The sequence below is a fragment of the Abramis brama genome (genome assembly GCF_963993115.1).
Source record: "Abramis brama genome assembly, chromosome: 2".
Classification (NCBI taxonomy): domain Eukaryota; kingdom Metazoa; phylum Chordata; class Actinopteri; order Cypriniformes; family Leuciscidae; genus Abramis; species Abramis brama.
In genome coordinates, this window is record NC_139964.1 from 27,172,180 (window position 1) to 27,460,537 (window position 288,358).

A 288,358-nucleotide genomic window follows, 5' to 3' on the forward strand; every position below is an offset into this window, starting at 1 on the left:
GCTAAAAAGAAAAAAGAACGTGGCAGTAGCTAAAAATGAAGTATAAAATCATAATTCAATCAGGTAAAGCTTTAAGCATAAGGTTCACTGGTGTAGGGTACATGACTTTACAAACATTCGACATATTAAAGAAATATCATTCAGTGTCTATTTAAATGTGCAGAAGCTTTTTCCATATTCTAACGCTCTTTTCACATAATTAAATATTCTCTAATCCAACCTGTTACATTTTGTAATTAGGGTAGCCTAATGAAATGAACATTTGATTTCTTATCAGCCAACAGCAAAATGGGGGGATGAAGAGGAGATGGCGACAAAACCACGTATTTGAAGAATATTAAAATCCAAGAAGAAAAAAAATAAAGGCTCATTCACACCAAGGACGATAACTATAAAGATATTGTTCTAAAAATCGTTCTCAATATTAAAGATTAGCAGAGTTCACACCACAGCTATAACTATAACGGCACAGAGAAACGATATCGCTGGAATCACTTTCAGAACAATTTTATCCAGCTGATGAACGATGACAAAATTGACGGCCAATCAGAATCCATCCTGCTTTAACGAGCTCGAGCATTTAAAGTGACAGACGAGCACTCAGAATAAACCGTCCGCTGGTGTGGACGCTAATATAGTTATCTTTATAGGTGTAAAAGGGCCTTTACTGTTACTTTTGTATTCGTAGGAAATAAATAAATAGTGGACCAAATAAATAGTGAATAATTTGTGTGTAGGCCTATTTAACAGATTACTGTATTGAAGGATGCCTGATGGGTAGAGAGGATATGCCTTGCCCTGTTTCATTTCCGGAAGGAGATTAAACCCATCAGTGTCATCCAACAACCAAATTAGAGATCCTAAAATAAATTATTTCCAGAGGTCGCAGCAATATGCTATCAAGTGAACGGCATTTATCAGATTATCCTCAAAGCCATTTCTACACCACTGTGATGCTCCTCTTTAATGGCTCTCGCGGGTTTGTGTTCAGGAAAAAACAAACTCTCAGGAAGAGCATGAGAGCGAGGCACACCTTCCTTCCTGCTCTGCGTATCAAAATATCCGAAGACTCTTAAATCATAATGCATTTTCTACATATGAAAAATGACATTAGGTATCAAATGGGTCTTGTTTCCTGAAAAAAAAAAAAAAAAAGAAAAACAGAGTTTCCCTCATTTCAGTGTGAACATACTCAAGAGTTTTCACTTAACCTCCTGTCTGAAACGTCGTTGACTTGGTCTCTGACCTGAAAGCCGAGGACTATCCGTCAAGAAGATAAAAATTGCTGTGCTTATGAATGAACAGGCTCCCATATAGGACAAATGAATGGCAGTACTACTTTAGGAGGGAATGTGTTATAGGCAATGCATACAACTATTTCTGAATTATTATCGAATTACTTCTGGAATACAATGCATCCAGTAAGAGGGGCGGATACTGTAACATCCGCTGAACTTGCTTTAATGTATCCTGTGCTCAAATCGTAAACTGTTTTAAATTATCCAAACTTCCTTACATTTACGAGTAAAATCAACCTAGGGTCCTTTGCACCATGACCTCGAGCCAAACACCCCCCCCAGAAGCCCCAGAATTCCCCTCGGTCGAACATTATTAAAGTTAGAGCTTATCTAGAGATATCAGCCGGATGGCTTAGTGCAGGCGCTAATGGATCCAAGGCTGTATCTCGTAAATTACCCCACTAATAATGCCCGGAATGGTACCAAACTTCTACAGTAGTACAAATAGGTTCTGTACTCATAAAACGAGGCATTGGAAAGTTTGTAAGTACATCAGGAGTTTATTTAAATAACACTTGCCTGATGGCTAATGCTACTGCTAACCCGGACGTCGAGGTCACTTCCATGATTTGGGAAAAGGACCCTAGGTTGATTTTACTCCGAACCATCCCTTTAAGCAAAACTGTGTCTTGTTTTCGGTCTTAACATCTTGAATTATATCTCTTGAATTATGTTTATTGCTCTTCCCCAATTAGCAAATTGTTTTTTAATTGTTCCAACGTAAATCAAACCAAATTTAGAAGAAAAAGTTAGCCGTGATAGTGAAAGAAAAAATGTTTCTCCTTTGTACACTTTGTAGTGCACTTGCAAAAAAAGACACTATGAAAGCAATCCGGTCGAGTGAGTTTTCAAATGCCTCTGGAAGTGTTGGAAAGTGGACGGAAAAACCTTCTAGACTTTTACACCTGTATTTAGAGTCGTCCACTTGCGATCCGATCGACCGAAACGCATCTTAATACCAGCTGTAAACAGGGCCTTTGATATCCCACAATCCTGTGCTTTTCATTCTGCGACAGTTGAGCTAAAAAAAAGATGGTGTCTGAAAGTTGCGGCTGGTCAGTTTGTGTGTAAATGCATGTTTTTAACCAATGTTTTCCACTTCTGATGTCATTTCTAGCAAGAAATTACACAATGAATCAGCCAACTTCATAGCGAATCACAGCGTGAACTGATCAGCACAAGTTCAGCGATGAAATGTCAAGTTGCTTTCTTTGTTGTTCGCTCGCAAACTCGTTCGTTTGTTTTTGTTTCAAGTCACTCGTTCCAGAGAGACGTTCTGTTCTGACCGATGACAAACATAAATGTGATCAGGCAAGAATAATCAGACCAACCGCACAAGGCACATAACATTTTGTTTGGCTTGAAGGATCAGTCATTATGAATCTGGTCCACCTGTACCGCGATAAGCATCTAAAATACCACAAATTCACATATAAATGCATAAGTGCAAAATGATAGAAATATGTCCAAGAATCATAATAAAAAAACGTGTATATATGGCTTTATATACCAACACAATCATAAAAACATACAGTACACACTTTCAGAAATGCCTCAATACAAAAAGAAAACAGTAACAACAAAAGATTTGTGGTGTTGAGACACATTTATACAGACATGTGATGACTGAGACGGGTGCAAAACAGCTACATATTCAGAACGATCGCTTGCTTTTCACTTTTAATAGAAAACATTTGTACACATTTGACGTAAAAAAAAGAAAAAGTATATTCACTATAGTTTACATTTAGTATTTTTAAATTATTTTTAAATAATGCACCGCATTGTTTCGTGAAACCATAAAAAAACATTCTGTTTGAATATATTCTGCATATGTAAAACATAAAACATTTAAAAACGTAAAGAAGCAAGTTTTCTACTCCTCATTGGATGTAATGTTCATGTGCACACACACTGTATGTGTACACACACACACACACGCACGCACACACGCACGCACGCACACACACACACACAGCAGGGTTCAAAAGTCTGAAATTTACAACATGGTGAGTGAAAATTTAATTTTACAAGAAATTGGCCTGATTTCACAGACAGGCCTTAGTTTACTTAGGACTTTTAAGTAGCTTTTATAAACATGCCTTAAAAACATTTCTGGTGTGCATCTTGAGACAAAACAATGACCCTGACATATTTTGAGATATATCAGTGCAAGTTGCTTTCAGTTAAAACAGCTCAAACATGCATTTTAGTCTGAAACTTTAGGTTTAAACCTCATCTGTGAAACCGGGCAATGAAGTATTTGGTATATAAGGTTTTGCTCAAGTGCTTCTGTCATTAAAACATTATTTATAAATAAATTCTTAAATATATATATATATATTTTTTATTAATCCCATATCATTGTTTTTTATTTTACTCTTTAAAAAAAAAAAATGAACAAAATTTTATGATTTTAAATCCAAGATTTTCAATGTGGACTTTTGAACCTCACTGTATCTCTAGATGATAACAGTGGTGTTTCATGAGTCCACCTTCCCATACGTCCCTTCAGGAGGCCGGTAGTATTTGGGAAAGGCCATCAGCTGGAGCATGTTGAAAGCATATTTTCTGCACTTTATATTCTTTTGCACATTCTCAATCCGGCAGCCTTCTCTGATGAGGGGAAGATGAAGAAAGAAAGAAAGAAAGAAAGGAAGAAAAAGGAAAGGGATGATGATGAGGACGATGAAATCAAACTATCCAAAACAACAGTACAAATGCCTCAGTGTTTCTACAGTAAATATGCAGAGCATGAGGAAATATTTAGATTCTACTCAATAAATAACACTTTAATTATGAAAGCATAAAATGCAAAAGATCTGTGACGTTGATGGTGTATTTAGAGCGAGTCGAAAACAAAAACATCCTCACTTCCTTCTCACCTTCTGATTTAAAAACATGATTGACCCAGAATGAGGATTCAGGCGTCATTTACTGTACTTGCCCTCAGGCATTTCCAAACCTTTCATGCTCAACCAAGAATAAAACATGAGGGTGGAAGACATGAGAGTTTAAACAAATAAATATTACCCAAAATCTCAGTTTGAGCGCTCAAAGTGAAAGTACTACAACTTGTTAATTGCTAGTAGTGGTAAAACATCAAATACCCGTAAACATACAGTTGCCAGTCCTGTACGAAACAGAGTTACTGGTGAAGACAGAGAGAAACACTCAAGGAAGCAAGTAAGAAGTTAGACGCAGCTGGGTTATAGCATAATCAGCAGTTTATTGGTATTTTGCAAGCAAAAAAACAAGACTTAAAATGAGCCACACCACCAGCAGGTGCGAGCTGACGAGCAGAAGGGCGATGGGATAGAAGTGGCGGGACGCCGGCTTGTTAATAGCTATGGATCCCGCTTCAGGGTCGTCCCATTGGGCAACCTCTCTCTGGGCCAAGAGACCGCTGAGCGTTCCCAGACGAAACGAAAGAGAGAAACAAGCAAACATCCAACAAGAAGTTAGTTCAATGCGTCGGTTTGGACAAACAATTTCAAGAAAAGGTGAAATGGGTTAGTCCGACATTCAAGACACACACACTCAACAATATGCCAATACAAACCAGTTTTAAAATGATGAAAATACCAGAAGCAGGATGACAGTATTCTCATTAATGGTTCTTGAATGTCTATATCTATCAGTTATTTGAACACTGATCTGACTGACCTTTCCGCAAGCCTACTCTGCTCTGATTGGTCAGATGACCCAGTCTGTTGTGACTGGTCTACTCAGCTCTGATTGGTCAGAAGGCCCAGTCTGTTGTGATTGGTCTACTCAGCACTGATTGGTCAGATGACCCAGTCTGTTGTGATTGGTCTACTCAGCTCTGATTGGTTAGATGGCTCAGTCTTTTGTGATTGGTCTACTCTGCTCTGATTGGTCAGATGACCCAGTCTGTTGTGACTGGTCTACTCTGCTCTGATTGGTCAGATGACCCAGTCTGTTGTGACTGGTCTACTCAGCTCTGATTGGTCAGAAGGCCCAGTCTGTTGTGATTGGTCTACTCAGCACTGATTGGTCAGATGACCCAGTCTGTTGTGATTGGTCTACTCAGCTCTGATTGGTTAGATGGCTCAGTCTTTTGTGATTGGTCTACTCTGCTCTGATTGGTCAGATGACCCAGTCTGTTGTGACTGGTCTACTCTGCTCTGATTGGTCAGATGACCCAGTCTGTTATGACTGGTCTACTCTGCTCTGATTGGTCAGATGACCCAGTCTTTTGTGATTGGTCTACTCTGCTCTGATTGGTCAGATGTCCCAGTCTGTTGTGATTGGTCTACTCAGCTCTGATTGGTCAGATTACCCAGTCTGTTGTGATTGGTCTACTCAGCTCTGATTGGTCAGATGGCCCAGTCTGTTGTGATTGGTCTACTCAGCTCTGATTGGTCAGATGGCTCAGTCTTTTGTGATTGGTCTACTCTGCTCTGATTGGTCAGATGACCCAGTCTGTTGTGACTGGTCTACTCTGCTCTGATTGGTCAGATGACCCAGTCTGTTGTGATTGGTCTACTCAGCTCTGATTGGTCAGATGACCCGGGCTGCGTTCAGCACCGACAAAACGTTGCACAACGTTTTTTAAACAGAAACGGTGATGCGTTGAACACACTGTTCTGATGACGCAAGAGTTGCAACTATGGCAGCTGAGAAGGCCATTCTTTGTGTTCTTTGTGAAGAATTTTCTGAGCCTGATGAAGTCGGTATAAATATGTGTTTAATACTACAAAATATGCCCGATGTTACAGTTACTGCACTTGCCGCCCAGAACAAAAGAGAACATCCCAATCGAGTGAAGGGATTGCTGAAACTGAAGCACACATCTTACCTAATTCAGACTAAAACGCATCTATTTAGCCTCACATACTGACTTTATTTGTAGTTCATACTGTTTTAATACCCTGTATTTTCTTTCTCCTTTTTAGGAAAAGCACTTAATTACCATTGTTTATTTCTATACCAAATGTCATACACTTGCAATGAAGCTAAAAATATAAGCAACTACATCATTATGTTGATAACCTATATTTTTACAATAAAACAAACATGTCTTCTAATATCCTCAGTTGTTGTGTATACCGAGCTGCATCGAAGACATTTGTAAATTACTTTCCTTGAACCCATTGTGCGAGTTCACTTTAATACCGTGTGCTTTATATACATGTTGCTGCTGATTGGACTGCAGTTCTGACACACCCACCAAACAAGAGAAAACGCATCTCAAACCCCGTTGCACACCGGTGCACGCCGTTTCCAGGAAACATGACGTTCAACCCGGAAACCGTAACAAAACGTTGCGCACCGTTTTGAACTTGAACGTGCCCCCAGTCTGTTGAGATTGGTCTACTCTGCTCTGATTGGTCAGATGACCCAGTCTGTTGTGACTGGTCTACTCTGCTCTGATTGGTCAGATGACCCAGTCTGTTATGACTGGTCTACTCTGCTCTGATTGGTCAGATGACCCAGTCTTTTGTGATTGGTCTACTCTGCTCTGATTGGTCAGATGTCCCAGTCTGTTGTGATTGGTCTACTCTGCTCTGATTGGTCAGATGGCTCAGTCTTTTGTGATTGGTCTACTCTGCTCTGATTGGTCAGATGACCCAGTCTGTTGTGATTGGTCTACTCAGCTCTGATTGGTCAGATTACCCAGTCTGTTGTGATTGGTCTACTCAGCTCTGATTGGTCAGATGACCCAGTCTGTTGTGATTGGTCTACTCAGCTCTGATTGGTCAGATGGCTCAGTCTTTTGTGATTGGTCTACTCTGCTCTGATTGGTCAGATGTCCCAGTCTGTTGTGATTGGTCTACTCTGCTCTGATTGGTCAGATGACCCAGTCTGTTGTGATTGGTCTACTCAGCTCTGATTGGTCAGATGTCCCAGTCTGTTGTGATTGGTCTACTCTGCTCTGATTGGTCAGAAGGCCCAGTCTGTTGTGATTGGTCTACTCAGCTCTGATTGGTCAGATGACCCAGTCTGTTGTGATTGGTCTACTCAGCTCTGATTGGTCAGATGGCTCAGTCTTTTGTGATTGGTCTACTCTGCTCTGATTGGTCAGATGTCCCAGTCTGTTGTGATTGGTCTACTCTGCTCTGATTGGTCAGATGACCCAGTCTGTTGTGATTGGTCTACTCTGCTCTGATTGGTCAGATGGCTCAGTCTTTTGTGATTGGTCTACTCTGCTCTGATTGGTCAGATGTCCCAGTCTGTTGTGATTGGTCTACTCTGCTCTGATTGGTCAGATGGCCCAGCCTGTTGTGATTGGTCTACTCTGCTCTGATTTGTCACATATGCCCAGCATAATAGGGGCCTTTTAAAATTAAAACTTAATAAAATTACTAAACTATATATTTTTACAGATGCAGATAGAACCCCATGCTATAATAATCTTGTACTTATTCAACAGCAAATAAACAACTTCAACTGACTTGTGTCAATTCAAGTCTGAATTGAATTTGATGTGAGAGACAAATTTGGCGCTGCAAAATGATACAAACATAATAAGCAGAATTATGCAGTCTTTCGATTGTGTTGTGTAGGGCTGGGCGATTTAAATCGCGATATTGTTATGCGCATCTCGTCAGTAAAGCCGGTTCCTTGATTAGTAGTAAATCGCCATCACCTGCTTTCAGATGGAGCGGCATTTAGGGCTGATGAGATAATTAAGTGATTCATTTAGTGATGATTGAGCATTATTGAAGACACCTGATGTTAACAAGCAGAATCACTGAAGGAGAAAATCACAAATTGTAAGTTACCATTAAGGTGATGGGTGTTTGCTTTAGTTGGGCTCTAGACCATTATATGTTTAATTTAATATTTACTGTTGTTTGTCTGCTGTTATTGATTTATAACAGTTAAATGAACAAAGTAAAATGTTATCTTATAGTGTTGGTTATGTTTTGACATAATCATGCTGTGATCTGAAAAAGGAAACTTATTGAGATAGTTTGGTTTAACTTGTTAGCAGCAGTTTTGTGATTCTTCAGCCTATAATTATCAGTACTTTACTTATAATTCAAAATATTTAATAAACATTGTTCTGATCAAAAGACATTCGGATAAATTCATTTAAAACACAGACATCAATAATCAGCCTGTGAATCTCAACAATGGTGACAATAATAAAGCATGTTGCAGTGGCTGCCACCAATCACAACTCAATAATGGCTCCCGTCATGCATTGCGGTATGAATAAATTATGATCTGAATTGTCTTTGTAATTTACTTTTCCTAATTTAATATTCTGCTCGTCACCATTGTTGAGATGCATAGACTGAATCTTGACATCTGTGTGTGCCTAAAAGAATGATTTTTTTTTAAACAACTTTTAAGAAATCCTTTATATTATATCAAAAATTCTGGGCATTTATGCAGATTCACAGTTATGCTGTAACCAACAACATAAATCGAAGTCAGAAAGAAGGATTTTAATGAGTTCAGTGATCAAGTTCAAATGATGATTGTCATAATATAACCAACACCATCAGATCACTTTTTTTTTTCTTTGTTCATCTGGCAGTTATAACTCAGATACAACAGACAAACAAAATCTAAAGTTAATAATATATGGGTCAAGAGTCCAACTAAAGCAACCATTGATCGTCATAACGGTGGCTTACAATTTGAGATTTTCTCCTTCAGTGATTCTGCTTGTTAACATCTGGGCTGCGTTCAGCCCCGACAAAACGTTGCACAACGTTTTTTAAACAGAAACCGTGATGCGTTGAACACACTGTTCTGATGACGCAAGAGTTGCAACTATGGCAGCTGAGAAGGCCATTCTTTGTGTTCTTTGTGAAGAATTTTCGGAGCCTGATGAAGTCGGTATAAATATGTGTTTAATATTACAAAATATGCCCGATGTTACAGTTACTGCACTTGCCGCCTAGAACAAAAGAGAACATCCCAATTGAGTGAAGGGATTGCTGAAACTGAAATGGAAGCACACATCTTACCTAATTCAGACTAAAACACATCTATTTAGCCTCACATACTGACTTTATTTGGAAAAGGCATTTTTAGGAAAAGCACTTAATTACCATTGTTTATTTCTATACCAATACACTTGCAATGAAGCTAAAAATATAAACAACTACATCAATATGTTGATATCCTATATTTTTACAATAAAACTTACGACAAACATGTCTTCTAATATCCTCAGTTGTTGCGTATACCGAGCTGCATCGTACACAGTATTTGTAAATGACTTTCCTTGAACCCATGTGCGTTCACTTTAATACCACGTGCTTCATATACATGTTGCTGCTGATTGGACTGCAGTTCTGACACACCCACCAAACAAGAGAAAACGTATCTCAAACCCCGTTGCACACCGGTGCACGCCGTTTCCAGGAAACATGACGTTCAACCCGGAAACCGTAGCAAAACGTTGCGCACCGTTTTGAACTTGAACATGCCCCAGGTGTCTTCAATAATGTTCAATCATCACCAAATTAATCACTTAATTATCTCATTAACTTAAACACTCTTGAGTGTGGACTCATACACTCCCAGGAGTGTTAATTTAACACTGGAGTTTTTGCTGTGTACAAAGAGCCGTAGTTAACTGACAAGCTGAGCCATATCACATTAAATATCGCTGGCGATACGTCCGCGATATTAATGCGATATGGCTCAGCTTGTCAGTTAACTACAGCTCTTTGTAGTAAATGCCGCTCCATCTGAAAGCAGGTGATGGCGATTTACTACTAATCAAGGAACCGGCTTTTACTAACGAGATGCGCATAACAATATCGTGCGATATATCGCCCAGCCCTAGTGTTGTGCACACAGACACAAACAGTGCAACAAGTGTAGTCTGATTCACAAACAAACTCAAACTCACAAATTATCAGCATCAGGCGGATTGTTGCTGACTTGCTAAATTGTCAAACTAATCACCATTTTCAAACAGGTTTCCAAACATTCCCTTACAAGTCATAAGTTACGAAGGAAGGCACAAGTTAATAGGTTTAAAATGCTCACTATCAATAACTGATTCCTTTTTTTTAACACCAAAGCACAATTAATTAACTTATGTTGACAGCATGATATTGTGCAAATACTGTGTTAAAACGCCTGTCAATCATAGTAAGCTGTGTTCATATTGAGTTAAGTTTCATATGAATAAAAAAAATTCCAGAGCTCTATTTATACATGCACGCAAAGTTCAATCGAGGTGACCTGCAACTGATTCACGACTCCAAAAGCAACAAACATTGTTTGTCTGCTGATATTCCTTTGAAAAGGAATGAAAGAGTTTTGTTTTTGTCCCAGATTTACACAATCTTTCATTGAAATGTCACAGTAAATTTATACAGCTGAGTGAACGTCACACAGGTTGACATCAATCCAAATTTGTCACAATGTGTGTCAGCTCAAATTTGTTCTTTAGCTTTAAACAATTTCTGCAGACCGGTTCTGCTACGTAAAATCAACAGCCTTCTCATCCGCCATTGCAAAACAAGCAAACCCGAAGCCTTCAGGGCATTAACACCCAACACAACTAATAAGAGAATCGCCCATCAGCGCAGACACTTCAAATATATCCATATCACATACACCTGGGAAGGAAACTCGCATATCATTGTGCTTATTGTCTCTGAAAACTTCATGCATAGCATTTCAAATATTCAAAAATGACAAGTACTCCTGATTTCTCAAATATGTGCTTAACCAATAGCAAACTATTAGTATACTTCTTTCAAACTAAAAATAAGAAAGTATACTTTCAGTCAACATTTTATATACTTCTCAAAAATATACTTTATGTACTTCTCAGAAATATACTTAAAATTACACTTAAGTGTACTTGACTTATACTGAGAGAAAAATCCAAGTATATTTGGCCTATATTTGTACCCAATCTTTTGATCGAGATATAAAGTATAATTAACTATTTAAAGTATACATGGCTTGTAGTTGTGTTAACTCTTTTGATCGAGTAGCCTTTTAAATATACTTTTTTTTTTACACAGTTTTTCATATACAGTCTTATGAAACTTACATTGTTTGAAAATATTGATTAGATTATTGATATAAAACAGATATGTTTCTAATTCTGCATATCTGAATTTTTGGGTAGGCTAGTCCACTGGTAGTGTATAGGAATTTACTCTAATTCTACTTTACTCTTTCCCCACCACTGACTGAATTTTCCAGCTATCCATGATTTTTCCACTGTTATACGGTAGGGGGCTCGACATTCAAGTGTTGTTTTTAAAATTAGTTGAAGTACAGTTAAAGGTATATTTCAAGTATAAAAAATAACATTCGAACATAGTAGTATACTGCAAGTGCAAAAATAATATATACAGTGAGGAAAATAAGTATTTGAACACCCTGCTATTTTGCAAGTTCTCCCACTTGGAAATCATGGAGGGGTCTGAAATTGTCATCGTAGGTGCATGTCCACTGTGAGAGACATAATCTAAAAAAAAAATATCCAGAAATCACAATATATGATTTTTTAACTATTTATTTGTATGATACAGCGGCAAATAAGTATTTGAACACCTGTCTATCAGCTAGAATTCTGACCCTCAAAGACCTGTTAGTCTGCCTTTAAAATGTCCACCTCCACTCCATTTATTATCCTAAATTAGATGCACCTGTTTGAGGTTGTTAGCTGCATAAAGACACCTGTCCACCCCATACAATCAGTAAGAATCCAACTACTAACATGGCCAAGACCAAAGAGCTGTCCAAAGACACTAGAGACAAAATTGTACACCTCCACAAGGCTGGAAAGGGCTACGGGGAAATTTCCAAGCAGCTTGGTGAAAAAAGGTCCACTGTTGGAGCAATCATTAGAAAATGGAAGAAGCTAAACATGACTGTCAATCTCCCTCGGACTGGGGCTCCATGCAAGATCTCACCTCGTGGGGTCTCAATGATCCTAAGAAAGGTGAGAAATCAGCCCAGAACTACACGGGAGGAGCTGGTCAATGACCTGAAAAGAGCTGGGACCACCGTTTCCAAGGTTACTGTTGGTAATACACTAAGACGTCATGGTTTGAAATCATGCATGGCACGGAAGGTTCCCCTGCTTAAACCAGCACATGTCAAGGCCCGTCTTAAGTTTGCCAATGACCATTTGGATGATCCAGAGGAGTCATGGGAGAAAGTCATGTGGTCAGATGAGACCAAAATAGAACTTTTTGGTCATAATTCCACTAAACGTGTTTGGAGGAAGAAGAATGATGAGTACCATCCCAAGAACACCATCCCTACTGTGAAGCATGGGGGTGCTAGCATCATGCTTTGGGGGTGTTTTTCTGCACATGGGACAGGGCGACTGCACTGTATTAAGGAGAGGATGACCGGGGCCATGTATTGCGAGATTTTGGGGAACAACCTCCTTCCCTCAGTTAAAGCATTGAAGATGGGTCGAGGCTGGGTCTTCCAACATGACAATGACCCGAAGCACACAGCCAGTATAACCAAGGAGTATGGCGTTATTTTTTAGTCAAAAGTTATGAGCGTGTAAGACATGCTCACAAGCACATTATGTTATTTCACACGTGCAAAAATTAACCTTCAGCTGGCATGATAAAAGTACTCGCGCACAAATTCAACAACCGAGAGGTGTACAAGTAGCTGCGAGCGAGCGCCTGGCATACTCTCATAGGTTAACTCTGCTTGTACAGTGGAATCCTGCTCGCGCGCAGCGGGCTTCTGCTCGCGGAGAGCTGTTTTGCTCGCGCAGTGGATTTCTGCTCGCTCAGCTGATTTCTGCTCGCTCGAGTCTACATGACTTTTGACAATTTGGGGGCGGAAACCAAGGAGGGCACTGACCCTCTTATGATTGGTCACTTTCATCATGGAAAATCTTGGGAAATCCTAACCCCGCCCACCTTCTGACGCAGCGCGCGTCACTCAGCTCGCTCTGCTACTCCAGCTATCTCTGTGTATATTTTAGACAACGAAATATGTGATAAAACACCATACTAACTATTTTCGTTTTCATTTAAAGAAATCTTAAACATGATAGCCACACAAATGTGGTTCAGGCAACGCGTGTTGATTATATTCACTGTTTGCCTATTTAAAAATAGAAGAAAAAAAAAAATATATATATATATATATAAAACACAAACCTGCCTCTTTTCGTTTTAAATATAATATAAAAACATTAAACATTTTAATATGGTCCAGGCAATATGTGCATTTGTACCAAACAACAGATTTTGCAGTAAACAACATTACAGTTTTATTTATTTTTACATACAATTATTACAATTTAAAATGACAAAACTCAACCCAGTCTCTTTTTGTTAAATTTCAGTTTTTATCAATATTAGCCATTATAAAAGTATCCACCTTTTTCTGCTCAGTCTAAACAATGCGCGCTGCCATGACGACGACTCCGGTTGCCTACTTCCGGTTCGTAGCTTGACCTGTACTAGCAGCGAGAGAATGAGTTCAAGCTGAAGCTCCTCATGTAGAAACTGAGTGTTTCGAGCATAAGATAAGAAGGAGATAAGAATTTATTTTCTAAAGAGCCGTGAGTCAAAAGAACCCAATAGAGTCTGGCTGCAGACCTGCACTTGCACTCTCAGACTTGCACTCTCAGACCTGCACGCTCAGACACCAGCGCTTCCTCTGCCTGTGACGTCACTTGCAATCGACACAAATTAACCGGAAATATGTTTCCAGCAGTAAATATACGTTATATTATTTATTTTTTCAGGAAATAAAAAAAAGGCATATTTTTTGAGTTATTAAACATTGTATCGTTAAAGTTGGTATTATAAATATTGCTATCATATACTGTTGTGTACCAACATTAACACAACATTTCCCCAAAATCATGTTTAATCAGAGATGCTAGATTTATGACTTAGGAGCAGGGAGATACGAGGTTACGCAGTCATTGATAAGAGTGGTACGGACACAGACGTCGCTGCTGCCGGCAGTGTTCATCAAAGTCTGCGGTCGCGTTGAGCTTTTGACAGGAGATGAGGCTTTAAGAGCTGTTCAAATCTAATGATTGTGGTTACATAAATCTTCCTAAACTCCATTTTAAACGTTTAAGAGATATGAGTGATGCAATACCAAAATACTAGGCTGTCTAATAGGCGGAAATTAGCCTAATATGCACGCAAACTTACCTTCGTGGCTCACGGACTTCCTTCTGCACCGAAGCATTACAGTTATCGATTTTTAACAAAACATGCCTACTCAAATGTATCTAACCTAACTATTTTCACTCGTTATTGTCTAAAAAACATACAGAATTATCCAAAGATAGGCTTACTTAGCGCCAGTAATTTAGGCAGACCTTTTTTCTCCCATAAATTAAAACCTTGCTACTTGGGGTATTTTACATGCACAGTGCCAACTTTGAGTCAGTAAAATAATAATAAAAACAATAATTTAATGCTGGTATCCAAAACATTTAATTCAATTTAAGCATTATATTAGATACCTTTTAAAACTTCAATGCACACGTGTAATAAGTAGACATTTAAAATACATCAATAACTGATATCATAGTTTAACACAGATAAAATCAGAGTTAAGGCTTGCTTTACGTGTTGCTCGACGAGGATTTCTTAATCGCTGCGACTTTCAATCCTGAGGAGACAAAATGCCGCGAAGTGAAGAAGAGGTGGAGTTATGAGGATTCTCAGACAGTTGAAGTGTCCAATGGAGTTAAGAGATTTGCTCTCTAGCTATTTTCAACACATTAGATTGGTTAATAATTTGTGAAAATAACAGAACCACGTGGGGACTGACCAATAGCATCGATTTGTGAAAAAATATGAAATTGACAAACTTTGGACATACGAGGTTTCCGCCCGACAGCGACGATATATATTTATTTATAAGAATATACTTACAGAAACGATTTTTGAATGACATTGGGAGCTGTTCTCAATCCGACACAAACCACACTATGCGTCGATTGCAAGTGACGTCACTTGCAGAGGAAGCGCTGGTGTCTGAGCGTGCAGGTCTGAGAGTGCAAGTCTGAGAGTGCAAGTGCAGGTCTGCAGCCAGACCCTTCTCAAAGAACCGGCTCTTTTCAGTGAGCTGAGTCAAACGAGCCAAAATGTTTTTCACATCTGTCATGTTAACATGGACAAAAGACAATCTCACAACAACATCACATCCTTTTAAAAATAAAAACAGTACAGTATACAGTAGTCATAACTTAGAATTTTATTATAATTGTATTTCATATAATATACAATAATGTAATTTTTACTTGTCCATAACAACCCGAAAACTTGCCTGCTTGCCTTGCACATCTAATTAATGGGCAAAGTTTTCCGACTTTTTTTCTTATGCTTCAGTTTTAACGCTAACCACTCTAAACGTTTACTTTATTGAATGTATCTGATACGGAACCGGACATGGGCATTATCTCCTTCTTATCTTATGCTCGAAACACTCAGTTTCTAAAAAGTTTGAAATCTTCTTTGAATTGTTAAAACAACCAACAACTGCACATGAGGAGCTTGAACTCATTCTCTCGCTGCTAGTACAGGTCAAGCGCTACGAACCGAAAGTAGGCAACCGGAGTCGTCGTTATGGCAGCGCGCATTGTTTAGAGCAGAATAAGGTGGATAAGTAAAAGGTATAAGAAGCTATACAAATAAAGCAAACAATTCAGTCAAACATACAAAGTCAGCGCTCTAGTCTAACCATACAACGGTAAAGTTAAATAGCTTATATGTATAGCTTTATTTGTATAGCTTCTTATACCTTTTACTTATACTTTTATAATGGCTAATATTGATAAAAACTGAAATTTAACAAAAAGAGACTGGGTTGAGTTTTGTCATTTTAAATTGTAATAATTGTATGTAAAAAATTTTAAAACTGTAATGTTGTTTACTGCAAAATCTGTTGTTTGGTACAAATGCACATATTGCCTGGACCATATTAAAATGTTTAATGTTTTTATATTATATTTAAAACGAAAAGAGGCAGGTTTGTGTTTTATATATATATATTTTTTTATAATTAGGCAAACAGTGAATATAATCAACACACGTTGCCTGAACCACATTTGTGTGTCTATCATGTTTAATATTTCTTTAAATGAAAACGAAAATAGTTAGTATGGTGTTTTATCACATATTTCGTTGTCTAAAATATACACAGAGATAGCTGGAGTAGCAGAGCGAGCTGAGTGACGCGCGCTGCGTCAGAAGGTGGGCGGGGTTAGGATTTCCCAAGATTTTCCATGATGAAAGTGACCAATCATAAGAGGGTCAGTGCCCTCCTTGGTTTCCGCCCCCAAATTGTCAAAAGTCATGTAGACTCGAGCGAGCAGAAATCAGCTGAGCGAGCAGAAATCCACTGCGCGAGCAAAACAGCTCTCCGCGAGCAGAAGCCCGCTGCGCGCGAGCAGGATTCCACTGTACAAGCAGAGTTAACCTATGAGAGTATGCCAGGCGCTCGCTCGCAGCTACTTGTACACCTCTCGGTTGTTGAATTTGTGCGCGAGTACTTTTATCATGCCAGCTGAAGGTTAATTTTTGCGCGTGTGAAATAACATAATGTGCTCGTGAGCATGTCTTACACGCTCATAACTTTTGACTAAAAAATAACGCCATAAAGGAGTGGCTCTGTAAGAAGCATATCAAGGTTCTGGCATGGCCTAGCCAGTCTCCAGACCTAAACCCAATAGAGAATCTTTGGAGGGAGCTCAAATTCCGTGTTTCTCAGCGACAGCCCAGAAACCTGACTGATCTAGAGACCCCTCCATGATTTCTAAGTGGGAGAACTTGCAAAATAGCAGGGTGTTCAAAATACTTATTTTCCTCACTGTACATAGTAAACTAAAAGTATAATGTTATGTTCACTTAAAGAAAACTTACAAGTATACATGCAGTATAAACTACTAAACTAGTAGTTTACTGAGAGTACACTTCACTGTGTACTTTCATTAACTTAAACATGTACTAGTATTGAAATAGTAAACTACTAGTATACTTATAAGTTCACTTGTAGTACAGATGCATTACAAATGACAAACCTAGTTGTGTACTTAAAGTTTGCTACTGTTACACTTATAGTACACTTAAACATATACTTTTATATACTAAAAGTGGGCCAATTTAGTCCCAAGCAGTATTGAAATAGTACACTTACAAGTTTACTACAAGTACACATTGATATTAGTATACTTACTACATAAAGTATCCTTAAAAATATACTTGAACATTACTTAAGTATACTTCATAAAATTAACTTGAAGTATATTTCTTTTTCGTAAGGGGTTCCATAAAAACATTTTTACATGTAACGTGCATGATAACAACACAAGATGTTGGTTCTAGAGCAATGCAGTTTAAGGCAGTTTGTTTACATTGGAAGAACGTGTGATGAATATCCACAGAGATTTTCCAACGCTTACATAAACAAGACCGATACGCAGATTATGAGCTGAGGAAATTAATCGTATTTTGACACAGACATATTTGAAAAGTAAAACAAACGAATGAGGTGTCAACTGGCAGAAATGTAATGGCAGATATAATTATTTTGTTACTGAGTTCACAGTGTGCAATTTGATAATATAAATATTATTGGAATTTGGAAATCTAGCAACTGTGTTCGCAAAAGAGAGCTATTTAATGATTAAACACATGCAACCAAATGAAAGTATTTTGGTAGGCGGCAGAGTCCTACACAGAAAGCTTAATGAAAGAGCCTTTGTTTGGGAACATTCAGGATATATTGTGTGTTTCTGTAGCCCCTTTCACACAGAGATTCCGGAAAATACACGGATAAAGTGACCCAGGGGCGTCATGCAAGCCAAAATTCTGGGGGGGGGGCACAATTTGAGACCTTGCAGTTGTTTTCTGACGGGTGATATGGATCATGTTAGGAGGGGTCAGGGGGTTTCTCCCCCTGAAATTTTTTAAATTCTGGCTGCTAAACATACCATTTCAATGCAGTTTGGGAGGGACAAAAATACCTTAACGGAGCTAGCAGCAACCCTCCTCTATCTGAGGACTAAGTTAAAGTATCTATTTTGTAAGTTTATGTAAAAGACAGGTTGATGAAAGAACTGTAAGCTCAAATTCAAGTCTACTTCATTAAAGCATGTTTACACACACACTTACTGTACACTTAGGCCTACTACACATGATTTTAAAAACAGTACCATTGCAGTTTTTATGTTATGATTTTAAATTGGTATGTGACCTAAGAATGATCTTACATTAAAGGTACTTAAAGGTGCTGAGGTCTGACTTTGTGGTGCTCTGAAGTTATTTTAATATTAATATTAATATGTGATGAAGGACTTTGAAAGAAGTTTGACAGATTTCAGTGCTGAATAAGGTTAACACTACCCCGTTTATTTGAAAATGGCTAATATCAAATCCATAACTTTTTGATCAAGTTAAAATTTCCAGGTCAACCACAAATAATCCCACTACCTTTTAATATCATCCGATAACTAATTCAATGCCGATTTGTTGCTTTGCCCACTTACCACTTCAAGACCATCTGTAAAACATTGCCAGCTCAACGTGCGAGACGAGTTGAGTTGCTTGAACATACACAGCAAAGATTCTAGTGCGCTACAGCGCTCTAGATTTGATATAGGCTACACAGACACCATATTAGGAAAAAGGGGCGGGCTGATGCTGACCGATTTATTACACATCCAGAAGAATACATTTGAGTCGTTATAGGCTCTGGTATATTATGGAGCATAATAGGAATAAAGTTGTGACAAAAAAATTATCAGGGAGGAAAAATCTGAGGGGGCACGTGCCCCCTCACTTTGAATGGGCATGACGCCACTGAAGTGACCTGGGTTCGTTTGATTTGGGTTCATTCACACTGCCAGTGATTTTCCGGAATCAGAGAGTGCGTTCACACACAACCCATAAAAATTCCGTAAAGACACGTGACTTCATCGATGTGACTTGTAATGTCTCAGCAGCACCTTAAGTTTGCTTATGAGCTGCGATTTCTCTCTCGAGAAACCACGCTTGTGCATTTTTTTCTCTGATTCGATCATAAACTTACGCATTACATACCATTTCGCAGCTGGCGAACGATCCCGGCTTCAGTGTCATCATACGACACAGCATTATTACGAATTTTGTTCACACAGCGCACGTTCCGGGACTGAACACGGCAATGTTACTACTAGGTCCCCAACCCGGCATCGATCCCGGCATTAATCCCGGGTCGTGTTTGCGTTCACACAGAAGGCATTCTGGCAATTTCCTGGGTTCAAAGCGCTGTGTGAAAGGGGCTTGTGTTATTCACACACACACACACACTTGATTTCTTTATTTGAATCCGCAAATCAAATTCTTACAGAAAGGATTCAAATATTCTCAGAGATAACACAGCTTTGACATTCAAGGGTACATAAAGCATCGCTTACGCCACACAGCAAGGCTGCCTATCACAGCTGATATGGAGCAGAATTTTGCCAGCTGTTTAGACTTTCCACACACACACACACACGTTTAACTTAGCCCAGGGCCGGAGTGGGGCCACTTTTCAGCCCGGGAGTTTCAGGCCCAAGACCGGCCTATTTAGCCATCTAAATGGGGACATTCCATAGACCTAATGGTTTTAAACTATACAAACTGTATATTCTCTCCCCTACCCCTAAACCTACCCATCACACAAAACTTTCTGCAGTTTTACATTTTTAAAAAAACTTTAATTACTTGATTTCTATATCAAATTTATAAATGAGGACGTCCCTAAAGGGAGGTTTTTGGAGATTGTGTCAGGTTTTGGTCACTTCTGGGAACAAATCTATCCCCAAAATATAGTCAAGTAGACACACACACACACACACACACACACACACACACACACACACACACACACGCGCACACACACACACACACGTGAAACTGCAAACTTTCAGTGACAGCTGTACATTATTACAGTCCGCACTGAAAGTTTGCAGCTGTTTCACATGACTTCTTTTAAAGCCTGCTCATCTATATGTGCAGCTTCTGAAAGCTCTTTTGTGGTCAAATCTTCCGGCCGCCTACATTTCACAATGACCGAGTAAAATATGTGCCACATATTTTAGCTTCTGTATCAGTCAATCTTCAGCCATTATCTACACTGGATTGGATTTCAGCCAAACTGTGTGCTCACATACTGCTTAGGACGTATTTTATTGGTCGTGGGTGACTTTTGCTGCATCTTTATTTTTAGCAAACATCCAAGACTTTCTTATTTTAACCTCTTTTAATTAATAAATTAATAAAATAAATCAATGAAGAATTGGTCCTGTTTCTGTTAACACTAGAACTACCGGAATTCATAACTACTAGAAGGACCATAGCGGTCATTCTGACCGTTCATACTTTGACGTTCATATGGCCGTACTGAACGTCATTTTCGTCATGTCATATCTATTGTACATGTTAACCTTCTCTTTTCCAATGAAGCTATTAATTCCTGTCGTCATAGCCCTTAAAACAAGCATAAAAGAAAGATTCCCCCGACAGGTGCTGCCTCTATTTGAGGAACGTTTTGCGTCAAAATAATATTTTTTTCACCGCACTCACCACGTGAATAGACATGCACAAAAGTTAGGAAACGTCAAAGCTTCATACCGTTTAGTACAGCCCTGTTTGTAAATAAGTTCAATAATCAATACAAAATCTAAAAATAAATGGATCTACAATGATAGGTAGTAATAAACAGGACACAAAATTTTCATTCAAATGAATGTGAAAATGTATACAAACAGGCTAAGAAAAAACATGAACATTAGCTAAACAAGAAAACGAACTGCTTTAGAACGATTAGTTTCAGTGAACAAAAAATATTAACAAACAAAATCAGGTTAACTGCCCATCTGAACGGCGCAAACACCCCGCATCACTGACGCTTACGCACATTCCACACAGGTAAACACCGCCTTTCGTGTGCAGCTCCCACACACTTTGTGACATTTGGCACATGTCTCCTTGGTTTTATTTTGTTTGCAGTTCCTCCAGTTGTATGGCTTTTGATTCCATGTGGTCGGAGCGAAGTTCGCTCGCCAGTCGTGTGATAAAGTCCCTCCACGAAACTTGCAATGTAGCGGACTTTTGATATCTATAATGCGTGCGGTCAAAATGACCGTTATGGTCATTCTAGGTAGAAATAGTCAGAACTGTTGTGTGTTTTGTGATTTTAATAAAATAACAGTGTCAGAATAAAATATACACATATTTAGGAAAAGTCAGAGTCCTACAGCCACATTTATTTTATTTTAACAAAGTTATTACACTGTAAAATTTAAAAACGGTCAAAATGACCGCCTTGGGAGTTCTAGTGTTAAGGAATACCGACCTCTTGGACAATGCTGTTAAAATCATGTGCTTTTCAGGCACATTTAATATCCATAAATCCAGACTGACAGCATTTTCCTCCCTATTTTGTTCCAAGATAAAACATTTAGCTAATTCCCTACTTTAACTACTGTGATGGATTTTTAATAGATAAGATAGTATCTTTTAAACTAACCATGTTTCTAACATCTAAACCTTACTTCCCCTTTTAGGCCTGACATTCTAACACTTTAAAACAAAATGTACTAAAACGTTCTGGTCTTTGCCCTTTTGTGTTATGGAAAATTCTGAAGTGCTGACAATGACAATATCAACAATATACTGTCTGCATTGTCTCATGACAATATTGAGTAATCAACTGAACTCTTAACCCTTTCCTATGTTTTTTTTTTGATGATTCGTGATAATTTTGCTTCTACAGTGGGGAGAACAAGTATTTGATTCACTGCCGATTTTGCAGGTTTTCCCACTTACAAAGCATGTAGAGGTCTGTAATTTTTATCATAGGTACTCTTCAACTGTGAGTGACGGAATCTAAAACAAAAATCCAGAAAATCACATTGTACGATTTTTAAATAATTAACCCTCTGGAGTCTGAGCTGTTTTCTGGGCCCTGGAGGTGTTCTGACATGCTCTGACATTTGTGCTTTTTTCAGTTATTTATAAACATGTTAATGGCAAAGGTGTAAATTCACTCTATATAGCACAAACAGGGCTACCAAAATATCTGATCAACATGCATGTATATGTTTGAATTTTTAAGAGAATAATGTTTATGCGTGGTTATTGGAAAAAATAAAAATGAAAGTTGCAGAAATAAGGCCACAAAACACATACTAAATATGTGGCAATAAGACTTTTGACTAATGGATGTCGTCGCCTATAGTTTTTTCTTCAAAATGATGTGAAAATAGTCTTGCTTTATCGTTCACATACATTGATTTAAATTGATGTAAAACAGGTTTTGCTTGGAAAGCCAATATGCGAGGGGGGCGTGAACGAGGAGTGGTTTACACCTGAGAATACAATGTCCCACCCACTCTGCATAATAATTAGCCATTCATTCAGGTGTGAAACTGACTGAGCCACAATGCAAGGACAAAAGATATATTTAGAAGAAGACTTATATTGACCATTTAAGATTTTGCTTACATCTATCTTGTAAATATGTTTTGCTATTTTATTAAAAAGGTTACAATTACAACAATAATTACAATTTCAACAATATTTCAAGTGTACTCTTTCTTTGTAAAAAAAAAAGATTATAGGCCTACATTTTATCTATGTATTCATTAGTTTGAATATAGCCAACATTGGAACAGCTAACATCTTAGTTGATGACTTTATTTTTGACAAAAATAGTATTTTATATATAGAAATTGCTAAACAAAAGCTTATTTGACGAGGCAGTATATTCTACAGTAAAAACTGTACCCAAATCTACTAAACAAAATGTTGTCTTTCATATTTCGCCTGACTGTAACGTTGTTTTCATGAAATATTAGGGCATATTGTTAATTTGCAGTTTAATACGTTGCTTATACAAATAGCCTACATTTTATTTCAACATATTTCAGTCGATTTTTACTCATCTCAGTATAGCAATACAGTTTGCTAAAACATCATCATTCATTCACACACGCGATTTAAATTTAAACTGTCTTTGCCAGCTATGGTAAACAGCGCGCATCTCTGCCGTTCATTCATAAACAGAAACCCACGTGAAGAAATTCACGTGAGAAGGAAAAAACTTACTAGTATTCCTCAGCTCACTCCTCCATATACCCGCACTTCTGAGGGACATTTTCCATTATTATTATTCCTCACAGTGCTGCAAGACGGTGTAAACAAGTAATGATCTGAATAAACTTGTGAGTTTTCTCGAGCTGTATGGGGGCGTTCACAGGATTGCGCTTGGATTGCCTCAGCTATTTGCGTTTGAATAGTGCACGCTCTCCGTGGGTGGAGTCACATTACATTTGAATTAGCTCTAATGAGATCGACTGGAATCGCTCTCTTTTAATACAGATTTCACAAGATGGGAATATTTGTTTTTTATATAAATTACTTCATTTAAAAGAAGAGAATTCAAGCTTCATGCCTGTGTGTCTGTATGCCTGTTTGACTGAGTATTCGCTGAGCTACAGTTCATTTTCGGGCGCGTTTCAGAATGGACTACACTGGCAGAGAGAAGGCAGAACTCGCTTCGTGTTTATTTTTCTTTATTTGGCAAAAAGCACAACACTTTGTTTTTTATTGTGAGTATACACAAAAATAATACACATTTAACAGAATCGATTGATGTATGAAACTCCTATGGAAAATCAAAGTCAACAGAGTATTTATGAGTTTCTTTTACACTGATAAAAAAAAAGCGAGCTGGTATCGCCGGCGATACCGTCGACCTCAGGGGGTTAATTAGCATTTTATTGCATGACATAAGTATTTGATCACCTACCAACCAGTAAGAATTCGGGCTCTCAAAAACCTGTTAGTTTTTCTTTAAGAAGCCCTCCTGTTTCCACTCATTACCTGTATTAACTGCACCTCTTTGAACTTGTTACCTGTATAAAAGACACCTGTCCACACACTCAATCAAACAGACTCCAACCTCTCCAAAATGGCCAAGACCAGAGAGCTGTGTTAGGACGTCAGGGATAAAATTGTAGACCTGCACAAGGCTGGGATGGGCTACAGGACAATAGGCAAACAGCTTGGTGAGAAGGCAACAATTGTTGGCGCAATTATTAGAAAATGGAAGAAGTTCAAGATGACGGTCAATCTCCTCGGTCTGGGGCACCATGCAAGATCTCACCTCGTGGGGCATCAATGATCATGAGGAAGGTGAGGGATCAGCCCAGAACTACACGGCAGGACCAGGTCAATGACCTGAAGAGAGCTGGGACCACAGTCTCAAAGAAAACCATTAGTAACACACTACGCTGTCATGGATTAAAATCCTTCAGTGCACGCAAGGTCCCCCTGCTCAAGCCAGCGCATGTCCAGGCCGGTCTGAAGTTTGCCAATGACCATCTGGATGATCCAGAGGAGGAATGGGAGAAGCTCATGTGGTCTGATGAGACAAAAATAGAGCTTTTTGGTCTAAACTCCACTCGCCGTGTTTGGAGGAAGAAGAAGGATGAGTACAACCCCAAGAACACCATCCCAACCGTGAAGCATGGAAGTGGAAACGACTGCACCGTATTGAGGGGAGGATGGATGGGGCCATGTATCGCGAGATCTTGGCCAACAACCTCCTTCCCTCAGTAAGAGCATTGAAGATGGGTCGTGGCTGGGTCTTCCAGCATGACAACGACCCGAAACACACAGCCAGGGCAACTAAGCAGTGTCTCCGTAAGAAGCATTCTCAAGGTCCTGGAGTGGCCTAGCCAGTCTCCAGACCTGAACCCAATAGAAAATCTTTGAAGGGCGCTGAAAGTCCATTTTGCCCAGCGACAGCCCCGAAACCTGAAGGATCTGGAGAAGGTCTGTATGGAGGAGTGGGCCAAAATCCCTGCTGCAGTGTGTGCAAACCTGGTCAAGAACTACAGGAAACGTATGATCTCTGTAATTGCAAACAAAGGTTTCTGTACCAAAAATTAAGTTCTGCTTTTCTGATGTATCAAATACTTATGTCATGCAATAAAATGCAAATTAATTACTTAAAAATCATACAATGTGATTTTCTGGATTTTTGTTTTAGATTCCGTCACTCACAGTTGAAGAGTACCTATGATAAAAATGACAGACTTCTACATGCTTTGTAAGTGGGAAAACCTGCAAAATCGGCAGTGAATCAAATACTTGTTCTCCCCACTGTATCAAGTAACAGAAGGGTTCGTCTATGAAAAACCAATCAAACTGTAGGGAAATTATGTAATGTATCATGTCATTTTCGCCATGCTCCTATTCTATAAAAACTGTTGTATTCCTGTTTGCTGGTGGGATTCTCTCTGAAATTTGTCTGAGATCCTCCGGCCGTGATTAAAGCTTCTTCTTGGGGGAGATTCTCTGGTGAACTGCTCGAGAACTCTCCCGGCCGTAATTACAGTTTTTTTTCCCATTGCTAACACACAATTTTGCAAACTAGGCTGGTTTTATCAAAATACTTAACAATTAAATTGTAGAAAATTCTTCAGATTGTTCACATGCACAGAAATATTTGCAGATACACACACATGCCATTGAAACATTTAAAAAAATAATTTTTCACCAAAAAAGTCAGTGCAACATATGCACAGCAGATATATTTACATTGGACTGAACACAAATATGCTCACAAAAAACAGTAAACTGAAATAGATTGAATTTTTAACAATTAAAAATTGAGGTGTTTGGCCAGGTGGCACATGTATTGGCCAATTAGCTCATGTAGTGTCATTTTGAATGGCAGTGTTTTGAAATGGCAAACATGTGACTTTATGTCAGATTGTTGTGTCTTATGCAGAGAACCGTGTTCGGTGCATTTAAAAAGTGCCATTTTGAATTGCAAAATGTATGTAAAGCAGAAAATTTGTTTAGACTTTTGGAGACTTGAGAAGAGGTTTTGCTCTCTGTGTGTCAGTTTAAATAATTGTGCTGTGCATGTCATTTTAGTGTGTTAGCAATTGGAAAAAAACATGTAAAGGACATTTGCTGAAGTCTGTCTGTTTATTATTGCTGCGCAGCAAGTTAGTTAAGGGAACAAGTTAGGGATTACTAACTCAGCCAACGTCAACTGTAGACGCACTAGAGTATAAATATTATTGAACGGGGACGTCGACTGTAGACGAGACCCAGATAGACTAAATGTTGACTGTAGACGTTCAGGGACGTTGATTGTAGACGAGACCCAGGTAGACTAAACGTTGACTGTAGACGCTAGGGGACGTCGACTGTAGATGAGACCCAGATAGACTAAACGTCGACTGTAGACGTTCGGGGACGTCGATTGTAGACGAGACCCAGGTAGACTAAACGTCGACTGTAGAAGCAAGGGGACGTCGACTGTAGACGCTAGGGGACGTCGACTGTAGACGAGACCCAGATAGACTAGACGTCAATTGTAGACGCTAGGGGACGTCAACTGTAGACAAGACCCAGGTAGACTAAACGTCGAATGTTGACGCTAGGGGACGTCGACTGTAGACGAGACCCAGGTAGACTTACGTCAGGTGTGAAATAGAAGAGAAATGTACCACACTACAATGTGAAACATCCCAGGATTTAACTAAGATCATCAAGTCCATTACAAATAGCATAAAAACACAACATACAATTCTGACTTTTTTTCTCCCCAAATTCTGACTTTATAAACTCGCAATTGCAAGTTTACATCTCACAATTCAGAGGAAAATACAGAGCTCCTAAAGAGCAGCATTATTATTACTCACTACATCGGCATTACACAATGACATGAAATCACACAGAGAGAAAATGTGAGAAAGAGAGAAAATAGTATTAATAATATATTATGCATTTAGATTTTTTCCTTTCCTATCTAGCCAAAAAGAATTGGTCTATTCTATGGAAGCTTGTTTCCGCCAGGGAATAAAAAAGGTAAATGTAAATAGATAGGAAAGGAAAAAATCAAAATGCATAATTATATTATTAATATTATATATATATTCATTTTCTCTCTTTCTCACTTTTTCTCTCTGTGTCATTTCAAGTCATTGTGTAATGCCGATATAGTGAGTAATAATAATGCTGCTTGTTACAAGCAGTATAGTTCATCTTTGCTACATTAAAACACTCAAGACAGACTTTATTATCAGGATGAGTTATTAAAGGTCAAGTAAGAGGTTAAAGGTCAGTGTAATGTGAACGCATGCATGCACGAGCAGGACAGGCGAGCAGGACTGATGAAGCTTACCTGCGCATGCAGTCCAGAGCTCGCACAAAGTAATCTTTATTGAGCTGGTGCTCGTCCCGCAGCAGAGAGCACTGCTCCAGCGTCACTGACATAGACGTCCTGTCTTTGGCACTTTTACAGCTGGTGAAGCGGATACCATTCATCCGTCGACAGATCTGAGGAGAGACGTGACAGATGGGATCGTTTTTAATTTCGCTGCCTCAGGATGAAGTGTGGCGTTGATGAATTGATGGTGATAAACTTGATAAACGTTCACTCTACGCTGGTTAAACTTTGCAACTAATCTGCGGATCACAATTACAATCTGTTACACCCCTACTTTTGATGAATGTGTATTATAGGGATAGTTCATCCAAAAATGAAAATTACCCCATGATTTACTCGCCCTCAAGCCATCCTAGGTGTCTATGACATTCTTCTTTGAGTCGAACACAATCAGAGATATATTAAAAAAAAATATCCTGGCTTTATAATGGAAGTGAATGGGGCGAGATTTGAAGCCCAAAAAAGTGCATCCCTCTGAATTGTCAAAACACCTCTCAAAATGCTTGCTACAGATGCGAAAAACGCAGAAAATCGAACCCGATCCCAATTTTTTTATGACAGACGAAAGTTTCGGAGGCAGTGTGTAAACGTGATTGACACAACAAGAGGTTGTATTTATTTTTGACGTGCGAAAATTTCGGACTCAGTGTGCAAGGACCTTAACCCCTAACACGATGTATGACGTAGGATGTAGGAGTATCGTAAGCTTAGACGCCTCGTGGTTTAAACAAATAGGGCTGCTCCTCTTCTCTTATATCGAAATCCTCAGATATTTCTCTTTAAAATTTCTTGTTTTGACTTCTAATTCAATATTTTTTTTGATGGATGGACGCTTTTTTTTTGGGCTTCAAAATCTCGCCCCCCATTCACTCCCATTATAAGGCTTGGAAGAGCCAGGATATTTTTAATATAACACCGATTGTGTTCGTCTGAAAGAAGATAGTCATTTACACCTAGGATGGCTTGAGGGAGAGTAAATCATGGTATAATTTTTATTTTTGGGTGAACTATTCCTTTAACTACTACCCCCAGCCAAAACAACTCACTGAGTACAAACTTTTAAACCAGGGTTCACCAATCTCGGTCCTGGAGGGCCGCTGTCCCTGCAGAGTTTAGCTCCAACCAGCTCCAACACACCTGTTTGAAAGTTTCTAGTATGCCTAGTGAGACCTTGATTAGCTGTTGGTTCAGGTGTGTTTAATTGTGGTTGGAGCTAAACTCTGCAGGGCAGCGGCCCTCCAGGACCGAGATTGGTGAACCCTGTTTTAAACATTAAATCAAACAAACAAGCAAAAAAAAAAAATTCAAGATGGTAGCAATTACCCACTCAAAAGTCCATTTTGGCATGACTTAAAAGGAATTGCATTGTTTTGCAAATGTGAGCTAATGGAACACAACAGAGCACACTTCCTGCACAAACTCTATGACCTTGAACTCAGCCTCACCATTCCTGCAAGCCACAGGATCTCCACATTCTTCCTCTTCTTGGTTACTACATTTTGTCCGAGTGTGTCGAGCAGTTCCTTAATATCCGTCTGCGTCTGAAAGCATGGCAGGCCTTTGGAAAGAAGAGACAAAGAGAGAAAACACTTGAGATGTCACGCATCAACGAGTTTAAAGAGGGCTTGTTTGTCCCTGTATCGACAAGCACTAAAGATGAGATTGAAAAGTCTGGGGACATGTTATTTTTTGATAAACAGAGAGATGGAAAGAAGACAAGATGTGACATGCTGCGATGCAGTTTGGCATCCGTCTGCTGGGAGCATTCATCATCCAAAGCTGTCACGCTCCTTAGACGTGATTCACATTTCACGGAACAATACATTCCTGCACTCAAATCCTTAAAACATGAGACGCTGTGCTCTGCACAAACACAGCAGAAGTGCCGCACTGAGCGCGAAAAAATAGGATATTTGTTTAGCCTCATTTTCATTCTAGACCTCATTCGTATTACTTCCTTTTCAAGTATTAACAAAGCACAAGTTGATAAACAGACTTTAGACAAAAATATGACGAGACTGATTTAATATTCCTATTCCTTCCTGATTTAAATCTCTTTATCAGCCAATAATCAAAGGGTTTAAGTCCCATTATAATAAAATGACATTCTTTAATTCTGTTTATTGGGCTTCATGCAAACATTTATCTCAGTTCAACCCCAAAATTATTGTAAGATTTTATAATAGGGTTCCATTACTTAATGTTAGTTAATACATTAGCAAACATTAACTAACTATACATTTGTTACAGTATTTACTAATCTTTGTTAATGTTAGTTAATAAAAATACAACTGTTTATTGTTAGTTCTTGTTAGCTTGGATCCATTAAATAATATTAACAAATACAACTTTTGATTTTAATAATGTATCAGTAAATGTTGCACATTAACTGAGATTAATAAATGCTTTAGAAGTATTTTTCAGTGATAGTTCATGTAAACTAATGTAGTAACCTTATTGTAAAGCGTTACTAAAATGATTAATAAGAATGTTGAGAAATTAACGAGAATGTTGGGTTACACTTTATTTTAAGGTGTCCTTGTTTCAGTGTAATTATACAAATAAGTACTGAGTAATATTAATGAACAACATGTCCTTACTATATTATTGGGGTTAGGGTTTTGTTTAGGGTTAATTGCATAATTGTAATTATGCATAATTTACTGTTATTATGATTACATGTAAGATGTGTAACAGGGACACTGTAAGATAACGTGTTACAGAATGTTTGCATTTTAAATATCAATATCAACAATATTTGCAGTGCACAATCCTAAGTTTCTAGCTAATTTCTAAATAAATAGTCTCTGATGTTCCTCATTTGCAAGTGGCTTTTGATTAAAGTGTCTGCTAAATTACTAAATGTAATATAAAACACAAAGCTCAGTTCTTGAGTGTTGAACTTACATTCAGACGGCACTGTGTTCGTTAAGGATTTATAGTAACCTTCTAGAATCTCGAAGTTCTTCTGGTTTATTCTCTCCTGTAAAGATATGTCACCAAACCTGAGAGGGAGAGACAAAGAAGAGCACATCAATCATGCATCAGCTCAGACATGCTTGTGTGCTTGGCTGTGCACTCATGTTTCAAGTTCATCAGTCAGTGCTTGAACCTCTCAGCGATGGTTTGTTGCTCATTTATGCCCACATTGAAGAGCACGGGGAGCACGCGTAGTGGCTTGCCCTCGCGCAGCTCGTCCGGGAGCGTTTGGAAGGCATGATGTGGGAGAGGCACCTCGACAGTGTAACGGTCTCTGGGATTAAAAAACAAAACAAATAACAGCTCACATTTCCAAACTCTATCAACACAAGCATGCAGCTGCTCAACTTACAGGTTCACACAGCTTCTTTTACAGTCTTTTTTTCCACTTTTGAAAATCTTTTTGGTTCCACAAAGAACCTTTCAGTGAACAGTTCTTAAAATAACTTCTTTATTAGAGTAAAGAACATTTAACTAACCTTTTTTCCACATGCAGATTTTTATTAAGCTGAATGTAAAAGAACCAAGTATAATCTATGTGAATATAGCCATTTTATTCTAATATAATCATGTTTCTGACTGTGTGTATGTGTAGAGGTCTGTAACAAGAATGGAATGTGTTTGAATATTTTGTGGACTCGCGCTCTGCCATTACATAAATGATAAGATTTCGAGTGTGATTTTTGACATAGGCGAAAGAAGCCACTACACACTATAAAGAACCTTTTGTGGAATGGAAAGATTCCATTGATGTTAAAGGTTCTTTATGGAACCACAAGAACATATATTTTAAAGAGTGTTCCGTTCAAAATTTTGGGGTTGGTAAGATGTTTAAAAGTTTTTGAAAATGGTCTCTTCTGCTCACTAAGGCTGCATTTACAAAAATGCAGTGAAACAATACAATTGTGAAATATTATTACAATTTAAAAGAACTGTTTTCTAATGTAATATATTTTAAAATGTAATTTATTATCTGAATTTTCAGCATCATTACACAGAAATCACTGTAATATGATGATTTGATGCTCAAGAAACATTTCTCATTATCATCAATGCTAAAATCAGTTAAACCGCTTCATATTTTTGTGGAAACAGCTAAATATTTTTTTCTGGATTCTTTGATGAACAGAAAGTTCAAAAGAACGGCATTTATTTGAAATAGAATTTGTGGAAATTCAGAAATGTTAATTTGGTAACACTTTACAATAAGGTTCATTAGTTAACATTAATTAATGCATTAACTAACATGAACGAACCATGAGCAAAACATTTGTTACTGTATTTGTTAATCTTTGTTAACGTTAGTTAATAAAAAATACAGCTGTTCATTGTTTGTTCATGTTAGTTCACAGTGCATTAACATTAACAAAGATTAATAAATGCTGTATAAGTGCAGTTCATTATTAGTTCATGCAAACTACTGTAGTAAACTAATGTTAACTAATGAACCTTATTGTAAAGTGTTACTGTCTATATTGTAACATCATATATTTTAAATATTACACATTATAAATATTAACGTCAGGACTCGAGCTTGGGCTGTCGGAAGTGCAGCTGCGCTGCCTGTAATGACACCGGCTCTGACTCATCGTGGTTTTAAAATTCCCAGATGTTTCCAAGTTTTCATGACTGTGGGAACCCTGTCTATGAATGCGCACTGACAGACACATGCATTGCAAACCCGCTGTGAATGTGGGGTTTCTCTCACCGTCTACCGCTGATGGTGGGCTGCAGACTGACTGCTTCTTCAGACGCTGCCTCTGTGATCCTGAAGGTCACTCTGTGCAGGTCAGAGATCCCCACCTCCATGTCTTCCAGCATTCCTATTTCTTCACCTGCATGACAAACATCTGTGTTAATATATATATATATATATATATATATATATATATATATATATATATATATATATATATATATATATATATATATATATAGACTATGTTGCCAAAAGTTTTGGGACGTCTATCTTTAGATGCACATAAACTTGAATGATATCCCACTCTTAATCCAAAGAGTTTCATATGGAATTGGCCCACACTTTAACAGCTTCAACTCTTCTGGGAAGGCTTCCCACAAAGTTTAGAAGTGTGTTTATGGGAATTTATGTCCATTCTTCTAGAAGCGCATTTCTGAGGTCAGGCACTGATGTTGGATGAGAAGGCTCGCAGTCTCTTCTTTAATTCATCCCAAAGGGGTTCTATCGGATTGAGGTCAGGACTCTGTGCAGGCCAGTCAAGGCTTTGAGTACTGGTCATGTTGAAATAGGAAGGGTTCATCCCCAAACTATTCCCACAAAGTTGGGAGCATGAAATTGTCCAAAATGTCTTGGTATGCTGAAGCTTTAAGAGTTCCTTTCACTGGAACTAATGGCTTGTTTCCACCGAGCGGTACGGTACAGTATAGTACAATTCGGGATGGTAAACCCTGATTTGGCTTGACAAAAAATGTTGAATTGGCTCAACTACAAAAGATTTGTTACAGAATAGTTGCACCTCTCCAGAAAACAAATAATGTCAAGGTGACTCAACTAAACGTTTTTTTGTATCACAGACATCTTATTTTCAGTTCGTATAACTGTTATTTACAAAAGTTGAGTCAACAAGAAAAAGCTAAGGGAAATTAGTACTAAGATTTAATTTATATCTTAATTTTTTTTTTACAGTGTAGCTCAAGGATTTGGAACAGAGCCATTATTTGTTTTATTTTTGAATCCTTTTTACCTTTGAGGACGTGTCCTTAGGGAGGTTTTGTCAGGTTTCACTAACTTGGGGTATATTTGGTCCCTAAAGTAAAGCCAAGTTAGCATTTACATTACATTACATTATATTACATTTATGCATCTGGCAGGGGCCTTTGTCTGACTTCCTCATGCATATTTAACTAGTAAAAATGTAGTGCATCCTGGGAACCCATGATCATAATATTCACTTAGGCAATGCTTCACTAGTTAAGCTACACTCACTAAAAAAAAACTGGTTCATAAGGATGTTGTTCAAACTAAAACTAAAACTAAAGCCATAAAAAACAAAATTGAAACAAAACAAACATTAACTGAAAAAAGTTTATTTTGTTCCTGTTTATTTCCTTCGTTCCCAAGGAAACATTTTTCATTTTCATTTAATTTAACTTGATGCACCAAAATAACGAATACTGGAAAAAATTACTATAAACTATAACTAATAAAAATGACAAAAGCACACAACAAAATGACTAAACCTTTACCTATATAAAAAAAATAAATCTAAAAGATCTCAGTGATACTAAAATAACATTGCCTAACTTCAACATTCATTTACCAACCAACCCTATCTGACCAACTGATAGGAATGCTGAATCTGGAACATGTTGTATTTCATCTTAACCCATCTAATTCTCTAAACATTTCTGCAAGAGTTACATGAGTAAACTGTTGAAAATAATCTCCCCACCGGCATTGCCTCAAAGGATCAGCTTTCCCTGTGTGCAGCAAACAATTGCAGTGATTCATGAGTCATCACACACACTTCACATCAAATAATCACAACAGCCTCGAGGTCTTCAACACAGCAAGAGCAGTGAACTTAGTTCAAAATCTAATCTAAAGAGCGCGTACAGCTGGAAGTGTTTACTTTAAAGTTTGGTTGTTGTTGGAAACAGCAATACGAATAACCACACTATGATTATACAAACTCTTATTGGCAATAAGCCAAGGTTGCATTGCGGTCAGTAAAACCATGAACTTAATTGTCACGATCCACACACCAAGGTAAGGGAGAGAAACAGGTGGATCCAAATACAACACTTTTATTTGTAGGGCAATCCAATTCGTCGTCATCCATGCAGGGGTCAAAATCCATGTTAGCAGTCCAATAACAAAATAAACAAGGAACAAAACAAACTCAAACCAGGAAACAGACTTCAAGAAGTGTAAGTGACATACCACAATGACTCCGTGAACTAAACAATGTAATGGGAAACAGCTGCGTGCAATGATGAGTGATGAGAACAGACAAAGGATTGTGGGAAATGCAGTTCCAGAATGAATGTGACAGTAAGGGAGAGAGACCTCTAGTGGACACCCGGGGAAACACAAACCAGACACTGTGACATTAATAGCCTCAAAATGGCTTATTTTTTCAATTAAAACACTTCTAACAGCAATATGATAAAATAGGGATGCACTGATGTTATAATTCAAATTATGCTTAACAACCAACAAATAATTGATATTAAAGTTCTACTGCTATTTAGTTTACATTACATAAACACTAACAACTAAAATAATGCTTCAGTTGAATTTTGCCATCATGACATTGTAATGTACAGTATGAAAAATTGAGATTTGGTAAAGATTACATTTAACAGTGTTATTTATTAATTATTATATTTTTAACTCTTTCCCCGGCAGTGTTTTTCATCCGTTTCACAAAAATGTCATGGCCCCCAGAATATTTTGTTGTGTGAATATCTGAACATGCAATATATCAAAAGAAAGAACAGACCCTCTGCTTAAAAAAAAAAAAAAAAAGTTTTATTCGGTTACACTTTATTTTAAGGTGTCATCATTACAGTGTAATTATATATTTAAGTACTGAGTAATATTAAGCAACTACATGTACTTACTATAGGGTTAGGGTTTGGTTGAGGGTTAGTTGCATGTAATTATGCATAGTTTATTGTTATTACTATGGTAAGTACATGTAACATATTTTTTTATCAACACTTGAATATGGGTGTTACATGTATGGTCTGTCTCCTATGTTTCATCGTGTTTTTGGTTAAGACCTGTGACCCAGTTTTCCCCTGTCTGTCTAATTAGTCCTCTCCTTCACCTGTGTCCTGTTAATTATCTAATTAAGTTCCTTTTGTTTGCTCGATGTATTTAGACCACATTTGCCAATGGCGGGGAAAGAGTTAAATATTAAAAATGTAATAACTTTATGTGAGCATTAGATGTCTTAAATGTTAAAACTGTAACAACAAGAGAAATGAGATTGCACAATTAAATATCAACTGACATTTAAAATATATACTGTATATATATACATACATATATATATATTATTTTATTTTTTTAAATAAAAAATCTAAAAATATTGTCCAATATCCGTTACGGTATCAATACCATTTTGCATCCCAATGACAAAAGATGCCAAAATTGCAATAAACAGCATTTTATTAATAGTAATAAATCAGAAAATTACATATTAGGGTTTCACTAAGTGACATGAACAAAACCGAATTAAATTGTTAATCGCAATCATTTATATGATAATTAATCGTGTATGATCTGATGCAGGACACTCACTGTAAGTGCTGAGCAGACTCTCAAACTGGGCCACCAGTCCGACCGCATGCAGCTGTCTGAGAAAGCCCTTATCCTCCAAACCCGCGTATAAACGCATGACAAATCCACACGCCAGTGCAGCCAGCTGTGAACACAACACGCAAAAAATCAAAAAATTAGATGTGTGAACATGACATGGGGTGAGAAAACAATAATAAAAAAACTGGTCTAGACAGTTTTGCATTAATGTTAGAACAGAACAACTCCCTTCCCCACACACATTTGACTAAAAAGACCAGGCAATCATGTCAAGTCACATTTATTTACACAGCGCTTCACAGTAATAATAAAATGGCAGTTTTAATATTGAAAAGTTCTTCAATTATGAAACAAATTCAATTTCAACTGTAAAGCAGCTCTAAATGTCATTATTCAGCTAAATTCAGTTCAGTGTTGATTCATTTTAGTCCAATGACGGTGTCAATGTTGCAAAGTTCAATAGTTTGGAAGCGAGCTATAAAGCAACAATAAAGCAGCTCTACAGAAGATAATATCATTATTCAGTTCTGTGTTGATTCAGTAATAGTGCAAAGTTCATCAATTATTAAACTAGTTCAATTCAGCTATAAGCAGCTCTACTGAAGACATTGCAACATGTGCAGCGCAAGTCTGTCCTATAAGCTACATAAAATCATAATGAGAACATTATAACTGTGTGCTTGGGACATGGATTTTAATGGTGAGACTTTTGTTTTTGTAATCAGGCTCTCAAAAATTATATAAAAATTTGGATTAAGATTTATCGGCCTATATATCGGTTATCGGCTTTCAAATATAAAGAAATTAGCGGTTATCGGTATCGGCCAAAATGTTCGTATCGGCGCATCCCTAAGCGTATCTGTTATGAAATGAGTGTTTGTCGTCTGGGTCACTCACTGCTTGGCTGAAGACAGTGTCCCGTCTCTGCTGCAGCTGGAGACCCTGCGCTGAACTGCCCGCCGCCTCCTGGAGCAGGACGAAGATCACCGAGCGTCTGGCTCGCTCCGCCACCGCTGACACACACTCCTTCAGCGACTGGACCGCGACACCGAGCTGATCCCGGCCGTCCAGGGGGACGGTCAGGGGACGATCTGAGGAAAAACAGGACATTATGACCCAGTTTCCCAAATTTCCAGTAACCTACCATTCCAAAAGACAATTTAGACTGGTTGCGCATCAGAAGACATATGTTAAGCATTAGTAAAGTGATGCAGGGATGACAACATACTTTTGTAGGCCAAAACCCAGGAAAAAGTTAACATTTGAGCACCAGCTCCATTGTGCTGAAATAAATGGGTTTTTGGTTAAATGCCTGGAATGAGGTCAAGATATGTCCACGTTTTATTCTATGACAGAAAATTGTGATCGTTTTTAAAAGCATTTAATTGTCTTGTAAAAGGCAGTTGATAGTGAGTGTCTAAATAGGTTTACAGAGGTTGTTGGAGACATTAAACTTCATCAGGTCGAACAGGTAAACTCATCTACTGAATAGTCCGCTTTTACAGCCTTATTGTGTATAATCGCACTCTTGTAAAGTATCCGGACTCAAAATGTTTTTAAAGACTGAGAGAGTTGTCAGAAGCTTAGTGACGGTGACGTTGAAGTCATGTGACCGTGGTGTAGTTCCTTTGCAGTCTACGTTTAGCTTTTGGCTTCTAGCGATTGTAGTAGTGAAGATTATCATGATGAACAAAACATGTAAGAATCATAAACTTTTGCTGGTCACAAAGCTTATTTTCTACAATAATGCAAAAGCCAATGGAAAAATCCTATTGGGTTCTTGTCGAGGGATCTTCATCACTGAGGCGCTCTATTGGATAGAGGAACAGCAAGTTTTTACATGTTGGTGAAAGGTGGCTAAGACAAACACAAACACAAAACACAGGTTTTTTTCATTTGAAATAATATGCACTGATAAATCGTCCACAATAAGACTAGGAATGTGCAGAGTCCATTTTGTTTGAATCAGAGTAAAATCATGCAAAACTGACCAAAGATCAGACCAAAAACATGGGAAATTGGTTTGCTTTCTTCAGCACACACACAAACAGACAAAAACTGAAGTTGACGAGCCAGGTTTATAGTCACGAGCCAAGTTTATAGTGCACTTTCTTTAATCTTTGTGCAGTTTAATTTTTGTTTTTTGAGGATGATGGCATGTCACTCAACCTGTCCATGCTGACGTCTGTCTTATTCGCCTCTGACAGATAATGCACACAAAAACATGGGAAGCGTTTTCATTTCCTTTTGATAAAAGTTGATAAGCCTGTTTATTTATGCATGAAAGACTACATGGCTTGCATTTAATTATTTGCATTTAGCATTGTGATTTTCTTTGCTGGTTTCATATTTGGTAAAAGATTCAACGGAATAATGAAGTTAAAGTTATAAAAGGTTTATGATCTACAATTAACACAGTTTTATAATCTACAATTAAAATAAAATAAAGGGAGAGTTTGTTTATCAGTTCTTTATAAAGGAATGAAAAACTATGAATTAGCTCACTCGCATTTAAGATTGCAATGTAATTAAAAAGCACATCGAATAAAGCGGATCAGAGCATTAGACTAAGCTGCTGGCACCACTCACGAGTCTGTTTGTTATCTAAATTACACACGGAGAAAACTACATCTCTTATGAAAGTCCTGAGAGCCATGAGACAGAATTAAACCAAAGGTTAGCAGATATGATCTCAGCACGAGCCACAAAGACCCAAGTCTTGGCTTCCTGGTCTGGAATATATAAACATCCCAGGCCACACACATTTACCAACAGCTGTTGGCCAGATTTAGCTATTTTTGCTCCACCAACAAAATATCTCTAAACACAGTCGTTTGTGCTGTTTCTGCTTTTGAACGATTCTCTCGAAATAATTATTCAATGACTCACTCATAAAGGCAGTCACATGTTTTGTTCCTAAATTAATTACTTTTTGAACATATTGGTTGAATTTGTGATTCAGTGACTCGCACATAAAGACAATCACATGCTTAATTCCTGACTGAATCAATATTTTTGAATGAATCAGATGAATTAATAATGATTTGACAATGATTAATAATGATCACTTTTCTTGACTGAATCAGTGACTCATTCATAAAGACAGTCACCTAATTCACTGCTGAATGAATTAAAGGGAGAATTCATCCACAAATGAAAATGCTGTCATCACTTACTCACCCGCATGTCATCCCAAACCTGTATGAGCTTCTTTCTTCTGTTGAACACAAAAGAAGATATTTTCTTGACAGCACCCATTGGTCCATCAACTGTTTGATTACCAACATTCTTTAAAATATCTTCTTTTGTGTTCAACAGAAGAAAGAAACTCATACAGGTTTAGAACAACATGAGGGTGAGTAAATGATGACAATTTTCATGAACTATCCATTTCATGTTTGTGAATGAATCGGTACAACAATTGTGTGGCGAGGGGGGCGTGGTCTAGCGAGGTCTGCAATAGGAGAGGGGTAGGGAACGAGTGGTGTGTAAGTAGGTCAAGTGCAAATGACAAACACCTGTGTCTTGTTGCACTTTTTTGACTTGATGTTTTCAAGGAGAAAACAGTTAGCTGTCTCTGTAGAGTGGTTTGTGCGAAATCCAAATTGCATTGGGTGTAAAGGGGTGTGGCCCAAGTTTAGATGGTTTTTCAGCTGTTCTGCTACCCATTTTTCTGTCACTTTGGATATCACTGATAGAATACTAATGGGTCTATAATTTGACACCATTGTTTTATCACCAGACTTGTGGATTGGAGATACTACTGCTGTTTTCCAGGAGCTTGGAAAAGTACTTTGCCAAACTGACAGCTTGATCAGATGTGCAATGGGGCAAGCAAGTGCGTCCCTGTGTGATTTTAAAAATGTGGTATCCAAACCATGTGAATCGAACCCCTTAGAGAGGTTATAATTTTGATAACCTCTGATTCAGATATTTCCTTTATTTTAAAAATAGGTTTAGCTTTATCAGTGGGGATAGATGGTATAGTTTCAGTTGGGATACCTTGAGCCAGCTCCCTGACTGAATTTATAAAGAAATCATTAAATGTACTTGCTATCATATCATTATCTTGGGTCAGGATTCCATTCACTTTGAGTTCAGGTAAAGTTAGCCTTTGTTCTTTATACCAGTTAATTTATTAAGATTTCTCCAGATGTCTCCCATTTTCCTGTGCTTCGTTAATGATTCTGAAAAAAAACATGCCTTAGCCTTTCTTAAATTCCTTAAAACCTTATTTTGGAGAGTTGTAAAGGTGAGCCGGTCGCTACTATGCCCTGATTTTAGAGCCCTCTTTAAAGCAGAATCTCTCTCTTTCATTTGTTGCCAGAGAGTGTCATTTAGCCATGGTAAGGTGGTCTTTTCTCCATGTTTACGCTTCACCTTTCTTGTGAAAGCTGCTCTTATCTTGGTAATCGTACAAAAACAGCTAATCTTAGTTGCTGCAGCTAATCTTAGTGTCTCTGCTGGTTAGAAGGTCAGACCAGTCAATTTGATTTATAGCTTTTTCCAAACTGATTGTTTCATTTTTAGGAATTTTCTCATAGAATTGATTTCTTTTGGTAGAATTTACAAATTGTTTTCTGGTAAGTTTCCTTACCAGCAGTGTGAAATTATGGTCGGACAGACCAGTCAGCATATTATGCGATGTAGTTACTCTCTCAGGTCTGTTTGTAAATATCAGATCAATTTGTGTCTGGGAGGAGTTGGTTATTCTTGTTGGACCTTGTATCAGTTGGGAGAGATTGAATTTGTTTGTTATCTCTTTAAGTTTCTTTTTCTTCTCAGGTTTTTTGTCCCAGTTTATATTAAAGTCACCCATTAGTATTAACTCCTTTTTACCATCACATTGTTTAAGAATATTATGGAGATGCTCATAAAATATGTTATTGGTTGATGGTGGTCGATATAGGCAAATGACAGTGAAAGACATTTGAGGAGATAGTGACACATTCAACCCAATATACTCCATGTCTATTTCCTGTTTCAGAAAGACCAAGAAAGTCCAAGTTAGAGTGAGACAGTAAGTGTTCTAGCTGATTGCTTTTAGAGACAATGCTTTGTATATTTAAATGTCCACCGAGTAATCCTTTGGGTTTGGATTGCGGATCCCAGATCAGTTTTGCGTGATTGAGAGTTTAAAAAAAAGTTAATTCTTCGTTTTTTCCGAATCGCCGGGTTTAGTCCCCAGTGTTGCCGGTTGAGAAGGGTCTGTTTGACGGGATTCGCAGTTTGATTGGGCCTATTTTGTGAGGGTAGAGCAGTCAAAGTTTGAAACACACTGTACCCGGCGTTCGTGGACAGGAGCGCTCTCCACACAGCATCCGATGAAAATCCCAAACAACTGCGGCCGTAACATCCAAAGCAGGGACAGCACACCGCGCGTCAGCACCAGGGGAAATGCCACGTCAAGAACGCCGCTCCCCAGCCAGGACAAAGCAACCAGGCCAATCCATTCGCCGCCGCTGTCCCCCCGCCGCAACAGGCACCCCCCGTGTGCACCTCCACTCGCTAACGGAGGAATCACCAGAGCAGGAGGAAAATCCAAAGCTCCCGAAGGCAGCAGATCGCCAGCGGAGGCCAGGCGAGGCCCTGGGTTTAGTTGGATATCACCAGCTAGCAGGAGGATTGCCATCAGGTAGATGATCTTTCTGTGCGGTTGTTTCAAGTTCTCAGCTCCTCGTCCAGGTTCCAGTATTTGTCCAGGTTGGTGGTTGGGTAGCACGGCCATTGTTTAGAATTTTGGCGTAGGCTACATATTGGCTCCATGGGTTGAGATTGAAGCCGCGACGAACGTCACGTTCACAGCCAGGTTGTTGTTGTTGGCATGGATGGCAACTTCGCACGGATAGTAGCAGTAGTGCAAACACATAGTTTAAAACCAATAGTCTTTGAACTATGTCGGCTAATCTACGTTTTTTGTGTGCATATTTAGAACACAATCCGTTTTTTTGTAGGAAGGCAAATTTGGCAATGTTGTTTGTGTTGTTTGCGTGCGCTCCAGCATGACCTGCCAGACTGCCGTTGCGCACCGCCATGACTTTTCAGCCATTCAACGACTTGCTCATAAATTGTAATATTTTGATTAATTTTGATATGTTATATATTAAACTAATCACAGTAAATACAAATTCTACAAAATTTATTTATATAAATTAACATTATATGTAAGATTTTATTAATCAATGTAAGACAAATATTTAATAAAGGCCTGGTTTCACAGACAGGGTTTAGATTAAGCCAGGATTAGGTCTTAGTTCTTAGTTCAATTAGGACATTTAAGTAGCTTTTATAAATGTGCCTTAGAAAAAACATATGTTAAGATATATCAGTGCAAGTTGCTTTCAGTTCAAACAGTTTAAACATGCATTTTGGTCAGGGACTAGCTTAAAGTGTAAGTTGCAGGTTAACCACCACAGCCAATTAACGTGTAAATTAAAGTGCTCTATATGTATATATTTAATTATTTCTGTCTTAAAATGCGTTAAAATAACATTTATTGGGGTTTCTTCAAAGGTAGCGTGTTTTTTCAGTTACTGGGTGATGACGTCACAAGAGGAACTCGCAACCCATACTCTGCTAGATTCCTACTGTATTATGGCTATTTGGAGAACGACTGAGGATGTGGGAAACCATCAAATTCTTTATGGACCACAGCCCTACAATTTTTAACCGGTCAGGCGTGAGAGAGGGGAGCCATGGCACTCAAAGAGTTATTAATGCTTGGTGTGAGGAGAATTAGTGGAGGGTTGGCCAGGTGTCCTGGTGAGTAACGTTAGCTACGTTAGAGCTAGTCTAGCCTGGTGCAAACTTAACCCGGATAATATAACGGAACAAGCAAGTCTTTTCAAAATATTGCCGTCATGTAGAATAGCAAGGAGGGACAACGACTGAAGACATTATTTACTTACAGTAAGTCAGTCCAAATCAGAGCTGTAACGTTAGAGATGCACACACTGCACAGGCATCAATAGTCTCATCGACGCCTCAAACGTCATGTAATACCCTTCCTCAATCCACGCTTTATCAATTTCTCACAATTTAATTAGCGATGTTTATTGTCAGAAAAGAAAGAGAGAGATCGATGTCCCCATCACTGTGTTTGTGTGGGCTATGCCACCCTATTGAATCAGCAGTGGAGAGTATGTGCTGCCGTGAGGCGAACGCGTTTTGGAGTTTAGTGGAACAGCTCGACCTGCGACCGGCTGATCTGACGTGCCTGAACCCGGTGCCTGAACCCGTTTGTTTTGCGAATAGCTTATTCTCATTTCAGGCAGGATCACAGTCCCCTTGAAGTCAGCACACACGAGTATGTTTACAGTTGAGTTATTTTATCCATATTTTTTTTTTATCAAATAAAACATACAACCAACTTTTCTGTAGTTATGTACGGCATCTATAGCTATGACTATGCCGGTAACTCTACTAGTGAGTTCCTCTTATGACGTCACGCCCGGAAGGGAGCGGGAGCGGTTAAAACCACTGTTAAAAGTGTCAACTTTTCATATTATATCAGCATTTTGGTATAAACAAACAATGGTGGGCGGTTCTTATCTTTATGTTTAATAAACACATTGCATTATCTTCGTGAAAAATTGAACCTGCAACTTACACTTTAAAGCCTTATCTTTAAAACCGGGGGGAAAGACCCTGATGAAATTTCACATGCACTAGCTTGTTATTCTTGCCATTTATCATTCAGAGTTTGATTAGAGTTTATGAGAAAAGCACTTCTTTTCTCATAAAGAGTCTTTCACAGACTCTTTAATCTACTGACTGGATCTATTGTGCTCCTTTCACGCCCATTTATTTTGCAACAAGCTCTGTGTTTAAATGTGTTTTGCATTAGTCATCAGATTTTTTGGCAGTAGCCTACTATACTGTACCAATCTGCATGAGTGACTTTCACCCATTTAACCTCATTTCCCAAAAACAGAGTCATGTTCAATAGTTTGGTTCCCATCCAGGGTGTATTCATGCTATTGATCTAAATTGTTGCTCAGTAAATACATTTTTTATGTGCATGACATGATACATCACCCTAAACCGGTCCGGCGACATTTCATCATGCCACAATTCCTTGTGTTATGTGAAGTATTTACACAGACACAATAACATTTTATACTGCAATTAAATGTTGAAATTGTCACACACAATGTAAAAAAAAGATCCTGCAAAGCTGCAGTCTTGTGTGAGGAGAAAACACAGGCACACATTTGCATTCTTATTAACAAACGAACCAGTACTTATGCTACTTTAAAACTGTAGGAAAATATCAGATGCTAACAAAGCACACAGTATTTCTGAAATGAAAATTACACTGTTTACAATCAAAAGGAATCAATAACCAATTGCTTTAACATGACCTGAAGGTTTAGCCTGTTAGATAGAATTACAACCTTTACTTAAAGATTGAGATGAATATGGAAAATTGTCAGAAATTAAAGTTAAATATGAGCTCAGAATAACAAAAAGTGTCATTGCCAATCAGAATATTCGTTATATTGTGGATTGCAACAGGCAGAACATTAAAATGCAGTTTCAGATGGTGTCCAAGTGGTGGCAGTATCGGCTATGTTAAAAACTTGTACACTTGTACTGCTTGTCAGCACTTGTAGAGTTTTTCCACAGTTTAATAGCACTGAGTGTCAGATGTTGCTTTTAACTATTTCTGTCTGACAGAAGATCCACGGATGCCGCTAATATTCATCTCTCAACTGACAGATCTGACATGTGCTTGGGGGAAAAAAGACGTGGTTTGTTATTAAAGCATGAAAAAAAAGTCAAACCAGTGAAAAGTGAAGTGAAAAATCCTCTCAGCGAATGTCTCGAGTCAAAGTGGAAAATTTGCCATCAGAAGCTTATCTAAGATGCCTAAAGTTGCAGACACTTGTGCAATATTATTGCTATTGAAATGATGAGGAACAAAATGATTATTTTTGAGAGGTTCAAGATTTTTTCAGAACCAAATTTCAAATGATAAATTAAATGCAATTTTAAAATCTTCATAACGGGGGGCATGAAGTGTAACAAACATATTTATTTGTTCACAATCAGTCCAGAGCAATGTCATGTCATGCTAATTTGATCAAATGATAATTGTTTTCTCACAGTATATGCTTCACCATAAAAGGAAATTAAATCACTTTTAAGCATTTAATTGATCATTCCAGCATCCGTTTGGCATGTTTGATTTGTTATTTTAACATTTAAGCATTTGATGGGTCAGTCTTGAGCTTCTGATTGGTCATTTGGGTTTTTCATCATTGGTTTGTGGTTGGACAGAGACGTACCGGGACTGTGTGAGGTGATGACGTCAGCGAGCGTGTGGCAGGGCGCTGACTCCTGGTTGTTGTTGTCTTGCTCCTGTAATTTATCCACCATGGCAATGACACAGTTCAAACTCTTCGCCACACTGGCCCAGACCCTGTCCTAGAAGAGTCAAAGCAAACGTTAATGGACCGACACTTACATCCCATTAACCAGCCACAGTCGTGATACGCATTGAGTATGCAAGTGACCTCTGGAATGATAAATTGGGAGATTCACTCCCATTTGAGGCACAAGTCACTACTAAATCTTTGCCGTGCAGGCCCAGACTTTCTAATTTTTTGCATCTTCTGTGCTGATTATGGGGTAAAAAGGCCCAAAATTAAAAACAGCTGGACATGAATTCAGGCCTCCATTCAGACTGACAGGAAAATGTCTTTAACTAATTTCCGGCAACTTACCAATCATTAATCAGTATGTAACAACAATATAACTTCAATAAAAAGTATTATTTTATTTTTTTTACTAAAATATGTTATTTTGAATGCACATTTATACATTATTAAATATAAATAAAATATTAAACTGAATTATTTTGTATATCTATATGCATTTCATGATATATATTATATTATATAGTATAATACATTTTTATTTTTTACACTGTTGATTGAAGCATACTTCTATATATATATATATATATATATATATAACAATTTTCCATGTGGTTATAATTTTGTTACACACTTACAAAGCATATTTATAATATTATAATATATTTAATATATTTTCATCTATAATTAACATATATATAAATGTACATTTTACACACACACATAAATAATAATTATTAAATAATTAAAAATTAAAATCAATTATTTTGTATACTTATGTATTATATCATTTATATTTTATATTTATATCATAATTATTTTTTATTATTTACACTGATGATTGAAGCATACTTCTAAAAGGTAAACTATTTTATATACATAATTTTTTTTAATATTTAACAGCTTAGCTTTGAAAGGTTACTTCATTTGCATAATTTATTTTAAGGATTTTAAGGATTGTTTAGAATTTTCTGTCTTTTCTGAACCTCTGCTTGACTCCTTTCTACAAGTTTCTTCAACAACCAAAAGATGATATTTCCGTTCGCCTGTTTTCCGCTTCTGGGGCTTTATTACAGAAACTTCCTATCTTAAATGTTAAATTAAGATCTAGACGAGTTCAATAGAACATATATAGATCCTAATTGAAATGGTTAAAAAGTCAGGATTTTTCTGTAATATGGCCCCGGGTCTCATTAAGAAACACTGTGGAAGCTGCACACACACACACACACACACACACACACACACACACACACACACACACACACACACACACACACACTCTCTCTCTCACACACACACACACACACTCTCTCTCTCACACACACACACACACTCTCTCTCTCTCTCACACACACACAGCTTGGACTGACAGATTAAGTTACAAAGAGCACTAAAAGATGGAAAAAGATGTGACGCAGGAGGAAAAGAAACAAGCGCGTTTGAGACTTTAAAAGTAAAACATTTTCCAAAAAAATGTATTGTACCTTTCTATGGAGAGATAGAAACAAAAAAAGACTTTTCATAATGTTTAATTAAGCACTTGCTGGTGACTACTACTACGTTGATGCAAATTTCTACAATTCTATTGGCTGGTAGAATTAAAAGAATTAAAACACAAATGTAAAACATTCTGAAAGAAAAACGACAACATCGTTCCTGTATGAATATCGGGAGAAGTCTATACAACTAACTTCAGGCTTCATCTCCCTTCCCTCTTGTGAGTGGAGCTCAAGGGCACACAAGTTATTTTGGCATTGATTAGAGATGCTTGTCTTATCTTGGCCTCTAATCCTCTCCTGTTAGCTATGGTTATGGCACACACACACACACACACACACACACACACACACACACACACACACACACACACACACACACACAAAGGCAATTACAGGAATTAGACACCACAGTTTAAAACAGCAGCACTGACTACACAAACAGAACTTGAGCCCCTTAATTCGAGGTTGTGGTTTGTGGTTCATCCTTCAGTCACTGTGGTAAAGGTTTCTACGAACAGAAGCTAATATGTGCTGATGTCACTGGCTTGGTTGTTAACCGTATCCCTGTCTCGCCTCTAGTCCTGTGGAATGATTCAACCTCTCAAGATCTTATCAAATACGTCAGAGCACAGCTGCTTCTAACTGAGCTGAAGAGACAACCAGCACATGAGAAGCAAGACTTGAAACTAATATTAATTTACAAAAGAAACCTGTTCAGTTTAATACTAGGGTTTGTTTCAAGTCCCCCGGTATTCAATAATTGTATCCCTTAAAACTCACCTTTGAAGACCAAAATTACATTAAAAGTTTTTTCCATGAAAAAATGTCTTCATGCCTTAAAATAGCTTGAATGTAACTCTACACTCTTGCCTCATTTAGTATGAGCCCCGCCTCCACTCACTCACTCCAGCTCAGAGATCCACTCGTTGACGATCACACGTTGATCTGATGGTTACAAGTTAGTTTGTGACGTCAGAAACACCAGCGATTTCAAACCGTGTTTTTGAGACTGTCTTTGGTTCACTGCAGTTTTAAGGAGAAAATACTCAGCAAGGGTGTCTACTTATGAATTTACACGTGGTTTGTCTTAAAGCATATTAAAAACACCACATAGACATATAAACAACATTAAAAGCTTTAGGGGGACTTTAAATAGTAAAAGTACTATTAGCAAACACCACTTATAAACAGTGATTATGAGCAATATTTTTAAAGGGATACTCCACCGTAAAAAGTAAAAAGTCACGCCTGATCCTCTTCCTCTCACTTCTGTCAATAGTGGGAAGAGGATCAGGCGTGACTTTTTACTGCGCCGAGTCGAAGTACTTCCAAAAGTGCTATTACGCCATACATTATAGTTATCCTTTTTAACCCGCTTAGAAAAGCGCCACGATTTATTTTGTGTCACCATACTTGGTCGTATAACTACTCGTGTAACTGTTTTTAAATAGGGAAAACGTTGATGTGTTTGGTCACTTCTAAATTCATTGCTGTTAGATACCATTGAATATACTGAGGTAAGCTAAGTGCTTTCAAAGTGTCACCGCGCGCTAGAGCGATTAAGTGCACACACTGAGATGAGAGAGGTATGTATCAACTCGTCTTAGTTAAGGGAATAACATAGTTTAATATGAAAAAACGGTGGAGTATCCCTTTAAAGTACTCAAATGTTTTTAACGAATCGAGTGAGTCATTGACTCTTAAAGACAATCACCTGCTTCGTTCCTGAATGAATCAGCCGTTTGGATGAATCGGTTGAGTGAATGATTCAATGACTCACTCATTAAGACAGTGACTTGCTGCCATCTAGTGGCGCTTTAGTTTCATATTTAGTGTAATTTCATTTTTCATTCCTATTCATGCCATTTCTGAGCTGCATTAAACAATGTGTAAATATACCTAAATGACATTTCAGATGCAGCTTTAGAAAAACAAAGTTATATGGCCACGTTGTTGCCTTAAAAGATTATGTGTAATAAATTCTATGTTGAATCGAAATATTTATTTCTAAAGATACTTTTTGTAATATCAATTCAAAGCTTTTCTCATCTAACAGAATAATGACTTTAAATGATCTTTTGGGGGTAATTTCTCAACCAAAATTGATGTGCGATTAATTTGCAATTAATTCGATTAATTAATTGGCACATCATGTAATGAATTAGATTAAAAGTAGTGCTGGGCAACGATTAATCACATCCAAAATAAAAGTTTGTGTTTAAATAATATATGTGTGTTCATAATTATTTTGTAAATATAAATACACACACATGCATGTATATATTTAAGAAAAATGTGTTATTTATATATAATATAAATTATGTATAAATATATATATATATATATATATATAATATATACATGCAAATATTTATTAAATATATACATGCACGTGTGTATTTACATATACAAAAGAATTATACACAGTGCACACATGTATTATTTTGGATGCGATTAATCACGATTAATCGTTGTCCAGCACTAATTAAAAGTTTTAATCGCTTGACAGCCCTAATTTCTACATTTCTGTCACTATCGTCAAATATGATTGACAATTAGCATACAGTTAGGATTGGCGGTATGGTTCTGTTCTGGCCAAGCATGGATAAGAGCAGCGATAACCCCCCTTAGGGGAAACAGAACAGAACCAACATCATTTTAATGTACAACATGATTCAAGAATTTATCCTGATTCAAGGGGAATCAGAATGCCAAACTGACTGACGACAGGAGGAGCTGGGGAGGGAGGAGGGTAATTCGCTCCTGAGAAACGCGAAAGCTGTTTATAACACTGAAGGAGCTCATATATGTATACAGTGATAGGCGTCGTGTTCCTATAGGTAGATGTGGATCAGCTGAGAGTCAGCTAATGCGAGCCTGATTAACCTGACCTGCCAGAACTGACGCTACACTTGATTTTTGTCATTTATTTACTTCTCTTCTATTAAAAACGATTAACTTGAAACCCTGTTTCAAGGGTTTCAAGTTAATCAACAACACTTGCCCATTCCTCCTCGTCGTACTCTTTGTGATGCGGGATGGAGTCGGAGCGGACAGGGGACGCTTTGCTTTCCTTCTGGGGTGTTTGGGAGCCGTTAACATTATTGCAGACGGTGTGGGACTCCTCAGTCACGCCGGGGTGCGAGTCGGCCTTGTGTGAGCTGGACGGGGTAGAAGTCTGACTTTTGCTGACGTATCCGGGACGGGCGGCATGCAGCGCTAAGAGGGCGCTCTTCACCAGCTCGTCTTTCAGAGCGTGAACAAACTGATCCGTCTGCAGACAGAGAGAGAGAGAGAGAGAGAGAGAGAGAGAGAGAGAGAGAGAGATGTTTTTTTATAGCATTTATATAACCAACATTTCATTAAACTATGGCGGAGCATGAGAGTGTGTGACAAAGATTAAAGGGACGTGGATGAGAAGCGTATCAGAAAACTAATAAGCAGACAAGAGCAAACAGTGATGGCTCAGTGGATAGAAAGAGACGAGTGAAGTATGAGAATGCAGAAGAATTAAAGAGACACAAAAAGAGGCGCTGGTTCTTCTGAAACAAGGTCTCGGCAAAACAACAATATATGATTCAATTAATCTTCTGAAGTGCTGGGATATTGAAAAGATCGCAAGAAAACAGAAGGACCTCATTCATATTCGTATGTTCTTGTACGTATTTGTATGTTTGGAGAAACACATCAGAGTAGGCAACATCTGAAAGTCCAAAAATCTGATTTCACACTGACAATCTCATCGTTTATGAGTCATGGAGAAACTTTACCTGAGAAAGAACTTTTTAATGTCAAATTTATGTATGAATGAAATCAAGATGGGACCAATAAAAGTCTGTGTCAATTTCAGTATCAAAACTCAACAAATAAAAGGATTGCAATGTTAAACTGTTTCACTAATTTGTTTGAGTGCTGTTTCTGTTTGTTCAAACTGATGTCAAATTAGGGAAATGAACTGCATTAAATAATTGTGTTAAACGTACTCAATCTGTTTAATTCATTACAATATAATCCACTAATTATTCAAACCTCAAAAGTTTTGGACATCTCTAAAGTTCAAGTGCTCCCCCTTTCAGATGCTATTAGTATTAGTTAAAAAATATGTATACACTACAGTACAAGCACTACAAATGTGTCTGTATATGTATGTGTGTGTGTGTGTGTGTGTGTATTAATTGGCACAAAATACTTTTGGGAAGTTGACGTGTCCATCTAAAACTATTTTAAATACGATTTTGCCAATTTTGTTTTAGAATCAATGCATTCTGCTTTAATAACTTCATTTATGACAAAGAAGCCTTTGTCACACTAGCCATTTCTGAAAGATCATTTTTTCACTATTGGCGTTCAAATAGCTGTGGCATTGCTTAAAAAAAAAACGAAAGAAAAGAACCCAGTTAGGCCTCGCTTATCTTTTCAATGTAATTTGTCAGCCGTCACCAGTAAGGTTTACTCAGTGTCCTCATATTTCAGGGGCAATTGTACAGATGCTGGATGGGACATTTGCATATCACCAAATCAACGCCCCTGTGACCTTTTCTCTACCCCACCAATCATTATTTTAGACATGATAATCACATCCCAGAATTCATCAAATTCTCCAGCAATGAACTTCCACGCTCCCTCTGTTTCTATTCTCACCTGTCTGAAATGGCGGCGTGTTTTAATGCAGCTTTCCCGAGCTATTTTTAAACTCAATGGCATTTTAACAAGCCCGGTCTTCTTCACACTCTCCACACTTTGAGTTACCGGCAGTGAGGTGACATTCCTGAGAGACAGTTTTTCATTCGCCTCATCACGCGTCAGGATCTGAAGCTTCCGTGTCATTACGGAAACACACATTCTTGAGAACAAGCGTTGATTCTCAGACATGTGCAACAGTGACAGGAGCTGCAGGAAAGGTGAATAGACTAGACCTCAGATACCCAAACTTTCTTTTGCCACTTCAATAGTTTTCAAAGTTTGCCCCCTCCCTGCCACACTTTCTGGGAGAAAACATGAACATGAAACCTGCTTTACTTTTGATTTATTTTCATTTATATGCACCAATTTAAAAGTTCCTAACTACTATATGCACTTGTATTGATGCATAAAAATTAGGGCTGTCAAAGTTAGCGCGTTAATAACGCGTTAACGCAAAATAATATTAACGGCACTAATTTTTTTAACGCGCGATTAACGCAGCGCGTATTTTCTGTTTGACCCGTGGCCCAACCCCTAGTTGGAGAAATGGAGATACACAGTGTTGCCAACTTAGCGACATTGCAGACCCCTTTAGCGATTTTTTTCCCCTTCAACAAGCGCCCAAACCTTATTTAGTTTCTGAGAATCTACCGGTAATGCCGGTACTGCTCTCCCAGCACGCACGCGCGCGCCTCTCTCTCTCTCTCTCTCTCTCTCTCTCTCTCTCTGCGTCTCGCGCGGAGGAGCAGCTCTTTAATTCACAGATATTATGTTGCTTCTCTAATTTTACAAGTATAGCCGAAATCAGAGCACAGATATTGTCTTTATCTTATGTGTATTTGATTTCACCAGACGACGGCTCGATTATCAGAATTTTTGTGCAGATTAACTTAACATCTTAGGGACCGTTCGGTATTTATGGAAGGGGCCACCGGAGGAAAATAGGGGAGGGTCATGTCTTTTTATTCTTTGTTGAGGGGAGGGTCATCCAACTTTTTTTAGTCTAGGGGGAGGGTCACCCAACTTTTATATTCATGAAAACAGCAACATTTCAAAGTGGCTTGTTTGGTGCTATTTTTTTTCCCATTTAGCTCCATGTTGATCTCGCGTTATCAGCCCCCCTTCGATATCAGATGGGTCTGACCCAACAAAAATCCAGTTTGGCGCTGTTTGACAGTGCGCGCGCACTTCAGTTCGCGCTTAGAAAAAGTGCATCATGTCAGAACAGAATGCCAAAGAAATGTTTACCCGGCAAAGCTTTAAAGCACGAGCAAATAATGAACTTTTGCTAAGTGCACAGTGTCCTGTGAGTGTAACTCTACCGCTGCATTAACATGTGATGTGAACGTACGTCGAGTTTTACAGTATTGGGACTGAGGCACCAGAACTGCAGCTGATAGAATGTGCGCTGTAGCGCGATACTACCATATTTTAGATTCCATTCTTATTTTGTTTCCACGATGTGTAAGATGTAGGGCTACCACATCTTTAAATTACTATTAGTATTATTTAAGTTAACATAAAATACGTAGACCTACACCACAAAAACTAGTTGAGGATAAATTCGTTAAAATTGGGCGATTCCAGTGTTATGTTTATTTTTGCAGTCAAAACTTGAAATATAAATTCTCAGAAAATGCATTTAATACCAATATTTTGAAACGTCTGAAAGGAGTCAAGACATTAGAAAAATATCAGTCTACACATGCGTTTTATATTTAATATGAGGGAAATACACATGTGACGTGACACAAAAAATCTTTAACTTTTAGGTGGCAAAATATTTTTTAGTAATTGTATAAATTGCACTGTGCAAACCAAAAGATATATACCCACCGGATGAATAAAGATCGGCCTCCACAGAACATAAAATATTATTTTTATTTTATTTTTCGTGTTCGCATTTATGTGAAAAAAAAAACAAAACAATGTTATGGACGTGACAGTTCTCCATTACGGACATGACTGCTCTGAAAGCGACTTTAAAAATTTCACAGAGACCTCAAACAGAAAAGCACAAAGCCTTTCTTTAAAGTGAATTTTTTATTTTTTATTTTATTGTATCTTAATTTTAATCAATGTTTCATCTGGATTTAATAAATAAGAAGTAAATATAGTAGAAAATAGATAGGCCTAATCATGACACGGAGGCGCGGGCGAGTGAACTGGACTCTTGTCTCATAAATGAACCGAAACTCAACGTAAGGTATTCTACTTGCCTCACAGACCTGAGAAATATATAGAAAGCTTGAAATGTCTACTTTTAAACAGAACAATTCATAACGAAGGAAAACAGACTGCTTTCTGCTTATGAAATGTGCATTTCTCTCTGGCGCGTTCTGAGAAGATCGCGACGCATCGTCAACTTCATCTTTGCAGTCGACACAGAAAACACTTGTTTATTAATAAACAATTAAAATGTCTCCTCGCTATATTTGACATATTAATAATCATTACTTTTGCCGGTTCTTTGTGACAGCTTTTAGATGCTTTATTCGCAACGCCACCCACATGTTGAACGAGTCACACCGCATCAGCACCGAAAACATGATCTAAAATCAAAAATCGTGATACGAACCGAATCGTAGGTTTGGTCTATCGTTACAGCCCTAGTAAGATGAGAAAGCAAGAGTTTATGGTTTAAAAAACAAACAAAAAAAAACAAAACAATGGCTATCTGAACATCTTTGCCAAGCGCAAACCAGTACAGAAGTAGGCTAATCAATAAATTATCGGGGAGGGTCATGCCTTTTTTCACAATCATTTTGGAGGGTCATAGAAAAATGTATTGCTGGCGAAGGGAGGGTCATGTCTTTTTTGACAACAGATCTCAAAACTCCTCCGGTGGCCCCTTAAATAAAAAACGAACAGTCCCTTAGAAGGAAGAGCTGGTTATGTCTTAATGGGTCGCGTTTCAGTCACCATTTCAAATTCATTCCGTTGACAACAGAAACAGTAAAATATACCAATGAAAACATTTTTATTGAGAATTTAGCTTCATCAAAATGGGCACAGAGAGAGACAAACTACAATGTAATAATAAATAATTAATGTAGCCTACATTTAGCATTTTTAGAAGAGCTGCCCCTGTCATGCAAAAATCTAAACATGTTTGTGTTAGTAAATTGCTCAGTGCAAAGAAAGAGAAGTAGTGGTAACCTGGCATTTTTTTGTTCTTTCTACATGTCTAATAGACATGAACAAGTTCTTTGAAAAACATCTATGACCTTTGAAACATGTCTCCTCCTTATGCTCTATATTGACTATGGTTTCAATAATAAACATACATTTGCATAAAGCATCTATTTATCCATGCCCACGTTGATTAGAGTATTACAAACTTGAAAAGTATTAATTTAAGGTACATTTAGAACAAATAAAAAAACGTGCGATTAAATGCGATTAATCGCGAGTTAACTCATGACAATCATGCGATTAATCGCGATTAAAAAATTTAATCGATTGACAGCCCTAATAAAAATGAAAATGATTAAAACTCATTCTTACCTCGGTTAATCATGAGAAACCTTAAAATTAAAAATTAAATATTTTGAAACAATGTAATTGCTGTCCGGTCAAAATAATAAAGCAAAAATAATGAAAATAAAATTGAAATGTATAAATACAATATGAAATAAAATAAATTACAATAAAGTAACTAAATATATATTTTGAATCAACTTCGTTACATCTGCTGTGTGGTCAAAATAATAAATAATAAAACAAAAAATAAAAACATAAAACAAAACATATATAAAATAATGGTAATGTGACAAATCTAAAAAAATAAAATAAAATAAAAATTAGTTGTTTGTAAATTGGTTGTAAATTGTCTGGAATAAAAATAAAATAAAAAATAAAAATATTTTGAAAACTTATTGCAATTGCTGTTTGGTCAAATAAAAAAAATAAAAAATGAAAATATATAATATATAAATAAAATAAATATATATATTAAAACAAATTAGTTACAGTTGATGTTTAGTCAGTGTGATGGCTCTAAACATAAATAAACAAATAAATAAATTAGTTCTTTGTAAATTGGTTGTAAATTGTAGTTTGGAATAGAATAGAATAGAATAAAGAGTAGAGATCTAATGCAACATCAACACGCACACACACACACACTGGCTCTGGAGATTTCAATCAGCTTGAGCGTCTGATCACGCGGGACCGTCACACTTCTAATCAGGAGGTGAAGAGAGGAGAATGAAGAAATGTAGGTGGATGATTGCCCATGCTCCTCTGTGGCAGAAACAATCCCTGTGTCACAGATTGCACACTGACGGCACCAGATGTAATTCATTAATTACAAACATAAAACACCAAGGCCTCCAAACCAGATCCTCGGCTTGGTGCTTCTGTTGGGTTTGGCAGAGGGGAACATGACAGACCGATGGCCGTTTGTCAAAGAGCCTCGATGTTTGCTAATCGACCCGTTTCAGGCCAGGACTGGGTGGTCTCAGTGAACGGGACGACGTGGCTTAATGACAGGAACATGCTGTGTTTGCTCATGCTAAATCTGCTTTTGTCCTCAGAAACACATGACACAACAGAACAGATTCAGTGAGCATACAATTTGATTTAATTTATATGCCACCATGGTTTTTGTTCATTGTACCACGGTAAAACCATGTTTTCAGGCCTTACCATGATAGTAATATCATACAAAGAACTATGGTATATGTATATGGTAATCATACAGTATAGTAATGTACATCAAAGCACCATGGTATTACCATCTGATACGATTCCTGTACCAATTGAGTGTGATTCAGTGGCAGAAACACTAGACATCGTTTCTGTCACTCGATCACCAGCAGCAGTGCCGGCCCGAGCCTTTTGGGGGCCCTAAGCAGAATTTGATTTGGGGGCCCCCTCCCACCACGCAGAGTCACCTGTTTGACGATTGTTGACACAATGTCACGCTATAATGTTACATTATAAATTAATACAATGAGGTTATGTATTAATACAAAATAAATACTTAATAAAAATAGATACTTAAAAACGTTTTAACTTTTTCTTTACTCTTTTACTAACTCTTTGAAACTTCCGAAAACAAACTGTCACAAAACATATTAAAACAATTATTTGCAAAATATCCTCCAACGTTTTGCAACACTTTGCAGTTTTGCGCATGACTCAAACACTGGCAGACACAGCAGCAGTTGTAGGCAGGAATATTGATCATGAAATCAGAATTTTATTAGAAATTTTATTTCAAAATTAGAATTATTAATACTTTCATTCATTAATGTCACTTGTTTAAGTTAATTAATATGTAAAAAAAAAAAAAAAAAAACTTGATTGGGGGCCCCCTGGTGGCGAGGGGGCCCCAAGCAGCCGCTTAGTTCGCTTATGCCTCGGGCCGGCCCTGACAAGCAGCTTCAGAATGTGTGACAGTAAAGTATTTCATTAGAAAAGATATTTGCCCTTAAAGCATGAACATTTGCAGGACTATTAATAGACGCACTATCAGCTGCACGATTCAGACTCATTTTACATTTATGCTCCCAAACCACCGTCTTGAAGATTAATACTTTATTTAAATTTTTACTTCTGCTTTAAAACTTTATGTAATTCCAAATTGACTTGGGTATTCAAGGACACTGGCTGAAATAGTCCTTCGTATGAAGATTTTTCAAAGTTTTTTTTTCTTTTTATGAGTCATAGTAATACCGTAATGAATCTTTCCAGTTATTATCATGTCAGTTATTATCAGTTATTATCAAAAAAACTGTGATTTAAAAAAATAAAATAATTAAATATATTATTGTTTACTTTTAACGAGAATGTTTTTTGGTTTTGGTTTCAGTTTTAATTAACTATAATAAACATGCACGCACGCACGCACGCACAAACACTCACTCACTCACTCTCACACACACACACTCACTCACTCTCACACACACACTCACTCACTCACTCAAAAAACAGCAATATTGTGAAATATTATTGCAATTTAAAATATTTTTGAATGTAATTTATTCCTGTGATCAAAGCTGAATTTTCCGCATCATTACTCCAGTCTTCAGTGTCACATGATCCTTCAGAAATCATTCTAATATGCTAATACTTTCCTGATTATTATCAATGATGAAAACAGGTTGTGCTGCTTCATATTTCTGTGAAAAGCCATGATCCATTGTTTTCAGGATTCTTTAATGAATAGAACGTTCAAAAGAACAGCATTTATCTGAAACATCATCATTATAAACGGCTGTGCTGTCACTTCGGACAGTGTAACTGCGTGAGGAGCCTCACCTTCTCCTCCAGGCTCTTCAGGACGTCCCGCAGAGCTTCAGCGGAGCAGTGCTGGGCCTGGAGCAGCTGGTCGGCCAGCGCAGAGATGAGCGGCTGGAGCTGGGACACCACACTCAGGATCTCACGCGCACGGGCCGTCTGATCCGGGGGATAGTAGATGCACTGATACGCTGTGCTGTGGCTGGAGGACATCGAGAGAGAGAGAGAGAGAGAGAGACTTAATTAATAACAGCAGGGAGATCAAGAGCGTAGTGCTGGGTGGTGTGGCCAAAAATTCATATCACGGTATTTTTCAAAATTATACCGGTTTCACAGTATATGACGTTTTTATTTTATTTTTTTTAGCATGAATGGGGGGGGGGGAATACATATATATATATATTGTAATAGTGCCTGTATGTACAGTATCAATCATCAGTGTATATAATAAAAAATTATATGTAATATGATATATAAATAATATAGTCTGATACATATGAATATACAAAATAAACATAAAATATTATAACTATATAATTAAAATATATTTTAAAATATATTATTTAAATTATATATATTATTCTTCTTTTTTTTCTTCTTCTTTTTCGCCTACTGTTTAGTGATTGGTATGTTCTAGGAAATTATTGTAAGACATATTCATACTCTGAATGGAGGCCTGAATTCATGTCTGGCATCTTTCACTCTCAGTCCATTGTGAGACGTATCGTCATGTTTGCAGACAGAGGTTGTATATATAAACATCCCGAGGGTCAGAGCGAGGGTAATGCGTCATAAAATAGTAGATTATGACTTTATTTGGCTACAAAATGTGTAAGTGGCCATCAGGAGGGGAAATGAACAGCTAAAAATGCGTGATGTATTCCCTTTAAAAGAGCCATCTCTATTGCCCACCAGTGTCTTCTGAGCTGAGATGAAACACAGGCCGTGATGTTCAGTATTCACACAGGGATTGTAATTGGTTGGTCTGGGTTTATTACATATGTTTCGCGTTCAGATTGCTTCATTGATGTCACAGTGCTGTAATCACACCAGTTTGATGATGACAAGATGACGCTCTTCTAGTGCTGGGCGGTATACCAGTTCATACCGAATACCAGTGTTTATTTTTGTTATGATATGAATTTTTTATATGCCGCAATATGTGTGTGGCTTTAACACCGTTGGGAACACGGCGCAACACTGTTTGAGAGGGTCGCTTTTCACTGTTGCACTGTGGATGATACACATGTGTTACTAAGTGTGATGGTGAAGATGGAGAGGTTAAACTATAATTGATAGTTGTCAAATTATATTACAGTGTTTCCCATACATCGGTTCACAATATCAACACTGCCCGCCACAAATAGATTTTCCAAAAGGTCTGATGACATCTGCTGTTCTTCCAGAAACACCAACGCTATAATCATTGTTCATTTGTTGTGCCTTCTCCAAACTCCAAAGGACTTCTGGCTCTTTGAAAAAAGAAACGTTCAACCTCTTTTAATCCTGCGGTGATCTGCCCGGTGTAATAATTCACAATTTCTTTGTTGCATTTATTCCAGCTGGAACAATTTTTATTAGGAAATAGAATATATATATATATACAGTATATATAAATCTATCTACTGTATTTCATCAATACTGATATTATGGATGAAACATCTACAGTAGGTAGATTTTTTTTGCATGTATAAGAAAATTTGATATTAGATTATTTAAAAGTGTTTAACAGCATTACATTTAACATTAACACTAATTCGACATTATAAGCGTAATTCTCTGAACTACTGTGACACTGTTATTAGTCCCATCTGGAATTCATTTAGAATAAATTTGCCATTACAAATATTTCTCCATCAGTTACTCATAAATGAGAGCCCTGCCATGTGTATAGAAGTCAAACGCCAGTTTCTCTCAATATAGTCATAAATGTGTCCACTTGAAAGAACACACGACGATAAGTGCCTAAATGTTAGATAAGGCCTTAAAGAAAGTCCTCAAGCAGCCGAAGTGTCACGAGTATCCAATTCAAGTCCGCTATTAACGGCAGTCGTGAGATTTCTTAAGATGGCATCAAACACAGAACGACATCCACACTCGAACGAGGTGATAATGAGGAGAATCTGCGGGCGGTGACATCAGTGTTTCCCGCTAGTTCAGCCGGACACCAGTCCGTTCGTAAGTTTGTTTGTGATGCTGGAGATTAGAGACGGAGTTTGTGCCCTGTACCCTAACCCTAGATCAGCGTATCCGGGAGAGAATTCAGATAATTGGCTCCCGGGAGGATCGCTAACCATCGCCGCTCTGAGCAAATAAAAGGCCTTGCTTAAAGAGAGGAGACACACACCAATGGACAGTGAAAAATATGTGAGAACATCAAAAACACAAGCCACTGGACTCATTTAGCAGGTCTAAAATGACACAACACAGCAGGGAATACACTCCAAAAGTCAAACTGATGGTTAATGTCAGTGCAGGGGAGCAAAAAGTAGTGACAAACTTAAACACATTTTCGTTTTTCCAACAGATTTAGCAGTATAGCTTGACAAAGCACTACTTCATTACATTACTTCAACCAGCTGGTAAGGACCAGTTAATTTCAAGCAACTTTTGTAGTCCAAAAAATAGACCCACTGATTAATTTGATTAATCACTGATCGCTTTCACAAACGTTTCTGCAAATAGTCTGTTTTAGAGAAATGATTTGTTCTGACTGCTCATTTCAAAGAACTGGGGCATTCACTATTGATTTGAGTCACTGTTGCTACAGTGTTCATTTGGGTTTGTTTTAATCAAATTGCTTCGTTCCGGCAGCTCATTTTTATGAACTGGTTTTAAAACGTTTTGCTGATTCATTTGATCCATTACTCAAATGTGTTCAAATTGGTTCATTTAGACAGCTCATTTCAGTGAGTGGCTTCAAAAATAGATTGAATGATTCCTTTGAGTTATCATCACTCAATTTTTTAGCAATTCTGTTCATTCTGACAATTCATTTCAATCGACTGGTTTAAAAAATGATTTTACTGAATCATTCATCCAATAGTGTTCATTTTGTTTTAATCAAATCGATTCATTCAGAAAGTTAATTTCAATGAAATTGTTCAGATTCACAGATTTTTTTTTATTTTTTTATTTATTGCTCAAAAGGTGTTTAGAAAAGTCAATTTGAGTTTTAGCGATTCATTTCAATTGACGAATTTGACACATTTAAAAATAGACCATTTGAGCCAGTACTCAATAGAGTTTACAAAATGTAATTCCAATCAGTTTGATTTTTAATCAAATTGATTAGTTCAGACAATGAATTGGCAAAAATAGATTCATCAATTAATTTGAAGCATCACTCAAAAGTGTTTAGAAATGTCCATTTGATTTGATTCAGTGATTCAGTTCATTGCAATTTAATTTTGCAAAGATTAATTTGAGTCAAAGTATTACATTTTAATTTTTTGGTAGCACAATAAATATTTGCAATGCATAAAATGTACATTATCATAAAAAAACTAATTCAGATCCTATTTTTTTGTGCCATTAGCTATACATTTAATTAGCAACTACTTATCTTCACTGCAATTGCTTTAAATTGAGTAGTTGTATAATAACACTGTATGCAATATGTGAACAACTCTGAGACTGATGAAACAAAAACATTTTAAAATCGATAAATGGCAGTGTCCTATAAATCAAATGAATGTGAGGCAGAAAGGGTGTGACGTTTCATCACAACACTTATTAGGATGTGATTCACAGAAAGTGGCAGGAATATAATGCCATCTGAGACCCGGCTGGATGGCTAATGACTTGTTGGCCGAACACCTCAGGAGAGCCAGACCTGATCTAGCCTGAAGAAGTTCTTTATCAACCTGGCTTCAAGAAAACAGCATTTGTGCCGCAGCCGACTCATTCATCACAAACCCTTCAGCTTCTCCAATCTCAAAGCCCAGACCGAATCCTTCAGATGTTTTTTGCATTTTCATTTACAAGTGGGCCAAGTAGATGGCGTATTATAAAACGAGGCAGAGACAATACTCAAATATCACTGGGAGATATAGCAAATAGTCTGATTAGCATAGTAGTCACATTGATTTTAGCATGCCACTTTGTTTAAATTAAATGATTCAAAATAATGATTCACAGATCTACTTGAATCATCAGTAAGTTGTGATCCGGAAAGATTCTGAGACATTTTACGTACAAATTGTTTAAAATATTTTCTCAAAGACAGCAGTAAATATAAATATAAATTAACAGTGTATATATATATATATATATATATATATATAAATATAAATATAAATATATATATATATATATATATATATATATATATATATATATATATATATATTATTGTATTTTTATTATTGAAATAAATATTATAATATTATATTAAAATGTAAATGTACATATATTCGACAAAGCAGTCAGGAGAGTTAGTATATTAACGTTGTAGGATTTGAACTTGAAAAGCGGTGTGAACTGACGTCTTTCCGCGGTTGAAACAACATTCCTTCTGATGTTCATTCATGTTTATTTGATGCTATAAATTAACTAGATAGAAGAGATGATCGGCTCACGAGCAGCTTTAACTGAGCGATCTGTCACGACACATTAAAGAGACACAAAACGGTAGCCTATTTATTGTTTAAATTTCTTTAAAAAAAGACCAAATTTGAAAGTTGCTACTTTGTTTCATATCAAAAGTAACCTGCTCTGTCCTGTCTGTCGACGTGTTGTCAGTTTCCTCTTCAGTCCTCCATGTATTTTTCACTGCGTGAGAACATGTGTGGCGTGATGAGAGCGGCGTGGCTTGTCAGACATAGCAACAGTAACTAAAGAGGGCGGGTCTTTGCGAACGGTCTGTTTTGTACCTTTAGCATAGTTAGCTTTTTCTTTGAAATCAATACAAGATTGATTCCAACAATTTTTCTATACTGAACCACGTTAAATTACCAATAGCCTTATAGCTTGTGCAGCTGCAGTCAAAACCTCTTCCACAAAGCCTCATTGTCATACAATTAAATATACTGTCTACTCTAAAGTCTATAATCAAATATACAGTTCTTCAAAAGGGTGCATAACTAGCCTAAAATAATCTACATCGCAGCATCAAACACACACAGCAGGGAAGAGGGAAATTTCACCACAGAACAGCAGGAAATATTTCAAAGGAGCGCTACCATTAGCCACATCCTACACATACACGAAGATCAGTTAATGTGCAGTCTGGATATTCATAAATGATCAATGGATATAAAAATGATGCTAATGAGAGAAAAAGCAAACGCCAAGCCCCTCAGTGCAATAAGGCCCACATCTCTGGTGTGTCTCTCATTAAATGTACAAATGTAAAGGCAGAGAGGGACATTTACGCCACAGGACAAGAGCAAGCGGCAACATTCTGATCTGAAAAATGAAGCCTACCCGGAAGTGCGAAAAACTGCAATACATCGAAAATCCACTAGAGGGAGGTCCCAAAAGGGAGCAAATGTCCATAGACCCCATGTTAAAATGTCCGTTTTCACAGCATAAATTCATGTTTTTACAGGTTGGTCCCATGGACTTTTATTGTATTTTTCGATAGCTTCCGAGTGCCTGACAACTGTGAGGGGGGTGAATTTTTTTGAACTCGTTAGTTTAGATCATATTTAGATATAAAATTTATGACAATAAGGGCGTGGTTAACTTTGATTGACAGCTTGATTGACAGCTGACAAGGCAGCGCCACGGAGAATGACAACATAAGAAGCGCCATTTTTTAATACAGTTGACATATAATACTAGTTTCTGTATCATGAAATGTAGTTTTAAGAGTTTTTCAGGCGAGAATGTTATACAATAGTTGTTTAAAGCTCAAATCTGTGGTTTATTTAAAGATTTATGAAAATTTTATCCAGTTGATCCAGCGATGACCGGGCGATCGGCGTTCATGTACCCCGCCTGGAGCAACCTTTCCTCGGCTAGACGTTCTGAGGTTTGCCGCCAATGCCGCGGACTCTGGCGTCTCTGTAGTGGTTAAACATGAGATATAATTCGTCTTGTCTATATCTAATGGCCGATTTTTGGTCTCGTGAATCTATAATTTTTTCCCTGGGCAATCGTTTTGGCTGAGGGGAAGTTTCATAACTTTATAAGCTATTTAACTTTACCGATGTATGGTTAGACTAGAGCGCTGACTTTGTATGTTTGACTGAATTGTTTGCTTTATTTGTATAGCTTCTTATACCTTTTACTTATACTTTTATAATGGCTAATATTGATAAAACTGAAATTTAACAAAAAGAGACTGGGTTGAGTTTTGTCATTTTAAATTTTAATACAACGAAGATGATCTGTAATGTTGTTTACTGCAAAATCTGTTGTTTAGTACAAATGCACATATTGCCTGGACCATAAAATGTTTAATATTTTTATATTATATTTAAAATGAAAAGAGGCAGGTTTGTGTTTTATATTTTGTTTTTTCATAAATAGGCAAACGTTATGTGCAGTTGAATATAATCAATATGCGTTGCCTGAACCACATTTGTGTGGCTATAATGTTTAAGATTTCTTTAAATGAAAACGAAAAGAGTTAGTATGGTGTTTTATAACATATTTCGTTGCCTAAAATATACACAGAGATAACCGGAGTAGCAGAGCGAGCTGAGTGACGCGCGCTGCGTCAGAAGGTGGGCGGGGTTAGGATTTCCCAAGATTTTCCAAGATGGCGCCGCCCATACCCCCCATAAACGGCTTCAAACCCGTTCTTCAATAAGTCTATGGGTGACGTCACAGACGCTTTGTCCATATTTTTTACAGTCTATGGACAAGAGTTTACACCAGGCCAGGCCAGGGGTGTATAATATGGAGAAAGCTATATCTGAAAGCATTCCTATTCACTCCTAGGCAGGAACAACACTTATACCAGCAAACAAAAATATGTTATAAGAACATTTGGCAAAGATTCCCATTAAGTTAAATTCTCTGAACGTTCAAAACATACATTTTTTAATTGTTTTGAAAACGTTTTCTTGGTTGCATGAACTTTAAGGGAACATTGCATTTTTTTTTCAATTTGCAAACATTATGGGAAAGTTACTTTTGAATGTTCTCTGAACGTTCTAAAAAAGTAGCAACTGTAGATGAATGTTTTGAGAACATTATTAGACATTATAAGACATTATAATAACATTATAAGACCAGATAACTTTTGAACGAACATTTTATTACTAGGGGTGTAACAATATATCGTGTCACAATATATCGCAATACAAAAATGCATCAATATGTATCGTGGATAGTGACAATCTGTATTGTGTATAATTCACCAAAAATGAAAACTACTGTGTGAGAAAAAAATTCACGTTTACAGAGTTTTAGTGTCAGTACTACATTAAACTACTACAGGTACATATAATGTTGAATATAATGAATAATAATGCAATGGGGGAATATTTGTGTGTCCTGATAATGCCAAATTTCTTATGTTACCAGTAAAAGTGGCCTACATTATTTTAAATATATCTAGTCAGTAACCTTTTACCATATGTCTTGGAGTATCGCAATAATATCGTATCGTGAGTTCAGTATCGTGATACAGTGAGGAAAATAAGTATTTGAACACCCTGCTATTTTGCAAGTTCTTCCACTTGGAAATCATGGAGGGGTCTGAAATTGTCATCGTAGGTGCATGTCCACTGTGAGAGACATAATCTAAAAAAAAAATCCAGAAATCACAATATATGATTTTTTAACTATTTATTTGTATGATACAGCTGCAAATAAGTATTTGAACACCTGTCTATCAGCTAGAATTCTGACCCTCAAAGACCTGTTAGTCTGCCTTTAAAATGTCCACCTCCACTCCATTTATTATCCTAAATTAGATGCACCTGTTTGAGGTTGTTAGCTGCATAAAGACACCTGTCCACCCCATACAATCAGTAAGAATCCAACTACTAACATGGCCAAGACCAAAGAGCTGTCCAAAGACACTAGAGACAAAATTGTACACCTCCACAAGGCTGGAAAGGGCTACGGGGAAATTTCCAAGCAGCTTGGTGAAAAAAGGTCCACTGTTGGAGCAATCATTAGAAAATGGAAGAAGCTAAACATGACAGTCAATCTCCCTCGGACTGGGGCTCCATGCAAGATCTCACCTCGTGGGGTCTCAATGATCCTAAGAAAGGTGAGAAATCAGCCCAGAACTACACGGGAGGAGCTGGTCAATGACCTGAAAAGAGCTGGGACCACCGTTTCCAAGGTTACTGTTGGTAATACACTAAGACGTCATGGTTTGAAATCATGCATGGCACGGAAGGTTCCCCTGCTTAAACCAGCACATGTCAAGGCCCGTCTTAAGTTTGCCAATGACCATTTGGATGATCCAGAGGAGTCATGGGAGAAAGTCATGTGGTCAGATGAGACCAAAATAGAACTTTTTGGTCATAATTCCACTAAACGTGTTTGGAGGAAGAAGAATGATGAGTACCATCCCAAGAACACCATCCCTACTGTGAAGCATGGGGGTGGTAGCATCATGCTTTGGGGGTGTTTTTCTGCACATGGGACAGGGCGACTGCACTGTATTAAGGAGAGGATGACCGGGGCCATGTATTGCAAGATTTTGGGGAACAACCTCCTTCCCTCAGTTAGAGCATTGAAGATGGGTCTTCCAACATGACAATGACCCGAAGCACACAGCCAGGATAACCAAGGAGTGGCTCTGTAAGAAACATATCAAGGTTCTGGCGTGGCCTAGCCAGTCTCCAGACCTAAACCCAATAGAGAATCTTTCTAGAGAAGATCTGTGTGGAGGAGTGGGCCAAAATCCCTCCTGCAGTGTGTGCAAACCTGGTGAAAAACTACAGGAAACGTTTGACCTCTGTAATTGCAAACAAAGGCTACTGTACCAAATATTAACATTGATTTTCTCAGGTGTTCAAATACTTATTTGCAGCTGTATCATACAAATAAATAGTTAAAAAATCATACATTGTGATTTCTGGATTTTTTTTTTTAGATTATGTCTCTCACAGTGGACATACACCTACAATGACAATTTCAGACCCCTCCATGATTTCTAAGTGGGAGAACTTGCAAAATAGCAGGGTGTTCAAATACTTATTTTCCTCACTGTATGTATCGAATCGTGACATGAGCGTATCATTACACCCCTATCTATTACCGTTACATTTGTTTAGGACTTTGAGAGAACCTTGCCAGAAAGTTCTGCCAAAGTTCAGAGAACTTTCCGTTAGCTGGGATGGAGTCAAAGTACACACACTCAAATCCACCACAAAAACACTCGATCCCGCCATCTGGAAGAAGACGGTTATCATTGTGCAGAAAGCAAATCGACTGCTAAACGACAGAACATTCTAGTCATGCAGACACACTCAAATTAAAGGCAAATAAAAAGCTTGCGGATGTTAAAGAGAAATAAATGCCCGGCTCTGGGGCGGCCTCAGGGAACCAGAGAAATGGATATTGATTGGCTCTCACATAGCAGGCCAATCAAAGCCATTGTAGCTGCATATTACATCGGGCCGAGCGTCCAGCCCTGACCTGATGGATTCTTCCCTGCTTGGCTCTATAGGCAGAAGAAAAGACAGATGGCTCTTTCATTTCACTTTCAGCGTATTTTTTCCCCAGCATCCTTTTTCCTCTGATACATTAATAACGGCCAATAATCGTGTCTGTCCAATTATTTGTCCTCTAATCAAAGAAAAAGCAAAAAAGGTTGCTTTCCAGGAAGGTCCGGGCGGATGTGTGAATGAATATGGGTTTGCTCGTGAGGTCATCTCTCATTGTCCATGGAAATACACAAATTGATCGTTCACGCACGAGTTCTGCTGCACTACTTTGTCATTGTTACATATTGTGTGAACTCCCCCTTTATTTGTTCATAGATTAAAAAACAACCTAGAATGGAAGTTAAAGAGATCATTCACTGAAAAAAAATGAAAATTTTTCATTATTTATTACAAATAATTTTTATAATATTTATATATATATAAAAACCTTTTTTCATCAGTGGAACACAAAAGGAGACACTTTGAAGAATACATTCGGTCGCTCTTTTCCATGCAACTACAATGGGGACTCTTATCTTTTAGGCTTCAAAAAGGACTTAAAAGTATCATAAAAGTAGCCTATACAATACTATACTACACTTTCAAGTCTTTGAGAGTAGCTTTTTGTGAGCAACCAACCAAATTTAAATCAATATTCACCTAACTCTATCTGCCATAGTTCTGCTTAGCCGGACTGTGAACATTTCATTCTTTTGAGTCGGATCTTTCCAATGAATCAAATGATTCAGGTGATAAAACCAGTTCACACTTGGCATGTTTGGTTGGATTAAAACGAACCCTGGTGCGACTGCTCTGTCACTTATTTGAATAAGTGTGAACGCTGTCATCCTCGCAGCAGATCTGTGTGCGTGTGTGTGTAACGCAGTCCTGCCGACTCATTTACACATTTTATGAGCTCTTCACGAGTTCTCAGCTGGTCAAAATACCATCATATGAAGCTACGCACATACAGCGAGCGCATTTCGCCCAGAACACAGCATTGTTTTGGATGTTCGGTAAGATCCGTCCCGAAATATCCGTAATAAAAGCCGACCAATCAGTTTGTGAATGAATCCCTATGCCTTTAGGTTCGGTGTTAAAACGCCAATGTGAACATTTGTTTTCTTTTTGTTTCGGACCAAACGAACCAAGCGAACTGAACTACAAGTGTGAACACACCCTTAGGGGCCGATCACACCTGACGCGTTTTTTGCAGTGAGAGGTGCCTATTTTCAATTGGTTTCCTATGGCAGTGAGCGTTCTGCGCGCTGTTTATGCGCCTGCTGCGCCTCGCGTTTTTGAAGTTGAAAAAAAAGCAACTCCGAGCGGAAAAGCGCTCGACGTCATCGCGTTTTTTTCCACTGTCCAATCGAATGAAGTGAGAGGCGGGCCTTCCGTTTAAGTGATGAAAGCGACAGTTGCTTGAACGCCAGTAGAGTGCGATGATAGAGGATAAACTTGTGGTGCTCTCGCGGGTTACCAGGAGCTTAACGACTTCACGAACCGTAACTACCACAATGTTAACAGAAAGTAAATAAAGGTAATAAAAGGCTGATTTGACGTTTACTTGACTGACAGGACAGCTGTATCATTAGTTGCCTAGCAACATAAAAAACGCAGCGCACTGCTCGTTCTGTGTAATGTAAAGTGCTGTGCACCTCGCGTTTTCGAACCTGAAAAACGCGTCAGGTGTGATCGGGGCCTTAGTCTTCATTCATTGTAATTGCATGCAAAAGTACAATCTTTAAATACCTTTTACTTTCCAAAGAAAGTCACACAGGTTTGGAAGAACACAAGGGAGAGTAAATTACAGTATGCCAGTTTTAATTGTTGGGTGAACTTTCCCTTTAACAAGCATCTTTAACTTCATATGCAAATTTAATACAGCACTGTTTTAATAGAAAGTATTCTAAGGGCCCTTTCACACCTACCTTGTTTGGTCCGGATTTTTGGACTTATTCAGATCCGAATCAAAATTACAGGTGTGAAACCTCCCCCATACCACGGTCCGGACCAAACAGACGAAATTTGGTCAGACAAAAAGAGGTAGAAGGAGGGAGTAATGCTGTAATAACAGTATAGTGGCAACGATATGCGTCTGTTTGTTCATTCTTAAGTTTTTTTTTTCTGTTTTTTTTTTCCATTCTTGTCAAAGTTACCCGCCGAATTGACAACACGTTGACGTCAGACCAATCAATTACAAACCAATCAATGTCAAGACGCAGCCCACATAGATGATGACGACAGGATGCAAGTATGTCATGTAAAGTTCTTTAGTGCGCTCGCATAATTGCAATGTGAAACCAAACCAAAACTTACCGAATGTATAAAATGTATCAAAATATGAACTTTGGTTCGGACCTTGGTGCGGACTTTCAGGTGTGAAAACCCCCTAAAAAAGGAAGGACTCTCTCAGCTTGTGATGAAGTAAAAAAAAAGGAAAATCTGAGGTTGAGGTAAAACATTAGCAAACTCAGAAAGGAAACAAAATGAGGCCCGTCTCAGCCTGGATTAATGTGCAGCGCGAACGCTCTTTCACAAATTGATTTCTCTCAGGTAGAAATGGCAAATGTCCTTGCCTCGTATAAGTGGCGCTCTCGACTGATAAATCTTCCCACCATTGGGGCTGGAAACCTTTGAAAGGATGTTGAATTCCTTCATACTAGTATTCCTCTGTCGGTCAGGCTCAGTAACATGAAAAAACCCGGCACTGTAAAGAAAATAATTGGACTTTGCTTGGTTTTTTAATGAGTCTATCCTCAGGGGGTTTGAGCGAAGTACAACTTAAATGATAAAAAAATTGACACGTTCACATGATCAGCCTCGCATCAACAAAATCACCCCCTAAGATTGCATCCACGAAAGCCAGCTGTGATCCTTCACAAAAATGCAAATAACCGAATAAGAGAAATTTGTGTTGTGGAGCTCTTTACTTTATGGATATCACAAGGGGGCTGAAATGACATGACATGCTTTTCCTTCTTCTTTAGAGGGCTGGGAATTAAAAAAAAAAAACACTAATATTTGAAATGTTTGGTGTGACGGCAAGGACAGACAAACTGCTCAATGACTGCCTGGCATCTCTGATGCATCAACTGAACAGAATATAAAGGAGAAGGAGTGGGTCATGATTGATTTGAGAGTGACAAACATGTCAGGAGAGACTCCAGAGCTGTGCCAATGGGATCCAATTGGGAAACTGTCTGACTCTGAAGTTACTGAAGTCATTAAAGACTCCAGAGAGAGAAAAAACAGTTCTACTATTACTGTATATTCCAGGAGCACCAACAGTTTGAAACTTATACTAAACTTCTGTTATCACAAGTGAACACTGATAACTCATGACAGTACAATCCTTGCAAGTGGTTTTAGCCTGATATGTCAAGCACGACCACTGTTGAGAAGACTAGATAAAGGCTGATTTAACATTAATAAAAACAACAACATCTGCAAAAAACTTTTTTTAATTTTTTTTTACAGGGGCCAGATTCTATGTTGTCGACACACTTCCATTATTATATATATATATATATATATATATATATATATATATATATATATATATATATACATCAATAAAAACAATAACATCTGTAAAATTTTAAACTCTCATTCTTAAAGGTTAAAATTTTAATATTCTTACCGAGTTAGAACTCTACTCTTATTAAAATTAACCATTGGTCATCTTGAGTTTCATACATTTAGATCATGATACCCACAGGTAAAACCAAAGATGGTACCGTAAAAATAAAAAACGACAATATGGTTTCTATGGTATCTGAAATAGGGCTGCAACAAACGATTATTTTGATAATCGATTAATCTAACGATTATTAGAACGATTAATCGACTAATCATCGATTATTTCGCCGACTAATCAGTAAGTTTGGAACGATTATTCAGCCTTTTCAATTAGTTAAAACACCTTTACATAGTTATACATATTCTAACTATAATATAAAAAAAGAAAATCACTTCAGCTTTTGAAATGGTTGTTTTAATGAACTTTGAGCCAACTAAACAGGTCATTCTCTTTAAGTTTTCAGATTTCTGTCCAACTCAAATCACACACAAATGCTCTCTAAGCATTGGTTAAATATTCTGTTCTCTTTCAATAGAAAAAAAAAAAAAAAAAAACAATTATCAGCTGCATTACAGACAAACTTAAACTGCAGACAATTATTATAAGAATAATTTAATTAAAAAAAAATTGACATGACAATTGAGCTGAGCTGACAGAGACATTCTCATTCACCTTTTAATTTACAGTATAAAAAATTAACTGACATGATATTCTTCATAACATCTCCTTTTGTAAGTCTTCATGAATATGTAACGTTAACAAAATACAGGCAAGTGATAAGACTGTAATAACGTTACCTAATAGTTACAATAATAAAAACAGCCCTGACTCCTAAGCTCGATCAAGCTTTATTCTATGCAAAAATAAATCATCACATTACTGTAATTATATTATTATTGTTAATATTATTGCTATTATTAGTAGTATTGCATTCTCTAAAAAGAGATTTACTGCTAGTTATTTAGCTTCAGCTGGAGAACATTCACCTCTCACCGGCTCGTCTCGTGCCGGGTTTTTTCCTCTTTAAGTGTTTTAACATGCATGTTATGCTCCCGTGAAAAGCAAGTTCCGCCTTGCATGTATTGCACACGACAGTATTCTTGGTTTGAAGTTTTGTGAAACTTCACACACCTTGCTAGTTCGGATTCGTTTGCACTCCGTCATAATTCGCGCTGTGTTTTCTTCTACCGCAATAGCATTTGTAACGGCTGCATTACACTCTAGCGCTACAGCGCCGTAGCGGTCAAATCGCGATATTGCAGGCCCTTACATTAGGTCACGTGGGATCAAACGACTACTCGACAACAAAGATATTTGTCAACATTTTTTTATTGTCGACGTTGTCGACAATGTCGACTAATCGTTTCAGCCCTAATCTGAAATGGCTTTATGGTATTTAGTCAATCAACACATTTAGTATAAATACAAATGCACAAAACTATCTTATATCAAATGTATCTGCAATTTGCCCTATATTTTATTTAAAGTCCCCCTGTAGTCAATCCCTACTGTATCCCTTTAAACTATTCTTTAATCACCAAAATGACATATTTAAACGTTTTTTCCTTGAAAAAAATCGTCATGCCTTAAAATAGCTTGAATGTAACTCGACACCCTTGCCTCATTTAGTATACGCGGTTCTATGAATATGCAAATGAGCCCCGCCTCCACTCACTCACTCCAGCTCAGAGATCCACTCGTTGACGATCACATGTTGATCTGATTGGTTGCAAGGTAGTTTGTGATGTCAGAAACACCAGCGATTTCAAACCGTGTTTTTGAGACTGTCTTTGGTTCACTGCAGTTTTAAGGAGAAAATACTCAGCAATGGTGTCGACTTATGAATTTACACATGGTTTGTCTTAAAGCATATTCAAAACTCCACATAGACACATAAACAACATTAAAAACTTGATTTTCACCACAGGGGGACTTTCATACTTAATACATGTCTACATTGATAATATAATAAAATTTGATATGAATATCCCACATTTCTACTACTATACCATGTTTACAGTCAGTGTTACTACAGTAAATCCATAGTAAATGTTGGTGATTTGTGGATTGAAAAGTATTCTACCCGGATCGCATCAGATGTTTTTCCACGTCAGTGTTGTTGAGAACGTCAGCGCTGGTTTCATCTGGCTTTAAACTAGTTTAAATCACCAAGACATTTGTGTTTGTATCGGAGACTTCTGTGCTGAACTCGAACGCTTCTCATTAGATCGCACTGCGCTGTTTAGTGGTCGCGTGATTGAGACGGTCAGCTGGTAAACGCATTTCTTCTAAGCTCACGCTGCGCTGTCTTTTAGGCAGAGATAATAAATGGTCCATGTGCCGCTTTTGCCGCGTTTAATGTTTCTCATAAGCGACAGAAATGGCAGCGCTTATTAGTTATCAAATTTAGTTTCACTCACGGTTTACTGCTACACCTGGCCTAAAATCTAGTGCTGTCAGTTTGTGCTGCCACTGTGAAACTGCATGATTTGTAAATGATGCGTGGCAGGCCACATATAATGTATTCTAATAGACAAGCTGCGGGCCGTTTAAAATTCATCCCCGGGCCACAATTGGCCTGCGGCCGGACCTTGGACACCCCTGCTCTACTCTGATAGTACACCTATGAATGTAAAATCCAGGCTTAACTGAAAGTCTAGGCTTCATTCAAAATCGATAAAGCAGAAAATCATAGCGCTATTGGGTTCACGAAACAGGGCAACTGGAATGTGTGAGGAATTGTGAAACAACTCCATCATTCATCGAAATCAACCGGATTAACCGATTGATCAACTTAAAGAGTCTTAATGAGGGCAAATATTTGAGCCTGAAGGAAAAACATCAACAATATTAACTTCAAAAAGATCAAAATGTGCGCGTGTGGATTAGAGTTCTGCTTCCGAATGATGCAACCTTCGTACAATTCCCTAGAAACGCATCTAAATGTGCTGCAGCTCATGCGGCTTATATTTCTCTCTAGCAAAATAATCAATTTACACAGTGCAAGTTACTGAGACTCACTACTATCGCTATGTGCATCACACAAAGCCAATGTGCAATACGTTTATAGTGTTTTTATAGTGTTTTGCCACCCTTTTTTCTGAGCTTGACAGCCTGTGGTCTCAAAATATTTTAACCAGAAGACACGGATGACAAGGATTACATGAATTTAGAATATCTCATTAAAGGAAAAAACTCGTCAGTGGTCTTGTGTTGACAAATTAATCTTGTATAAAATCATCTCCGCACAAATGACATGACATATTTTGTATTCAAAAAGTGAACTTTCCTAGTTTATATCTCTAAAGGGGGATGCTGTCAAAAGCACAGATGGAGGCTTTTACAGTTTAATACCAGAGCAAAATAATCATGCGCGCATGGCGTGTGCATACGTGTGGAGACTGACCTCTTCTTCTCGGATTCGTATTTGCTGAGCAGTTTCTGCAAGCCTCCGTTCTTGAAGCCTTGCGAATGTGATGCCGGAGCTCCTACTGTGACCACATCATAGAAGGAATCTGTGGAGGAAACAGCAAACATCCTTCAACAGGCCTTACAAATCACAAACAAGCCCACGGCGCACGATTTACGTCTATATTTCATCGTTTTATGTGCTTCCTGTTGTTTTGCGAATACATCCAAACAGCCTGTTCCAGCTGAAGAACTGTGATGCATCTACTGAACAGGGTGTAGAGAGGATCGACGTGCTGTTTAGACATATTTAAATGTGTGATGCGTTTCAAGTATGGAAATCGCCTACGCAACAGCAAGGCTCCAGAATTAATACTAGTGAATATCACAAGTAATATGAACAAGATAGTATATGCTACAGTTTTGTCATAAAACTTACATTTATTATCCAAATTTCCAGTTACTACACAGTACAAACATAGTACTTAACTACCCACAATTCTGAGCAATATCCAACTTTACGAATACCAAAAGTGAATTGATTTCTTTGTATTTTAGTCATTTTTAATGAAATGTCATCGGAACATTACATCAAGACCAGCTCATGGACTCTTCAGGAGAAAATCTCAGTACTCCAGGAACACAATCTCAGGCATCATTAGACGACTAAACATTAAGAGCCGTATGCTACGAGGAACAAATGGGTCGCTCCATGAATCAACTACTGTGCAACTGTGCAAATAATATATTCCTTGTATATTTTATATCCTATAAAATGTGTGGTTGTAAAACACTTGTGTTTGTTGCAACTGTTCTGACAATACAATTCATTGAACAAATGGAACACGCAGACTTTATGAGACTCATTCCAATGATTCACCTAAGATCAGATTGCTTTAGTTTAAGGCTTAAAGGAACACAGCGACTTTTTGGGACTTAAAGACTGGAGGTAAAACAAAGACTGGAGGTAAACAGCTCCAGCTAGCATACTGCTCCCAATAAGTGACAAAATAACGCCAACATTTTCCTATTTACATGTTGTGATTTGTATAGTAGCCATCTTCTAACCGTATACATACTGGGAACTATATTCTGAGAAGGCGAAGCACTGCTACTTGTGCAGAGTGATTTGCTTGCAGCACCTGAGAAGCCCCGTGGTGAGGAGCAGAGAGTTCGCTCAGAGTTGGAGTAAATCACTTCGCAGAAGTAGCAGTGCTTCGCCTTCTGAGAATATAGTTCCCAGTATGTATACGGTTAGAAGATGGCTGTGTCTCATGTGACCTTGTTATTTGTACACGCTGTGACTATACAAATCACAACATGTAAATAGGAAAATGTTGACGTTATTTTGTCACTTATTGGGAGCAGTATGCTAGCTGGAGCCATTTACCTCCAGTCTTTGTGCTAAGCTAGGCTAGCGGTGGGTGCGTCAGACAGAGTTACGGCACGCACGGAGATGAGAAGGGGGATCTAACTCTGGGGGATACGTGAATAAACTAAAGTCCCAAAAAGTCGGTGTGTTCCTTTAAAACTAAAGGTTTCAATAATCGAAAGAACTCTTTCCCACTATAAAGAACCTTTTGTGGAACCTTTTCCGTTGCTTAGAGCATAAACAGTGGAGAATATTAATAAATATTATTCATCACCCAATATACACTGAAAGAAAGTGGCGACCAAACGATTCAAACATGAAATTTGGAGTGGTTTAATTTTTAACACCCATTTTTACACTAATTGTGGCCCATTTTCATGATTTCACCTCGTTTTCTCAAAGCCGCCAATGGAGAAAATTAATGTGAAATATCGTGTGCGGCCACTGTGGAGGTCATACACGGCATCTGCAGTATTTCTGCTAGATTTATGCAAGGTCAACCAATCGGCTCCACGGGAAGTGAGCACGAAACATTAAACAGAAAATAATGATTCAGGTCCCTTCAAACATGGGATCGTGACGATCCTTCGCTTCATTCCTTCGCTAATGACGACGAGGTTCTTGTGTGACGACTCGGATCCCACCCTCATGCTCTCACCGCTCCCCGGCCTCTTCAGGAGACTCTAATTGGCTGTTTCACAACAGTGCACCCACACGATGAATACAGTGGCATATATACAGGTCAGGATCATCCGTCACGCATGGCCCAATTTGGAGGCGATTTGTGCAGGTTCTTGCAGGCTCTATAAATGGAGGCTCTGATCCGAGGGGCTCAGGCACCTGTGTCTCTCAGTGGTGGAGATGAATTATTTGCAGAGGACTAGAAACCTTTAAAGTAGGGCTGTCAGTTCAACACGTTAATTTACTGCAATTAATTCTGTACTGTATGGAAGTACGCAAAAAATACAAACAATTTTGCCAATTAAAGGGATAGTCCACCCAAAAAGATCATTGTCATCATTTCTTCACCCTTTCTCTTTCTCTCTGTTGTGGAACATAAAAATGGATATTTTGAAGAATACTGATGACTAACCAGTTTAGGTTCACATTGACTTCCATAGTATGTGCAAAAACTCAATGAAAGTCAATGGGAACTGAAACTTGTCTTCTTTTGTGTTCTGCTGAAGAGAGAAATGCATACAGGTTTGGAACAACATGAGCAGTGTTGGGGAAGTTGCTTTTAAAAGTAATGCGTTATTGCGTTACTCCCTTAAAAAAAAGTATTGCATTACTTAATTACTTTTTATGTAAAGTAATTACATTACAGTAATTACATTAATTTTGCTTTACTGGGCTTTGTTTCACTCTTTCACACAAAAAGTGCAAATGCAGCAAATGCAAAAGGAAAGGCAAACTCACACCATTACAGTAGAGACTGCAGTAGGACTGTCATATTAAAATTTGAATTTCGAATATTTGTCAAATTTTAAATAAAAATCCACGTTCTAGTACGAAACTGGTGCATTTGAATTTTAGGTGCGCGTCAGGCAGCCTCATCAGTGGTGAACAAGATGATGATTTAAGAGTATGTTTTTCTTAGTTGAGACTAATTGAACCTACTTGATGCGGCGCTTCTTCGTTGTTCATTCAAAACATTGCAGAAATATAGAAGCTCAATGCGAAGAAGATCTTGGTTACGTAAAAAACACATTTTCTGTGAAAAAAACGCATTTTCTGCGCTGCATTTCCATTGTTTTCTATGTAAACAAGCACTCGATGGACATCTTTGACCATTGCTCTCGCGCATCGCAGCAGAGATCCGCATGTTTAGAAAGCCATGCACAGCTAAAAGTTCAACTTTTAGAAAACATTGATACTTTTGTGGGTTATTTTTCCATTCCACTGCTTCTCATGTTTTTAAATGCAAAAAAAAAGTACTCTGTTTGATCGGCGCCTCGGCTCTTTGTATCAAACTATGCATAAATACATGATGCTGTTTTGTTCATAATTGTTTACACAATTTACAAAATTAAATTTGATTCATAAACATTATTTTAAACGTTATGCACTTTTTTGTGATGTTATTTCATTGCACAATATTTTGCCCATTGCGCCCTAGCTCTTGTGGCCTCAGGAGACATTTCCCCCTAACTGAAATTAAGTTAGAATATAATAATTATATTAAATTTGAATATAATTCTTATATACGTAATATTTCATTATAAAGCTCAAATATTTAGAGCGCAGTACAAACAGACCTTTCAGCTGTGCTGCCATTCTGGACTGCAGAAGAATAGGACGCAAGAGAAGAAAGCTCAACACTCTTACTTCTGCATTAAAAACAAAAAAAGTTAAAGTTCTTTTTGGCTTATTAGTATGGTTGCAGTCCCTCTGCCTGGTCCTGCTCGCCACACTGGGCTTTTGTCAGTGATTATTGTAATGTGATTAACGTGATTATTGCAATTAGTTGAATTATATAATTCATAATAACGTGTAATTAATTAAATTAACAGTTTTAATTTGATTGACAGCTCTAGTCATTTTAAAGTGAAATAGGCTATTCAATTATAAACGTAAGGTGAGGCTTGACATTTGAAAACTATTTCAAAAAAAATAAATTTGCCGTTATGGTCCTTAAGAGCAGCTAAGTGCTTGTCAGCACTAGGCAAAAAAAAGAGGAAGAAAGACATAGATGGCGTGTTGCTGGTAAGAAGCTGAAGGCCAGCCTGTAAAGTGCTGTCCACCACTGTCACCTCAGGACTTCTGTTTGAAGCGGTAAACAAAACCGGCTTCTAGGAAATTGTGTGTGAGCATTGTCTTTAAAGACGCAGCACCATTAACAACATGAATCCAGTTGAATCAGGAGATGATGTCTGGCTTTTAAACTTTCATTCTGTCACTCAGCTGTTCAGTATCTGTACATAAATATCATAATTTAACATTAGCAATCAATCACCTATTCATAATTTTTTTTTTTTTTTTAATGTATTCATGTTAGCCAGCAGCCATATCACCCTGTAGCCAAAGACTGGTTGTCCACTGAAGCTAAGCAGGGCTGAGCCTGGTTAGTACGTGGATGGGAGACTCCTGGGAAAACCAGGTTGCTGCTGGAAGAGGTGTTAGTGAGGCCAGCAGGGGGCGCTCACCCTGGTGTCTGTGTGGGTCCTAACGCCCCAGTAGAGTGACGGGGACACTATACTGTCAAAAGAACACCGTCCTTCGGATGAGACGTTAATCCGAGGTCCTGACTCTCTGTGGTCATTAAAAATCCCATGGCACTTCTCGTAAAGAGTAGGGGTGTAACCCCGGTGTCCTGGCCACATTCCCTCCATCAGCCATTGCCAATCATGGCCTCCTAATAATCCCCATCCACTGAATTGGCTCTATCACTCTCTCTCTCTCCTCTCCACCTATAGCGGGTGTGTGTGCGTGTGCGTGTGCGTGTGTGCGTGTGAGCGAGCACTGGCGCCGTTGTACTGTGTCTGCCGTCGCATCATGTGGATGCTCACACTGGTGGTGTTGAGGAGAGATCCTGACATGATTGTAAAACGCTTTGGGTGTACAGTAGCACATATGAAAGCGCTATATAAATGCCTCATTCATTCATTCATGTTCGTATTATATACAGTATTACTAGTGTATATAATATATACTGTTTTAAAAGTTCGGGGATTTTATTGAACCATTTTATTAAATTAAATTGATAACAAAGAACAATATTTTACATGGTTTATATATATATATATATATATGTATATGACATTCTTTTAATCTTTCTTTTCATCAAAGAATCCTGAAAAAAGGTATAAATAATATTACAAAGAAATTATTTAACAATTGTATAAAAATATTATACAAAAGTATTCAAAAATATGAAGCAGTACAACTGTTTTCATCATTAATAATAATGATAAATGTTTCCTGAGTATCAAATCATCATATTAGAGTGATTTCTGAAGGATCATGTGACACTGAAGACTGGAGTAATGATGCTGAAAATTCAGCTTCGATCACAGGAATAAACTGCATTTTAACATTTATTCAAATAGAGAAAAGTTATTTTAAATTGTAATAATATTTCACAATATAACTGATTTTACTGTATTTTTTCATCAAATAAAGTCAGCCTTGTTGAGCAGAAGAGACTTCTTTCAGAAACAATAACAAATCTTACCAAACCCAAACTTTTGAACAGTAAAGAATATATATATATATATATATTTAAATATTTGAAATTACTAAAAAAAGAGATTCATTACTTTAAAGGGATAGTTCAGGATTTTAGACATGAATCTCTATAGCTTCCCCATAAGCAGTGTGGTGCATTGACCATGACTTACCCCCGACAGCGTCCTGTGAGCCGAGCTCCGGTCCAGTTTTGGTCAAGATGAAATTAGTCCGGCAAGTTTGCTGGGGTCACGGCAATAAAGCTTTTTTCTTCTCAAATCAATATGTGTTCAAAAGAGTGATATATTTGCAGCACAAAACCGCTGTCTATGGAGAGGTCAGACCTCGTAATGGCTTGGCACTATTTTCTTCCCCGTCATATCACTGCCGCTACCTACAGCCAGCTGTGAGCCGCGCACGTGTCACTTTGTTTACAGCTCGTAAAGAGAACGATAACATGTCTGACTACAGCAGCGACGATGACAACATTGACTTCGACACACAGCCAAAAGGATATCTTTACGAACCTGAATACACAGATGACGAGTTACGCCAGCTGTAAACACTGCCGAACAACTGAAAAAGTGGTGTGCGCCTGCGCAGCTCACAGCTGGCTGTAGGTAGCGGCAGCGCGCAGTGATATGACAGGGGAGAAAATAGTGCCAAGCCATTACGAGGTCTGACCTCTCCATAGACAACGTTTTAGTGACGCAAATATATCACTCTTTTGAACACATATTGATTTGAGAAGAAAAAAGCTTTATTGCCGTGACCCCAGCAATCTTGCCGGACTAATTTCATCTTGACCAAAACTGGACCGGAGCTCGGCTCACAGGACGCTGTCGGGGGTAAGTCATGGTCAATGCACCACACTGCTTATGGGGAAGCTATAGAGATTCATGTCTAAAATCCTGAACTATCCCTTTAAGCATCTAAAATCGAAACAACAAGGGATTTAAACGTGATATTTCAAGCTTGATACATTGGTAGTATTTGTAAAACACTTCACAGTTGCGGTGAATGCTATTATTTTGACATGCATCTTGTCCAATCAGAGTGAGTCTCCTGCTGTGCTGAAAGTGTATGCTGTCATATCCTCATTTACCCGTCTGCACCTGTCAACATCTCCCCGCTGACTGTCCCGCCACCTGCCACTGGGACACATGTGTGAAGTGAAGCAGCAGAGGCGGCGGGGCTATCTGCACTTTGTAAATAGGGTGATGTACTGATTTGGGACCACCATGCACTGCTTCCCAGAACTAAATAAACAGCCAGACACAAACTACAGAGGGAGGAAGACAGAGAGAAGCTCTGTCGTACTCTACCATGTTACTTTAACTACTCCTGCAGTATATAGTATGCATACTGACTGCGCACAGTAAGCATACCATTTGTGAGGTATACAACACTGCACAGAAAATATATATTAATATATTTTATAAACATAAAAATGATCTAGAAATGGTTTAAAAATATAAATATTTAAATGATATCAATAATGTACACAACTGCCAAAAGTTTGGAATAATTACGTTTTTAATGATTTTAAATATAGATGATCACCAAGGCTTATTTGTTCCAAATTGTGAAATATTATTACAATTTAATAACTTTCTTTCTATGTGAATATATCGTCAAATGTATTTTATTCCTGTGATCAAAGCTGAATTTTCAGCATCATTTCTCTAGTCTTCAGTGTCACATGATCCTTCAGAAATCATTATAATATGATGATTTGATGCGCAAGAAATATTTCTGATTATTATCAATGTTGAAAACAGTTTCTAACATTGATAATTAAAAAAACAAACTATAATTAATAATTATATAATTATAATTATAATAAAAAAAGTTATTTAAATAGTAATAATTATTCACAATTTTACAGTGCATTTTAATCAAATAAATGCAGCCTTGATGAGCATAAGAGACTTCTTTCAAAAACATTAATTAATATGGAATATGGAATATGGAATAATAAATATATTAATTATTCCAAACTTTTGACCGGTAATGTATATTAATATAGAACTTTATAAATAAACAAAATTATTATTATTTTTTTCATGTTATTTTTTACCAAGTTAAATATAAATGCAATGGAATGAGATCATGTGACAAAAGAAGCATATTACTGTTTGAAATATTCATACATGTTTCTTTATACAGAGTGTATAATCAGTACGCTTGCTAATAATCCCGAGAATATGAACAGAGGGAATAAGAAAGCCTGGGACGCACCTGTTTTTCTTGGACACGTCACCCGCATTCTCTGTGTGTGCAGGTTGATGGGAACGAACTCCAGATATTTCTGGGCTTTGCTGCAGCTGGGCTTGAACGACGGGCCTGGGAAAGATCACCAAAAGCCAAGCGTTTAAATATAATCTGGTTCAGTCATCATTCAAGAGCAAAACAAACAGGCAGAAGAGCACAAACAAACAGCGAGGGGCTCTGCCATCTGCTTCTATTGATTCACAGCTTCATGCAAATACATCCGTTTACTATTAGTCCGAGTTTGTATGCGTTGCATGCGACGCGTTCGAGTACAAAGCGACGACCTGATCAAATGACTGCCATGTTGGTCTGATTAAATGAATAAAAAGAAGGCAATTAAACATCAATTAAAAGCGAGAGCCAAAGCAAAGAGCCTTCAAGCAAAGGCCTTTCATTTAAAGGTGTGAAGGGAGACACATAAAAGAAGCCCTGGATGACCTTGAGTGACTCGTGCTTTAGTAATGACCGCTGAGAGACGCACCACTGCATCAAAACATCACAATCTGATCACAGTTACAAATATCACTCCCAAATACCAGCTCATTTATTCTTAAATCCACTAAGCACCGGATTTTGCTGAAATGAGGCACCACCTGCTTTGTGCAAAAACAACCCAATTAAAATCTTAAGAAACGGATACTGTAAGCCCCTATGGTGAAGCAAATATCGCCCAGCGACACACGGCAGGCTTTTGATCCCTTCAATGTAATATATGCAAATATAGCCAACAAAGACTCTTTGAAATGTTATCAGCAATCCTAAGAACTTTCAAACTGAGCAAATCATCTGAGCAACTGCACTGTGAGTAGACAAAGAAATAATATAAATACACTGGTGATAAATAAATAACTTCGAGAGTAAAAATGCTGGCTTCTTTTAACAAAAGTCAGCTAAAAAAACTAATTAGGGCATTTTTGCATGCTTTTTATGATATTAGTGCCCTCCAAATTAATATGATTACTCTCAATTCTCAGAATTGTTTTGTTTTTTATATCACAAAAGTACTAACATGTATCAAGTACTGTGTTGGCTAAGTTACTTTAAAGTTCCCCTGTGGTGAAAATCAAGTTTTTAATGTTGTTTATATGTCTATGTGGTGTTTTTAATATGCTTTAAAACAAACCATGTGTGAATTCACTAGTCGACACCATTGCTGAGTATTTTCTGCTTAAAACTGCAGTGAACCAAAAGCCCTATTGGCACGGGATAAGTATTACCTGGTGACCTCTAGTCATGTGTAATAATTGCGGAGGTTGTCTGTGATCTTAATCCAGTGTGAATCGTAATGTCTGTAATTTGTGAAAGTGAAAATTCCCCCGCAAATGACCGACCATATTTCGCCGAACACAGAGGTCCTGTGATAATATTAGTCCCGTGCGAATCGGCATCTCTGTGATTTGGCGGGGTCGTTTATAATTTTTTCAAGGTTTTTGTTCCCTGTGCGCTTTTTTATCCATCTTTCGCGAAGAATGGAGGCTGCGTTGGAGTGTTTACACCATACAACTATACAATTTGCAGAAAGAGAAAGCTGAAAACCTTGATTAGATGGAGATGGATGACATGTATAGCAGCATGCGGTAAGGAACATTCTTCTGTTCATGATATATCGTACAGCTAGACCTATAATAACGACAATATATTTCCAAGCAATAGCCTATTGACATCATATCCAGGAGATAAGTCAGTAAATTCGAGTAAAATCACAGGCTTCGCTTATCCCGTGCGAATGCACCGCACGAAATTCAGATGTGGGGTGGTAATTTCTAAATCACACGAGGTCCCCAGATAACACTAAAGGGCTAAAGACAGTCTCAAAAACACGGTTTGAAACCACTGGTGTTTCTGACCTCACAAACTACCTTGTAACCAATCAGATCAATGTGTGATCGTCAACGAGTGGATCTCTGAGCTGGTGTGAGTGAGTGGAGGCGGGGCTCATTTGCAGATTCATAGAACCGCATATAAATGTTACATTCAAGCTATTTTAAGGCATGAAGCAATGTTTTCAAGGAAAAAACTTTTAAATATGTCATTTTGGTGATCAAAGATGATTTTTAAGGGATAAAATGATTGACTACAGGGGGACTTTAAAACAGTTATTAATTACTAGCTTCTAATTACATTTTCAACAGCGTAATTAGATTACTGTACTAAAAAGTATTGGATTGCATATTACTAATTACTTTCTCAATCCCATATCAACCATGACCAGATGAACAATACAAGGATAGACATAAAAATGCTCTTTGTTCATTCAAATAAATAATATAACATTCATAAATTATTCTTAAACTGACAAAAGTATTTCAAGGGGGAAGGGTGCATTAAAAATTAGACGTTAAATTTTGATGTTTAATCCACTACAGTTTTTATATAGAATTGTTCTATAATCTATAAAGTATTTAAAGCAATTACATCAGAAGTAACTAATTAAATGATAGAAAAAGGAAGAGTAATCCCTTACTTCAGTTATACTGTAGTAATCATTACACCCAACACTGATTAAGTACAACAAAAACTACTGTGTATAATACATTTAGTTTACAAATTAAACAAACAATTATTGAACCAAAAACAAACAATTCAATACAATTTTGGGGAAAATTGTCAAGAAAATAAAGTCAATGCAAAAATTCATGATCTTAAAACAGGCTTCATTTTGATAATAGGCTTTCATTTTATTTGATGCAAAACTTCACCATAATTAAGCACATTTTATGTATATAATTCATATTATCAAGGGTGATTCTCATTACTGTAATACAGAATGTATATATACTACAAAAATACTGAAGTACTGAAATACTGTTTTTAATAGAAATAAGTACAAAATACTACTATAATATACAAGTAAATAAATAAATACATACATAAATTGGGGGAAACTGGCATGAAAATAATGACACACAATGCAAAAATTTGTGAGGGTCTTAAAATATGCTTCATTTAATGTCATGCAAAACATAAGAAAAAATAATGATTAGGTATATTTCCCCCCCAAAAATCATATTATTATTCTCAATGGTGATTCTCATTACTGTACTACAGTATTTATCTTTATTACAAAAATAAAATAAAAATTTAAATAAGTACTACAAATACTACTATATAAACACTTTACAATTTAAAACAAATCAATTAAATAATTAAAATAAAATTGTCATGAAAATAATGGCACACAATGCAAAAATTAGTGATGTTCTAAAAGTAGGCTTAATTTTGATAACAGCCTTTAATTCATTTTCATGCGAGATGAAAATATGATCAGGGATTTACCCATATAATGTGTGAGCACTTTAACATGTAACAGCACATTCTCAATCGACACCAAAAGCACAAACGGACTCTTGAAAAAGTGAAGTACTTTGATAATTACATGAGATAATACTGCTTTAAAACCCTGTGAACATCAATTAAAGGTTAAACACCCCCGCCAGAGCCCACTGAACAACACAATCCACCAGCTTCCCATCATAACAACAGCTCCGATACTGCTCAAGAACACTCAAATATACATCACACCTGCCACGGCTTGGACAAAATGTACTTTTCATTTATAATAAAACATACTGAGAAAGTAAATAAATAAAGAATAGCATCCACACTGAAACATGACCTTTGCCCAAACATTTTATCTCTGCTGCAAGTTTGACCCTTGTTGAAATGTTGAAATGTAAAATGTGCATGGTGAAACTTTTAACAAGGCATAAATTCACTACACCTCCACAGTATTATGTTATGTGGGAAGACACGGCAGTCAGAAGCACGGACAAAAGAAATACATCATGAACCAAATTAGATACTGTATATATATAATGTATACACACACACACACACACACACACATGTAAAACTTTATCTAATGAGTGCATCTTTAAGCGGCACTGATGCTGAGCACTTGCGGGTAGTTTAGTGTTATTTCCAGGAATGCTCTTGTGTGTCATGAGTCCCGAGACTGAGCTGTCAGTGGGACAGATGTGCTCTCTCCTGGGACACGGGCTAATGGAGGCGGGCCAGCCAGCCATGGCGGAGGAATTAGCCCCATCACACACACCATCTGCCCGCGCAGGTGCTGGCCAGGGAAACCCCATGAAAACTGACCACCCGTCCACATTGTTTAGCGGTGGATCCTGTGACTCAAACCTTATCACACTCTTAAAAATGAATGCTCTTTATTGGCATTGATGGTTCCATTAGGAACCTTTTACATCCATGGAATCTTTTCATTCCATAAAAGATTGTTTAAAGCAGAAATATGTTCTTTAAATTTTTTTTATACTACAGGGCCGTTGAATGCTTGAATCTGATTGGTTGACGAACGTTCTAAGGTGTGCATTATTTTCAGGGAAACGCACGGCTAAAGTAGTTCCAGGCAGGTCTTGACCGCATTACAGCTCCAAATCACTTCGCGTAGTTAACGGTAATAACGGAAAATAGGATACAATTCATAACAAGAAAAAGCATTTAGCCCCATGCGCTTGATCTGCAATTTTCAATGTCTAGCTTCACAATCAATGGAAACATGCAGTTTAATTTTAATAAATAAAGTATATAGTCCTGTCTATATTATAATCAATAGAAAATTAAACTGAATATAGGCTAAATAAATGGATAGTCCTGCAGTACGGATTTTTATTGCAGATAATAATAAATAAATAATTATTTATAGGCCCACTTGTTAAAAGGGCTTTGTGTTTCATTTATTTGGCTATAGTCTACTGTCATCTGTCAATGAAAAAAAAAAAGAAAAGAATGAACGAATTAATTAAAACGAATTAAATTAATAAATAAATAGGCTAATAATACTGACGCACATGCTTTTCTGTCTCATTATTGCAACATCTCTCTCTAATAACTGCATTAATAACTGCATAAAGCCGGGGACACACTTTAAGGCCGGTTATGAATGCAATTTGATACTTATGACTGATAATGCCCAAACGCGCGTTCAGCGCGTTCAGTCTGTGTTCAAAGTCGGTGTTTAAAATCTGCTGCAGTCGATGAAAACAGTCAGAGAATGTGTCAGCTAGTCGTGTGTCCCCAGCTTTAGTCTGCTATCAGTGGCTCAAACCTCCGTTACTAACTCTAAAATGACGTTTTGGAATTAGCAACGGAGGCATTGGACTAGATGCGTAAGAAATTAGTCCTACATACAAGAGCGTTTTAATGACAAAAACTTTACAAACGTCTTGAAATACATAATCTGAACAATGTTTCGAGGTGTGGTAACTGTAGTATAAGCGGAATAATTGACTTCAGGCCGTTGAATTATTAGAAAAATAATGCACACCCGAGGTGAACGGCCACTCCGCTTCGCGTCGTGACCGCATTACCACCTCGGGTGTGCATTATTTTTCTAATAATTCAACGGCCTGTCGTCAATTATTCCTTACATATGTTCTTCACACTAAGAAAAACAAACAAAACAAAAACGGTTCTTTTAAAGGATTAGTTCACTTCAGAATTAAAATTTCCTGATAACTGACTCACCCCTATGTCATCCAAGATGTCTTTCTTTCTTCAGTCAAAAAGAAATTATGGTTTGCATGCTTTTTATGATATTAGTGCCCTCCAAATTAATATGATTACTCTCAATTCTCAGAATTGTTTTGTTTTTTATATCACAAAAGTACTAACAAATGAAATTTGTTTATGGCCAGCAGCCATATCACCCTGTAGCCCAAGACTGGTTGCCCACTGAAGCTAAGCAGGGCTGAGCCTGGTCAGTACGTGGATGGGAGACTCCTGGGAAAACCAGGTTGCTGCTGGAAGAGGTGTCAGTGAGGCCAGCAGGGGGCGCTCACCCTGGTGTCTGTGTGGGTCCTAACGCCCCAGTAGAGTGACGGGGACACTATACTGTCAAAAGAACACCGTCCTTCGGATGAGACGTTAATCCGAGGTCCTGACTCTCTGTGGTCATTAAAAATCCCATGGCACTTCTCGTAAAGAGTAGGGGTGTAACCCCAGTGTCCTGGCCACATTCCCTCCATCAGCCATTGCCAATCATGGCCTCCTAATAATCCCCATCCACTGAATTGGCTCTATCACTCTCTCTCCCACCTATGTGTGTGCGTGTGAGCGAGCACTGGCGCCGTTGTACTGTGTCTGCCGTCGCATCATGTGGATGCTCACACTGGTGGTGTTGAGGAGAGATCCCGACATGATTGTAAAACGCTTTGGGTGTATAGCACATATGAAAGCGCTATATAAATGCCTCATTCATTCATTCATTCATTTTAATTCAAATAACAAAGATTTAGTTAAATCTAATAACCCTGGTGCCGGGTGTCATCATGCACGTTTCCTTGCTTCCATCTCAGAAAGTACTGAGAAAAATACATACAATGCTGACTGATTCAGATGTTCTCCTGCTTCGCGGTAGGTCTCTTATGCCAAGCATTTTCAGGGTTTTCCTCCCATCAAACAGGCACCAGAGTCCCGGGGCAACAGCAGCAGGAGTGTCTCGCGGAGTCTGCGGCCTGGAGGCTCACAGACGGTCTGTGGTTTCACAACGCTTCTGGGAAACAAATCAGCGTCTGAGGCTTAATAAACTGTTTTTACGCCTATGAAAGGAAGCTAAAGTCAACAAAAGCATTTCGAAAACACTAGAGTAAATTCGCAAAAAATAACAGTGTCCAGAGGCTGTCAAAAGTCACCATAAAAGTACAACAGTCCAAATGACACATGCACTATATTTTGAGTCTTCTGAAGCCATGTGACCGCTTTGAGTGAGGAAAAGATTGAAATTTAGATGCTAAATGACAGAAAATGTTACCTTCCTTTAGCATCAATAACATTAAACTTGCCGTGATGTGGCATTTTTGAATCTGATTGCATTTGATTATGGGGTCAGTAAGATAATTACTGCATTCATTTGATCAACACTACAGTGCAAGCAGTAATACTGTGAAATATTATTACCATTTAAAATAACTGTTTTCTGTTTGATTATATTTTTAAATGTAATTTACTCCAGTAATGGCAAAAAAATACTTTTCTACTGTAGTGTATATATACAGTATATCTGTTTTATTGATATTTTATGGTGGTTTTAGAACGTGACAGATTAACAAATTCAGCTGTCACTGTCAACTGGGTGTGTTCACACTTGTAGTTCGGTTTGCTTGGTTTATTTGGTCAGGACCAAAAAAAAAAAAAAAAAAAAAAAAAACATTTAGTCCTGGTCAGCTTAGCGTTCACATTTTAATACTGAATCTAAGGATACTGAACCTAAAGTCATCCCTAATTCATTCATCACCTGATTGGTCGGCTTTTGGCAATGTTGACACTTATTCAAATGAACCGCACTAACAGAGCAATCGCACCAGAGTTCACTTTAATCCAACCAAACATGCCAAGTGTGAACACACCCAAATTTATTACAGGATTTTCCTTTAAAGAAAAGTCCAGAAAGCTTCTTCACTAAGGATTTTAATTACCCTAAACTCATTCCGTGGTTCAGTGGGGTCTTGGATTTGTCTTACTTTGCTCTCTCTGACGGGACGAGCATGTGGGTTTCGCAATCCCGCTGGAGGACTGACAAACAACAGGATTAGCTCCCAGTGCCTCTAATTCCACCCGCTGCAAAACAATGCTAACACAAAATGATTAATTCATTAGTTAACACACTCTTAAGTACCCCGAGACAGCCTTGTCTAATTAAAAATGAATTAAATGAAAGAAAGAAAAAACACCAGAGGTTTTTATTTTTTAATTTAGACCAGAGCCAAACGACTGCAATACCCGCCCCGAGGTGAAGAGGGCGGCGGGAGAACGGATCTGCCATTTGGAGGAACGACTGCTGAAAACCAAACACTCTCTAGAGCCACAAGTTGCCAACCTTGTTATAACTGATAACATTAGATATCAATAATTAATACTCTGCAGTGGCACTGCGGATTATGACAACATCCCACAGGACAGGAACAACATACACAGCTCCTATCAAGATGCTCCATTAATAATGTTGACTAGTGTTTCTAGCTTAGTTTACAGGTTTCATTTTGAAGATTTTAGCTGCAGTACAAAGGAGGATGCATTGAGGGATGCGTGTTGTAGCATGTTCTGTGTTAGCATGTTAACCTCTGTAAATGCACTGAAACATTTTTGAATGTTAAGGCTTTCAGTCCATGTGTATCTGAGATGATTTAAATGCACAGATATATGCATTTTTTTAAATCCAGGAAAACGGGTCAAATGTTTTGATGACTCAACCTGCACTAAATAGATTTTTGTCCAATCAAATGCTCTTAAGAAACTCTTTCACACTAATGCCGACTGCACTCACAAGATACTATTATATTTTGAATTAGTTTAAATTTTTTCTATTTTAATTTTAATTTTAAAGTTTTAGTAATTTTTTTTTTTTTTTTTCATGATCTGAGACCCCTGCATTCCCAGCAAACAAGTTGGCTTTAAGTACTATGTACTTACATTGAAAAATAAGTACAATGTACAAAGACTTTTGCTGCTATTGAGGTGTGATACGGGTAAGGTTACGGACGGGTGTGGTGGTATCGGTGTGTTTAAGGGTGGGTTAAGGTGTAAGGAAAGGGTCAACAGTGTAATTATAAATGAAATTACATAAATTAATTACAGCTGTAATTACATGCAGGTATTTTTAAAATATAAGTACAACGTAAAAACATGTATGTACACAATAAGTCCATTGTATCAAATTATTAATTTCAATGTTAGTACATAGTCGTTAAAGCCACTTAATATAAAGTGGGACCAAAAAAACAACAACAACACTTCCCCTTTAAGACTGACTATTCAGTTGGATTTAAAAAATACACAGTTCTGCATATGCCTTGTATCAAGGGGAAAAGGGAAGATGGGAACGGCTGAGAGGGTACAAGGCGTCTGCTACACGGCAAACAAGATTAGAGGTCGATGTAGCAGCTGGGCACTCGTGGCCTGTCGAGAGGCAGAATAACCCGAGATCTCGCCATCTCTCCTCTCCTCCTTCAGGGACGGACACGTCAACACCGCTCAGCTGGCGAAACACAAGCCTTCAGAATTTCATCCCTGAATATTAGCCTCGGTAATGGGCCGATCGATCTGGCAGATCAGTTTTTCAGCCTGTCACGACTGATTATAAGGGCAAGATCATCAATGACTATTTTTGCTTGGTGTGAGGCGCGACACGGCTGACAAATACTGGCATTTTGTGCCCCGGTTTATTTTTTCTCCAATGATATAGATCATGTTTTCAGGCTAGAGCCGGGCGGGATGATGGGATATATCGTACGACAGTGGCAATGTGTCAACTGGTAGACATACATAATGTTTATATGATGATCGCTAATGCAAAACGCACTGCGGCAATGTCTTATTTGTCATTTTGGCTTATGTGTTGTGTGCGTTTGTGCATCTGAAAAGCAGTCAACTTGTCATTTTTTAGTCAATTCAAACTTTGTTTCCTTGGCTGCATTGCTCCTGCGCAGAAGTATGACATTGCATGCAATCGCAACACTACAGTACATCTTACTGTTGACAACTGACAAATATGTGATTACTGTAAACAAGCTTTATAGATTGTAATGCAATAGAAGGCAGTTATAAAAGTGCACACTGCGCCCGCTTGCTCCTTTACAACATGTGCAACCATGCGGGTTTAACATTGCATTGAATGTGACAGCAAACTGTGAGCTGTGTATAAAAATTTTATGAACTAAGAAATTCTGCATGAATGAGGCTAGATAAAAAATATTCATGCTTCTACATGACGGCACTGCTGATCAGTTTTGTGTGATGTCACATGCAAATTGCAGAAACTGTTTGCATTAGAAAAGATTCTCATGCATGCAAAATGAGAAAGGCAGAATATTATGTGTGTGTGTGTGAGAGAGAGCATGTTTCACTGCATCAAAAGCCTTTACCAGTGTGTTTCTCAAGCTCCGCCAGCGTGTCCTGGTATTCTTTGATGATCTGGTCGTAGCGAGAGATCACGTCCTTCCGTAGGTTGTCCCAGTGTGGAGAGAGATCTCCCAGATCTTTCAGCTCCTGTATCCTGTAGGACACAACAACAATCAATCACCATTTTGTTAGCTTGACTTAAAGCATTCCCATATCGGACTTCCGAACAGTTGAAAACTTTCATTCAAAGCAACAACTAGCCTAGGACAATGTGCTAGAAACATGCAAGCAACATGCTAAAACATGTTAGCCATGTGCATAAAAAATAATAGCAATGTCTTAGCAACATGTTAAAAATGATAACAGTGTACTAAAACATGTTAGAAACATGCTAAAACATTAACTGTGTTCAAACATGCCAGAGGAATGCTAGAAATGTGCTAAAACATGCTAGTAATGTGCTAAACATGCTAGTAACATGCTAGTAATGTGCTAAACATGCTAGTAACATGCTAGTAACATGCTATCGATGTGCTCCAACATACTACAAACCTGCTGGTCATGTGTTAAACATGATAGTAACATGCTAGTAACATGTTAAAACAAGCTCAACAGTGTGCTAAAACATGTTATAAAATTTGCTAAAACATGTTAACAGTGTTAAAACATGCTAGAGAAATACTAGAAATGTGTTAAAATGTGCTATCAACGTGCTAGTAATATTTTAAACATGCTAGTTACATGCTATCAGAGTGCTCAAACATACTACAAATCTGCTAGTGCTAAGCATGCTAGTAACATGTTAAAACAAGCTATAACATGTTAGAAACATTAACCATGTTAAAACATGCTAAAGGAATGCTATAAATGTGTTAACCATGCTATTAATGTGCTAAAACATGCTAGAAACATACTAATAATGTGTTAAACATGCTACCAATGTGCTAGCAACATGTTTAAACAAGCTAAAACATAGTAGCACCATGGTAAAACATTTTAACAATGAGCTAAAACATGCTAGCAACATTTTATTGACTTTCTCTGACTTCTAAAACCGTCTAAAGCTTCTAAAAGTTAAACTTTCAGACGGCATTGTCAAGACAACATCAAGTTTATCTTTAAACTATGCTCATTCAGTTATAACTGTTCCTGTTCAACATACAGCATCCAAAAGTCTGAGAGGACTAGTGAACCTCTACTTTGCATTCAAAATGCTAATTTTTGCTTTTGCTAATGACAGAAGCACTGGAGCTGACATGATCAAAACCTACTCGAGCAAGAGATGTTGAGCATATTGAGCTTCAACAGAAGCAAGAACTTCTGAATTAGGCTACTGGCATGTTTTAGGTTTTCACATATATTTTACACTCTCTCTGAACATTTTTTTTTTGTTTTGTTTCTGTTAAGGCTTCTATGAAAACACGTGAAATGCTTTACTGCGCTAATTCTTGATCTGCGTGTTCACGGTTGGATCTGATACAGTTTTAACGGCTCCATCCTTCAATAAAAACATATCTGCTGCTTAAAACCAGCATTACGCAAAATAGATTAAAGTGTAAGTTGCAGGTTAACCACCACAGCCAATTAATGTGTAAATTAAATTGCTCTATATGTATATATTTAATTATTTCTGTCTTAAAATGCGTTAAAATAACATTTATTGGGGTTTCTTCAAAGGTAGCGTGTTTTTTCAGTTACTGGGTGATGACGTCACAAGAGGAACTCGCAACCCATACTCTGCTAGATTCCTACTGTATTATGGCTATTTGGAGAACGACTGAGGATGTGGGAAACCATCAAATTCTTTATGGACCACAGCCCTACAATTTTTAACCGGTCAGGCGTGAGAGAGGGGAGGAAATTGCCAGGACCCATGGCACTCAAAGAGTTATTAATGCTTGGTGTGAGGAGAATGAGTGGAGGGTTGGCCAGGTGTCCTGGTGAGTAGCTACGTTAGAGCTAGTCTAGGCTAGCCTGGTGCAAACTTAACCCGGATAATTTAAGGGAACAAGCCAGTCTTTTCAAAAGTTTGCCGTCATGTAGAATAGCAAGGAGGGACAACGACTGAAGACATTATTACTTACATGGTGTCAGTCCAAATCAGAGCTGTAGAGATGCACACACTGCACAGGCACCAATCGCTAGTCTCATCGAGGCCTCAAACATCATGTAATACCCTTCCTCAATCCACGCTATTTCTCACGATTTAATTAGCGATGTTTATTGTCAGAAAAGAAAAAGAGAGATCGATGTCCCCATCACTGTGTTTGTGTGGGCTATGCCACCCTATTGAATCAGCAGTGGAGAGTATGTGCTGCCGTGAGGCGAACGCGTTTTGGAGTTTAGTGGAACAGCTCGACCTCGACCGGCTGATCTGACGTGCCTGAACCCGTTTGTTTTGCGAATAGCTTATTTTCATTTCATAATTTTTTTATCAAATAAAACATACAACCACCTTTTCTGTAGTTATGTAAGGCATCTATAGCTATGACTATGCCGGTAACTCTTCTAGTGAGTTCCTCTTGTGACGTCACGCCCCATCTAGTGGAAGGGAGCGGGAGCGGTTAAAACCACTGTTAAAAGTGCCAACTTTTCATATTATATTCAGCATTTTGGTATAAAAAACAATGGTGGGCGGTTCTTATCTTTATGTTTAATAAACACATTGCATTATCTTCGTGAAAAATTTAACCTGCAATTTACACTTTAATCAGACACCCTGTGCTCTCGAATATGCCTGAAGACTGAAACGATCAGGGATGTTGTTAAAAAGAAGCTTCAACTCAACTTTACTAGGATTTCTGACATCAAAAAGTTGCCGGAGTACAAAACGAGCCGTGTCTGCTGCTTAGTTTACATAAATGCTTACTTTTCACTGGGGAAGAAGTTGTTTGGAGTTATGAATGCTACGGTACGTTTTTTCAAAGAACCAAGAAACAGCAATTTTCTCATCATATGACCCCTTCAAATCTGTATATGCAGGGACTAAAAGCCCCAAAAATCTTTCATGGGGTCTTTCAAAAGGGATCACAGAGTATTTTTGCATCCAATTCAACAGGTGAAATTCCCTCATTCAGTCTCATTCAGCAGCAAATATACATAGACGTCTCTCATGACATGCTTAGAGGTTCTTTTGCTTGACCTACTGTGTGTTGGAGTAAACGTTGTGTCTTTCAAGTTGTCATGTGAGGACTTTTACGGTAGATTTGAATACGTTACAGGCTCTTATCTCTCCACGCAGACTGACAGAGCCAGGTCTCATTAATAAAAGGCCCAGGAATCTTTAATTGTGGAGGGAATTTCCAAAGGGAACAATGATTCATTTTCATGTAAATTCAAAGTCTCTGTGATACTTTAACAATAATTTCAGCAATGTGATTAGCATCTTCAAAAGGAGGCAAAGGTGACAAGAGCTGCAGAAATTAGCAGAAAATAGAGAGATTATTGTTTCTATTGAACTCTGTTAAAGGTAAGAGCAGGTCCCAATATTTTTTCCCTAATAATCCTGAATCTTATCCTCAATTATTTAAAGCCTAAGTGGATTTATGTGCAACTAATATCAAACAGAAAATGAGGATTGGTTTTGCTGAAGAGATACCGTTAATTGCTTCCAATATATCAGCATATATGTGCACAACTACAAGTAGTTTAGCAAAGACATTAAACTGATTAAAAGTGATAGCAAAGACTACCGTTCGAACAGTATTTTAACTTAATTTCCAAATATCCATATATCATTCAGTATATCAATTTGATATGCTTTTCTTAACCCAACCACAATTAAAGTTCCAAATGTAATTTCAAATCTTAATTGAAGCAATTTGCAACAATATGATTTAAGCACTGATTAACGAAGCAAACGTAATCCACAGTGTGTATTGTATCTGATGTCTTAAATGTACATATGGGCTCATATGAGTCTGGAAACACCATTGGGTAAGATTTATATCAATCTTTTTAATTTTATTTTTCAAATTATTGAAAGTTTATATCATTTTTCACACGACACAAATGACGATATTTTGAGGAAGGCTTCAGCTGTTTTTGTTCATACAATGAAAGTCTCTGGGGTCCAAAACAACAAGATTGGACCCCATTGACTTTCATTGTCTGAACAGGAAAAAGAAAAAGAAAAAAACGCTAAAACATTTTTCAAAATATCTACACACCAAGCAACGGTTTCCACGCGATATCTCCAGAGAGAAAAAAATAGCTTATAGAGGATGAAAAATACGACAGCAAAAATTGTACCGTGTGCCAACTTAACCCTCTGGTGCTGTTAGAGTGTCGGTCAGAATGAAAGATATATTTTTTATTTCAATGAAATGATCGTACTATATTTTAGTTCATTAATGTTTTTGATTTAATATTTAGGGGATTTGGAATTAAATTATATTTATGCTGTAGTTATAATCCATTTATTCACTTTTTCGGCATATAAGTTTGGTCTCCTTTTAAAGATGACACTTGTCAGATTAAACAAGCTGTGTTCCAAATTTGAGGTTGATATCTCAAAAAATTAGCTTTCAGTAAGATTTTGTTTGGATGCAGTACCAAACGTTTCCCATTCATTTCCAATGCGGCCATTTTTGACCGCTAACAATACAAGTGTGACCATTTTCGAATCATATACATGATTTGTGTGTGTGTGTGTGTGTGTGTGTGTTTCAGAGCATGTGAGCGGAGTGGAGCGGTGAGAATCTCCGCTCATCGCTCAAGGAACTGTTCACCCCTCCGCTCCCCCGCTCAAAGCTACATCAGGCCGCTCCGCTCATTATCGCTCAGCGCTCAATTCGCGCTCCACTCAAATCGCCCCCCGCTCGCTCCAAAAAAGGAAAAAAATCTACATGTAGGCTAGGCCTATATCACTTTTAGCTTAGACCACAGCCTTACCTCCTAAAGAACTAATGAGTAACAACATTTTTCAAATTGAAATGTTTTATTTCAAATTACAGGCCTATGTAAGAAGGAATATAGCCTACACAAAAAGTCCTGTAAAATTAAACGAATAAATGGGCCTAATAATATAAATAAAAATTATATAAACAAAAATATGCATACATTTTTTAGAAGTAAATTAACTATAAGGCCAGAATTTTGATAAGTGAACTTTTGCGCAACGCGCACAATTAAAATTTAAATTGGCTTCCATACACACAAACTGCTGTAAAATTAAACGAATAAATGGTCCTAATAATATAAATATTATTACGGACGACACACATTTGGCTAAATAAAACGAACCATTAGGTCTACTTGAATGAAAAAACGAATTTGTTTGAATATTACGCTATATTTAATTTACACTTTGTTACAATTTGTTACATTTATCAAGTTCCGTTCCATTCCAATGGAGTAAAAAATTCTAAAAAACATAAAACGTAATTTTTTAAGTAAAAAATGACCGAACAGCACCAGGGGGTTAAGAGAGGTTTTCAAAGATGTGCTGAAATGACACGTACGGGTTCATCTGAGGTTTAACAGGATAAACAGTGCAAATTAATGCAGGTAATTTAAAGATGTCTGCTTCAGCATACAGTCAGTCTCTTTCAGAAGACACAGAGGCCTTCAGAATAATCTATTCTGGTCTCGTTCTCATGGTCAAACAATGGTTATCTAAGGAAAATGGGTGAGAAGGAATTGTTATTACTTCATGCCGAGCCAAAGCTGTTAAAAGTCTGAGAAGATCTTGTGCCGAAGTTTGTCAAGCCACTTAAAAAAGCATCATATCTACCATCTTTTTTTGTTCAAAGGCTCAGACTTGAATTGTAATGCCGCTTTATCAGAATGTGCTTTGGGTGGAGCGGTGGCGATAATAAAAAAGAGATTTGTAGCGGAAAGAACGCACACGGGAGGTAGCGGAGGAAACTTCTGTTTCATATTTTATTGGGTTTGGGTGGATGAAAGACACACTGATAAAGAGCAGAGCTGAAACAAAAGATCTAAGTGGTATTGGAGTTAAAAAAACACATTACTTTGGCAGACGAGAGAGGAGAACACTGGAATTATGTCTATATGTTTTTGTACAGCGGGCCATCGCGGAAGCAGCCACTCCGAAGCCTTCATTTCATGGTGCGTTACGGCCACCGTTCACTTTCAATCACCGGAGGCTTTGTGTCTGCAATCAATTCCAGAAATGTGAAGGGAATAATAATTAACAACAGTACTTTCGAGTGACGGACACTAGCGGTGAAAGCAGACTAGTCTCGATGAGCACTTGCTTGTATAATGACGTTTCTTTATACAAGCGTTCCCTTGAGTTTATGTTCGGCTACATCAAGAGAAAAGCTGATGATTTCCAGAGCACTGATATTGCGGTTAGTGGGGGGAAAAAATCATCATTTTGAGTTGATAAAGTAATACACTGATGATGAAACTGCAAAATACACTGACCTCAGGGTTAATCGACTTAAAAGCAAGGGAAAAAATATAATTTGGAGAGATAAATGCCAAATGATGTGATAAAAATGTCTATTTTTTCTCTCCGAAATAGCGCTTTCTCCTGCCAAAACCTGTGTACGGGCTGTCAATGTCAAAAAAAGAGTGAATGTAAAGAAAAAGTGAGTCTCAGCACAGCCCTTCAGCAAACAATATCACATCAACAGGCCTATAAACCATGGAGAATGAAAGTTATCCGTCATTCATCTCAATGACATGAGGCATCTTTTAAATGCGATTGTCATGTGACTAATCACTCTGTAGCCACAGGGAAATAACATCATGACAACACTGACAGACTGGGGGCAACACAGGAACACACACTATCCCTAACGGTGATGTCAAAGACAGCAGACAGGGAACTAATCCAAGTATATAAAGCAGCGTATAAAGTATGAAGTAAATGGACACACTGGCAACGCATTTATTATAATACTGGATGACAAGTATTTCTTACAGCAAATGGGGAAAAGAAGAAAGTAAAAAAAAGTAAATTAATGAAATGATAAAAATTTAAGTAAACATTATTTATATATTTACTTACATATTGATTTTTAATTCACTTTAAAAAATAAATAAATACCAGACACTGGCAAAACATCTATTATGGTATATAATGAAAAATTGCTACTTTTTTCTTACAAAATAGAAGAAAATATGTACAAGCATATTTCAGTAGAAAAAAATTTAAATTAAATAATTATGTATTACATTTTTTCAAGGAAAATTTGATTTCTCAATGCATGATCCCTTTAAGCAAGTAAATAGCTTTAATTTGGATGTCATGTTGACTGGTGAAGGACACATGCACTGAAGAATGACACCAGATTCCACAGTGAATTTGCATTGACGTCAGTCCGATGAAAGCGCATGTAAACACTGATAAACAAAAGTAGACAAAGCTCTCTCTCATTCATAATAAACAAACACTAGCTTTTTACAATTGCTGAAAAAAAAAAAAAGTGAGTGTCTGGGCAAAAGCCGGTGCCGTGATGTTGTGGGCGGATGCCAGTTACAAACCCCGAGTATGACTAACATTAACAGTGATGCTTAGCAAACACATCTAATGATACACTATAAGCATCGCGTTGTGTTCAATTTCTTCATTTTTCCAAACACATTGAGACATGAAGCTCTTTTAAGCGCTTATGCCATTGTGGTTAAAACAGAGCCAACAAAAGCAGCAGAAACGGGCTTAAAGGTGAATGTGGTGCCTGGGCCGATAATGAGATGTCTAGGGATAGAAATGTCTGCTAAAGTTACCAGTCTGTAGCAGGGAGAGCAGGTGTGGAGGCCAAATAGCCTCCCTGAATAATGCACACATGATGATAATTGCTTAGCAGGGTCTGATCTATGGGAGCTCCAGTCTGGGAATGCGCGTCTCGCTGAGTTAACGATCTCAGATTCTTCAATGGACAAACACACACGTCCTGGTCTGGCTTACAATGATTTTGTTGTAGATGAAAACTATGTGTCTATGCTAATATCTGTCGACTTTGGGGAAGTTGCTGCAGATAATGGTGCATGCTGAGAAGTGTTTTGCATGTGCATAAAGCCAGAAACTCTGGGGAAAGTGCGAGAGCAGGAAACAAAGAGCAAATTAAGCAGTGGGATCTTTCAGCATGTTGCTCTGCAGTGAGAAACAGGCTCACGAATGGTTTAGGTTTAAATAATATTGGGCAAAAATCTGAATTTACAGAACTGACTCCATTCGTGTGAATTTCAATTGAATTGACTACGTATTCAATCAGGATTTTGAACTGCATTGACAGGAAGCAGAATTTATTGAAATTAAATCACAGAATCGCACAGAAGTTTTAGAAACAATAAAAAAAATTAAACGATTTATGATGCACAATTTTGTGCTGAATGGGGATTGGTGACAGGGTTGAGGAGTCCCGCCCAAAAAAATTGCATTGTACCTACTTATTATATATATATATATACATAAAGTGGAATAAAAAAGGTATTCTCGATTTAGTTCTGATCACACGTCCAAGCACTCATGGACATTGAGCTGTGGTGGTCATGTCACTTCCTATCATCGACTGCCAATAAAAAAATCATAAATGGCAAAACATCTCTTGCTGCACCATCTGAAGACATGCTAGTTCTGCAGCACTGATCTGACATGCAACGACACTTTCCACTTTCTTTCAGAGATTTTCATCAAGGTGTTATCACACATGCATCTGAGTGAACTGCATAGGAGCTGTGTTCTTTAAAGAGAACATCTATGCTCTGTGTCAGAGTGTATTATTGACTGCTGTGCTTTAAAAAGTGCCGTTTCCTGCGATGCGCCCTTGTTCTTTTCACCTCGCGATTCCACGCGGCTCAATTCTGTTTTAGTTTTTCTCTTTTACGCTCAGGTAACAACGCTCCCACAATGAGACAGAGGGAGGAGAGAAAGCAAAGGTAAAATGAAAGAAAAGCAAGAGAGGGAGAGGTGGTTAAGTTTCCGAGAGAGAGGACAGGCGCTCTCCTTTGAAGTGTTAAACATCCTTGAATAATTTAGTGCAGGCTAAGTATAGCTCTAAAACAGCCATTTCCATCTCTGAAATAAACCCTCGCTCGACATGCACACGGCATCTCACTCCTACTGCCTTTTGTGTTGCACTCCTTCTTCCAAACAATTCCAGCTTCGCCCAACCTTCACTTCAACCCGTTCTTCTAGGAGTGGGATCACCAGGGATCTTACGAGACAACGCATTCGCGACACTTCAGCCGCCATGTTGTTTGCAGTAGGACATTCATATGATTTACACATGCACTGCAAATGCTAAAAATGCCACTATTAAAATGCAAGTACAAGTTGTTCCTGTAGTTCAAGCATGACGCTAGAGATGCAAGGTCATACAGTAGGTTTGATTCTACTGAGCAAACAAAATGACGAAACATGCATCTTGAATACACTGTTGGTTAAAAGCATCTGGCACATGAATAAATCAAATTTTCAATATATTAATTTCACAGTAACACTTACAGTGTATTCATATTTACAGTGAAGGCGGCTCTTCACACAAGACACTGCACTGAACATCTAGAACAAACGTTTACAGTAGGCCTTTTAACTCCCAATATATCACCCAAGACTTATTCCTTTGGGTGTAAAACTCTTGGTGCCGCTTTAATGATCTTGCCTCCTTCACTGTCCTGTTTCCTAGCCGTCCTCTCATCGGTCTGAATTTTACCTGCAGGTGTCCTCCTGAATGTAGAGGGCGATGAGCTGCTTCGGGATGCTGAAGGACAGTGTGCACTCCGCCATCTGTTCCCGCACCAACATCCATTTACTGTCCACCGTCTGAAACCTGTACACCTTACACACCGCGTTCTTAAACACTGATGGAAAGAGAGAGAGAGAGAGAGAGAGAAACATCAGATGTATTTACATATGATCATTTTGGCAAAGTACAGTGAATAATGACTTCAATTTCAGCCTATTCCTTACATAAAGCCACTGTATGACTTCAGCTAAGCAGCTGGACAGAGAAAGTGGAGGAAAAACAGTAGGAGGCATGGAAGACAGGTAAAGCATTTTTACTTCCTAAAAATGTGTCCAAGTATGGAAAGCATTTTCTGCCAAATTTAAATAAATAAATTAAATGATTAAAATGAAAATTAAAACCAGATTAACGATTTCATTACAGAAAACTGTATGCAAAAAATGTGACAAAATTGAGAATGAAATTAAATTATTTCATTTTCACAGCATTATCCCTGTCAAATTGAAAAATAAAATGCAATTGGTGATTTCACATTTCATTTTCACTACAGTCTCGAGGCAAGACTGCCAATATTAAAATGAAAAGCCAAACGTGAAAAAGAAACTACAAATACAGTTTTTACAATGCTCTTTAGTAACGCTCACGCAATAATAGTGACACAATTCAAATACAAATGTAAATTTTCGTTTTCATTTTAATTCCTCTTTTATTTCACAGTTTTCATTTTCGTTTTCATTTTCAAAGACAACCTGCATGCAAATTCTATGTTAATAATGGGGTGTGGCTTATTCTAGTAACCCTTATTCTAGTATTCTAGTCTAGTAATTCTGTAAAGCGAAGTCGTCGACGTCCCGTGTGCATGAGTTGAATGTGTGAAACAAAATTATTTAAATGTGATTATATTGTAATCGAGACGACAAGATATGGCGAAATCTGTTAGTGAGCTTTTGCGGGAAGCTGCCGCAGCATTAGAACATGGAAACAACCAGCCTTATTATTTAATTATTTAAATAATTTCGTTTCACACATTCAACTCATGCACATGTCGACGACTTCGCTTTACAGAAGGCGTGTCTCTAGCGCCGTTACTAGAATAAGCCACACCCACTCATTAACATAGAATTTGCATGCAGGTTGTCTTTGAAAATGAAAAAGAAAATGAAAACTGTGAAATAAAAGAGGAATTAAAATGAAAACGAAAATTTACATTTGTATTTGAATTGTGTCACTATTATTGCGTGAGCGTTACTAAAGAGCATTGTAAAAACTGTATTTGTAGTTTCTTTTTCACGTTTGGCTTTTCATTTTAATATTGGCAGTCTTGCCTCGAGACTGAAGTGAAATGAAATGTGAAATCACCAATTGCATTTTATTTTTCAATTTGACAGGGATAATGCTGTGAAAATGAAATCATTTAATTTCATTCTCAATTGTGTCACATATTTTGCGTACTGTTTTCTGTGATGAAATCGTTAATCTGGTTTAAATTTTAATTTTAATAATTTTATTTATTTATTTAAATTTGGCAGAAAATGCCTTCCATATCCAAGGGGTAGTAAATAAATAATAAATAAAAGAGGGCCCAAGACTGAGCCTTGGGGAACACCAGTGGTAACTTGCGATGGCTTAGATCTGAAGTTTTTGAATTGTGCAAACTGATAATGCTCTTAGCAGAGATGAAGCAACAGTAAAATAAGTTGTTTCCTCTATAGCATGAAATCATGCTTCTCATCAACGCTTCGTTCCACAAGCGAGTCGACAGAGCAGGCCACACACCTGAGTGGAAATCTGCAAGTATCACACAAGCATTTATTCTACACTTTTCCTAATGCTAGAATTGCTTAAATGTTGACCATTTTTGATTGTCGTAGTTGAAGCATGAGATTCCTATAAAATACACAGGGGGGAAAAGTTAGAGTTAGAGCTTAAACAAGGGGTTTTGATGCATAATGCTGGTATATGCACTGGAAAAAAGTCTGACTTGCATAAAAAAAATGGCTAAACAGTGAGAAAAATAGAACTAACATAAAATGAACCTATATAGCTAATTTTAAACGAGTCTTTACTGCTGCCCCTGTATGTATCTATTAATTGCAATTATATGTTACGATGTTGAAATTTATTGCATTAACAATATTTTTAATTAACCTATTTTGGTAACACTTTACAATAAGGTACAATTTGTTAATGCATTAGCTAACATTAACTCACAATTAACAAAGCATTTTTTTAAAAGTATTTATTATTCTTTGTTAATAATAGTTAAAAAAAAAAATCTGATTGTTCATTGTTCAAGTTCACACTGCATTAATTAGAGTTAACAAACACAACTTTAGATTTAAAAATGTATTAGTAAACGTTGAAATTAGGCTTCATCTGCAGGTTCCATCTGCATTTTAATTCTGTTAGACCTTTCCTCTGCATTTTACACAATCTCTCACAGTACTCTCATTTCACAACTCTCTGCTCTTGGTAACTCTGAAACTGCCCTATCTTGGTTCACTTCCAACCTGTCAGCATTACATCTCTATCAGCCAGACTAAGTCGACTACTGCCCCTGTCTCACACGGTGTTCCCCAGGGTTCTGTTCTTGGACCTTTACTCTTCATAATCTACATGCTTTGACTAGGTAGCATTATCCGTCATCATGGCTTTAACTTCCATTGCTACGCAGATGACACCCAACTTTATGTCGGTTCTCAACGCAATGCTCCTTTCCCCACCAACTCCATATCGACTTGTATTGATGATATAAATGCTTGGATGACCAGTAATTTTCTATTTCAACTCAACACTGTTAATTTTCTCTCAACTCAACACTGATAAAACAGATATACTTCTTGTTGGTTCACCTCAAATTACATCCCGTTTCTGTGTTTCAATGTTATTATTGCTGAGGTCTTGGTTTGACCTTCCACCACTGTTAAACACCTGGGTATAATCTCTGATTCTTCTCTCTCCTTCCTTCATCACATTTCCTCACTAAGTCTGCCTTCTTTCACCTCCGTAATATCGCTCGCTTACGTCTGTTTTTAAATGGCAATGACGCTGAGACCCCAGTTCACACTTGACTACTGTAAATCTCTTTTCTCTGGCTTACCCAACACAACAATAAATAAGCTATATAATAGGGTCCTCACATATAAGAAGAAATCTTTCCACATTACTCACCTCAGTTTATGTTATCTACCTTAGTTTATCTGCAATGTTTCTTTGTCTGCTGTCATGTTTATTTGTTATGATATTGTAAAGTGACCTTGAGTTTGCAGAAAGCCACTATATAAAATAAACGTATTATTATAACTAATTTTAACAAAAGTTTCTTCATTATAAGAGAGAACAAAAAACCTAAAATTGTGACACCCATGAAGTGACATCTTTTGGACACTGTCTAAAGCAAATAATCTCACACCATTTCACAACCATGTTACACAAGTCTTCATAAGAAATATGATCAAACAGATATTTGTCTTCCATTTATGTAAAAAAAACACACTCACACTCACTCACACACACTCACACACACACACACACACACACACACACACACACACACACTCACACACACACACTCACACACACACACACACACACACAGATCATTTATAACTTTTTAACTAAAGAAAAATGTTGTATTAAAACAAACCAAAGGCTTTTGGACCCCACTGAAAATGTACATATATATATTTCCTTTTTCCTTAAAAAATATATTTTTGACCAACATAACATTGTGAGAGCTGTCTTTAATGGAAGCAGAAAGTACAGAAAGGTAGTTCACTGAGGATGTTGAGTGAAGACAGAGACAGATGGACGTGTGACCTCGAGAGGAGGAGAACTGAACGCAAACTCCCTCATCCAGCGCTGTGGAGGATTAACCTCTGACCTCTAATCCGACGGGCAATCGGATCGCAGCATCTTTGCCTGCTCAAGCTCTTAGGGAAATGACTTTGTGTTGCGTTAGTGTTGAAACACAGCGGATGTCCAGGGGTTGGGGTGACGGGGACAAATTTCATTAGTCAGTCTTTCAGAAGCAGCAGAGACTAACATATTTTGACAAGAAGCTGCGTGACTAACACAACAGCCATCCACAACGGCAATGACATTCAATACGGTTACAGCACCAGCAAATAAACACTGCAAAACATCAGATATGAAGATAACACCGAACACCCTGGACTTCTAGAGAGACCCGTGTGCCGTTCCCGGCATCGCATCCATCCATCACATCATAGCAGCTCATAAATAAAGAAATGACCTTCTACAGAGTTTGTTTCTCAGGGAACTTTCAGAGACTTTGGGTTTATTCACTCACAAATAAAGTGGCAAAACTATGTATTACAAACAAATGTACACTGACTACATTGAAATGGCATTAAAGCTGATGTCTTTGGCGATTTCCCCCAATACTGTTTATCCTGATGTGTTACCTGAGGTAATTAAGCTAATGAGCTGCTGGCAGTTAAGATAAGCAATCACACCGTTCAGCAATCAGACGCCGCACAATACACTCCATGATCCCAACAATACGCATGGCAATCCAAACGGAACTGAACAATTCTGCTTCCGATTCTACTTAACCATTCCTAAACGTTTCCAATACTGATTATTTAATTGTTCACCCACATAATTAGACCCAAGACTAAATAAAAATTAAAGGGGTGGTATAATGCCCTTTTCACAGAATGTAAAATAAGTATTTGATGTCCCCAGAGTGTGTATGTGAAGTTTTAGCTCAAAATATTAGCCCAGATATTTTTATATAACATATTAAAATTGTCACTTTTTGAGGGTGAGCAAAAATGCATCGTTTTTGTGTCTGTCCCTTTAAATGCAAATGAGCTGTTGCTACCGGCACAGGGGGCGGAGCTTCAAGAGCTTGTGTCCTTTTACCTCACACAGACATGCACTTAAAATTTCAACAACTTTTAGCCTTTTATGTTCAAACTGGAGTCAGACAATGATGGAGAGACTCAAGAAGAAGTGACAACATGTAGAATGCAACAGGACATTTCTGAATGTTTAGTTGATGAATTTATGTAGCTTATGTGTAGTTATCTTCTAGTCATTGATTAGCATATTCTGTCATGATAATCTATAAATCGTCTTCCGGGGGAGGGGTTTATAAACATTTTTAGGGTTAACAGTGATGTCACTAACCCGGGAGGAAGCTTGAGTAGTCCCTACCAGCCGTTTGTTTCAGTCCTTAAAGGGATACACAGGGGGGAAAAGTCTAACTCCAGTTAGAGCTTAAACAAGGGGTTTTGATGCATAATGCTGGTATATGCACTGGAAAAAAGTCTGACTTGCATAAAAAAATGGCTAAACAGTGAGAAAAATAGAACTAACATAAAATGAACCTATATAGCTAATTTTAAACGAGTCTTTACTGCTGCCCCTGTATGTATCTATTAATTGCAATTATATGTTACGATGTTGAAATTTATTGCATTAACAATATTTTTAATTAACCTATTTTGGTAACACTTTACAATAAGGTACAATTTGTTAATGCATTAGCTAACATTAACTCACAATTAACAAAGCATTTTTTTAAAAGTATTTATTATTCTTTGTTAATAATAGTTAAAAAAAAAAATCTGATTGTTCATTGTTCAAGTTCACACTGCATTAATTAGAGTTAACAAACACAACTTTAGATTTAAAAATGTATTAGTAAACGTTGAAATTAGGCTTCATCTGCAGGTTCCATCTGCATTTTAATTCTGTTAGACCTTTCCTCTGCATTTTACACAATCTCTCACAGTACTCTCATTTCACAACTCTCTGCTCTTGGTAACTCTGAAACTGCCCTATCTTGGTTCACTTCCAACCTGTCAGCATTACATCTCTATCAGCCAGACTAAGTCGACTACTGCCCCTGTCTCACACGGTGTTCCCCAGGGTTCTGTTCTTGGACCTTTACTCTTCATAATCTACATGCTTTGACTAGGTAGCATTATCCGTCATCATGGCTTTAACTTCCATTGCTACGCAGATGACACCCAACTTTATGTCGGTTCTCAACGCAATGCTCCTTTCCCCACCAACTCCATATCGACTTGTATTGATGATATAAATGCTTGGATGACCAGTAATTTTCTATTTCAACTCAACACTGTTAATTTTCTCTCAACTCAACACTGATAAAACAGATATACTTCTTGTTGGTTCACCTCAAATTACATGATCCCAACAATACGCATGGCAATCCAAACGGAACTGAACAATTCTGCTTCCGATTCTACTTAACCATTCCTAAACGTTTCCATTACTGATTATTTAATTGTTCACCCACATAATTAGACCCAAGACTAAATAAAAATTAAAGGGGTGGTATAATGCCCTTTTCACAGAATGTAAAATAAGTATTTGATGTCCCCAGAGTGTGTATGTGAAGTTTTAGCTCAAAATATTAGCCCAGATATTTTTATATAACATATTAAAATTGTCACTTTTTGAGGGTGAGCAAAAATGCATCGTTTTTGTGTCTGTCCCTTTAAATGCAAATGAGCTGTTGCTACCGGCACAGGGGGCGCTTGTGTCCTTTTACCTCACACAGACATGCACTTAAAATTTCAACAACTTTTAGCCTTTTATGTTCAAACTGGAGTCAGACAATGATGGAGAGACTCAAGAAGAAGTGACAACATGTAGAATGCAACAGGACATTTCTGAATGTTTAGTTGATGAATTTATGTAGCTTATGTGTAGTTATCTTCTAGTCATTGATTAGCATATTCTGTCATGATAATCTATAAATCGTCTTCCGGGGGAGGGGTTTATAAACATTTTTAGGGTTAACAGTGATGTCACTAACCCGGGAGGAAGCTTGTGTAGTCCCTACCAGCCGTTTGTTGCAGTCCTTAAAGGGATACTCCACTTTTTTTGGAAATAGGCTCATTTTACAACTCCCCCAGAGTTAAACAGTTGAGTTTTACCGTTTTCGAATCCATTCAGCCGAACTCCGGATCTGGCGGTACCACTTTTAGCATAGCTTAGCATAGATCATTGAATCAAGAAACTTTGCTGCCGTACCATGAGTCTAGCAGGCGTAATGATATGACGCAGCGCCTGAAAATAGGTCTAAAAGGTTAGACAAACTTAGTCCCGGTCACGTTGTAAGTTACCGAGCTGGGGACTATTTTCAGGCGCTGCGTCATATCATTACGCCTGCTGGACTCATGGTACGGCAGCAAAGTTTCTTGATTATTACGCAGGAATGAGAGTATAGTTCCTAGCCATATCAGCCTAGAAAATCTTTTCATTTTCCGTCGGTCTTAGTACACGATGTAACTGCAGAAGAGTCAAGTTTTAAATAGGAAAAATATCGAAACTCTTTGGTCATTTTTTTGAGAGAGATGCTAATGGTCCTGTCCGATTCAATGATCTATGCTAAGCTATGCTAAAGAATAGTACCGCCAGACCCGGAGTTCAGCTGAATGGATTCGAAAACGGTAAGACTCAACTGTTTTACTCTGGGGGAGTTGTAAAATGAGCCTATTTCCAAAAAAAGAGGAGCATCCCTTTAAAAAATGATTTCTTTAAAAGCAAATATCTCCCTTTGCTTTGAACTTTGAGCTTTGTAACTTTGCAGATGTTGTTTATGCTCAAACAGCAACATTACACACTATCTAAAGTTAGAAAAGTGAAATCATAATCAACCACCCCTTTAAAACGACACTATTTTTGATTGCATATTAGTCTTTATTAAAGCACCATTTATTCCAACTAAACTTCCCAAGGAAGTAGGAAACTAAGTAGGAAACTGGGCCTGAAAAAAGGGAGTCAACAAATGCTCAGTTAAAAAATAAAATAAAAATGGTGCTTCAGAAAATGTGTATGTTATGAGATGTTTTAGCTTCAATTACACAAATAAGGGTTCAACTTTCTAGGAATAAACACGGAAGAACGCAAGGTGAACTCAAATTACATCATGCTTTAGAAAGAGTAATAACCAACCTTAACCAAACCTAGGCAGTAATGAGATGAAACGGCAAGCAAAGGGAGATGTTTACTCCTGCCTCATCTCTCGAGTTGCAGGAGAGATTACAAACTGCTCAAATCCACCAAGACACAAAAGCCTACGAACTCAATATGAACTCATGAATTTCTCATCAGATTCTCTGAAGCCTGAATGATCTAAGCTGCAATCCACATTCATTTATAGCTCTATAGTTTGACTCCATTTCAACAACAGCCTCGTTTTGCAATTCTTTGTAACTCTTTGAAAGAAAGTGAAGAACTATAGACCTGAGCAATAAAATACTTCAATAGGAAGTATACATCATCTACCAGTGATAGTTTGGCTGGTTAGCATGACCCAGTTAACCGCTGATGGTAGATGGTTGCAAAAAGCTTCTCCATTCACAACGGATGGCCAGCTTTAAATACATTTTATTGACATAAATTGGAAATACTCCATTAAATTATACACTGCTCTTAAAAATAAAGGTCCTTTCCTGGATCAGTAGTTCCATGAAAAACCTTTAACATCTATTGAACCTGGAAAAAGGTTATCAAAATGTTATTAAAATGTTGGTTCTTTTAAGAACTGTTCACAAAAAGGTTCTTTAGGGAACCCAAAATGGTTCCTCTATGGCATCGCTGTGAAAACACAAAATAAACCTTGTTTTTAAGAATGTAAGCTCTAAAGTTTAGAGTCTGTAAAATGTTTTTGAACAAAGTCTCTTATGCCCACTAAGTCAGCATTTATTTGATCACAAATACAGATAATTTGTGAAATATTATTACAATTTAAAATAACTGTTTACTATGTGAAAATATTATAAAATATAATTTATCCCAGTGATCAAAGCTGAATTTTCAGCATCATTACTCCAGTCTTCAGTGTCACATGATCCTTCAGAAATCATTCTAGGTTGAAACATTTTTTTCAGGATTCTTTGATGAATATAAATTTCAAAAGAACAGCATTTATTTGAAATACATTATAAATGTCTTATTGTCACTTTTGAACAATTGAATGCGTCCTGGCTGAATAAAAGTATTAATTTCTTTAAAAATAAATAAATAAATTCACACGGACACTGTAGACTCTTAAAAAGTTGCTAGCAAAGAGTTTGGGATTATGTGTGTTTTTGTGATGCCATTAAGTGATTCAAAACAATCTGGCAACAAAACCGAGTTGCCATTACCACATACTTCCACTGAGTTGAATGGGAACGCTAGCAGATTACTCTCTAGTCTCTATCTTCAGTAATTATAACTATTAAACCACAAAAAGCCAAAACCACAAAATGTAAAGCATTTTTGAACTCACCAGAATTCATTATTGGTCCGTTATCCTTGTCATTAATGGTTCCATGCGACGACTCGTACACCAGCGTGCACTGTGGGAAAAAACAAGATTGTGCATTTGAGATTGAAGGTCATTTGTCACTGATTGTTGGATGTCAACATAATGACTACTACTCTAAATACGACCAACGACACCAGAGACTCTCGTGACTCTCTCTCCCCGTCTCATGAGCCGAACGAACAGTGACAAGCTGTCACCTGCACCACTGCTCAGATAATAGAGGAGTTCTCCAAGTGTCCCAGAGCGCCAATGTAAGCAATACAGGAGAGGAGAGACCATCACGAAAGCTCAAGACAAACACGATCCTCCATCAACATCACCCACAGCGCTTATGACCTAATCACTTGAAATGCACACCCTGCATCAGGGTTTAGTGTGATGACGGATGAGTCTTCACGTCTCATTAGGTCTCATGACCTTGGATGGGTCTTGTGAGAGTTTCCAGACTGTTCTTGGCATACAGTTTAAAAAAAACAACAACAAAAAACAAGAGTCGCGATCAGTCCATGTTTTATGAACAGTCATGTTCTGTGGCAGATCCTACTCAAATATACATCAGCCCTGACCCACATTCCCTCTTGAAGAACAAAGTGAATCACTTCTGAAGCCCACAGATCAAATAAAACCACAACGGCTTTGAGTCAATACATAGACAGACACATGTTACAGTAAAGCACAAAAAGCCCTTATTGTGCAATCAATTTTACAACTTCAATGAATATCTATCAGTCGTTGGGTCTTTCGGTCCGTCCATCCATCCATCCATCCATCCATCCATCCATCCATCTACCTGTCCATCCATCCATCATCCATCTACCTGTCCATCCATCCATCCATCCATCCATCCATCCATCTACCTGTCCATCCATCCATCCATCCAGACAATCTTAAGTAAAAAATTACTAGTATATTAATTTACATTAACTTCCCTATATTCAAATATAAATTCTGAATCTTGTTTGCTACCTCAATTCAAATTCAGGAATAGAACTGTAAATGATGAGGCATTCTCTATTTAAATCTTAAAGGGCTGGTTGATTATGATTTCAATTTTCTAACTTTAGTTAGTGTGTAATGTTGCTGTTTGAGCATAAACAACATCTGCAAAGTTACAACGCTCAAAGTTTAAAGCAAAGGGAGATATTTTTTTTTAGAAATTGTTTTTTAAGGACTACAACAAACGGCTGGTAGGGACTACAAGAGCTTCCTCCTGGGTTAGTGACATCACAAACCCTAACATTTACATAAACCCCGCCCCCCGGAACACGATTTATAGATTATCATGACAGAATATGCTAATCAGTGACTAGAAGATAATGACACATAAGCTACATAAATTCATCAACTAACCATTCAGAAATGTTGTCTACCTTTTGTCACTTCTTCTTGAGTCTCTCCATCTTTCTGACTCCGGTTTGAACATAAAAGGCTAAAAGTTTTTGAAATTTTCAGTGTGTGTGTGTGTGTGTGTGTGTGAGGTAATAGGAGCTGATAACACACTTGAAGCTCCGCCCTCTGTGCCGGAGCAGCAGCTCATTTACATTTAAAGGAACAGACACAAAAAGGTGCGTTTTTGCTCACCCTCAAAAAGTGACAACTTTAACATGTTATATAAAAATATCTGTGGGGTATTTTGAGCTAAAACTTCACATACACACTCTGAGGACATCAGAGATTTATTTTACATCTTGTGAAAAGGGCATTATACCACCCCTTTAATGCTGCACAGTCTAAATATCCTCCATTTCCTTTCTCATGTCCAACATCCATCTCCATAATTCTCACACCATTCTCCTTTTCTTCCCTACAGTATATTCTGTCTGTCTCCTTCATGCTGATTAATGAAGGTTAAAGGGTTTTGCTGATGGTCGTGTCAGTGCTAGTTATCGAGTTTAGAGGACATGAAGGGTGTCATGCTGTCTGTTAGCGTAGTAATGCTCAATTCTCCACGACAGCTGAAGACACACATATGGCCCATTTCCACATGCCCATCACATATGTCTAAAAATACTGAATAAAATATTCAACTAACAAGTTTAGAGGACGTGATCATATTGTTTTCTTTGATCAGAACAGCACAATTAAGCAAAACTGACGACATCATCCTACAGGAAGTGACATCGCCAATAGGTTAGGCTACTATTTATATATATAGATATATATATAGATATATATATATATTTATATATATATATATATATGTAAACCCTCATAAATGAACTGTAAACACTCTCCAAATGGATGCTTTACTTCTTCAGTCAACTGTGCAATTGGATTTCAGGGATGCCACACTCAATATTCACTCTGCTTTCCCTCTTTGACTGGAGACATGTCCTGGGAGGTTTTCTATTACCACCCCTTACAAACTGCATACACATACACAAAAGACAACACATAAGACAACTTCCCACAACACAAGCCACTTTTAATTTACTGTAGTTCAACTGCAGTCAAACAAATCTCTTGAAAACGTAGTTGGCATGTAGTAAACATGGTTAACGTAGTAACAAACAACATTGAAGCATTGCATTTAACTAAATATGTCACTTCAAAAACCGACTAAATTAAATCAGTAATCATTATTTGATCTGTGAATGGTGTGGCCACAATAAAAATGGCATATCTGTGTACATAAGGCTTATTTACTCTTTAAAAGCTAAACTGTGTTTTGAAAGCAGTTGAACTATACTGTTGTTGAGTTAGTAGCTAGTTTAAGACATTTACTGCCCAACTCCACTTACCTTCTGGTGCATGTCGGCGGTGATGTTGTCCACCTCACCATCCTCGATCTCACCCATCTTCAGCCGGCTCAGCACCACTGTGCCCACTGTCGCTGAATCATCTGCTGTCCTGAAACACAGCAACACAAGAGAAATGAGTCTCAGTTACATGTGTGTCAAGGGCTTCAAGCTAATGTGAACATGAATCACAGCGTCCAAATGTTTTCATGTTAAAGCCCCCCTGTAGTCAATACTTTCATTCCTTAAAACTCATCTTTGATCACCAAATGACACATTTAAATGTTTTTTCCGGTGAAAATAATTTCTTCATGCCTTAAAATAGTTTGAATGCAACTACAGCCTTGCTTCATTTAGTATACGCGGATTCATGAATATGCAAATGAGTCTCTTCCTCCACTCAATCACGAGTCCTGCCCTGCCCCCACATTGACGGGATTGGTTGATGTTTGTGACGTCAGAAACACCAGCGATTTCAAACCGTGTTTTTGAGACTGTCTTTGGTTCACTGCAGTTTTAAGGAGAAAATACTCAACAATGGTGTCGACTTATGAATTTACACATGGTTTGTCTTTTAAAGCAAATTAAAAACACCACACAGACAATGACATCAATCATCTTTAAAATAAAACATTTTAGATCAAAAAGTTAGTTAATTTCGAGTAATTATCTAGTCTTGTATATTACGTCCTTCATGGAATGTTTTTTTCTGTTGGATGTTCATCATTTATTAAAAACTACTACATGCTTAAAGGGTTAGTTCACCCAAAAATGAAAATTCTGTCAGTAATTACTCACCCTCATGTTGTTCCAACCCTGTAAGACTTTCGTTCATCTTCGGAACACAAATTAGGATGCTTTTGATTAAATCTGAGAGCTGGCTCACTCCTTCACAGGCTTCTATGTTATTGAACCTTGTCGGCCCAGAAAGTTAGTAAAGACAATGTTTAAAATAGTCCAAGAGACTCCAGTGGCTCAACCATAAGTTCATCAAGTGACGAGAATACTTTTTGTACGCAAAAAACAAACAAAAATAACGACTTTATTCAACTATTCATTTTCTTCTTTATGGGCCTCTGGCGTGAGTTCACGTAGTGTAACAGCGCAGCGCTTCTGGGTTGTACGTCACACGCATCACACACATGACCAGCGTCGGCCAATAGTGAGCCTACGTTCTGATGTACAACCCAGAAGCGCTGCGGGGTTGGAACAACATGAGGGTGAGTAATTACTGACAGAATTTTCATTTTTGGGTGAACTAACCCTTTAAGAACATTCAAAACGAACTTTCCCATAATGTTTGCAAAATGATAAAACAGAATTCGCATATTCGCGTGGTTTTTAAAACATTTAAAAAACTGGACTTTTTGAACGTTCAGAGAGCATTCAGAAATAACATTTTCATAACTTCATGTACGCAGCAAAACGTTGGGAGTTAGCAAAACGTTGGGAGTATGATTTCTAGACTAATCAGATTAAAAAATGTCATGTAAACGACTCAAGTAGGGTCACTGCAGCCTCACTAAGGTCCCTAAGCCAGTAGTTAATATCCTGAAGACATTAGCATTGATTAAGGAAGATTACTTGGATTCTCAGTAGTAACCGGACGCAGGTTTGGCACGAGCAGATCAAACCCCAGCTGTGGCTGTTCGCGTGCCAGCAGACTTGGATCGAGTCTGATATCTGAGGTTATGATTGACCTCAAATTAACTTTGAAGCTCGACTGAGTCATGGAGGAGAGAGAAAGACATCCAGTCAGCCTTTAGAGTTGCATTGGCAAATTACCCATCCATGAACATGACCTAGACAAATCTAATTGGCCCTGGGTCTCTTTATGACAACGGTAAATCAGAGAGCGCTGTTATGAGAAGAGCTAGCGGTGTATGCTAATAGATCTGAATGAGGCGCCGTTAGCAACACATTTTACTTCTGTAATGCGACACATTTCTGGATATTTAAAGATTGAAAGAAATGCAGGGACTTTTTATCCATTGGGGATTAATTGGAGAGCGACAAGTAGTCATTATAAAGCAAAAATGGAGCTTGATGGTTTGAGGGGTTAATAAAGTAGGAGGCATTCATGAGGTTAGTTGAAAAGGAAAGTCGTTTCAGAGGCAGTGCAAGTTATAACATCGTGGTACTATTTTTTACTAGCTTGTATTTCCATCTCAAAGTCAGCGTACGCAAGTTTATGCACTTAACACATGCCACAAGTTTAAAAGATGTTTGCACTTGCCACCCAATGTGAAATTTAAATGAGCAATATCAGATTATATATACACTGAAGGATGATTAAAAATGACAGTAAAGACATTTAAAATGTTACAAAAGATTTCTATTTCGAAAAAAAGTTGCTCTTTTGAACTTTCAATTCATCAAAAATTCAATTCTGCAAAAATTGTATCACGGTTTCCACAGAAATATGAAGCAGCACAACCATTCTAAACACTGATAATAATCAGAAATGTTTCTTGAGCAGCAAATCATCATATTAGAATGATTTTTGGAGTAATGATGCTGAAAATTCAGCTTTGATCACTGGAATAAATTACACTTTTTTTTACATCGGAACAGAAAAACTTGTTTTTGAATGCTACACACATATAGTGGATGTTTTTTTCAGTTACACCAGTAGGTGGTGACAAATGACCGTCTTCACAATTGAATCATTAATTCAACCTATTCGTTATCAAACACAGATTCACTGAAGAACGAAACAAGCGAGTCACTGCGTCCCAATGTCCATACTAAGCGGCGTTACGTCACGAAAGTGCGGACTTGTAGGAAGACCGCCAGTGTTTAGGGTGCCATTTGGGACAGGGCCACACACTTTAATGGCTAATATTACCCACAAACCATTGCGTTTTGGAGCTGGATTTGGTTCAGAACTACAAACACAAAAAGTGTTAAAAAACTACAAACATGACGGATGTGTGTAACCGACGGTTAAGTAGAGAGCTTTAGATAAAAGTGTTTGAGTGACGTATACACAATATTTATCCTGATATAAAAAAATATTTATTTAATGTTATCCGTGTTATATTTCACCTGCAACAACAATGTGAACTTTTATAAAGATCAGTTTGGTCATTAACTTTTACAAGCCTCATTATGCATTAATATGAGGAGAGTTTTCCACATGAAAGACCCACAACAGGAAGATCAGCATGCTTCTTTTCTCTCCAATACGGCAGGAAATTAAGTGAAATTAAATGTGGAGGATGTTAACTGAGACTAGATGATTGACAGGGCAATTTACGGCGACAGATGTGCGTAAACATGCAATTTTAAGACGTGATCGTTTCTCCCAAAGCTTGTCTACTCTTCTGCTACACACCCAAAAGTATGTACTTTTTCTGCACAAAAAGAGTACGTAATTTATGGCGTAGTACAAGTAGGCGAATTGGGACACAGCAAGTGTCTTTATGAGACACTGAATCATTCATTCAATTAATTTGCTCAAAACGCTGATTCATTCAGAAACTAAATGCCACCAGTGTGTTGATTGATGTTGCAACGGTTCTGATGTGAAAATATTGAAATTATTTTTGTTGAAAAAATTATGTAAAAAACAAACAAATATTGTAGCCTATCTAAAATGTAAGTTACTGAATATTAAAGTCTTGTTCATTGGACTGTATAAAATCAACATCACAAGATTGTACTGCTTCCTTGTTACTTTTAACTTCACAGAAACAGCCCAAGTCGTTGCACGCTTTAATGTGACATTTTCAATTTAATAATGGAGGCTTGAGCATCTTTTAAGTTATATACATGTATCATGTACCGAAGTCCTGCATGGTGTAAAAAAGGGCAAAGGAAAGCAGCAGTGGTGAGGATCATAAATCTTTTCCCATGCAGCATCAGAAGGCTTGAAGATTTATGATGCCTTTATACTGTGACACTATTTCCCACTGCGACTAACAGCACAGTCAATTAAGAGAGGTAGAATGAATATTTCTCTCGCAAAAATACATACAACATGTCTTTATTTTGAGCTAGAGGGCATCTCAAGTACACAGGGTGCTTTTCACACAGAGAGGATCTGATAGTGCTGCCACTCACAAAAGGACTGGAGAAGGCTGAATTTGTACATGATATTCAAGAGTCGTGAAGAGCTAAATGAAGAGTGACATTGAAAAGAAATACTTGAGTGGAATGCTTGAAAGCTTACTTCTTCACCAGTCGACACTCTTGGTCTGTGTCAACCATCTCCGTTACCACTGCCATTCAGTTTCTTGAATTAAGAATGCCATTTGCAATCTGCTGTCTTTGCTTAAGGTTACTGAGTCCAAAAGTTTCTTTTTTCTTTTTCTTTTTCTAAATAAAATAAAATAATTATAAAAATAAATTACATTTAAATACAAAATGTAAAAATTTAATTAAATACAAAGCTAAAAAAGAAAAATGATTAAAGTGCCCCTATTATGCTATTTTAAAGTTTCCTAATGTTGTTTTGGAGTCTCCTACAACAGGTTTACATGCATCGGTTTAATTTTCTCATAAAATACATTTGACATCATCACAACATTTTCAGTGATTCTCAAACGACTTGTCAGATGAATCAATCTCTCTAAATCCCTCCTTTCCATGAGCTACTCTGCTCTGATTGGCCAGACAGCTCAGTCTGTTGTGATTGGTTTACCGCGTACAGCGCGCGTCGAAAACAAAAACGCCCATTGCCATAACAACGTCAGCTGTCCTGAGGCTTCCTACACCGTAAACTAAAGACAGTACCGAACAATGACGTTGATTTTATCATATCGATGCGAGCGCGAGTCCGATGATGAAACACTGGAAGAACAAGTTATTCAACCCGAACCTCCATCGCAAGGACGACTCGAGCGAGAAGTTTCTCAGTGATACACTACTCAGTTTGAGGTACATTATGAGATGTTGTAACTGTAATTCCTCATCATTAGCATTAACAAGTGCATGTCCATCAACAAACCGATTATTTTACTTATAACGTTACTTATTTATTTACAGAGTATTTTTCTAATTTATTGCGGTGAACATGTGGAAACTGTATCAGTAACTGCATACGTTAGCCGAGCTCTAGTGTGAATGACTGATGTAACATAAACGTTGGTAAAACAAATCTTGCTCCATGCTTAATCTTTCCTCAAAGTCGTGAGAATGATAGACAATCTGCATTAATAGACACAGTTATAGGTAATAGTGGCCCACAGCTGATTAGCAGAAGTGTTTCAGTAAGACAGTGATAACGTGAGTTAGCCAGTTAGCAGGAGACCTACACAATATAAAACTCAAAACTAAGTATTTTGAACACCATCTTTCAAGAGCAAGCGGTTTGCGAATCCTGCATTGAACTCCGAGATTTGAGAAGTAGTCGTCAGTGAAATAAAGGGAACACAGCAAAAGTTTAGGATTATACTGCTGTGATATCATGGTAAAGATTAACTTTAACCACTGATTCTTCTCATGCTCGTCCTTGGGCAGTGAAAAAAAACTGGCTTTACCTTCACATTATAGAGCACAGCGTCTCCTCGACATGATGCTATCCAGTATCCACAGGAATCAGCTGAAGGTTTGAGGTTCAAGTTTTCCCTGGTGTCTGCGCGTGCAATAAGTGGGCGGGCAATATGCTAATGTTTCATCTTGACTAGGGCTGGGGTAAACGATTATTTATTAAACGATTAGTCGGGCGATTATTTTATCGATTAGTCGACTAATCTAACGACTAATTTGAATTAATTATCCTGTCTGTTATTCGCATATCTCTCGAACCGTTACTCCGATGGATTTCAAACTCGACAGCTGTCTGGGCACGAGTAAGTGCAGTGCCAAGTTTGACGATGTTTGGATGAGAAATGCAAAAGATATTGTTAAATATATCAGTAAAAGAAGCACTTAGAAGGTTGTGGTTTAAAAAATAAACATTCTGACATAAACACACTGTCAGCTACAATGTTTACTTCTGAATAATATAGTATAAACGTGATAAATCCATTTTGATTAATTTGAGTAAAAAATTTATTTTCTTTACCAAGAAAGTGGCAAGATGAAAACCACTATTTTCTGTTTCAAACTTTCACATAGCATCTTTAGGTTATAATAACATAAATAATTCAAATCCAGATTTTTTTTAAATGCAATTAATCCATTGAATCAATATAAAAGTTATTTTTCATATTGAAACTGTTGAAAATACACAACAAAGTAAGTTGATCCACATGACAGCCTCTGAACTCGGTCAATACTAATCTTATATTTAGCACGTACTGGACTAAACATAGGCTACATTCAATCAGCCATCGCTAAGAAATACCTTCTGAAATTTTTTGACGGCGATCAGCAGTAAAATGGTCCTGCTTGGTCCTACTCGGTTTTCGTTGACTGAGTACAAGAATTGAAAGTTTTTTAAAAGATCCCTTGGGGTTCACGTGTCAGCATTCGACATAAGTTTGACGCTGTCGTGTGAGAACAAGCAACAGTCGGCATTTCTCTTCCTCCCGCGTGCCTCATCTTGTTAATCTCCTCACGTAAATGATTAGATTTCGATGGCTTACGTTTCTTCCCTACGGCAGAATCCACCACAGGTTCATCAATGCCGTCAAATGTATTCATTTTTTTGTTTGTTTGTTGATCAAAAAGTGCAAAGTAGATCAGGAAAACTAGGATGCCGGGTGTATTCAAAGCGCCGCCGTTACTGTTTACAATGCGTGGAATGGTGCGCTGTGATTGGTTGAGCGGATTTATCACATTCTGCAGAGAAAGGAGACTGGCGTTTGTCGCGGTTTGGAAAGAAAGGGAGAAAACATGACAGAATAACACGGCGGGCGGTGTGTGTGTGGCGAGCTGTACCTCCGGGAATGGTACCAAAAAAAAAAAAAAAAAAAAATAAAGAAGCGTCGACGCAAAAAATATGACGTCGACGTAATTTTGACGCCGACGCAGCGACGTCATCGACGCACCGCTACAGCACTAGTCTTGACGTCACAACGAAGCGGCGTATGACTTGTTTGAAAAACGATTAATTTCATTGACTCAGAGTCGACTCTTACTTTTGAAAGACCATAACTTTATATACGGTGCACTTTCAGATTTAAAACTTTGCAGGATGTTTTCATTCACTTAGAGCTATGTTACACACTACATGAAAGGTCATTTTCAAAAATCCATAATAGTGGCCCTTTAAATATAAAGCTAAATTAAAACAAAATCAATAAAATACAAAAGTCAAATAAAAAAAATCTAATTAAACACAAAACTTAATTTAAAATAAAATAATTAAATATAAAGCTAAATGAAAAAAAAAAATACAAAACTAAATAAAAAATTAATAAAATAATAAAGTAAAATAAAATAGAAAATATACATGGATGTGCTGCTCAAGTCAGGCTCAAAATAAAATTGTTTAGAAAACCTAAATATACCTAATATACATTTACAGTACATAAAACAATACTGACATTCATTTGCATCCTTGGCTGAAAAAGTTTTAGCATAAATAAAATTCTGTTTATTAAAACCATCTCTGTTTTATACACATGTTGATAAAACTCATACAATCTTGAATCTTGGTATTTTTTTCTTGACTCATATATAAGACACTGTTGCTTTCACTTTCCCCCCCTCGCAAGTTCACTCAAAAACTGCTTGAATTCTTAGATGACTGAAACGATCCGACTCAAAAGAACGATTCATCCAGGAATCGGACATTGCTAGTCGACTCCTTTAGTAGTTGTGAAGCTCTGTCTGGTTCTGGCCCACAAGTCTCAGCCCACCTGCGGAGAAATCCTCCGATTTTTGACCTACATAACGATTTTTGACCTACATAAAAAGCTGGACGGCGCTATAAATAGCTGGCCAGTTTTATGATTGTCTCTATGAGTAATGCTGGCACAATTCTGGAGAGCGAATGAGCGAGAGCTGCTCTGGATCCGTGCAAATGAACGAGCTCTTTCTTCCCTCTGTTTTCCCCATGACTCAGCAGTAACTGCATTCGGATGGCCGTCTCAATCAGAGAGTCGACACTGAGAAAGCGGTAGAGATCGACTGAGCAGATGCTTGTACTAGGGGTGTAATTCTAAAATGCATCAATATGTATAGTGGATAGTGACAGTATATATTGTGTATAATTCACCCAAAATAAATATTTCTGTGTGAGAAAAAAGTTTTCACAGTTTTAGTGCCAGTACTACATTAAACTACTATATATAATGTTGAATATAATGAATAATAATGCAATTGGGGAATATTTGTGTGTCCTGATAATGCCAGATGTCTTATGTTACCAGTAAAAGCGGCCTACATTATTTTAAATATATCTAGTCAGCGACAGAGTGCAATGTTCGTCTAAAATAATTATGTATTTTCAGCTTCAGAATCATGAATATTGTTACTCTGGTGTCTCTATTGTCCTGTGCATTGGGTTTCCAGCACCAAGTCCAAGATATTCATTTACGCCCACAATGTAATAGCAAATGTAGCATTTTAATCAACAGCGCAGAGTATCGCAATAACATGGCATTGTGAGTTCAGTATCGTGATATCAAATCGTGACATGAGGGTATCGTTACACCCCTAAGCGGAACATATAAAATGAATCGAGTTGATTGTAAAATCATGCTGCATTTGCACGCTCGGGCGAGAGCTTTCTCTGTCCGCTCAGTATTATTCTGATGGATGCTGCTGAGCGCTGAGAAAGGTCATTCGGCACTTGATTTCCGAGGGCTTTTAAAATCTCAGCCTCAAACGAGGTCATGTTATGAAGACTCAGCGCTATAACTGTGTGTTACAGGCTCCATGTTTCATTCTAGAAACATGGAGATCTTTTAAAAAGGCTAGTTGAGAAATAGGTCAGTGTGTGTGTGTATGTGTGATCATTATTAGGGCGAATACGAAACCTGTCAAGGACACGTCTGGGTCATATTTAACTGTCAAATCAAAAGGAGGAATTATGAAGAAATTATGTGTTGAATTGTTTCCACAAAACCTAGTCTCATAAGAAAAAAAAATTAATGAGGTAAAAAAATATGAATCTTAATTCAATTGTAAAGTATTTATTCATGACAGTATTTGATGCACTACCTTTAATGTATAGAAAAAAAACGGGCAATACAACAATGATCTAAAACCAACATTATAAAGTGAAATGCTAGAACGTATGAGGAAAGGTTATTTAACCCTAAAACAATTGTAAAGTTAAGTTAACCCAAAAGTTGATAAGACATTTATTTAACAAGTAGGCCTATATTTAGTCTATTTTTACATTTAGATATTATTTACATGATAGATTGCATTACCACAAACCCACTATCATAATAATAAAAAAATTACCGGAGGAAAATAAATAAATAAATAAATAAATAAGAAATAAAATAAATATGAACATTTAATAACTAAATAAGTAAATAAACAAATACATGATTGAATAAATAATTTAATAAAACAAATAAATTAATAAATTAAATTAAATCATAACTAAATTGTAAAATATTTATAACTAATGATTTGAAGTAATGATGCACTGGTTTTATGTTTTAATTCATTGCACTACAGTAATGAGATTGAGAATAAGCTTTGATAAATAAATAAATTAAATTAAATCCTAATTGTGAAATATTTATAATTAATGACTTAAAGTAATAATGAAGCATTATGTTTTAATTCATCGCTTTGATAAATAAATAAAAAAATAAAAAAACAGGTTTAAATGGTCTTTGAAACAGACTTTTCTTTATACAGTATATAATTCCTTTCTTTTTGTGTTTAAATATTGAGGTGAAATGTGACCTGGACATGTTTTCATGAGATTCGCCCACTGATTGCCAAAATGAAATGTATCAACTTGTTGATTCAGGTAAACATTTAGAGATTAAACTCCCCCAGCAATAAAATCTGTTCTCTTTGAGGCTCTTATGTCGCACGGCTTCTACCGAGGCTTGTGAATCGAGGCTCTGTGTTTGGTGCAGTCTTTCATTTCCATAAAGGTTCATTATGTACGCCCTGCTTGTGGTTGTGAGTCAATTTGCAAAGGCATTTTGTGAGGCAAGCTCCAATCAATGGCAATCGAATGAGAGAGCCAGTCACTGGAGCAGAAAACAGGAAGCCAGTCATTGACCTCATCACAATCCAGTGCAGTAATTGTGCTCTATTATCAGCTAGATTCGCACGTTCCCTGTGCCTGCTAATTCTGTTATATTCAGTTATTTCGTTATGACACTTTTTCTTACATTTTCTCAATTTTGTTGGGCAAATCTGTGGAAAAATCTGTAGAATCCAAGCAGAGAGTGATTCAGTCTTATTGGTAGCTGAAAACTACAAAATATTTATATTAAATATTTTAAAATATTCAAAAGGGTCGAGTGCTTCTAGAGATGTGAAATGTCTGACAGGCCCCTTCAAAATAATTAAAATGATAATTGGTTTGACCCTCATACTTTTGCTTTTCTGCTTGAGCAGTTCAGAGTTCAACATTTAAAAAAATTAATAGTTTTTGCATTTCTATGTTCAAACATTTGAGAATAAATATGATTGGTATGATAATTAAAAAAACCTATCAGTAGATAATCTTAAAATAGTGATATAAATGTAATTGGTGTGATATATAAAAAATAAATAATTTAAAATATAGAATCAAATATAAAAATAACAAACTATAAAAATAGCAGTCGATAACTTTAAAATAATAATATTAACATAATTTGTGTAGTATATTATAATAATGTAAAATAAAATATAAAAATGGTAATATAAAACATTTCAGTTGATAATCTTAAAATAATAATATTAATATGAATGGTGATGTATAATAAAATAAATAAATAAATAAATAACTATATAAAATGGAAAATTAAAATAAAATACTAGCTGATAACCTTAAAATAATAATATTTATATAAATGCTGTGATACATAAAAAAAAAAAACATAATACTAATATAAAATAAAATGTAAAAAATGCAAACAAAAATCAGTCAACAACATTAAAATAATATTAATATAACTGGTATTATATAATAAAACAAATAATAATATACAATTTTGAATAAAATAATATTCAAAAATGTTTGATAACCATTTCATACATACAGTTGTTAGTAGGTCGAGTGTGAATAGGACCGCAGTCAAAATGCTCACAAATCAGATCCCACAGTTTGCTGGCTTTAGGAATTATATCATTGCCGGAAATGTTTTGTCGCTATACCTGAACAAAGCGATCACAATTTCAAAAGTGTTTCAGTGGTGGAGTGTACAGTAAATAATAACAGCTCAAAAAGCCTATTGGTAGTCGGCACATCACTTATTAATTTGCATAAGGTGTAAGTGGCCACGCCCACATCACCATCAGTGACTTTGAAACATCACTGACAACCCCTGACTCATCACTGCATGTTTCTGCAGTTCCCTTGAGAAAAGACATGTTTCTCTTCACAGTTTGTCAGCGCTGTGGAAAATGTGTTTTCACAAGTTACTTATTCCAACAGCTCAGCAAGTTCACAATAGACTCGGCAGACAAGCTCCCTCAGACCACACGAAAACATCTAAAAAGTCCATTACAAAGCTAAAAAACATCAAAATCTCACCCAAACCTGAGACCACCAGCACTACACCCCTGCTCGGCTCTTAGGATGCAAAAAAAAACCCAGCTCACCTTCACAGCTGAAGGTCCTGCCCTGTGGTCGTGAATGTGAAAGTATCTCAGGCCAGTCAAAATGTCAAGCTTCCTGCAGAGCAATGTGAGCAAAAGGCAGCAGAGACTATAAATACCCTGTTGTGTGGGGCTGGACGGAAACAGCTAAAAGGTAAGCTCTCCATCTTAAAAATAAGGCTCGAGACGCTCAGGTCGGGGACATAGAGTTTAGAAACTCTAAAAGGCTTTAGTGTCTGTGAAGAACGCCTCAAACCAAAAGCATTAATATTTCACACCTCACCCACACATACATAATGAAGCATTCAGGACACTCGGGTGATGGAAAGACTACTACTCCTCCTACTAAAGAAATGTTTGTCAGTCGTTCTCAGTTATGTATAAGCTGTCCGAAACATATATCGAATAATTGTATAACTGTCGTACTGTATCGTATCATATCTCATGTTAACCAGACTTTCAAACAAATTAACAGTAGCTAGATTGTTTTTGCACAATCGTCTAGTACTGTCTGTCGTTAAAACCATAAGAAATAAATAAGGGATCTGCTTCAAACAGGGTACGAAACTTTCAGAAACTTTATGTAATTATAATACTTATTTATACGATCCTTAGGTAACAAAAAATATGTTCTAAGAATGTTTTGCTAACAAGAATGTTCTTGATGTTCAACAAAAACAAGTGGAAAGCGCGGGCGCGCCGCTGTCTCCTTTCACGCTTGCTCTCCCGTGGCGTCTGTCATTGCTATGCAACCATGAACTGCGCTCTCCATGATGACAAGGAAGTATCAGCAAAAGATTAATTGATTTCTAGCCCTTGCATTAGCTTTACTACTAGATATATTTATGGAGATGAAAAATAATAAGGCGCCCTGTACAGCTATGATCAGCTGTTCGGCCGAGCATTCAATGTTGTTACGCTGCAAGCTGATCAGTTGGTTTGTTGCTGCCGCGCTCTATCACTCGCACACCGTAAAGACCAAATTGTTTTTTAATGCTTCAATTTCGTGATTAAAATGGCATAATTTGTAAGCAGATAATTTCTTCACAAACAGCTCATTATGACTCAATGTTAGAATGGTGCACCTACACTCGATAGTGTGAATAAGATCAGCGCATTGACAGCGTGAAACATATGATCTGTCTACGGCCAGGACTCAGCGGAAGACAGAGAATGCCGGTCCAGCGCTGATTGAGGAATTCAATTCGAAAATAAAAGACAGTTTGACAACTTTTTTCTCGCATCTGTGAATTTATTTTTTAATCATTTGTTCTGAGATTAAGCGAATATATTTGTGCGGGAATTTCTCGCACTATAAAAGCTAACCTTGCGGGAATGGTTTAAATTATGCGCAATCCCCACATTCCCGCACCGAAATTCAAGCCCTGAAATGGCAGCGGGATGTGTAACTCTAGCAAATGGCGCATATGTCATATAAAGTTTGGCAAGGCCAAACAGCGTTATCCATGTTGTTGCGATTGCATCGCCAGAGCAAGCTAATAGTGAAACTGATAGCGTTTTTAATTTAATTACAATATGAGGACTGACGGTAGGCTATAAAAATCAGCGTTTCTGTGTAGGTGAAGACAACCATCTTGACAGCAGCAATCAAAGCATCGCTAATTACGGTAGACCTTAATTTGAGATAGTAAATTTGTTCCTAATCAAAGGGAACACTCAACCACAGAACAACTGGGTGAGTTTTGTATTGGCTTATTGGATACAGTAAATGAAGACTGTCAACTTCTTTTCAATACTATTTCATCACCCAAAACACTCCCACTCTTTGCTGTATATAACCAATTATTTCAAAACCAACAACCAAGCCACATAAACAATGCCATTGGCACTAGTCTACATTGCAGACATGTCTCTTACATAACTTTTCATCTTTTTGCACAATCTTGAGTACTATTGTTGAAATTCTCAGATCAAGCAAACTTCAACGCACCCTTATCCACTACCTGCTAACGTTAGTGAACCGCACCCGAGCAAGCACACTTTGCAGTTCCTCCAGAAATGCATTTTTCTAGTTATATTTCCTCCTCAAATTAACCCTCTAGGCGCCACGGTCGAGTTTACTCGACAAGATGCGGCACTGAATAAAGCGGCCGATTTTGTCAAATAGGGTGTCAAATTTCGTTCGACCTCCCCTCCACTAGTTGGCAGACATGTCATACTTCATCCCCGACTCAAAAAAACGTCATGTTTCTATACAAAATCTTCGAGCTAGAGCGCATTGAATCAGTGCGAACAAAAGTGGAGCTAGTGTGGGAGTGAGCCATTTTATCAGAGCAATATTGTCAACGTCAGCGAGTATTTGCATTAGATTATTATTATTATTATTATCTAATGGCATCAATAAAGCTTACCCGCAATGAAGTGTTGGGTCTTCTATTCGCGGACCCTAATTCTGAAGGGGAATAACGTTATCTGCCTTCAGAAAATGACGGTGATTCTGAAAGTGAAAGTATAGCCCTACACCAAGCACAAACGGTGAATCCTTTGCCCAATATATATGCTCCTTTGCCCAATGTCAGTGGTGGGAACAATGTTTCCCGGGGTCGGAGTGTTCATCGCGAAGTTAGCAGGCGTGTTAGTGTTGTGGGGAACGAGGCGGCCGCGGGAGATTTTTACCGCGCTAGCCATGGTGACCGTGTGCGTCTCCGCAATCGCGGCAACAGTATAGTGGTGGAGGCTTTGTCTAATGCCACTGGGTATGTTAGACGAGGTCGGAGTATTCATAGGACAGTTAGGGGGCAACGTGGAGGCAGGGTGGGGAGTCGCAATGACAATGACAGTAGTCCGAGCTGTGCACACTCGGCGCGCGCGCGAGGCAGATCTGGCCGCGCCCGCGCTGCTGCTCGTAGCAGGAGAAGAGGCGGTGTGACACGGGGCAGAGGGGCTATATTATGCATAGTCTATCGCAAGACCACACCATGAAACACTACAAGAAATGTCACCTGGATGGATAGGGAGTCATTATCTCTACAGCAAAAGCCCTGCAACATAAATTATTTTAATTTTTTTTGTCTGCCAATTATTAGTAATCATTTACACTGTTGATTACTATCTATTTCCCTGACCATTTAGTAGTGTACAATATGTGTTCTTTTTTGTGTGTTCATGTCCTTGTGATGTGTGCATCTTTGTCAGCTAAAAAAACAACAACCAAAAAAAAAAGAAAAAAAAGAAAAAAAAGAAAAAGAAAATACTAACATTGTCTCTCGTCTTGTCTGGTCATCTCACTCATGATCTGTGGCTTGGCGTGGCGAGTGAGCTTTTGAACTAAACAGGTCTTGTCTACTTGTGTTTGTGTGTCATATGAATAATATGTGCCCCATATACATGGAATCAGAGTGCCTACTGTATGTAGTAAATGGAAAATCTCTACAGCAAAAGGCCAACCGCTACATGCATTCAGTTTGTTTCTACCATTTATTAGTAATGATTTACACAGTTTGTTCACTACTTACTATTTACCTGAGCTTTCAGTATTGTGCAATATAGCATACAGAAGGTGAGGGACATTTTTGGGGGAAAGAAGTGCTGCATTTTATCATTTAAACATGTGACTCTTCATGAAAATTCTATAATCCAAGATGGCCGCCACTATATGACGTCATAATATGCAAATTAGATGGGAAAATGTAATCCCTACATAAACTTTGGGTCATCCTTAATATTTCTCTAATTTACAGAAAGTCTTTATCTTTTATCACTTTTAAGATATAGCCTTTTGAAATTAAGATGTCAAAATCGAACGTTTTAGGAAAAAACCTCTGGCGCCTAAAGGGTTAATACAATATCAACAATATAGTTTTATTTATTTATTTATAATTCATTTATTACGTTAAAGTAATGAGGATATGGGGTAAATTCAGTGTGTCATGAAAATGCCAGAAATCTTGATAGTCCTAATAATAATAATAATAATAATAATGCAAAAATCTTGATAGTCCTAATAATAATAATAATAATGCAAAAATCTTGATAGTCCTAATAGTACTACTAATAATAAAAGCATAAAATATAATTAAAATAGTATTTAAGATAGTACGAGACATTTATTTCGGGGTAAAATGTCACTCCAAAAGAGTTGTTCTTGTCGAGTTTTATGCGATTGGTTCTTTTACTAGTATATGAAGAGTTGTTCAGCTCGCGTGGAGCCCATCATACACCCAGTCAAACAGAAAACATGGACACCGGAGCTCAGAGTGTGATCGGCAGGCGTGTGGATACGGTGCGCTGTGGGCAGAGAGGATGAGAGATGTTGATGCGAGGCATTGATATTGACAGTCTGGGCTGTTAGCATTCCGCCCGCTCGCTCCTGAAAGTCACTGGGATTAGATTCATCAGAGCTGATGCAATCCCAGCACTGCAACAGGGATGTCCTCCGACAACTGCCACTAATCCGCAGGCAACACACACTACTGAAACATAAGACAAGCCACATGACTAAAACAACACTGCAGAAACATTACTCTTCTAATGAAAGTGTGCATCTTGATCGTCACCTTTTTTGGCCCCAGAACGTATTTGGACACTTGGACAATTATGTATGAATATAATTTCAATAGACCAAAAAAAATCCACCCCTTTTAACCGGTTCTCTTCAGTAATTATCTCATCTGAATGGTACGAAAACTAAAAGTTCACACACACACACACAATATCATGGACATGATTCGAAAAAGTTAAATGGTCCTGAAAAAAAAAAAATAGTCACACTATTGTACTGTTCGCGCATTGAAAATAAATGGGAAATGAATTTCATCTAGTGGAAGCGTTTGGTACTGCGCCCAAACAAAGTCTTACTGAAAACTAATTTTTTTTTGTGATATCAACCACAAATTTGGAACACAACTTGTTTAGATTTTCTCACAGTTTTAGAGTAAAACGTGTTTTGGAAAATAAATTTTTCATATCAAAATTGAAAAAAAAGTATTTTTGTGCATTTTTCATAACAATAAACATAAAATTGTAAAAATTGAAGTTCACTTCAGCAATAATATTCCAAGTGACGACGACTTCCGCTCCAAAGCATTCAAGATTTGCGACAGTTTAAGTTGGAAAATTAATTTTCCGAGAATAAATGGATAACTATTTCATAAATACAATTTAGTACCATTAAATCCCCTAGAATGCAAAATATGAAATAAAAAACATTATAGAACTAAAATATAGTACAAATGTTTTGACCGCCACGAAAAAGAGCACAAGAGGCTTTTTTAGAGCGACTTAAGTGTCAGAAAGCATCCAAATACTTATTAGGGTTTACATTTCGCATAAATATTTTCATTGCTTTAACACAGTTCTTTCAAATTCCCTAATATTTCTAGCCTTTCCATAAACGTGGGAACACATTTTTACACAGAACCTATGAAAACTGTTCATTTGCAGTAGTGTAACATGCAATCAAGCGTGTAATGGTTGTTCCTGTAAACACTGCTGCTTCTAAAATGATGATTAGAGGCCCGATTGCCCGTTCGCTTCCATTATAATCCGCTCGCGCCGCGTCCCTGTCAGAGATGAAACAGCTTATTCCTTCCCCAAAAACACTGCTGACTTGAACGCGCGTGCCACGCTGTCGACCAAAGGCGTCTCATTTGGTGGTCATTAAAACAGTAAGCAGCTCCTCGAACTCTGCCCACGTGTGAGACAGTGACAAGCCGAGCTCATCCCTGTCTCTCCGGTGTCAGAGCCCACTTTCTCTGTCAGCCATTTTAACTCAGCGTGGAGGAGCTCTGTCTAATACCGCCAGACTAACAATGAGAAAAATGTCAGAGCAATGAAAAATGGAGGCGCTCCTCTGACAGTGCGCCCGCCGTGGGCTTAAATGTCAAAGCGGGATCGGCGGATGCCTGCTCTCTCACCTCAATAAACAGGTCTGTTTGTTAACCGTGTAATCCACGCGCTTTGAAACTGTTATGAACGGAAACTCATTAAGCATGACAGCTACGGCGTCTATGGTGCACTTACAGACTCTGCTGCTCTGAAACCTAGATTGATATTAGCTAACAACACACCAATAAGCATAAAAATACATAGTTATTTAGTCAGATTTCATGTTTATTAATATTAATGATTCAATGAATAATCAATATGATTAGGTGTACAAACAACTGGTGATTATTATAATATAATGCCTTAAATATGCAATTACACAGTCATTATACAGAAATTTCTGAATGGTCAGATTCAAGAGAGTGGTGTAAAAATATCTAATCTAATTAAAATATAATATTAGTTAAATAAATATGATTTATTTATTTATTCATAAATACATTGTTGCATTTTAATATTATGCATATTTGAAAATATTTAAGTAAAAACATTTTTTTTAAAGTAACTATACTAAAAAACATGAAAAGTACTATTAAATATTATTCCAAATTTATTCATGTTTTTTATTTTTTATTTTAGTATTTATCTTAAATATCTTAACATTAATATAAGTTTTTGAATGGACAACCATCTTGAATGGGCTTTTTACTGAGCTCTTTGCAGTGCATTATGGGATGATTGTCTCTGCAAAAGATACAGGCAATATTGAGTGCCTACCAAAATAATTAATGCTAAATAATTTTGCTGCCTATATTTCGGCACCAGAAGCGTGCATAGGTTGACTTCAAATGCTGGTTTTGAAACCACAGCCTCAAACATGAACGTTTTTTTTAAGGCCACAACTAGAACTGTGCACATGCGAATTTGTGTCGATGCATTATAGTTCATTATAGTTCGAGCTCCATCGCAATCCATGCAGCATGAAAACCAGCACTGACACTGAGGTCAAGTGAAATCCATCCAGTAAGTAACACATGCCAGCGTCCGATAACACAGCACAAAACTCAACACTTCTGCTAGGGCTGGAATCAGCCGCATGAAACCCCGAAACATCAAACCCAACCAGAGCAACGGCCCTCTGCTGGCATCCAAGCATGGAGATTACCTCCTCAGTGCATGCTCGTGTGCTTGCGGTGTGTAACAAGTGGTGACTAGCAGCAGATAAACCTGGGAGGGAGATGAGCAAGCCACACACACACACACACACACACACACTGCAGCATCAGAAGTAAAGTGTGACGTGTCAGTATTTCTCCAGCACAGCAGCACCTATCCCTTTTTCTGCTGGGCTCTGTATTTCACTGGATCAGATACTTGATGGCTTTTCCATCACCGTGGCAATAAGCCTGGCCTTAAGTGTGTGTGTGTGTGTGTGTGTGTGTGTGTGTGTGTGTGTGTGTGTGTGTGTGTGAGATGCTGCAGTGCTGTGATAGGCAGACTAGTAGAAGCCGGAGTTAAGTAGTTCTCTGATTAATCTCAGTATACAGAGCACAAATATACATACACTTGCTTGCCACCGTGTTCAGAGCTTAAACCAGTTCGGGTTTAGGATTACCGAATTACAAATCCCATATTCAGCTCAGACTGAAACAAGATGTGCATTTCCTGAACGAAACGGCTGTGTCTGCAAAGTTTTAAATAGGTTGGTAGCACTTTACAATAAGGTCTCATTGTATTAACTAACATAAACTAACAGTGAGCAACACATTTTTACAACGTTTATTCCTTTTTGTCAATGTTAGTTAATAAAAATACAATTGTTCATTGTTTGATCAGGTTAGTTCACAGTTCTGCAAAGTTCATTTTTTAAAAATGCATTAGTAAATGTTGGAATTAACAATAGCTTATAGTAAAGCGTTACCAAGAGCTGGTTTGACATGAGAATCAAGACAATGATTTTGAGCGACTTTGCAGATGTTAAAGGGTTTATTCACCGCTGGCAAAATGGGCTTTCAATAAAACTTGTCTGGCTTTGCCATAGAAAGGAGATTTTTTATAATCAGTGCTACTTGAATAGAACAAAAGGCTTATGTCTTCCCTTTTGCCCAATAGGAAAACTTCAACACCCATAATGCACTGGGCATGTTGCCATCCAAGGCCACTCCCACCAGTCTGCTATGGGTACGCCATAATACCGCCTTGCTTCAGTAGGAAATACTTATAAGCAAACTTCTAGTCATAATGGTGTCGACTTGTAATGTTCCCGGGTGCAAGAATTAAAAGAGTAAACATTGCAAAGAGTCGTAAATATGGAGAGAAAGCTGTGATGGAAAATCTGAAAAACCTCCATGTCCATGTAGGAAAGATGTTGTCATAGTGTCCCATTTTACCATAATGCTGTTTAAAGAGTAGACAGAGTACAATACGTTTTTCAGCGATAACCCAACCCTTACAATAACTGTTCTGTTAATAACCCTCTGCTGATCCGACCGATTCCAATAAACGCGGAAGTATAATAAATCCGTAGTTTTCACGGATGCCCTGGAGCTGTCAAAAGTCGGTTTGATTGCTGACAAATAAACATGAATTTCTCAGTTTAGGTAACACAGAGAACAAGTAAACATTGTTCATTTACATAGACAGTACTTCCAACATTGTAAGAATGCAAAGCAGGTTGAAAATCGGTTAATGTACACTTTAAATAGAAAAGAAAAAAAACTAATCACAGTTCATCATGCAAATAAATGCAATTCAGAATGCAAATGTCACAATGACATCATCACTGTAGTTCCATTTGAAATGCTGAACATTTTATTAAAGTCGATCTGACATTTTCAAATTGAATTTATAAACACAATGTTAAAAACCAATGTCAAAAGACTGAAACTACCTACACAACTAAATTGGAAGAAGCCTTTAGATTCAGGCTGAACTGACTGCAGAAGTTTAACACAGGGCGATAGGGAACAATCCTTGACCCGAATGTTGAGTAATAGGAATACAGCGCCGTCTTGAAAGAACATATTTCGATCAGACGGTATTCTTTTATTGTTTTAAGATTGTTTAAAGGTGTTTCTCATGAACTTGCTGAGAAAGAGCTGAGCATGTCAAAGTCTTTCAAAGTCAAACATACATCACAGACGAAATTAAAAAGTCAAAATTACATCACAGCTGATTTATTCAGGAAATTACATTCATTTTGACAATGTTAATTTCACATAATTTAGTTTCTATAAGAACTGAAACACATTAGCGGCAACCAAACAGAAATACAATTATGTGCAGCATTTAGATAATTCACTGGGTCTAATGCAGCGTTGCTCAAATAAAAATGGGGCCAGGTCTGTTCTTATGGGGTCCCGAGCAGCAGAAACGACTGTTAAATACACATAATAAAACCTTAAGTAACCTTAATTAATATAACCATAGTCCAGGACCTGCAAAATAAACAGGTTTATCAATTTTTCAAAAGGAGGAAACTTTCATATAGAGGGGATCATTTGAAAAGTGCCAGCCATGTCAAAGGTCTCTAAACCAAGAACCTCCAGATCAACTCTCACCAAACCCATCATGGGTTTTATGCGGGCTTAAAAATCACCAAGTTAGGGTCTAATTCTGGCCAGTGTCGGCAAAGCAATGAAATTATACTGAGCGCAGCACATAACAGAACCAGCGTCTTGTTTACACCCGGTTTATGGTCTATGGAAAGAGGTAGTTTATTGAGGGTGGAAAAGAAAGAGAGACACTGCTATAAAAAACACTCAATGTGTGGGGAGTAAATATGTGTGGTGATCTGATGTGATACACATATATATACAGTGAGGAAAATAAGTATTTGAACACCCTGCTATTTTGCAAGTTCTCCCACTTAGAAATCATGGAGGGGTCTGAAATTGTCATCGTAGGTGCATGTCCACTGTAAGAGACATAATCTAAAAAAAAAAATCCAGAAATCACAATGTATGATTTTTTAACTATTTATTTGTATGATACAGCTGCAAATAAGTATTTGAACACCTGAGAAAATCAATGTTAATATTTGGTACAGTAGCCTTTGTTTGCAATTACAGAGGTCAAACGTTTCCTGTAGTTTTTCACCAGGTTTGCACACACTGCAGGAGGGATTTTGGCCCACTCCTCCACACAGATCTTCTCTAGATCAGTCAGGTTTCTGGGCTGTCGCTGAGAAACACGGAGTTTGAGCTCCGTCCAAAGATTCTCTACTGGGTTTAGGTCTGGAGACTGGCTAGGCCACGCCAGAACCTTGATATGCTTCTTACAGAGCCACTCCTTGGTTATCCTGGCTGTGTGCTTCGGGTCATTGTCATGTTGGAAGACCCAGCCTCGACCCATCTTCAATGCTCTAACTGAGGGAAGGAGGTTGTTCCCCAAAATCTCGCAATACATGGCCCCGGTCATCCTCTCCTTAATACAGTGCAGTCGCCCTGTCCCATGTGCAGAAAAACACCCCCAAAGCATGATGCTACCACCCCCATGCTTCACAGTAGGGATGGTGTTCTTGGGATGGTACTCATCATTCTTCTTCCTCCAAACACGTTTAGTGGAATTATGACCAAAAAGTTCTATTTTGGTCTCATCTGACCACATGACTTTCTCCCATGACTCCTCTGGATCATCCAAATGGTCATTGGCAAACTTAAGACGGGCCTTGACATGTGCTGGTTTAAGCAGGGGAACCATCCGTGCCATGCATGATTTCAAACCATGACGTCTTAGTGTATTACCAACAGTAACCTTGGAAACGGTGGTCCCATCTCTTTTCAGGTCATTGACCAGCTCCTCCCGTGTAGTTCTGGGCTGATTTCTCACCTTTCTTAGGATCATTGAGACCCCACGAGGTGAGATCTTGCATGGAGCCCCAGTCCGAGGGAGATTGACAGTCATGTTTAGCTTCTTCCATTTTCTAATGATTGCTCCAACAGTGGACCTTTTTTCACCAAGCTGCTTGGCAATTTCCCCATAGCCCTTTCCAGCCTTGTGGAGGTGTACAATTTTGTCTCTAGTGTCTTTGGACAGCTCTTTGGTCTTGGCCATGTTAGTAGTTGGATTCTTACTGATTGTATGGGGTGGACAGGTGTCTTTATGCAGCTAACGACCTCAAACAGGTGCATCTAATTTAGGATAATAAATGGAGTGGAGGTGGACATTTTAAAGGCAGACTAACAGGTCTTTGAGGGTCAGAATTCTAGCTGATAGACAGGTGTTCAAATACTTATTTGCAGCTGTATCATACAAATAAATAGTTAAAAAATCATATATTGTGATTTCTGGATTTTTTTTTTTAGATTATGTCTCTCACAGTGGACATGCACCTACGATGACAATTTCAGACCCCTCCATGATTTCCAAGTGGGAGAACTTGCAAAATAGCAGGGTGTTCAAATACTTATTTTCCTCACTGTACATATCTATATCTATATCTATATCTAGATCTATATATATATATATATATATATGGTATAATTTTTGACATTAGTTAATGCTTTTGGTATCGTGAACAAAAAACTTTTTATAGCATTTATTAATGTAAAATAAAAATCTGTTATTATTGAACTAGTATTAATAATAATGATTCTTAACACCTTTTTATGCATTTTATTTTTGTTTATTGTTACTTCACATTTGTTCATAACTTGAAATGTTAAAAAAGTATTGTACATTGTATCGATTGTATCGACTGTACAATTAAATTTAACATTAACAAAGTATTTAAAAGTACAAATATAACAGTAAAAGATAATGTTCATTGTTCATTCATATAAGACCTAATGCAATGACTAATGTTTACAAACTGAACCTTACTGTAAAGCTTCCAATTAGACCAATTTGAAGAATTTTAAAAATGTCTGTATACAAATGTTTATTAATCAAAAAAAATAAAAAATAAATCACTCCACCTATACAGAATGCAATAAAAAATGCATGCAAAAACTTTTAATCAGTGATTATATGCACATTATAAATGCATATTTTCCAATCACAGTCCATATTCCTGTTAAACATTTATTCCAAATATCGGTTCAGCTGTAGTGTAATATTCCTGTATAGCGTATACGAGCAAATAAATCCAGAACAAACAAAGACATCAATGTTTTCTTCCCTGTACTGTGTTCTGTTTGCTCTTGGCATTTATTACACTGCATTTAGCAGACTGATTTAATCAAATCATTCATCTTCATTTCAACAATAGCAGACGAGAGGCTAAAGGATGAATAGGGAAATGTAGGCCAGCAACCCTTCTAAAGACATTCATCTGCATGCTGAATTATGTTCATTTCATTTAAGGTTATAAATGATTCTCTCTCCTCCTCGAGCTTGACATATTCCTGCTGGCGGTTATCTCGCATATCTCAAAGATATGCATAAACGTTCACCTACAGGAGAGACTCAAAACAAGGTGTTTATGTGACGCGTGCATAATTGAAATACGGCCGTATTAAATTCTCCTCTCAAACTCCCTGTCAGATCTGATCGTACATGCGTTTTATAAATGAGCCTCCAGATGTCTCTAAACACTTTCTTCCTGAAATTCTCTGGTGACCTGGATGAACTTCCAAAGACACTCATTCTTCAAAGCACACTTCCTTCCTGATACACACCAACAGATGAGTGTGTGAACAAAGCCGTGCTGAGTAATGGTTGGTCAGGTGCTAATAAGACGAGGGTTAACGTTACCCCATTATTTATCTAACGACAACTGCGAAGGAAAGGGAGGTGTCATTTGAGGTGAACAAAGCATCACGGGATAAGATCTGAAAACTGCCTTCCTGGTCGTCCATTACTGGAAGAGCTGTATTTATTATTGGTGGATACGAAAGCCCGTGGCTCTACGGTGGAGAAAGAGTAATGGTAAATTTTGATCATGTGTGCCATGATAACCAATCACATTACAGCCTTGACTTCATTGAATTTCATTAAGAGTAGTGCAACAGTCAATCACTGCTAGAAATAAAGGAGAAGTGCCTTAAACTGAATCCCATCTGTTGCACAATTGTCCATAACTTCTCTTATAAAACAGCATTTTTTTTTCGGTGTAAACTCTGAAAATAGATCTATCCCAAACGAATGTTTAAGAACAAACATGTTGAAGATTAGCAGACAGGCTATCGATTCATTAAATTATTCCGTTTTCCCACAAAAGCAGTTTATTCAGCGTAGGGAGAAAACCTTGGATGCTTGCCTAAAGCGTTTTTTTTACTGGACTTGTCAATAGCAACATACAGCATTAGCATGTAGCAAATAATTGTCAGTTTTATGTTCAGTTCATGCTAAAAGATTCTGCATTTTAAAACAATTTTAAAGAGGACCTATTATGCTTTTTTCATGTTCATCTTTCTTTAGTGTGTGATGTTGTTGTTTAAGCATGAAAAAGGTCAGCAAAGTTACAAAGTCCCTCTGACAGGAGTTATTCTCTATATCAGTGTCACTGTTTCTGAACTTCCTGAAACGCCTCCATTGTAGTCTTCAGGAATAAACACGTCACAATATTCCTCATTTAAATAATTCCCGCCAAAGGCATACACTAAATAAAGGGGCGGGACCTGGTTGAGTGAGTTAGTAGTGTGTTAAACTCGTCGTTATGGTAAGGGGCGGGACATTTCCCAAACACGCTCGAAGCGCTTGACCAATCACAACACACGGGTCCAGCCGACCAATCAGAGCACAGTGTGTTTTTCAGATGGAGGGGCTTCAGAGACGGGAACTAAACAGAGCGTTACTGACAGACTGGGAAGAGAGGGGCTGCAACAATGGAGAATATGTGAAAAACAATGTGTTTTAAATATTGAAGCATGAAAACTTATTTCATGAAAGCTTTTCTCTTCTAAATGTTCTCATTTACTTTTAATCAACCCCAAACAGGGTCCAAAATTAAAGCTGAATTCAGTCATTTTTTCCTTCATTACGAAAAGTTTTATTCCTAAAAGAACGACTGTACTTTTAAAAAATAATCCACACTCACATGAAATGAAATGTCTCACATTTTTGTGTGATGCTAGTTGGAAGTGCCAAATGCAATTTTATCTTGAAAAATTGGCTTTAGCATCTTGCAAGTCAAAATATAAGAGATTAAAATGAGAGAAAACAGCCAACAACTTTTTCCTCAGAAGTAGGAGTTTGTCTAAGATGGCAACACACGTACAATATTCCTCACATTAAGCCAGAAAAACGAACATATTAATAACAAAAACTCAATCCATCTTCTTCCGTTTCTGTGAAAGGAGTAGTTGCACAGAAAGACAACAACAGTTGCTCTTAAAAAAAAGGTTCAACTGTGTTCTATTTAGAACCCTTGGGTTCTTGACTCAAGTTTGAAGAACCCTTTGTGCCAAAAAGGTTTTATATAAAGAAAAATGTCTTAAATGATTGCATAATACTTTCATGTTTAACAGTTTATTTCATACAATTTAATTCAAATTAAAAAATGAATTAAAACAAAATTCATTACTTAAAGCTAAATCCATAAAATGATGAACACTTAAAATGTTCTATATATGAAGCGTCAGACAGAACCCTTTAGGTTCTAAATAGAACCTTTTCTTTTAAGAGTGATAAGTGACAAAATAATAGTGACCAAAGATTGTAGAAAATGTACTCAGTTAACTAGCAGGTGAGACTAAAAGTGAAATCTTTTAGTTAATGCATTATATTAACCAACATTAAATAATGGGACCTGGCATTAGTACGTGTACCAAAAAAATCTGTAATTTTGCGACCTAAACTCACAGATGATGGAGCTTTCATTAAGTGCAGGAGAAATTTAATTTAGTGCAAGACCGACCTGCTAACATTTAGAGGACGCAAGATTTCATTGGCCATGGGTACGGCATGTCTCAAAGAGAAGCTTGGCATAAACTCTCTCTCAATCAATACACCGACTGTAAAGTGATTGAATTCAAGACTCGGAGATCTCCACTGCAGACCGCTGTTTATTGCCCTACACTCCGAGCATCTGAGACTGCTTGGATAAGGATCTATAAATAACTGAATGTGCCATGATATAGAGAGAGGAAGAGATAAGGCAGAAAAGAAAAGGTGACCTGCGAGGGGAGGAACAGAGGAAAGACAAGACTTCCTGAAACACAGCGCAGCAAACCTGACAACTGTGTGAAAGGTCTCGGCCGGGGCGAGCAATAGAGTCGCAAACAAACGCTACGGACGGATGCATTGCTTTCCTATTATTTTCACAGCAAAAACAACCCAAGTCGAAATCTTTGCTGAAAAGCATTTTTTCACATATAAACTAAAAGGGAGGAGGGCTGATCATGAACTTTTGAAGATGTAGGGCTCAAGAGCACCGCCCTCTTTTTCAGCAGCTTTGTTTCTGAAAGTATTTTCCCCTTCCCATTGTTCTTCAAAGGCCTTTCAGAAAACCAGCCAGTTCTACGCCATGATCCAAGCAAAGCTGTGAGATAAATCCCCACATTATAACATTTGATTCGAATCTATTACTGTTGGAAAAAAACAACTAAGGAAACTTGGAATTTTGAAGTAACTAAGTATTTTACTAATATTTATTTACAATAAAAACATAAAAAATATAATAAATGAATAAATGTAGCGGTAACACTTTAGTTTAGGGTCCAATTCTCACTATTAACTAGTGCTTATTATCATGCATATTACTAGGATATTGGCTGTTTATTAGTACTTATAAAGGACATCATACTTACTTATTTTGCATGATCATATTCTATATCCCTCTATCCACCCAATACCTAAACTTAACAACAAGCTTAATAACTATTAATAAGCAGTAATTAGTAAATGAGTTTATTGAGGCAAAAGTCATAGTTTATAGTTACTTAATAGTGATAATTGGACCCTAATCTAAAGTGTGATCAAGGTAATTTATATGTATGCATTGAAAAAATTTATTATATATATATATATATATATATATATATGACCAATGCTTTAAAAAAAACCTGTATGTGAACAAATGCAATATATAGTGGGGTCCAAAGGTCTGACCACTTTAAACATGTTTTTTTTTTTGTATTTAATTAGAAAAGGTTTTAGATTTCTGAAAAATTCACACACACACACACACACAAAATATCTACACTATTTCTAGGTCACTTATCAAACAAGTACATTTATTTATTTGATTAGTGACCTAGAAATAGTGTAGAAATTTTTGTGAATTTTTCAGAAATCTAAAGCTATTTCTATACTGAAAAAGGCTCTCTGAAGCTCAAGATGCTCTTTGGAAAATCTAAAGTCACGCTTGAGCTTCAGTGCCGCTGTTATTAAAGCGCAAGAGACACAAACCAAATACAGCGACAATCTGAAATCCATCATCATTTTTCCAATCCAGCTTTTTACAATATGGAAAAAAAATGTCATTTTCACAAGCAGTCTGAGACTTGGACCCCGAGCACTGTAACGCCTTGCTGCATTACACAAGAGACAGCGCAGTGCTTTTGTACTTCTGCTGCTCCGCACCAAGAGAAACGCTATTCTGAGCATCAAGGGAGACAGAAAGAGAGACAGAGAGCAAACAACCAGCCAGAGACAGACAAACAGAACAAACAACATGAAGCAAAGGCCAGTGTCTACACTGTAACATGACCAATATGCCAATTAAAGGGAAACAACAATCAATATTAATACCAATCTATGAAGGAATTCCACATTGCGGTGTGCAGGGAATCGCAAACACAACATTATCAATTGTGATGACTAAGCAGATGTCGAAACACACACCGATTCTGCTCCAAAACACAGCAAGCTTTCTTAATGTGTACTAGCATAACGGCCAAGAGAATTATGAGGGCGCTTTTCATAGGCAGCAACTAAGCAAACAGCCCTCCAATTTGGCCAAAACAAGCTATCTTTTGAGGTAGCCGTGTGGTAGAGCTTTAAAATGAGCTTTGGAGCGAATCCAGTGTGTCCGTGTCCACAGGAAAGAATAACTGCACTGGAGCAGCTGTTTGAATAGGAAATCGCTTAGTGAACGACAACAAGGCAACAAAACTGTTGGTTTAAAGTCCTGATGGCATGTTGCAGATGCTTCTGGATATGAATGTGTCCTGCCCGCACCATCTGTACTACTTTACTACCAATTTGTCATTTAATTGGAGCTCAAAAATGATTTACAGTACATTTACAGGAACAACCCCACTGGGAGGAGATCATCATTCATGATTTATTCAAACCTTGTGGGCTTTGAACTTGCAATCGTTTAGGTTGCATGACCATCCATAACCATTATATCACACAACATCTCTTTCTCCACAACACACTACACAGTTTTCATATTTACCCCCTTTTGCAGCCCTTACCTTCATCAAAATTATCCAAACTTGATAATATTAAGATAATATAGGGATGGATGCTATAGCTAAAATATTTGATATTAATATAATCAGTCATTTTTGCTGGAACTTTAACAAAACAATGATTCATATCTTAAATTAAAATGTGTTAAATATCTATTTTTGTATGAAATTACACTGAATTAAATGACAAACGACAGGTTCTTCATCCCATTCAGTTATTATTCGGAACTTTATGGATGAGGAACAAATTGATGAGTCCACAAAAACAGCTTCAAGTCACTCGAGTTAGCAACAAAATCCTCAAAACAGTCAAACTAATATCTTAAATCTGATAGTTCTGAGTCTAAATTCAAAGATTTAATTTCAAAGTCTTTATTGTACAGTATTTATGCTATAAAATAACCTGATGTGCAACGGTTCTCTGCAATAGCTAAACTCTCTACGTCTTAACCAGTTTGGGAAACATCCTACTCCGTATTTAGCATAAACAAATCTACCACCCACCCAGTCCTACACCATACAATGAAAACTCAAGCTGTGCATTCATTGGACAGTCAGACTGAGATGTGTGGCAGCTAAATATGTGCCAAATACAGGAGCAGATGGCCTGTTTTCTGCTGGAGTCTCAGCACTGTTTGATCAGCTGTGACATCATCTACCTCCAGAGAGTTCGTCGCATGAGCACGAAACACAGCGAATGAAGTTTCGCCATAAAACGACGGCACAGCCTGAATAAAGTGAATGATAAAGCAACGCGACTCACCTCAGGCTGAGAGAAAGCTGCTGGTCTTTGAACTGGAGGAGATCGGCCACCGAGAAGCTGCTACTTCCCAAGAAGTTGCTCTAAAGAGGAAACACAGCAGAATCTGGTCATGAAACCATGTACAGATGATCTGTTGAACACGTGCGGTTATACACACTTCTGGAGAGTTTCTTACTGTACATGCACTGTTCATTAATGTTTAAAGACGTACTACAACCATCAGTGTTACAGTTGATTTTTCGCAAACAGGATCGAATTTTAAATGTAATGTAGCGGAATTAAAACGAATTGAAATTCAAATTCATGATGGATGATGGATGGATGGATGGATGGATGAATGGATGGATAGATAGCTGAACTGGAGGAGTGTTTCTCTCAGATACAGCAGTTTAAGCACAACTGCTCTGTCAAACAACATAATGACAAAACAGAGACATAAATGTGGACTGGAAGCGCTCATCATTCTGGGTTTGCTTTTTCCGCTGAGAGAGATCTGTTCATACCAAGGACATGCAGCCCTCTACGCTGCTTTAATTGGTAATTACAACACACACACACACACACACACACACACGCGCACACACAGGAATCCCTCGACATTTCTCAACAATTAATTACCGTGCCACCTTCTTCACTGGAAAGGCTCAAACAGGGCCAAACAGACCCTGTTAAGTTGACAAGACAAACCAAATGAGAACCAAATTCAATATTAATAACGTCTTGGTTACGAATGTAAAAGAGAACGGAGACGTGACAGACTGAAAGGTTGACTGATTATGTTGTAGTCGATGTAGCTATGCTTGTTCGTGTCATATACAGTTTATTACATATTATAAGTTAGAGCTGGAATCGTGACACTCTATATGTGTGTAACGGCCACCCAACGTGTGACTTGCATACACACATTTTGGTACGCTTGGAAATGTTCCCTTAAGAAAGCGAACCAAATGCAACATTCAAAACATTTTAAGGGTGTGTTCACACTTGTAGTTCGGTTCACTTGGCTGGTTTGGTCAGGACCAAAAAAGAAAATTAGCGTTCACATAGGTATTTTAACACCGAACCTAAAGATGCCGGACCTAAAGTCATAGGGATTCGTTCACAACCTGATTAGTCGGGTTTATTCTGTATATTTCGCAACAGAACTTACCGAACATCCAAAACAATGCTGTGTTCTGGGATAAATGCGCGTAGCTTCATATGATGGTATTCTGACCAGCTGATAACTCTTGAATAGCTTATAAAATGTGTAAAGGAGTCAAAACAGCAGCAGAAATCCCTCCGTCACACACACACACACACACACACACACAGATCTGCTGTGAGGAGACACGGTTCTGATGCCTGTACTGAACTGTGATGAGCAACATCACGACTATGATGAGAAAAAACAGGAACGCTTGAGGATTCTGTCCTTTTTAGGGTCGCATCTTGTGACATCACGTCCTGTTTTTGGCTTGTTTACATGTCTTTGGTCCGTGTTGTCTTCATATTTCAGTCGAACCGCACCAGAGTTGGTTTGGAGGCGGATTGAGACTCATCTTTTCAGCGTCTCGCTCCACTTGTTTGGTGCAACAGAGTTCAGACAGCAGCTTTCGCACTAACAGAGCAATCGCACCAGAGTTCACTTTAACATGCCAAGTGTGAACACACCCAATCCTGTGTCAGAACAAAGCAAACGGGTTGTGCACTCTTATTGGTACCTGAAAGCAACATTACATTTTCTTTGTTTTGAAACCCTAGTTGTGTCTGTGTTTCAAACAACATTCCTCTACTGTTCCTCACCTCCACAAATCCAACTCGCTTTAAAAACCTTGGAAAGCAAACATGAGCGGCACTAAATGTTCCCGCCGTTTTCCCTTTTTAAATAAAGATTTACTCAAAACAGCATGCATATAGTGTTCACCAAGACATAAGTGTTGTCACAGATCAAGACGGGATGTCACGGTTGTGCATGACATGATGAAATACGCGGGAATACTGTGAACAGCTTCGCTCTGACAGCGATGTGGGATAATTGGGAACAAGAGTGTTTATTCCTGAGCAGAAATTGGTTTAGCATCATCATCGCTTTAATTTGGCTAAATAAGAAGGTCGCCAGCCACTCGATGTGAGGTTAAAACAGACTGGATAGTAATTTATTGATGTATTACATGTGCTAAAAAAGGTTACGGGCCAATTCACAGCATCGACAAAGACTTGAGTGAAAGAGCTGGATGTGAGTCGAGATAATAGCTAAATACTCTACATGTACCCTGAATAACATTCAAAGTACAAATACTCCTCTAGCTTGTCTTGATCTACGTCTCTTTTAAAACCTGACAAAATGGCAGTGCTGGAGGAACAATCTCAGGCATCATTACTCCACAAAACATGCTGAACATTATGCTAAGTGTGAGAGAGAGATCAGTCGTGCAACTCAGGAAAACTCTGTCCACGCAGCAGAATCGTTTTCAGAGAGCCAAGAGATTCATCCGCTGAGGCTTGTTATCTACATATAACTACGACAATAAGTGCATAGGCAAAATTCATGCATGTAAACACGTACACTGGTTATTCAAAGGGCTGTGCCACGATGAATCGCATCCCAAATAAAATCCCATAATTTATGAGTGCCCAAACTCTATAGTAAGTAGTTAATTAATATTACCCAGACAGCAACATAGTGTCGGCCCAGATCCGGCCCACATCTGGTACACGTGGATGTGGGCCAGATCTGGGCCGAAACTGTGTTTCTGTCTGGGTACTCAGTACTTATTTGAGTAAGTACAATGTAACTACGTCACCTTAAAATAAAGTGTAACCAAAGTTTGTTTTTATGCAGTAAATATGTCCTCAGACTCAATGCAAAAGGCCTTAAATACATATTAGTGATATTTATTCTAGATACAGATGCATTAATGATATGACAACATGCAAATACATAGCAAAATTTAAGTATTAATTTATTACTAATAAATTTAAGAAATAGTAACCTCAGCAATCCGTTTTGGTATTTTGCATAACCTCTCATTTCATAAGATCTCTTGCATTATTTTGCTGTAAGTACAGTATGGTTTACATCTCTACCTTCAAAATGGCAGGAAATAATTGCACTTCAGGTGCTTTCATTTTACTCCTTTGCTAACAGTATTTTGGTGGCATTTTTGGCCACAATGTTCATGCCTTTCTACCTTATATACATGTATTACTCAACAGTTCCTGAAAAACTTGAACTTGAACAAAACTGAAAACCATAAAGTATGTGATCAGGGATTCTCAACATGAATCAAACCTCAAAATTAGGCCTTTAGCAAGCATTCGTTTCATTGATATGGCCATATCTGTAATACACGAGACAGACAGGTGTTTAGGGAAGTGCTTCGGTGGTTTTTAGTTTCTATTAAGTGTTTCTAGAGCGAATAATAAAACCCAAACTGACCTTTTATCCCAGATGGCCTTTAGCCCTGTTGTACTTTATAAACACTTCACCTTCACCACTTCTCCCTAACACGCTTGCATGCAGACACACTCACAACAGTGTGAAATCTTGATAACAAACCACCTGCAGCGTAATGATTTTTGTCATGCTGCATTGTTTTCTTTCTTTCTTCCTTCTTTCCGTGCCGAAGCTCTCGAGGCGACTCATGAAGGACCAGACATCACCGCACAAATAGTCTCAGTCTCAGGATGAGTCACACGCGAGAGCGTTTTTATCTCGTGTACTTTTCCAACTGTTGGTGGAGGAATTTTCTGCTTTTAAAGGGCATCCTTTGCACTGACCCTTTTCTACACGAACACTTCCTTCCTCATCGCTTTTACTCTAATAGATCGGTTTCTTGGGTGCGTTGCAAGATAACAACCACACACACACATACACACGCACACACAAAAAACCACCCATGGAAACAAAATGCATGAGCATAAACCAAATACATTGACAAAACAAGCTATTTATACTATAAAAAAACAAACAAAATCTATGTAACATAAACATACAGCAAATAAATGCGCATGGACGCGCACACACACACACACACACACACAGAGAGAAACTGTGGAGATGCATTCCCTCAGCAGTTTATAGATAGAGTAAGAGAATCTACTCATCATTCAAGCTCACGAACAAAAATTTACCAATCAAGTTTGAGTATTTCCTGAAGGAAAAAGCAACACGATCAAGGCAGCAAAAGATGTTACGGTTTAAAGCGAGTGTATGTTAGTCTTTGATTCGGTGAATGAAACGCTGCATCAGAGACGCTTTGTCACGTCACGCAGCACAGACACATCTTCACACGAGAAACAACACATGCGGCGATGTACAGTTACATATATGCAAGGAAGACCAATCATGGTGCATGTAGATATCGCAGTGACATAGTTGCTGTTGGACTCTATCAATGTAAGTCAACAGAAAATGTTCAAAATGTAATCTCAAATAAATAAATAAAAGTTTAAATTTACAAAAATACTTGAGAGACGATTTTTTTATCGACCAATATATCGTTCAGAACACTTAATCAACCAATATTGAGCCAGAATGTCAGTTCTAGTGATAATTAACCATGTTAATTTACCGTATAATTAACAATTGTCAAAAGACAAACTACTTCGGTTTTTAATTTGTATATTATATAATCTTGTTTAATTTGAATAAATACTTAATATTGGCACAAGAAAATCCATTTTGGTCTGAAGCAAATCGGGTTGACCGCTCATGCTCAGCAAAGCCAACACTGAAATTACTGTCAAAATACATTTTAAATGGAGAGCATCAAACAGTTCAAACAGAATTAAATCCAGCCGTTTAATACCAAGTGTTGAACAAACCCTCGCCAGAAGAATGTCTGAGGAAAATCAACATTGTGCTGCTTTGCAAGAACAAACAGATTAGCCAGAGAAAACAGAAAAAGCGAAATGAGAGGCTTCCTGACACATGAGTTATGATCACTGGCTGCTGTCACTTTCTCTCTGTTGGAGGCTTAAAAACAAACTTGATCGTGCCCTCGCCTCGTCACCGGAGGAAGTGTGCATGCAACACAAACACCTTGCTCTCTAAATGAAGACACACCACAGACTTCTGCTGTTTATATCAAACTAATCATGACTCCAGACTAACCCAACCGCCTCAAAGAAACTTTCAGCCTGTTAGGATTCAAAAACCGTTATGCACTTTATTTAAAAATCACTTGGCAACATCCCAAAAAGGGAGATTTGCCACATTTAGCTCACGTCTAAGGACAATTTTGTCCCCAAACTCCAACAAACACACATGTGGCTCGTCAAAGACGACACGTCTCACACTCCAAATCCCCAAACATGTCAGTCCAGCACCAACCAGTCCATCCCACCTGTGAGTTGGGGTCATGCGTGTCCATACCTGCACAAACACACTTAAACGCAGCACCCTGAGAGCAGACTCACTTGTTAAGAGTAGCGCTGGTCCTCAGAGGAAGTGTCCTAGCGAAGCTGTCGCGGGGCAGGACCGCCTCACAGGGCTTCTGCGCGACACCACATCTCCTCCTGATAAACTGTGCACTGGTACATTTGCAGCCTCCTTCACGTCTACGCATAGCAGCCGGAGCGAGCAAACACACACGCACACACACGCGCACGCATGCAGAGCAGCGACACGACCCGACTGACTGAATCAACCACTGCAGTTCTGAGCCGACGCCAGAAACACTGAGACAGACAGAGAGAGAGAGAGAGAGAGAGACAGAGAGAGAGAGAGAGAGAGAGAGAAAGGGGGAGGGAGTAAGACTGGGGAGGCGTGTAACACTGAGAGATTAAGGAAGGAAGAGAGAGAGAGAGAGAGAGAGAGAGAGAGAGAGAGAGAGAGAGAGAGAGAGAGAGCAAAACTAGGTGAGACAGAAAGAAACCTCACACGGGCTGAACAGTGACAGGGGTCAGTGACTCAACAGCTACTTGAATTAACACACACAAACAGACGTTGATTGTGTGGTAACGTGTGGTATGTGTGTGTGTGAGAGAGAGAGAGACGTATGGTTCATATATGGTTGATATTTGAGTGCGTTTGCTCTGCAGTTGGAGGAATTAGTTTTACAGGCTTTACAGGCTTACAGCTAATCCACAAACACACACATGCATCAGAGCCATGTTTTCTGAGAAAAAGCAGGCTGTGTCTCTTCAAATATATATATATTTTGTATTGTATGATAAAATATTTGACATTACAAACCAGACATTACAGATTAAATACCATATAAACCATATTTTCTCTTAAGTAAAAGGTGTTTGCAAAAGCTCCGACTGTGCTGTTTCTGCAGATCTGCGGCTCTATAGACCAATCTCCCCCTGAAAATTCTCAGAAGTCGATATAGTTGGGCAAACTTCTATTGTGCTGAAGAGGAAACTCCACTGAATATCATTTTTGCGTTTCCTTTTTCTCAAATAGCAAAAGAAAAAAATAACGATGGCATTACTATGACTTTACAAAAAAGAAAAAAAATAGTGAGAGATTGATTACATTGGTCAGAAAAGAGAAAGAGGTCAAATTTGCAGTAACTCTTTTGGCCTTTATATTAGAAACACTCACACACTGAAACGGTTCGATAAAGGATTGGGTCATTAGCCTACTCTGCTCTGATTGGTCAGAAGGCCCATTCTGTTGTGATTGGTCTACTCTGCTCTGATTGGTCAGAAGGCCCATTCTGTTGTGATTGGTCTACTCTGCTCTGATTGGTCAGATGGCCCAGTCTGTTGTGATTGGCCTACTCTGCTCTGATTGGTCAGAAGGCCCAGTCTGTTGTGATTGGTCTACTCTGCTCTGATTGGTCAGATGACCCAGTCTGTTGTGATAGAGACAGAGCGTATTTAGGCCACGCCCACACCGGGGGGGGAAACAATCCAACGGTCTCCATTGACTTTGCATTGCGAGAGGCTGCCTCCTTGTCATTTATGACTTATAACAAAAAACAAAACAATGTCTAAAAGCTGCTATGTGACAAGGTGTACAGCAAACAAGCTAAATAACCCAGAAATACATTTTTATAAGCTGTCGACCCCCAAAAATGGTTGTTTCAGGACATAAAAGTGGATCAATTGAGACAGAGCGCAACTAGTTCTCGAACTACTCTGAGAACTACGCCCACTGGAACGCGACATGATATTGTAAAAAATGCTACAGCTTAGGTTACATAAATATAATATATAAAACTGACATTTGGATATTTGACTTACCAGTGACAAAATGTTTACTGCACACGTAGACATACTGAGTGTCAGGATCCCACAATTTACCCATTCTTCCTACTCTGCTCTGATTGGTCAGATGACCCAGTCTGTTGTGATTGGACTACTCTGCTCTGATTGGTCAGATGGCCCAGTCTGTTGTGATTGGACTACTCTGCTCTGATTGGTCAGATGGCCCAGTCTGTTGTGATTGGTCTACTCTGCTCTGATGGGTCAGATGGCCCAGTCGGTTGTGATTGGTCTACTCTGCTCTGATTAGTCAGATGACCCAGTCTATTGTGATTGGTCTACTCTGCTCTGATTGGTCAGATGGCCCAGTCTGTTGGGATTGGTTGATTCAATTGATTAAATAGTACTTATACACCTTGGTTGTCAATTAAGACAAAAAAAATATTATTAATGTTACAGAGGCAAATTTAGTGAAGAAAAAAAAACAGTGTAGGGTCACATGAGAGAGCGCGGATATTGGCTGATTACCGTCAATGCCATTATTCAGCCCGCAAATCAGTATAAATAGGTCAAACTAGTGAAAATGGATGGACTAATTACAGAGTAAACAACTTAACCACTCAGGCATCACCACGTTTGGTCACGTTTGAATCGTGATGACCTTGAAATGATGATCAGCTCTTTTTTTTTTAGCTAAATCTGCACCTCCTTTTTTTATGGTAGCTTCAGTGTTTACAGATAATTTGATGACTAATGGTCTGAATAGAAGTTGAGCATGTAAAAACAAAACAAACTGTGATTGGCCACAATATATGTCAATCTCTTCAGGTCTAAGTAGGCGGGCCTTAACCAATATAAGCTGCTTATTCAGGCATATGACGATCAAAAGTCTAGCAGGGTAAAACTGTTACATAACCTCTCATGCTAGTGGAACTGCATGACGACAAATTTACATTACATTATTAAATAATAACTTCTTAATTCCTGAGCTAAGCAGTCACTTCAACAGCACTGGTCTTTGAGTCTTTGAGTCTACTAATACTCTAATGAGAGTTATTTGACATGTAGTTGCAAAGTTGCTTATAGTTCACCATCGAAATAAAGTGTAACCAATATTAAATAGCTACGAGTCACACATCACTATAGGCCTAGAATTTCAATATTGTAGGCATGTTTGTTTAAGATTAATCAGATAAGATAAGTCTGCTTTTTCTTTTACTCTAAACAACCTTTAAACTGAAAGCAACTTCTAAAACACACACACAGAGTCATAATGACAAAACACAGGTCATACTGCACTGATAAAGAAGTTCAAAGAGCACACTTCAGATGCTTGAGGAATTTATACATACACATCTGTTTACTACCAACATATTCATATCCTGAGGTGAATACGACAGATTGAGACTGAACTTCCCTTCATGACCTGATGTAATTCCTACTGAACATGACACATGGACAGAAGCAGTCATGAGCTCTTATATAGGCTAATGTTGTCTAGACTAACGTCTTGACAATTAAGCAACAGTGGGATCATGTAAGTATGTGTACTTTCTATTAAAGGTTTATTAATAAAAGTATACATGCAAGTCTACAACTCGGTCAAATCAACAGAGAAACACAGCTTGCATACACCTTCACTCACAAGAAGTATGGTTAATATACAAGACTGCAACAAAATGGTGCATCAGAAGTAACGTGGCACAAACACATGGAGAGTGACCTACCAGCTTGAACTTCAGACCCAGTAATGCTTCTTAATGTCCATAAACAGCAACAGGCCTTTGAATCAAAGAATCATACAGTAAATTTATCCTTGATCAGACTTACTCCATGTGCTGAAACACAACTGAGTGAACAACTCTTCACACAAGAAAACACAGAGTCATTCCACAACATGCCCATGCTCGCCTCAAACCTCCACGTGACCATTGTTACAACTGCCAGTGATGAACAAGTCAGAATTGGCTTCCTTTTAGTTCATGAACTGGAAGAGGTCTTTACCTAATTGCAGTTCAATGGAATTTCATTATCTTATGACTGTACATTATCCTACTTCTTACCAACTGAATAAATAAATGGACAATATTGATTTGAGTTGAAACTATTCTATTAACCCCCTGAGGTCGGCAATCACGCCGGCGTGATCTGCTCGTTTTTTTTTATATCAGTGCAAAATACTCTGTTGATTTTGATTTTACATACTTGTATTGTACATCATTCAAAACTGTTAAATATCTTCTTTTATTTGTGTACACTCATAATAAAAACAAAATGTTGTGTTTTTCGTAAAACAAAGAAAATAAACATGATGCGCGTTCTGCCGTCTCTCTCAATGTGAAACTCATTCTGAAACGCGACAGAAAATGACCTGTAACTCAGCGAATGTTTGTCACACAGACTTGAAACGCATGTCTATACAACGCTTGGAATCTCTATTCTTAAAGTATGTAAATTATATAAAAAACAAATATTCTATTTTTAAGTAATCCAGACGAAAGCAGCGGCATGTACAGTTTCTCAAACGCGCCCTCATTAAATTTAATTTGAACACGCCTACGAGCGCACGAGCGATTGACATGCAAATGATCCATGCGGAGAAACGCAGACCTGTAACGCCCTCATTACCTCAAAACAAAGCAGAGACTTCGTAACTTACTCCTTACTGTGTTTGAAAGACGCGCCAGAGCTTACATTGGATTTAGGCTACCTCAGAAGAAGAAGGACGCGATTTGAAGACAAGAAAGATTTAAGGTAAGAAATTTTTACATATTAGTTTGATATTGTTGCATAAATGTCACATTGCAGTTGAACTGTTGCTAGATATATGGGGAATATTATAATATTTAGACCCGTGTTTACTGTTAAGCCTACTGTGTTTGTGGATATCTGGTCAAACGTAGATATGTATGGTAACCATAATGTTTTATATTTGAGCGCGATCGCGTTTTAATGTATCAGATTTTGCAGCGCGATCGCGTTTGAATGTATCAGATTTTGCAGCGCGATCGCGTTTATCATTTGAAAATTTGAAAAGCAAAACACACCAAACGGCTTCATGTTTTTACTATTATCTCATTTCATATCATCATAACGAATGGAAACATTTGAAGTAACATGATAATCAATATATTTTTCTCTAGCTTGGTTGTTACTGAAATATTTTGGAAGATTTATACTGCTATCAATTGTTATTATTATTTTACCCAGCACTGCGCATAGCTTATGCCTACAAGGCACAACAAACCTGGTGTTTATTATATTCTATATTGTTGGAAACATTTGTGTGTGTGTGTGTGTGTGTGTGTGTGTGTGTGTGTGTGTGTGTGTGTGTGTGTGTATTTTGTGAATTTTAAAAAGCAATTTTAGCTAGAAAAATCTAATATTTATTTGCAAAATCGTGCAGGCCTTTCTCTTGATATCAGTATGTTCACTTTTTTTTCAGGGCCCAGATGCCACTGAGTCCTGCCGACTTCAACATTCACATGAGTCTCTGGAACATGAACATGGTAAAGTGAAAATAAACACCTTGGAAATGAAAGGTATGTAATGTTTTTAGGAATGGCACAAAGGTCTGTCTTTGAAGTGTTTTTTTGGCATTTGTTGTGTCTATTTGGGTTATGTTGTGTTGTAAATAAATCCAAACAATTTAAAAGCCATTCTTTTTTAAATCTCCTCATTTACAGTATTGTGCAAGGTTGCTCAGAATGACAGGGCTATTAGGAGCTATATTAGGATAGCTCCTAATAGGGCCGTTGGGGAGGTTCTTTGTCTTTCTCAGGTGAGAAAAGCTTACATATTAATGAGGTCCCGCATAAGGCTTTCTAACACAAAACACGTCGTAACAAATTTAAATCAATATATTGTCTTATCTGAATGAGCAGTCAGGGTGATTTTCACATAGTTTTGCAGCAAATATTCTAGGCTACGTGATACAATTTTCAAAAGTCTTATGAAGAAATAATCAGTATGGGTTTCATGAGCTTATTTCAGTGAGAATTTTTTTTTGTATTTTCACAAACCACGCATAAATGTCATTATCTCAAAACTACAAACTTTTACATACATGTTGCTGATATATTATTGTAGCAGAGTTTGTGCTGAATACAGTGTAATTAGACTTTAGCCATGAAAATGTCACAAGTAACAGAAATAACCAGAAATGTCAGAGCATGTCAGAACACCTCCAGGGCCCAGAAAACAGCTCAGACCCCAGAGGGTTAAGCTAGAAAAAAGAGACAGCAGAGTGATACGTGAGACATGAAACCAGCACAGCTATGTAGAAAATCAGTCAATTAGGCAGTTTAATGGCATTTTACAAAATACTTAGCAGAATGACACGACTGACCAATCAGAACGGAGTATTCCAGAGTCATAAAGATGTAGATATCTGAACGTGCCTGGATTACTTTTCCATTCGGCTCCAAGTCTCACTCCAGTGTCAGATCTCAAAGGGTCCCGGTGATCCCACAGAGCCAATCAAACTGAACTGTGAGTCGCCTCTGGCCTCAGGTGTGGAGAGCCTCTGAGGGATTTCAACCACAGTTTCAATTCAGCTGGGGGAGTTACAGAAAGGAAAACTGATACAGGGCTTGACACTACCACCCGGCAACCCAAATATACTGAAATATCTGAAACGCTTCCAATACTCATTTTCCACAGAATAGACACACGCTCTCTCTCATCTCTCCGACAGCGAGTGACACACAAACCCGCCTCTCCTCACTCACTCGTTTCATTTGCTCCGGATGAATATTGTTGCTGTTGCAGGGCTTGAATTTCAGTGTGGGATTGTGTGTATTGCACATAATTATACTCATTCCAGCAGATTTTGTGCTCACAGCCGAAGTGCGGCACATAAAGTCGCCTCTCAGTACTAAATCTCTTTTTATTGCACTTAAACAGTCAAATACACACAAAATAATGTCAAAATGCCGGTCTTGGCGAGTATTCACATAAACACAGTAATTTGTGTTTTAAGTGAGTGTAAAAAGTTGAGAATGAAAACGCATGTGTAACAGTATAATGGATCCGTGCATCAGGTTTTAAAGTGACAGCCTAACCTTCCTGCTGCCAAATTATGAGATCATTTTAAAAAATATCTATATGGAAGTTTTTTCCTATGCCAAGGTCTCGATGTCAAAATTGTGGCCAGTGAAAATGCTGAGTGGTTAATCATTTTGGAAAACCACCACTAGCCATAGGGTTGCGTATATATATATATATATATATATATATATATATATATATATATATATATATATATATATATATATTGCACTTCTATTGCACTTCACTTCATTAATTTATTATATTTGCACACATTAATTACTACATGTATGTAGTATTCAACCAATACAGTGTTAATATAACTGTTCTTCTTTTCAACCGGAAATCTTAGTTCTATCTTTATTCGATCTTTGTTTTATCTGCAGTTTATATAGTTATATTGCACAGAGGTCCAGAATTAATTATATCACTTCTAAGAGCAAGATGATTAAATATGCTCAAAGAAATAATCATCAGACAATAAGGGGCCATGTGGTTTAGAGGTCAAAGGTTAGAGTGGTTGAGGTGTTCTTATCTCACATACTGTGTATTACAGAATCAGATAGTTTTGTTTCACAAGAGCAGCTTGTTTTCCTGTCGCTTTGAAGCATGCAGGTGGGTGGCTCGGCAGATAAAAATGACAATGACACGAAGATGCACAAGCTTGATCATCTCAGAGAGATCACAAACAGCACAGAGTAAAGATTCACAAAACTACACTCGATGAGAAATAACATCTGGCTGCCCAACATCAACAGAGTGGCTTCTGGCTGTAGTAACTCTGTGATACGCTTTGACTTTGAAGACTTTTAAGCACAAGGTCATTTTAGAGTTACTCAAACGTGCAGTCAATACACTTGAATTAATGCACCTCAAATAACCCATGGCAACAGTGGGGGCAAAAAACCCCGCTTTTGATGCTGGTCAGGAAAGAACCGTTAAACACACACACAACGCCTCTGGGTGAAACTATCATGCTGCGTCTCTTTGACATACAGGAAGTCCAATTAAGGAAGTGCTTTGAGTCTCTGGCTCTGTTCTAAAATCTAGTGAGCTGCCTATACAGGCAACATGACTGAAATGGATCATACATCAGAGGTGGTTTAGACTGTTTTTAGCCCCCCTAAAACTATAATCAACTATTTGAAGGATCGGGCCAGTGTTGCTTCAAGGAAGTTTATAATTTTCACGTGTTTTTAAGTCTTATCAGTTATTAAACATTGATGTGATTTTAAGCCATTCAAGCAAAAGACGCTGTGAAAGAAACTTCATGTGGTACTCGCACGCTGTGATAGATCGTTTACACAAGTACACGCAAAATTATGTCAAAACGCCCATTATGACGTGTAATCACGTAAACACAGTCGATTATGTCTTAAGTGAACCAAAATATTGGGCCCGTGTCAATATAACTGATTCGTAATACATTGGGTAAAATAGTCTAAAAGTATGCATGACAGTTTATATTAGATACATTTTAGTATTGAATGATTTAGATTTACAAATCAACATTTCTCACTTTGACTGCATGGATTTTTTTAATGAGCTTGTTAAATTATGCTGCCTACCTTCTGAAACAGCCTTTGCTTTGTGATTTAAAAAGCTGCCTACATAAGCACTAGACTTTACACCCACAATGAGCCTTAGCATTAACTACAAAGATGCCAATTCTGTCCTAATCAGTACATCAAATCAACTAATCGCGTCTGTAAAGTGCTTATGGCAACATGTGACCACAAAAAAATAAATAATAATAATGCTGTCAACACATGCATATGCCAAGCATTGAATATTGGTATATTATTAGTGTTGTCGCACATGGTCAGACCAGGTGTTTTGACACCTGGTGTGTTTAAAACATTTGATGGAGAAAATCAGAAAAAAAAAGAAATTAAGTTTAAAAATACCTGAACCAGTGCAAGGACAGAAAAAAAAATATAAAAAAAATAGAAGATTTCCCAGAAAAGTCCCAGAAGATGCGTAAACCCAATCAGATCAGAGATTATGGTAAGTGCTGCCATGTGTAAATCGCATCAGGTGGAGCTTGAACAGTCTCTCTGAGGCTGAGGCTGTTTGAGCGCTGGAATAACCCCTACTTCAGAAGAAAGCTGCCATGAGCCGACCTCCATGGATATATTACAGTAACAGTAAGCCAGTTTTACATTGAGAGATTAAAGTAAGCCCAGCACTGAACTCACCCTTGACCCACTAATACAAACCAGGTGACAGAATATGAATCAGTTATGAGTGGGAGGAAGAAGTGAGACCACCTTAATTACATTTCAAAATGAAAAACGCATTACAAAATTGATCTGGACAAATCCCATCTTGTAGAACCTGGAATGGGATTATAAAGGGAAGGGATGACTGGAGCGTCTGAAGAATGAGTTTCTGAAAAGATTTGTGATGTTTGACTAAACCACAGCACCTCCAGAAGGGTCCATCAATACCTGACACGCTGGAGTGTTTCACTGCAGGACACACACTGTACGCTGGGCATCAAGTGCCATCCAGAGCCATTTGAGTTTTTATTTGAGTTTTATTCATATTTTCAATTAGCTTTTATTTTCATGCATGTTCATTTTAGTTTAATCATTTCGTTATGTGCTTGTGTCATTTTATTATTTTTTTTGTTTTTTAAAAATATTGGCATTTAGGTTTAATTAGGGCCCAAGCCCTGAAAGGGTGAAGGCCCTATTGTTTTCATAAGGATTTTTTTTTTTTTTTCATTATTTTTTTTTTTTCTGCCTTTTTGCCACTTTTGGGGCCCTTAACATGCTCAAAAACTCTTGAAACTTTGCACACACGTCAGAACCCGGACTGGTACCCGGGCGTGGCAGGGGGGCTCGACAGCGGCCCCTGGAATGGTGTCCGAAAACTTGGTCCATAAATCAAACACGCTTGCATGTAATAATATGAAACTCAGTACACATATAGATCTCATCGGGCCGAACAACTTTCGTGCTCTAAGTTTTACAAAAGCCCAACAGGAAGTCGGTTATTATACGTTGTTTGGAAAACGCATACAATGGAATGTGAAATAATCCTCCTAGGCAATTCTTTCAATTGCCACCAAACTCGGTCAGCATAAAGTCAAGACATTGAGGATGCTAAATTGCGGACGGATTTTTGATATCTCGAACGGTTTGGCCGTGGCGAGGAAACGAATTTATGGCGAGAAAAGAAAAAAACGAAGTGTTATAACTTCTGCATACATTAACTGATCTTGATGAAACTTCAGCAGTGTGTTCGTGGTAAGAGGCAGATCACATGTATGTAACTATTGTGAGTCAAAGTTATAGCGCCACCAACTGGCAGCAGGAAGTGTGTCACTTTCTAAATGCTTTTGACAAAAGTGAGGGGGTTAATTTTATGTACAGTCACAAAAATCAGTACACATATTGGTCTAATCGAGCCGGACAATTTTCTAATTTACAGTAATTAGCTCTGAGCAACAGGAAGTCAGATATTTTGGTTTGAATGTGGATTTCTTTGCAAAATCAGCCTCTGAATTTTTACCCACTCCTCTTAAGTGGTTTATTTTATTCCCACAAAACTTTTTCAACATGATGAAAATACATTAAAGATGCTAAATTGTAAACAGATAATAAATATCTCAAACGGTTTTGCTATGGCGAGGGATTAAAGTAATGTAAAAAAAGGAAACACTAAAAACCTCCTATCTTCTAAAAATGTAATTATACACCATTTTTTTCTATATAAAATTATACAAATATCAGAACTAAACCCATTTTATTCTTTTTTTTCAATTTAATAATTGTTTAAGTTTAAAACATCCAGAATGTTTTTTAGTCCAAAAAATAAATAATGTCATTCATAGTGCTATACTGCCCTCTTGTGTTCAAAGTCAGGTAGGCCCTATTGTATCTATATAAAAATATACTAGGTATGTGACGGTGAGGAATATTTTACCACCGGTTAATCAATGTGTGACACCGCTGGGGGCTTTTGAATTGCTAACTTAAAAACGAAAGTAAAATATGTTCGTCAGCACTGACATGGATAATGGTGCAGAACGAGCGTTTTCAATGAATTCCTATGGAAGTAGGAATTAACTAAAAAACGTTCGCTCTTCTCTGCCCGTTCCTCGCCGTGGACGCACACCATGAAGCGATGGAGGGCCCAAGCCGGTGACACCGCCACCCCAGTGGCTTTAGTGTAACTAAAGGCACCAGGGTGGCGGTGCCACCGGCTTGGGCCCGCAATCGCTGCTCGCAGCTATATTTTATTTTTATTTCAGTTTTAGTTTTTCAACTATTTTTTTATTTGAGAATATTTCAGCTTATTTCAATTAAGAGAGATGTTTCTAATAGTTTTAGTTAGAAATAAACTATTTGTTGTACCTTATTGAACATAAAACTGAAATTTCAGTCAGCATTTACATGTGCTTTTTCATTCTGTGGAACACAAAAGAATATAGAATATATTTTGAAGAATGTTTCAAATGTGTTTGTGCATACAGTGAAAGTCAATGTGGTCCAAAGCATAACAAATAGACTTTTATTTTCCATCTTCTTTTGTGTTCCATAGAAGTTTAAATGTATTTTATAACATACAGAAAGTAAAACTTGTAAGTTTTAAAAATAAATAAATATTTTTAATGGTAGTTAGATAGATAGCATTTTACAGTTTTTAATGATAACAGCCCCAAATCAATCCATCCGTGGCATATTCGTTAAATATAATGATTGAATAAATGCCAGTATATCAAAATCAAAAAGATAACATTATGTATTTCATGGTTATAATTCGGTTCATTATTAGACATTTTAATGGCAATAAATAAATAAATAAATAAATAAATAAAACCTTATACTTTTACTTCCTTGCACTAACATCTTAATTCTAAACATCTAAATTACAAGAGAAACAACTAGCTTGCAGCATAATGCCATAATCATAATTCATAATCAAATTCAACATACTGTAGTGTTTTATCATTTAAAATGAGCAGAACGACCCAAAATCAATCCAGCTGTGGCCTATTTTTAAATATTATGATTGAATAATGGCAATAATATAACAAAAAGACAACATCATATATTTCATGGTTACATTATATGCAGCATTGGACATTTTAATGGAAATTTTACTTAATAATCATGCACTTTTACTTCCTCGCACAAGCATCTACATTTTCTGCAGTATATACAATAATAATCGGCTTGCTGCACAATGATTGTGATGGAACTCCACCATGCCTCGAGTTGTTCCCGAATGCCACATCGGTATTATCTTACCCACAAGCCTTGTCATGGCGCCTCGGCACTTTTATAACTGTGACAGTCTTCACGCGGCGGTAAAACAGCAGATGCTCACTAACTCCCGTCTGCACGTAAAATTCAGCAGCTGCTTTCTTTTATTTGACTGCTTCATTTGTCTAACAACCAGTCAGCCAAGTTTGCTCACGTTCTGGCGCTTTGCCACTTTCCACCGCGATAAAATCAAGAAGCAGACATCCAAATCACTATTAATATTCGGCGCTGTATAAAACCCTGTGACCGTTTACAATGGCACTGTATTAACAACCTAATTCATCACTCTTCACCTCCACACCTTCATGGAGGTAGGAGCGGTTTACCGGCCGCTCAGTCATTACAGCTCAGAGGGGAAGCTTTTATACAAGGAAAAGCTCAGCCAAAGAAAACTCACACCAAAACCAAACAACAGCTCATAGTGACCACATCTGTCAAGCCCCAAAAAAAGGGCAAAAAACAGCATAAAAGTAGCCTACTTTATACCAGGGATTTGAAAACTATAGAGTGCATTAGTGCCTGCCCCTTTTTTTCAGCGCCGTTGGTTCTGGAAGTATTTTTTCTATTCAATTTTCCCATAGGGATTTCAAAAAAGTCTTTGTTAATAAGGGTTACAAGCCATGAACCAAGCTAATCAGCTACGAGGTGAATCACAACACTGCAAACTTTGATTTAAAGCAACAACAAAAAAAAAAAAGCTTTTTTTCCCAACTCTCTGATTGGTGTAATTGTCTGTACAGCATCATGGGTAATGCAGTTTTTCACCAAGAATTCCACTATTAAAGGACAAGTTCGGTATTTTACACTTAAAGCCCTGTTTACAGATCGTTTCTGATAAAATAGAACGGTTAAGATTAAAATTTGGACACATGCTGCTGGCCCGAGAATTTTAGGTTTATTTCGCTTCCCCCCCCACCTCCACAATGGCAGCCTATGGGCACTGGAACAATCCTTCATAAAACACATTAAACTTTCGATTACAAAGACGTGAAACTCACCGAGTGGTCAGGGGTGTTCACTGATATGCTCACACAAAAATCGCTGCAAAAGATGCTTTCCAACAGGTTTTATCGTAGTTTTTGTCCAACTCCATCGACTTGTATTGGATGAGCTGTGTGAGGTACGGTATTACTCCGTCGCTTCTTCTTCTGCTTCTTCTGTGTATTCAATTAAATGCCAGTGGTTTGCTTGCAATTGGCAAAGGTGCATTATCGCCACCAACTGGGCTGGAGTGTCTATTATTCAAGCTCTCAACAGAAGAATGTACGGGTGTGTGACGTTTGGAAAAATAGATCCACAGTTTTACAACGAATGGTAAAACACCATTTGGAAAGCATCTTTTGCAGCGATTTTTTTGTGAGCATATCAGTGAACACCCCTGACCACTCGGTGAGTTTCACGTCTTTGTAAACGAAAGTTTAATGCGTTTTATGAAGGATTGTTCCAGTGCCCATAGGCTGCCATTGTGGAGGTGGGGGGGAAAGCGAAATAAACCTAAAATTCTCGGGACAGCAGCATGTGTCCAAATTTTAATTTTAACCGTTCTGTTTCATCAGAAACGATCTGTAAACAGGGCTTTAAGTGTAAAATACCAAACTTGTCCTTTAAACATGATTATTTTAAAAACTGCTGAAATAATGCGGGCTGACGTCTTCAGCAGAAGCAAATACCATCGATTAACAACTTTGCAGCTCACAGAAGGTCTGTATTTAAAGGTTTATAAGTTATCGTTAAAAATCTATTTCTACTTCCTCAACCAGACTTTTGCACTCTTTAGAGAGCCTGTGAAAGAAAGTAAAAAAAAAGTACATACTCTACTAAATGTATTTTTAGTGCCCTTAATGTTAACATCAAAATATGACTATTTAAATTTTTCATTTAATATTTTTACATTGGTTATTAAATATTAAAATTAAATAATTCATGCAAATCAGTAAATAATGACAGCGAAATATTTTTAAAAGTAGAAAATCTTCAGGAAACCATGTCAAGTTAAAGGCATGAACAATTAAGACGAAATTTACCGGAAGCCCAGGCTCTTCTTCATCTTAGAACGGCAGAGAAATATGATGGAATATGAAACAATTCCACACATACGAACACAAGTACATGCAGCGCTCGCGACCAGCGGCCGCCGTGCCATTTTCCTCTGCCAGAATCCTTTGAATGACAGAGCATTAACATAAAATTAGCATAAACAAATGAGCGTAATGCGACGGCCACGGAATTACCCTGGCAGACGGGAATGAGAAATGTGTGCTCATAAAGCATTCCCTTTCAGATGAGTTCGGATGTTTCAAGGACTGTTTTGAAATGACGCCATGATTGTCGCTGAACAAAACACTAATCAACTTGGTGTGTGGCCCAGGACATCTTAATGATCTCTCCGTCTGTCTATCTGTCTCGCACACACACACACACACTGACCGAAGCGTGCAGGAAATACAAACACCACTTGTCAACTCTAAGTCCTGGTCTTTTATATTAAAGCCCTTCGCTCCTCTTTCCAGCCTTAAATTAGGAATAACTGGAGAAGGCCTGAGCGCAGGGGTGGTGAAGAGGGAGAGGTGGCTTTTCATTTAGATTGACAGGGCGGCGTTATCAGCGTGAAGCACCTGTGCGGGGTCAGTGCCGAAAACCGGAGCGCAACCAAAGCCGATCCCGGCAGTCGTCGCTGCTGTAATTGCTTCCATTGACCCTCCTCTGATCGGCTTGGGAATCTCTGACAGGCCGGTCAGATGTTACTGATCTCTGCAAGTATCACATGCAGATGTGCTCCCGTTCAAACAGATGCTCCTAATAATAATAACAGTAAAAAAAAAAGAAAAAATGATAAAACAAAACTAAAACCCACCATCAAAAGCTAGTTCATTTAAGACCTCATGAAATGTAAACAGATTTTTTTTTTTTAGATATTAGTTAATGTTAGTTAAAAAATAATAGTAAATAAAAATTAAATTAAAATATTAAATAAATAAAAACTATGACCCACCAGCAAAATCTAGTTCCTTTAAGACCTCGTGAAATATTACCTAAATTTGTTTAGGAATTAGTTAATGTCTGTTAGCTATAAATGAAAATAAATAAATACAATAAAATAATTAAAAAAACAATTGAAAAAAATGGAAAATAAAATAACAAAATAAAATAAGGTAAATTAAAATAAAATACAACAAAATAAAATAAAATAAAGACCTCATGAAATATAAACAGATTTTTAAGTCAAGTCAAGTCACCTTAATTTGTATAGCGCTTTTAACAATTTAGATTGTTTCAAAGCAGCTTTACAGTGATAATAGGAAATTAAAGTAACAGAGATTGTTTGGCTTTACAGCAGCTCTAAAATAAAGTTATTGTCCAGCTAAAGTTAGTTTTGATTGATTCACTTCCGATCAAAGATCATTATTAACTTAGGGGGCGCTAACACGACACCATTCTAACAGAAAACGCCCCGGCCCGCTCATCCGCACAAACAGTGCCTGGCGGCTCGAGAAAGCAAACCTTGAAACAGGTTCCAAGGTGCAAGCCTTGAAAAATTTGAGAAAAAAAGATTATCTCTGTGAAAATGCTGACGGCGTGCACATGCCTATTACGTGTTTAATCTATAGGTATGAGCGTTTGAATATGTGCGCAGGCGTGTAGTCTTTACAAATTGACCTCAACAAATAACTTGTCTGGCCTTAAAAATGTATAATACAGAAGTATTAGTTATTATTTCTTACTGTAAGTATTAGTTATTAGGTATTAATGTCTGTTAGCTTCTACTGTACACATTACATACAATGATTCAAAGCCCACAATCTGTTTGCTAAGTTTGGTGGTCAAAATTAACAAGCTAACTTCAGCCATCTTTATCTCAATATATATACACACCGATGAGCCAAAATTTTATGACTATAATGCCGTTGGTTCTCCGCGTGCTGCCAAAACATCCCACAGATGCTCAATTGGACTGAGATATGTGGAATTTGGAGGCCAGAGCAACACCTTGAACTCTTCATCATGTTCCTCAAACCATTCTTGAACAATGTGTGCAGTGACAGGGTGTTTTATTCTGCGGAAAGAGCCACTTCCACCAGGGAACACCACTGCCATGAAACAATGTCAATGTCACGGGTCAATTCTACGTCTTACGTGCGCTGTGTGTTGTGACACATTCCTCCCATAACCATTACAATTTTGTGTGACTGGTGCCACAGTAGAGCTTCTGCTGGCCTGGACCAGACTAGATGTTGACAATGTGGCCTTGTTAGAAGATGATATTCGCTAATAAACTCTAACTGGTCATAATGTTTTGGCTCATACATTTTTTCCTCAAAAGTGGGACCACCCACAAGTCTGTTGGCCAACAAGCACACACTTGCAAAAAAAAAAAAGGGAGGCGAAAAACACAAGCAGTGCAAATAAAAGATTTCCCGCTGTCTTTTGTAGCACTGGGCGGAAACAGAGCCAGAAAAACACACATTTGTGTGTTGGTTGCACATGATGAGCAGGTGCTGATAGTCAGTTTGCTGCTCGCACACATAAACGGAGAGATGGTTCCCCGCAGAGAATGCTGGGAAGGTCTTCAGGTGCACACCATTAGATTACAGGCCAAAAGCAGATGGGATGCTGGGATATCACAGCGGGAGAGCGGCGTGCTTGTGTTGGCTCTCGCTGGCTGAGGCCACTATCTGTGTGTTGTTTGAAGCAGATCCAGGAGCGGCTAGTGTAAACGTGCGGATGTCTCGCTCCAGATCTGCCTTTGTTTCATCTTCATCTCTTTGTACAGCTTTGATCTGCGCTTCTCTCCGGATTAAAGACGCCTCGCCCTGCAGGGAAAGGACGAGAACTGACGTTCCTCTTCATCTGCATGTCGTGACGATATCATTTTCAAACAGGATGATGAAATGAGATGTGATGATGTCAAAGAAATGTATGGATTCTGACAGGTCACGTCTCTGGGGAAGATCAGATGTTTCGTTCATGATGCCGTTTGATTGCTAACGCTCAAAGTGACGTAACCACACCATATGAGGGCTTTGAAAAAGAGATTTATGTCATCGCTCGACAACAATCACGGGGAGAATTACATCTAAGTAGATTAACAACTCTGACACTGGAAATCTGCTGAAATGCAAAAGATAATGAAATTGAGAATAATGCAATAAAAAGTTACACATTTAATTGATCCACAGATTTGTCAGCTTGTTCTGCTAATACTTTGGTTTATTTTTCCCATTTCAAGAAGATCAAGAAATTCTTCAGACTTCTTAAAAAACTTCATCAAAAAGCAAAAAATAAATAAATAAAATGAATAAATAAATATTCCGCCTTCTAAAAACTTATATCAAATGAATAAATATTTTTTTTGTATTTCTGTCTTATTTTCCAGTTAAAATAATGCCATAAAAAGTTAGATCTAGAAATTCTTATAGCCTAAAAATTCTATCAAAAAGTTTAAAAAAAACAACAGATAAATAAATAAAATAGATCAGACATAGATAAATAAATAAAATTAACAAATATTTTCCCAATTAAAATATCAAAAAAAAAAAAATAGCTGGATAAAAAAAAAGACTTAAAACACATGTATATTAATTGTCTGGCAGATGTTATGACTTGTTTTCAGTATAAGCAACTTAAATACAAGTGAAAAAATAGTTACATTCAAGATGTAATATGAAAACAAATCTTATATTATCTTATTCTCTTTTGCTTAAAGCAAATTCATCTTGGCCAAGGTAAAAATGGCTAATTAAAAACTCATTAAGAAGTCATTGTTTTGCAGTGCACTCAAGCACTTTAAAATTAGCTTGTACTTTAGATTGTTCTATTTAATTATCAAGGTTTTGAGTATGATATAAATGAATGTAATAAATATCTAGTTCAGTCATGAAACTCTAGATGGCACAGGCTGATCGGTCCTTTACATGCAATCTGCAAGCGATCACATGATTACCGCATGGCAAAAGCTGACTCTGCTGATCCTGCAGCCAATGAGATTGCTTGCTCAGAATTTAAATAATCTGGTTCAGTGTTTGCCCAATGTGTCTGACCTATCAGAGAAGACCAATTACAACAGACTGGGTCATCTGACCAATCAGAGCAGAGTAGATCAATCAAAACAGACTGGGCCATCTGACCAATCAGAGCAGAGTATTATCTTGGAAAGGCGGGATTTATAGAGACAGAATCCTCAATCAAACTGTTTTAGATACTGTGAGTAAAGAGGTGATGCTGCAATGTGTATTATGAGAAAATTAAAGTGTTTGGATGCATGTAAATCTATTGTAGGAGACTCCAAAACAAAATTAGTAACATTTAAAATAGCATAATAGGGGTACTTTAATGTAAATAAATGCATGAATGCTAAAATAAATAAATGCATAAATGTGTACATAAATCCATAAATAAATGCATACACACATACTGCAAAATTCCAGTTTCTTGGCTGGTATATTTTCACAGTTTCCTCACTATTTGCACCTAGCCAAAACCTACTTTTGAACCCCTGCCCCAAACCATTTCTCACTCTGGATAAATTGATGTATGCACATCTAATAACTTTAATAACTAGTTTTTATACTTTTCAACGCGTTTAGGAAAATCAGTGATTATGCAAGCGCTTCTTCGCTCCCATGAGCACCTCCATGCATCAAGACAATCAAATTAAGGGGCGGGTTTATGGAGACTAAGTGATAAAAATATTCGTTCATTATCTGGTGGCGTGTTCCTTCTGAGCGTGAATGGAAATGAAGGAGCGCTTGATTAGCTGGTGCGCTGTTGCTGCGACAGCTATGACATGTTCAGCAGTCCAGCGGACAGTAGATAATTACTTTCTCCTGACAGGCAACTTGTAGCACAGCTATTAGTTTGCCTCTCAGAGTGCTTCTTAAATCAGGTACACAAGTGCTATAAGATATGAGAAGTCTAATCTGCATTGGCCGAATGCTTCTGCTCATTTCTTACACTTATTCTCTCTCTCTTTCTCTCTCTAACACCACATGCAATATGCAGTTTCATCAAGTTCATTTTATTTGCCTCATCAAGTTTTCCACAATATCTCAAACTGAATCGTGATCATTCACAATGTGATCTCCAATCATTTAGCGAGTTCAAAAATGAAAAGTCAATACACAGTTCTGACAGGGTCATGGACAACAGGGGGAAAAACAATGCTAAATGCAAAATAATAATATGCAATTGAACATATAATTGTGGATAATTATCATAACACTATTTTATGATAGCAAAATCAATAGGCTAATGAACTTTTAGATTTGGTAGAAACAAAACAAATCAGAGAGATGCCAACATGGACATCCTCAAAAACCATGAACAAAATTACAAAGTAAAAAAAAAAAATGTACAAGACAAACTACAAAAAGGTTCACTTGCAACAAGATTTGTAAATTATTGGTTACAAATCCATCAAAACTGATTTGACATTTAAAGATTAAAAATTACACAAACTAAAAATGCTTTATGCATTTATAAAATTGTTAATGTTTATGTTGTTTTAATAGCGTTGCATGAGCAACATAGTGTCGGCCCACATCTGGACCGTGTGGAATCCAAGTGAACCAGATGTGGACCTGATCTGGGCATGCTCTGCATTTGTAAGTGACAGCTGTGCATTTAAAAACATGGAGATCTGCATCACTATCCATCTGATCCATCACAGTTATGAAGCAAAAGCAAACATGTCTGACTGGAATCTTTTGATCTTCAGATAAGCCACTATATATAGACAGCAATCTCTTGAGTAAGCTCAGACCGCAGAGCTGGACCTGACAGTAATGGAGCCCATACGACTCCAAAGCCCCCGCTGCGGGTTCAGAAGTTTGCGTTTTATATAGTGCATAAACAAAGCCTATTTCTGGAATTTCAACCTCTTGAGAATATTGTGTTCTGTGGGTTGTTCTCATACTCTGTACTAGGGTTGCCAACTGTCCCGTACTAGCCGGGACGTCCCGTATATTGGGCCTAAATGATTTGTCCCGTACGTGACCTCCCTTGTCCTGTTTATTGACTGCTATGCTGATCTAACCACTAACTAATGGGCTTCACATATGTTGCGTCCAAGTTCGTTATTTTAAATGTAGACGTGCTACAAGTACGCTCAAATAGCAACGCCATTGCGACACGCGTTTTCGCAGCGAGATGAAAAAATCTCACATTTTCAGAATGCCGCAAGCAGGTCATGTGACATCGAACCAACCGATCAGCTTTGGCCTTTCCGTAACAACATTGAAAGCTCGGCCAAGATGGACGAACAGCTGATCATAGCTGTACAGGGCGGATTTTTTATTGCTCATCTCCATAAATATATCAGTAGAGCTAATGCAAGGGCTCGAAATCCATTTATCCTTTGCTGAAACTTCTTAATCATCATGGACAACGCGGCTCATGATTGCTTAGCAACGGCAGACATCACGAGAGCGTTTAGTTTGTCGGTTTATTTGTTCTGCAAATTAGGTGTATGCGAGTAAAATGCGGCAGGAACATCTGAAAAAGTGTATGCAAAAGTGTATGCATTTGCAGATTATATTGCAAACAAATCATTATGATATTCACGGTGATACTGTAATGGGAAATCCATGTTGAAAACAGCTGTGTACATTTTTTTCAGGATTCTTTGATGAATAGAAAGTTAAAAAAACAGCATTAATCTGAAATAGAAAGCTTTTGTAACATTAAAATGTCTTTACTGTCACCGTTGACACATTTAATGCATTCTTGCAGAATAAAACTATTCATTTCTTTAAAACAAATTATTACTAATCCCAAACTTTAGAACGGTACTATATAATGCTACAAAAGCTTTAGATCAGGGGTGGGCAAACTTTTTGGCTCAAGGGCCACACTGGGTTTTAAAATTTGACAGAGGGCCGGTGTTGTGCCGAATTTCGACCCCCTGCCAAATTATTACCCCCCTAGTATTGGTAGGTTTAGGATTAGTTGTGGTAGGTTTAGGATTAGTTGTGGGGGAGGGGTAGGATTAGGGGTGGGGTTAGGATTAGGCAATCAGGTACTGACTTCAAGGAGGGGGGTAATAATTTGGCAGGGGGTCGAAATTCGGCACAACACCTGCCCAGTAGCAGATTATGAAACACGATCTCATGAAAGTGCGTATCTATACCACAAATTTTATTTATCGTGCCATTTATATGCCAAAAATGTTTTTTTTGCGTGCATATCTACGCACTGTAAACCCCTTGGTTAGGATTGGGGTGCGGAGTGCGTGCCTATTACATGCCATAAAGTGCGCATCATATGCACGCGAAAACTGCGTATCATAAGCACTACAAATACAATTCGTAGTATTCGCACTTTCATGAGATCGGGCTGAGCAAACACATTTAGGTTGTGGCAACGTCTGCGCGAAATTGACTGCGCGAATGTGAGAGATGACATTCTGACAATACATTTTTTATGCTAACTTAGATATCGCCCATTTAGCATGTTATGTTTTGAGGTTAATTTTTAATTAGTCAGATGTTAGATAATTATAGCCTATACTTTTTAAATATTGTTTATCCTTATTATTATTTAATGGGCCTAACAGTAAATTAGAAACAAAACACCTACAAGTGTACACTTAGAAGAGTAAAAATGACAGAAGGTTACGTTAATTCAACTTTATTAAAACTGCACATGGCAATCAATTTGCACTTCCAAAAGTCATGCATTTGTGGGGAAAAAACGAAATTAACGAATATATAAATTTATTTTAAGTATAATAAAATAAAACATAAAAAGCAAAGGCAGATCAGAACATTTAATGAACAAAACCGGGTTCTGTAACGTTACATGGCAGACAGGGGAGCATAGCCGAAAGCCGGGCGATAAAGGTCGGTAAACGGAATCAGTCAGGATACATCCACAAATCCAGAGGAGCAAAGAAACTAAATAGCAGACAAGTCAAAGGAAAAACTAAACAGGTGTGCAAGCGGTTACCACACATTTTTTTCTCTGAGTTTCCAAAAAAGGAAAAAACATTAACGTGCAACAAGTCTATGGCTTAAGTCGCGGTCTGTTTGGTTTCCATGGTGACGCGTCACTGCTTGTTACGTGACACACCGCAGCCACAACAGCGCTTAATGAATGATGATCTGCTTTTATGTCATTTTTCCTTTTTTACATTTGTTAGCTATGGCATACAATATCTGATATTCCGATTGTCAAATATATGCAACGCAATATATATATAAATATAACGCAAAGTATTGCAAGAAAAAGGCAAAATGAACGCGATCTTAAGACAATTTTTTAAATACTCGACGGGCCGGATTAAACAGCCTAACGGGCCGTATGTGGCCCGCGGGCCGTAGTTTGCCCACCCCTGCTTTAGATGGTTTGTGTGTAACAATTGACATTTATTTCTATGATGTTAAAATTCTTTTTAGGAGTAAATTGTGCATTGATAGGTTTATATCTGATAACCTTTTATAAACACACTTAACTGCAGACACTGAAATGACATACACTGTGTGGTTCAGTACAAATATTTTGAGTGTCCCTTATAAAGAACCACGATTGTCCCTTATTTCCATGTGTCCATCACATACACTTTAAAATCCTAGACAGAGTATTAAGCTCCATTTATAAAGATGCAAAACATGAAAGATGCATTAGTTTAGTACATAGTGCTGACTTAACATAGTGTTTGACTGGATGTTGTCAAGTTCCTAGGAGTTGCTCGCTGTTCACAATGTTCGGAATATGGGTTATATGTATAATGGAGTTAATGGGGGTTTATATGAATGTTTCTCTGAAGGGAACTGACTGTCTTCAGTAAAGTTTCGATGGCATTTTCTTTTCCTCTTCCCTTCGTATAATGCCTATTGTTAAAGTAGTGTTTACTTTGTGTACAGCGGTAATCAAGGAAACGCTGTATCACTGCTGTTTCATAAGCGCCACCTACTGTCAAAGAGTGAATTTCACAGTTTGCCCCTGTTACGCGCATGTATTTTTTATGTAGCATAATTTCACAAAGCTAAAGTCAGACCAAAAAAAGTCTGTTTTTGCTTTTAATCTTGAAATCATAATTTAAATACAAAAAACAACTGCTCATGTGTAGTAGCATCTTTATTTGGATCGTAATCAAAATGCAGTGGTTGCCTCTAATTTAAAATGGCTCCGTAGCCATTTGAATTTAGAGGCAACCACTGCATTTTAAATTTAATACTTTTGGTTTAAGGCCAGTTTGGCATGTAATAGTGCGAATCGGAATCGGACCATTTGTTTGTAAAAAAAAAATTGCCAATTGGAATCGGCCATGAAAAATCCTGATCGGTGCATCACTATTGACCATGACATGACTAACATGACTAAATATCATGTTGTTCTTTTTTGCCATTATCTAAATAATCCAGTTATACAGTAATTAAAGTTGAAGTGCCGGTCGTAAGGTAGAGCATTACAGAAATAACCCTGCTATTATTTTTTATCTATATATGTGAGATGCAATGCAGTCCACCTGTCCGTTCTGACTTCATGCCCTCCGGCAAGATCAAATCCAGTGAGAGCAATCGGGAAGTGTTTCCATCGCTCTTCCTGCTCTCTTATTCATGAGGCAGGGCTCTTACAGAAATACTAAAGTGTGAAGCTACAGGCGGACAAGGAAATGATGCTCAAATGAAACCTGAAGGATCTGCTCAGAATTTCAAAAACTCTCTTTCTCGCTCTCATTAGCATCTTCTGCTAATGTTCTGCTTCCTGAAGCTTGGCAGAATGAAGTGGATTGGAACTGATTCACTGAAACGAAATGACTCAAACAGGCACAATATCGCTGGAGGAATCTAGGGTTGAAGAGTCTTGACAGCTCAACATTCCTCTTCAGGATTTAAACCCACAACCTTGCAGTTGTGGCCAAATGGTTAGAGAGTCTGACTTGTAACTTAAAGGTTGAGGGTTTGATTCTTAATAGTGTTCACTACTCACTGCTCCTAATGTGTGTGCACTAACTTGGATGGGTTAAATGCAGAAGACAAATTCTGAGTATGGGTTACCATACTTGGCCTTCACGTCACTTCACTTCTTCTTCACTTAACAGCCTTGATCTTTAACCACTAGGCCACACCAGCTTTGTGTCTGCTGTGGGAAAATAAATGTAATGAGGTCCTGACTCTCTCAGGGGGCTAATAAACATGACATACTGTACACACACAGCACTGGACAGGTGCTTTGTTCAGTGAAGCTGAAGGCCTGCAGTGATAAACTCTCTGTGATTAATGCCAATACATTTCACTTCCCGGCCAAAAAATAAATAAAACAATTTGCTGTTTGGATATAAATAGGCAAATGCTTAAGAGTGCTTGATTGTATCATTATTGCAGTGATTATTATGTTTCTAGCATGTTATATCTTTGGCAACAGTTCCACTAACTCTAATAGATTAAACAACCTTTAATTGCCATCAGGATGGAAGGTGGGTATAGTCTCACCAATTTTTAAATTAGGAGACACAACAAACATTTCAAATTATCGCCCATCAGGGAGGATTGTTGTATCTAAGGTTGCAGAAAAGTGGATCGCCAAGCTGCTGAATAAACACCTCAGCCACGGCCATTCTCTCCTGCACCCCATGCAATTTGGGTTTCGCCAGTACCACTCCACAGAGACCGCAAACTGTGTCTTCATAACAAACAGTGAAATCCTTGCTTGATAAAACCACCTGTGTTGGTGCAGTCTTTTTGGATTTAAAGAAGGCGTTCGATACAGTTCGATACAGCCCTTCTGTCTAAACTGACTCACTTCAACTTTGCAGAAGATGCACTAGCTTGGTTTCAATCTTACTTGTCCAACAGAAGACAATCTGTGAGTGTTGGTGGCAACATGTCGTCTTCCTTTGAATGCCCAGCAGGGGTCCCACAAAACTCTATTTTGGGACCAGTATTGTTCTCTGTATTTATAAATGATCTGCCAAACATTTGTCAAAAAGTCCATTTCCAAATGTATGCTGATCTTTAAGTAATAGACTTGGCTGCTTACAGACACTGTCAGAAAATGACCGCAGGCTATCTTTGGTCGCAAGATCGTGACGACGGCCATCTTTGAATATCTCTCACTGTACGACGCAGGACCACCGTTTAGGAGCCAAGACCACAGAAATCACCACGATTGGTCATCTTTCGTCTGGGAAAGCCCAAACTCGTACAATGTGTACCGAGCATTAAAGTTGGCAAATTTCTCCAGTGCATATCCTGCTTTGTTATCAGATTTTGTCTGTGAAATAATATCTAATTTCTTTGGTGTTGTCTGCAGAATGGACCGCTGTGACAGAAATTTAATTACTGTCAATTTGTGGCAGAATAAAACGTCAATGTGCCAGACTTTATGCAAAATAATCAAACATGTGGCTTGCAAGACAACGTCTGATTTATAGACTAAAGCTGCAGCTCTTAATGATTTTGTGACAGAAATTACCAAGCATGTGATTACAAGAAAAAAAACATTCAGGGTTTAGCAAACAACACGAACCAGAGACTGAGATCTGCAGAACAACAGCTGAAAGGACCCGAGACGAGAAGAGCCGTAACACGAGTCTCCAGCTCAGATTGATGTTGAGAGAAACCTCTTCACTCACCGTCTGCTGGTGGCCGTCATTCACACCGTAGACGCTGAGTTTGATGAGTGTCTCACTGCAGACGGGACAATCAGGTGGGAAACTCCCTCCAGTGAGGAACACGGGATCTCTTCTTCTCTGCAATGAGGAAAGAGAGCAGGAGGTGAGGATGAGAAATGAACCAACAGCGAATCTGCAGCACGCATGGTCACTCGTTCACTTTTTCAGTGGCAGATAAAGTGGAATAAAAATGAGACACGTCATGTTGAAGGCTAGAGTTCAGAGGAGAACGAGGCCAATCAGAGTAGTGATGTGCTAAACCAGGGTTTCAAACTGGGGTGCAAATAATTTACTGTGTAGAAATATGGCCTTGTAAAGTAAAGTAAAATTAAATCAAGTAAAATTCAATTCAATTAAAAATTAAATAATGTACAAAATTGTCCAGATATTTTATTTTATATTCCAGATAATATATATATTTTAAAAATTTTACAGTATAAATATCCCCTAACATGTTCAAATATATAAGATATACTGTTCAAAGGTCAGTTCGGATCAGAAACAAGCCTTGGATGACTAAACTTTACAAGAGACTTCACTGGGGTGCCAAAAAATGTTTATAAAAGTGACTATAAAAAAAAACGATAAAAGTCTCTTGCTCACAAAGTCAGCATTTATTTGATTAAAAATCATAAAATCAGTAATATTGTGTTATATTATTACAATTTAAAATAACTGTTTTCATGAATGTCATACTGTAATTTATTGCTGTGATCAAAGCTGAATTTTCAGCATCATTACTCCAGTCTTCAGTGTCACATGATCCTTCAGAAATCATTCTAATATGATGATTTGCTGCTCAAGAAACATTACTATTTTCACTTATTATTGTAACACTTATTATTATCAATGTTGAAAACAGTTGTGCTGCTTAATATTTCTGTGGAAACCATGATACATAATACAGTACCCTTAATATTTTTGGATTTGGACCCTTCGAAAGGGAATCATCATTTCTGTGGGTCTGTGGCATCAAAAAGTTTAAAAACTGCTGTGCTAGACTACAACATTTTCCAATAGACTTGTTAGTTAATTGCCTGAACAACTAGTCAACTAATCTGTCTTGCAACCTTTATAAAAGGGATGCAAATCGGTCTAATAGTTGAAGCACAACATGTCAATTAGTCTAAAGCATCACCAAATGTCAGAACTAGCCGATCTTACTAATGGATTAGTCATTTGTTGGATGACCAGTTGGCCAACCTGACCCATTCCTACATCTAAAAGCACAACCACAGCAGTAGACTCCTATTGGCAATGCACACCGCACAGACAAACGCCAACAAACACGCTTGTTGGGTTTTGTTGGATGATGGTGATGGTCGGAGTTTGTTTTCACCCGACTGAACAAGTTCAAGTGTTGGAGCGATGCTAACATTAAAGTTATTTTTCATACAATTCTAAATCCAAACGGCCAGTTTGTTTGTTGGAGTTCATAAACAGTATGAAGCGCCATGACAGAACACTTTAAAGTCAGCCTGTAGTCAATAACTTTATCCCTTAAAATCATCTTTGATCACCAAAGTAACATATTTTTTTCCTTGAAAAAAATTCTTCATGCCGCGATTCTATGAATATGCAAATGAGCCCCGCCTCCACTCACTCACTCACTCCAGCTCAGAGATCCACTCGTTGACGATCACACGTTGATCTGATTGGTTACAAGGTAGTTTGTGACCAGGCACGTGCACACATAGACATCAAAGGGGGCTTGAGCACCTGCCCTTTTTATTCCTGGAGAGAAAGTGCCCTTTTTTCTGGGGTGCTTTTTTTCTATTTTTGAAAAATATTTCTGTTTGCGCACAGCTTCCCTGTCAAACAAATATATTTATTGAAGAATAGTATATCTAAATATCAGGTCAGGAGTTCTGAAGCGCTCCCTCTCCCTCTCCCCCGATTGTTAAACCCGATTGTATTGCTTCCGCTAAAGAAAATAGTGCGCTCCGTCTCTACGGTTAGAATCCTGTGAGTCCATAGCAACGCTCTGTTTATCATGGCAACGGTCTGTTATACTCCGCACAGCGGTCTGTTATCAAGAAATAACAGACCGCATTCTACATTGGAATTCAACCAAGCCATGTAATAAAATAAGTTAGTAATAAAATAAGCATATATCACCACCAGGTGATATGCTTAAGTTATTTTGTTTATCCTATTTACCTGCATTGCCCTGTCAATTAGATGCAAATGTGCGCATTTTAACTAGTTGACGCCTAATTTGCATACAGAACGTCCCCAGTAATGACTTACATCAAGAGTCTTTCCCCCTGAAATTTAGAAATCTAAATTGGTGAATTTAGAAGAAATATACAGATGCAAACAGATGGAGGATACACTCTAAAAAATGTAGTAAATCTGAGTAACTGCATGGTACATTCATAAATAAAACTGAGTAGAAATAAGTTAACATTAAACTTTAAAAATAACAATATTTATAAATTAACTTTTTATTTATGAGTAATTTAACTTTTTTTTTATTTCCTCTAAACCTTTATAAAATAGTATTCCATACAACCACAAATACATACATGACATTGGCTTTTATTGAATTTTTACTCAATTATTTTGGTAAGTTTAATTTTAAAGTGTTATGTATTCTGATAACACCAAAATAATTAAAACGATTTAGTGCCTTGTGCAAAAATAAACAAATTATTAGTAAAACACGCCCCTCTGCTTGATGCAGTTATTTAGGTTATTCTAAATATGAAGAGTTCAGATGAAAAAGCCTCTAAGTGCCATCTGAAATTTCCTTCTATAATGACCATTTTTATCAAGCTTGTATGTTTATGTTCACTTATTTCACATTATTGGCAATGAAAATTACCTATTAATTGTCATTTAAGTTAAATTACTGAACTTAGATATACGAGCTTGAAAAAAAATGCTCATTTTAGAAGAAAATTTCAGATGGCACTTAGAGGTTTTTGCATCTGAACTCTTCATATATACTTGAAACTAGTAGCATAGAAAATGTTTTCAAAACATGCACATTGTGGAATGGTTTCCTAAACCTAGTGAATACTAAGGAGACCATGGTTTCTGTGTGAACTGATTATTTTGTAGACATCTTTTGAAAATGATACAATTGCGTGAGTTTGAGGAAGATAAAATTAATTAACTTTTTAAATTAATTTTTTAAAAAGGAAGTCAGAGTTGCGTTAATATATATACTTTTTTGTTTAAAAAAAGAAAAAAAATACGTAATGAGAAGTGCCCTTTATTTCACTTGAGCCCCTGCCCCTCAAAATGTCTGTGCACGTCCCTGTTTGTGACGTCAGAAACACCAGCGATTTCAAACCGTGTTTTTGAGACTGGTTCACTGCAGTTTTAAGCAGAAAACACTCAGCAATGGTTTCGACTTATGAATTTACACGTGGTTTGTCTTAAAGCATATTAAAAACACCACATAGACACATAAACAACATTAAAACTTTAAGATTTTAATTTTATTAGGACTTTAAGATTATATTTGGAATCTTTCCATTTAATAGCGTAGAGCGAGAGTTCATTTAACGGGGCACTTCAGGCCTCATGTTGAGATGAAACCCGTACCACATCAAAAGACATCTGTTTATTCGACCCGCAAGAAGCCAGTCGTCTTCCCACGACCGATCCCTCGTGCACTTATCATAGTTCACTGATCTCAGAGCGGGAAACTCCCAGTTTACACATGTCGTTCTGGGGCGTCTCTGGACAGTGGTCCCCTGAGGCGGCGGGCGGGACAGATAGCAAGGGGCGATTGTAAACTCGAACAGCTCTCTTTTTAAGGGGTAAAAATCAGCCCGGCTATTATACAAGTCAGCGCTGGATCGATGAGGCCACAGTCTATCGGTTTCACATCTGCTTATTGGCTGAGCAGACGCCGCTATCTGAGCCACAGATCACATCGAGTCTAAGAGCCTCCGGTTCTGCAAATCAACTGAGGAAATGTATCCAGTTAAAGGGAGAACTCACCTATAAATGAATATTCCGTCATCATTTACTCAAACTCGCGTCGTTCCAAAACTGCCCACTGAGAAAGACGATTTTTGACGGTTTTGAAGCTCCAAAGAGGCCATAAAATGATTGTCTATAATAACTCGTTCACTATATTTCAAATGTTCTGAAGCCACACAATAGCTTTTTGTGAAGAACAGGCCACGTTTTAGATTATTCACTGAACATCTTCCCCTCTGCTCCAGATTTCAAAATGTATTTTCTTTTTTCATTTGTTTTTTATGTCATAATCATGACATTTCTTCAAAATTTTGACTGTCATAATTGCTATGACATAATTTTTAATTATGAGATTTTTTATATTTTACAGTATTGTTTTCAAAGCTTGTAAAGATGCTTCAAACGTCCTATTTTGTTCCAAGAAAGAAAGAGTTTTGGATGAACTATCAAGCTAGACTAGAAGACACAGAGACATTAACGTCTCTCTCTCTCTCTCTCTCTCTCTCTCTCTCTCACATACACACACACCTCCTCAAGGGGCCTTAAGAGTCTTTTACAGGTTTGCATCATTCATCAGTTCAACAGGGTGAGATTGATAATTTATAAGGTGCTTAATTAAAAGAATCAGCAGGATGTAAAGACTTAAAGGTTTTTGTATTTTGTCCTATTAACAGCATCAAGAGGACCATATTTGAAAAAGGTTAGGGTTACCAAGCCATGCTAACTCATTAAAAAGTACTGCAACATCACACTTACCTCACCTTCCATGCCTAAAAGTTCAGTTAGAGTCAAGGTAAAGCAAGTAACCAGCCTCAATCCAAACCCATACAACCACAAGGTCAATCTCAGAGCGGTAATAAATCAGCGTAGCGACGCGGGGGAGCTCTGAAAACTCACTGCTGCAGCGTGGGTAATGGTCAGTCCTCAGGAATAATGGCCCCGCTTCAAAAAGCAGCATTTATTTAGAGTGTGTGGTGAATGCAGGGCGGAGGGAGTCATTTAGACGTGTCCCAAAGTGGCCAATTTGTTCCGTAATGCGCCATCATGCTGGCCAGACTCAGACACACTCATATTTTTACACTAACCGGATGTTCGACAGGAATGCCATGCAAAAGCGGACAGGATAAATAGCTGGTCGCTTCGATTTTGGCTAGAAATAAATGTGCACACAGATGCACGTATTTCAAAAATGGCTATTTCTGTATTTTTACATGTATTTATTTATGTATTTATACATTTATTTATATATTTATGTATTTATATATATATTTATTTATATATTTATATATTTATTTATTTATATATTTATATATGTATTTATTTATAAATCAAATCAAATCAAATCAAATCAAGTATATTTGTATAGCGCTTTTCACAATACAGATTGTATCAAAGCAGCTTCACAGTATTAAAATAAAATAATACAACAAAGTTTGTTTCTAGTGGAATTTATTGATTGATAGAATAAAATTAAATATCCCCAAAATATCCCCAACTGAGCAAGCCAAAGGCAACAGTGGCAAGGAACCGAAAAAACTCCATCAAGCGGCCTAATGGTGTCCTAAAACTCCATCAAGTGACCTAATGGAGAAAAAAAAACCTTGGGAGAACCCAGGCTCAGTCGGGGGCCAGTTCTCCTCTGGCATTTATGAACTAGAGGCCGGATTGTAGTTTGAAACTGTAAGATTAAAAATATTATATGAATGCCTGGCCGAAAAGATGCGTCTTTAATCTAGTTTTAAACTGGGAGAGTGAGTCCGAGCAACGAACAGTATCAGGAAGGCTATTCCAGAGTTTCGGAGCTAAATGTGAAAATGCTCTCCCTCCTTTGGTGGATCTGGATATCCTAGGTATGACCAAAAGCCTCGAATTTAGTGATCTTAAAGAGCGCGATGGATTATAGGGCGATAGAAGATCTGTTAAATAGACTGGAGCTAAGCCGTTTAGGGCTTTATAAGTCAGTAGCAATACCTTATAATTAATACGGAACTTTATAGGTAGCCAATTCAGTGATGATAAAATCGGTGTTATATGATCATATTTTCTTGATCTAGTAAGAACTCTAGCAGCTGCATTTTGGACTAACTGTAGCTTGTTTATTGAGGATGCAGGACAACCAGCTAATAAAGCATTACAGTAATCTAGTCTCGAGGTCATGAATGCATGAACTAACTTTTCTGCATCAGAAACTGATAGCATTACGTAGCTTAGCAATGTTTCTAAGGTGGAAAAAGGCTGTTTTTGTAACATACGAAATATGATTTTCAAAAGACAGGTGATACATTTATACATTTATTTATTCCTACATTTATTTATTTCTGTATTTCCACATTTCTACATTTATTTATTTCTGTATTTCCACATTTCTACATTTATTTATTTCTGTATTTCAACATTTCTACATTTATTTTTCCCTGCGCATGTATGCTAATTGACCTATGGCTAAGCCACGCACCCAAACGCAATGAGCCAATCACAGTACGCATAGCTAACCCAATACACTCGGACATTCTCTGCTTCCACGTCCATTGAAATGCATTGCGGTTAGTCCGTTTTCATTCGTTTTTATGTTTTTTCTTGTCATTTTGGCTTTTAAACAGCGTGTGTGTGTGATTTTGGTTGGGTGACAGTTGTAGGTTACAGTTTGACAAAAGCAGTGTTGTGTTTTACACAAATATAGGCTAAACACTTTGCAGTTTTAATTATGTCCTGTATGAACAAAATGGAGTATGTTTTTATGTTTCCACTGTTCGATCGCGCCCGCTCTCTGACACACACACACAGACACACAAACACACACATTCCAGCAATGCAATCTTGACATCGCAGCCTGTTCATTATTCTGCGCTCATACCAAACGCGAATAGAGCGTCGAATTTGCGCGTATCGCGTCTAGTTCGACGCTTGAACATTTTGAATCCAAAGCGAATAGGAAGCACGTATAAAGCGAGCGTTTGAAGCGAAATAGCACCAAACTATAACGTTTACACTGTGAACTGTAAATCTTTGTTCTGGAGCTGAAGCTTATCGACCTTCTCAACAATAAAATTATTAATATAACCCTCCAATGCATATTTAAGGCCCTTTTGGTGACTTCGAGATGATATATAATCTTTCTGTCTCCAAAAAATCATCAATTGCCTCCTGTGAAATGTCTCCTACTGTGACAGCTGCCACAGCGCCTGTTACCGAATGTTGACTGTTTGTCCGAGTGAGTGGAGGGGGCGTGACTTAGCCATAGGTCAATTAGCATACAGGCGCAGGGGAAAATAAATGTAGAAATGTGGAAATACAGAAATAAATAAATGTAGAAATGTGGAAATACAGAAATAAATAAATGTAGGAATAAATAAATGTATAAATAAATACATATATAAATATATATATAAATACATAAATATATAAATAAATGTATACATAAATAAATACATATAGAAATGCATAAATAAATACATGTAAAAATACAGAAATAGCCATTTATATTACCAAAAAGTATTTATTTTCACTATTATTTCTGCATTTATTTATTTATTTCTACTTTTATTTATTTATTTATTTATTTATTTATTTTTCGTTCTGTCATTTTTAATCCTTCATGACAAAGAGGCAGGAGCGTGACGTCAAACCGCTTCAGCACAGATACACATTTATAGAGTGGGATTTTCCAGGAGATTAAGAGGTTGAATTCGTCTGAATTCTTCTCCTGCACACACACACACACACACACACACACACATCCTTTCCAAATATATTTAGGGATTGAATTCAATATTCTAATACTTAAATTGTTAACTTGGTATTCCTAGTATGCAGTAAAAGTCTATGTAGCAAACGCTTACCACTAAAAAGTCTGCAGTCATTAAGATTTTTTTACTTTTATTCAGAGAGGATGCATTAAAATGATCATATTATATTTAATTAATTAAATTGAGTAAAAAATAAAGACATTTATAATGTTACAAAAGATTTCTAATTCAAATAAATGTTGTTCTTTTGAACTTCATATTCATCAAAGAATCTTGGACAAAGAATATTTTGTTTCCAACATTGATAATAATTCAGCATATTAGAATGATTTCTGAAGGATCATGTGACACTGAAGACAGGAGCAATTATGCTTAATATTTTAACATATTTAAAAACAGCATTTTTAAATTGTAATATTTCACAATATTACTGGGGGGTGGGGGGGGGGGTCAGTATTTTTGATCAAATAAATGCAGGCTTGATGAGCATAAAATAATTTTCCAAAACAAAAAAAATCTTACTAACCCCAGATTTTTGAATGCTAGTGTATTTGTTTTATTATTGGAAGACTGAAATCATACTAGCTTTTTTTTCTGGGTTTCAGTGATTGTAATTTTTGTTGGTGTTTAACTATATATCTATAAATTATTAATCATTCCAGATGTTTCTTCATTGTTTTTCTTTCTCTAAATAATAAGGTTTATTTCAAACAAAACATTTTTTTTCTTCTAAATATGGTTCTAATAGTTTATCTCCTCAATATCACTTTGCATTCAGATTCCAACTGCCAAAAGCCAGTTCCCTAATGGCATCATCCTCCACCAAGCGACATCATATTTGGTGGGAAAAACAACTAAACAAATAAGCATCAAAATGAAAAAAAAAAAAAAAATCAGTATAATAGTATCAAACTTTCAAAAGATGGAAAAAAAATATAAAAATTAACACAAAAGTTTATTAGAGCTAACAGTCAAACCCACAAATTTTAGAAGACTAGTTTTATTTTCATTATCATATCTACATTAATGTTACAAAAATTTAATAATAACTAATATAAAGAAATAATGTTATAAATATCCCTTTGAAACTCATTTCATAAATCTTGTTTGAAATACAGGATTATTATTAGATTAACAATATTCTAACGATCCAGTAAAAACATTAAACTACTTAAATTGCACGAGATGGCATGATTCCCATGAAGTCAGTGAGTGACCATGGCTCTTTAAAACACACCAATCAGATGCAATCCTTCACAGCCCTCTCTGTAAAAATGACTTTTGGAGATTATTGGAGTACGTTTCACAAGAAAATACTATTACAGTCCTTCGAAATCACATTTGATTGAATATGTTACTCGCAGTTTCTTTGGAATTATTTGTGAAATTTACTAGCAGTTTCTCACAAGTTAAATTTGCTCAGCGAGTTACTCTGGTGTCGAGGAATGATGCTCATTAAATATGCCCTTGTATCCGAGCTGCACCAATTACATCGGGTTATCTGATATAGGCGGGCCAGAGGCGAGCTAAACAGATGAAGACAGCGCTGTGACGTCGAAGTCATTAATAAACATTGCAAGATGGCTATGGATGAAAACCAGTTGTTTGAAACGGCTTTGGCCGCTACAATAAACGAGTTAGACTTTTTATCTAAAAGAGGAACAGAAGACGCCGCTCAAATCGTTCCTTTGCAAGAAGGACTTTTTTCTGTTTTGCCGACCGGATACGGTAAGAGTCTAATCTACCAGTTAGCTCCGCTGGTAGCCAAGTGTATGGGGCTTGTTGTTGTGATTGGTTGTAGTGTTATCCAGTTGCGTGCAGTGAGATTTTCAAATGCATGCTTGGTGCCGCCCCTCGAGCTGGCCGGTTTTCATTAGTTGTCGCCAGACCATTAATCTTTCAGATTTAGGTCTGGATTTCCAGGCTAGCACGAAATAGTTTCAGCGCGACTCCTCAAGATTAGCACAGCAGACTTTGAGACCACCAACATCAGCATTGAAGCAGCTCAGTCCCACAACAAGACCTCCACTGGGAAATATGGGAATTTGCCAGGGCAAACAGCCTCTAACGTGTTCACACATCCGTGTACGCCTGCGCTGTACATGAGATTAGATGTGCATTAAGTCGACAGGCCGGGGAACAGCTGTAGTCTCATTTCAGTCTACACCACCTGTCTATATTAAACAACAAAAGTGGGCCAGCTCTCCTCACACCTGCAGCTATTTCAGACAACTGCCATTCACAGGAATCACAACAGACACCGGCTCCCCACGCACAACTCAATGTGTGACGCTTCTCCCATTAGGGGAACCTCTGTGGTTTTCACCACCACTTCAGATGATCACATGCGATTATGAGCCGCATCTCAGTGGAACTGCTAACGTGTGCAAGATTAACTTCAATTCATTTGTACGTTGCCTAGCAAATTATATTGCATACCGTTTAACGGCATAAAGCTTTATTTATGAATGCAACACACAGCAAACAAGATGTCACAGCAAGCCAGACTTACATGAATAGATCAGCCAATAATGTATTCACACATCATTGATTCATTCAAAGTCTTCTGAAGGAGACCAAACTGTATCTAGAAGCTATACTATATGAACAAATTGATGTTGGCTTGAGAAAGCATGAACCTTGAACTCGGGTCGCCTTGTGTACAGCTGCGGCAAATGTGCTACTTTACCTCAGTGCTATTCTCAAGTCAACATAATGATGTCAGTGGCGTTTTGGTCACAAGTCGCATAAAATTTAGATGACTTTGAATATAGTGCTACTTTTGAACTACTTTTATAGTACTTTATTGGTGGTACTTTTCTTTGCGAACTGCTGATATATGTATGCAAAAGAGCTTCATGAATATTTAATCAAACACTTCCCATTTGTTTTTACATTTATGCATTTAGCAGATGCTTTTATCTAGCCCAAACTACAATAGAGGAATAAAGTAATTTGTCATAGAGCCGACAATATTCGTAATATGAATATTTAGTTACGTGGAAAAAAGTGTATAAAATGATTTTCAAATCGTTCTCAATTTTATGTAGGCTATATATTTAGTTGCATTTAATTTAGTAAAATATCTTATTAAAATATTTTTTGGACAGATGTAGTTAATACAAACTTAATGTTTTCAAAACTGTTTCATGAATATTCTTTAAAAATTCTATTTTGTGTTTCATGAAAAAGTAAAAGATTAAAATATATATAAAAGTATTATATAAAAAGCATTAAAACATAGGGTAATTCATTGTATTTATATCATTTATTTATTTCATTACAATAGTAAAAATATATAAAATATATTAAAAGTTTCATAGTCATTCAACTTCCACAAATAACTTAATAAATAGAAATGTACACCTACCGGACACCACAGCCTCCAACAACATGAGCACAAGTCCATCTTTAGTCCAAAGTCTAGCAAGGTTTCATAAAGAGGTTAAAAGCGGCAATATGCAGCACCTTCCAGCATCCAGTTTGCTAGATTGCTAAGTCTGAAACTGACGCTAGTCATCGTCCGTATACCGTGAGGTTTACAGAAGATATGTTGCAGAACTACAAACACACATGCATGAAAGCTAAATATTACTGCAGTCTGGGTGAGCTATAAAAGTGCAAAGCTCTTTCCTCTAGCAAATCTAATTTGGAGGGAAATAGACTTCTCTTTGTGCACTCTTGTGGGGCAGAGAGTCCATGTGGAGGGAGGAAAAGCAGAAACACAGGGATCAGTGTGTCACTGGAGGGTGTGTCTGGGTGTGAGATACGGGCACAGGGAACAACCAGCTGTTGCCCTCAATAAAGGACTCAAGAGGATTGTCAGCAGAAACATGCCCCCCTCTCACACATAGTGTGTGTGTGTGTGTGTGTGTGTGTGTGTGTGTGTGTGTGTGTGTGTGTGTGTGTGTGTGTGTGTGTGTGTGTGTGTGTGTGTGTGTGTGTGTGTGTGTGTGTGGCCCGGTAAACTCCACAAAGATAGCAATATCTGAAATCCTTGTCCTTGTAGGGACTTTTTTTTGGTCCCCATAAGAAAAACAACTTATAAATCATTTTTGAAAATGTAAACATGCAGAAAGTTTTCTGTGAGGAGTAGGTTTAGGGGTAAATGCATCTAATTTTAGTCAAAGAAAAGAACATTTTAGTTGATGACACATTTAAAATATATATTTTCACATTTTCCCATATTAATGCAAACATTACATGCATCAACATTTAACTAATAACCAACGTGAAAACTGTTGTTGTTTAACAAGAGAGTGTGAGGAATAAGCCATTCGTTTTGCGAATGACACACTTCACTTGTACGTGAACTTCCACACCACAGATTTTTAATGTTGTCTGTTTGATCCATCTTTTTGATAAAGCACAGCTTTGATCTCAGAGTCTAGTTCGTTTGGTTAGTGTGTAAGTTTTCCGAAACCAGCAAACTACACCTGAGAGTCTTTGGTTTGGGATACAGTTCACAATGTGCATAGAAACAATCGCCAAAGCGAACCGGTATTGATGACATACAATTGCATCTTTGCATGATCTCGGTCACATTTATCATTCTATAACGCAGTTTCTCATCAATAAACAGCTGCCACTAGTGCTCACATCGACAAAGCAAACAAACCCAAAAGTACAATGTGAAACAGGACTGGTGAGTTGTTGTTGTTGTTGTTTTTTTAGACCAATCAATCAGCCAAGCATGAAAACTGCCTTAGACAGACTGACACATTAGGGGGAAAAAAAGATTATAACCCGGTATCTTCCCGGAAACAGATTCCCACTTCCTGTAGCCTGAAGCTCAGTAATTAGGCCAGCCAGAACACAAACACATTATGAGATCATGCAGATCAAGCTGCTTTTACTTCCACTACCTCAAAAATCTAAATTCTGTCATTATTTACCAGCAAAAAAAGCTCCATAAAAGTGGTCCAGATGACTTATTCCATTCTTAAGTCTTTCGATAGATTTTAGTTGCTATAGGTTCATTAACGTCAATGGCATTTTGGTCGCAAGACACATTATAACAAATGACTTGGAATATAGCGCTAATTTTAAACTACTTTTATGGTCCTTTTAGGGATTTTTGTGGTCATTGTGAACTGATAATGTATGCAAAAGAGCTTAATTTTGAAATATTCTGAACTGAACTAGTTTAACTCTTTCCCTGCCATTGACGGAATTTTCCGGCAATCCGTGTTTTCACTGTTATACGGTAGGGGGCGTTAATTACGCATCATCTGAAAGAGTACTGAATCTCCGGATCCAAAAACATGCGAAGATGAAACAAACATTTTTTACGCACATGTAAGCTAAAGCGATCATCAAACATTAAACGGCATATAGATCAAATGAAATGTCGACCCAGGAAGAGGAAACGGCTGTGAAGCTTTGGGGGGGTTGATTTTTGAAGGACTCGATCGACTTCATCAGTGTTTTATTCATCGTTCTGAATTCTTTCCTGGTGTAGTCTTTTGGGGTTTTTTTATGAAATGTACCTACATTCAAATGTTGCTAAAAAAAAAAGAATGCATGAAGCAAGAATATTTTTTCTTGCTCTGTTCTTTCTTTCGGTATATTGTAAGTTCGATATTCATATTACAAAAAATTCTGGGAGCCATGACATTTGTGAAAATGGTCAAAAATGCTAGTATAAACTTAGCTAGCTTTAACAAGCTAGTTTGCTAACATACTAATTTGTTAACATGTTAACAAGTATGTTATAAAGTAGCACTTGCTGTATGAGTGCAGGAATATAAAGGTTTTATTTGCTCTCAAATCAAGCTGCACTTGTCACCATGATGGTAACTATCCTAAAACCAACATTAACAGAAATTCTTCTAAATTAGCATAACAAAACATTAGTCACTACTAAATCTGCCACTTAACATTAATCTTGCACAAGAAAACAACAACATTATATTACACTTAATTTACTCTCCCTTTCGAGTGCCATCGGCAAAGCATGCTGGGAAATAGACATCCCAGACGTTTCAGTTAAACTTAAGTTTGTTTAAATTAAAAGAAATAATTTCATGAAACTCAAAACAATGAAACAGTTCAGTTTACTTAAAATATATCAGTTCTGTGAACTTGAAAGAAAAAGAAAGTGCTAAATACTCAAAAAAGTTCATTTGACTGAACTAATTAGTTTAAGTTTGTCCTACTCAAGCCAATTAATTATTTTGAGCGTTCGTGTTTACAGTACATCCATAATCATGATGCCGTGCCTTTAAATGCCCAACACAACCACCTGCACCGACGGGCTCAGTTTCCTTCCCATGAACTCTGACACCCACCCTTTACATGCTGACAGAAAAGAGACAAGTCATAAACACAGAATGATAGCCAAAAAGAAAGATGAACGCTTGATATAAGAGGAAAGTGAAGGCATGAGAGAGAAAGCAGATGGAGATAAACATCCACTCTTTTGTGAAAGAAAACATAAAATAGGGCCCAAAAGAGGTGAGAAACCTTTAAATGTGTAGAGCGTTATGTTGGTATCCACAGGAAGTATCTCAGGAGGAAACAGGAAGTCTGGCTGAGCCTCCTGAAAAGTGTCTGTGAGAAGTTATTTCTCCCATTACGGTTGAATTTCTGTCAGCAAATGCTTCAGTGAGGTTTTCACCCTCCCATTCCAGGTTTCCCATAGCAGGAAAAGCCGCTCCGCTCTGGAGCTATTCTTGAAGAGAGATTTCTTTCACTCCTTCCCTTCCTTCCTCCACAGTCTTCCTGTATAACACCATCTCACCAAACTCTGAAAGCCTCTGGGATTAGGATCTGTGTAGAGTTCATTAAACTCATGAAAACCAAGTTTCACAAAGCAGCCCGATCTAAAAAGAGTTGGATATGTTCTAACAAACAAGAAAGCGGTCCGCAGTGATCCAAGGTAAAAAAAATGAAGCCAATGAAAAATGTATCAAAAGAACTGACCAGGAGCATCAAGGCTTCCTGTCAAACACTCCTGTAAGACTTTCAATGGAATACAAGAGCTCAGGTTATTGACCTGAAGCTACAAAATGAACGTGCTACATACTGTATGGATGGGAATCATAAGGAATGTAACGATTTCGCTTCCTTAACGATTCTACTGAAGATTCTTAGAACTTTCGAGGAAGAAAAAATACTAATAAATGCAATTCTATTGCCAAATGAGATCATTTTAAAACGATTATTATTTTTAGATGCACCATAAATGCAATTTAATATTTGCCTTTCAACAAACCATGTGAAAATTCATAAGTCGACACCATTGCTGAGTATTTTCTCCTTAAAACTGCAGTGAACCAAAGACAGTCTCAAAAACACGGTTTGAAATCGCTGGTGTTTCTGACGTCACAAACTACCTTGTAACCAATCAGATCAACGTGATCGTCAACCAGTGGATCTCTGAGCTGGAGTGAGTGAGTGGAGGCGGGGTCATTTGCATATTCATAGAACTAAACGAGGCAAGAGTGTAGAGTTACATTCAAGCTATTTTAAGGCATTTTGGTCATATGTCATTTTGGTGATCAAAGGTCAGTTTTAAGGGATAAAATGATTGACTAAAGGGGGACTTTAAGAATAGCATAGCAGATTAATTGGTGTATAAAAAGCAAATAAACAAGAAATACCTGGATATCAAAGAGAAAGATCTGAAAACCACAATGTTTCTAAAAACTTTTATGTTGGTTGTATAAATGTACGGATCATTTTGGTAATCCAACTACATGCATATGTGAGATGCATAATTTCCTGCTGTTGTAAACCATGCATTTAATAGTCTGTGCACCACACTTCATTCAGTCATCCACTACTGAGATCCCCAATGGCTTTCTTGACCAAACTGGAGAGATGTTACATATGTGGATCCTTAAGTGCATACTTGAGTTTCTCAAGTAGGCTTTCATGAAGACATTTACACACAAGGACAGATAGTTACAGCACCTGTTCAATCTCTCAGGACTCTATGTTCCTGGCAACGATTTTTCTCATTTTAGCAACTGCTGGGAACAGCAGTACAGATGTGAGATCTGAAAGTCCCAGGTAGGACCGTTTTAAAACCTAGGCATTAGAAACTTAATGTCTAAGCTCGAATATGTCTACGCTGACAATGGCAAAATCAGTAAACTCTCTCGGCAGGTTGCGAGGTGAACTTTTTAACATCAAAGACCCGTGAGTAATTCACACCTGACATCCATTGGGTGATTTCAGCCACCATCCTTCTGCTAATCTTAACAAAAATCTAGGAAAACAACCATAAAAGATCTTATTCTTATCAGCTGTTCAAAAAAACTCAAGAGTCTCACAATAATTGACTCCGTCCTTCAGGGCGAAACGGCGCATTCATTAACGCTGCTTCACACACGGTTTCATTAGATGGGCCTGCTGCTACTTCAAACACATCCAGGACCAAAAATAACACACACAATGCTGACATTATAAAATAGATGCTTACCTTATGATTTCATTGACATTAAAAGCCTATGTTAGGATTCAAAAATTACAAAAATGTAAGATGAATAGATAGACACTGATAGAAATAAAGGTACAAGATTAAAAAAAAATGCACTGTACTATCATATAATAAATTATATAATTTAATCTTTTAAATAAATAAATATTTAGTCATTTAATTATAATTAAATCATATGAATAATTAGGTTATTCAATAAACTGCATAATAATAATAATAAATTATATAACTTTTTAAATTAAATTCCGTTCAACAAATAATTAAATAGGCCTAATATTGTATCATTAAATGAAAAACAAAAATTTGTATAAATAAATATAATACTTTTTCTCAATGGATGATTGCTTAGTCTGAACAGTATGACTTAGGCTTTACATGCATGTGGGGAACATATTTTATATTTAGATAAATGGCATCAGGCTGGTTGGTGCCCCGTGGGCCTTACAAGACCATAATTCATCCTTGCTTAGTTGCTTTCCACAACCACATGACAAAATTCAATTTTCTCAAGTTTGTTTAGAGTTCATGTAACTGGAACAGCAATATACAAGCCTTAAAATGGGTGTTTTGGGCTTTTACTCCACGTCTGTAAGTTTTGAGGTCACCAGAGTTTTCTCTTTGAAATATTGATGACACATTCTGCACTCAAGTGATGCAAATTTTAATCCAATCGAATGCTTTCTAGAATGAAAAATCCCCTCCCCCTGAACCTCCTGCCTCTGACTAGGCAATAAGCAAACAGCGAATCACAGTTCATTGGCAAAATTAAAGACTACTTGGAAATTTAATAACAGGTCGAGCCCTTAAAGGGTAACTAACCCCTAAACCAACTTTTTTTAGTTAATGATCTGTAAGAATGGGGCCTTATTAGTGCTGTTCATTGATTCGAGCAACTTTTTTGACATTTGGGTATAAAGTGTTTTAATTCTACAATATATGGTGTAAAAACGTCTGAGTGCGGCCCTCTTCAGGTTGAACGGTGGCTACTGCAGTTGAATTTTCCTATTGGATGTTTGCGGTACGAGAGGTAAGCAGGTTCCAGCTCACCACGCCCTTGGTACGAGCTAGTGTAGATTTATCTGTATTTAGTACAGTGGTCAGGAGGGTACGTAGGTGTAGTGTTGCTGGTTGGTTGCAACAATAGCACTGCTGGACTGCATAGCTTTCCAGCAGACTTGGAAATTAGGCGCCAGTGGTTGCATGCACTTGGCCTGCAAAACTTTTTTATAAGCAGCCTATACATTTCTGTTCTTTAAACTGCTTTGCCACTCCATCAGTATACATGTGCACCTGCGAGACTATCGTGCCATTGAAACTATAAAGAATGTGATCTGCAATTAACATAAGAATCCAGCACTCTGAATATTATTAATCACATCTGCCAATTCTCAGTGCTGCAATTACGCCGTGCTGTTTATTTAGTGCGACTGGAATACGTCGAGCCATTAGCATAGCAGATGAGCATGTTCTGTAATTAGTTTACGACAATGAGACTCCACAGACCTCGAAACGGATCAATTTGAGTAATGTGTAATGTCATTAAGGAGACAACACGGGTTACTATAGGAAACCCATATGCTTTAAGCGAGGCCTATTCATCCTGGTAATTTTGTCATTGTTTCAGTTAAAGTGACATTATTTGCATCTGGCCTCCATGCAGCACCTGTTGGATGATTAGCTTAAGAGCGTTAATTTAAACTGGAACTCGGGCCTAATGAGGAAAACTGATGAGGTTCCCAATGCCAGTTATATCATTTCGGAACATCAATAATATAATGCACACGTCAATGCTGACAAAATTAGATGTAATATTGTATTGGCATCCACTGTTCCAAATCAAGTTTTAAGAAAAACAAACCTGTATGGAGGGAACATTTAGTGAACATCTCATTAAAAAGTTGGCGGTAAGTGAAACGCCCTTTGCCAAGACCTTTGGGATGGTTGTGTGTTACTGAACTGCATCTATTCAGATTTGGAAACTAAATGGATGAGCTTGTTAGCACTTTATCACACATGAAAACAGACACTAACGAAGACCAGCGAAACGTCAGATGAATAAACCAGAAAAGCTTGCAGAACTGAGTCGATCGAGTCATCTACGTCAGATCTTCTCCACTTGTTTTGCTTCAGGACCCAGATTTTACTTTGGACATCAAGCAGTGACCCAACACTAGGGCTGGGTATCAACACAGATTTCATTAATCGATTTGATTACGATTTGGTATGGTACATTTCAGTTTTTCTAAAGGAAAACAATCTCTTCACTAATGTTGTACAGGGAACCCTGTCAGTTTGTAGCATTAGCCTACCACAATATTAAAGGTTAAAATGCACCAAAATTCAATTCAATTACTTTTTTAAGATATACTGATAAACCCACCAAATAAATAGTTTTATATAAATATTTAAATTGTACATAAGTCAGTTTTTATATCAACATCTTAAAGGTGTAATTATGTTTCCATCTACTCCAATTCGGTTTTGAAAAATAAATATTTAAACGGTGGCTTTCATAAAAACTTGTTTTCATTAACTTACAGATTTATTCAAACATGTAGGGCTACATTAAGTAAGACATCACTAACAGGTAAAGTAAAAATATAATGAATATGTACCGTAGTGCATATATTTAGCAAAATGCTCTTTAATTTTTCTAACTATCGAGCTATGATCACTGAATGGCTTTACTGAGGTAAATGTAACGTCACGTGAATTTTTTTAACGGTTTTATTTTGAAACACCGATTTAGCTATTTCATAACCACATTACTCATTTCGGTAAGTCGTACACTATCTTTCAACATACCTTCCGAAGTTCATCCATGTTCATCTCGTGCTGTAATGTAAAGCTGTAGTAGTACAGTAGTAAAGCGGAGGATATGCTCAGTTCACGTGAGCTGCGCGTGCCGTGCGCGCTGCCGCTTCGTTTGAACTGCGTGCAGCGGTATTATGTTACGCCACAATAAAGAGCGCCAAAACGTCAATTCTTTTTTGAATATCATGATAAAACTGACAGGATTTGAAAGATGGGGCTTTATTGCATATTAAAAGTAACAAAGCACAATGTTTATTGCGATGTATGTATTGGAATGGAGACGCACTACAAATAATTGGTGCTTCCCAATCAGCTCCCTAGCTCTATACATACAACCGGCACATCCGGGAACTTAACTGTCAATTTTGTAACCGCCCCTTTTTAGGGGAAAACAAGCCAGACTTCCCATAGACTTCAATACAAAATAGCGGCACAAAACAACGTCCGTACACAGCCGGCAGACGTGTATAACTTCAGAAATCACTTAGATGAAATATGTCGAGTAATTATATGTCCACCCTGCCTTCCATAGAGCGTGAACGATACATTTATAAACTTAATTTGGGCAACTTAAAAACATATCCCGTTTCATTCTACCAGCGTCAAATTGGCATATCAACCCCACCCAGTGGTTTACCCGGACATTTACTCGTACCTCATCGAGTCACCAGGTAGCCAGTGAATGATTTTACTACGGTTTTAAGAAGTAAACATCTTTAAATGTATAATATTGTGTCTTTATATTTAGAGTAGCTACTGAGTGCACTTTTCTGTCCAGCTATACAACTAGCCTGATTTAGCTTTCGATAGCATCAAACGTAATTCATGATATTTCCATAACAGCAAGATATTGATGATGATGGCAGGCAGAGATGGGCATAAATACATGGAAATGTATTTAAAATAAAATAAAAAATACTGTGTGGAAAAAAATAATTAAATACAAATACATAATAGGGGTAGCCTACTGTGTGAAAAAAAAATGTTTAAATACAAATTACATGTTTGTAAGGGTTAGTACACGTCCTCAATCCGTTACTGTGTATGGCGCTGGCCGGATTGTTTTCCCCTAAAAGTGGGCGTGAACCTTTTCAGAGACGTTCTATGACGCTACGCCGGTTGTATGTATAGGTCGTGAATAAGGTATATGAATAAGTATATCTTGTACAGTACACGAATTCCAGCACTTGTAATGAGGACCCTGGACTGACTACACATTGGGACTCTGATGACTATTTCCGGCGGCATTGCAACTCCTCCATGTACAACATCAGGACTGCTATTTGGTATTTAAAGCACAGATATCTTTTTACATTACTTATGTTATTTAAAAGTATATTAAATGATAAATACTTAAGATTGACGATTGTTGAATATCCCTCAGCCATAAATTTATTATAAATGTAAAATATAATTAAACAACGGTTTGGTTTTTTCTATCTATCACATGTCATTTTGTGTAGTGAGTTGGCTCACGTGATTTACAATTTCTGGTAAGGGAACATTGATGCTTCGTTGTTTTTACAGTGCATCATAGGAATATTTAGTGAGCGAACGATTCAGTGCACTGGGAGGATTTTGCAACAGCCCTTAAAATGTCCGACTCCTTGATCAGTGCCCTGACTACTGAACTAGGAAGCCGTGTGAGACATACCCAAAGTTTTGTTAAGGTTTGTTCACACATCGATTAATCGTTTTCAACCTACCCAACACAGCATTAAAGGGATAGTTCACCCAAAAATGAAGATTACCCATCATTTACTCACCTTCAAGCCATCCTAGGTGTACATGACTTTCTTCTTTCAGCCAAACACAAGGTCAGAAGTCACTCTTCCGCCGGAACTAGACTCGCGTACGGCCGTTACCGTAAGCCATAAAGTTATAAATAAGGAAATTTTTCTTACAAAAACGCATTGCTTCGCTTCAGAAGGCCTTTATGACTCATATGGATTACTTTTATGATGGATGGATGCATTTTTTTGGGCCTCAAAATCTCAGCTACTATTCACTCCCATTATAAAGCTTGGAAGAGCCAGGATATTTTTTAATATAACTCGGCTTGCGTTCGGCTGAAAGAAGAAAGTCTGTATAAAAAAAGAAAGTAATTTTCATTTTTGGGTGAACTATCCCTTTAACAAGATGAATTCATGTCCATATTAGCATCATCCAATTTTGACAAGTTTCCACCAAAATGCATTATATTTGATTGAACACACGACCTTTGAATTCAATAACAAAAGGCATGGGAAGCCTTTCACTTCCCTTTTAAAAGACTTTGAAAACACAAGTGCTGTTAAATCAAGTGGCGCATGGAGGCACTGACCTTGCTAAAATGTTAATTATGAGAAAATTGCTATGGAGGAGACGAGGGAACCTTTTTTCACAGCTTTCTGAACTCTGTCTTTAATCAGGCGTTCCCGCACATCTGCACTTTAAACTCCAGTTTAGGGGGTTTTCAGGTTGAAGGGGTTTAACTGTCTCGTAATTGCACAGCTTTTGATTGCAAATAGGTGTAAAATTATATGTTTACCTTAATCGCTTGTTAGCTGTCTAGTCCCCCCCGGATAAAACTCTGTGCACACAATTGACAAAGCTCAGCAGGATCGGGATGTTTCGTCCTCAATGCTTTCTGTCCTTTACGAGCGTTTGTGGTCACATTGTACGATGTTATGATCCCAGTGAGAGAAAAGCCAAGGCAAACGCTGCAACATCAACATCAACAGTCTTTTATATCTTGTACATCTTCAGACTTTGGTGATGTTTGCCTGAAAAAAATGAAGAAGTTAGAGCGTGCAACCAGGGGCTGATTAAGGTGGTCAGGGGCCCCTAGGCTGCTCTTTGTGTGAGGCCCCCCCTAAAAATTTATTTAGTGCCATACATGGTCCACACGCAACTATGGTGAACTGGCATACACACATTGAGAGAGCCAACACTACAGTGTTTCCTTTACATTCCTTCCTCAAGTGGTGGCCAATTCACATCTACCCAATCACCTGCTTGTTTTTTTTGTTTTTTTGTTTTCCTATGGGCCAATTAGGGTCTTTTTTTGTTCGCGGCGCGGTTATGGGTTTGTTTTTCTTCAAAAAAAAAAAAAACCTTTTAATATATTCTAATTTTGTCAAGAATTATAAAAAATCGTCAATAAGCTCATAATTTGTGCTAAAATAGTCTAAATGTTTAGTTTTAAGAACAATTTTAAAAAGCTGGCTATGTCTATTTTGATGTTTCTGCGCAAGTTCAGCAGACAGTTCGGGTTTGTTCCGATCAGAGCTCGTGAGCGGAGAGCGCATTTCTGAATATTCCGCTCCGCTCGTTCATTCCGCAGGGTCGCTCGCTCAACACTGAATGGCCTGCTGGTTCGAAAATATGTGGAATAAGGGCTGCCTCCGACTAAATTTTTTCTAGTCGACTAGCAGTTGTTCATTTAAGCCATTCGTGGACAAATCGCCCCTTTATATTAATTTAATTACTTAAGGCCCGTTCACACCAAGGACGATAACTATAAAGATAACGATAAAGATATAATTCTAAAAATCGTTCTCCATATTAAAGAATAACAGAGTTCACACCACAACTATAACGATAAAGATATGAGGAACGATATCGTTGGGATCACTTTCAGAACGATTTTTTTTCAGCTGTCAAACGATAAAACACTGACAGTCAATCAGAATCCATTCTAATTTAAAGGTCTCGCGCATTTAAAATGGGGTGCGCGCGCGCGTGCTTAGAATAAAAAGACCGTTATCGTTCGTTGGTGTGGACGCATATATAGTTATCTTTGTCTTTATCTTTATAGTTATCGTGCTTGGTGTGAACGGGCCTTTAGGCTATATACCCTAAGAGCGTTATAATAGCCGCACTCAAGCGCACGAATGCACGCATAAAGCTTGCCACAAAGAACCGGTAAAAGTAATGATTATGAATGTGTCTAAAAAGCAAGGAGATATTTAATTATTTATTAATATACTGGTGTTTTCTGTGTCGCTGCAAAGATGAAGTTGACGATGCGGATTCGCCATGAACGCCAGAGAGAAATGCACATTTCAGATGACATATTCAGAGAATAGCCTATTTCTTTTGGTTTTGAATATTTTCGTTTGCAAGTAGACATTTCAAGCTTTCTGTAATATATAGCCTATATTTCTCAAATCTGTGAGGCACAAGCTGAGTTTCGGCGCCGTCCAGTTCACGTGCAATGCAAGTGATTTACATTGTCTGCTATATATTTGCTTCTTAGTAAATACAGGCAATTGGTTGATAAAACATTGATCAAAATTAAGATACAATTTATACAAAACGAAAATCTTTTAAAAAGAGACTTTCTACAAAACAAGACTCAATGAAGTGGTCAAAATCATGTTTTACCCACTCCATGTCTCCAGACATTGCGCATCTCATGATGTATAATATCTTTCTCATGCTGCATGCTCACTTTCATAATCAACATTGATTAAATTAAAAAACATAATGACATCACATATTTTCTAACCAGCCCTCGGCCCTGTTGCAACAGTCGTTGTTTAGGTAGGCTACCTTAAACGCGCACACAGTCTCGGAGTCTTCGCTGCAACCAGGAGATGAAGAGAGCTGAGATCCACATCACCTAGCACATCTTCGTCTCTGCCACCCCAGGATGCTAGTGTGGCTAGTGCAGTTAGCGTGACCAGCGCCGTTGCTAGGGCCTCTGCCTTTCAGCGCTTCTGCCTCGTGAATGGATGATAGCCCTAAAGACGCCTAGCAATGGTATACCTTTAGTGGTAGTATACCTTTAGTTAAGTTATACCTATGAGTCTTAGTAGCGCGCTAAGAGACAGCATTATCGGGAAACGCAGCCCAGGTATGATGCGTATGATGCGTAATGGAGATTCCAAAGTGCTCTTCTTTGGTCAGAACCATGGAGAGCGATCGCGGATAGGTCCGTCCTAAAGAGCATCAAGCTATTAAAATCTATATTATGTATACGCACAGATAATATAACAGGCCTATTAGTCAGTAATTTTTATTAGGTAAAACAGTGATTGGATAAGGTTTTTAAACGTACAGTATGGGATTTTTTCTCCACTAGGGGTCGCTAACCTATTTACAATAACAAAGGCGTAGTTTGATGACGCAACATTTGCTAAGAATTATGGATGTTGTCGTCAACGTCAAGCCGACCGATCTAATAATGTTTATGGATGACTGAATACATCAATGTTTTTATCATGACTGTGATATGAAGCAGTTCGGGATTGCTAAGAGACAGCTATCAGCTCCACACGCGACGCGAGTCCCGCAGATATAAAAGGAATATGGACATTTCATTCTACCGAACTACACGCAGAATCACTACTCACAGGTCAGTTTATTAGACAAATTAAACTTGTGAGGTAACGCAGCGCACATTACACTAGCACACTGTCACAGTGAGGATCTGTGACTAGAGACTCTTATTTTGACTCTTAGTATGACACTGGACTGAGAAAATGCATACATACAGACACTTTCACACTAACATCTTAACACACTATCTGTTTTGCGCATAGTTTTACACCAGTTAACGCAGATATATGTGTGTCTCTGATTGTGTATTGTTTCGTGTTGTACCTGTCTTCACCATGCCCTTTTTTCATTTACTGAGTTATTAATTTCTCGTTGTTGATTTATATATTGTAAAGAACTCAAACAAGACCGGTAACCATGTTATATGTTTATTGATTTCAATTAACCTCTTACATAATAATAAATTGTCATACTTACGTACAGGAACATTTTACTTTACCAAACAGACGAAACCCGGTCACAGGAACTGCCACCATTTTGAATGTCTCTTTCCCGCCAATAGGCACAGTTAATTGTTGTCATGTGTGAGGGGGAGATTGGAGTTCTGTTTGATTCTTTGATAAACGTTGTTCAACATTAATAATTAATTGAGTTGTTTTGTTTTCAATGTTTATATATTTTTATATTATTCATACTGTTTATCTCTTTGTTACTGTTAAATCTATTTTGATTTGTCTTCTTTAAATGTCTTTTATTATCTTTAATTACCAAATGGTTTGGTCCAAGTAGGAGGGGCTTAGCCTTTTTAAGAAGGCGCCTCAGTGTGGTTAGGAAGCTCGTAGAGTGAGTGTTTGGGGAGTTATTGCTCTGTTTTTGGGCCGGTTTACTGGTATAGCCAAATTTTGTGTGCAGATAACTTTGAACAGTATATTTTATTTATTTTTGTTTGATTAGTTCTTTTTTTTTCTCTTCTTTGGATTTTCACTGTAAATACCAGTTGCACCTATTGGATTAAACACTGAACTTTTGACCTCATCATCACGTCACTTCATTTTTTCGCCTCCATCTGCCGGTACATTCAGAGCAGTGGTGCCGCTGCTGTTGGGGCCTCTTTGTGGCACCCCTGTCTCTGTTACAGTTGGTGTCAGAAGTTTTTTGTACCGCTGAGGTGACGTGGACATTCTTGTTTTTATGCAATGCCACCAAAGACAAGGAATCAGCCTGATGAGAGCACAAGGCCGGATGTGGACCAGAGTGAAGTGGAGGAGGATCCAGATGAAGGAGTGAAGTCTACAATGGTTTCTGGGGCTGGAGCTGATACTGCTGTTACTGCTCTGGCGCAGATGTTCAAGTCCTTTATGGAATATCAAAAGGATCGAGACGATCGACAAGAAAGAGAGACAGTCCGGCGAGAACAAAATTTTAAAGTGCTCAGTCACCATGTCACACAGATGCAACTTGACATGGAACGTATCAGTCGTGGAGCAGTTTCCGACAAACCAGCACCAAGGGTGATAGACCGGGAGCCACGGCTTGCGAGACTGGAGGACTCCGATGATGTTGAGCACTATTTGCTGACATTTGAGAGACTGGCAGAGGTGTACCAGTGGCCTAAAGAAGACTGGGCCATTCACCTTATACCGTTGCTAACTGGTAAGGCCAGATCTGCCTTTGTTGCAATGGACCCTTCACATACACAAGACTATGATGTTGTTAAGACAGCAATACTGAAAAAGTATGAAATCAATGCTGAAACTTATAGATTGAGGTTCCGTAACCTAAATACCCCGGTCGACGAGTCGCCGCAGGAGCTTTACATCAGACTGAAGGACCTTTTTTGCAAGTGGGTGCACTATTCCAGCAGCAATAAAGAGGATATTATGGAGGCCCTTGTTCTGGAACAGTTCTTACGGGTCTTGTACCCAGACGTGAGGACTTGGGTCAAGGAGCGTGATCCAACGACTGCTGCTGAGGCTGCAAGACTAGCAGAGGCATATATCACAGCCCGTAAAGGAGCAGGAAACTTCCGCTATGCAGGAATCCTCCCTTCGGCCAGGGGTAAGTCTGAGGGGTTGGGGAGCTGTTCAAACTCTCAAGATAGAATCCTAAGACTCACACAAAGTAAAGCCACTACTCCGCAGGTACCTTCACAAAGTGTAGTTAAGGAGGATGTTGTCTGTTATCATTGTGGACAGCCAGGCCATACTAGACCTCTTTGCCCCCTGAAGAAACCGAAAACGGCAAGCCTTTGTTATGTTCCTCATTCAGTTCAGTCATCCCCCATGAAATGCAACTCACAGCCAATTAGATCTGTCTTGTTAAATGGTAGACCAGTTTTAGCCTTGGTAGATACTGGTTGTACTTATACGCTAGTGCAGAGCAGATATGTGCCCAGACAAGACTGGAATGACACAGAAACAGTTACTGTTTGTTGTGTACATGGTGACAACACTCCATTGCCTACTGCAGAAGTGTATATTGAAGTCTTGAATCAGTCTTATCTGATGAAGGTTGGAATTGCTGAGACTCTGCCCTATCCCATCCTCCTTGGCACAGATATGCCAGTGTTGGCTGAATTACTGCAGGACACAGAATGGTGTGGGGTAGTGACAAGGGCTCAGTCAAAGCAGGCAGTGCAGACAACACACAACCCAGACCTGGACGATCCCTTACAAACCTTGCCTTTTTGTTTAGCTGATATTGAGACTGAGTCAGGAACAACCGAAGACAACAGGTTGCAACAGCGTAGAGATTGGGTAACAGACTTGATGGACACCTCAGAACAGGCTAACGAGGATATTGCTGAACCTGAGTTATGTGAGTCAGACATTGTGATTCCGAATGGTCTAGCCCAGCTGCAGAGGGAAGACCCAACCCTAGCCACATGTTTTGATCAGGTTAAGAAGAAGAAGAAAGACTCTGATGTATTACTTGAGGATGCTTTTGTGTTGAGACATGAACTCCTGTATAAGCAGACTAAAGAGGGAGATCTTCGACTTGTTGTACCTAATGCACAAAGAAGTGAGGTGTTACAGTTAGGTCATTCCATTCCATGGTCAGGTCATTTGGGGTTCGCAAAAACATGTTGGAGAATCTCTAAAAGATTTTATTGGCCCAGAATGTACACAGACATTAAAGAATACTGCCAAAAATGCCCTGAATGCCAACTCACTACTGGTCGGACTCCTGCATATGCACCACTAATCCCTTTGCCTGTGATTGATGTACCTTTTGAGAGAGTAGGAGTGGATGTTGTTGGACCAGTTGAGAGAAGTCAGGCAGGAAACCGGTTTATTCTAGTAATCTCAGATTATGCCACGAGATACCCTGAAGCATATCCCTTGAGAGATGTTACTGCTAAGCAGATAGCTTCAGCCTTGTTGAAATTCTTTTCGCAAGTAGGCATACCAAAAGAGGTTCTGACAGACCAGGGCACTAACTTTATGAGTCGCACACTACAACAAGTTTATCAGCTATTGGGCATTAAGAGAGTACGAACAACCCCATATCACCCTCAGACTGATGGTCTTGTTGAAAGATTCAATCAGACTCTAAAGAATATGTTAAAAAAGTTTGTTTCAGACTCTGGCAAAGACTGGGATAAATGGCTGCCGTACCTCCTTTTCGCCTACCGTGAAGTACCCCAGGCCTCTACAGGATTCTCTCCGTTTGAATTGCTATATGCCCACCAAGTAAGAGGTCCTCTAGATGTCCTGAAAGAGAGCTGGGAGGCGACAGACAATCCAAAGAGAACGAACATCCTCACTTACGTGATGAAAATGAGGGAGAAACTTCAACAGAGTACTGCCTTGGCACGAGAAAACCTGTTAAGATCCCAAGTACAGCAGAAACACTGGTACGACAAGACGGCTAGATCTCGAAGCTTCGAACCAGGGGATGAAGTCCTGTTGTTGCTTCCAACCTCCGACAATAAGCTGTTAGCGAAGTGGCAAGGCCCATACCAGATAAAGAAGAAGGTAGGTCCGGTGACCTATCAGATCGAAATCCCCTCAAGAAACCAGCCTCTGCAAACATTTCATGTGAACATGCTGAAAAAATGGCATACGCATCGAACTCCAGGCCAAGCAGAGGAGAGCAATGACATTGCTATGCTGGTGAGAGCCATAGAGGGAGAAGAGGAAGTAGAAGAACAGTATTTACCGACCTGTCGCAGTGACAGCAAATTGAATTTGCAGCACCTGAGTGAAGAGCAAAGACATCAACTATGGGAATGTATACCTGAACATCTGTTCATGGATACCCCTGGCAGAACAGGCTTGGTCGAACATTCTATCATCCTCACGGACCCTAAACCTGTCCGTCAGTCGGTGTATCGTGTCCCAGAGAAATTACTATCTGTTATGAAAGAGGAATTACAAACCATGAAACAACTGGGTGTTATTGAGCCATCGTCAAGTGAATGGAGCAGTCCCATAGTGCTGGTGCCGAAGAAAGATGGTACCCTGCGGTTCTGCTTAGACTTCAGGAAGCTGAACAGCGTTAGTAAATTTGATCCTTATCCAATGCCACGGGTGGATGAGCTGGTGGAGAGGCTGGGAAGGGCGAAGTACCTGAGTACGCTGGATCTCTGCAAGGGATACTGGCAGGTACCGCTGAAGCCAGCATGTAAGGAGCTTACTGCCTTCAGAACTCCCTTTGGCCACTTTCAGTTCCGAGTCCTTCCTTTCGGGCTCCACGGGGCCGCGGCAACATTTCAAAGGATGATGGATAAGATCCTCCATGGTACAGAGGACTATGCTGCAGCTTACCTTGACGACATCATAATCTTCAGCCAAAGCTGGGAAGAGCATCTGGAGCAACTTAGGGAAGTGTTGAATCGCATCAAAGCTGCAGGACTAACCATCCGCCCTGATAAATGTGCCCTCGCCAAACCAGAAACCCAATATCTTGGATTCGTACTGGGTCACGGTGTGATCCGACCTCAGGTGGGGAAGGTGGAGGCCGTTAAAGGAGCAGGAAGGCCTGTGACAAAGAAGCAGGTTAGAGCATTTCTTGGACTTGTTGGCTGGTATAGGAAATTTATTCCAAATTTCTCAGCCAGGGCAATAACCCTAACAAATTTGACAAAAAAGAGCCAGCCCAACAATGTAATATGGACTGAGGACTGTGAAAAGGCCTTTAAAGACTTAAAGGATGCATTATGTCAGGAACCAGTTCTGCAGAGTCCTGATTTTGGGAAACTGTTCACAGTGCAGACTGATGCCTCACAACATGGCATTGGTGCTGTACTCCTTCAAGAGGAAGAAGGTCAACTCAAGCCAGTTGTGTACATCAGTAGGAAACTCCTGCCCAGAGAGGTAAACTATTCCACTGTGGAAAAGGAGTGCCTTGCTGTTAAGTGGGCCCTGGACTCTTTAAGGTACTATTTGCTTGGACGAAAATTCCGGTTGGAAACTGACCACCGAGCATTGGCCTGGTTAGGCCGCATGAGAGACACAAATGCTCGCATTACTAGGTGGTTTCTGGCCATGCAGCCGTTTGACTTTGAGGTACTGTACAGATCAGGGTCACAAAATTACACTGCAGACTTTCTCTCGAGGACACCATAGGCGGTGTCTGGAGAGGGAGGGGGAAATGTCACAGTGAGGATCTGTGACTAGAGACTCTTATTTTGACTCTTAGTATGACACTGGACTGAGAAAATGCATACATACAGACACTTTCACACTAACATCTTAACACACTATCTGTTTTGCGCATAGTTTTACACCAGTTAACGCAGATATATGTGTGTCTCTGATTGTGTATTGTTTCGTGTTGTACCTGTCTTCACCATGCCCTTTTTTCATTTACTGAGTTATTAATTTCTCGTTGTTGATTTATATATTGTAAAGAACTCAAACAAGACCGGTAACCATGTTATATGTTTATTGATTTCAATTAACCTCTTACATAATAATAAATTGTCATACTTACGTACAGGAACATTTTACTTTACCAAACAGACGAAACCCGGTCACAGGAACTGCCACCATTTTGAATGTCTCTTTCCCGCCAATAGGCACAGTTAATTGTTGTCATGTGTGAGGGGGAGATTGGAGTTCTGTTTGATTCTTTGATAAACGTTGTTCAACATTAATAATTAATTGAGTTGTTTTGTTTTCAATGTTTATATATTTTTATATTATTCATACTGTTTATCTCTTTGTTACTGTTAAATCTATTTTGATTTGTCTTCTTTAAATGTCTTTTATTATCTTTAATTACCAAATGGTTTGGTCCAAGTAGGAGGGGCTTAGCCTTTTTAAGAAGGCGCCTCAGTGTGGTTAGGAAGCTCGTAGAGTGAGTGTTTGGGGAGTTATTGCTCTGTTTTTGGGCCGGTTTACTGGTATAGCCAAATTTTGTGTGCAGATAACTTTGAACAGTATATTTTATTTATTTTTGTTTGATTAGTTCTTTTTTTTTCTCTTCTTTGGATTTTCACTGTAAATACCAGTTGCACCTATTGGATTAAACACTGAACTTTTGACCTCATCATCACGTCACTTCATTTTTTCGCCTCCATCTGCCGGTACATTCAGAGCAGTGGTGCCGCTGCTGTTGGGGCCTCTTTGTGGCACCCCTGTCTCTGTTACACACACTAAACTGCATTTGAATGTGTTGAAATGTAACTTATGTGTTAGTTTGTCTGTATGAGACTAACGTTAGCAGTAACGTTAAGCTAGATCAACATTAGAATAACATACAGATCATATTCTGACATTTTATCATTGTTGAACTATATAACATTGATTAGTTTTATGTAAATGTGCTCACCTGTTTAATAAAGTACATGTAGGAGCGGTCGAAGTCTCGGACGTGGAGCTCTCGTTTATATACTGTCTATGGGAGCTCTAGGCATCTCGAAAACACCGCGCTGATATTGATTCTCGTTTTAGTTCTCCTTTTTTATCCAAAGTCTGCTTGCCATGGTCCATAATGTTAGAACGAAACAACAACAGCGTGCAAATAGACATTGCGAACAGTGGTCCACGTCTGTCGTCTTGGTTACTATCAGAGGGCTCTGGTTCATAGCTCTGGTTACCATGGCAGCACGAGCGGAAACCAGGGACAACGCGGATATGACGCCATTGACTGCGACATAACGGAAATAAAGACACGAGCTGTGTCTGAAATCGCTCCCTATCCACTATATAGTGCACTATTTAGGGTGTCGGCCATTTTGTAGTGGTGTCCGAATTCTGAGTGAACGACATCATTCCCTACATTCGTTCACTACTTTTACCCACAATCCTCTCTGAATTCGAGTGTACATCCGATGTACACTTGCTGAGACACTATTTCCCACAATCCAACACGATAAGGCGATAGAGCGCGAATGAAAAATAAATATGACTGACGGCAACAATGTCACCATGGCAACGGCGCACGCGAGATAGAAAACAATCATTTGAAGGACATTTAACTATCCTTTGACTGACTGGAAACCCCGCGAAAGTAATGAAAGTAATATTTAAATAACGGAGGGGGTTTTTTTGACAGTTTTATGTATGTATGTATTTATTTATATATATACCGTTATATCTATATTTGAATAAACAAATGTGTTGTGTAGTGTTTTGTTCTCTTTTATTTTCACATATAAATGTAAAAAGTAAATAAATATGACAAGCAAGTCTTTTTAAAAAAAATCAAATAACGCAATAAACGTGAAAAATATATACATACATACAATTCATTCAGCCAAAAAAGGAAATATCAAAGATGGGTAAGTAATGTTTATGATGAAATTGTCCGAGCTCTCTGGCGCGTGATAACAGTCAGTGTCCGAATTCGCTCACTCATTTTCGTTCACTCTTTGCTGATGTAGTGCACTCAACTGCCATTCACTATGTAGGGATTAGTGAATGAGTGAACGAGTGAGCGGTTTCAGACACAGCTACGGTCCGTGTCTTCGAATTAAAATATTAATTTCTCTGGATTTAGAAGTTAATTGGAACTGTCGGGATAATGTAAATACACAACTTTAAAAAATATATAACATAGATATAGTGATTTTTTATATTTTTAAAGCAAAAAAAAAACATATTGTGCCTTTAATTTAAGGCCCACCCACAATTGGTCTGGCCCATCCAAAATTGGAATCCTGGCGCCGTGCCTTTGCGCTTAAGTAAATAAAATAAAAAAATTCTGGCCAATCCGAGGCCCCTGCACACGTGGGGCCCCTAGGCTGCAGCCTAGGCAAGCCTGTGCATTAATCCGCGCCAGCGTGCAACTAATCGGCTGTTAGACTAGCATGTCACACATAGCAATATAAGACTGTAGATTTTGAACAGCTTGTCACATCAAACATTTATTTTTTCTTAAGGGATGGTTAAGGTACAAAGATAAAAGTGGCAAATTTGTCTCAGTTATTTTTCTTAACTTGTAACTACTGTGCTATTACTTACTAATTCGTTAATCAGAGTTTCTTGTTAGTTAGTAGTAACTAGAGTGTTAATAGTGCCTTACTCATTTGTTCCTGTGTAGTTATTTTTCATTAATGACGGAAGTTTTCTAAAGTGTTACCAATTAGAGCTTTCTAAAAAGAGAAATCTGACCTTTTGTCCAAAGGAGTTAACATGATCAGCATTAGAAAGTTGCATATATTGCTTATTCATTTTACACAGACTTTTATTTTTCAAAATCTTAAAGTGTTGTCTAGGATAAATCAATCAATCAATCATAGATTTTCAACGTGCTCTCTGACTTTTGAGACTGAACCCTGCTCTGGATTGCTCTTGTGACGTATTGACAGTGTATTACTTGAGAGAGCAGCTGTAGCAAACAAGAAATCCTTTTGGCCTGTTACTTAGCAACAAGTGCCATGCTAATATTCCCCACCTGCTGAATAATGACTGTGTAAATGAGTGTTTGGGGATGAGGAAGGCGATCTGACACGCGCATTGTGTGCCGGTGACCCCACCCCCACACCCCGAGGCAGCCCTTCACCACAATAGAAATGTGTTAAAAGATTAAATATTCAGTTATTGCCATTTTTCATTTGACTGCCTGCTCAGATCACACATAAAATGAATGTATTAATGATTACAATAATAAATGTAATCTATTTAAAGGGTCAGATTCATAATTCGCAGCGAGAGATACTTGGTCTACTTACGCTGCTGAAAGATTGCTCATGAACAGAGGGTGATGGCTCTTTTGAGGAAAGAAACTTGTATTTTACTACGTCGTATCTGATTTAATGCCTTCAATCTGCATCCCCAAAAAGGACCCCCTAGTGGGAATTATCCCATAATCGAGAATAGTGCCGTGACTGATGCCCTGAAGGCAGATGACAAGGAAAATCAGATCAGAGTCGACTAACACTGGGGAAATCAAATGTTGTATGTTTAAGAGTTTACCAAAGAACTGAAGTGTGTGAACGTGAATGCAGTCGTCTACATGCTACTCTAGTTGATTTCACTTACATGAAGTGATGGCGGTTGCTAAATTTCCTCCATTTGTAGCAGGAGTCTTTCGGATGTGGTCTGTAACTGCTGAAAATGCCTCTTATCTGATGTCTGGTTGAACACTCCTGATTGAAGGTTGATTTCTGAGGAGGCTTGAGTTTGAGTTCAATCTCTGGCTGCCTAGAAAATGAGAAAATGAGTCAGAAAGCCCCAACAATAATTTCAGGTTGGGATCACATGCTCTGGTGTCAGATGAAGATCTCTCTCTATCATGAAATATCTGGAATGGGAGCTGTAAAACTGGACGTTTGAGACCATAAAGCCACAATCAGGGGGTCAGCAGTCTCACGCAGAATAACTTTTGACTGATAGCATCAAATCTGGTCCAGTTTGCAGCTTATTCTGGTCAAGAACAGCCTTTTTAAAGAGAAAGAGACATCTTGATAGCATGGCAAATGGCCGGAGACAGTTTTTTAGGAGTGAATTCATCTGAAATACAAAAACACACTAAAACCACACTGTTAAAAAAATGTTATGTTAACATATGTTTTTACATTGCTTTAACTCATCAAAATAAGTTAAGCAATTTTCAAGTTATACAAGATTCAACTCATTTTGTTAAGTCAGTTTAATGTAATTTAAGTTGAAATGACAAACACCCAAGTTGATTGTACTTAATTTAAGGCAGCAACTTTTTTTTTAGTGTATAGCGAGGAAAAACTCATTCGAACAACTGCACAGATTCGACCTACGACTGTAATTACAATTTGTCACAATCAGACAAAGTTTGGTTAACATAAGTTTATTTAATAGTGCAGAGGGAAGAGCAATGCCCTGAAGGAATGCAGATGAGATGAATGATGATCGTTGAACTGATGAAGACTTAACTGACAGGAATTATGTATATCTTTGCAGGCAGATGAAAATGAGGAGAGCCTGGATACAGAAGATCGGCGATGACGGGAAGAACGGGACTTTAGGTTTTTTGATAATGAGGTGCAGGTGATCAAAATTCAGGTGATTGTGATCGAGTGGGCGGAGTGATCTGGTGCTGATTGCTGGATTGATGGTTCTGTTGATTCTGTGACACAATTGCACTATACACTTGAAATATAATATTATTAAATACAAGAAAATAAAATAAGTGACTATAAATTGAAGTCAAATGTGTGGGCTAAATTCGTATTGTGAGATATAAAGTCATAATTACATAAAAAAACAATCTTTATTGAGAATAGAATATTAGAGAAATATTAGAATAAATATTAGACACGTTTATTAATAATAATGATAATAATCTTGGTTTGTGTCCAAGTTCTAAATAAAAAGTGAAAATCAAATAAGTATCTTTAATTTGTACAAATATTGCATTCACTGGATTATTCAGAAATAGATATGGGATCAATTTCCCGCCTAAAGTATAGCAGCCACGGATCAAAAAATAATAAGCGTGAATCAAAAATTTAAAAACACATGTAAAAATATATTGCACAAACTGAAAAAAACAATGCAAAATGATCAGAATAGCAAACAACGTGGTCACGGATCAAAATATAATAAGCGTGAATCTAGAAATAACAAGCATGAATAAAAACTTTAAACGCATTAAAAGTTATTTTGCACAAAACTTAAACTTATGGTCATGCTTTCTTAAAATTTTTTATTACTCTGTACTTTGTGCTTTCTTGCATTTTCTGCTCATATTTTACTCTTTTGTACGCTTGTGCTGTTTTTCTCTTCGCTCTTCTTTCTATGTTCTGCACTTGCTTTCCCAAATGTTGCAGTTCCAGTTTCATGTAAATTAGGGCGGTCTTAAAGGAACACTATGTATCTTTTCAACCTTCATAATATATTTCCAAGACCCTTGTGATGGTACATCGACTTACAATAGGTTGAATGACGCATCTGCCATAGCCTGACGGGGTCTGTATCGCTTTTACTGGCACTACGTAACTTCGGGGTTCGGGTAGTAACCCAAGCACAAAAAAACCTACAAAATTCGACTGCTTTACGGCATACGTCACTTCCCCCACCACTTCCTCAAAATTCGGACGTGAGAGGCCAACCAGCGTTTGTTTTCGGCTTTCGTGCGTATGTTTTTGTCATGGGGCTGTTTACACCTGGCCACTTCATGCGTTTTCTCAGATGGGATAGCTATCCGATCGTGAAAAGACCAGGTGTAAATGTCCTCCGAAACGCATTCAAGACGGATTTGAATCCGTTCGCTCAAACCACTTCAGGAGGAGGTCTGTGACGCATAGCAGACGAAACCGGACAAGTGTGCATCTGGTTGTTGAAACCACATATGTAAGTTGTACTCCTCCCAAAAATGTTAAAAAAATAAATAAAAAAACGTGTGAGAGCGTGTTATAGTCTATATGTTATAGCCAGATATGACGACGCTACTGGAACACGCATCACCGCAGATGAGCAGCTGAGCATCTATTCATCAAGACAACGTGCAAACTATCGCAAATCAAAGTGAAAGTAAGTCGCAGACGCTTAACACACAATCATCATCATTAAAAGTAAAGAAATGAAATGATCTTACCAGGGCTGTTACTGCTCTCTTATTGCTGTCTTTGATTTTGAAATTTTAGCTGATGATCAATAAAATGCAGTTCATATCTGTTGCTTTCGGTGACGTGCACTCCATTAAATCTGCATATAGCGCGAGAATTGAAGATCGGATTTAAATCCGTTTCGCAAAAACACATTTATGTGACCAGGTGTAAATGGGATCGTTTTGATAAATCAGAAATCCAATCTGAGAAAACGCATGAAGTGGCCAGTAAATAAATCTCTTATTTGTAAACTTGTTTGCATTCTATGTTGTATGTTGTTGCGCTTGCTTGTAGTAGCCTATGTCATTTTTTTACATGCTGTTCATTCATCCATTGCTGATAATTAGACCAGTCCAATAATTTCCACATATGTCTAGCTACTGTCTGTCTAACACTCGTTTCTCTTACCTGTTTTTTGCGTTATGTTTTATTGCCTAGCTTGCATCACGAACTAGTTTGCCAGCTGAACTCAGGTGTTGTGAGGTGTATTTATCACGTAACGTTAGTCCTGATGGATATTCAATTCAATTCAATTCAATTCAAATTTATTTGTATAGCGCTTTTCACAATACATATTGTTTCAAAGCAGCTTTACAGAAAGTGCATTTCAGAAATGTACATAGAGAAATACAGTTAGTTAATCATGTATTGATTTAGGGCATAAACATATCGCCATCGTCGAGTCGTCTCTTCACAGGCGCCGAGTCGTCTCTGCACGGGTGTTGGAGAATCTGTAGATTCCATAAGAGGCTGGATACAAACTGGAGCTGACGATCTGTATTTACCTCGGGACTGGCGTCCCGAGATAACAACAGAAAAGCAGATGGGAAATAATTAGCGTAGCTGCTGTTCGTAATGTTAATGCATTCAATCTGATTCAACTGTAGTATAAAAGGTAGGTATTATGTGAATGCTTGGCTAAAGAGATGCGTCTTTAATCTAGTTTTAAACTGGGACAGCGAGTCTGAGCCTCGAACAATATCAGGAAGGCCATTCCAGAGTTTAGGAGCTAAATGTGAAAACTCCCTCCCTCCTTTAGTGGACTTAGATATCCTAGGAATGACCAGAAGCCTCGAATTTAGTGATCTTAAAGAGCGCAATGGATTGTAGGGCGATAGAAGTTCCGTTAAATACACGGGAGCTAAACCATTTAGGGCTTTATAGGTCAGTAGTAATACTTTGTAATTGATACGGAACTTTATAGGTAACCAATGTAGAGACGACAGAATTGGTGTTATATGATCATATTTTCTTGATCTAGTAAGAACTCTAGCGGCTGCATTTTGGACTAACTGTAGCTTGTTTATTGAGGATGCAGGACAACCTGCTAATAAAGCATTACAGTAATCTAGTCTCGAGGTCATGAATGCATGAACTAACTTTTCTGCATCAGAAACAGATAGCATGTTACGTAGCTTAGCAATGTTTCTAAGGTGGAAAAAGGCTGTTCTTGTAACATATGAAATATGATTTTCAAAAGACAAGTTGCGGTCTAATATAACACCCAGGTCTTTTACTGTAGAGGATAAAGTAACAGGACACCCTTCTAAATTAAAGTTGTATTGTAAGAGGTTTTGTAGGCAGTTTTTTGGACTAATAAGTAATACCTCCGTTTTATCTGAATTTAATAGCAGAAAATGACATGTCATCCAGTATTTTATATCTTTAACACACTCTGTTAATTTAGATAATTTATTGTTTTCATCTGGTCGTGATGAAATATATAATTGAGTGTCATCAGCATAACAGTGGAAATTAATTCCATGTTTTCTTATAATATTACCAAGTGGTAGCATATATATTGAAAATAGCAGAGGGCCTAACACAGATCCTTGCGGTACTCCATAGTTTACTGACGTTATCTTCGATTTTTCCCCATTTAAGCAGACAAAATGGTAACGGTCTGATAAGTACGATCTAAACCAGTTTAATGCCTGTCCCTGAACACCAGTGTAGTTTTGTAGTCGGTCTAAGAGTATTTTGTGATCTATAGTGTCGAACGCAGCACTAAGATCGAGTAAAACTAGTATTGAGATAAAGCCTTGGTCAGAAGCTAGAAGTAAATCATTTGTGATTTTAACGAGCACAGTTTCTGTGCTATGATGCGGTCTGAATCCTGACTGAAATTTTTCATAGATGTCATTTTCTTGTAAGAAAGAGCACAGTTGAGCGGACACCACTTTTTCTAGAATTTTAGACATAAATGGAAGATTTGAAATTGGTCTATAATTTGCTAGGTTATTATGATCTAATTGTGGTTTCTTAATGAGAGGTTTTATAACTGCCAACTTGAATGTTCTTGGAACATGACCTAAAGATAAAGATGAGTTAATAATATTGAGGAGAGGCTCTTCCACTACAGGTAACACTTGTTTCAGTAGTTTAGTTGGTATTGGATCTAATAAACACGTTGTTGGTTTAGATGCAATGATAAGTTTATTTAGCTCTTCCTGTCCTATAGTTGCAAAGCGCTGTAGTTTTTCTTGAGGGGCGATAATTGAGGCTGAATTATAACATTTACATTTACAATTGTATTTCTGATGCTTTCTATTTTCTCAGTGAAGAAATTCATAAAATCATTACTACTACACTGTAACGGAATATTTTGCTCAGGTAACGTCTGTTTATTTGTTAGTCTAGCCACGGTGTTAAATAAAAACCTAGGTTTATTTTGGTTATTTTCTATTAGTTTGCGGAGATGCTCAGCCCTGGCTGCTTTTAGGGCCTTTTTATAACGTGACATACTGTCTTTCCAAGCGATTCTAAAAACCTCTAAATTAGTTTGTTTCCATTTACGCTCTAAATTACGAGTTTCTCTCTTTAGAACATGCGTAGCACTGTTGTACCATGGTGCTTTAGTTTTCTCTCTAACCTTTTTTAATCTAATTGGTGCAACGATGTCTAATGTACTAGAGAAAATGGTGCTCATAGTGCTAGTCATTTCCTCTAGTTCATCTGTTTGTTTGGGTTCACTAAGCAGTTGAGATAGATCAGGTAAGCTATTTGAGAATCTATCTATAGTTGTTGGAAGGATTGTTCTGCCTGGTCGATAACGTGGCGCAACATGACAAATTTCAGCGGTACGTAGTATGCAAGTGACCATGTAATGGTCAGTGACTTCATCACTTTGCGGTATAATATCTATATCGGTTGGATTTGTTCCATGTGATATAATTAAATCTAGCGTATGATTAAGACGATGAGTGGGACCAGTTACGTTTTGCTTGACCCCAAAGGAGTTTAATAAATCTGTAAACGCAGCCTCTAACGCATCATTTGAATTATCTACGTGTATGTTAAAATCTCCAACAATTAATGCTTTATCGACATTGACCAAAAGATCTGAGAGAAAGTCTGCAAACTCTTTTAGGAAATCAGCGTAAGGCCCTGGAGGTCTATATACAGTAGCCAAGGCTAGAGATAATAGGGATTTCTTTCTTACATCTAAGAGAGTAACATTTAGCACAAGTACTTCAAACGAATTAAACCTGTGACCTGTTTTCTGAGTAACAGTAAGAATATCTTTATAGATTATAGCAACACCACCGCCACGACCAATCAGACGGGGCTCATGCTTGTAACAGTATCCAGGAGGAGTAGACTCATTAAGACCGAAATAATCATTTGGTTTAAGCCAGGTTTCAGTAAGGCAAAATACATCGAAACTATTATCTGTGACCAGTTCATTTACAATAACCGCCTTAGGTGTAAGCGATCTAATGTTTAAAAGACCTAGCTTTATAAATTGTTTTTGTTCACTAATATTGAGATTTTCTGGTTTAATCACAATTAGATTTTTCCTAGATCCTGCAGTAGATTTATTATTTGATCTCACTAAACGAGGAATAGACAAAGTTTCAATATAATGTTCTACATTGGTACTTATATCAATTAAGTTTGGACAGCAAAGAGTGTGATTTGGACTTTGACTTACTAGTCATATGGTGTGTAGCATCTTGGAGATGTTGTCCGACAGAAGAGCCGCTCCGATTCTGCTGGGGTGAAGGCCATCAGCACGGAAGAGCCTAGGTCGCTCCCAGAAAAGATTCCAATTATTTACAAAGAGCAGTCTCTGTTCATTACACCATGACATTAACCATTCATTTAGAGCAAATAATCTACTGAACCTTTCGTGTCCTAGTCGGTAAGTGGGAAGCGGTCCAGACACGATGATCGTTGTTTCAGGCGATGTGCTGCGTACCGTCTCGATCAGGCTCCTGTAGTCCTTCTTCAGAACCTCCGACTGCCGCAGCCTGATGTCGTTCGTTCCCGCGTGCAGCACGACAGCTCCGACGGGCTCGTCACCATTCAGAATCCCGGGAACCTGTGCAGCGACATCGAGAACACGAGCACCAGGAAAGCAGTGAGTGTGCACCTTACCTTTACCTATGGTAGCATGGACATGCCGGACAATGGAATCGCCGATGATCACAGCATCGCGTTCCGTCTCGCGTAGAGGGGAGAAGCGGTTCCGGGTGGAGATCTTGAAGGCCGGGAGGGGCGGAGAGGTCCTAGCTCTGGTCCTGGCCCACGTCTTCCGCTGTGGAATCACCCAGGGTCCATGGTGTTGAGTCGGTGCCGGAGTGAATGAAACCAGGGATGATCGCATCCTGGGCAGAGAAACACATGGAGTAGACGAGGTCGGAGTCAAAAGGTTACTAACCACTGACTTGTGAGCATCGGCGCGTGATGTTTCAAGCGCGAATCGCCGATCTCGTAGCTCGGCCTATCTCTCTAGTAGGTCGCGGATCTGCTTCTCCACGGATTCCAGCTCTAACTGCACAGAATGCAGCTCGAAGGTGTCCTCACCTGCACTCAAAGGTAACGTTAGACACACATCCGTTATATTCGCCATTATAGCAGATGTGCTATAATGGCGAATTATAGCTTTCAGTGATACGGGTGTAAATAAGTCGATCGATAGGCGCGACCACGCGTGTAATGCTAGCGGGCTAAGGCTAGTAGCGGAAGTTCGAAAGGTTGGATATAAGTAGCGATATCAGAGCAATCCGATTGTTTTTTAAGGAGAATTGTATTCCAGATATGTTCACGCGCTATAAAAATGAAAAAGTTAGTTTGTAAAAGAGTGTAAAGAAGAAAATCAAGGTTTCTGAATTAATTCGACGGAGCTCCAAACACAACAACGCACTCAGTCGCGACGCATGCGCAGATGATATCAGACGACGCTGTTGACGTTGATTATTGCGATTATCATGAGAACAGTTTTCAATATCTCACATAAATACCAAGACATAAATAAGTCTAACGTAGAGGTTGGGGGGGGGGGGGGGGGGGGTATTTATGACAGTGCAAGTATTCCACAGCGACTCTAGGGGTCGCTGTTTGACAAAAACACAATTTCTCCACAGTGTGCCTTTAAGTGTCACCATTGGTCCACTAGTCTAGATTGACAGCTACTCCTCTAGCCAATCAATCGAAGAGGGGAGTTGACATCACACCAATGCGACTCGTGGCTACTGATGCTTACTTATACAGGGGAAGACGACAGTTTAATTTAACTTTACAAAGACTTTCAAGCAGTAAAGCTATCTGAACTCTGGAAATAAATAATTAAATTCATCTTTTTTGAGACATGAGAATGTTAATGTGCACACTGGTAATTGGTGTTAAACAATATTACTTGGCTCATGTTGTCAATATGCTAAGGCTACTGTAAGTGAAACATCCTGCAGTTATGAAACGCTACAATTCTTTGCAAAAACTAAGTTAAAAACGGCTATTGTCTGAAGACTTTAGGACTTTGACCTGTCACCGCTATGCATCGCCTACCTTTTTTATTAACCTCGACAAATTTGACAAAAGATTATTGAAAATGATTGTGTTACAGAGAAGATATACAGAAACCAGTTGGATTTAATATACAGTGATTTATTACATACTTATTGTGTTTATTTACATAGCTACATAATTGCATAGTACTTTAGGATTAATGTTTTAAATATAGCTTCAAATTTGAATACAGCAACATCTCCATCAGGGATAGGTAACGTTGTTTCTGGAGTGCCGCTGTCCTGCAGAGTTTAGCATCAACTCCGATAAAAACCTCATCTGTCTGTAGTATTAATTATCCTAAAGACGATGATTAGCTGGTTCAGGTGTGTTTGATTAGGGTTGGAGGAGCTAAACTCTGCACCCAGGACCAACATTGCCCATCCTTGTTATTGATTAAATATGAAAGTAAAACGGCCAGTAGGTGGTGGCAAGTTACTGTTTTTACGAGCAAGTTATTCGTTCAAACTTCTCGTTCAAATCGGCAATTCTTTGATGAAACACTGTAGCTTTACTGCTTGAAAGTCTTTGTAAAGTTAAATTAAACTGTCGTCTTCCCCTGTATAAGTAAGCATCAGTAGCCACGAGTCGCATTGGTGTGATGTCAACTCCCCTCTTCGATTGATTGGCTAGAGGAGTAGCTGTCAATCTAGACTAGTGGACCAATGGTGACACTTAAGCCCGCCCTAATTTACATGAAACTGGAACTGCAACATTTGGGAAAGCAAGCGCAGAACATAGAAAGAAGAGCGAAGAGAAAAACAGCACAAGCGTACAAAAGAGTAAAATATGAGCAGAAAATGCAAGAGAGCACAAAGTACAGAGTAATAAAACCAAGGAAAACATAATTTTTAAGAAAGCATGACAATAAGTTTGTTTTGTGCAAAATAGCCTTTAATGCGTTTAAAGTTTTTATTCATGCTTGTTATTTCTAGATTCACGCTTATTATATTTTGATCCGTGACCACGTTGTTTGCTATTCTGATCATTTTGCATTATTTTTTTCAGTTTGTGCAATATAATGTGTTTTTACATTTTTGATTCACGCTTATTATTTTTTGATCCGTGGCTGCAATACTTTAGGCGGGAAATTGATCCCATAGCATTATTACATTGTTTAATATTAAGTTATTTACTAAATGTACTCAACAGTATTTTTAAGATTTTACTTATAAGAAAATACTTTCATCCAGCAAGGATGCATTAAATTGCTCAAAAGTGACAGCAAAGACTTTTATAATGTTAGAGATATTTCTATAAAAATAAATAAAAAAATGCTGTTTTGAACTTTCTATCCATCAAAGAATCCTGATAGTAGAAGCAGCACAATAGTTTTCAACACTGATAATAATCAGAAATATTTCTTGAGCATCAAATCATCATATTAGAATGATTTCTGAAGGATCATGTGACACTGAAGACTGGAGTAATGATGCTGAAAATTCAGCCAACAGTTATTTTAAATTATAAAAAATATTTCACAATATTACGTTTTTTACTTGTTCTTTAAATGTACAGTATATAAAACATCAAAAAAGAATATTAAATACAAAAAAGGTGCTATACAATTGCTCGTATCATGATATATCATTTTGGTTGTACCAGCCAATCCTAAACCATGTGACTTAAATCTAAAAGCACACAGTGTTATTTGTCACAGTTAACTCATGACCTCACCAGCATCTGAATCACTGGTAACTCACGGAGCCTTTATTACTAGCATGTCACCTCACTCTGTCAATCTCTGTACTTCCAGACAGAGGGTGAAAGGCAGCAAACACCTCAGCAACCAGTGTAATTACTGCAGCTGGAGGTGTATAAACACAGCTCCATCTCGGCGAAGGCTTCTATGAATGCGGGTAATTAAAGTGCCCCTGCTGCTTTTATTCAATCACTGAGATGCCATTCCGACTTTCACAGGCAGCGATCAGAGGGGAAGGAGAGTTCGCCTTCGCTTGTAAACGCTGATGTGAAACACTGCGGATGTAATTGGATGATGCTTGCAAATGGTGCGTGGCAATGACCATAATACTGACCCATCGTTTGATTGCATGCAGGCTCATTTAAAGGAGCCAAAGATGCACGAGAGGTGATTCCAGTAGAGACACTAATCAAATATCTTGATGGATTCCTAGCACAAAAAAAACTAGTTTGCTTAGCTCATAATCACACATATTTGCAGCAAATTACATTTCTGTGAGGTGTGTGTGTGTGTGTGTGTGTGTGTGGCAGGCGCATAATGGACGGTCAGGGACATAAACTGTGGTCTAAAAGAGTTTTTTCCCCTTCCTGTTCTGATTCAGAGCTGTCTGAGATGCAAGAGCTGTCTGAAGGAATAGTTCATCATCTAAACATTGCCATTTTGTCATTATTTATGTGGCTTCAAGCAGTTTAACTGTCTTAACTCCCTGTCTTAACATTAATAATAATAAGCAATGGTTCTTGAGTAGAAAATCTGCATATTATACTGATTTCTGAAGGATAACGTGACACTGAAGACTGGAGTACTGATGCTGAAAATTCATTATTTGTTCATGAATCAGACTACACCGATATCTGATTCACTACAAAGAATCTGTTCATAAGAGTCGTTTGCTTGTGAATGAGACTACATTGATCGTGCAACATGTTTTTGCATGCAACCTGCAAGGACAACTCACTTGAAAGACATTTTTTCTTGTAACGCGAGTGATTGAGATGCATCAAGTAAAAAACAAAACAAAAAAAAAACATGCAATTTAGGAGCCATTCAGTATAAACTACCTCAGTTATTTTTACTAGCTTGATTATTTTGCCTAAAATCTCCTTTTGTTTCACAGAAAAAAAATGATGCAGGTTTGGAATGACATGGGTGTGAATACATTTTAAAATATAGATTTTTCTGTGAACGATTCCTTTAAAGTGCCCTTATTATTATTTTAAACTATTATTATTTTTTGCAGGCAGCCAAATGAAGACCATATGCTGGCACTATCCAAATTTGTTATAAACCTACGTAGGTTTGTGCAGAAAGCAAGACTGGAACTACTGACGACTCCTTTCAGGCAGTTTAGAACCGGTTCTTTCTTTTAGGAGACAAAAACTACATTTATCTGCACTTTGATCTTTGAAAATTTGAGGCCTTTTACGTTCACAAACAGCTCTATTACACACGGCATGAAAGGGAATATCTGAAAAAGTATAAAAGGGGCACTTTAAGTTAAGTACATGATTAATCACCAAAGCAACAGTGAAAAAATGTCCGACATACTATCAGTAGTTAAAGGAGCATTACTCTACAGAAAGATCTTTTTAATGGGAGTGAGTGCGTTTCGCACCAATCATTGACAAAAGAGGTCACGTCTAATAGACCTCATGCACTGAAGAAATACTGACAGGGAAATGCATTAAAATAGATATGAAAACGCTGCATCCTCTGAAAAGGGACTGATGGAAATATGAGAGCTCAGATCTATCAGGCTTTGAAGTAACAAGCAGTTTTGAATGTGAAGTCTGAGACGTCTGTACAGGCCATGGATGAATTTCCAGCTATGGCATCATCAACTAACTGAGGCTGAAGAATAACCTTAATCCTTCTTACAGACATCAGGAAAACAGAATAAGGGCCAAGACGTACCCAAGCAAGACTCTGGGTGCGGAGGTTTTCCAATATGGATGACTTCTGTGTGCGAGAGCGGGGCTGGAGGGAGAGGAAAAAGGGAATGCAAGACAAACTATCCTCCTTAATGCTGCTCAATTGAACATCTACAAGAAATATGCTCATACCTGGAGGCCTTTACATAATAAAGGCCCCGGACCTGGTACATGAGGTGCGTGACTTATAGCCTCACAAATCATTGCTCTCCCGTTTACCCATAATGCTAAACAGCTGACAGTGGATCGGTTTCAAAACCTAGTGAGCTGGTTAAGATAAATATCTTATATGGACAAGGCAGTACTGCATGTATCCTTTCAGAATAAGGCAACCTCAGAATGCAGACAAAACCAGTCACATCAGGCAAAAGTTTTGTGTTTAGCCTGGAAAAATTGCTTGTGGCTAGAAATTTCTGGATAGCATTCACTTTCCCCTTAAATAATCACAGAAAATGCAAAAAAAGTCAGCTGATTCGGCACATACAGCGATGCTTAGAAGTTTGTGAACCCTAAATAAATTTGAAATGCACTGAAATCATATTTTCATCTCCAAGACTAGATTAGATTATAGTATTAGATTACAATAAGAGAACCTAATCCTCAGAAGTCTATCCTCACAATACAGTAAATTTACTTAAACATCAACACTAAGAATTGTTTTCAGATAATACAAGTGTATTTTGTATAAACCAGTTGAAAAACAAGAGAAAAATCGGACAAAACACTTATGTTGAACGCAATATATGAAAACAAGTCTCAATATCTTATGCATTTTTCCTTCTTCGTAAATTTATCTTGTTTTAAGGATTTAAAATTTTTTACAGTGGAAATACAAAGATTTTGTATATTTTTGAATTACACTATTAAAAACAAAGTTTCCAAAGGGGGGGGCTGCAATCATTTTATGTTCCCAAAAGAACCTTTCAGTGAGCAGTTCTAAAAAGAACCATTTTTAAACATTTTAAAAATCAAAAGAAAAATGTTCCCGCTATAAAATAACCTTTTGTGGAATGAAAAGATTCCATGGATGTTAAAGGTTCTTTATGGAACCATCAGTGCCAATAAAGAGCCTTTGGGCCCTATTTTAACAATCTAAGCGCATAGTCTAAAGCTCAGGGCGCAATTGCACTTAGGGCTTGTCCGAATCCACTTTTGCTAGTTTAACGATGGGAAAAATGGTTGACGCTCCCATCGCATGGTCTAAAAGGGTTGTCCCTATTCTCTTAATGAGTAATGGGTGTGTTTTGGGCATAACGTGAAATAAACCAATCAGAGTCTCATCTAACACTCCCTTTAAAAGCCAGTTCCGCTCACGCCATGGCGGTTTGCTATTTACATGACGGAATTTGCAAGCGAAAAAAAAAAACTGAATGCATCTCCAAAGTGCAAACGGATCTGCTTATGTGTGAGGTCAAAGCGTGCAAGCAGACCATACAGGACAAGCCGGATTCCACCATATCTTTATGTACACAATATTAATCTTTTACATTATAAAACATCTTTTACATCCCTATGTGTGTAATAAGCAGAGTGTACGCGCGTTGTGGACCCGCCTATAGGCGCACATTACTAACGCGCTCTTTAAATAACAAAAAACAATATTGCGACGTGTAAAAATATTGTTGTATCGGTGTGGCGCATGACGTAAAAAGGATAACTGCGTCGGGTTGAAACTAGCAAAAAACATTTGCTTCGCGCTTGGCGCTGCATTGCGCCGGGTGTATGATAGGGCTCTTTATTTTTAAGAGTGTACAGTAGATGAAAAGCCAACCACACTGTTATCACTCTGCGGCAACAAATAATGATTCTCTGGTGGATTTCCAAGGATTCACCGCATTAGCGAGAACTCTGGCTCTCACAACAGCATATGCACACTGACACGCACACAAATAATTATTACAAATATCACACCTCCCCGAGGACAAGCTTGAGCCAACTGCACTCGGCTGCCGATGATGAAGTTCTCATTATGTTCGCAACTCAATTGAATGACCTCAGTAGGTCCTGGCTGATTAACAAGTACAGATAAGAGGCCGGAGAGCAAAACAGAGGTATTTATAGTGTGTAAAACACATATGATATAAGCTCATACAGATTGTTATGCGCACCGAGATAATCTGGCCAGACGGCTGATTCATTCAGGGCTGGATACGCCAACACAGCCTCCACTATATTTATCAGGGAAAGCACGCGTTAATATATGCAGATGTGCAGGGTTTGCCGTTCAGCCCCCTTGGGCAATGCATTAGTGATGAACGCACCGGCATGACCTCATTCTGTACGACTGCCGTAGCTGGACTTTCTCATAAAGCTTCTGGATAAAGACACACAGCAACACATGCATGACTCATTTCTATTCTGAAAGCCGTCGACCAGAAGGGGAAGCCTAAGATTGCATCGAATCACGTATTCTTGCCGAAAAGTCAGGGCTCCAATCTGACTCGTCTTGATTGCCCCTATCAGATGCTTATCCTCTTTCATGAATAGATATTACATTACTTGGGCGAGACCCAGAGGGGATCTTTTGCAATTCCTTTTCATATTCACTTTCTTCTACAAGGCCCATTTACTTATAAATGACTGTGAAAAGGGGATCAAGGGAGCTCTCGGCGCATTTGTATTCCGCGATGCAAATGCTACTTCTGCATGACATGACTCTATCAAAACACTTCATGGTGAGGCCGGTGGCCTATTGCTTCAACGGGCTGTTAACGAGGGCGAAGTCTATGTGCCGCTGCGTTCAATCATCCAGATTCACTAGCAATGAGGTATAACATACCTGGAGAAAGCCATACATTTGTATTTCCGTTCAACTCAATGGCAGCTGTTTAGCTGGTGCACGAGCCGTCGGAAGAACGTGACCTGCATGATGCCATCTGTGCTCATGGTAATAGGAAAGTCCTAGTTCCCAGGAGGAACTTTTAACTGGAAGTCAAGCTGCGACTGGGAAACTCGGGGGAAGCACAACAACCCCGTCAACAAACTGTTTGTCTGTGTCTCCATAAACTCAGTGCTGCACACAATCCAACCTCTATTTGTGGACATGATACTTCAACGCTATCTGTGCAAAATACCGCTTTTGTATGCGTTTGTATTCGGAAAGAGGTTTGCCTGGACGTGTCCATCTTAGTTTTCTGACCATGTATACTGGAACGCGCTCATTCCCAGTTACGGCATCCTTCCTCCTGAGGTAAATGAGCATCAGTTCTGCTCACACTTTTTTTGAGCCAATCACCTGAGCCATGAATGTCATGGGACGATGGCCTTGTCCACACCAATGCGTTTTCGTTTGAAAACGCATCTTTTTCTCTCCGTTTTGTGTTTTGGCCTTCCGTCCACACTGAGACGGCGTTTTAATGAATGAAAACGAAGCTTTTTGAAAACGCTCTCCAAAGTGGATAAATTTGAAAACGCCATTTTCGTGCTGTAGTGCGGACTGTCAAAACGGAGGTATTTAAAAACGATGACGTAAGTTTAATCATGTGATGCATGTTGAACCCATAGATATTCATGTTTATATCTGTATTGTGCCTGTTATGTGCTGTTCACTTTCACACAGTTGCTAAAATATGTTCCTTTGCACACTCTTCATATCACAGTCCTGCAAATATGACAGAAAATGTACTCGCATTTGCTTTCCTGCGGCAAAACATGAGAGCAGTCGCGTTTTAGACCAAACATATAATGGTGAGGGAGAGCAACCTGAACGCGAATGGTGAGATATTTTGCTAAATAAAATGATCCTGCCAGAAGAATTGCACGTTAACTTTATTATTTATTTTTCCGTCTGTATCATCTCAGTGAGCGTTTATGAGGGTTTACGCATGCGCTGTAAGGTGAATTTGGCATTTTCAGATGTTTCAGTGTGGATGAGAAACTTTTGGAAGTTTCTATTGAGGACAGAGAGCATTTTGAAACGAAAACACCATTTTCAAATGTATCCGGATTAATGTAGACGTAGCCTGCTATGACATCATGACGGTGCTGATTGGCTTCTGGCACCACAAGAATGCACCATCCCAAAACCTTTCACTAGTTACTATCCTGAACTGAGACATCAAAGAGAGTAGACAAGGAAATATATATATATAAAAAAGTCAATTTCAAGCTTTTAAGAACAACAACAACAACAATGAAAATCAGTTATGGGCAAAACATCTACTGACAAAAAAAGAGAATCATTCTGTTTTTTTCCACTGAAGAGGGTAGCTTTTCATTATTCAACAAAATAGTGAAAACTAAAAGAATATGTAGGGGTTTTTTCCATAAATTATTTTTGACAAAGACAAGAAAAATGTTTTTCACAGAAGTTCACATCACTTTTTAAACAATTTCACAATTGCTCAGAAGTCCATTTTCACTGAAGTCACTATAGCAAAAGCATCCACTAATTAAACATAAATGCTATGAATATTATTAGTAGTAGTAGAAGTATTAAGTGGCAACATTTGGCAAAAGTTTTAGTTTCAAAGAAGGCTGTGACAAAAAAGCAATAATCTGTATCAATAGTTCTTGCATAACCTGGGATATATAGCTTGCATTAAATTAATTCAATTTAAAGATACTGTATATATTAGTGTTCAAAGGTTTTGGGTCAGTGAATGAAATACTTTTATTGAGCAAAGACACATTAAATTGAGCAAAATGGACAGTAAAAACTAAAGTAATGTTATCAAATATTTCGACTTCAAATAAATGCTGTTCTTTTGAATTTTATATTCTTTTGAATCCTGAGGAAGCGTATCACGGTTTCCACAAAAATATGAAGCAGCACAACTGTTTTTAACATTGATAATAATCAACAATTGTTTCTTGAGCAGCAAATAAGCATATTAGAATGATTTAGAATAAATTAAAAATGTAAAATATGTTAAAATAGAAAACAGTTTTCAATCATATTTGACAATAATGCTGTTGCTGTTGGTATTTTTGATCAAATAAATGCAGTATGGAAATTCCTGCAGGTTTCAGGCTGAGAGCGAATGTGTTCTGCAGTCGATTCGGCAGTTTGAACTGTTTGTTTAAGTCATATTGCCTTTGGCATCATTAGAGAGAGTTTTCTAGGTCAGTGAGTGTATGTGCTTAAGACTGCACCTCAAATCCCTCTCCTTGGAAATATAAACAAATCCACCTCGTGCGTGGAAACGCACAGTTGTCAACTCATCTCCTCCGTTTGCTCTGTAATTACCTGTTCAAAGTGCTGCATTTGCAAAAAAACACACACAAACCAATGCAAGCTGCATAAATGCGATTATTGTTACCTGTCCAGAGGCGTCCTTCCTCCAAAGCTCTTCTCAGAAACAACGATGAGTCACAGCACTCTGCCAAAACAGCATCTTATTCATCATTTCTGTGCTTGTTTTTAGGGGGAAATATGCAGATTTTTAAGTAATTTGATTTGAACAGTGTTATTGTTGGGGAGAAGCTAGCTAAATTTGGTGTTATTTTACCATAAACCATAAACAAGACACTGATGATACACTTAGGTTCACAGCTGAGCGCGCTGAGTTAATAATCAAACACGCTCTTCTAAAACTTCATAGTTAGCACTGGAGTGTCTGATTCATTTAGAAGTATATTGGTTTGTTCAGATGGTTTATATAAATGAAACAAATCACTGATGCGTCTCTGTGGTATTTTACCTCACTTTCATGGTGATATATTCAGTTAGATGCTGCTGTTCAATAATATTCTTTCAACTTAGTCATATCTTAATGTTTTTGCCATATTTAGAACAAATTTATCCAATCAAATGCTGCCATCCTAATCACGATTCATTCATTAAAAACAATTATATGCTAGATGAATGTTGCTGACTTAATTATATATATTTATACCATGGGCTGTTTAAATACTCGATTCTGATTGGCTGGAAGGTGTGCAGTAAAACCGTTTAATGCACAGGTAGTTCCAGTCAGTTTGATTACAGTTCGAAATTAATCCGCTACATTGGTAACCATAGTAACACAGATACACTTGCAAGCAGAGTGAGAGACGCATATGAAAACGTTTATTTAGGTAGGCTAAATGGATGAATTTTTCATATCGTTTAATTTGTATGGTGAATATGGCAACTCTGAGAAATGGGCCCAGGCACAAGACGAAATAGAAGACTTGGAGAAGACGTTGAATGACAAAAAGCGGCACAAAGAATTAACAACAAATAAATGACATGATTAGTTCAAATAAAGATTGCCTTGTCACTGTCAGTGTTGCCTGTCATTCATAAATAATTGTAATAAATCCATTAAAGAATCATTAAGTTAGCTATATTCTTAAGCAACGAGGGGACGTTAGCTGATAGACTTTAAAGAAGAGACGCACACAGGTAACTCGCGCACGCATCTCTCTCTCTCTCTCTCTCTGTTCCTTCTCCTTCAGTTCTCTGTCTCTCTCTTTTAATAATGAATTTAAATGTGAATTCATTCAAATAAAAGCAATCCGATGGCTCTACTTTATTTAAAGCGGTCGGAGTGCAAGAACTGACGAGCCTTAACTTAAGAAATAACCGTCATTTTTACACGTCTGTTAAAAAATGACACTGTAAACATCAGTTACAGCTTTAACTTATTTTTAACTTGGCAAATAACCAAGGTATAAGCGGGATAATCCACGGCTAGCCGTGCATTAAAGAATTTTAATGCACTTCGTAGAAGTGCATTCTACGAAGTGCATCTACGAAGTGCATTCTCCGCTTCGCGTCGGGTGGTTCTTCGCCTCTACGTCGTGCATTAAAATCCTTTAATGCACGGCTAGCCGTGGATTATCCCTTACATATACACACACAACATATGCATGTATATATTTATATGTGTGTAGAAATATATATATAAATATATATATATACACACATATATACTTTATATATAAATATATATATATAATCAGATAATATATATAATCAATTATATATTATACTATCAATTATATTATCAAAAAAAAATTGGTTTATTATATTATATAAAATATTTGTATGATTTCATGTTTAACATATCAATCTTAAATATATTTATAATATATATATTTAAGTTATCATATCTATTATACATGCACATACTGGAGATTTTATTGAATATTTCATAAAATATATGTGTGTGTGTGTGTGTGTGTGTGTGTATACTGTAGTTCTACACTCATAGTATATAACATCATGCTCTGATTTATATAAATTAATGTACATATATTTATCATATATTTATATATGTGTAAATGTATATTGCTTGTATTATAATTGCTTGGTATGCGCCAGTTGTAATGTGGTTTCCCCAACACATCATTAAATGAAGCTGTGAGTGCAACACTCTTATTAGTAGCTTAAAGCATCATTGCATTAACCAAGATAACATGTAAGGGATGTGCAGAACCTAATCATTTATGGGCGTCCCAGCTCTTTCTGCGGGCGCAGAATCCTCGTGGGTCTGCCAATGACTCGGCACATCTAATTGGCATTCTGCCTGTGTGAGGGACTCTGGGAGATTCACCTTGCAGTGCCAATGCTTGTGTGGCAGACGGAGGAAGAAAACAAAACAAAGACAAAAAGCACACAATGCAAAGCAAACTCAAAAGCGTGAGAAATGTGAGGATCACCTGCTTACGGTGGGCTGCGTGTCCACTCATTATCAGGAGATTCCTCAGATCCAGATTTAGAGTTTTATCCAGATTTAGAGTCCAACCTGACAGGACCTCTGAAGTCCAAAGATAGGGCACTTAATTGTTGTCTTGGACTGAGTGAGGAGGAGGACAGAAGAAGAGGGGGAAATAGATGAAGAAGGAGAGAATTGAGCGTATGTACACTGCACGACTCCAGACATCAATCTGTGCCAGGACAGAAGAAGCCAAAAACAGCACCAGATCCAACACGTTCAGAGCTTCGGCAAATTCACAAAGGCGAATGGTTTCCTCTCACGCTCTCTCGGAAGAAAAGCAATTAGTCAAAGCCTGAGAGCAATCTCACGCTCAGCAGGTGAGCGGCACACACAAGCAGCAGTGGAAGAAAACGGGAATATGTCTGGAGAGAGAGAGAAGAGAGAGAGAGACGCAGCCTTCAGGTCATGTCGGAATGATCGTCTTTACGAGATGAGTGTCACCGCAACGTTGTAATACCCAGCGGGAAACTTGGGATTTTCATAATTAAAGAGTCATGGTGGAAGCAAATTACTGTTGGCGCTTTTATTTACAGTTTTCCTTCCCATGTCAAGACCCTCTTGAAACTTTTGAACAGTAGTGTATGATTTCTTCATCAATAGTTGAGCCCAAAGTTGAGCTACTCAAACAAACACATTTGGTGCGACTAGTGCCACAAAAATGACACACACTGCATGAAGATTTTTTCTTTTTAAAAAACGTAACATATGGAAAACATTGTTCTAGACAAATAGTAGCTATAGCAGCCTTTGCTATGTTTCGCTATGTTTGCTTTTCCGCTTGCGCTCGAAAAAGAGCCTCGTCCCCCGCCATCACGCAGCGCACACACACCAAAGTTGGAAATTAACAGGGGCTTGGGGCAAAAATTACACCAAAATGAATAAAAATGCTTCCAAAAAACAAGATTTGGTGCAAAAAAAGGCTCTGTATAAGTTCTTGTTTTTAATATTTACGAGCAATATCACACGGACAAAAGTGCTGTTCCCAAATCAGCACGTTTGCAAATGTGATATTGATTTTATACAACGATTCAATAAACAATAAGTTATTAGGCTATAAGCTGACATACGTATTAGACACAGTATTGTCTGTTTTTCAATAGTTTCAAACAGTAGAGCAATTTAGCTTCAGTGTGCTTTTGTGATGGATTTTAATTAATCAACTTTAATTAATCAACTAACATTTGTTTTTCTTGCAGGAATAACATTCATATGCGTTTAATGTGTCCAAACTCTTTGGGGAAAACTTGTGACTTTGAGTGTATGTGTGTAAAAATAACACAGTTTGGGAAATGAAACTAGACAGTCTGTTAGAATCTTGTGATTAACAAATGAAGTCATCATTAAAACAGAGTTTGCTTGTGCCAGTGACAGAGGAAAAAGGTTGGGGCTTTTGAACCAATTGAACCAATCATATTGAAGGTGACATGTTAGTCTTATTTGTTTTCTCAATTCTATAAAAACTGTTGTATCTGTGTTTTACGGTGGGATTCTCAATGGAATTTGTCTGAGATCCTCCGGCCTTGCTTCTTGGGAGAGATTCCTTGAGAACTGCTCGGGAAGATCTCCTGGCTGTGATTAAAGCATTTAAAGGACATTTGCAGGTCTGTTTGTCGATTTATTCCTACGCAGGAAGCTAGTTTAGGAAGGAAGCTAGTTTAGGGGAACAAGTTAGTTAGGTGACTATTATTGAATGGAGATGTCGATTTGTAGACGAGACCCAGATAGACTAAACGTCGACAGTAGACGTTCGGGGACGTCGATTGGTAGACAAGACCCAGATAGTTAGGTTTAGGGAAAAATCTACCACACTTTACAAGAAATTTGAAATGTAGACGAACATGCACTTCAGATGACGCAAACTCTGAATCAACATGCACCAATGCTACATTTTTCTAAATGTCATAATCATTTGTTAACAAGTATTCATTACTTCAATGAGCTCATTGTTTCTGCCTTTAATTATTACATTGTTTAAATGAATACATTGTTAGCTAACTGTGATTTTGTATATGTACATTTCTGAAATACATAACTTAGACCGTTACCTCTGATAACAGATCACTCTAAATTGTAATGTTGACTCGTGCATTTTCTGTAAAGCTGCTTTGAAAACGATGTGTATTGTGAAAAGCGCTACACAAATAAATGAGAAATGAACTGAATTGAATAATCTCATATATTCACAACGCCAGCTCAGTTCGCTATTGATCTTTCAAGCCCGACTGGTTGCAGCATAACTTCTGCTACTAGTATCAAAGCTAATTGATGGTGCAAAAGTAAATGTCAGTTTAATAACATTTGCAGCCTCCCCTCTTAAATCTCCCACTTACCGCATTACATATCAGATTCAGAAACGAAAAAAATGCATTGAAAACTAAAAAAAAACAGCCCATTAGGCAAAGACACGTTCACCTCTCGACTTCAGCTGGGAATAATACACCATGAAGAGATGGTTTAGAAAGCTCCTGTAAGCCTGTGTGTCAATAACATTGACTTCCCATACAGAGAAAGTCAAGCAGAGATGGTGAGATAATGATTTGGGATGCTTACCTAACAGACAGAGATCTGGGTCTGCTTTTTCACTGCTCAGTTTTTGCTTTATGATGTGCCGTTTGACAGATGAGTTTAATAAAGAGGCTTGTGGGTAATGACCCAACGGAGGCCTCAATCTGGCAGGAGTTACGGGAGAAAGGAATAAATGCAGAGAAGGCCGCGTAGGTCAGGATCGGTTGCGCTGTGGGATGAGCATTTCGGCCCACTCCATCATGGACATCCACAACCGGTCACGCTACCCTCAGCCTATAAGGCAAGCATGGAAGAAGAGTTGGATCAATAGCAAGGAAAATATTGACATGGTGTCATTTTACTACTTCAGAACTGTTCTTCAATTGGGAAATATCCATATTTAGTGGCCCAGTCAGTCTGGTCTAGTTCACAACTTATTCTGGACACCATCTGATGGAAATGAAAACTGACCAAACACAGTTTATTTGGTTTGTACATGTCATTTAGGCATATCTGAACTAGGGATGCACCAATATGAAAATTTTGGCCGATACGATAACCGATAATTCTTTATATTTGAAAGTCGATAACCGATATATCGGCCGATAAATCTAAATCCGAGTTTTTATATGACTTTTGAGAGCCTGATTACAAAAACAAAAGTCTCACCATTAAAATCCATGAACCAAGCACACAATTATAATGTTCTCATAATTTTATGTAGCCTTCATGACAGATTTGTGCTGCACATGTTGCACTTTACTGTATTTTCCTTTTTTGAAGTGATTCCAGTCATATTTCAATCAATTCAAAAGCATCATGGCGAACAGTGCGAATCTGAAGTGTCTCAGCTGAAGAAAATAGTACATTATTTTATTCGGCTTTTATATATCAGCCAAATTTTCTTATTGAGCTGTAAATGATAGCATTAAAAATGAACATATATCGTCCAATACCGATATGGTGGCCGATATATCATATCCCTAATCTGAATTTAGTCCACAATAATAGAGTGATATGGAAAAACTCAAATACTCAAAATAACTGCAACTATACATTTTAACAATTTTATGTTTTAGCAAATTGATCGCTAATCTGTAAATCTAAATTGTATAAATAAAGTGTTATTTTAGTTGAATTAGCATGTTTTCATACATTTTGTTTTCAAGTAAATTTTTGCTTTTTTAATTTGATTAGATTTTCTTTTAAAAAAAAATTTAGGTTTAGTTTTTTTATTTATTTCCAGGTAATAATTTTACTGCTTCAACTTAAATATTTGCTTCATTATTATGCTTGCTTCAATATTTCATTTTATTGCCAAGACAACATTTCTAATTTTAGTTTAGTTTCAGACAAATAATATTTATTTCAGATTTATTTCAGTTAACAGAAATGTTTTTAATAGTTTTAGTTAACGATAATAACCCTTCGTACAATCTCATTAGTATGTTTTTGTACCATACGTATGCCTTCATCCTTACTGTTTTCAATAAATGTTACATTTCCATACAAATCACATTATATAAATTCATTTGAAACTGTCATCTTGTAAAATACTTATGTTTTCTCATTAGACTGGGTTGGTACATTTGCATGTCTAAAAGTATTATGTACAGATCATCGTAAAAATCATCGTAACAAAGCGTGATACTGTATTTTCCAGAAAATAAGTCGCATCTGGCTATAAGTAGCATTGTTGAGAGAAAAAGCACAGATAAGTTGCATCGGATACAATCAGAAATAAATGTAAAATACCAGTAAATAAAAAGAAAAGTTCACCAACATGTATTTTAGTTCCCCTCACTCCACAACAAATACTTTAAATGTAACAGTATTCAGAACAGGAATAAAAAACATAAGCATTACACAAACATAAATGATAGCAAACAACATTTATATAAGCGCCAAGCCTAAACTAATTTATTTAAGAGAAAACTAGCAGAGTGTGGGAAATACACTATTTAAATAAGCTTAAAGGCTCATGTATACTGTACCTCTACTTCAGCACAAATCCAAATATTTGCACTTTGCACATGATTTGGGATTTTGATGTTAAATTCATTATATAAATCGCTTTGGAATAAAAGTCACATTATATTCTAGAAAATACAGTATACTAGTGGATTTCTAGTTTACTAAATGCCTCAAACAAAACTCTCATTCAAAGATTTTAACCTTGTTAACAAAGTTTGTCCCTGAAACTTTACGAATCAAACACCCATTATTTGTGTCCTATGCATTTCTGATGTTTATTTGAGCATCAAATGGTGTTAATATAAAGCTATTTTTAAGTCCTCCAGGGGAGTTCGGAAGTCAAAGTGAATTTTGGCTGGGGAAAAAAATGGATACATTGGGCAATTTTGTATTTCTTTATTTGTCATTTCACTGGAAGCTTTTAGCACTAATGCAACATAATGAAAAGCAAAGGACGCACATATGTTGTGCAGTTTTTATGTGCTGCCATAGAGAATGAAGGTAAATGTATTTTGGTTGTAAAAGCCTGTCACTTTATAAACTGCCTAAATAGGTAGAGGTTTAGAGAGGTTAGAAAAGCTGTTTAGGTTGTCAGCAGCCCATGCAATGAGTCAGCTCGGTAGATTTTGAAGCACTGCTACTCTCAAACCCAAAGTTTCCTACACCAGACAGGCCTGACATTAACAGCTCCTTCTGTTTCAGTCGGGCCGCCTTCACACTCAATATGCCATACTCTTTTCTTCACTCATTTTAATGCTTATTGACAACGTGTGCATTGGAGCTCTTGCTGACGCTGTGGAGAATAGGCAGAAGCTGAACTTTAAAAACCAACCTTATGGTGTGCAGGCTCTGGGCCCTCTTCAAAAACATTAGGAAGGACGGTAATCGATTCGTCATCAAGTAAGGTGTATTAGCCATTCTCTTTCACTTCTGTTGTATCAACACCAGCCCTGAAAAGCAGTATTTTCCTTTTATCTCCACCCTCTCGATGCAGTGATGACAGGTTTTAAAGCTCTCTGAATGCGGGTTTCCCTGCAGACACAGAAGAAAGGGCTTATGAATCAACGCTGCAGTGAACGTCACCTGAGGCTCCATGTTTGAAGATATAGGGCCCTATTTTAACGATCTAAGCACATGGTCTAAAGCGCATGGCGCAAGTTCACTTACGGTGTGTCCGAATCCACTTTTGCTAGTTTGACGACGGGAAAAATGGTCTGCGCGCCCGGCGCATGGTCTAAAAGGGTTGTTCCTATTCTCTTAATGAGTAATGGGTGTGTTTTGGGATTTACGTGCGTTAAACCAATCAGAGTCTCATCTCCCATTCCCTTTAAATGCCAGTTGCGCTCGCGCCATGGCGGATTCGCTATTTACATGACGGAATTTGATAGTGGAACTATTTGATAGGGCGCACATTACTAACGCGCTTCAATAACAAAATAAATATTGCGCCATTGACTTTAGACCAGGTTTTTGTTGGTCAATGGCGCAGTCTATTTCTGTTGCCTCAAAATAGCAACACGCCAACAATCCGCCAGAACACACCTCGTTTTCAGACCAGCAGCCTATGGGTGCACAAATGGGCGCAAATGCATTTGCTATTTAAACAACGTGGCACAGGACGTGAAAATGATAACTGCGTCGGGCTGAAACTAGCAAAAAACACTTGCATTGCGTTTGGCACTGCATTGCGCCGGGTGTAAGATAGGGCCCATAATGTAGACTTCAAAGTGCAATATATGTTCAATATATACACTGCTATGTTAATGTCACGTCAGAATTACTGGCAACATTCATAACTCCAAAATTAATTCATGTGGCTTTGTTGTTGGTGACAGCAAAATACTAAATAATAATTCCCAAGTTAGTTTCACTTTATTTCGATGGTCCACTTTAGACATTCTACTAAATATAAATAACCCAGAAATAACTACATGTCAACTAACTCTCATTAGAGTATCAGTAAACTGTAGTAGACTGTTAGGTTAGGGTTAGTAGAATAAGTTAACGTGTAGTTGCAAAGTTACTTATAGTAATGTCTAAAGTGGATTGTTGAAATAAAATGTTACCCAAATGTTGGGGGTCAGTAAGAGTTTCTTTTTAAAGAAATTAATACTTTTATTCCGCAAAGAAGCATTAAATTGATCAAAAGTGACAATAAAGACATTTATAATGTTACATAAGAATAATAAACAGTAGTGTACATTGCAAAGAGTTGTTCAAATCAGTATTTTGTGTTGTTTTACAGTAAAAAATATCCTTAAAATAAAAGAAATATGAGCAGTAAAGTAGTGGAAGATGAGCAGGTTTTAAGCATAGACCTCACTAAATGTTGTTAGATTTTTGCTTAAAACAAGAAAAAACTATGCAGACAGCATTACAACAATAAAATGTTAAATTGAGTTAAGCTTTAACCAATAAAAGCATCTTGTTTTAAGGATGTTTAGAGATTTTAAATGGAAAAAAGACAAACTTTCTAAATTTGTGACGTAAAAAAATACTCATAAAAAAGTAACTACACAAAATCACTCTGTAAGCTCCAGCAAAACACAGAGAAACAAAGAAAACACCAGGTAAACACTGTCTATAATAAAGTGATCTTTAACTGTTGAGGCCGCTGCCATTCATGTGAAAAAAAGTCAGATCGTTCATTGAATTTAAACTTGAAATTATGAGTTCAATGAGGACGTGAACAGTTTTAGCCTAAAACTCATTTTTATGGTAATTCCGGCATTAGCCCCGATAACGGCGGACTCATAAAATCAATTAATTGATCTGAACACATGGTGAAATCCACCCACAAAAGGATTCAATCTTAAGACCGGCGGCGTTAGTTGGGCGTTAGTTTTTACATCTGTTCAAACTCTCTGGCTCTTAGAAACCATCCAATCATGCAGTGCAAACATATCAAGTGCATTAAAATTTTCTCTCTCAGCTATCAAGAGCTCCATATGTTTTTATTGCACGAGTCATTATTGCTTCAAGAAGAGTGAATGGGATTTTCATGGTCCTTTCTCAACCCTGCTGAAGAGCTCAAGGACCCATGGTTTAGCTGGTTAGCATGGGATGTTTAGCCTCTGCTAGCTGTATCTACACAATCTAGGGGCGAAAATCAGCAACCAGGGGCGTTTCCTCTGAGGAGGCAAGGGAGGCAGTGCCTCTCCAAAAAAAATGGATGAGAAAATAATCCATATTGCAAAAATAAATCAACGCAAATATTACAAAATGTGACATTAAAGTGTAAAAAACACTAGTTTTCCTTTAGTGACACTAGCCGTGCTTCCATTACAGATTTGCACAAAACTTCAGCGATATTTCCTAAATGTCGATAAAAAACTATTGTGAAATTACACCGTTTCCATTAACCGATGTTATGCGACTAAAATGTAATTTTTTTTATCCAAGCATTAATGGCAAGGAAAGCCCCTCATACCTGGGAGCGGCACATATGAGGCGTTTCTCCATCAAATCTGCTTAAAGGTCTTGATAAACTGTGGCATTTCTTTGTTGTTTAGAATCCAGTATTCCTGTAATACTTTTGTCTTTTATGAGTTTAATAAAGAACTCAGTCTCGTCTTCTGTCCAAATATACTGTGTCATCTTTAAAGAAGGATTTAAGGATTGAAATTGCGAATTGAAAACCTGTAAAAAGAAGGTGACCTGTAAATGCGAAATCCGTTTTGGAATTGCCTGAAAAATTGCGTAAAAACTTTTTTGCGATATATGGGAGATTTTGCGAAATTGACGCGTTTCATTTGGGTGTTTTCAATTCGCAATTTCAATTTGCACAATTTGAAGGGTAATGGAAACACGGTTCCTGTCCAACAGCAACACCAGCAGGTAAAGTTACTTTGAGCCCATTGAGTTTTAACAGATGCCCTAAAGTGTGCAGTGGGTTTAGTGGGGGGTTATTGAGAATGAATGGGGGAAAGTCACTTGAGAGGAGGCAATGCCTCCATCCTGCTGATTGGTTACGATTGAATATGATTGGTTTGTGCGATAAATCCTGCCTCTTGTTTTCGTGCACGTTCGCGAATCAGTCTTAATGAAGACAATGATGGCGTTAATGGGAAGTTAAAAAGTAAGTAAACATCTCACCCACTTAGATATCACTGCATTATGTCACGTCAAAATCAAACTTGAAATGGCCTGAAAACATGATGACTGTGGGGATTTTTAGTGAGCAATCAGCTCGGGGAAATTAAAAGTAGCCTACATTTCCGTGTCTGTGACAGTGTTTACCGAGCTTGATGACTGATGAAAATAAGTTGAACAGTAAAAAGAGCAGCTGAACATCAGTTCACAAATAAAATATATTGTTTAAAATGTTACTGCCTTTAGTTATTATTCTGGAATAAAAGTAAAAACACTTACTTGATGAGATTTATACTTGGTTTTAATAAATAGAACATTAATTACATAGTGTAAAAATACAAAATTTGGTAGTTGTGTAGTTTAACCAGGAAAATGTGACAACATTAAGTGTAACAGGGACATGAATTTACATTTGATATATATAAAAAATGTTTGAAAAACTTTGCCTCCTCGTTTTGAAACACCACTGTCAACAACATAATTTATAGCAGATGTTTTACCAGTTTAAAATATGGCTCGTCGGTCAGGCTCTGGCCTTGATGTTCAAAAAGACGAACAACCCAAAGACATGCACACTCTCGCGCAAGCTTTTTGCCCTATCGTCCGCTGTTTGATGTACTGAGAGGGAAATTGTATTCCCTCACTGGGTTTGTTTGCTTTTTTCGATGTGTCTGTCATGGCAACAAATAATAAAAAGAACAGAAGAAACCATTTGGAGTGTTTCTCCTGCCGAGATCAATAAAAACATTTCATCCTGCAAAATTGCGCCATGGCCCTTCTGGTTCCTCGAGGTGTAAGTGTGAGCTGAAAAAAATAGCAATAATACCAGTCCTCAGGCTTTTGGATGCGAAACCTTCCGACATCAAAGTGTCGTTGTAATGAAGAGGAGAACAAGTGCTCACCCCTGTTTATGACCATGACAGAGCACATCAAAAAAACAAACTGCATTTTGACATTTACTGAAGAAAATGCGAGTCTGCTTGTCCATCCAAAACTTCCAAGGTGGTTGCCAGGGCGTTGCCATGCAGTGCTCTAGGTGGTTGCTAGGAGGTTCGATTTTATCCCAAGAAAATGGGATCCTCATGTCTCTGTGATATCTTAGTCCCAACATAGGGCTCTTGTGTTTGGATGCTCATTTCTGGACGCTTCAGAAGAGCACAGTTCTGAAAATTAAAGGGGAACTATTATGCCCCTTTCACAAGATGTAATATAAGTCTCTGGTGTCCGTAGAATGTACCTGTGAAGTTTCAGCTCAAAATACCCCACAGATCATTTATTTTAGCTTGTCAAATTTGCCCCTATTTGGGTGTGAGCAGAAACATGTCTTTTTGTGCGTGTCCCTTTAAATGCAAATAAACTGATGCTTCTTTCCAGAAGAGGGCGGAGCCTTTAGAGCTTGTGCTTCAGATACTCTGGCAACGACAAAACTAGAGAATCTCAAGCAGCCAAAATATCAGAAATAGTCCGGACATTTCTGAATGGTTAGTGGATAAATGTGTGTAGTTGTTGTGGAGTTACGTTGATTCAACTCATCAACTAGCATGTACCGTCATGTTAATCTAAAAAATCTTTCAGAAACAACTTTTATGCAAACCCAGTGTTGAACTGACCCTTGTTTGTGAAGCATTCTGGCGTAAAATGATTTGAGCAAACACTTTAATGACTTTCTTAGGCACTTTTCATTCTTAAATTAAATTCAACCACGGTGTCCTCAGTGGCTCAGGCGCTGGGAGACTATGAACATTTGTCTTTTTTTTTTTTCTTTTTTTTTTGGCACAAACATTGTATAAATTCAGCTGCTACAGCGGGGAAACAGAGATGTCTTACTCAGGGTGGGATCTATGCTAATAGGGCAGATGGTCACCAGTCATGGGCCGGGCTTATGTAAGAGTAGGGGGAAATCTGCAACCGCTCGATTGGAGAAGCTGTTATGATTAAGGGCATTATAAAAAAGGAGTGGGTGGATTTTTTCCATTACAGGCTTTTTGTTTACACACATTGTGGACACACATCACTGTATAAAAGTTAATTTTGCATAATAAGTCCCTTTTATTCTTGTTTCTTGGAGGTTATAAACAATGCTTCTGAGACAACAACTTGAAATTGTTGAGGAGTGCTACAGAAAACCGCAAACGGTCGCTCTGTGTGAGACTAGTCCAAGAGAACATCTGCCTGTTGTTTGACTCAAAATCCATTAGAAAGAATCACAACTGCCATTAAGCCAATTTTGGATGCGTTATGTGGTTTTTCAGTGGTTCCCCCGCTGAAAATGTGTATCAAAGCCTGGAAAAGTCATAGAAATGAATAAAATTGTGAAAAAATTGTGGGGGAAAATATGTAAAAATGAAACTGTAAATAAACAAAAAGTAAATATTATTATTATATTCTCTACATTTAAATGCAAAAATAAAGCAAAAAATGTTGAAGAAATTATAAATACAAAGATTTTATATAATACATATTTTAAATTATTTTAAATTTATTTTTTGGACAAATTATTGCTCTCATGAAGAGGAAAACAAGATCACAAGGGATAATGATTTCAAATTTGTAAGTGAATTATTCTTTTGAGTCAGATCTTTTTTATGAATCTATCAAACTAGTTCACAAATCTGTCTGATTTATCCATTAGCGAATCATTTTGAATTTTGATGATTCTTTTCATTTTCTTAAGTGTCTTTGCATTGTATTTTACAACCCAATCTAATGAAGGACCAACTTTTTTACGACTTGGTGATTTAGTATGTATTAGTTTGATGTGAATTGTAAGGAAACGTACAACTGTTACGAATTGCCATGAAAGTGTGTTGTTTAGATTTGCTTGGCTTTGACTGTATTTTTGACACTTGTAGGATTGTTATTTGGATTTAATTAAACTAAGCACATTCATCCTACTCCAAACACACTTGAGTGTTTTAAATTAGAAAAAGAAAATGACGCTGGCACAAAATATTCTGTTTCAACTAATCTAATTAGCTTGTCATAAGTTTGACTGGTTTATTTTTAATTGGTACTTGGCATTTCTTAAATTAAAATCAAGACTCATCCACTCAAAACAGCGTTTCGACTGATTAATTCATGTTTCAACACAGACTGCGACTACATATCTGTACGTTGAACAAATCACACTCACTCAGCCACAAAATAACTCCTTGTTCTTCAGTGGCAAACCTCTATTGCTCATGCATGTCAAGTACAGCATCAACTGACAGCGATTCATGACCTCTACCTGCCCTTCCACGCATGACCACAGCGCCGAGACCAGACAGACAGTGGGAGAAATGAAAAACTGCATCGTCCATCCATGAAAAAGCCTCAGGTACTGACGTGTCATATGCCTACAGTTCCCATGAGCCCCGGTGGTGTGTGTTCCTCTTCAGGAAGGGCTGGATGCCTGCAGGAGCTGCAGAAATATGAATTTTTATAAGCGAGGTCAGGCGGAGAGATGAAGGGATAGGATGAGGAGGAAAAAGACAGCATATAAGAGCTTGGGTTCTTATATGGGTAAAAACACTCCTTGTCCATGATACAAATTACTGTAATGCATGACATCTCGCAGCTAATTGCTATATATATATATATATATATATATATATATATATATACCACATACTATACATATATATATATATAATTCTGCTCTAAAATTTGTTTTGTCCTTCAAAACAAGCCATTTAGAAATTTCTGCCATTTATTTCATCAATGTTTATGTATTGACTTCAATATTATAAAATAGTTCATTATACAGTCAAACCAAAAATTATTCAGACACCAGATTTAATTTTTGATATTTTTTACTAATGGGTGCAGGACATTCTAGTTTATTTATGTAAGTAATGATAGCAAAATAAAGTAAACTGTGCCATTTTATACCCAAAAAGTAGTCCATACAGTGACTACCAGTAAAATGTATAACAATTTGGGACCAAAAATGATTCAGACACTTTCACCTGACCATGTTTTTTCTTAAATTGAAAATTCTTAACCTTTTTACACCGCAGAATGAACAAAACTAAGCATTGCTTGGTAACTGTTTGAGCTAAACTGGTATTATCTAATTGTGTAGTTAAATTTAACAGCTGACAGATATTCAACCTAATTCATTTATGAGACAGTTTAACAGAAGGATGGACAAAACCAGTGAAATATCAACTGACTTGATAACTCTGAGTTCTTGTCATATTTTATTTCCATTTTCTAAACTATAGTGAATAAACTGTGATAATGTGAGAAATGTTGAAGGTGTCTGAATAAATTTTGGTTTGACTGTATATGAAATAATAATAATAATAATACGTTTTCCTCCTTTTCTTTTCGGTGTTACCATATCCATTATCTGATGTTAGAGTCCAAGTGAGCCGGAATGTGCCTACTTACCCAGAACTATTCTATTTTTAATTTGCAAAAATGCTTGTAAATCAATACTTTCAGTCTTAGTTTTATTATTTAATTATCTCTGCAGGAGATGAGAGTAGAGAAGCGCATAGAAGAACTTTGTATGCAATGCCTGGCACACTTCTTATTTTTATTTTATTTTCTGGAAAAGCTGCCAGGCATTAAACTGTCGTCTGATATTAGGGATGTTGATGGGAATTTGGCAGAATGTTGGAAAGCAGTTAACAAGCAGCACCGCAGAGACCTTTAAAACAAAGGACAGATGATGTGAGAGCACAACAAACTCAAACGCTCTCGGCTAACTACAGCGCTGGCATACAATACTGCAATCACCAGTGGCCAGACAGGGTTATGCATGTATTAGCTAAAACACAGTGCTTCATTTCTTCTTCAGTACACACATATAGTGAAATAAGCAAGGCTAAACATGCCCTGTAAACATGCTGAAGGTCAGATGCGACCTGAAGCCTGAAGATTGCGTGGACATCCTCCTGGGCTTGGACTATTCGCTGAGCACAAAATGGCAAGTTATGCGTTTGAACATGCCATGTGATTTCTCCGCCGACTTCAGTAGGTGCGTGTGAGGTCATGTTAGTGCACGAGCTCATAGAGTAACTCACGTGTCTGCAGTTGAATCCTCCGAAGAGCAGGGCGTCCTCTCAGTGCTGTTTCAGCTCTTGGACTCGCAGTCGACTTGGCTTCGCTCCTGGCTTCGCTCCTGGTTCTGGTAATTGCTCCCTCAGATAGACGTTTTAAACGATGCGTTATGGGAACTTGAGAGAGACAGCACACAGGAAAGACTCTCAGTTCTCACCAGAAAAAGTTTTCATGCAATACTCTTTGTAAGAGTGTGATAGATAGATAGATGGATGGATAGATGGATGGATGGATGGACGGACGGACGGACGGACGGACAAGACAGACAGACAGACAGACAGACAGACAGACAGATAGATAGATAGATAGATAGATAGATAGATAGATAGATAGATAGATAGATTTCTTTTTCGCTGACATCATCTATTGTAGGCCATGACTATTGGCTCATTTTAACCAGAGTTAGGCTGACTTTAGTTTTTTCACTTTTTACAATCCAATCAATTCATTTATATTACATTTATTCATTACATCCAAAGCAACTCACAAATGATGAATTCCTGATGAGGTCCCATCCTACATCTTTTCTGGCACAAGGGTAAAAAAATTCAGATAAATAAAAATCATGTGATGGCAACAGCGGTAATTTTACAAGATCTGTCATTTCAGAAGATTCGTTATGTTCATCGTAGCAGGAATCTAATGTCGCTGAGTTTGTCACCCGTCTCCACTGCATTATTCAAAACACAGTGCACAGACCTGCTCAAAATTCATTCTGGGTCTGCTGGCAAATGCCCCGTAACAGCTAACCATAATAGCTTTCCACTGCATATGGAAGAGCCATGATTAATCATATTTGGATTGGCACATTTGTAGCAGACAAAAAAAAAAGGGATCCACCTTTAACACTTTTCATTAAGGTGCTGCCAAAAAAGATTTTTTGTCTGTCAGGAATATAGGACGGAGAGTATTTCTCATTTATGCCGTTAAGATTTGCTTTACACGACCCGTTTGATAAAGCACACGAATCTACACTTGAGAGAACTCATTATTTCAGGAAATGTAATCTTTAGAGTAGTTTAAAAAGTCTTAAACTTTAGTCGGTTGAGGAAAAATGGTTTGAGTTTTGGAATCATTTTTATCCATTTAAATAGTCTCCTTTTGAAAACTTGCTCAGCTCTTTAAAGCTTAAGTGTGTAGTTTCAAGTCATCAAACAGATTAGCAGGAATAAATATAGCTGCAAGCAGCAATTATAGCACATGCATTTTTCATTTATTCTCAAAAAAAAAAAAAAAAAAAAATCCTTTTCTGGTAAATATCCAGTCATGCAATTCGTTTACAGAACCTGTAGTCAAGTGCATTGTAATTTTTTTTTACCACTATAGCGCCACCTTTTGTACAAACAGCATCAAACATCAAGTTTGCATGCGTACCTAACAGGCCACGCACACCCAGGTGACCACAAAGTCAAAGATGTTTTTGAAAACAGGACTCTTTCTGCACCAGTTTTGTGAGTGAACTGTCCCTTTAAAGGATTTTGGCCAATTCACATAAACTGATGTCTTCATAAGGCATAGCAGCCAGGCCAAAATCAGATCAGTGCAGCAGATGGCTGCATTTTAGGACTATATGTAAGAATTTCCATGTATTAAAATTATTGCCAATGTGTGAACAGCTTGTAACTAAACTTAAAAACTTTAAAAACTGTATACAGATATTTATGTAAAGGACGCGGGTCGTTTTTGCCGGGAAAATCAAAAGAATGCGACGGTTACGCGCGCTCCCTGTGAGCCTTTCTTCTGTTTAATGAGACTGAGACATGAACTAATGCTCAGGATTACGCCAAAGAGAGCCATTCTATACTTTAATGTAAATGTGCAATGTTAAGAAAATTGATTGATTTCACACTGTCAGATCTATATAGACAATAATCTCAAATATACTTCATAATCAAACAACCCTAACGGTGTAATTACCTCATCTGTCGACAACATGATGCCAGTAAATTGCAGAGCTCGTGCAAACATTTCCACATCGCTACAGTCAGATGCTTTCTTAACTGATCCTTTCTCACCGCTCTCATTTTTGTTGTGTGTTTATTCTGTCATTGTGAGAAAAGCGCGCCGCACATTCACTATAATCATCGCGCCTTGAATCACGGTCAGTCTCTTTTATGTTACACGTGTGCACGAGCAATACATTTCTGGCTGCAGTTTCACTTAACGGCCACCGGTGTCGCTAATAACAAGGGTTTTTGAATTCTACACACTGAATAGCTCCATCATGTAGTCTATATTAGGTTTCTCAAGTGTTATTATCATTCAGGAGCAGAGCAACACACTGGATCTTTGAACAAAAGCATTGTACATATGCGCAGTCTCATTAGCTATTCTAGCTAAATTATGTAACATGTAGGCTACTCATGTTTAAAATCAGGAGAAATCCATTAAACCCACATGAATCGATCCTGTTGATTTGATGATAAAGACTGCATGTACAGGAGGTCACGAAGGCCCGGAAAAGGTTTTGCTATGCTGCTGATGAAAAATGCATGAGACATTTTTTTTTCTGCCTGAAAGGAGGAAGGAGAAAACTGAATATTTAAATAAATAAAAAATATTTCAAATATTACATTTTTATTTATATAGCGCTTTTTACAAAACAGATTGTTTCAAAGCAGCTTTACAGTGATAATAGGAAATTAATGCAACAAAAATGGTTTTGGCTGTAGGGGAGATCTAGAAGAAAGTCATTGTAGTTTTTTTTAAATCAATTGGATGCATCCTTGATGAATGAAATAATTAATTTATTTCATTTCTTTCCAAAAAAAATAAAAAAATCTTACTGAGCCCAACTATTTTTAACTTTTTGAACTTTCTATTCATCAAATAATATTAAAAACAAATGTGCACAACTGTTTTCAACATGGATAATTATCAGAAATGTTTCTTGAGCATCAAATCCTCATATTATAATGATTTCTGAAGGATCATGTGACACTGAAGACTGGAGTAATGATGCTGAAAATTCAGCTTTGATCACAGGAATAAATCACATTTTAACATATATTACAATAGAAAACAGTTATTTTAAATTGTAATAATATTTCAGAATTTTACTTAAAAAACATTAAAAAAATCTTACCTATCACAAACTTTTGAACGGCAGTGTATATACGCATAACACTGTTACTTTTTTATATCTATGTTTAAAATTTCATCTGAACATGTTTATAAGGTCGCACCAAGAGTATGTGACTTTTGAGTATGTCATTTTTTTGTAAATTTAGAAAACATTTTAGAACGCAAGTTATCGAAGAATCATGATTTGTTCGTGCAAACTTTTGTATGCAGATTTCAAGCATAAAATCATGTGCACACATGCTTTGTGAATGAGACCCAGTGTCTTTCAGTTTACATTCCACCTATTACGTATGTGATTTTGTGCTTCAATAACACAGGGTGGGAAGAACATGAAAAGGGCCCAATGAGCCAAACAAACGCTTCCCTGTGTCTGCTACTCGGCAGATTAGATGAAAACAAGCTTTTTGGAGGATGTAACGGAAAAGAAACGCAATAAGAAGAGACAAAAAAGCGGGGAGGATTAGACTGTGATGAGAAACAGTTGACACTGATGAAGAACTTCATGTGGGTTTGATTACTCTGGTCTCGGGCAGCCTGATGAATGTGCCAGAACACGCGTCACACTGCAGTCTTTCTGCTGAGACGCTTACCTTATGGAGAGCCATTTAATCATTTCAGCTTCACATCCCTCCTCTATTTGCCTGGCTCAGTTTGATTAATGACTCATGTTACATCCAATTCAGCTTTACTGACATGACTGCACTGCTGTGACTACTGCTGCTCATTTGAGATGATAACACTCACACGCATAAACACACATTCCCAGAGGTTATTGTTGTGAGTGACGCTGCAAATACACTACTGTTCAAAAGTTTGGGGGCGGTATAAGATTTTTCAGTGTTTTTGAAGAAGTCTCTTCTGCTCACCAATGCTGCATTTATTTGATCATAAATACAGTAAACCAGTGATCTCAAACTCAATTCCTGGAGGGCCACAGCTCTGCACAGTTTTGCTCCAACCCTAATCAAACACACCTGATCCAGCTAATCAAGGTCTTCAGGATTACTAGAAACTTCCTTGCAGGTGTGAGTTGGAGCTGGTTGGAGCTAAACTGTGCAGTAAACCAATAGTATTGCGCAATATTATTAAATTTAAGAATACGTTGCTAAATTTTCAGTCTTCAATGTCACATGATCCTTTAGAAATCATTCTAATACAATGATTTGATGCTCAAGAAACAGTTGTGCTGCTTCTTAAGTTTGTGGAAACCATGAATGAAGGGTTTTCCAGAATATGGGAAGTTGTATGTCTCTTCAAATATCTGCTGAGAAATATAATAATAAATGCATCTCTAGCACAGTGAAGTATGGTGGAAGAGCTGTCAGTGTGTGAGGAGCCTTTCTAGCCGCTGGAACTGGTGAGCGGCTTCACTGTGAAACGTCATTTAATGCTTTGGAGCACAGGAGAATATTGCAGAATGGCTTGCTTCCCACAAATGAAAAGTTATGTAACAAGGAATGATCAGATGTTATTTTTACAAGACAATGCTCCTGCCCAAACAGAAAATAAATCCTTATATATATATATATATATATATAATTAGTTGATATTCAGTATTTTAATAGTTCTATATTTACGTTTAGTTGTAAAGTTACATATTTACATGTTTAGTTGGCCAAAATGGGCCAAGCCAAAAAATGGCAAAAGTGGTCTTTTAAAGGTTTTAACCATTTTAATTACAAATCGCTGGTCAGGAAATTAGCAAGAATTGCACAAATACTGTAGATAAAGTAACTTAACACAGAATAGCTTTCTTCAACTTGCAGACAGCGTTTTACAGGAAGAAGAGTCAGTGTTGTTCCACTCCATGCTGATGGATTAGGCCTAAAAAAAAGTTCATGAGTAGTTGAAAAATGTCTCCCAGTTCATATGAGTTTAATGTGAGACCAAATATTCATAGGGTTCAAATCTAGACAAAACATGAGCCCGATGGACTCGTTCTCAAGCCACTTCTAGGAATGAAATTGAATGAATGAAATGAAATTGAATGGATGGAATGGAATTTCTACCAGAAAGACTCGGGAGATAAAATGATATAACAAGAGTAAATTTATTAATAGCTCAGCAACCATAAATTTTATAAAGTTTTTGGCGTAGGCCCCGTCCTTAGCAAGCAATGTGAGGGTAACGGAATCTGCAAATCCCGCCTGAAGATGAAGGCAGGGGCGCAGCCGACCCCCTGGAGGTAAAGGAAGGGACCATCCTGGTGGTGGTGGGGAGGATGGAGGGAAAGGACCATCTTGGAGGTGGTTGGGGAGGATGGAGGTAATTGGCGCCGTCAGTATCTGCGAACTCAGACGAATGTAAGTACCATTCTTTTATACTGAGAGTGTTAACACATGATTAGTTAGAAGTGAGTTAATTCATGACGCGCTGATTGAGTCTTCCTGGCAGAACTTAACGCTAAGCTTACATGGAATGGAATGGAATTGAATGAATGAATGAATGAATGAATGAATGAATGAATGCGATGGAATGGAATGGAATGGAATGGAATTGAGTTGAGTTGAATAAAATGAATGAAATATAAAAAAGGTAAATGTTAAAATGTCTTCCATCTCTCGTTGTGAACGAACTCCATTACTTTGTGTAGGGCTGCATGAATTGTACGGTGTGCTCAAATATGCACAAAAACACAAAGCCACAAGGGATGAGCGAATCATTCCAAAGCTGGATCAGAAATAATTTCCACTTTAGTCTCTTAGTTCCCCTCGGACGTCCAGTAATTGATTTTTTAAACCTCTATTGTCATCACTCCAAACCCAGTCTCAGCTCTTCCACTTCTGTGTCTTTCTAAGCAGTTTTTTGGCCACGCGAGGCCACAAGCTTCACCCCACCAGACCTAAGAGGACTTTACATTTGACAAACTCTTCTCCTCAGTGAGGGCCCATCAAAACCAGCCTAGATGAATGAGAGCAGAGGATGGAAAGTGAGTCAGAAAGTGTTTCATATGAAGTATTTTTTCATGAATCTGTATAATCTGTATAATCAATATAATCTGATATTTTAGATTTGTTCCAAATAAAAGGAGAAAATAATCAAGTGGATGCCACACCTTTTAAGAATTTCATTGACTGGATTATCTAAAAATCTAAACATTTCTTCATTAAAATTCACACAAAAATAACTATATAGTGATATATATAATGGTGCCATGAAATAAAATTCGTACATGTAAACGTCTTTATAGGTTTCTTAGGTTTTCTTTGTTCTTTTTATGTTTTATTATGAACTCTTCTGCGACTCAAACTCTCAGTCATGTATTTTCCCAAACAGCATTTTACACATTTCAAAGGACGCCTCTTCCGATCTTCCAGATGCTCTTTTAATCCGCTGAAAGGTGCAGCGGTAAATAGGAAATCCTCATCACTGTGTTTTTGTGTCTGCAGAACATCAAAGAACAGAATAATGGAGTTGTGGACGGTAATACAATTAAAAATGGATCTTCGAGATAATACAGCTCATCTTCACTGGGGAAAACACTTGATGAAGTTCCTAATGAATTCATTTACTCTCAACCTGTTTGAAACATCGCTCCCCGAATCAAGGGCCTGCTATGCTAAAGATCAACCCAGTCACGAATCATGCAAAATTATTTCCGCTGACAAATAAAACTCCTCTGTGTCCAAGAAAATAAATGCAATCTGCAGTTGAAGTGGTCCAGAGAGAGCTGACAAATGAAAGATTTATAATTTATAGATTTAGGACACAAACTGATTTCATTAGCATTCATAGTATTTGTGTAAAGTAGTTCTATCACACACCCACTATGAACAACTTGAGACATACAAATTTGAATAGTTTGTTAGAATTTTACAATAAAATTTCAAAATACAAATGAATCAAATGATCAACTCAACGCGCGTCACCTGACATCTTACTTGTTGCATGCGCAAATTCTGACCTAGACATCAAAATCGAGGTTTTGTATTTACAACTACGTCTTTATTTGTACAAAATGCTGAAAATTCATGTAATTGACACCAATTGTAAAGTATTAGTTTAAATGGAGTAACGCACATTTGTGAATTTGTCAAATAGATGGGTAGTTGTGCAGACATTAATAACTAGCACCAGGCCTATTCATTTGTTTGTGTGTGGGTTGTGAAATGCTTGAAAACCGCAAAAAGAAAGACTCAAAATCCAAATGAATCAAATGAGATCGACTCAATACAAAAGAAAACATTTGTATTCACAGAAATGTTTACAAATTGCTGCACACTCGTTTAATTCTCAATTTTGCACACGCAAGTTGAAAGGCATATGGTTGTGGATAGTAAAACATACCTGCAACATCTATCAAGTTAATGGATAATAGTGCATGCATTTATTAATCAATTTGAGACTAAACTCATCTCATAGAAGCATCCTAAAGCGTAATTCAAGAACATTGAGCGTTTGCATTTAATTAGCCTTCAGTGAGCCTGCTGTGCCCACACAGTAAGTAATTACTGGGTAATGCTTTTAATTGGAGACATTCCTGTGATTTGACAAGAGCATTTCTGAGCTTAGACCGAGATTCCTCCCTTCGGGGAGAAAATCCACTTGATAAGCAAACAGGCGCTTTAACTGGGAAAGTGCATTCAACCATTTCAACTGGAGCAAGGATTTAAGCTTTTTCTTTTTCAAATGCTCAGGGACTTTTAGACTACTGCTAAGATGCCATGTTTTGGGAAAATTAACACCGGTGTGTGTGTGTGTGTCTGTGATTAAGATTCCAGAATGAGAATTTGATGCCTTGAGAACTCAATTTCACAGGGAGAATAAAGCAGAAATATGTGAAGTCATATGAAGACGGTGACCTGGTGGTAAGTACCAGCGGGTCAAGGTTTAGCTGGTTAGCATGGACACGTTATCCCCTGCTAACTAGCTGCAAAGCGCATCGTTCTCCATTGTGAAGGCTACATCTCCAAAATGAAGGCTACTAAACATAATTCACAAATATGAGAGCGCAGCTCAAACAAACCTTTCAGCTTTTGATTGCAAAAGAATAGGACGCAAGAAAAGAAACTCTTTTACTTCACCAATAAAAACAAACCAAAAAATTAAAGTCATTTTTGCTTATTAGTATGATTGAATTGGATCATTGAAGGTCATCAGCAAAGACATTTTTTTAAAAAGTGAGATTAAATTCAAAATTAAAATTTAGTTAAATTAAACATTAAATTATTGCAGGTTTGCTTAATATTCTGAGTTTGCATTTCACTGTTTTTATTCATTTTGAGGGATATTGAATCTGTTTTTGTGCAAGTGAGATGAGTAAATGCTCACATTTAGTCTAGAACTACAATAATCATTATGTTCACACACACACACACATGAGAGCTGTCAGTCAATACATAGGAAAACAAAGGAACTTGTGTTACTTATTTGAAAGAGTATAGCTTAGATATTTTGTTTTAAATTTAAAAGTACTTCATTACTTGTTAAAAAAAGTAATCGGATTACATAAATCGAGTTACTTGTAATGCGTTACCCCAACACTGTTCTTTAATAGCATGAAATTGGCTTATTATATTATGGTAAGACAGGGAGATTATGTACAAAACACATTTGTGTGGCAACGCCGCAGTTCTGAGCAGCACGTCTTCTACAAACTCATCTTAAAGACCTCAGGCCACTAATTGTATTCTAAGCATCATGAAAACCAAATCAACATGAACATCAAAATGCCTTTGAAGATAATAAGGAATTATTTTTGCTACCACAAGGAAAGAAACTATTACCAGATGAGCCAAGATGATGAAGACAGAAAGGAAGGGGAAAAAAGCTTGTTTTTAATCTCTCTCTCTGCAGTCCAGTCCTAGAAATAAATGAGAACAGGAACAGCAAGTACAATACATTATGGGGACACACTGATAAAGTTTCTAATGTGAAGGGAATGCAAATGAGTTTATACACATCAATTTCAACCTTTTTTGTTCCTGACAAGAATAAAATCAATAACGTTGTGTTCCAAAAGTTCTACAAAATATCTTTTGGGTTTCGCAGAAGAAAGAACATGATACACTGCCATTCCAAAGTTTGGGTTAAGTTTAATATATATATATATACACCTTTATTAAGTGACATTAAAGACATTTATAATGTTACAAAAGATTTATATTTCAAATAAATGTTCTTTTGAACTTTCTATTAATCAATGAATACTGATAAAAAACTATCATGGATTTCCATAAAAATACGAAGCAGCACAACATTGATAATAATCAGAAATGTTTCTTGAGCATCAAATCATCATATTAGAATGATTTCTGAAGGATCATGTGACACTGAAGACTTCAGCTTCTGACATTAAAATTGAAATTAGTGTGGCCACATTAATCATGAGCATATTAATTTACACTAAATACAATATAGCAGCATTATCTAAATAATCTGCTTTTAAAACTATATCTAAAATGATCTACACTCTTACAAAATTGGATGGGTTGAATGGGTTTATATATGTAGAAGTTCTTGACTAAACTTTAAAGAACCCTTGTGTCAAAAAGGATATATAAGGAGAAATGTCTCAAATGATTGCATAATACTTTCATGGTTAACAGGTTATTATTATTATTTTCTAGTGATAAAGTACGTTTACGAGCTGCTTAATTCATAACATTTTATTAAAATAAAAAATAAATTAAAACAAAATTATTTAATAAATCTAAATCCATGAAATTATCCCATGATGGAAAGGTTCTTTATATGAAGCTCCTGACAAAACTCTTCAAAGTTTTTTTCCTGCAGTCAGTAATTTTATGACATATTTAAAAGATTTTTCCTTGAAAAAAAAAAAATCGTCATGCCTTAAAATAGCTTGAATGTAACTCTATACCCTTGCCTCATTTAGTATACGCGGTTCTATGAATATGCAAATGAGCCCCGCCTCCACTCACTCACTCCAGCTCAGAGATCCACTCGTTGACGATCACACGTTGATCTGATTGGTTACAAGGTAGTTTGTGATGTCAGAAACACCAGCGATTTCAAACCGTGTTTTTGAGACTGTCTTTGGTTCACTGCAGGTTTAAGGAGAAAATACTCAGCAATGGTGTCTACTTATGAATTTACACATGGTTTGTCTTAAAGCATATTAGAAACACCACATAGACACATAAACAACATTAAAAACTGGATTATCACCACAGGGGGACTTTGAGATTCTTATAGAACCTTTTCTTCTAAAAGTGTAACATGCCCAATGGGACTCAAATCAGTTTTTTCTTTTTTCTTTTTTATCTATAATTTATATGAACCATCAAATTCTTAAGAATAAATCAGACTTTTCACTTTCCAGCCTATGATTTGAAAATGCAGCTGAAAAGCAGGTATCCGAGTGAACACATTTGAGATGCGTGATCCATCATCCCCTGTACTGAACCATCAAGCTCAAGTGTGATAAACACTGTACCTTGACTCAACTTGGCACTTTTGTTTTACCACACAACCTAAACATCCAAGAAGTGGATTTTACACTAGACACAAGCTATCTATAATGAAGAGCAGTATTCCATAAACAAGCCTCACTTCTAAAAAACCTATTGGAGCTTGTCAGAGAGACACGCTTGAATCGCTGGCCCACAGCGAGCTTCTGTATTCGTGCTGTGTTCGACTCAAGGTAACAGCTCACCTAGTGTCATATTGCATTCAGCCTGGGCTTTGATCAAGAGGGCTGCTGCTTCAGGTTTCCTCGTGATCATCTGTGATGGAAGGCGAGCCGGTCCACCGCAGCGAGAGGAACACGGGGAATGTTCAGGGATGACGAATCTGCACAAGGCCAAGAGCACAACGTTCGTCTCAAATGCTTTTCTTTACCAGAAGATAAAGTCAAACCGATGTACAAACAGCCAGTGAAACCATGGGTGGCTTTTACACTGATGCAATTTCTTTGAGGGAGTTAAGGAATAGTCCCACTGAACACAGAAGGACAATTTTTAATGACAGGTAAAGCTCTGATGTAAAACAACATAAAAACATCATCTGACATAAGAGTCAGAAACATATAATGCAAATTATGCAATGCAATTCAGTGATAATTGAGAGATTAAAATAAATGTTCCTCAATGCCTGATGGATCATATTTGATAGATTTTAAAAAGATTTAAAAAAAAAAGAAAAAAAAAAAGATTCCTACAAAAATATGTATGGATTATCAAGTATACATAAATTACTTAAATCCTGTAAGTATTCATCTTGAAATATTAATTAGAAAAATAAAATAAAAAGTAAATATAATAACAGCGCACATACCTGTATTTACATCCTGTTTTCGGTAGAAGTCCATAGTAGTCGGTTGTCGAGTTCACGCGCATAGGTTTAGTTACCTATGATCACGCGCGTGAACTCGACAATCGACTACTATGGACTTCGACCGAAAACAGGATGTAAATACAGGTATGTGCGCTGGCTAAATAACATCACTTTTATTCATACCTTTCACATCTACTGCAGTCAGATTCACCCGTGTTCACTCTGAAGGAATCACTCACATTGGCTGTGCACTTGTAATGACACATCAAGGATGTTAAGAGGCTAAAAGCAGGTTTAAAACTTGCCCCATTGAAGTCAACAGGGTGCAAATTTTAAAAAGAGGATAACATGGTGTAGGCAACACCGATTTTTGTCGTTGTTCTCTGTATTGACAGCACTCCAAATTTACAAAAAAATGAGCTCAATGTTAAAATTGACCGGAGTTCTCCTTTAAAACTTATCTTTGAAGACCAAAATTACATATTTAAACGCTTTTTCCTTGAGTTATAAAATAGTTTTAAAAAATAGAGTTAAAATAGTTTGAATGTAACACCCTTGACTCATTTATTATACACGGATCTATGAATATGCAAATGAGCCCCGTTGACGATCCACTCGTTGACGATCACACGTTGATCTGATTGGTTACAAGGTAGTTTGTGACGTCAGAAACACCAGCGATTTCAAACCGTGTTTTTGAGACTGTCTTTGGTTCACTGCAGTTTTAAGCAGAAAATACTCAGCAATGGTGTCGACTTATGAATTTACACATGGTTTGTCTTAAAGCGTATTAAAAACACCACATAGACATATAAACAACATTAAAAGCTTTATTTTCACCACAGGGGGACTTTAAAAGCAAATGGGATAGCATAAGTAAAATTAAATAATTTTTGGCTTAACGATTATTTTAAAGAAACATGTCAGAATGAGACAGAATGAGCTCTGGTCTGAGCATCATTGACAGAAGAGAAAGCACATCTTTCAGAGACGCGTCCTCCTCCATCTGCTGCAGTGCAGGAGTTTTACATTCACCACCACAGCAATGCCAAAGTCAAGACATTAGCATGGCGATGCACACTATGCACTGCGGTAGAGGGCTAGTTTACATGGCATGACTGATATGATGTTGCACACTGACTGAATGCCCCCGTTTGGTTGGTTAAATCAATAAACCCTGTAGTAAAGCCTCCTGAGAGGTGCTGACCACTGATGTTCTATTTCATACTAATGAACTGAACATCATCACACTCACAGGCAGGCATCAAGAATGAGTTTATGAATTATGAATGCTACAGATATATACTGCCTTATGGGGGATGCAATAAATTACTGACATTTTGGTCCCAGTTTATATGATTATTTATAATTATCTACTATGTAATTTAAATTAATAATTTGGTACACTGTAATTAATTTCTGTCTTTGATTACACATTTGACTCTTCTCTTATCCCTTAACCCAGCTTTAAACACACCCATACCACCAAACCTGTCTCTAACTTTACCCGTTTCCACCTCAACAGCAGCGCAAGTGTTTTGAAATAAAACATGAAGAACACAATAAGTACATTTTTGGACCTAACATTTATTTTTTGATGCAAGTACAAGTACACCTAATAGAATGTGTGACTGACATTTCACTACTGAATTAGAATAAATAATGATTAGAATTTTTAAACAGATTTTAGTTTTTATATACACATTCTGGAAATGCGATTTATTTTTTAAAAAAATAATAAAAAAATAAATAAAAATATGTAGATGGAAACTCGACTGCTTTTGCATTTTCACAAATCCACTATTGCTGCAGTGAAACCGTGAGGATATATAACCTAGACTGAGTGTTTCCTGAAAATAGTCCATGAATAAATCAATTGCCGATGCTCTGGGATGAAAAAAAAGGCTAATCTTACCTTTTATGTGCAGGATGCAGATACATAGCACAATCACATGGACAGTAGAGGAAGTTATGAAGCTGTTGACTTACTACACATCCAAGAAAAACCTAATAACTGGGAAGAATTACTCAGCAAGAGATGTAGGCTTACTTTTACTAATTCATCCTTTACAGTAATTATAGATTAGCCAAAAAAAACCCTACTATATTCTTCTGAAACGAGATGTATTTGGACTTTAAACATGGCCTATTATTGTCACGTTTGGCTTTGGGTTTTGGTTAATGTTTATGTTTTCATGTCTTTTAATTTGTACTTTTCATATTTATGGTTCTTGTTTGTCATGTGATTCCCTTATAACATCATGTGATCATGTCATGTGCTTCCCTAGTCTTACAGTATGTGTAATGTTCTGATTGGTTCTTGTTTCATCAGTTCTGTTTTCTCATTGGTTCTTTGTTTGATTGTTCACAGGTGGTTCTTATTAGTCATTAGTCTGTTAGTATAAATAGTCCTTATGTTACCATTTCTCCTTTTCTAGAGTTGTTTTGTGTAACCCGCTGTTTGGTGAGTCAAGTCAAGTCCTAGTTCAGCATGTTCAAGGTCAAGTCAAGTCCTAGTTCAGCCTGTTCAAGGTCAAGTCAAGTCCTAGATCAGCTGTTTCAAGGTCAAGTCAAGTCCTAGATCAGCCTTTTCAAGGTCAAGTCAAGTCCTAGATCAGCTTTTTCAAGGTCAAGTCAAGTCCTAGATCAGCCAGTTCAGGGTCAAGTCAAGTCCTAGATCAGCCTGTTCAAGGTCAAGTCAAGTCCTAGATCAGCCAGTTCAGGGTCAAGTCAAATCCTAGTTCATCCTGTTCAATGTCAAGCCAAGTCAAGTCCTAGATCAGCCGTTTCAAGGTCAAGTCAAGTCCTAGATCAGCCGTTTCAAGGTCAAGTCAAGTCATAGATCAGCCTTTTCATGGTCAAGCCAAGTGTTAGTTCAGCCTGTTCAAGGTCAAAGCAAGTCCTAGATCAGCCAGTTCAGGGTCAAGTCAAGTCAAATCCTAGTTCATCCTGTTCAATGTCAAGCCAAGTAAAGTCCTAGATCAGCGTTTTCAAGGTCAAGCCAAGTCCTAGTTCAGCCTGTTCAAGGTCAAGCCAAGTCAAGTCCTAGATCAGCCGTTTCAAGGTCAAGTCAAGTCCTAGATCAGCGCTTTCAGAGTCAAGTCAAGTCCTAGTTTAGCCTGTTCAAGGTCAAGTCAAGTCCTTGATCAGCTAGTTCAGGGTCAAGTCAAATCCTAGTTCAGCATGTTTAAAGTCAAGCCAAGTCCTAGTTCAGCCTGTTCAAGTTCAAGTCAAGTCAAATCCTAGTTCAGCCTGTTCAAAGTCAAGTCAAGTCAAGTCCTAGTTCAGCCTGTTCAAGGTCCAGTCTACACTGGTTTAAGTCATGATTTTGTTTGGTTTGATTTGTATTTGTTCACGTTTTGGTAAATAAAACCGCACCTGAGTTCTCACTGCAACTCGCCTCAGTGGACTTTCATTACACCTATAAGACTGAACAGAGTTAATTAACCAACCCATAATAATCCAGGGTAAGGGAGACAAAGAGCAAAAGATAAAAGTCAAAGGTCATACAAACATTCATCCAGTGATTGATCAATTTGTCAGATGCAAGAACATCCAGTAGTGAATCATGCACAAGAAGAGCAGGAACATGCATTAATAAAGTACACTGGCTGGATTTGACGTGATTTTAGATGTTTGTGTGTCTAAACAACACTGACATGGAGGTATTACCACAAAACGTTTGGAGATGTTATACACAAGCAGACCAACAACATTACACCCCTCAAAACCAGCCTCCTTTACTCTCAGCATTTGTTTTAAATGTGATCATTTCAACGACCCATAAGCCTTGTTCACAACATGATGTTAAAGCCAAGCAATGCTTCAAGTGTGTCCTGTCATGTTATATCTCACCCACCCTCTACTTTAAAGATGTTTGAGGTCCATTTTTCTTCTTTGTTGTTATACAAAAATTATAATAAATAAACGTTATTTCATTTAACTGCATCTTGTGATGTTGTTCTTGCTTTCTGCCATTGTCGCGATCAATGAAACGGAAGCAAGGATGCAAGTAAAACTCTTTATTTGTAGTAAAAGTGAAAGTACAGATCCTCTGGCAGGCTGGTGACGCAGAGACAAGATGGTCAGAAATTCGGTGATGAGGTGACGTGATGATTAAACAGTGAAGAAATCCAGGTGACGAACGAAAACCAGTAGGACATGGAACAGGAAACGAAGACACGAACTGAAACTCCGACTGGGACTGGATACACACACACTGGAGACATCAAACAACGATCTGACAAAGAGAGACAAGTGCGATGAGTATTTATAGGTGATTGAATTGACTGCAGCTGGTGAGGAGAGTGAGATCAGCTGGATCGCTGATACTCTGAGTTGAGAGGTAACGCCCACTCGCACACACACCCACACACCCACACACACATAACAACAAGTACACGAGACAAGAAGGAAACAGTGAATTCATGAACCGTGACAGTACCCCCTCTCCTAGGAACGCCTCCTGGCGTCCCCAGACTCCCTTACCTGTCGATTGTAATCATCAATAAGGGAGTGATCCATAATGTCTCTAGTAGGAACCCAACTTTTCTCCTCCGGACCGTAACCTTCCCAGTCCACCAAGTACTGGAACCCGCGTCCCCTCCGCCTTGAGTCCAGAATACGATTAACCGAATATGTAGGCTCCCCTTCTACGAGTCGCGGCGGGGGGGGAACCGGGACAGGCGGATTAATACAAGAACTAAACACGGGTTTTGTTTTGGAATCATGGAAGGCGGGATGAATCCTCCTGTACACTGGAGGGAGTTTGAGGCGGACTGCCACCGGGCTAATAATCTTGGTGACAGTGAACGGGCCAATAAATTTGGGAGCAAGTTTATTAGAGACGGAGCGGAGAGGAATGTTCTTGGTAGAAAGCCACACTTTTTGACCAATGACGTATACGGGAGGCCTAGACCGGTGGCGATCGGCTTTGGCCTTGGTGCGCGCCCCCACTTGGAGTAGAGTCTCACGGGCTCTAGTCCAAGTGCAGTGACACCTCTGGACGAAGGTGTGAGCGGAGGGAACCGCGACTTCAGATTCCAGACTAGGAAAAATTTGTGGCTGGTAACCTACACTACACTCAAACGGAGACAGGCCCGTAGATGACACTGGTAACGTATTGTGGGCGTACTCCACCATTGACAGTTGTTGGCTCCATGAGGAAGGATTCTTGGAGACCAAACATCGCAACGACCTTTCCAGATCTTGGTTGGCTCTCTCAGTTTGACCATTGCTCTGGGGATGAAACCCTGAGGACAGACTGACAGTCGCTCCCAATAATTTACAAAACTCTAGCCAAAATTTGGACACAAATTGGGGTCCTCTGTCGGAAACCACGTATGTCGAGAGGCCATGTAAGCGAAAGACGTGATCAACGACGGTCAACGCTGTCTCCTTGGCTGAGGGTAATTTGGGCAAGGGAATGAAATGGGCCGCCTTCGAGAACCGGTCCACCACGGTCAAAACTACCGTGTTGCCTTGAGAGGGTGGGAGGGCGGTGATAAAATCTAGCGCAATATGGGACCAGGGTCTCGAAGGGACAGGCAGCGGTTGAAGTAACCCATCTGGGGGTCGATTGGAGGTCTTACCAGTGGCACAAACTGAGCAAGCCAAAACAAAACTGTGGACATCACGAGCCATAAGTGGCCACCAGAATCGTTGCTTAACCAAAAACTTGGTACGACTAACTCCTGGATGACAAGCCACGTTGGAACAATGCCCCCACTGAATGACGTCAGACCGTAATCCCTCCGGTACAAATAAACGGTTCGGTGGGCAACCAGGCGGAGGCGTTACCCCTTCTAAGGCCGTCTTGACCTTCGATTCAACCTCCCATACGAGTGTGGAGACAAATAGGGCCTCGGGTAAAATGCACTCGGGAGTAGACGGGCATTCGGAACGGTCAAAAATGCGTGATAAAGCATCGGGTTTGATGTTCTTTGAACCCGGGCGGTACGAGAGAGTAAAATCAAAACATCCGGAAAAAAGTGCCCACCGAGCCTGCCTGGAGTTCAATCTTTTGTCAGTCTTAATGTATTCCAGATTCTTATGGTCGGTCCAGACGATAAAAGGTACCCCCGACCCTTCTAACCAGTGACGCCATTCTTCCAACGCTAACTTGACTGCCAACAACTCTCTGTTACCAATGTCATAATTGCGTTCGGCAGGGGACAAATGATGAGACAAAAACGTGCACGGATGCATCCTGTCGTCTGTGGGAGAACGCTGGGATATCACTGCACCTACCCCCACCTCTGACGCGTCGACCTCCACCACGAACTGACGTGATGTATCAGGGGCAATGAGGATGGGGGCTGAAACAAAGCGGCCCTTCAGTTTGGCAAACGCAGCCTCAGCTGCGTCTGACCACCTGAACGTAGTTCTGGGGGAGGTCAAGGCAGTCAGAGGTGAGGCTAGTTGGCTGAAGTTGCGAATAAACCGCCGGTAGAAATTGGCGAACCCCAGAAACCTCTGTAGGGCCTTACGGGAATCTGGATTTGGCCATTCCACCACAGCCTTAACCTTCTCAGGATCCATACGTATTCCCTCAGACGACCCGATGTATCCTAGAAAAGGAACAGACTGTGCATGAAAAACGCATTTCTCCGCCTTGACAAAAAGCCCATTCTCTAGCAACCTAAAGGGTAAGTATTCTTTACCGTGATGCTGTTCAGCCCCCGGTAATCAATACAAGGTCGCAGAGATCCGTCCTTCTTCCCCACAAAAAAGAACCCCGCCCCCGCTGGAGAAGAGGAAGGGCGGATGAACCCCGTTGCTAGAGAATCAGAAATATATTTCTCCATAGCCTCCCTTTCTGGGACAGAAAACGAATATAACTTGCCCTTAGGCGGAGACTTACCTGGCAGTAAATCTATGGCACAGTCATAGGGACGATGCGGAGGAAGAGAAGCAGCACGAGACTTACTGAACACCTCCTTCAGGTCTAGGTACTCCGCGGGCACGTTAGACAAATCCACTGCCTCCTCCTGAAACACAGGGACAGAAACAGACGAACAGGCAGACACAAGACAGGACTCATGACATTTACTGCTCCACTCCAACACTGATTTTTGCTGCCAGTCTATTTTGGGGTTGTGATCGATGAGCCAGGGATGTCCAAGAACAACGGGTGCGAGAGGTAAGTCCAGTATGTAAAATGAAAGGGTCTCGGAGTGATTGTCTGATGTGATGAGTGTAATGGGTCCGGTGATGAGTGCAATGGTGGGTAAATCCTGGCCATTGAGTGCATGAACAGCAATCTTGCGGGTGAGGGGTTGGATGGGAACTTGAAACTTGAGTGCAAATGAATGGTCCATAAAATTACCTTCGGCCCCTGAATCCACCAGTGCGTGACAGTCGTGGTTGTGTGCTGACCATCTTAATCTTACCGGGAGGAGCGTAGATGTTGATGAGGTCTTCTCAGCGGAGATCCCACCCAACAGTAGCCTCATACTTACTGCCGGGCCTTGGCCTTTTACCAGACAGTTGTAAGCGTAGTGTCCCGCCGCGCCGCAGTATAGGCAAAGGCCTTGGGACCTCCGCCTTTCCTTCTCCTCCCGGGAAAGCCGAGCCCGCCTGACCTGCATGGGCTCGTGATCGTCGGCGGGGCTGACCGCGTCCCCGCCGCTGGACCGCTGACTCTCAGCTCCTCTCAATCCACGGCTAGGCAATACCCGTCGCTCGACCCTGGTCAGTCGTGCATCCACTCAAAGAGCCAATTCCACTAGTCCGTTCAGAGAAGTAGGTAGGTCCAGGGCGTAGATCTCTCTTTGGATGCGGTCAGCCAGCCCATGCAGGAACATGTCCCACTGCGCCTTCTCGTTCCACTGACACTCAGCCGCCAGGGTCCTGAAGTCAATCGAGTAATCTGACACTGACCGCTCTCCTTGTTTGAGTTCCGCGAGCATCCGAGCCGCCTCTCTCCCGGCGACCGCTCTGTCAAAAACTCTTTTCATCTCAGCGGCGAGTGTCTGGAACGAGGCGCAGCAAGGGTCTTAGTTCTCCCACACCGCCGTCCCCCAAAGCGCTGCTTTCCCAGTCAATAAAGTCAATACAAATGCCACCTTGGCACTCTCATTGTGAAAGGTTCTGGGCTGGAGAGAGAAATGCATTGAGCAACGCATTAGAAATGCTCTACAAAAGCTTGGCTCACCCGCGTATGATTCCGGAACTGGTAGGCGGGGCTCCGGCTGAGAAACGCTCTCTGGTGGTGTGGGGGGAACGGCCGGTGTGGGCGGCGCAGTGGGCGCTCGTAGATGTTGAATTTGCTGGGTGAGCTCGGACACCTGCGTCACCAGCGCTTGAACAGCCCGTGCCGTGTCGTTCAGATTCTTCTCCTGACTGTCCATGCGCTGAATGCTGGAGTTAACAAACTCATCCAAGGTTGAAGGGCTACTCGCTGCTTCCATTGAAACGGTCAGATCGTCGCGATCAATGAAACGGAAGCAAGGATGCAAGTAAAACTCTTTATTTGTAGTAAAAGTGAAAGTACAGATCCTCTGGCAGGCTGGTGACGCAGGGACAAGATGGTCAGCAATCCGGTGATGAGGTGACGTGATGATGAAACAGTGAAGAAATCCAGGTGACGAACGAAAACCAGTAGGACATGGAACAGGAAACGAAGACACGAACTGAAACTCCGACTGGGACTGGATACACACACACTGGAGACATCAAACAACGATCTGACAAAGAGAGACAAGTGCAATGAGTATTTATAGGTGATTGAATTGACTGCAGCTGGTGAGGAGAGTGAGATCAGCTGGATCGCTGATACTCTGAGTTGAGAGGTAACGCCCACTCGCACACACCCACACACACATAACAACAAGTACACGAGACAAGAAGGAAACAGTGAATTCATGAACCGTGACAGCCATGTCCATTTTAGACCGTGGTCTTTTCAGTGATGTTTGTGACATACTGTGTTTCTTCTCATGTTAAACACAACGTTCTTACTGCCCTTGAAGTCCTGAATAATTCACCGTCTTTCTGGGAAGCTCTTTGTTTTTGAAGATCCTCTCTCCTACTATCCTCTCCTTTTTGGAAAGACTTCAGTGAATACATTTTTCATGAGCATCTTATGATGATGTGAACCATCTGTTCATGCCTTGTGAGCCCGTGTTAAGAGATGAACGAGCAAATCCATAAATACATCACAGTGATCCGCATATGTCTGTGGAATACGCCAACGATGACAGCCAGAGAGCGAGAACGTAGACGTCTGATGAACTCTGACCTGCGAATTCACAGAGCGCATGGAAGTTTGAGAAACAGAGGATCTAAATATTACAGGTTGACCTCTTTGCTCAATACAAATAAAACAGACTACAAAGTTACAGTAAGTGGATATTTCACAGATGGATGGATGGATGGATGGATGGGTGGATGATGGATAGATGGATGGATGGATGGATGGACAGATGGACGGATGGACAGATGGACGGATGGACAGATGGATGGATGGATGGATGGATGGATGAATGGGTGGATGATGGATAGATGGATGGATGGATGGATGGATGGGTGAATGATGGATGGATGGATGGATGGATGGGAAAAATCATGTAAATCAGATAAAGGAGCTTTTTACACCATGCAACATATTTTAGACATCAAGATATTTAACATAAGATATGTGCTTTAAGCAATATTATCCACTCTGGCACATTGTCAAACCCTGTTGTAATCAGAGATAAACAGGGAGAAAATAATTAATTTTGCTTCTAATTTAGCATGACAACACCTTTATGCTGCTGTTCAATCATTAACTTAAGACAAGGTGATTTAAAGTTTCAATGGCTTAAAAAACAGGAATTAAAGTTGAATTAAATATCATTTTATTAAATCTTCTTAGGGATCGACAGATTATTGATCTTTAAGAGCACTGTACTAGATTAAACAGTCTCTGCTTATCAGTCATTTTAAGGCATTCTGGTTGGCATTCATGTCTTGGGAGGGCGGGGTTTTGAAAAGAGATGGCAACATGTAGTGGAAATTAGCAAAACATCGACGATATTGTGCAACAAATTACCTGTTGTTTTGATATATATATATATATATATATATATATATATATATATATATATATATTGAATGTGTATACATATATAAATACATATACATTGTTTGAACACTATTTCTATCCCTATAAAGACAACAGCTAATAAATCATACTGTGTGTGTGTGCTGTCACCTAAGATAACTGTGCTTTCCTCCAGCTAAAGCAAACAACAGATGATTATCGGATAGGAAGGAGAAATTTCACAGACAAAGTGCAGACACCCGAGTCAGCACGTTTTTCGAGTCATCTGTAATTGCCTTACAAACACCCAGCACGATGCTGTCTCGCTGCTCCTGAGGGCTTTCAGAAATCCAGTGTATCATCTGCTGCCACACAAACACACGCATGCAATGCACTCTAAACATACTGTCACATGCGGGAAACTTCCACCTCAAAAGGTGCGTTTTAAAAAGTTGCATGCATTAGGAATAAAGAGGCACTCGAGGAGGAGGATCTCGTCCAGTGGACGTCTGCATATAGTGACACTCACAGCTTTTTGTTCTGAGTACAGGCTTATAATAAAGCATAGGAAATGATCGGCTCATGAAATGAGAGTTGTGACTGCTGGCAGCCGGGACAGGATTCAGTGGAGATGCTGTCAAGAGATCGATATCCAGATGACTGTGATAAGGAGAACAGAGAGGATCTTTGAATCGAGGCCAAGGTGAAAATGTGGGTTCAAAGACATTATATCTGTTTTACTGCACACCTTCAACTGATGGTTTGATTTAATGATGAAAAACGATTGGACCTTTTCGATTTTTAGCTGATCCACAAAACCGGTCATCGGTCGGAGCGGTTCACTGAATATTTGAGCCTCATTCATGAAACGAGCAGAAACAATTTATGCTAATTCATTCATAAATACATTGTTGGAAATGTCTTCAATTCTGGGCACTTTTATCTCCCAGGGGTTGATTGTTATTTCTTTTTGTAATATGAAGGTCACATTAAAATGGTGTTTGAAGCTTTTCACCATGCCTTCATCATTCATATTTATATTTCGGTATATTTTAGATTTTACTGCCCTTGTTTGAGACCCATTTAAAATACATTAATACAAATATTTATTACTTTATAAATGAATACATCCATCATAAAAAATATGAATTATTATTTATTATTATTTTATAATTTTAGATTATACAGTTCGATACCAAGATTTTCAATCATAAATTAAATACAAATATCTATTATTCCATATAAAAATGTACCCATTATAAAATGAATAATAATATTAATAATACTCATTATTATTATTTATAAAACCCAGATTTTCAATAGATAAATATTAATTCAAATACAAATTTATAATAAACTCAATATTTATATGTTGTAATATATAATACATTTATTTATATTAGTGCTGTCAAATTGATTAATCGCATCAGTTTGTTTATAATATGTGTGTGTGTTTATATATACATATATATATATATATATATATATATAAACACAGTATGTATATATATATATATATATATATATGTATATATGTATATATATATATATAAATATATATATATATATGCATGCATATGTACGCAATTAATCGATATGACAGCCCTAACATTTATAATAAACAATTTATAATAACTTATTATTTTATATGCAAATATATCCAACATAAAAATGTCAATTATTACTATTGATTAAAACTATGATAATCTAAACAGTGCAATACTATTTTAGTGTAAATTTTAGTGTGCTTTCCTTGTCAATGATTCAACAGTGCCAATAAAAAGCTTGAGATAAAATATAAAGCCTGATGTGTGAAGAAAACAAAGAAAATAAAAACCATATATAAATTAGAACTTGAAAACAGAATATTTTTATCATGCATAATTTACCAATCAAGCTGTTGTTTCAAATTATGCTAAAAGTGTGAACATATTTAATTATGAGTGTATTTAGAAAGAAACACAAAAATACTCTACTAATGATGAATATACAGTATACATTGTTGGACATATTGTGCAACAAATTACCTGTTGTTTTGATATATATATATATATATATATATATATATATATATATATATATATATATATGTGTGTGTGTGTGTATACATATCTAAACTACATACTCTGCTAATGATGAATATACAGTATACACTGTTGGACATTGTTAGTGGACAAACTAAACTAGTGAGAGTGCGAACTGTGTTTTAAGACTGAAAAGTGTTTTAAGATTCTATTTTCTAGAAGTGCACAGTTTCAAAAACACCCATAATTGAAGAGAAACATGTAAACTGTCAAATGAAATTGTGTGTGTGTGTGTGTGTGTGTAGTGTGTGTGTGGCACGCTGCGTCTTCTCTGCACTGACCCGAGACTGCCGGCTCCCCTTCAGAGAGACAGGCTGAATAACAAACAGCTCAGAAAGGCTGTGTAAAGGAAGGGCTTTCAACCTAACAATCAATCACTTAGCCAGTGTGACCATAGGTATCCCAGCTCACTCAGATTTATGGGGTCAGAGGTCAGAAGGAAGGAAACAAAACATTGCAGGTAATATAGAACTCTGGTGTGTTAGCACCGACCTTCCCAACAGCACAGTCAACACTCTACGGTCAATAAAAACACACTCGCCTGCCAATCCGCTGCTGGGCTTCATTATCTGAAGTGGGAACTTTCAATGCGTGAGGGAATTTTCAGATTGACACCAGTTATTTGGTTCTTCGACGGCCATGATCACGCAAAAAGCACATACAGCCCTCATGTCAGAAGTCTTGTCGCTCAGGACATGTAAATTCTTCACTCACAGGGTGAGACTCGTGAACTGCTGTGATCGCTGCAGTAATGGCAGATGAACTGTTTCTCAGCCTCCTTCCACAGACCTCTGCATTTCCCTGGGAAAAACACACAGCCATGTACAAATAACCACTAGAGGGTGCTCTAGAGGACAAGAGCAAACATGACAGTGCAGAATGAGTCCCCGCTGGTTCAAGATCAAAAGAGAAAGCAGTGAGGGGGAAGAAACATGAGCCACGGGGTGTTTGCGCATAGAATATGATGTTGTTTTATATAGAGTTGCTGTGCTTCAGAGAAAAGGGAAAAAGAGAGGGTTTTTCATGCACCCCTGTAGTCAATCATTTTGTCCCTTAAAACTCAACTTTGATCACCAAAATGACATATTTAAAAGTTTTTCCTTGAAAAACAATTCTTGAATGTAACTCTGCACCCTTGCCTAATTTAGTATACGTGGTTCTATGAATATGCAAATGAGCCCCGCCTCCACTCACTCACTCCAGCTCAGAGATCCACTCGTTGACGATCACACTTTGATCTGATGGTTACAAGGTAGTTTGTGAGGTCAGAAACACCAGCGATTTCAAACCGTGTTTTTGAGACTGTCTTTGGTTCACTGCAGTTTTAAGGAGAAAATACTCAGCAATGGTGTCGACTTATGAATTTACACGTGGTTTGTCTTAAAGCATATTAAAAACTCCACATAGACACATAAACAACATTAAAAGCTTGATTTTCACCACAGGGGGACTTGTATGGGATATATATATGTAACGAATTATTCCTTTTGTTTTTGCACTCTACTGTACTGACTTCAATTCACAACCAACATCAGGAGAGATAAACTTCTTATTTTAGGGACGAGAAACTTGTTTTGTTTTTCTTTTCTTAAATACATGTTGAACTCTTCCAGTCGTGGACAAAACGTTCCCTCACCTCCCAGTACAATCATATCAAATCATCTTTAAATAAGGGTTTTTTGCCAGCGGACCTGTTGAATGGCGCGAACACTTGGTGTCTGTCGCTGAGGAGCGCCAGATAATTGGCAGAGACAGAGTACCATTTGGTGCCTCTGGGGTTGTTTGAAAAGTAATTGGATTTTCCCTCAGACCACGGGGAATCGAGGAGTGCTCGGAGAGGAAAGGAGCGTGGACAACAGTGTACTTGACTCTGATTGAAAAAGAAGCAGGATGGCTCTTCCATTACTACAAAAACACCTTCCCTCCCGGAAGAGTTTCTCTCTTTCTCTCCTTGCATTGTTGTCCTCGGTTGCTTTAGCTGCTGTCACTTTGAGAAGAGAAGAGAAAATGTCAGCAGCAAAGAACCAACCAAGGGATTAGTAAGGGGGACTAGTTTATCTTAAAGCTCCCCCATTTATTTATTTATTTATTTATTTATTTATTTATTTATTTATTTATTTATTTACATTAGTTTTAATTTTTACATTTTTATTTAATTTTGCATTTAAAATGTATTATTTAATAAATACATTTATTTATTTAAATATATTAATTATAATATTTATTTATTTATTATATTTATTTTTTATTTATTTTAAATGTACTTATTTACTTCATTTACATTTACATTTGAAATTGGTTTTCATTCAAGGGAAGGTGTTTTTTATTTCTTTTTTATTTAAAATATACATTACATATTATTTATTTTTCTTTCTTGTTTTGGTTTTTACTTTAAAGCCTCATTGCTACAGCTATCAGAAACACCCTGTGTGACAAATGTATAATTTTCAACAATACATTTCAAGACAATTACCATCTGAATTGGCTCTGTTTTGATAATTTTGTGCGATAAAAGCTTTCCGATTCTGATATCCTGATCTGTGTGCGGTGAACATGAACCTGATCCAGCGTTATTTTGTAAGGCTTCCTCTAGATTGCTTACTCATCCAGTCATTCAGTCAACCAATATAATAGTCGATTATGAAAAATTAGCACATCTCTACAACTTAGACATAAAGATACAGTTCCCTTTCTGAGATTTCAAGTTGCACTAGCCAGGACCGATTTCATTTCTCCCACTTCCGCTGCCCATTACCAGCTCACATGGAGAATCCCATCATGTTCCTGCAGCTTTATAGAAATAAAAAAACATTTAGTTTTATACCACTACTTACAGAAGTAGTGTTTTGGTGCTCCAGAGAGTTTCTACATCACCTCACGAGTCTGGCTGAAGAGCAGAGCTCAGCCGCTGAAGATCAGCCTTCTCTTCAAATGAGGGTCTGTGAGAGGAGAGGACGAGAAATTATGCTATTTTTCACTTCTCACCTGTTTGCCCACTATACCAATGCATCGTTGGTTGGTTGGTCGGTCGATCGATCGATTTGGTTGGTTGGTTGGTTGGTTGGTTGGTTGGTTGATTGATTTGGTTGGTTGGTTGATTGGTTGATTGGTTGGTTGGTTGGTTGGTTGATTGGTTGATTTGGTTGGTTGGTTGGTTGGTTGGTTGGTTGGTTGGTTGGTTGGTTGATTGGTTGATTTGGTTGGTTGGTTGGTTGGTTGGTTGGTTGATTGGTTGATTTGGTTGGTTGGTTGGTTGGTTGATTGGTTGGTTGGTTGGTTGGTTGGTTGGTTGATTTGGTTGGTTGGTTGGTTGGTTGGTTGGTTGGTTGGTTGGTTGGTTGGTTGATTTGGTTGGTTGGTTGGTTGATTGGTTGGTTGGTTGGTTGGTTGGTTGGTTGGTTGATTTGGTTGGTTGGTTGGTTGGTTGGTTGGTTGGTTGGTCGATCGATTTGGTTAGTTGGTTGGTTGGTTGGTTGGTTGGTTGATTTGGTTGGTTGGTTGGTTGGTTGATTTGGTTGGTTGGTTGGTTGGTTGGTTGATTGGTTGATTTGGTTGGTTGGTTGGTTGGTTGGTTGGTTGGTTGGTTGATTTGGTTGGTTGGTTGGTTGGATGGTTGGTCGGTCGATCGATCGATTTGGTTGGTTGGTCGGTCGATCGATCGATTTGGTTGGTTGGTTGGTTGGTTGATTTGGTTGGTTGGTTGGTTGGTTGATTGGTTGATTTGGTTGGTTGGTTGGTTGGTTGGTTGGTTGGTTGGTTGATTGGTTGGTTGGTTGATTGGTTGGTTGATTGGTTGGTTGGTTGGTTGGTTGGTTGGCTCGTTGGGCTGGGGTGCGTTTCCCGAAAGCATCGTTAGTCAACTATGGTTGCAAGTTCCGTCGTTATCAGCATAGTTCAACGAGTCTGTGTTTCCCGAAACCATCGTTCTAACGAACATTCGCAAACAGCATTGCAAAGCTGTGTAGTTTGAATGACAGCTCTCGACCTGTAGTTAGAAGCAACATTAGTTAAAACGTCGTTTTTGCATAGTGCGCATGTGCGAACATGCTCTAGTAAACAAGAACGAGCCTATGATAGAATCTGGAAATAAAGCAAAATAACTGAGAAAAATGAGAAATAGTCCTCAGATGCCATGTCTGTAATTTATAGCAAAACATCTAGTGTTAATTCGATCTCAAACAGATTCATTAAAAGAAGTTATTACTCCACCACGTGCGTGACGTCATAAACCAACGTGGTTGAACGACCACTTTGCGACATTATGGTTTCGGGAAACAGTTGTGACTAGCTAGATGATTTCTTCAACGATGCATCGTACTATGGTAGTTAAGCAGCGAGTTACGTCGTTGTTTGGGAAACGCACACCTGGTTGGGCTGGTTGGTTGGTTGACTGATTGATTGATTTCACAATGACACAATGCATGACTTCACAAGAAGAAATCATAGTTCTATGATAATTCATGCTGCTTTTTTTGGGCAGTTTTGCAGTATAAATCACCATCCACTTTTACTGAAAATCTTCCTCTCCTGCAGCAATCAGATCAGGGAGTCAATGGGTTGAAAATGAGAACCGTCTGATTCAGTGAACGAATCATTCAGGTAAACTGGATCAACTGATTCACTGAAAAGATTAGACTTCAAAAATGATTAATTTGCTGATCAGATATCACTGCTTTTAACATGATTTGAACCCTCTGAGAAGAGCTAGGGCTTGAAAAATGTACCTTTTTACAAAAGACAACATGAGGGTGAACAAATGAAGCTTTTAGCAAGTAGAATCAGTATTTGCACAGCAATACAACTCTCCCATCTATAACAATTAAACATGCATCTGAAAGAGGCCAGTTATGATCTGATGAGCTTAACACACACACACACACACAATGTGAGAAAAATGAAAACTACAGAAGCTACGGTTAATCAATAACACCTTATAGGGCGTATAAAACAAGATGATCAATTGTATTCCCCCTATGCTCACCATAACAGCACTATTCATTACAGGACTGATGCTGTTATTGACCACACGCTAATATATTACTCAAATGGAGAATGCTGCTCATTAAAGACTAAAATATACTACAAAATACCGATATGTAGCAGAGCTCTTGAAACAGTCTGACTGCAGCACGACATTTTCAACATCATCAATAGCAGGGCTTAACTTATTCATGAGGTTAAACAATTACCCAGGCAGACACACACTCTTTCACACTGAAGTCAGTGGGTAATGAAGTAAATCAGATAGTATTAACCGAGTAAACAGCCAGAGATTCACTGATTCTCTGATGTTTAATATCCAAACGCTGCACAGTAATGAATTGTCCATCATTGTGGCTGTAAAGTGGCAGATCAATGTGTCAGTGCTGTTTTACCTGACAAATGCACAAGGGCTCTGTTCTGTAGCCTAGTGAGCCGCCCATAGGCAACCTGTTATTATGGCATCTTGTGTATCTAACACAAAAGCTGTTCTAAAAAGGTGTGTTTGCTGCCTTCTAAAACAACTAATTTGGTCGCATAAGGAGAAAGCAATTCCACAATGCACTGTGGCTAGTATATGCTAGTATACGCATATGCTCCAATACTGCCCAAAACAAAACAAAAAAATACATTATATATACTTTAATAATATTATAATTATATTTATAGTATAATTTATTATATTATATTATCATTTTTTCAATTTGTTATATAATTATTTAAAATTTTCTATTATTAATTAGATCATGTAACAGAATTACGATATTTGTGTATTTGACATTTTAATTGTTTTAATTGATTAATTTTAATATATTTTAAGTTTCTATTATTAATTAGATCATAATTAAATGTTATAATATTTACATTTATAAAATAATATAAATTTCTATATAAAACAAATGTATATATAAAATACAATCATATACATTAATATTGAATATTATTGTAGCCTACACACACACACACACACACACACACACACACACACACACACACACACACACACATATAATAATATAATTTATGAATTTGTTTTAATATTTTAATTATATATATATATATATATGTGTATATATATAAATAAACTAGGGCTGGGAATCGATTAAAAAAAATTAACTAATTAATTGCACAATTTGCTGTAATTAATTGCAAATAATTGCATTTTCCCCAAGCTTGTAATCATCAACATTTAAACTTAGAAGCACCTAATTCATTTTTTTATGTTCAATTCACCTGATAATGTTCTACTTAAACTAGTTCCCTTTCAAGGGAACTCGCGTTGCGTCGAGTTTGACGCTATGGGAACGCTTTGCGTGATGACGTCTTGAAGCACATGTAAAATCAGTCCAATGGTGTGGCGGAACGTCAGAGGCGGGTGACGTCACGTACCAGGAAGCTATAAAAGCCGGCCCGAAACAGAAAACGAAAGCTTTCTGAGTCTTCAGTTGCGCTCTGTGTGAAATCTGTCTGTATATTTGGTGTTGTCTGTCTATATCATATATATATATATTCAGTATGGCGAGCGAGCAGCAGTTTAGAGTGTGTGTCCATCCCTGCCCGCGTTATTTAACGGGAGGTGACACACACACTCTTTGTGTTGTTTGTTTGGGAGAGGAGCATGCCCAGTCAGCACTCGAGGGTGGTGACTGTGTGCATTGCTGTTGACAGACTGTCTATTGAGTGGCCAGAAGATAGGCAGGACGTTCGTTCGAAAAGTAAGCTCGACGAACGCTTCCTGCCATCTCGTGCGCAGCCCCAGCGCAGGAGCCTGCCGTTTTTCCCCGATCTCCACACCGAGGTGTCGAGATCATGGGCGAAACCAGTGTCATATCGAGTGTATACTGCACAAACATCACACTATTCATCCATTCACAATTATAAAGAGCATGGTTATGGGGAGATGCCGAAGGTGGAAGAGACGCTCGCGAGCTATCTCTCTCCAGCAACGGCATCTTCTCTGAAGGCTCCTGCACTTCCATCCAAGCCAGTAAAAGTTACTTCTTCCCTGGTTCATAAAGCTTATGCCGCCGCCGGTCAAGCTGCAGCGTGTTTACATACAATGTCCATAATGCAGGCTTACCAGGCTGAGTTATTGGGTGATTTTGAGGAGGGCGGGGGTATTAGTGCTGATACGGTGTCTGAACTGCGTAGAGCCACGGATTTGTCTCTCAGGGCCACCAAGGAGACGGCTAAATCCATCGGCCGCTCTATGGCAGCCCTGGTGGCCACTGAGAGGCATCTGTGGCTCAACTTAAGTGACATAAAGGACAAAGAAAAACATGTTCTTTTAGATGCACCAGTATCCACGCAAGGGTTATTTGGAGACGCAGTTAATAGTGCTGTAGCGAAGTCACAAGAAGCTTCAAAACAGGCAGCTGCACTTCAGAAACTTCTCCCCCGCCGTTCTTTCTATGAGGCTGCTGAGCGGGAGCAGCCTCACTCCTCTAAAAAGAGCGCTGAGCACCGCGCCACTCAGAAACAGAGCGTTTCCTCCCGTGCTCCCCCACAAAAATCTCGGGGACACGGAGGGCGCTCTCAAACCCAGCAGTCTTCGAGGGGTAAAACGGATCTGCGGACCGTTATTACCGCCAAGAAGGCTGCTGGGAAAAAGTCCTGATGTCTGAGGGCTCAGGACAAATGAGGGTAGTCCCCCCGAAGCAGAGCGGTTAACACCTCTTTTCACGGTGCCCGTCTCTCTTCGGTGCCCTCAGGGGACCGTTCTGCCAACCCTGCCGCCTCCGGCGTTACAGGGCGCAGCGGTCTCCGGCGAGCACATATCTCAAGGTCCACCCGGAAACGTAGTGGCCTCGGGATGCCCGCCCCCTCTGAGGAGGGTGCTAGAGCAGTCTGTTTGGTCGTTCCCTGCCGGTGCGCCGTTACAGGGCAACGAACCGACTACTCAACAGCAACAAAATCCAGAAACCAGTCTCGAGAGACTGGTACCTCTAGTAGAATCTTTGACAGCGTGGAAGCTACTGTCAAATGTTTCTCGTTGGGTCCTGCAGACCGTGGAAAAAGGGTATTAGATACAATTCTAGTAACGCCCACCGCGGTTTATGGGGGTCCTGCCCACAATGGTGGGCCCCGAGCAGGTTCTGGTTATGGAACAGGAAGTAAACACTCTGTTAGAGAAAGGGGCCATAGAATATGTACCTCCCTCCAACAGGGATACCGGGTTTTACAGCCGGTACTTCATAGTTCCAAAGTAGGACGGGGGATTGCGTCCCATTTTAGGTCTTCGAGTTGTCATGCAGCTCAAGTTCAAAATGTTAACATTGAGACAATCGTGCCACAGATTAGTCCGAGGACTGGTTTGTCACGATAGACCTCAAGGACGCATATTTCCATCCGTCCGTGTCATTGGAAGTTCCTGAGGTTTGCTTTCGGGGGCAAAGCATACCAATATCGAGTTCTTCCATTCGGCCTGGCTTTATCACCCCGCACTTTCACCAAATGCGTGGATGCAGCTCTGGCGCCTCTGCGCCTCCGGGGTATTCGCATCACGAACTACATCGACGATTGGTTGATTTTAGCTCAGTCGCATTAGATGGCGGTTCAACATCGAGATGTTGTTCTCGCCCATATGAAAGAGTTGGGGTTACGGCTGAACGCCAAGAAGAGTGTGCTTCTCTATTTTAGAGGACCACTTTTTTAGGCGTGGTTTGGGATTCAGTGTCGATGCAGGCGCGCCTGTCATCGCCACGCTTCGATCCTGGCAGCTGTGAGAAGTGTAAAGCTAGGCCAGCTACTCACTGTCAAACAGTTCCAGAGACTGTTGGGTCTCATGGCGGCAGCTTCCAACGGGATACCTTTTGGACTGCTGCACATGAGGCCCCTGCAGTGGTGGCTCAGGACCAGAGGGTTTTTCCCCGAGGGGCAACCCATTTCGCACAATCAAGGTCACGCGGTGATGCCTACGTGCCTTGGTTATGTGGAAGAAACCTTGGTTCCTGTCCCAGGGCCCAGTGCTGGGAGCTCCTTGTCGTCGCAAACTGCTAACGACGGATGCTTCCCTCACGGGTTGGGGAGCGATCCTGAGGGTCGCTCATCTCAAGGTCTGTGGGAAGACCATCATCGTTCCTGGCATTCTATAGCCTAGAGATGTTAGCTGTCTTCCGGGCTCTGAGGAGCTTTATCACAGGTCTCAGGGGACACCATGTGTAGTACATACGGACAACACGTCGGTAGTCGCCTATATCAAGGGGGTTTGCGCTGGCACGCCATATCCTCTTGTGGTCCCAGGGGAAGTTGCTGTCACTCAAGGCAGCCTACATCCCCGGGGTCCAGAATATAGGAGCAGACACTCTGTCGAGACAGGGGCCGAGGCCCGGGGAATGGTGGCTCCACCCCCGAGGTGGTGGAGCTGATATGGAAATTATAAGTGGGTCTGTTTGCGTCTCGAGAGACGTCTCACTGTCCACTTTGGTTCTCCCTCACGCATCCAGCTCCTTTGGACTGGATGCTATGGTGCAGACGTGGCCGAGGCTACGTCTGTACGCTTTTCCCCCAGTTGCTCTGCTCCCGGGAGTTCTGGAGAGAGTTCGCAGGGACCGGGTTTGCCTGCTTCTTATAGCCCCGCGCTGGCCGGGCAGAGTATGGTTTCCCGATCTTGTGTCGCTCCTCGACGGGCCTCCTCTGGAGCTACCCGTCAGGAGGGACCTTCTGTCCCAGGCGGAGGGCTCGATATTTCACCCCCGCCCAGAACTGTGGAACCTGTGGGCTTGGCCTCTGAGGGGGCCCAGCTCATAGAGTCAGGTCTCTCAACTGAGGTTGTTGAGACCATTCTACAGTCCAGAGCTCCCTCCACGAGGAAACTTTATGCCCTGAACTGGAGAGTATTCACCTCTTTGTGTAGTGACCGTCGGTTGGATCCAGTCAACTGCCCAATTGGTACAGTTCTGGAGTTCCTGCAGGACCGGTTCACTGCAGGTCTGACCCCGTCCACTTTAAAGGTTTATGTGGCGGCCGTAGGTGCTTACCACAGTCCTTTGGGTGGAATGTCTGTGGGGAAAGACCCCTTTGGTATCTCGTTTCCCTCGTGGCACTTGGAGGTCCTCCTCCCTTTCGAAATCGGACCAGGAGGCTAATAATTTGCTTTGCCCTGTTCGGGCGTTAGACGCGTATGTCCACAGAGCTGCCCTGTGGCGTAAAAGTGACATTTGCTCCCCTAACAAGGGAGGTCCAGTGTCTAAGCAAAGGATGAGCAGTGGGTGGTTGAGACTATCTCACTTGCTTATGAGGCGGCTGGACAGCCTTCTCCTTTGGCTGTCCGGTCGCACTCTACGAGGAGTATGGCGGCCTCTAAGGCCCTTATATCAGGAGTTTCGTTACAGGACGTTTGTGATGCGGCAGGCTGGTCCTCACCGCACACTTTCGTCAGGTTCTACTCTCTGGATCTAGACTCTGCTCCAGGGTCTCATGTTTTGTCTTCCTAGTGCTGCTCACCAGATTTCACACAGGACAGACATTTGTAGCTATGGAGGCGTTGGTATAGACGTTCCCATAGCGTCAAACTCGACGCAACGCGAGTTCCCTTGAAAGGGAACGCCTCGGTTACGACTGTAACCTCGGTTCCCTGAAGAGGGAACGAGCGTTGCGTCACCTTGCCATATCTCCTTCATGCCTGTCAACACGACTTCAGACTTTACGAAGCTTTCGTTTTCTGTTTCGGGCCGGCTTTTATAGCTTCCTGGTACGTGACGTCACCCGCCTCTGACGTTCCGCCACACCATTGGACTGATTTTACATGTGCTTCAAGACGTCATCACGCAAAGCGTTCCCATAGCGTCAAACTCGACGCAACGCTCGTTCCCTCTTCAGGGAACCGAGGTTACAGTCGTAACCGAGGCGTTTTTAACTAGTTTCTATTTTAAAGTTAATAAACTAGTCTGTAGTATTTTTGTGTTAACCTCAGCCGCCTGAGCATTGGAGGAAGTGCAGAGGTTTTGCCAATCCTGGAGCCGATTTGAGTCTCCTCCTTTCCTCCTCCCTGATTCATTTAGATGAGGAGTCTGAACCATACGCGCTGCAACCATTAGACGCACGCGGAGAAGGAAAATATTCTTCAAAGAGGAGAGGATCGATAATGTGAACGGAAAGAGAGAAACACTGGGAAGATGAGAGGAGTGGAATGAAATCACTACACTGGCTGTGTGCTGTTGAAGTTGTTTATCTATTGTCTTCACATTCAATTCAGACTGTAAACTCACAACAATTATAGATAAAAAAAAATAAAAAAAACTCCTTGGTGCTGTTGATTCAGTAGCGGCGCAGGGGGAAAAAACTATTACAAGAATGCAGACATCCAAAAACCATTAACGAATGATTGTCTGGAGATTCAGTTCTAGTATCTTCCCCTGCTCTTATTAAGATTCCCAGAGAGACATAGAGATAAATAGAAACAGGAAGAAAGTTATAGGAGCCACACTATGTTATACTGCCTGATTTCTTTATGGCCTGTCAAAATTCCCATTGGTTATGCATTATGTTTGAACTGGGGACAAAATAAAATGTAATAGAAACACAGGGCAGGCCAGACTGGAACCATGAATCAAGAGTTTGAGATTTAATTTAAGAAAACCAATGCCTGAAGCCCAAGAGTAGATACATGGGCTTCTCTTGATGCCACAAATCAAGCCAGTATGTGTATGCCTATGAGTTACTGTGAAGACACTGAGCTTTGTAATGCTGCATAATATATTATATAGACTTACTGTCACACTACATCACCCTGCATACATATATTTATAAGTACACATGCACATACATGTATATATATGGAATTCCACCAAAGGAATTGTTCTTTGTATTGTAAAATCACTGAATGTCAGCGGTCAACTGCACAGCACCACAGGGAATCGCTCTAATAATCTTCAGAGAGGTGATGATGGGTCCCAGTTCTGCGTGCTGGAAATATATAATGAGCTCTCTGATCTAAGTGAAACATCAATACAGGAGCATATCACATGAATAAACCGTTGAGAGGATTTCAACAAATTTGCTTGTGAAAATCAGTAGAGAGCTTCAAAACATATTGGCTATGTTTCAAATGCCTTTCTGCTTGGTGAATTATAACACAAGACAGATGGATATCAATATGAGGGTGTGAAGCCTTAACAAATACAGAGTTATGAAGCCGTTTACCTCGTCCTCCCTTCAGCTATAAGGATTGATCGTCCTTTTGGGCAGATGTAAGAATTATATGCCCAACACCTGTAATGACACATGCTGTGGAACATTTAAATGGGCTTATTTTAAGTTGCATTTTATGTGCTCAATGTTGTTTAATTTCATATTACCAACAAAACCTTCTTGTGAACCTTTGATATATATATATATATATAATCGAATATATATCCCCCCGGACCCCCCCCCCATTGTGAGTTTACATCTCGCAACTCTGACTTTTTTTCTCAGAACTGCGTGATATATATATATATATATATATAATATAATGTTGCAATTGCGAGTTATAAAGTCCAATTCTGAGGAAAAAAAGACTGTTCTGACTTTATAACTCACAGTTGAGAGATTATATCTCACAATTCTGATAAAAAGATAAAAAGTTGCAATTATCTTTTAAATAGTTTTATTCTGTGATGGAAACAAGCGTTCACAGTTACCACTTGCTTAAAACAGGCTACAAAACCATTGCAGATGTTTTTGACTGAAGCTTATTCTTGAGCAAAAACACAATTCAAGTTTTTATTTAGACAGCCGCAATATCCTCCATATTTAGCTATCAAAATGCTAATGCATAGTGGTAAATCCACAACTTGTGTCGTCACAAAGATGGCCAAAAACACTTTCATATGTTAAAGTCACATCACAAAGAGGTTCCTGATATGTCAGCTTTATTGATAATGGTTCATAAAGGGAACATAAATGGCAAATGGAAGATTGTAATCAGTTTTGGCTAAAATCAAGATTGTGCTTAACCCTAAAGCAGCAGCTTCCCCATTATTTGGAGTTTACCCAAATAATGAAAATAGTCATTATTTACAATTTTTTTTTATTAATTACTAACAATCTTTAGACATATTTTTCCAAACAACAATTACAGATTCAATGAGCTGTCATGCTCCCCCCCCAAAAAAGCGCCATAAAAGCATTCCATCTTCTTAAAACATATGATAACTTACGATAACTTATGTAGGTAGAGATCCCAAACCTCTTCACAGAGTACCACGGTACACTCTTAAAAATAAAGGCTTTTTACTAGCATTGATGATTCCATTAAGGACCTTTTACATCCATGGAATCTTTCCATTCCACAAAAGGTTCTTTATAGTGGAAAAATTCTCTTTAGATTTTTTAAATGTTCTTCACACTAAACTAAAACTAAAATGTTTTCTTTTAAGAACTGTTGACTGAAAGGTTCTTTGGGGCACCAATAATGATTCTTTTATGGCATCACTATGAAAACCTTTATTTCTAAGAGTGTATTACCAATGGTAAATAACCAAAAATGAATAGCTGTTCCATATTTTGGAACATTTGGTAAGTGAAGCAAAGAAACTTGTTTTTCATCTAAAACAAGTGACTGTTCGTCCTTCATTCAGAAGGGAAGTGACAAAGCAGGACGAAAATGAGAGTAAAAGAGAAAGAAAGAGCACCATGTGGAAATGTTATAGGTGGGTGCCAGAGAAAGAGCAAAGCTTTCATGCTGCCCACACCTAAAAGATTTAGAAAACATTTCTCAAAAACGGTTAATTGGCGCGTGTTTACAGGACCACTTGAAAGGATGAGCAGCCCTCCAAAAAAAGGAAGGAAGGAAGCAAGGAATGGACTCAAAGAGAATCTTTTCTTTTGAAATAACTAACAAGGGATGTGGATAATTGGAGCAGTGAATGCTTTTTAAAAGCTTGATGGTTTGCTCTAAACAATTGCTTTCCAGAAACCCTAACTGACCTTCAAGACATCAGTTCCATTAAAGAGACTCACAAACCAGTCATTACTTTTGAATATAAATAAATCAAAGACTGGACGCAGTGCTATACAAACAATATAAAATCCACTCTATTTTAACAAGGATTCAGCCTTGAAGCTAAGAATAAAAACTCTGGAGGGGACAGCAATTGTGTGTAACATGTGAACATAATGATGTAGCATTATTACATAAGCATGAATCAAACCCACTTAAAATATATTCACCTGTAGCAAGAAATGGTTTCCATCCAGCACTTTAAAAAAAAAAACATGCATGATCACAAAACGTATGAAAACACACAGAAAGAAATTGCTTTTAAACAGGCTAAAATATATTATCTTATGTCTTATTCAAAAGTTTGGGGTCAGTACGTTTTTTTTTTTTTTTTTTTTTAAAGAAATAAATTTGTGTTCATCAAAGCTACATTAAATTGATCAAATGTGACAGTAAAGACATTCATAATGTTACAGAAGATATCTGTAAAACATTGATGATAATAATGAGAAAATGTTTCTTGAGCATCAAATCATCATATTAGAATGATTTCTGAAGGATCATGTGACACTGAAGACTGAAATTACATTTGAAAATATATTCACACAGAAAACACTTCATTTAAATTGAAATAATATTTCTGAATATTACTGTTTTTATTTGTGATCAAATTAGCATTAAAACACAAAATAAAAACATTAAAAAAAACTTTTGAATGGTAGCGTAGGCCAATATTCAGCTACACATATACCCTAATCTCTTCACTCTAGCTGCCACATCATATCACTTCTCATTTGCCTAAAATCAAACTTTGTCCAAACTTTGGTTACTTGTGTCTCTGAAAATCTCCAACTATAATTGAAAACATGTATGGTGCTCCAAAACTTTACTGTGCATCTATGGTTTATAAATGCTTGGATGCTTTAAATGTAGAAAAAATGGCTTTGCTTGCCAAAGTGGTACAACGTGTTGGCTAGTCCTGTAGATTAGCTGTGATGGATTTGTAAGAGAAATAAAGAAGCACTATTGGAAGCACACAGCGTTTAACCAGAATTAAAAATTCTCTCGTAGCACCGCCATCTCCCGTGGCATTTCAACGCTCCCTCATTAAATCACAACACAGCACTATATTAATGACCTGCCACGACCGCTAACATTTATTCCATGTGAATTCATTCAAATCCAGGGAATTTTTACAAATGGCTCCCACGACCACAGGCCCGTTTTTCCTCCCTTCATTGGATTTAAGTCCTTGCGCTTCAGCTTCGCACAGAGAAAGAAGAAAAATGGCTATATTTATGGTCTTCAGGAACGTTGTTCTCACAGGCACATTGTTCAAGGCATTAAGCAATATCTTGGGAAATGTGAGGGTAGACACTGAAGATTCATCTTTGTGGAGCATAAATCCTCACAATGAACACAGTGCTACTGTGTAAATATATATATTCAGTCTACTTATATATTTATTCTATATAGTCTGTAATTGTAAGGAAATAGTTGTGAGGAAATCATTTAAAATTAAGAAACATTATATTAAGTCCAAGTCTGCTCAGTGCATTTGTCTTGAGTGTTGTGAAACTCCCACATAGAGCGGTTTCTTCTTCGGACGGTATAAAGCAGCCTCCCTTTTCTCTCACTGTATTTACGAGGTCACACATTACTTGATTTTGTGAATAGCAAATTGTTCAGCGTCAACACATTTTAGATGGGAGGCACCGGGTGTAACAACAGTTCAGAGAAACCATTTTCCCAGAGCCGATAGTAAAAGATGGGACAAGATAACTCAGCTTTATATCACTTTCCTATTTCCAAAGACAAACTTGATGATGAAAGAGGACATTTTGCTGGAGATTCACAGTAAGAATGAAGCTACTGTAACAAACTGCTCCAATTGCATATCAGACTTACATTTTCTGAACATATTCCATCGGTTTCACAGACAAGGCTTAGGTCTAGTCCCAGACTAAAATGCAAGTTTGAGCTGTTTCAACTGAAAGCAACTTGCACTGATCTTAAAATATGTCAGTGTCATTGTTTTGTCTCAAGATGCACCAGAAATGTTTTTTTCGGCATGTTTATAAAAGCTATTTAAATGTCCTAATTGAACCAAGGCCTAATTCTGGCTTAATCTAAGCCCTGTCTGTGAAACCAGACCATTGTTTCGTTTTTTATAATTATTAACATCATCAATCAACTCCATGCGTAATAGTCTAAACTAAAGCATTAGTTCACCAAAAAGGGCGTTTGGCCTCAAATACACAAATGTGTATGAGATTTTAAAGCTTCAAAGAGGATTATTTTCAGTGAATGATGTCTTCGGTTTTAGTCTGTTCCTCACATAAAGTTTTTGAATAACTTCAGAAGACTTGAAACACACACACAAACAAAAAGTCTGCAGATTTTATCTAGGTCTGCTATAACTGATCTGAAGAAAATACAACTGTGTGCTTTTAAATGGGCCAGGACACAGATAGCAACATACGGTTTATCCTTCTGTCCTCTAATCATTCAAATGAGCCATGGAGGAGACGACAGAGAAGGAAAAGGAAGAAGCAGACAGCCAATCTGCAGAAACACCAGCGGGATGACAAATGACAGGATAAAGAGTAATGAGAATACCCCGTCCAAGTTGTCTCAATACGGTGTTTAATCTCTCCTTCTAACTGCGCTCTTCTCAGAGGACACGTGTATCCTGAATGGCACTTGTACTGGTTCCTGCAGGAGCTTGAAATCACACTGAGTACTTACGCAGCGTTTTAGGAACATTAGAAGAAGGTGCGTTTGCTGTTTGGACGCTTGAACATCTGCTCTGTTGTTCTCCCTGAGATCATATGACAACAAGCTAAATAAATAGATTCAAACAAAAGAGATTACTATTGAGAGGTAATTTCAGTTCAAATACAGCAAAATATAAGTGTTGGTGATCATTGTGAGGGTAATGGGCTTTACACAGTGGAAAATGTTAACCCTACATTAACCTAACCCTGGGACATCTTGTTTCACATCGTTCATACTTTATGGTGGGTTACCAATTAATCCTGAGTGGTCAAGATTTTACACTGTAAACTTTCACATTGCTAGGTTAATGAATGGATGGACGGATGGGTGGCTGGATGGATGGATGAATGGAGGGTTGGATGGATGAATGGGTGGACGGATGGATGGATGGATGGATGGATGGATGGATGAATGGATGGATGGATGGATGGATGGATGGATGGATGGATGGAAGAATAGATGGACGGATGAATGGGTGGACGGATGGATGGATGGATGGATGGATGGAAGAATAGATGGACGGATGAATGGGTGGACGGACGGATGGATGGATGGATGGATGGATGGATGGATGGATGGATGGATGGATGGATGGATGGATGGATGGATGGATGGAAGAATAGATGGACGGATGTATGGGTGGATGGATGATGACATGTGAAAAGCTACATTTCAATGATGTTGAAATAACCAGGCCAAAGCGAGCAGACTTCAGGTGAAGTGATCAAGTAGGAATGAGGGTTTTGATGCAAAATAAAGCCAAACATCACTTAATTTCTGTAGGAAAAAAAACATTTCCGATCATATAGGAAATAGGAGTATATGTGTACTTGATGGGCAATTCTCAAATCTTAGGTTTCTAATGAAAAATGTTGTATTCGAATAGGAAAGAATGCAAAAGAGAAGCATGGTTGTGTGTGTGTGTGTGTGTGTGTGTGTGTATCAGACTCCAGGGGCGGCGCCAGAGAATTTTTAATGCAGGTGCTGAGGGAGTGCTAGATCATTGACAGGGGGAGCTGCCAGGACTTTTACGGGCTTTTCCCAAACCACTGAAGTGACCTCGACGTCCGGGTTAGCAGTAGCATTAGCCATCAGGCAAGTGTTATTTAAATAAACTCCTGATGTACTTACAAACTTTCCAATGCCTCGTTTTATGAGTACAGAACCTATTTGTACTACTGTATAAGTTTGGTACCATTCTGGGCATTATTAGTGGGGTAATTTATGAGATGCATCACAGGATCCATTAGCGCCTGCACTACTTTAATAATGTTCGACCAAGGGAAAAAAGGCTTCTGGGGGGGGTGTTTGGCTCGATGTCATGGACCCTAGGTTGATTTTACTCCGAACCATCCCTTTTAATCATTATGATACTAAAATCATAATAAAGTAGGCCAAAATCAGATGGGCCCAGAATATGAACACAACATGTTTAATTACACATTTTCCTCCCATAGAAAACCATTATAAGAACGTAGATTAGAATGTCCCCTTATTATGTCGAAATAACGAGTTATTATGTCGAAATAACGAGATATTATGTCGAACTAACGACTTATGTCGAAATAACGAGATATTATGTCGAAATAATGACTTATTATGTCGAAATATCGACTTATTATGTCGAAATAACGAGATATGTTGAAATAATGACTCAATATCTCAAAATAACAAGATAAGTTTTCTTTTTTCTTTACCGTGCGGTTCAGGGCTTCCATAGAATACAGCCTGAATATAATTGCTTCCAGAAATTATTTTTGGGGGTGCTATCGGGGTGCTTTGGTCTTTCTTGGGGGTGCTGAAGCACCTGCTAGCCCCTCCCTAGCGCCGCCCATGTCAGACTCTATAAATAGATGTAATTTCACACACTCATTTGCAGAGCATTTCAATTAATCACTGAACAAACTGCGGGCAGCTTAAATTAAGAGCAGCACAGTTAAGACATGAACCAAGAAAACGAAGCACATCGTTTATCAGCCAATGGCTCCATGAGAAACTCAAGAGCTCATTAAAAAGTTTATTCATTAAGTGGACTCTATTCACTCTGACTGTTGTGGCGAGTGTGCTGCTTAACAGGGCATTTAATTATAGACGCGTCAGTGAGCTGTGAAATACTGTCACATCCACAGGAGTCCCGTCACCAGTTCACCGGCAGAGGTCTCTACCATCAGAGTGCAGATACCGTCCCATCTCATCACTGTCATTGGTGCGTTATTGCGCTTTTTGCATTTCTTGCCCCCAATTATAACCTTGTCAGCGGTTTTCTCAGTAATTCTGGTCATTCACCCTGTGTTTATTCCCAATTGATCATTTTTCTAACCAATTATGTCTCTGCGTGCCTGGATATCATAATAAACTTGGGAAACTCTGAAAGTTTGGTGGTTTTGAACTTAATCCTGAACAGTTACACACGCTTTCTACACGGTACACTTTCATCTGTGAACACTGATTTGAATGTTGCAGATGCAAGAGATTATTAACAATGATTAGACAAGAACATTAAAATGTGTCCATCTGTTTAATAAATAAATAAATGGCACATTACTCCACTCAGGATGTTGTTGGCTTACTACACAACTGTCATATAATTAAATTCGGTCATCATTTACTCACCCTGTATGAATCTGTATGACTTCCTTTCTTCTGTGTGGAACACAAAACCAGATATTTTGAAAGACTTTGACCTTAAAATAAAGGTCATTAAGGTCTAATGCCATTTCTAATGCAACGGTTCAACATAATATAATTGGATACAATTTTAATTTTAAATATTAAAATTAAAAAGTTTAAAAATTCTTAAAAAATGGATGGATGGATGGATGGATGGATGGATGGATGGATGGACGGACGGGTGGACGGATGGATGGACATATGGATGGACAGATGGATGGACAATTGGATGGATGGATGGACAGATGGAGGAATGGACAGTTGGATGGATGGATGGACAGTTGGATGGACAATTGGATGGATGGATGGACAGATGGAGGAATGGACAGTTGGATGGATGGATGGACAGTTGGATGGACAATTGGATGGATGGATGGACAGATGGAGGAATGGACAGTTGGATGGATGGATGGACAGTTGGATGGACAATTGGATGGATGGATGGACAGATGGATGAATGGACAGTTGGATGGACAGTTGGATGGATGGATGGATGGATGGATGGATGGATGGATGGATGGATGGATGGATGGATGGATGGATGGATGGATGGATGGATGAACAGTTGGATGGATGGATGGAAGGACAATTGGATTGACGGATGGATGGTTGGACGGATGGTTGGATGGACAGATGGTTGGATAGACGGATCGATGACGGTTGGATGGATGGATTGATCGATGGATGGATGGACAGATGAACGGACATAAAATAAGGTCAGTACGGTCTAATGCCATTTTAATTGTGCAATAAATGTTTCAACATACTATAATTGGACAAAAAATGGTTTAAATATTCTCCAAAATGAATGTTTCAACTATTTTTGTTTATACTTCTAAAACTAAATACAGCACGTAAAAGCATGCAATTATACAAAGCATATGAATATTTAATAAAGTTAGTATTGTTTAGTTGTGATCAAACATTACTGAGTGCAGCTTTAAGATGCAGTGACGAGGATCTAATAAATGAATAAAAAACGTGAAAAAGGCAAAGTATAAGCTGAATACAGGGCAAAAATGTTAAGGAATATTAATGAGGTGGCATGCAAATATGGCCATTTATCTAGTCTGGGGGAACTAATTGGGGTTTATCTGATGCCTCGAGCAGTCCATCTCCAGAGACAGCGTTTAGATGATCTCAGGGTTTAACAACTGTGCGGTAAATCCCACGAAACCACCAGCCCATTAACCAGGAGACACGGCAGCCATGCACTGAGGAATACCATCACACGCTAAGAGAGCCTATACATTTGGCTGTTTCATGGAATAAAAGCAACTGAATCCCTATTACTTAGTTACTTAGTTCATGACATCCTTCCCATTTACAAATTAAGAAACCAAAGCAAGATTCTAAAACAGATTTCAATCCTAAATACCAATTGCTTTTATTTTGCACAGGGATGGAGTAATGTTTGTCCTTGTGCAAAACTCATTATCATTCTCTTGAGATGCAGGGAAAAATACAGTGTGAAATTATGGATTCTACACATATTCTTTATGTTATTTCTTGCCTGCCATAGCCTAGATTTTATCATGTCCAACGCTTCAGAGTGTTTGAATACCGGTAGAGTCATTTTTGCTGATGGGGACTTTTCCTTTTTTCCTCCCAAACCAAGTGTGAACCTATTAGATTTACTTAAAAAAATATGATTAACATTAAAATTCATTATTTTTAACGTTATTTAAATCTAACGGTGATATTGAGTTTTAAAACATTAAAATGTTATAAGTTTAATTCTTTAACTTTTTACTGCTTAGGTAGGCTTATCCCTTTTAAGGTCGTGACACCAAGTCGACGTCAAAGAAGTAGCTTTCAGGGAAGTTGGCAGCAAAACGAAATAATCCCCAAAATTATGCAATTCATTTGTGCTACGCTTGTGCCGCAAAAACAAATGTTTTAGTCACACAGTGAAATTTGCCTAGCTGCTAAGTTGGGGATATTTGTTCAACAATATTTTTGATCTGACTGCACTGACACTATTAGACGAGAAATGAACTAATTGATGGTTTTTACAATAGAACTGAATCAACTAACTTCAGCTAAACAATGATACTATATTTTATGTGAAATTAACTCTGTATGCATCGCTGAATCATTCTCCATGCTATCACTGTAAAGCTGATTTGAAACAATCTGTATTGTATAGAGCGCTATATAAATAAAGGTTAAAAAAAATTATCATATCAATCATCATGAATAATCATTCATCAAAATTTCCAGTTCAAATTCAGTTTGTCAGAGCATTCTCCTACTATCTCATGTTGCAGGCTATTACAGATCATTTTGCTATTCGGCACACAATCTCTTTACTTTCAGGACCCTGCGGTCACTTGATAAATGCAGGATATGAGTACGTTGCATTCGATTTCACACTGCCAAGTCATACACTGCCAGTTTTTATAATGAATTGTATTGCAGAAGCCTGGTTTGCAGAAAGGCGTAAGGAATCCTGAACGTATCCTTTGAACGTCTGTTATCATCAAAACCACTTGTAAAGGAAGTAATGTTAACCACCGCACAATTTCTTGGTGCCCTGGAGATTCGGAAGTTTTCAAGACACTGAATGAATCAATGTGTTCTGCACATGCTTTTTTTACATAACAGATCAATTCCAGCCAGCTGATCAGGACTTACAATAAATCATGTCAAGAATCGCTGTACAGTCATTTTTCAGTATAATGCTAGCACTTGCAATTTAAAAACAGATACACTAGTGGAATTGGTTAGTTTGTTAAAATAATCTAAATAAAAATTAAGTTTCATCCAAGCTGACACAAAAAAATATTTACTTAATAAAATAAATAAAATAAATTGTGTTTAATAAACTAAAATTCATATTTAATAAATACATATGTAGATGTAATTAATAAATGAATATTCATATTAAATAAATTCATGATAATACATAAATATTTGTATAAAATAAATAATATTCATATTACATAAATTCAAATTAAACATAAAATGATATATAAATAACTAGATTAGTAAAGATTGTGAACAAACTTTGACGTTGGCTTGAGAAAGTCTGAAAGTTTGAAGTAACTGAAAAGCTTGAAGTGTGAAATAGTTTAGACAGAGAAAGAGAGTTTAAAAAGCTTGAAGGTTTTAAGTTTGAATCAATTTTAAAAGCTCAAAGTTTGACAGTGAAAGAATTGTTTGCTGTGCAGTTGCTAGGGTATTTTGGGTGGTTGCTAGGGTACTTGGTGTGGTTATTAGGGTGTTGCTATGCGGTTGCTAGGGATGTGTCCTAAGTTGCAAACCGAATTCGGAAAGGAAATAACATATTCTGTCTGTCTGGATGGATGGATGGATGGATAGATAGACCGTTGAGACTAAACTTCAAAACTTCAAAAATTCCATCATCTGAAGACTGAATGTTATAACACACACACAGATCACTCAGCAAACACTTAGCACCAAAAGCTCAACCCAAAACTGCTCAACGGGTTCAGTCTGCAACATCAGAGGCTCGTGGCTGAACACCTCGGGGCTTCGGCTCTTCGCCTCAAGCCTGACTACGATTAAACAGAAAGTGGCCAGAGAGGATGCCAGAGGGTCCAACAGGGGAGTCTGAAGGCTTTTTACAGCTTGTTTTTAAAAGGCACATGGTCCACCAAAGATTTGAGGACGCTCTTGGCAAATAAGCTTTCAAAGCAACGCACGCAACGGACACACTGCATTATTCACAAGCCCAGGTGACTGTAAACAAGAGAACAGGAAGAAATGTCTCGGTCAGGACGAGTAGAATGTGGGAAAAGTGCAGATGATACACACAGGAAGAGTGAGACTCTTTTAACAACATTCACATTAACAGCATTGACTAAAAAAGTGGCCCGATTTGAATGTAAAATATATCATGGCATTTTAAACACATAAAATAGTCCCTGGCATCAGATATCCCAATACCAACAATATAACACACGACAGAACAACATTGATCATGATAACCGCTCCAAAATTGGGATTCCTGCTGTTTTCTTCTTCAGCCTGTTATTGCACAGAACACCAGCAGAACGGTCAGTGATACATTGCGTAGGTGTGTTGGATCAATGCATCCTCTTTTTACCATTCATTCACTGTCAGTTCTGTGCAGCTTCTTTAATCTTTAATCTCATTCACATCCTCAATGAGGAGCGATTGAATGCTTCTGCTGGCTTTATTCAGACATTCACCTCCAATGTAATGAGAGACAACGATGTTCCACAGGCTTATTCGTCTCAACTGTCCAATCGATTCCTCGCACTTGCAATTCATACGATTAACAGGCAATCACAATCACAAAACCCGGAAAAGATTGATAGCAAACCTCCTTTATTGTAGATAATTTTTTCAAAGACCAGACATTTACAGATTTATTTACAGAAAACATGCATGAATTACTGTTAAAGTCCCCCTGTGGTGAAAATCCAGCTTTTAATGTTGTTTATGTGTCTATGTGGTGTTTTTAATATGCTTTAAGACAAACCATGTGCAAATTCATGTCAACACCATTGCTGAGTATTTTCTCCTTAAAACTGCAGTGAACCAAAGACAGTCTCAAAAACACGGTTTGAAATCGCTGGTGTTTCTGACGTCACAAACTAACTTGTAACCAATCAGATCAACGTGTG

At 38.1% G+C, this 288,358-nt stretch overlaps 1 protein-coding gene across 4 annotated transcripts; it reads right to left on the reverse strand.

Annotated features, from left to right (window-relative positions):
• Window positions 1-3,628: 3,628 nt before the first annotated feature.
• On the reverse strand, window positions 3,629-185,367 carry inpp4b (inositol polyphosphate-4-phosphatase type II B). Of its 4 annotated transcripts, none has more exons than XM_084093431.1 (20): window positions 185,135-185,367; window positions 174,041-174,157; window positions 143,000-143,079; window positions 113,531-113,639; window positions 110,751-110,820; window positions 101,438-101,585; window positions 91,832-91,962; window positions 81,915-82,019; window positions 74,133-74,241; window positions 57,605-57,785; window positions 49,659-49,928; window positions 45,063-45,201; window positions 36,670-36,863; window positions 35,755-35,878; window positions 32,173-32,299; window positions 30,598-30,738; window positions 30,393-30,490; window positions 28,931-29,043; window positions 27,441-27,595; window positions 3,629-3,914 (listed from the first exon to the last, which is right to left on the reverse strand). In XM_084093431.1, the coding sequence occupies exons 1-20, from the start codon at window positions 185,171-185,173 to the stop codon at window positions 3,782-3,784; spliced, it is 2,583 nt and encodes an 860-aa protein (XP_083949557.1). In that variant the 5' UTR covers window positions 185,174-185,367; the 3' UTR covers window positions 3,629-3,781. The 4 variants fall into 4 exon arrangements, with proteins under 4 accessions (XP_083949557.1, XP_083949556.1, XP_083949559.1 ...); XM_084093430.1 differs by lacking the exon at window positions 3,629-3,914 and adding an exon at window positions 4,508-4,704; XM_084093433.1 differs by lacking the exons at window positions 3,629-3,914; window positions 174,041-174,157; window positions 185,135-185,367 and adding exons at window positions 4,508-4,704; window positions 151,870-152,064.
• Between the last annotated feature and the right edge of the window lie 102,991 nt (window positions 185,368-288,358).

What these genes read in the sequence shown, in the direction of transcription:
- inpp4b (XM_084093430.1), bottom strand. Translation starts at nt 185,173, where the DNA reads ATGGACTTGTGCTCATGTTGTTGGAGGCTGTGGTGTCCG. An exon ending in TACGAATCCGAGAAGAAGAG is followed by an intron (nt 57,786 to 74,132) that starts GTCAGTCTCCAC and finishes GATGTCCTCCAG; the next exon opens with CCACAGCACAGCGTATCAGT. An exon ending in CAACAAACCATCGCTGAGAG is followed by an intron (nt 30,491 to 30,597) that starts GTTCAAGCACTG and finishes TCTCCCTCTCAG; the next exon opens with GTTTGGTGACATATCTTTAC.